Source organism: Balearica regulorum, chromosome 2 (genome assembly GCF_011004875.1).
Source record: "Balearica regulorum gibbericeps isolate bBalReg1 chromosome 2, bBalReg1.pri, whole genome shotgun sequence".
Lineage (NCBI taxonomy): Eukaryota > Metazoa > Chordata > Aves > Gruiformes > Gruidae > Balearica > Balearica regulorum.
In genome coordinates, this window is record NC_046185.1 from 25,038,951 (window position 1) to 25,283,212 (window position 244,262).

Consider the following 244,262-nt stretch of genomic DNA (forward strand, 5'->3'; position numbering starts at 1 on the left):
CCTCTCACATAAACAAAATGGAAAATCATGCCCTACCCCATGTGTCTGGTTTAAAGTCCCAAACTCCATATTGCAGCGCTGTCGTGAGTGACTCCCGCGGGTAAGGGAGCAGGCGCACCACTGATAACGCACGCCAGCGGGTAAGGAGCTGGCACTGCTTGCTGGGCTAGCTGTGGTGCGTGATGTTAAATGTGCTGTGTGTGTCAATGAACCAGGTCAGCAAAGGCAACCACAGGAGCACTTGCATCTGCAGTGTCTCCTAATTAGCAGTACAGTACGAGCTCTTCTTGTACCGTAATGCCTGTCTGATGTTTGTGGAGGACGAAGAGCTGTTTGGCAAAAGGTCACCTACATCACACGTGGAGCATTCGTGATCTTCATATTCAGCCATAGGTCTGCCTGAAGGAGCCCTGTCCAGGATCTTCTGTGAGAGCAGAGTGTCCACAGGCACCTGGGGGCAGCTGGAGCTGTTACTTTGTCTGCCTAGAAAGGTAAGGAAGAGAAAACAAACTCTGCGGGGGAGAGCTGAGGATATACCCTTATGGATCTATCCCATAAAACACCTTGGACGGAAATACAGGAGAGGCTCTGCTACGAGCGTGCGTGGGTCAGGTCTTACTGCAAACAGTGGATGCTTTGCATGATCCTTTCCAAATAGCACAGCAAAGGTTCTCCATGGACCTGGATCGTCCGTGAATGGGAAAGGTCTGGGTTAGCCATCTCAATGGGAATCACCCCCTCCCTGCCCTCTCTCCACATGCTGAGATGTGTGACCCGTGTCCCAGCCTTCGGCCTGTCCCAACCTGGTGTCATGCATGTTTTGGACTGAGGCTTCTGGGAGCTAAACTGGGCACCAAAGTGGCCCCAACTCACATTTGGGGGTAAACAGCCCAAATGTGAAGATCAGTGTACAAATCTGGCAGTAAAGCACCATTCCTTAATCCCCTAGGGAGTTGCATCTCCTGGTTACAGGAGCTTGCACAGCCTTTAAGCTGGGGTCACTAAGCTCCTTGAGACAGAATTATTTTATAGAAGAAATAATTTTAAATGAAAACTATAAAACAGTCACACACAAATGCAATGACTTCTAAGAATGAGTGTTCACACCAGAAACCAGGCTCTGTGGGACTTCCATCCATCCAGAAAATAGAAATAGCTTTTGTATAAAATTAAAATGAATGAAACCAACTTGACTTTTAAACGCTGAGCAGTCACAATAAGCTGCTTGTCCATAGCCTGATGTATTTACTAAAAGCACATTCAAGAGAAACAGGAGCTACTCAGAAGCAATTTACAAACAGGAAAACAGAGGAAATTGGCTGGGTAATTTATTCTCCAGGAAGTATTTGCATGGTTGTATAAGCAAGGCACCCAGCAGAAAGGCACTGTCATGTCGTACCTGTTCATGACTTAAATATCAGTGTCTTTCAGCATATTTGTTGTATGAGCGCCAGGTGCTTGCTAATGAAACTTACAAATTGCAGTTTTAAGTGGCAAGGGAAGATTTAATTTTAGGATTTGATTTTCCTTATGAAAGAAGACTGAAAACCCATTAAAGTGTAAACAATTACTATTTTGCTTCCTGGCAACTGAAACACGTGCACAGACACATATGTGGAGCTGAGCCGCTTATAGTAGCACGTGGGATGTTGGGACACTGAGACGAGATACAAAGTTTTTGTCTTTGTGTAAGCGTCCAAACCTTATCCCTCATTGTATTCCTGTTGCTCCATGCTGTTCACTGCCCCACGCTGAGAACCTGCTATGCCCAGGGCTGTTTTGTTCTTTGCTCTCTTCTTTCACCAACCTCTTCTTCTTAACACTATCCCTGGCCATTTAAATGGAAATTAGTTGGAAGGAAACATGTCTCCCATCCAGCAGCAACCCACACTGGACTGTGCCTGCAACACTTGAAGATGTGAAATAGGAGGTAAAGCAGAACTGAAAAGTTGCAGGGTCAAGCTAGATCATCCTCTGGATCTCCCACCTTGCAGGTGTACTCTTTTTCTGCACCTTTATCACTCCTAACAGGAATAGAGATTGACTGCAGCTGTCATCTGGGTGGTCATGTCCCTTTTTAGAGCCAGGTCTCTGGGTTTCTCTGTCTCCAGAACAAAGATGGGTGCAAAAGAGTTGAACTGCAATAATATCTAGTCAGCAGAAACCTCAGCCGGATTTGATCCTTTTGCTTTCTGCTTTTAGTAGCAATATATTTATCAGTAACCAATGGCACTGTCCCGGCAGCCTGGGAAGTGGAGACTTGCTCCAGCTGAAGGAGCAGGGGAGGGAATGGAAATCAGCTCGCCCAGTGAGTCGCTTTCTGCTCCAGCTACTCAGCCACACTCTTGTTACATGTTAGCCTTAAAACATGACTTAGAAGTAATTGTTCAGCACTGCAGAAGAATGGCTGTGTACCCCACCATTAATGATTAGCTTCATTTTGCTTGAATTAGTTGACTTCCTGCAATTACTTCTGCTCTTCCCCAGCAGGTGACCGCACCGTTCTGCTTTCCAAAGGCAGTGCGTCGGCAGCTTGCTGACCCCGAATGCCTCTGAGCTACGAGGTGCTCATTCCATTTTCTGCACCAGTCACTAGGCTCAAGCATCCAAATTCCAGCAGGCACAGCATGGTTTATGGTTTGCTGTCTGCACCAGATGCTTAGCAGGAGGGACAAAGTGAAGGGAGAGTGTGGGAGAGAGGAATGTGTTCGCCTTGCCAAGCTGACAGTCACCCGTAAAGGAGTCTGTGTGGTTGTGGTCAGAAAAGTGACCCTGTTAAGAAAAACAATTTGATGTTCTGTATTTATTCCCCTTCCATACTCTCCACCTCCAGAGTACTCCATCTAACCAGGCAAAGCACTTTGCTAAATGCCAATTCATCCCTGCATCTGGAAAATTAAATAAAGCACTCCTTGCTTTGCACTTCATTGATAAGGGTGAAGCATCTGCAGCTGGAGCTCGCCTGGTTCTTTTGTTGACGCGTGAGGCAATGCTGAACACAGTGCGCTGTGCCGCAGCCGTCCTGCCTCTGCCAGCTTGACTCCTGTTAGTGCTTTTTGTTTCCATTTAAGCAGAGTGCTGTGACTCAGAAGGCAGGCAGGAAAAATGTGAAAGGAGTAAGGTACTGTGTCCATAGCTGTGGCTGTACTTTCCTTTTCTGCTCAGCGTGCTGCCACTCTGCAGCATAATCTGTGACCGTCGGGACTGCTGTTGTAGAGCAAGCATTTTGTGCTCAGACACAGCTGAAACTGTGGTCTGACATCATTGCAAAATAAGGAACATGAGCACTCTGGAACAGAAGTTTAGACTTAGTAAGGCCCGCCAGTCCCAGCGCTGGCATGGTCAGCAGTGCCAGCTCACACCTCAGAGCCACCAGGCAAGGGACAGAAATACCCAAAGAGCACAGACGGGCTCGCTACTTCCACAGAAAATCCCATGTCCAGAGAATATACCCAAAGCTGATGCCTGGAAAGAGGATGCTGGAGCAGCAGAGGAAAGATGCTTGCAGGAATACTGGGAACCTGCCAAAGGGAGGCTACCAGGGGAAGACATGCTCATGGAAGAAAATCAAGAGTGTGGGGAGGAGCCATGACAGAGACCTGTGATCCTCTCTAGGGTAGAGAAGAACTGGGGTTTTGACTCTGGACCTGGTCCTAAAAAGAGGGGGGAGGAGGATCATTCATGTGTCTGTTTCTTCTAGGGAGGAGTGTTCTGTGACATTTTCCTACAGCGTATTAAGTTCTGTTTGAAATGACACACTGAACATGGGGTTCCAGATGCTCTTGATTATGCACCTCATCACACTTAGCAGGTCTTTGGTAACACAGCCTTCTGTCTCCACCTCCCACCATTTAAGGAGTAAGGTGAAGGCATCCCATACTGCATGTGCTGCAGAATACAGCCATCATGGATGCACTGGGCAAGGGACTTTGGAAACAGCAGTGCTACTCCTTATGGTCTTTGCACTCCTAAGGTGAGCTCCTGAAGAGCCATGGCAGCTGTCTGCTGGAGCAGGAGCTTCCAAAGAGAGTAGATATTTGCAGTGAGGTTGCTTATGGTGGCACAGCTTCCTTGATCCTCCGCACTCCTGTTGATGTTATCAGTTTTGTGTCCTCTTCTGCACTGTCACTGAAGTGAGTCTTCTGTCCTGGGAAGAGCTAGGGGAGTCCACAGGGGCTGCAAATCCCAGAGAACAGAACCAAAAGCCACCCTGAAACACGTCCTGCCTCCTCCAGGCTCTTCAGGACACCTCCAGAAAGGCCTCAGTAGGTGCTTGTCTACCTCTGACATCCCAGACACCTGGAGGGGCCTGATCCAGATCCACCAGTTTTTTTTACTGGCCTTCACTGACTGCTGCTGTGAATGAACAGATGCCTTTGCAAGCTGAATACAATTAAATGAGATGGTAAAGTTGGATTTTTGATGGCTCTGTCTTACAGGCTGAAAAGAAGAAGGCTCAAAAAGATATGTGCAAAGGGAAGAGGAATACTTCTTTAGGGCATATCTACAAGCAGCACCTCGCAGAACCCCACCACCACACTGACCAAACCTTGAATGGACACAAAGCACGCCAAAGCATGAGACTATGAAAAAAATGCAATTTCGGCTCTCCAGAGCAGTATAGCTATATTAAGCACTGAACCTGAAATAACAGTCTCTGTGCCTCAGCTTTGGCACAGTCTGAGATGCCAGAATTTTGGACTATCATGGTCCATCTCCCAGCAAAGACAAGAGCTGAGATCCGTAGGCCCAGATTCAAGAGCTTCACTTGATGACTTAACTGATTTTGGAGCTTGGCTCTTGCAGGCTGCCTCTGCAGCTGATGGACATTCAACTCTGAGGTGTTCAGGACCTCCTGCTGCTCTGGTCTCAGCAGGGACAGCCCAAGGAGCTCGGGTCCTAACCCAGGTCCACCAAACAGGCAGTAGTGAAAGTGCAGCTGAGTTTTAGGAGTGATTAGAGCTCAGGAGTGAAAATTATTGCTGTGAAGTGGGGGCTGTTCAAAAACTGTCTTAATGCAGGTCCTGTCATCATATCTCCACGAGAAGGTCACCTTCTTCTGTCACTGGGGAAAAATAGTTCTGCCATTAAAATAAATGGCTACAGAAAAAAAGGACTATTAATGAAAAATCTATGATAATAGTGAAAATTCCAGCATAAGTGATCATGAAAACTTACTGAGCTAGCAAAAAAAATACACTCTGCTGGAGGTTGTGCTGTTGTTGACCCTGGAGATCCTCACTCGTGCTTGCCCCCACTGGTACCTCCTGCCCTGGCCTCTTTGGCACAGACACAGATCAAAGAGGCTGAGGGGAGCCTTTTCCCTGCAGCAGCCTTGTGCTAGCATTGCCCTGACCCCAGAATTTGCCAATGATGTCCAGCCAGACAACGACACCCCAAAGCACCCCAAAGAGAAAAGTATGCTGGTCTTCTGCTTCCTGCTCACTCTCCCTCAGCAAATGCTCTCAAGATTTATGGGGTGACAATCAAAAAAAAAGTTGCTGTAAATAACTCTGAAGCTCAACATACCTTTGAGTGTGCAGTATTTCCTACATATATTGCTCAATTTTATATGCATGCATAACTGTACTCTTACATTTGCATCTTGGTACGTGCATGGAGGAAATGGATTTCAAAGGTTCATCTAAGAATGTGCAACAAATATGAAATCTCTCAAAAAAATCTTCATGCAGAAATACTTACATCAGCAGGAAAGAGGCTCAGTACAATACAATTTATCTGACTGACTTTGAAAATTCCTCCAGAGCCTGATGTTTCAACTAAAATATACATTTCCGAAGGATGGAGCTATCACTGTTTCTTCTTTTTACCTGGGCATTGTTGAGAAAGCAGAGTGTTCCCCATTCATCCACTTCTGCAGCTGTTAGCAAGCATCAGAAATAATTAAGCTATTCTACCTAGCAGCAAATCATTAAATATTCTTTGAAAAACATGCTTAATTAAAAGGAACATCTTCATTTCCCCCCCTATCTATTATGCCAAAGCCTCATTTTCTCGCTTCATGCTGTAACATCCTTGCACCTCTGTAGGCATGTTTTACTGGCTGTCTCAGCTTTGGAAGGTTTGGGTCTTCCAAGCAGCATCATAAGGAAAAAAAATGGGCTTAGTAGAAAATATGTATAAAATATGCTTTTAATTCTGGTATGCCTGCAAAACTAAGAGCATAACACAAGTGAATTAGGTGACTCAAGCCGCTTGCAGGGATGTTCTACCCTGAGGGTTATAGATGAATTCCTGAAAAAAATCTGCAGTATATCAAGCTCTTCTTGACAGCAGCATGGCTGAGGATCGGGGACAGTCTCTCATCTTCACTCCTTGACAGCTCATTCCTTCCCCCTATTCTCTGTACATGCTCTGCTATTCTGCTTTTGCTAATAGTGGTCAGAAATGAAGTGAGCCTCATAAAATATATATTGCAGTTGCCACTCAAAATAGACATCAGGAGAATGAACTAAACAGCATGATAATAATTGTTTTCATCTAGTCAAGGGAGAAGCTCAATATACCTTAATGGCAATCACTAACCAGAAACGGTCACAGAGGCAGGTTTAGGCTTACAAGTCACTCTCTCTTCCTTGTTATTTACTAGGATGGAGAGAGCAACAGGCATGAATGATACAGAATGATGAACACAAAGTCAGCCTTATGATCGAAGAGCCTCAAGCAAAAATAAAATCTTATCTCTGACTGCAGGAGGAAGAAATCCCGCTGCAGCAATAAATCCAAAGGAACAGGACCAGGCTCTTAGTTACACCCTTTGATTCAGCAGTAGGATGGGAGCAAGCTGCCTGTGCAGGAGCAGAAGACCAAAAGATGAATCAACTGGAGCTTTTTGATTTTGTCTAATATAGGCAGAGCTCTTCTTCTACAATTATCCTCCTGCCCAGGTGATCCCGGTTGTGTCCTGAAGGGCCTTTTAAGGCTTGTCTGCTTGCAGTGCATGACCTGAAACCATTGCTCCCTTGCTCACAGCATTATCATTATGATTTGCTATTTGTGCTCCTCTGTGGAGCCTGCAATTACAGTTGACTGTCCTAAGTTTCCGCAAAACAGTGATGTTTTGTGGTGTTGTTTCTAAAATAATAGTTTCCAGAGGCCATTCCCCACCACACAATAAGCATTTGAAAGCAGCATTGTGTTTGGAAGCAACCTAATTCCCCTGCGGCTCTTTCCAAGCCCCAGCATTGCTGTGTTACTGAAGATGCTTTCTCCCTCCTCCCAACCTTGAAATGCCAAATTTATCCTGACTACAGATGTTGCAGATGATATAATGACATCGGATTGTAATTCAGATGATAATTTTACTGCCAAGTAAAAGCTTAGCAGTGACTAGTGATATTCTCCAGTGAGAAAACAGTATTTACAGTAGGACTTCAGCCACAGCAGCTCAACGGCTGTGGCTGAAGCCATTCAAGCATTCAAGCATCTGCTTACGAAAAGTTGAAAGAGGCTGAATTGGCTACTGCAAGAATTGACCAACTTGTTATGACATACATCCATACATATTACCACCAAATATTACCTCCACTTAAATATTAGGATAAATTTTGCAGACATAAACACAGAAATAGCTGCTTATATAGCTTTGAAGTTGTGGCACAAACTTTAATGGTAGAAAGAAACACTGAGGGGAAATCCATTGTTGGGCGACCGTCTTTGATGTCATCAGGGTTGTGCTCTGCATTGTGTTGAGCAACCGAGACCTATGCTGGAAGATGGAAGCTTTAGAACCGTCCTAACTTTTAACTTCCTGACACACGCTGATTTGTATCACAGCCTTCATGTTTTTTAAACAGAGCGATTCCTGTATGTTTAATACAGAAGCTGCTATTTGCTGTAAAGTTTCCAAAATTTATATGCCTGCAGGATATTTAAAAATATTTCCAAATCAGCCTATCAAGGCAGGTTTTTCTCCTGTCAAGAGTGTTTATGTAATAAAAACAAAGATTTCAACAAATGCCTCCCTTGTAATTTTGCCTGTATACAAAGCGCGAGGTTTGTATAAAACAGGTGTCAGTTATGTGCGTGTTTCCCTGCACTGCTAAACATCTACTCCACTCTCTAAATTGCTAGCTCCACATGCAAACATAGCAGCTTTGCAGAAAAATACACTGCAACTGAGAAAGTTCAGATTTAATCTACCAAAAAATAAGGTTGCAAAACTACAGGGTATTATATCTCTCTAATATTATCCACTTCAGGGCTACTAAATCTATTGTAACCACCTTCTCCAGCAGGACAGGTGGACCCTACTAGGAGAGAGCAGTGCCTTATGGCAGGATGGGGTTTATGGCAATTTTACTTTGTTTTTCATGGGGCACGTGTGAGGCAGAAGCAACAAGGAAGAAAATATTTAGAGCTCCCCACAGTACAGTGCAACACTGTGCACAGCTGTGGTTTGATGGACAGGAGGTTTGGCAGCAGAAGGGGATGGAGCAGCCACTGAGCCCCGTCCCCTGCGTTGCTCCCAGGCAGTGCCATCACTACAGCGCCCAACTCTGCCACCGCCTGACGCAAGCCAGGAGACAAGGTACGCACGTTTGGTACAGCTGCATTCCCTGCTTTGAGATGGGATCAGTCAGGGGCTGCCAGTAGAAGGCACACGGCAGCACCACACAGAAGTGCATTGCAGACCATGTCAGGGTGATGGTGGCATGACCGGCCCGAGCACTTGGGCTTGACCCCGCACAGAGCCAGCACTGCCCGGTGACACCCTTTGCCCACCCGGACAGTGAAGATGACATTGGGTTTCTTTCCCAGTTGCAGAAGGGCATGTTGGGTCCTCTTGTTCCTCCTGCTGCTTCCAAGCTCCAGGCCCTCTCCTCCCATACCTCAGGGGTTTGGGGATGTTTCTACATCTTTGACATTTTGCTGCCATTCTGTGCTCCCCTTAGTGCTTCTTACTGCAGTATTTGGTGAAGTCCAGCCAGCATTTTATCCTTTTTTTTTTTTTTGGTCTTCTACAGCTGCTTTCCCTAGCAGATGTTCTCCAACTGCAGTCTGAGATAATCCCCCCCTTGCTGTGGGGTTTACAAAGCCCACGGCCACCTCTGTGCTGCCCCTGCTCTGGAGGTCTCTCCTCCAGCAGCCGCTTGGGTACTCACCTTGCTTTCCTCCAGAGACGCAGCCGAGAGCCCGTTGCTCCACCGCAATGGCACGAAGGGTCTTAACATGAAAGAGCAGGAGACTCATCTTTTCCTAACTACAACCAGCTTGTCTGCATGCATAGAGGAACAAAAACCCAAATAGTAACAATATTATTCAATAACTCAATAACTATTCAGGACGGACAAAGACACAAGGCAAGGAAAAGAAAAGATTATGAGTGTGGGCAGCTTTAGAAAAACATGCCCACAGGAAATTGTCTTCCTTACTAGGGAAGTTAGGAAAAAAACCCATGCTCTCGGAAGAAACTGTAGTAGTTCCCTTCAGGAAACTCTATTTTGGGGTAATATAAACTATGTGCCGGTTGGATTAATATTTAACATGGCTGAAAAATAATATCGCCCTATTACAAGTTCCTCCCAAAAATGGGCACAAGCCAAATTCCATTCTAAAGTAATACCTATAGAAATACAAGCACCGCATAGGAGGAAAATACTATCATAAATCAAAGTAAATGTTTAAATCTTATGCTTATAATTAACAAAATAAAATTAAGAAGTTAATGACAGAATAAAAAATACAGATATCTGCATCTTGATATTCTATTGAATCACCTTTATGTAGTTGATAAATCATCTGTTGATTCAGAATTGTAAAACATAGGGATTCTTTTCCAGATCTGGAATTTACTTGGGAAAAGAAGTGCAATAATTCATGCCAAACTACACAGACACACACATGTATTTTAAAAGCACTTTATTAGGATAGAATCAAGCCCTTTTTTAACCAGTGTTTTGAATCTTTCTAGGCAGAACGGAGTATTTTTCAACTTTCTTCATTAAACATACCTATTTTTTCTAGATATCACAAGTCCTTTCTTAGTACATGTGACAGTGAAATACCAGCTCTTTGGAGCCTGGTTCAAAGAGGTCCTACATCTTCCTCCTCTATTAGTTCTGAATGTTTTCTGTGGCTAAGATTCATGACTGTACAGATGGTCTATTCATCATGTTAGGCTCAATTACCTCTCCAAATATACGGGGGAAAGCATGTTTCCACTGAAGTCAGTGTTAAAATTCCTGTTACTGCAATGGGGCTACGATTTCACTCACAGGGTTTCAATGGCACACTGACCTTTGGGAGCTCCTCTGGATCAGAGTGAAACTCATACAGTGTGTGTATTGCTATGTTTGATAGCAATGTTTCTAGAATATACTGTTTCTGTAGGATTTATTATTACAAATAATATTATTACATTTGCCAAAGCAATTTTTCAAAGCAGAATTTGTTCAATACATTTTATAATTAATGGCACTATGGAGACTCTTAATTTAATTATTCAACAGTGTATTCTCTCTTTTGATGGATGCCATTGGTCATTAATCTTCTTGCTTCTTTTTCAATTAGCCTCAACAGATTTTTGCCCTTACTGGTTAACCCTTAACATGCACCCAGCAGAAAGGGTGCAGCCCTAATGTGACACATGGCATGAGACAAGGACATACATGTTGTACTCTGTCAGCAGTGCTAATGCTCACATACACAATTTGCACTGGCTTACTGACCTAGAAATTGCTTTGTCAGCTTCTTAATTTTCCTTCTCTAAAACCGGCTTAAAATCAGATCTAAAATTCTAATTATCTCTGTGTCATTCTATCCCGAATTCGAACCATGTAGCAAAATGCCACTTCTCTTATTTATTAAATATACTTCTTGCAAAACTTCAAATCAGTGTAATAGACACCAGTCCTCTCTTAGTAAGTATTTGGGATTTCAAAGCAAACCCTTTTCAAAGTAGAAATACTGAAAGATCACTCTGTATGTTTTGTTAAAGAAGATTGCTCTTTTAAACACATTGGTGTTTCTTCTGTGTAAAGTCTTGAGCCTGTGTGGTGAGTAAGTGCCCAAAGAATGTCCTGATTTTTAAATTGCACTTATAAACCAAAACTATTAATAACAGGTCAGGCCTTAAAAGGGTAGAGCAATTTACTGCTTATATAATAAGAATACATGTGGTGAAAAGGTGTAGAAAGTGTTGGAAAGCAAAATTGTTTGCAGATGGCAAAGCCATAAGTGAGTATACAAATCATGGCAATGAGAACTGTATCAGGAAAATTCATTTCAAAGGCACAATGCAGGAAAGAAGTATAAAAGACTGTGTTAAAAGACTACTAAAATGTTTGTCTGATTTTTTTTTCCGGGAATAGCAAAAGTTCCCTGAACACCATCTTACCTGACAGATGTTTCCTCACACTCCCTGCCAAGAAAACACCTGAGAGCCACAGAATATCACATTAATGCACTTTTCACTGACTCCTTCCTCTCTGAATCTGCATTTTTGGTGTCTAGCATCCCAAACATGTGTCTCGGGGACACTTTGTGTCCTGGGCTGAGGGTTTGGAGGACAGGTGCGGTGATGGCTGGGTGGGTGCTGCAGTGCAGGCACGGAGCGATTTTGCAGACCCATGGTAAAGAAAGGGGGACATGTGGTACCCACTGTGATCAGGCCAACTCAGATCTCTTCACAAAGACATCTTCTCTTCCCCAGCAGTGGTGTTTTGCTGTCCCATCACAGTGGCCTAAGATCCAGGTGGAGCAATGGTTGTTGCTTTCTTGTGTACTTGGTCATGCCTAAAAACTGAAAGATATTCTCTAAGTCTTCCTTTCCTTCAGAGAAACCCTTTCCCTGGTTCACCTTCCCTTGGAGGATCCCCTCCCTGCATAGCCCAACATGGCTTTCTCAGCATCCCCCAGGAGATAAACCATGCAGCACAGCTCAAAAGATTGACACAAACTACTGAAAGTGAATTTGTCTCCCCTTTTCAAGCAGATAAGGTACCTATCTGAAGTGTCACCTGGGCCAGACTTCAAAAATCACATAACAGAGAAAATAACACTGTAATCTTGGAGGACAAATGTCAGGAATCTGGCTGCCCTTTGGCTGTCCTTGTGCTGTCCTTCATTCTAGAAGAGGTGACATGAGACTTGCATGTTGAAAGCAAAGCCATGGCAGAGTGATTTCCAGGTGGTGTATAAAGCTTGGGAGCTTTGAACTGTGCCCTTCTGAAATCCCACATAGGAGAGAAGAAGCATGACCTGGATGTCCCAAAGCATCAGAGAACCTCTGCCTGGCATGACCTCTGGGAGCATACAAAAATGACTGGCATTTAGAGAAACCAAGAGGTTTCTCTAAAATGTGCCAAATCTCAGCATTAACTCAAGGAATATGCAGATATTAAGATAATTTAAGGGAAATAATAGGATGTTTTCTCCATCCTATCAGATATTCTGGACTCGCAGCTGAGGCTCTTGCCTGCAGAATTCCAAATCAGGGCAGTCAGCCCCTGTGCAGTGATTTATACCACTGAGGCAGCATACGTGTGATTTAAAAAACACACCTTATTTACCTTTCATTGGAGCTACTGAGCTGCTGTAAAGCATGTCTTTTACCAGACACAGCAATCATCCCAGATTTCTGATCCCTCTTCTCTAGTTTCTGGGAAAAGTGGATTATAGGCAACTTTCTATTTTACAGAGAACTAAATTCTGGAGAAAAATCTGTATGGTTGCTTTAAGTGTGGAGAGAAAAGAACGCTTAGCTTTCTTCCAAGCTTTAACCCAGCTCTCCCCTTTGGAAGTCCTCACTTCTTGTTCCATCTGGAAGCAATGTGAGGGCCACGTACTGTAGGAGGTCGAAAGGAACTTATTTCTCATAGGGCATAGCTTCTGGTACCACCCAGAAAGGAAATGTAATCACTGTCTTTAGGAAGTCTAATTGAACATACTTCATAACAACTGCAACATGAGAAGAATCATCACAAGAACATGTGAAATAGGAAAAAAAAAAAAAAAGACAGGCTTGATTGAGAGAGCTTGATGCTGGAGTATGAAACTACTTCTGTGATAGTCTTGCTAGTGTCTATTCCTTTCTTTTCTGTTGTAAAAATATTTACCATTTATTTTCCAAGGTCACTGTCCTTTAACAGTCCAATTTTTCCCTGTTTGCTTTTCTTCTGTTTACTAGCAGTTCCAATAAGAATGACTATATTTATATAGTCATATGATGCATCAGAAAAAATTAGTGTTCCTTTGGTTCACTGCTCACTCTGTGAAAAAAACTTGCCTCCCCTCCTACTAGGAACTTGCCAGACTGTAACAGAAACTCACCAGAACCTTTATTTATTTTCTGCATTTGGTCTTGACGAAGCTAAATAAATGTTATATCCCCACTGGTAAACATTATATCCCCATTGATGAGCAAAGCTTGAAAGGGTTGAATGTCTAGTTTGGATAAACACTCAAGTGTTTAGCATTTGTCCAATATTAAACTCCCAGATATAATGAAAAAATGAAGAGAAGCATCTAAAGGGTGATACCTTCTGTCCTTCCCCTGCTAGTCATGGGCTTCACCAGCAGCACTGCCATAGAGCACACACTCCACTCCCTCTGACCTTTTTACCTCTGCTAAGGGGAGGGCTTTGCAGGGTGGGGGGATCTGTTTAGGACTCAGGGCTGGACGTAGGCATGCTTGTCAGCAGCTCCGAATCAACAGAGATTTGAGTACCCCCTGCTGCCTTGCCTTGCCTTGCCTTGCCTTGCCTTGCCTTGCCTTGCCTTGCCTTGCCAAGGTTTGCCCAGGTTTGCCCAGGTTTGCGAAGGTTTACAAGGAAGGAACAGGGAGCTTGGCAGAGGACAGGTCTAGGGACCTTTCATGCTGCTAATGAGTAGACTGCAGTGGACAAACTCCTGGAAGCTCCTATTTGTCCTGATTTCACATTTTTTTTCTCTTAAATCATTCTGTCTTAGAGTTCCCCAGGTAAAAGTCTATTTACTCCTCTGATGGAGCACCATGGGATCCTGACATGTGCGCTGAAGCTTGGTTTCACCAAAAAAGGCACGTGTGATGCCTTTTCTCCTGCCTTCACACAGGGAGTCAGCTGTGGGAATGGGTCCTGCTCTGAAAATACCTGAGAGAGAAGGTGTGCTTTGAACTAGATCAGCTCCTGCTGTGCAGACCCTAGGGCAGGCAGAGCGGAGGAGGTGGAAACAACTGGCTTGCTGTAGAGGACCAGGCAACATCACTCACTTCTTTGGATAGCAGCTCGCATTAAATAATGGAGAAACTACAGCTACATTTTGATCAGACTCTGTGTGTAGAGTAGGGGATGTGTCTACACCTGAAATCATGCATCTGACCCCTTCTGTACTGCATATTCAAAGAAAAAATACCTGATCATTTGCTACTTTTCTTCCACAACGGCTTTTTTTATAGATGCTATTTCTTTTTATAGCTGAATCATTCTTTTTCAAACTTGGCTTCTTTGCACACATGAAATGTTTTTGATCAGATTATATTTATGGCAAAGGCAAATGCTAATTTAATATCTGTCACAAGATCTTGCAAGATTTCCCATGAGGTCTCATGATGGTGTATCAGCATGTAATTAAATAAGAGGGCCAAGCCAGTCTCTGGTGTAAGTCATGGGAAGGCAGTGATACTGCATCAAGGAGTGTTTTATCCTACTGCAGTCAACTCTAGCTTGCCTGACATCGTTATTTTAAATTTCTTTGGCTTTTTTTCCCCTACACACCAGTTCTCATTCATTTGTACTTCAATTCCACCTTTCATTTTTCTTTTTCCCATTTTCAATCATCCATGTGAAAGTGTATCACTTGTCACAGATTCCTCTGATATGCAGGTTGGTTTCACTTGGGTTTATTCATGTTCTAGTTATCTGCTTATTTGTAATTTCATCCCCAAACAGATTGATGCTTACTGCTCTCTGATTTGAACAGCAAGAGGCTTGCAATAGTATAACACATGGTGTCATGAAAATGCCTAGAGCTTTAGGTAGGATTCATTCCTTTTCATATGTTTCCTTGGAACTGTTCCGCACGTGCCACATATTCATTCACAAAGAAAGGTTTCTGTTTTCACCTATTCTGTTATGGCTGCCCAACCTATTAATCTGCACCCCGGCCTTGCTGAATCCATCACTCATGTTCAGATGCTGCACATCACCTCTGGCATCTTCTCCATCAATGTCCCTGGCTGCTGTGAGCAGCTCCTTGGCAGCTGGACACAGACACCTGTAGCAATGCAAAGCTGTCAGTCTCTGCAGCTTGAGATCACCTTTTTGTCTGCAGGGAGGGTACATCTGCAGGGCTCAGTGCAGCACTGTGCAGAGATACCTGCACCACAAGCCAGCTACAGGCAGTATAGAATAGAATAAGATCATAGAATCTTTAAGGTTGGAAAAGAACTCTAGGATCATCAAGTCCCACCATCAACCGAACACCACCATGTTTACTAGACCATGTCCCGAAGTGCCATGTCTACACGCTTTTTGAACACCTCCAGGGACAGTGATTCCACCACCTCTCTGGGGAGCCTGTTCCAACATCTGACCACCCTTTCAGTGAGGACATTTTTCCTAATATCCAACCTAAAGCTCCCCTGGAGCAATTTGAGGCCATTTCCTCTTGTTCTATCGCTTGTTGCTTGGGAGAAGAGACCAACACCCACCTCACCACAACCTCGTTTCAGGTAGTTGTAGAGAGCAATAAGGTCTCCCCTCAGCCTCCTCTTCTCCAGACTAAACAACCCCAGTTCCCTCAGGCGCTCCTCATAAGACTTGTGCTCTGGACCCTTCACCAGCTCCGTTGCCATTCTCTGGACACGCTCCAGCACCTCAAAAGTACATTATAGATGAGCCTCTGCCTAGGCTAATCAGCTCTGCAGAGAGGTGGGATGCTGGAGGAAGGCAAAGGTGCTACTAAAATGGCAGCATTCCTTCAAGAGCCTCTGCAAGATGGTTTAAGGCTTATTCAGGTTTCTCTGTATGCTGATGCATGATGCTGTGTGGATAGGCGTAAAGTGCTGGAGCAATTCCTTCTTCTGCTGGAGTACATTCGTATGTCATGAGTAGGTTTCTGCCCATGCTGGAGCTCTAAGGACAGCCACGGGAAGCGGACGTTCAGCTGGCATGTAGCACAGCCACAGATTTCTAGAGTGACTATAGCTACAGTACAAGTGGTGGGGGAAGATGGGTGAAGAAGGGGCTCCTACAGTTTTATCCATTGAAAATTTCCAGTCAGAAGTGTTAAGGATTGGGAGAGTGAGTATGGTCTTGAAAAATCAAAATTCCGTATGTGCTGAAGTAAGACATCATCTGTGTGGTCAAACCACAGTTTTCTATTTAAAAATATGCCAGTGGATGCTGGATCCTCTCACCAAGTCATTTACCCTATCCTGTTCTTCAGTCCCCTCTCTGGAAAATGGAGAGGCTTCCCCACCCCACAAGAAAAGGCTGTAGCCACAGCCTCCAAACACGTTTCACACCCCAAGCCCCTAGGAGCCCTCCTCTTCCCCCTGCACTCATCTCTGCACTGGGAGTCCCCGTGGGGATCCTCCTGCCCCATCCTCCCCCCATCTGCCCCCAAATCCATCACCTCTCCCCCAGCTCTCTACCTCACCAACACCTCTCCTTTCCCAATTCACTTCCCTGCCCCCACAAAGCCAAATTTTGCTCACCCCACCCTTAGTAATCTTGGTTGCTTCATACAATCCCACCTTTGTGCAAAGCCAGTGGCAATACGCTTTCCTTTTATACTAGATTTGCTCTAATACAAACTTCACTACAACATGTCCAGCTGCTGACTGCCAAAATCAGTTCCTATAGCACAGACCTTTCCAACCAGTAGTCTGGCTGTCCTCCAGGCTGTCTGCAGGACAGATATCCGAGGGAGAAGCCGAGGGAAAGAAGGCCTGACACAGGATCCAGATTTTTCTCCTTTAAATAAAGCTGCAGAGAGCAGCAGTAATAAGTCTGGTGTTTGGGATCCCCACAGACATTGTTAATGGGAGGAGAACTGGGAGCATCTATTGAAAAGTTTGAGAGGACTGTTAGAGAAATTAAGAGCAAGTCAGTGATTTGCATGGTGTATTTATTTTCTGAAATGGAAATTAAAGTTCTAATTGAGCATTTTATGTAATTAAAATCTTTTACGTGGAAAAATGAAGTGTCTGCTACAGAGGTAATAGGAAGTACGAAAATACTTTGGACGTGCTAAAGATAGTGCAGATAATTAAATGTTCTCCATGCTTCGGTTCTCTCTCCAACCAGATCAGGTAATTAATGTTTGCTTGTGCCAGATGCTGGATTCCACCCGGATCCTGCTGTGCACAATATGATTCTTCCACAAATTCCCAATTGTGTAGAGGTGAGTTGAGACAACCTCGCTGCTGTTGTGAGTCTCTGTACTTTATACTCAGTCAGATGTATCCCTTGGAGAGGTTCAGAGTCCCACTGTGCTGGGTGCCACGCGAATGAAGAGCAGGTACCTACTGAGAGCATTTCTCAGCAGAGCACTTTGTAGCCTGTTGGATATTTGGGGAGTGGGGATGAGAAAAGGGTTATACAGAGCCCAAACACTTATCCTAGTGCCCGTAATTGTGCCTAGTGTGAAACAAGTGTGTCTTACTTCCAGATGATATGGGGAGCAGAAAAAGATGCCTTTGCAGCAGGATGTTTTTCCTGGTGCTGACCAGTGAGAAAACATTGTGAGATGAGAAGGAACAGAGAATCCCAGGAGGAGTTTCCAGATATTGTTTCCATTTTGTCCAACAATTTAGGTTTGCTTTAGAGTCAAACCTGTGCATGTCTACTTTGTCTTAATGGCATTTCCACCATGATCCCAAAGTAACAGCTTACTGGAAGCTCCTGGTTTCCAGGCTCTGTGTGGGTTCTCTGGGGGCAGGAGGGACTTGCACCTGTGTAAGAAACAAAAGCTTACCTGTTCATGGGAGCATTTTATTTTGCGATGTAAAAATTCTCTCTTTTCTTCCCCCTACATTTCTTGAGCTCATAGCAAATCAGCTACTGTCAGCCAAGCAAAAATAGTGAAAAAACCCTCATTGAGAAGCAATGTTCAATGTCCACATCTTTAGGATATTGTTGTGGTTTTACCTCAGCCGGCAGCTGAGCCCCATGCAGCCGCTCGCTCACTCCCCCTGCAGTGGGACGGGGGAGAGAATTGAAAGGGTAAAAGTGAGAAAACTCGTGGGTTGAGATAAAGACAGTTTAATATGTAAAGCAAAAGCCGTGCACACAAGCAAAGCAAGACAAGGAATTCATTCCCCACTTCCCGTGGGCAGGCAGGTGTTCAGCCATCTCCAGCAAAGCAGGGCTCTGTCACACGTAATGGTGACTTGAGAAGACAAACGCCATCACTCCGAACTTGTCCCCTCCTCCCTCCTCTTCCCTCAGCCCCTTTTATGCTGAATATGATGTCATATGGTATGGCATATCCCTTTGGTCAGTTGGGGTCAGCTGTCCCAGCTGTGTCCCCTCCCAACTCCCTGTGCACCCCCAACCTACTCGCTGGTGGGGTGGTGTGTGGACCAGAAAAGTCCTTGACTCTGTGTAAGCACTGCTCAGCAGTAACAAAATAATCTCTGTATTATCAACAGTTTTCAGCACAAATCCAAAACACAGCCCCGTACTAGCTACTATGAAGAAAATTAACTGTATCCCAGCCAAAACCAGCACAGATACACAGTTTCAGTTTTGTTCCTTGTGTGCTTAGACATCCCTGTGTAATTTCCATTTCTTTATGCCTTTATTTCACATATACAAACACGTATGACCATTGCAGAGGCAATAGGACAAGGGAGGCGGTCCTTAGTCAGAATCTTCATTGATTTCAGTAAGCAATTCAATTAAGTGGAGACTATAGGATTTGAGTCAGCCAATTTCACCCAGATTAAGGGGAACACACGCCTGAAATTGATTGATATGGAAGCAGCAAGCTCATGTCCATTGGGCACTCACAGCCTATAGGCATCACGTGTGCTGTATCAACACTAATATAAATTCGATGAGAGTACATGGTCCAGAAGCAGATTTGGCTTTGACAGATCTTTAAAAGCTGCATAAGGAAGTTCTGCCTCTGAGAGCATCGCAATCTTTCTTGTCAGCAGGATGCAGGCTCGGCCAGGTAATCGATACCATGCTCTAGCCCAGCTATCCAGGTTAGGATACCCCTAAATAAGCAGCCCTTTCGTGACAATGATTTCCTTTTATCAGTGCACAAATTTCATGCTGCTGCTGTCAATAGCACTATCACAAATTTGAATGATGTAGGGAAAGGCAGGATCTAAGAAGGTGAGACACGTCCTGAATTAAGAGTTCGATCCCATTTTGAAGGCATCGTGCCACCTAATCCTGTTCATAAATGTATCAAAATCTGTCTTATAATATACAGCATGGAACAGCTCTGTGCAGCTGCCTTCCTCTTTGAAAGCTGATTCAAAAGAGAAATCCTAATATGATGCTAATGCATAATCTTTCTTTGAAGCCTATGGAGCCAGCCACCTCCTTACAGTCAGCGCTTCCATACTCTTCCTTACTTCAATATCTGCTGTCAACAGGGTGCTGAAGCTTTGGTGATTGCCGATTTGCATTCCTCTTGCACAGGGTCTCTGTGGAACACAACTCACACAGCCTGTCTAACCTCCTGGAGACGAGCCCACGCCATGGGCTGCTATGCCTTGCAGCTCAGGAGCATCTTCCCCTTAAATCTTCTCCCTCATCCTTGCACTTGTTGCCCAACCAGTGAGCAATGCAACTGCTCCCTTTAAAACAAGCCCACAGACAGGCAGCTGAGTGAAATGGTTGTCCCTGGTTCATGTTGTAAAGGCTTTACGGAAAGGGAGAGAAAGATTTCAATGAAAAATCCTCTCAGTTGGAAAAGGCAGTTCTTATCTGCACTCCAGCAATTTCCAGCAAAATTTACTGTTTCTTTTATGTAGCGAATCCTCTGTAAAAATGATTATATATACAAACATTGAAAATTTCCAGGTCCCAGAACACATAATAATATTTGCCACTTATAAAGCCCTTTTCATCTTCAAAGCACTCCGCAAGGACCAGCTAATGAATCCTCAAGTTATTCCTTTGAGGTTAAGTGATGTGCTCAAGGTCAAAGCTTGAATCAGTCTCAGAGCCAGGATTAGATATGAGCAGATTTTTGCCTCTGCGTTCCGTACTTAACCCAGACCTTCATATGAGCAATCATTTGCTGCACTTTTTAACAGAAATTGAGATATAGAAGCATAACAAATTCTTTAAGAGAAAAAAAAAAAAAAAAACAAAACCCAAAAGGGATGTTTCAGAAGTCATTTCCCACCTTTCCTCCAAATTATAACTACCCTCTGTGCTTTAAAAATAGCAGCCCGCTGTGTTTTGCAGTTTGGCAAAAATGCTTGCCCACCTGCTTTGCAAGATGAGCCGCTTTGTTCCTGAACAGCCTCTGCCTTTTTCTTCGGTCAAGCCATCCCCAGGCCTACTTCCACATGATGACCCAGTCACCTTCTTAGCCAGATGCCAGCCCTCTTCCAACATTACCCCCTGCTCTGGTTTCCCCAGCATTAAATGTGTTCGCTTGCCCCCTGAACTCAATGTATAGAAGAAAGCCTTATCAGAGAGATCCAAGCACGATATAATTATATCACTGAGCACGTTTTGTTTGGGTCATGCAGAGAGTTAATTCAGCAAATCAGTGCAGTGCGCTTATCAGTACAAATTTAACAGGATACTTTCTTATCAGTACAAATCTTGTCAAGGTGGATTTTTTTTTTTCGCATTAAAGCAAGGGGGGTGTAATTCAGTGTAAACCTTACAGAGTTTTAACTCCCTCGACACCGGGACTCATTGCAAAATAGCTCCAGTTGTACGCTGATCTTTAAGCAAGCTGGCTTGCGGAGATTACGCAGTGCAATTTGAATTCCAGAAAGTCCTTAGGAAGCCCTGACGTGACACGACCAGGGTGCTGCCTCTCTGGGGCTGCCTGGCGGGAGGGTGTCCCTGGGACCCCGGTCCTGGCCGGGCAGCCCTGCAGAGCTGCACACAGCCCCTCCTGCCTTCCTCCACCTGCCTCCAGCTGCCTCCAGCTCCACTTCAGATGCACAATGCATGCAAACCCAGCACCCGTAGGAAAATCTATCCCCACAGTTCAGTGGTGCATGACTCAGCCTAAATGAAAAACAAGATGGTTTTTCATCGTAGCCGGTTCGGAGTCACTCTGATAACATGCGATTGTAATTTAGGTGGGTGGGGAGCAGGCGGGGGGAGAAGGGGACATCTTGCAGACAGCTTGAAATGTCCTAAAAGTTTCTGAAATTGAGCCTGCAGTCTCTCTTTGGCTCTTGTAAATGTTAGTCAGAGCCCAGCATGCATTTATGATCTGAGGCTTACATTGCCCAGTAAACTCATGTCTTCCAGATAGCGGACCACAGCTACCTTGCAGTCTTCCAGTGGTGCCCTCCACTGGCAGCTTCAAGCTGCTCAATAGATAATGAAATGAATATTTTTGAAAACTTGTAAGTCCAATAAAAGTCTTTTATCAGGCATGGTAGAAGTGTCCCAGAATAATAATAAAAATGTTGTAACCATCACTGCTATTCAGTAACAATAAAAAGACTGTGTGACACAAAAGACAAGAACAGTCCTGGGAAAGACCAACCAGATACTGGGATTTTCCTCGTCTGCCCACTTAGTAGGATGTACTCATGCAACTTCTCACTTTTTCTCTGGTTTAGGGAGTCTGAAATGCCCTTCTGCATAATCAACCTCCTTCAAGAAAGGGGATTCACCCTTTCCTGGCACATGGGACATTCAGATTTCAGTCCCGCCCAGCAGAAAAGCATCAGGGTCCTCCGCATCCAATGATGTTATTATCAAAGCACTATGTTAAAGATGGCACAGACTAGCACTACCCCCTCATAATTTTAAAGTGGCAGCTGCTACAGCTTTTTGTGTGAGACCTGGTCCCCTGCTTTGCATTAGGCATGCTTTGGAAATGTTTTTTGTATCAGGCCCCTGGGGGACATTGGCTCAAATCTGATCTGAGGTGGGAGGCAGCACCATGCTGCAGGGACCAACACAGCCCCGGAGGACATGGAGACCCTGCCCTCGGTCTCAGCATACTTGGCACTATGTATCCCAGGTGCTTCCAGCATCCACAGTAGTCAGTTGGGATTTTTTTGGATGTAGTTCTGGATTTAAGCAGTTAAAGTCCTCCTAAGTCCTTTTTTAAACACTAAGTCCTTTGCTGGATGTAACCCAAAGCATATAAGTAGGAAAAATGTGAAGTTTCTGCTCTCTCCATAAAGATGTCTAGCTGTCTTTTAAATTCATTCCTGTTATTTTCTTCAATAGCTTCACCTAGCAATAATTTATTCCACATGCTTATTACTTTTTGATTGAAATAGCTGTGCCTGTATTCCCCTTTCACTCTTAATTTCCTAGTTTTTAGACTGAGTCTCTTGTTTTTCCAGACTTCTCATCAGACTGAAGAGTTTATCTCATTCCAGTTGATCAAACCTTTTTACAACTTTAATATTTCTTCAGGTCTTCCTTTCTCTGATTTTTCTGACAAGAATAAATGCTTTCCTTTTGAATGAATGTAGATTAAGTCTGCTTACGCTTCCATCTCCAAAAAGGCAGAAAGCTATGTGAGAAAGTAACCACGTCAAAAGCCTGTATTTCAGTCTTATGAGTACCCTATATAATAATAGCAACAGTGTTTTAGGGGTGAGAAATCAAATGTCCTATATGCCAATTCCCATCTTCCATTACTCTGACAGCTCTAGACGTTTTGAGCTGGCAGAGCAAGGTGTAGCTTCTTTTGTGGCTGAAAGTGTACAAATAACTTCATGAATGACAGGGAATGATTTGGGAATAGTTTTTTCCTCATTACTTTTTTTTTTTCATATTTATCTCACAATGCTGAAAAAAGATGCAGCATACAGCAAAAAAATACAAGGCTGTACGTGGATGTGTGTGCAGGAGTCTGCGTTTGCTGATTTCAGAAAAGCCAGCTATAGTAGCCATAGCTTTTACAGACTTAGCTATGAAGACGTTGAATCAGCCTAGAACAACAATTCATTGAATTTCTCTTGTTGTATTAGTTTTTGCCTCTCACTATGTTTTCCTTTTTCAGCAAGATACGTGTTGTAATCTCAATGAATGTTTTGGGCTAATGTCTCATGACACTTACAGGGCAGTTCCCAAGTTATTGTTTTAGCATCCTTGTGGAGTGTGGCACATTGCCCTGCATCAGTACATTTTCTGAAGGTTTTTTATTGCAGCTAGAATGGTCCAAGGCACTGTTTGAGACTGGAGCTTGGTTTGGGGAACACGTGCCTTGAAAAGGAGAAAATTCCCCAGCAAACTGCAAAACTGTGGATGGAGACGTGGGTCCTGCCTGAACGGCTGAGTTCTACCTAGCCCTTGGGATGGGGAACAAGAACACCAGTGGGGGAAAACCCCCTACGTTTCAAACTGGTTTTGAGTGTGATGTTTTTCTCCTTCAGTGACTCAAATCTCTGCTTGTAAGCCTGAACTGAACCTGCTCTGCAGAGACTGAAATCTGTCCCCATCCAATTTGCACTAAGTATTCTGGGCCTCCTCTCCTCCTCCCATAGCCTGGCCACGGTGCCCGGCACACCCAGCGGGACTCGGGGGAGATGCCTGGCCCTGCAGCGGTGTCACACATCGCCACTGGTACCCAGGGGACAAAGAAGGGCAGAGGCAAGATTGGGGAATTCTGAGCCTGTAAAGATTGCCCTGCTGCAGGCCAAAGGATAGTAAATTGGTAATTTTGTTTTGTTGGATTGTCTCAAGAAGATATTGGACGCACACTGCCTTCTCCAGATGTTCACAGGCAACCTAACAAATGACTTAATTTTACATCTTCACTGTCTCCTTTTCCTTGCAGAAAATGACATAGCTGGTGGAAGGGGAAGAAAGCTGCTGAAGGAATGGAGGTAGCCAAAATGGATAATGAGGAAAGGAGGGCAGAAACACGTGCTCGTAGTACCAAGCTTTGCACAAGGAGAAGAAGGTGACCAGAGGGACACACACCAGCAGCCCTGACCCTGTAGCTCTGAAAGTTTGTCCGTGTTTTAGAGGGGGAGGCTGGAACTCTCCTTGAGTGGTTTTCAGTTATATTCCTGCTGCTAGCTGTGCCCCTACAACATATTATACTATGTTTTTTCCTATGGTGTCCAGAGCTAAAGATATTAATATTAGCAACAGAGAAAAAAATGACCATGGTTTTCAATAAATATCTTATTCTTTGTTTCCCATAGTATCACTACACAAGGTAAGTCAGAGCAGTGTTTCTTTAAACACCCAACATCCCCTTCAGTGGTACAGGAAGGTTCAGAGTACTGAGTTACTTTAATTAAATTTTCAGGGCTTGAGGATATAGATAAATTAAAAGGGGAGAAAGGATTTAAGTAGGGAGTGGTTTGGGATCCAAAACACCGTGGTTTTTGTCAGGGAATGACTCTCCAGAATATAATTCTGTTTATCTTGACTGTTTATCAGTGTATCAGGGAGAGGAAAATAAGGTATTGTCACTGCCAGATATGGAAATGAGAGCCTGGTGATTGAGTTTGCATCTCAACACATTGCTAGTTTCTCCTTCAAAAGGGGAGCTACAACACAGAGAAATCAATACATCATGAAAGGAAACTAACTTTGGAAACTGTTTTTGTAAGATGCTTTTCCAGGAACACAGAAATCCTGGAAAAATGTCTCACGTATACACACACACACACACACACATATATTGGCTTAGCAAGAAAGAAAATCTTTTCCTTCTTTCTTCTGGGCTTTTTCTAGTTCCTTCTGTATTTTCATAAAGAAGAAAGGACTCTTCTCCTGTCAAAAGGAATCCTGTAGCCTCCAGAAATATTTTCTTAACTGCTTTGCCATCAGTAGATTGCAAAAAGAGCAAACCACCAATGTACAATGCATGCACCAATGTACAATGTCCATCCCAGTTCAGATATGAATATCTGACAACAACAAATCCAAAGATCAAGAAGAGGGGTTTTTTTTGAAAGAAGAAAGTAAAACAAGCATGGACTAATAAGCATTAAAAAGAAGACAGTTAAGACACAGTAAATAAAATAAAATGCCCAGAGACAAGTATTGCCTTTGAAAAGGAACATCAGAAGGTATTGAATTAGTGTTCTAGACGTGCCTGACAATACCCCGGTGACAGCAGCAAGGTGGTGATGGAGAGTCGCCTGGTGCACCAGCAGCAGTTACCGCTTAGAACTTCATTCCTGTGCAGAACGAGCGAGATGTAGAGGCAGATTTTTCTGTTCCTTAGTGGCAGTGGTTTTGTCCAGTATTTCCATTTGTTTTGATTAGCACTCTGGGCAATGTACACGAAAAGCAGTGCTAATCACAAAAAGCAGTACACTGAATACTTTGTGGGAAAACATCATGGGCTCAGTGCAAGATTTTGGCACTAGAAGAAAGGAATTAATACTAGTAGATGCAGAAAAAAACCCTCAAAGGAAAAGACTTTCTGTACCATGATGCCTGGTACAGGGATGCTATATCTGTATCAGAGATGCTACATATGTATATAAAAATTAGTAGTGAATATACCAAACATGGAATAGCAGTCGAACTCACGGGAATTCTGATTTTAGGTTGAGTTAGTTTGGTTAAAGGTTTTTAAGCCAAGAAATCTTGAGGAGGGAATAAAGCTGTCAATGCAGAACTATTTTGCCATGAAGTGTTTACTTTTGGAACTGCTATAACGTTTCACACAGCTGTTTTCCTAATGAAACTTTTCATATTGTATTATGAAATATGAAATGAAACTAACCTAAGTTAAAAGATTAAGCAAAATTATAAAATTTGGTAACATAAGCAAATATTTCAATTAGTTTCACCAGTTGTCCCCCCAAAACATTGTTTTGATTCAACTCAAGTACACTATTTGTCCTGTTTTCTTTTTCTTATTTTGAGCATGAAACTAAAAAAAAAAAAAATATTCAAATAGCTTTAGCTGACTGTTCCTCCTAGGTTTTTAAATATGTAACTTGAAGAAAAAGAGCCAGTGAATATAATCTAAGAACTGCACGCCTGTGCAATTGCTAGTTCACTGGGAAGCCAGATCACTGTCATAAAGCCATTCAGCAATAGGGTCAGGCTGTCAACAGGGGGAAAAATGTACATCGAAAGCTACAAAAGACAAGGTGAAAATTAAATATAATAGACTAATAGAAAATGCAGGTACAGATACATCACTGTGAATTTACATGCAATGCTAGTAAGAGACTTTTGTTGATCCAAGACACTTTCAGATGTCTAATACAAGAGAAAAGGACACGAGATTAACAAGAGAAAAGATTAATCCTACAACCAGAAATTAATTACCCAACTGAGGGAACTCATGTACTATCCTGACCTACACAACCTTGCAAGTCTTCACGATAAGCTAACAGATCCTCTCTGGGAAATGTGCATTCCTGAGACCCAAAAAAGTTCCTGGTAGGAACCCAGACAAGAGCTGCAGACCACCACGCAGCCAGCGACGAGCTCTCCTACCACACAGGCATGGGATGAGAAAGCAATTAACACTGGCACTAAGCATATGCTAATGAATAGCGGATTGTAGATGGGAATATTACAGCCACATAATGTACTCAAAACCTGGCAAGGATGACCATTTTATCTGGCCAAGAAAGCGTCTGGTCAACCTCTGGGGACAGATGTAGTCCCAATTGTTTGAGTGTGCCAGAGATGGATTGACGTGACCTGTCGAAACGGTCATGCGAAAATTGCCCCAAAGCCGTGGGCCTAAAATGCTCGATGCTTCTGACAGGCACTCTGATTTTGCTAGTCTGCATTTTTACAGGATGCTCTCAGGCTGTGAGGTACCAGCCATGTCCCTCATGGGCCAAGGGTTGCTCTCAGCAGCCTCCAGAGGGGAGCGTGGGCGATGGTCCCAGGTGTCCACTGACCCCTCTTCCAACCCCTTCAACCACCTGCCTGTTCAGAGGCAACGTGCTCCCTCCAAAGCCAAGTTCAGGGATGGAGAGGGCTTTGTGCTGACAGTCTTGAGAAGATAGGAGGGAAACACATCTCCGGAAAACCTGAGGTTTGTTATCCAGAATTAGGCCGTCCATGTTTCACACAGCCCAAGTCCTAACCTGTCTATCCTATTAAAAATAGCCACACAAAACACTACTATTAAAAAAAAAGAAGTGATACTTTAAAAGATTGTTCAGCCAGCATCATTATACTTTGTAAATAAACAAAGTAGAATTCTAGAGAAATTTAGAAATACAGACCTCTCCCTTTTTAATGAAAACAATCAGTGTATCAGTAAGTCATCTTTAACAGATTAAACTGAAAGCTCAATGAAATACTTGACGTAACATTTTCCATTATGTACTAATTCTAAAGCCACATTGTCCTTTAAAAGCAACAAATGGGCAGCAACAACAACAATAAAAACCCAAGAAACAAACAAACAAACAAACTTACACAACCAGATGGGCCAAAGGCATGTTTTCAAATAAGCACAAGCAAATTCAGACTGAGAGGCACTGGCCCATTGCTCGGTGACTTCGGCTTTTTGTTCTTCTTCAATAATTTAACTAGCTGCAAACTCTGCTCCAAAACCCAAGCTTTCACTAGAAAGCCATGGTTCAGCTTGTGAAATGAATGCAAACCTATGCAAATCTGGCCCACCTCTGCAAACAGTCAGCATCTGGAAGAAGCATCACCAATGTAAAATCAGCCCCGAAATTTCTAGATGGCTCTGAGCTGAACTCTAGCCCTATCAAAGTCACAGATTTTTGTATTTGGGCTTTTATTCATTTGTTTACACTTAGCTATACTAAATAAAACTGTTTTTACTGTCACTATGTGGGGATTCACAGAGAAAAAATAATCAAGTCTGTTAATGTCTAAGAGTAGTTTACACAAAAGATATTTAGGATTTGACTGAAGAAGTTCTACTCACTACAATTAATTGCTTGGCAAATCAAAATCATTCTTGGCTTTTGTGATGACAACACTGAGTCCTGCTGAGACCTTTGCTAAGCCATCCACGTACATAATAGTCAAGGTTAAGACTCTCTGACACAGAGCAGGAAGCGCACTATGTGTAACATCTCCTCTGCAGCCTTTTGCAACCATGGATGTTTCTAGCACTCATCAGCCCCATGCATACTCCATACATATCTGAAGTGTGCCTTGTGCTCACCGTGACAACATGCTCCCTTCCACCATGCTCTCGCTCCTGCTGCTGTCTGTCCCCTAGCTCCCGTGATGCCCATCACCAGGCTAACCTCCTCCTCGGGGCTCTGGAGAGGACACCTGGTAGGCTGAGCTTCCCAGTCTAGAGGAGTTTATGCTGCAGGATCTGTAGGATGAGAAATGCCTGAGGTCTTTGGCACCAAACCAGGACACAGCGTGGACAGGATCCTCTTCTCTGAGAGCAGAGCATGGGCACAGCAGACCAGTGGCCGGGGGTGACAACCCCTTAGGCATGGTGTAGAGTGACTGGCAGGTGACTGGGGGAGTCCTCTGCACTCACACTGTTCCAAGGTGTAAGCTGGCATCCAGGACCAGCATGCCACCTTCTGGGCTCCTCTGCTCACCAAGAGGGAAGTGTTCCTGACCCTTTCAACTCAGCAGCCCCCAAACATTTTGGACAAATAATTTGTTATAGGGCAGTAGACAGTGATGCCATCTTGCAGGTCCCCAGCACAGCTGTCATACTAACCCCCTGAAGGGATCAGAAGCAATTCCCCTGCTAGGAAGTGGTGACACCAACAGGATTCACATCCCCATGTTGTTCACATGTCTTTTATGGCTATACCACCTCCATCATCTTACAGGCCCTTGTTGACCTCACAAAACATTAATGGAGAGGATAACTAGCCTAGTGGTCACATACACTGCCCGGATTTTCCACAACTCCTTGCTCTTCTTCCAGACCTTCCACAAAATTCCTAGTACCAGCATGATGCTACACATGCCCTGTTACTCTGGGTCACATGGCTAGATACGATCCTAACGTGTGCTTCAGCTTTGCCATGAATGTCTACAGGACCAAGGCAGAGTGAGCATGCAGACAGGTGACTACATACAGGGGAACTCTGAAAGGCAGGCTAAAAGCCAGCGGCTCCACTGTGGCCTGACACACTGCAGCACCATGCCCAACTTGCAATGCCTGGCACAACTGCAGCAGGACCACACGCCACGTATGGCCAGCTTTGCACCACTCCTACCAGCCATGGGAGGAAAGGGCCCAGTGTCACTGGCGATCAGGGTTAGCACCATCACAGACCCACAAATGGAGGTATGTGTGCCTCCACTCCACCCATTAGTGAAAGAACAGAGAGACACCCACTGATACCCCGGAAGAGGTATGAGACTTTTCCCCTTAATGCTGCCCTGTGGAGCCATCCTTATTTATGTGCACACACTTGAGGTGGGCTCCCTTTGCCCTTGTTTTGTTATTTACATGTTCTCTCTTGTTCACATCACCCTGATCATCTGCTTTCCAGCCTGGTCCACCTCCTCCTCACTTGGAGGCTACGGACCATCTCCCTTCCCCATTGTTCCTAGTTTAAAGCGCTCTTCATCAGATTGGGCAGCCTGTTGGCAACAATACTTTTGTCCCAATTTGTCAGGTGGATCCTGTTTCTCCCCAGTTGTCCCTGATCCTCAAAGAGCGTCCTATGGTAGTAGAACACAAATCCATGTAGTCAACACCAGCCTCTGGTGGGTACTCCAGGCCTTTCTTTGAGAAAGTGAGCAGGGTCACTTTCAAAGCAGCTCTGGGGAAGAGGGAGCTGAGTGGCTGGGAAGCCAGGACTTGCCTCCAGCCTTCTGCGGGATATTTTGTTTTGTTTGGATTAACACAGCTTCAGAAATTCCTGCAGATTGGTTTTATGGTATGTATTTCCTGCATTGCCCAGGCCATACAATTTCTTTCAGTTAATTCTTAATAACACAACTGAACCAAATATCCTGGCATATAACCAGCTGTGTCTGTAAGAGCAGCTAATGTCCAGTCCTTCTTGGGGCTTCAAGAGACAACTATAGTGAAAGTATAACTGCTGCTGGCACTGCTGGTAATCCACAGGCGAAGCACAGAACACCCTGCGGCAGGGCAAGCAGATGGTCCTGGCTTGCTGACATGGGCACGCTCAACACAATTTGCTTGATCTAACTCTGAGTCTCCCAAAATATCTTGTTCTTAGCCTCAGGCTTTAGGTTTCTTCTCCATGCATACAACGAGACACTTGCCTTCGGCCTAACCTGAATTAAGGGAATAAGGGCACAGGGCTTAATAAGGGATAAATTACACAGCACACAGAAACACAGATGGGGGTGTGTGCAAGGGGGCTGCCTCAGTGGCCAGCACGACAATCTGAATGAGAAGGGCAACTCCCTGGAGACAGAAAAATTGGTTTGGTCTTCCTCAGGTAGAAGGCAAAATCACACTTGGCTTTTCCTGGCTTTGGACCTGTCTGTCCCTCCCGTGCTCCGTGTAAGGGACAGAGGCACCAAACATGGGTCTCTTCACTCCACACCCCTACGTCTGTGGTGCAGGAAGCTTTCAGAGACAGTCCTTGGGTTCTTCTGCCCAAAATATTTTAAGGATTTTGCCAAAATATCCTATTTCTTAATTGTAAAATGGAAACAGACTGTTGTTAGGGTAAATAAAATAAATGCTAGGAAATACTCAGACATCACTATAAGTCATGCAGAAAATGAAATGGCATCTGGCTTGGCACACTAAAGGGCTTCTTGAACATACAAGACTACACTAAAGCATCTGTAGCATCACCTACCTCTGCCACAGATTAGCCTTATTTTATACATAGACCCAAAGCTGCCCAAGTGAGTATATTTTGATCTAGAAACCTGGATTTGCTCTGTTACTACATTTTCCATTTATGCAATGACACATCCAAATTAACGTGTACGAGGGAAAGGAAGTCTGGCAAACAAGAGAGAAAAAAACTAAGTGAAAAAAATGTTTTCACCTCTCCAATGCGTGATGCACCTATTGCTGCATTGCCTTTGGATGGAGGATACTTGGTGCCTTAGTCTGACTGGCTCTGAGCTGCAATCAATGGTTATCTCATCCAGGGAAAACAGGATCGGTCAGAGCTATTAAAGAGTTACTGGAGTCTGGAAGGAGAGGCGCGCGCTGAGCACGGGGACTGTGGCAGCGTCTGGCGCTCCATCGATAGCTCTACACCAGGACTGGTGCCCATGTGAAAAGTAAGACTTTTTCTGCATGATGCGTGCCTCCCTTGGAGCAATGCTTAATATAATTGCTCACAGTCATTTCACTGTCTGAGGCTTTGTTGCTTTGGCTTAGATTTTTTAAATGCAAGGATTCTTGTCCAAAAAACCAAAAGTCCAAAGATACATTTTCATTCTGTTTTGGGTTCCTTCTTGCCTCCCCTGTCCTGGTTTTACCTTGCTGAAGCTCTGCCCTGCCCTCGGTGGAAGCAGCACGTGGCTTTGGCTCGGAGAGTGGGTGGGAGCAGCCCCTTCCATAGCTGTGCTGATTCACCCTCCTGAATCATCTACCAGGGGTGCTGCTCCTCCAGCTGCAATTGCAGGAGTGATGCAATGAGCGCGGCTGCCTCCGTTTCGGTCTCCTTCCACTGTGCGCTTCTGGGGCCGGCACACCCTGAGTGACACAGGCTGCTCGGGGGCCTGGGAAACTGCGGCGGTTCTCAGCAGCGTGGCTCCAGAAGGGCAGTCGCATCGCTCTACCACCAACATCCTCCCACCAGCTCGCCTGCACATTCAAATAGCTGGGATGTTACCAAACACATCCAAGAAAGCCAGACAGCGAGGAGTCAAGCCTCCCACCCTCTGCTGCCTGTATGTTGCTTGAGGTCAATTATCATAAACTATCAAATTTTCAGGAATGCCATTAATTTAACTGCTGTGTAAACTGAATTTCTGTTTCTCAGCAATTATAATGCACAAAATCTCCAGCAGTAGTAATTCCTGAGTTTTTGCCTCCTTTTTCTTTCTTTTTTTTTTTTTTTTTGCTTTCCTACCAGAGTTAACAGTTTCCAGCTGTGTATTCTTTGGATGTGTTTCCACACCAGCTTTTTCCATAATATAGAGCCGGCCCATTTCCAAATCCCAGATGTGCTATTTATTTACTCTGAAGCATCTGGGCCCCGACATGGTCTTGTCACTGCAACGTGGCAAACTTGTGAAAAATCAGAGTGGCAGCCAGTTAACAAGCTGTACTACACTGGCAAGCGGTGAGAACAGTTCAAAGGAGAGAGGAAGGGGCGGGGGGGGGGGGGGGGGTGTGGAGTGGAAATGAAAAAGGAGCAAATTTCATCTTTTCTAAGGTTTACAAATGACTAGTGGCATTCAAATTGGAAACTGGGGATTTTGCTCTTTTGTAAACAGAGCCATAAAGACACTGAAGCCTGACAGAAGCCGACCGGGGTAGCTGTGAGATGTTAAACACCTTCTTCCCAGGTGGATTCTCTGAAGAGCTTCAAGCTCAGGCATGATGCTGGCAGGTCTTATGCAAACTCATGCATCCTCTTAAAGACCCTTGAAATGACCACAGATGCTAGAATAAACTGAGAAAGATATTTTAAGTTTGCCTCTGAATTTCCCTGCTCAGGAAGGGGCCAGCAGGAGGATTTTCCATTCAATCTTTATGCTTGAGAAAAATACCCCTATTGCTGTCATGTTATAACAACAAACCTCTAGTTTTATTTTAAAATGTGGATGATGAGGGGAAAAGCAAGCATGCTCTGAAATGAAAACTGCAAGACTGCAGAGCGATAGAAATACAGCAAGCTAAACTGCAGTACCTTGGTTATGACTGGGGTCTTTGGCTTATGATTAGCACTGCCTTTGAGCCAAGAATCTGAAATTGTTTTAGGGTTACCGAGCTTTCACATTTTATGTGGCCCAGGAGATACTGTTTTTGAAGCAGGTGTCAGCATTTGTTTTAAGAAATAGAGTCAGAGTCAGACGTGAAAGGCTGAAGAGTCCAAAGGCTGTTAAAGGCAGCAAGGGAGAAACAAAGTACTCTCTGAAAGCAGTATGTTACCTAGTTTGAGTTTAATCACGCAAATGTTTGATAACCCAGAAACAGAAGGGTTTCTCTACCACTGTAGCTTGGCTGCCCTGGGTTCTGCCTATTATTTACATTTCAGAGCTAGTAGGATATATATGTTCCCCCTTTAAAACTGAGGTAGGAGACCAGGTAGGAAACATGAAAAAAAAAAAATAAAAATTAAGGAGTCTTTCATGGAAACAGAAGGGATGAATGCAGGAAAAAGCATTGGCAGCACTGTTTTCTCGAAGCAAACGATGTTCCTTGCTTTGTGTTAGAAGAAAGCAATATGTGACCCATGTCACATGGCAAGAAGAAACACCTCCCAGATCTGTCCCTGTTTCCATGTCCATCACGCTCTCTCAAGAGCATGAGAGTGAAGGAAGGGTATATGTGTATATATATATATATATATATATATGTCCTCCCTGCAACATGGCAATCAGTCTTCCTCAGGTCATTCTCTTTCCTGTGTCCTGTTTGCCATTCATTTAGGCAATAAGATATGCAACAGAATAAATAATTCCCAGGAACTGAAGTAGTTCTGTCAAGAGCTGATGGAAGATGATTAAAAACTTCATTGGAAATGTTTTTAGAGTTTTATTTGGTGAGATTTTTCATCTTCAGATCTTCTTTTCGCAGAAGTTTTGGGTAGCAATTTTGGTACTAAAACATATCGAAAAGTTACTGTCACTGCAAAGGTACATATAGATGAGAAGGTATAAGACAGAGAAAGAATACAAAGGACTGAGCCGCTGCTGGTCGTACATGATCAAATGCAACACTAAGACACAGGCAATTTTGTCTGATATCCCACATTTGTGTTTGTTTGTTTGTTTGCTTGTTTTAATTTTTTAAAAAATCACACAGCAGTATCAAGAACCTTTTAAAAAGTGCCTAACAACTCAGGAAACACAGAGAAGCAAATCCAGATGCTTCTGCTCAGCAGACCCAGAAGCGGGGCAGAGCAGTTCCCATTGCCCTGGGAGCTTGCTCCGTATCAGACAGGTGCTGTCCTCTCTAGCGAGCTGGGAGCCAGGGTGCTGTGATTATCCAATGGCAAGATGCAAAGAGTGGGATTGGTTGAGGTAGCAGAGGTAACCATCCCTCTTATATCTTTTCAAGGAAAAAAAGGCATTTTCCTAGCCGTGAGAAGCAGAGGGCATGGAGGCATGTGTAGTTCCAGCCTCAAGTTCAGGCTGATCTTTTCCAAGTGTTGCACTTTACCCACAATCATAAATACAAAGTAAAAAGCTTGCAACCAATATAATTGAAGCACTCAAATATGAGTATCTCTCTTTTCTTCATTTCCTATGAGAAGGTGCCATTTTCAGGTACCCAGTGGCTCATACAGTGCTCCAGCACCAAGCGGAAGAGGCATGTTTACCACCTCCCAGAGGTCTCCGCTGCACCCGTGATTCAAACGTGGTGTCATCACTTCCAAGCTGGTACGTCGTGGTGCCACTCCAGGCAGTGGCAATGACTACCAGCCCTCCTAACAACACCTCCCTGAACTGTTTACGCAGCAGCAAGATTAAAGCTCCCCATCACCTCAGTTCACTATGACAATCATTTCCTGAGACCACAAAATTACCGTAAAAATTAAACATGATCTTTCCCCATTGTGAGAAAGCTTTAGGATGCTGTGCAGAACAGCTTATCAAACCGTCTGTTCAATTCCCGTGGGAAATGCAAGTATCACTTATGGGATTGCTATATGTGGCCTTTTACTGTTAATGGACATGAGCTATTTGGGTGTCCTTTCACTCTGACATATTGCGCCATACAATGGTATAGCACATCACATTATAAGTAGCTAAACACAGTTATTGGTCTTTTAAGTCTTGAGGACTGAGCAATGCCCAGTGAACCTAGCAGGTCAGACACCCTCAGTGTGGCAGACTGACCAAATATTTTACGCTGTGAGTGGTATCTATTGTGGACTCAGTCCACTGTCTTTGTGATACATCTGATGATACACCAAAAATTTTGAATCCTGCTTTCAAAACCCAGGGGACAAGGGATTTGACACAAAAGAGGAGTACGGTGTTTCCGGGGTTCTCTGCAGGTATCCTGCACCATTGCTGGATTTATCACTTTGCAAGCTCTTTAGAAAATCACCCTGGCCATTGCTGCTCCCTTTTGGAAAGTGAAATGATAGATCATTACCAAACAACCGAATACACGGCAAATGTTAATATCTCATTTAGAACTGCACATAAACGCTCTGCAGGTTAGTACTCCTGCCATCATTCAAGGTCATCGCTCTGCTGTAGCCAAAAGGGTAATGTCTCATTACATTAAACCATGAGTGCTTCGGCCCCGGGCCAGATTCAGCTCAGTGATGTAATGCTGCGGGCATAAGCTATCATAAGGTCCCCACCAGCGGAAAATCTGCCTGCAGATGCATTGGGTTTGAGGTGTTGCAGTGGCGGGTTGAAGGTGTCCATAATCCCTGCTCATCCAGGAACATATCCCAGAATGCCCCTTGATCCCTGGGGACCCTGTGCAATCACCATCCTTGGAGAACAACCCTTTCCGACACCAGCAGGGAAGGGGGAGCAGCTTTAAAAGCTCCACCAGAGATCCTGCCAAGCCCGGGCTTCAAGACAAAGCCACTGCCTTTTCACTGACCCTCTGGGATGCCAGCACTGCCTGCTCTCTCAGGAGAAATGCCCTCAGGGAGCCACCGGCAGAGACGTGCATTTCCAGCAGGGGAGGATGACCCGGTAGACCAGAGACTGCTCACAGCGTCCCTTTCAGCTTGTTTGGTGTCTGAATACAAACCTATCCCAGGAAACCCGACATTTTCTCTTGGGCAAGCAGAAGATCGGTGCCTCTGCTATGATTGACTCTTCATTCCCTTTTATTGCCTAACCTGCAAAAGTCCCATGCCCACAAGCACCCCTTCCTCTTCCTGAAGAAATGGGGTTTTGTGCTGTTGGATTTTTTCTTTTTTAATTATGCGTGTTGGCCTTACATCTTACATCTACGTCTCTTCTCCTTCCAGAAAGGAACTGTCGTCTTACAGGCCATGTGAACTTTTCCATAAATCAGTGGCCTTGTTATTTAAAAAAATTATTAGGTAATTCTCATTCTAGAATTTTTTTAGGATACAGTAATCTTAAATAAACTCATTAATTTTGATAAATTAGGGTATTTTTCCTGAGCCAGAGTAGCTGCCACAATATACGTCATCCTCCTCTAAAGTCTTTTTCTGTATTATTTTTTCCAGAATCTGTACACACTAGAACCTAACCGGCTTGTTTTGCACATAGCATCAGGAGCCACATTCACCCCTGGAGTAATTCCACTTAAGCAAAGGGAATTACAGGAAGCTGAAACTGGTTCCAGCATGTTAGATGGTTAAAGCATTCCTGGTATTGACAGATTGGCATTTCTAGATCCCAGCGTATCTGCTTGGAAACGATAGTCCCGGGAGCGTGGCTGGTCTCCATGCCTTTGGGGTTTTTTCCTGCTGCTCTGACCTCATTAGTGGAAAAGGGAATTGAGGAAAAGTTTGCCAATCTCGACAAAAAAACCCCAAAACCCCCCAAAAACCAAAAAAACCCCACAAATAAAACCAATAGAGCAATACACTAATAAAAGTCTTGGTCTCCACGACCACTGATTATAGCTTCAGCTGGAGTGGAAAGAGAACAGTGGGTATGGAGAATCTCTACTGCAAATGAAGCAAAGCCACAGGACCTGGTTATATTCATCAAAGGCACAGGGTGACCTCAGGCACACAGAATTTGTATGAAGATCTGTTGGTTTTGCTACAACCAGAACGTTCAGGGAAAGGAGCCTTTGAGCTGAAAGAGTCACATACTTTTTGCATGAAAAACAATAGAAATTCTGAATTCATAAGTTGTTAGAAGTAGTTTGAATAGCTGCTGGAGTTGTCAGCTCTGGACATTGATTACTTAAAATTAATCCCATTTGGTGATCCCAAGTCTAAATAATGATGTTAATATGCCACCCCTGCCTCTGTTATGTGAGTGGGATATTTTTTTCCTGAATAAGAAATAAAGTACTTGATTCACAAGCCAGAGAGAAGTGTTTTTAATATATTTGTAGTTCAGGCAAAACCAATTCCTCTTTCACAGCTAAAGGAGCTTATATCATGTCTGTTGAAGATGAGAGTTTAATGTAAGTTGTAAGTTACATCTGACAATTTCTCAGAAGAAAAACCAAAGCTATTTGGAAAACTGAGGTTCTCTCAGTGGAAATGTAAAGTGAAAAATGTCAAATGAAGCATCTCTTTCTCTTCAGGAAGTTAAAAATGAATTCAAATGGAGGAAAAAATATTTTAACTATAGGGTTTTTTTTCTTTTTTTTTTTCTTTTTTTTCCCCTCCTGATCTGGAAATGCTCAATTCTGTAAATGTTTAAAATTAAGCTATTGCTTTCAAAATTTTCCATAGAAAATCTAAATGTTTTCACCTGAATTAGCATCTTCCAGTGGGAAAAAAAAAATAGATGTGGGATATTTTAGTTAGGAAAGCTTTGTCTACAAGAAATTTCAGCTGGCTGTATCTGGAAGCCGTGGTAGCTGCAAAGAAGGAGCACCTAGACTTATGCCTGAAACTAGAGGAGAACTTGGGCTGGGCTTCCACAGGGCAATATCCCATACCTGTCCATACCCCAGCACCAGTTTTGGCCATGCCAACCAACAGGCACATTCCTGGCCCCTGCCCAGTCACGACTCAGGGGACAGTGATGCCAAGGACCACTGCCAAATGTCCCTGTCATGGGGTGGAGGGGGTAGAGCTCAGTCATGCCCAGGAGCAGTGTCCTACCCCCTGGCTGCAGGGCTACCAAATGGCTCCAGACAGCTTTGCTCAGAAGAACAGACGTAGCCTATGAGCCTGAGGACTGCAGGGAGAAAAGATGATATCAGACACAATGGGATGTTGAAATTATACAAACCAAACCTGTAAGTGTCCTGGAGTAACACCATTTAAATAAGCTGATTTTCATCAAAATGCCCCTTTAAGCCTCTAACACATCTGCTTTCCTACAAGGAGAGTTATTCCTCTTGAGCATGCACGAACAAATATGACCCAGGCTGTGCATCTGCCTTGCTGGATGTGGGATGCTGGGCAGGTTTATGGCGGTGTGTGCACTGCCTGGGCCCAGCACGCAGCTCTGGAGAGCTTCTAGGATCTGTCTGTCCTGTGCAGCTGGGGGTAGGAACACAGGATATATGGTGGAGACTGGGGACACCAATGGCTGCTCTGTCCACATGGTAGTGACAGAAAAAATGAAAGCTTCCTAAAAAACCACCAGGCTGTAAGCCTTAAATATGAGCAAATACACTCCAAACAGAGCATAGATGTATCCTCCCTTCCTTCATCCCTCCTAAGGCAGCAGCCATGTCCCTTATTTGGGTGGGATTTTGCCTTACTGTGATGCTGGAGTCATTATGCTGACCTGTGCAGAGAGCGGGGACACGGCTGGAGAGGGGCAAGAGAGAGGCCAAAGGAGTCTGCAGCTGCTGGGGAAGCAGAAGGTGGTGCACATGATGGAGGAGACGCACAGGAAAAGTTAGTCTTGCATTCAATGGCAAAGCCATTTTGCTCTTGCCACTAAGGAAGGGGTTAGAGCAATGGGTACAGCAGTAGGAGAGGGTCCCTCACAGGGCTGCCCCTCTGCCTTTTTCATACATAGACCTTTAGCCTACCCCTCCTCGCCCCCCACGAGAACAGGTAAAAACCATGTGCTCCACAGCCATCTGAGCTTCTGACTCAAACTCCAGAGTAATCACCAACCATTTTGGGGTGGGTCAGCAGGCCATGTTGCATGGATGTTTGCATATCATCGGCAACCATCCACATCATCAAGGCAGTTTGCCACAGCTGCTGTATGAGAAGTGACACAACACTTTTTTCAGCTCTGATGGGTAGTGCTCTACCATATTAGCGGGTTGTTTCCAGCGATGTTGTGAACCTTAGCCTGAAATAGAAGGAGGCTATTTGTGGGGATGAGCTCCAGAACAAAAAGCCAGAAGTGGGTTCAATATCATAGCAATATCAAGGCACACTTGTACTTTCAAAGAACATAAAAGGAATTTTAAGCCATATTCTATGCTGAGGAGAGGTCTCAGCATATTGCTACTCTTCGTGATGTTACATTTTCTGCATTAAACTATGAGCACGCACAGGAAAAAATGCTTTTTTGTAAGAAGAGATAATAACGTTTGGTAGTTTAGAAAGTCAAATACTGCTTTTGGATTAAATCTCAGGTGGGTGCCAGGGAAGCTCTGCCAAAAGCACCGTTGCCTGACCTGGGAGGCAAATCGTATGAGTTGCTGGACACAAGCATGTCACAGCCATCTTCTGAACTTTTGCTGTGGGCTACCTTTTTACAAAGGGTTCAGTATCTCATTCCTTAAGGAATTAAAACCAAGGGAAGCAAAGGAAATCCAGATTTAGAAATAACAATGACGGGGAAAACAGGCACTGTGAATGCAGACCAGGGCGTTTGAAGAGCACGTAATTCAACATGAGCAAAGGTAGCAAGGTGTTGTGTGGTGTTACACAGTCCATTGGTGGATGTGCTGCACCCGGCTCTCCCAAACTGCTGCTGCTCTGCCTTTCCCAGAGGCACGCAGCACAACGCTCCTAACAGACTTCATGGCTGAATTTTAAGTTAACTTCGTGGGACTCGTAGGACCTTGCCAGACCTTGTTAGTAAAGCTTAGATTATAATAAGCACCGCCCAGCCTAGGAAACCCGAAATGACGGATAACCGTCTGAGAAAGGAAGACAACTCCTTTCCAGGAACTGTCCAGACTCATTCCACTTCTGAGTTAATTCCCAGGCGAATCCAGGAGATGTCTGGAATTTTCTGCCAAAAGCAGCCCTTATAGACATTATCTCCCAAAGCACACCCTTGGGAAGAGACAGACACAGTGCGCTGTGTCCCGTGACCACATAAAGAAAGCCAAGCATGCTGATAAGAAACTGGTGCATGTGCTTTGTTTTTGTTTATACTCCTTGCTCCCTCTCAGAAGTTTTGAATTATTACAACTACACTAATCAAGTCAATGTTGAACAGCCCCACAGTTAAGACATTACTTAATAAATGAACAAATGAATAGAGTTAGCATGCTGTAACAGTTAAATGGCCACTCAGTGAAATAATATGGGGTTTAACCTGTTATTGGTAGCAGCTCAAACAACTCAGGACTGATATTCAGTCCTACCTGCAAGTGAGGAAAGTAGGAACACATATATGAAGTGCAAATATATATACATTGTGCTGAAGATTCACTGTGATTTCCAACAACAGAAATAATGCCAATTAAGCTCCAGTTGTGATCAAGTTACTAGCATTGGGCATTCCTGCATCTTGAGAGGGAATAGCAGAGGCCAATTTCTGCTTCTTCAGAGCCTGGCTCAGTGGGAAGAATATGGCTTAGTTTGTGATCTAGTCTCCATAGCTCACACGAAACTTCCCCTTCAGCTACTACAAGGCTCTCACTTAGATTTCATTAACTGTAGAGAATAGTGCAGAAAGAGAAACATGGGTTATAAAAAAATAAATCAATCCATCAGTCAGGAGAGGCACGAAAAGAGAGACAGACGTGTGTACATGCACGTATGTGATTTGCTAGATCTAATCATGTTTGCTAAAACAAAAGAAAACCACACTCGTTTTCAGAAGAGCGGTCTGCTAGACATGTATCACCTAGCAACTGGACACTGATTTCTCCTCATGCCTTGAAACCCATCACTTGTCTCCCACTGGCTTTTCAGCTTTATCAACATTTTTCCCTGTCACTAGGCAGAATTCATCCATGGCTGCTGAACCATAGAGTTATATCAAGAATTGATTCGCCCTCTAATCTGGGTCCTGTATATTACCTATCAACCCTCCTTTCTCCTTCCTCAAATTAAATAGCAAAGAAAGTGGCTTTCTGTTTAAATTTTCCTATTGTTATGTATTGACTTAACACAGACAAGGCTTTCAGGCAAGTTTGGAGAAAGCAGCTGAGCAAAGATGTGCAAATTGTTTTGCTGGGAGAAGATAAGTGGGGAAAGATTAAAGCTGCAAGGCAACCGTACTGCTGATTATTGCCCATACCACTGCAGAATAAAAACCTAACCAAGTAGCACAGGGCAATGTGTCAACCAGTATCTAACCACCTAGAAGGCATCATCCTTGTAAGACCCAATGAGTAGGGTGAAGGTTGTCATGCAGCTATTGAGTAATCCCACGAGCCCAAGTGATACTGAAGCAAAAAGCCAGGGAAAGCAGAGCTGATGCATCATCCATTGACGTTCCACAAGCACGGTGTAAGGCTGTCACATCCCACGTAGGAGGCAAGTGTCTACCAGTACCACTGCTAGATAAAAACCACCTTTCTGCCTGCAGAACCAGGCTGCCAGATCTTCAGCTAGTCCTTGCAGCCAGCTCTGGTGAGGCAGGCAGGACTGGAGTGGGCTGTTCGGTATTGCAGGTGGAGTCGGCATTTAACAGCCCAGCCAAGCTGCTATTTAGGACTGACAAAACACCTTAGAGTGGTCAGACCCAACAAGGGAGTGCTCTCTCCCGTATGGTAACTCCAGGATGAGGTCTCAAAGGCAGCATTGCCACAGGACGTACCCCCTGATCCCTTCCTGGTGCAAGAGGAGAGGACCTCTCTGTGAGCTTCATCTCACCTGGCAAGCTTCACTCTGCTTGGGGCTAGGGGAAAGGAATGAGAGCACCGAGCAGGTTGCACACCAACCTGAGGAAGTGCAAGCTTGCTCCTGGTGTCCACTGCTGTCTCCCCGAGTACTCTCTGACCTGTTACAGGTAGGGGTGAGCCCCACCATTAAGGATAGCAACTGGAAGCCACTGATGGGTCTCACCAGGGGAATTCAGTTGGGCTGACACAATCCAGAGTGAATAGCTGCCAATGACGGGCTATTTAATCACTGGGAATACATTTGTTCAAGCCCTGTCTATATTGCTGTTCCTACTTCAATCTTACCATTATGTGGCAGAGTCAGAAAGCTACCTGAGTTGACCAGCTCAGAGATGGAGTTGGATTTATAACCGCAGGAGTCCTGGATCCCTGTCAGCTTTACCCATGACATTAGATTAAGTTATTCCTCATAACTAGAATAGACAAAAATCATGTCTATTCAGTCCCTCTCCAGTCTCAGAACCCTCAGAATCGGCTATTAATCAAAAGAAACATCACTTTTCTAAAATCTTGTTACAGCTTTCTGTACGAGTTACCGTGGTGCTTGCATCCCTTCGGGGGAGCACATTATTCCTCCTCCTGCTCAGCCACCACATCCAGCTGCTTTGTGAGCTACTTTTCAACCTGGGCAGAACTCACCGATTCCTGTTAACAGACACCAAAACAACTTCTTCGGCTGAGATGGATAATAGAAGATTTCCATTTCCTGGCACACGCAGCTAGCCTTTAATCACTGATCTGGGACACGAACACTCAGGCTGACACATGCGATTCACAGTTCTTGGAAATGCCACGTAGGTTTTGTAGCAAAGGGGTGGAATTGGGCAGAAGGATGATTCCAGCACGGGCACCGCTCCTTTGCAAGGGATCCTCTGAGCACCTGCTGCCACCGAACATCACTCAGCTCTCTAGACGTGCCCTTTCAAAGAGTTCTCTCTCTGAGGAAAGCATCAATAAAGCAAACGTGTAATTGTTTTTAATAAGGAAAGCCCATAAGCAAAGGCTTTTCTTTGCTGTGAAAGATACATCACCATCTATCTATATTGCTGCTGGTGCTTTTGCTGTTTCATCACCAGAAACAAATAAGTAGCTACCTCAAGAGAAAGGTTGAGTTTTTAATTATGCAGTATACCACATAGAAAGTATACCAGAAATAGCTTCCAAAAATACAGAATTTGTTAATACACATCAGGAAAATTAACAAAAGATTAGGTCTTTCACATGTATCATCATGTGGTAAGCCAAGATGTATTAGGCTATATTTCTGCCACACAATCCTACTAAATTAAATTGATTTACATCACTAGATAAATCTGAACTTCATAAAGTAGCTATTTTTAACTTCTGACATTAATTTTATTCCCTTTTAGAATTTGGTTAGTTCTCTACATTTTATTACATATATTTGCTTAGCTACAAATAGCATTTGGTGGTAAGGCTTATTACTAGGATTCTGTTTGCAAATAAATCCCAGTATTACTGAAGCCCTGGAGGAAGGAAGGTATTTGGAACATTTGAGAAATAGGATATTTGGATCATCGAGAGATGAGAACTTCTACCAGCTCTTTGCTTCAGTTAAGTGTATGATTGGCTAGTATGATGCTGAGGGATAGGGCTGCTCTTTGTGTAATCAGAAGGTAGAGTAATGAGTTTATAAATAAAAAGACCACAATATGCTTGCTTGGTCATTCATCAGCCGTGTACCATTAGACTATTTACAGTCACCAGCCTGCTCACTTTAAATTAGATGTGAGTCCATCCTAGAAATCCTTTTGCTAGAAATTCCAGTTTGACTTTTGGAATGAACAGCAACCCCACAATTTCCAGGGTTCACATCTATTAATCAAGATGTTTGTCTAGCAAGTTGTCCAAGATTAACATCAGCAGACCGAGAAGTCACAAGAGCATCCCTTCATGTGCCTCACAAACTTGTTCTGAACTCCTTTCTTTGCAACCATACCCAAAAGCCAAGCATCACTCCAGAGCCCCATAGTGAAGCGCAAGTGATAAAGCACAAAGTTGTTTTTCTTGCTTGGTGGTATTTCAGTCTATAGAAGATGTATAGAACTAATACACACAGATGTTAGCTGTCCTAGCAAGACCTATGAGGAGGATTTACAAGATGCATAAGTCCGAAGTAAAGATGTTGATGTTCAGATCATGTTTGGGGTCAGAGTCTGCTTCATTCTAAAGAGGTCACATAAATCACGTTCAATACAGACAGAAACTCAAAAGCTTTTGCTACCTGCTCAGTAAACTAAGTTGCAATGATGTATATTTATCATCACCAGAAAGTCTCTATATTTAGTGCTCGGGAGTTAATCTGAACTTTGTACCAAAACCCTTTTGTAAAGTGTTTCTGATTAGACAGTCATTTACACATTGAGATGTGTCGTGGTTTAGGCCCAGCCGGCAGCTGAGCGCCACGCGGCCGCTCACTCACTCCTTCCCCAGCATGATGGGGAGGAGAAGTTAACAAAAGGCTCGGGTCGAGATAAGGACAGGGAGAGCTAATTATCATCACGAGCAAAACAAACTGAACTTAGAAAAAAGGGATTCATCTAATTTATTACTAAACAGAATAGAGCAATGAAAAAAAAAACAAATAACATCAAGCCTTAAAAACACCTCCCCCACCCCTCCCCCCTTCCCGGGCTCAACTTCACTCCCGGCTTCAAACCTCCTCCCCCCCCTCAGTGGCGGGGGGGGGGGGAATGGGGGGAGGGGGGTGGGGGTTGCGGTCAATACAGCGCACGTTGCTTCTGCCGCTTCGTTGTCCTCGGGGGGAGGACTCCTCTCATCCTTCCCCTGCTCCAAAATGGAGTCTCTCCCACGGGCTACAGTCCTTCCCGAACTGCTCCGGCGTGGTCTCTTCCATGGGGTGCAGACCTTTAGGAGAAAACTGTTGCAGCGTGGGTCTCCCACGGGGTCACAAGTCCTGCCACCAAAACCTGCCCTGGCGTGGGCTCCCCTCTCCACGGGTCTACCGGTCCGGCCAGGGACTTGCTTCAGCCCGGGCTTCCCACAGGCCACAGCCTCCCTCGGGTACCTCCACCTGCTCCAGCGTAGGGTCCTCCACGGGCTGCAGGTGGAATCTCTACACCCCCTCATCCTCCCTCCATGGGCTGCAGGGGAACAGCCTGCTTCACCATGGTTTTCACCACGGGCTGCAGGGGGATCTCTGCTCCGGTGTCTGGAGCGCCTCCTCCTGCACTGACCTTGATATTACATCTCCGCACTTCCCCCTCCGGATGTAAAAAAACTTCCCACCTTCTTAAATATGTTATCACAGAGGCGCTGATTGGCTTGGCCTTGGCCAGGGGTGGGCCCATCTTGGGGCTGGCTGGCATTGGCTCTACCAGACACTGTGGAAGCTTCTAGAAGCTCCTCACAGGAGCCACCCCTATAGCCCATGCCCCCACCCACTACCAAAACCTTGCCACACAAACCCAACACAAGATGACAGAAATCTTGACCACATATACTTGATCAAATTTTGGTGCAGAAACAAGGCATGGGATTTTTAGATCACATCAGATATCTTTTAGGATTGTTAGAGGTACTGGCTTCCAAGCAGTGAGTATATTAAATGTGTTTTTGTTGCTCCTGGTGGAATAAAAAAGAAAGCAGCAATATCTTAAAAAAATACTACTCTTTAAAATTTTTTTGGTATTTTCCTTATACTATTATACTTTGGTTTTAGTAAAAATGTAGCACTGTCTGATACAAGGACACTACATGTTCTCCTTGAACAGCCATTTTCAACCTTTACAAAATACTTCAGAAAACTATTCAAGCAAAATTCAAAAAATCTTTTATAATATAGGATCTTGTCCTTAAAAAGTAAAGCAATGCTTCATCTATACACACTTTGACTTCAGATTAACAGCTCCTTTGGACCACATTATTCACTTAAATCCCAGACTAGGACTAGGTACAAATCTCAAACAGTTTAATAGCACTGCTGACTTAGCTCTTCATTGAAAGATATTTTATGTTTGCTTTAGTTCATTTGAATTAGAGAACAAGCACTCTCTTCTAAACACAAGGAAAGACATTTTCAATTTTAGTGTCTCTTTGTAAAAGCAGTAACATTATCACTGCGCAGAAACGAGTCAGGGTGTTTACAGTGGAATGGCAGCTGTGTGTTTCTCCTGGTATTCCACCCTGGAGGCTCAAGCCTAGGGTGAATTTCTCCCTTCTCGTCTGTGAAATATGATGCTCTTCACCCACTGTGCTCCTGGTACTACTTGAATTACTTCAGACCCCCCGATACAATTAGCCCACAGGAGTTGAAATAAAAAAAACAAATAAAATTGGTTTTATCTCCCCTGCCTTCTTGGGATCAAAACCAGGATTTAATGAATTACAAATTTAAAATTAAATTTAAAATTAAATTTAATGAATTCCCTGTTCTTGTAAAATGTGCTCTGCATATAGAAGTAGACATCAGTCTTCACTGACCCTTCTCCCTTCCGAAAAATGACAGAGCAGAAGTTGTTTCCCAGCCACCCAAGGCTTATGGAAAAGGAGGTGCTTATTTAAGCTTTTATTCCAGAAGGAGTTCTCATGCTGTAAAATTTAGTTGCTTTCCAAAATTCCCTGTCTTCTTATTCTTCATTCAAGGAATAAGATGGAGACCTTGATAGTAAATAGTGCCAAGTTGACTTCTGTAAATGTTTCTAAAAAAAACAAACCAGTAGAGCTGAAGCTTTCTACAGATCAGATGATTTTTTCCCCATCACCACTGACTTCAACAAAATGTAGAACTTGGCCAAGACAGTACATAAGTATTGCAAACTCTGCTGTTTCCATTAACCACAGGCCAAGGCCTTTGCAGAAAGGACTGTGCTCTGGTTTATTTGAGTTTCTGGCTCTGGGCCCCCTGAAGAATCAGATATCATAGCTTAAAACCTGTTAAAATATATCTTGGTTTCAGAGCTCAAAAGTTGGTAATCCATAACTCAGGATCTGAAAATACACTTATTAGCAGAAAGGAGGGATCCCTAAAGATGACAGATGAATGATGAAAGGTATTTTATTTATATGGGTCAGATCAGTTCACAGTCTCTCAAACTGCAATGTTCTCACCTCCGTGGGTAGGTCAGGGCTCTTTGCTTCTTTACCCCCTCAGAGTAAAACTCTAATACTTGCTTAATACTTTTACCAACCATTAAAAAGGTGACTTTTCACAGAAGCCCGTTATACCACCACACAGCAAACCAGCCACAGCACATGCTGACACACGCCTATCTATTGCCCTACACTATGTTCTTGGTGAGGAAACTCCTTGCAAGTTGTCATATTGCAATAACAGGATATGAAGTTCAGGTGGACAGAGATATGTTTTTCACTTTAGCAGGAAGTTTGTGTAACATGTGTCTCATGGAAAGAAAGACTAGTTTAAGGGTAAGACCAAAGCAAAAGAAAAAAAAAAACCACAAAGACTAGACAGTGGGGAGAGATCTTTCCCTCTGAGGCTGGGAGGGGTTGTTGCACATGCACAAAGCAGCTCTTGGAGTTATTCCTTGGCAGATCATTTGGTAAACCCTTCCACTTCTATTGCAATGCTCAAGAACCCAAATCCAAAGTGTTCCTGGGCTTTCTTAATGGTCATGTACTTGTGCTAACTAGGAAATCATTTTGCATGATGCCATGCAAAAGCGTGACCTTACCTCTACCATCATCAGTTTACACTGCAAAATGGATGTTGGCACTGGAGATGTCCCGGGGATCCTGAAGTGTCTCCTGCAGAATGGGTGCAGCACAAGAACCTACAGCCTGGGTGCAGGGGGGGGTCACTTCCTGGGATGGGGTACCCACCCACATCTGGGTTGACAGGGGTGTGGGACAGGGCAGGACTGAACAGAGCTGGGACACCCATACCTCCCACGGCAGGGGGGTGCGGGCAGGAGGTCCTGCACACCCAGATGAAGAAGGGTGTCTGTGACCCCCGCAGCCTGGGAAGGGTGTCTGTGACCCCTGCAGCCTGGGGGAGGGTATGTGACTGCGCACACAAATCTGATGTGCATGTGGCACATGTTGGAATCAGTTAGAGGGAGTTTAGATAGTTGCATGTTACCACTTCATAAGTGGGTGGTATCGTGGTTATCAGTTGTATTGCTGATATCGATCCTGAATGTATTGCTCAATGTTTGCCAATTCATTACAGATCGTTAATAAATCAATGCATCACTTCTACCCTGATTTGGCTTAACTTGTGTGAGCTGATCAGGATTTAGTACAGTTTAGTCAGTGAGAGGAACAATGAGCTGAATTTTATCAAATCATCCTCAATTTGGATAAGCCGGCTGATAATCACTGAGAAACAAGAGTTTCTAATGCATCCACGGGACCACAAGGAAGAGCACCACCTTTTTCCTCCTGTCTTAATCCTCCCTACATGTGCCGTTGCAGCACGCCCCTGAAGGCAGCATTGCAGGGTTTTGCGGCATGAATGCAGCTGATCCGCTACACGGTCAGAACATGGGTACTTCAGTCTGGGAGCAGTTGACTAATTATCATGACAGCAATTAACCCAAACATGGTTCTCCAAAGTCACTGATGATGCTGTCTGGGCTACCTTCTTTAGTCTTACTCAATTTCTCAGTTTTGTGCCATTTGCCACTTCTTCCCCTCCAGCGAAGCAGGGTAGAGTGCAATGGTGGGCACGCAGCCACAGAGCTGTGGGTACGCCACGCAGCCCTCCATGTGCCCCAGCAGAGGTGCCTCTCACGGAGCTACAGCCATTTGGTTGCAACAGCAGGTTTGAATACCGTCCCTATTGAGGTGTGCCAGCGGGGGGGATACAGAGGAAGTTCTCACTGCGGTATCAGCATCCAACGCTGATTGTAAGTTACCTGCAGTCATTCTGCCCAGAAAAAGGGACATTTTTATTGTATGCATGTTTATGCTCAGCAGTAATCATCTTACAGAGAAATAGGAAGCAGTTTAACTTTGATGGCTGATTTTAAGTTTTCCCACTCTACCCCATGAAAATACAGTTGGCAGCGTATGTTCTCAGAGAGCACATTAGCGCCGAATTCATTCAAACCTCCCTGCGTGGGCAGGAAAAGGACTGGAGCTATTCTTACATTATTCATGGCCAGCTTTGGCAACTCGCTTGGTGTCAGCATTCACAGCTTCTGCTCTGTAGTATCTGCATTGTCCCACACGTCTCCCATGTTCAGGCTCAGTGTTTCCAACAGTAACAAATGCATTACAGGCTTCCGGTGCTGTTATGCAAAGGCAGGGAGGAAAGCACTAAGGCAGCCTGCACGCCAAAAGGATGAGGAAGGCATCTCCTCTGACTCTTTCTTTTGCTCGTGATCCTGCACCTCTTTTTCCAGAACACAGCTCGTCCTTTTGGCAGGATTAGACATATTCAAACTCTTTCTCCACTTCTTTTTTTTTTCTTTTTTTTTCTTTTTTCTTTTTTTTTTTTTTTTGTGCCATTAAGCAGTTGCCCTTGAACTTCTCTTGGCTGGGCAGGATCATGCCAGGAAAAGACTGGAGGCAGGGTTACGAATGGCAACAAACCAACATGGCAGCAGTGGAAGGTGTGTGAATGCCCATTTCGAAACTTTTCCATAGTATCCTCATTTTGTCAATTCATTCTTATCCCAGATCATCCTCCATTTACTCCCACCATCAGGAATAACCCATAGTTGTTACTCTTTTTTTGTTGACATATGTATGATAACTGAAAACTCCTCAGCTATGGATGCATAATAATATATCAATCCACCACCAGTAACCAGCTGAAGCTGGAAGTTATTAAAAATATGTATTTGTTTAGGAATGTCTTTCCTGGGCTGACATGTGGCATTTCTGGTACCAGCTGGATTGCTTTGAGAACAAGGTACAGGTTGATTTTTGCAGAAAGGGCATGTTTGTAGGTGGTCTGGAGGCTTTGGTTTTGGGTGAGACATGGCCCCTCTCTAGGAGAAAAAGTGGTTCCTTCGCTTCCTCCCACTTCTCCTCTGCTGGCTCTGATGCTGTGTCCATCTTCAGGGGAGCTTTGTGAGGGCAATCCTCTCACTTTTCCTTTAATATCTTCTAGTCTTGAGTGATGGAGAAATATCTGCACAAAATTAGATGGTTAACACTTCCAAAAGCCACAAAGAGTCTGTAAAGGACAGGTTCCCAGCATGGTCTTGGACTTTGACGTCATTTTTTTAGATGATTTTGGAAATGTTTCCTTTTATATCACACAGCTTTCCACCAAAGCACGTGATTGAACTGAACTTCAATGGCTTTGTCTGGGTCCCTGTTCACAAGTTTTCCTTGTACCATGCTTGAGATGAAACTGCTGAGGCTCCTTTAAAGTTGCAAAATGTGCTGTCTGAGATTGTTGCCCTGGGGTTTGGTGTAGAAGAAAGACAAATGGAAAATATAATTTTCCTTAAATCCCTGCTGTCCTTTGTTTGAGCATTTGACTCTAATCCTCCTTAGTCATAAGAAGTTTATTATTTGTTTAATGTTCCTTTTGCGCCTCTGAAAATAACAAAATTAAGAGAAACAGGATGATTAATAGTTGTTCATGGAAATAATAAAGTAAACTGACAGCTCCTTCCCAACAGCATAACGCTGACGCCAGCCGCACAGGAGGCCATGGGGACAGGGATGCTGTAAAGCCGCGGTGCAGGGAGCCCACGTCCAGCCTCGCACCAAGGGCCATAGCTGCAGCGCTGGGGACAACTGCAGCTCTCTGAGACCTAATTCAGATTCAAGCCTGATGATTGCCATGGCCAGGAGACCACCAGGAGACTGCTATTGCTTATTCTTGGGGAGGACCAAGGGCACAAGGCCAGCATTTCCCAAACAGAGGGCTCCAGGATCATTTTCTGTGGAGATTATTTTATTTCACGTACTCCTCCAGTTTGTTCAATGGATGTCTGAGGTCTTTATTGCAATGAAGCTAGTGGCCTGTGAAGGCAACTGAAAACACATGTTGCTGTCTTCTCTGTGGCCACCAATCTACCAGCAAGTGGAATCCAATTTTATATTTAGTGAGTGTCCCAGAGGGAAAATCAAGATCTAATAGACCTCTTTCATTCCTAACTGCTATAATGCTCTTCTCCTTCTCCATATCCACTTGGAGAGAAAATTCAATTAAAACGTCCTTGCCAATTTACAAAATGATTAACATGTTAATGATTTTGCAGTTTTACAGAAGCGGAACAAGAAGAGAGGAAATAACTTGGCAAATCCACCCGTACTATAGTGATGAAGAGTTACAGAGGGCTGTGGGCACTGGGTCGCTATGAGAAATCCCTGCCCCAGGCCTCCAGCTCTCCCCTTGCCTAGGACAGAACTGTCTCTTCCACCACCAAAACCCAAGCCAAGCAATGCTGGGATAGCAGGGAGGTCACAAGGCAGATGTAGATGAGAACAGACAAACACAGGATAATTCTTATCAAGCAGATGGATAACAGCAAGCACGGTTATGCTACACCCACAACAGCTCGGTGAACATCTTTCCCTCACACCGAGAAGGACAAAGATTTATTGCACTGAATCCAGTGGTGCTGCACTTGTTTGACACCATGTTAGCGAGAACTGGGCTAGGCTGCAATTTCTGCAGGTATTTCAGTGATGCCTTACAGGCACAGCAGGACTCCAGCCCACTGCTGTGGGTGATAGTCCAGCGTGGGCAAAGAGTGGGAGGCTCTTGTTTCAGATTACACTGACTTCAGCAAACTATTAAAAACAAGCAGAAAAAAAGCTCGAAACCAAAGTCTGGTTGCTCCATGAAGTGCTCTGGGACTGCCTGGCAGCTCCTTAGAGTCGGCACGCTGTGAACCTGCAGTGTGAGCAGGCGGCAGGTTTCACCTCCCGCTGCGTGATGGCTTTGCTCCTGGCACCCAGGGCAGCAAAGGGCCAAAAGTGATCTCGAGCACAACTCCATGAGCCACTGTCATGGTGGTTCCTTCAAAACATCAAGGGTTTTACACATGCTGAAAGTGAGTAAAGCACCAACTATCTATCTCCTCATTTGGAAGAGAAAGATTTTACTTTGTATTAACTCCTTGTTAAGTTTCCACTTGAACACCAGTGGTGGTAGTTGTCTTTCAAGGGGTGAGCTGTCATTTCAAAACCTTCCCCCTCCCTAACACCCTTACTGTCACGCAGAAAAAAATACAGATTTAGGAATGGTGGGAGCATGCTGTTTCCTTTTTTTTCTGAAAGGAAATACTAACAGTATTGCCAAACCTCAAATCTAACGTGCCATTTATGCCTTATGCAAGGAAAATTTAGGAGAGTAGAGTTGGGAACAATGGCAGCTGATGATCTCCCCCATACTTTGGCAGTGGGAGCAAGTTGAGTGAGGATCTGCCTGGCATGTTTAGGTTGGGGAGCAAGAAAAAGAAAAAAGGAAAGAAAAAAGAAAAAGAAAAGGAAAAAATAAAAAAGGAAAGAATATTAAAAGAAAAGAAAAAGAGAATCTCCTATAAAAAATGACAACGTGAAGAGCAGAGGCATTAAGATCCCTGCAGTGGCTAAGCACTAAGGATGTGCCTGCACTATGATGCTGACGGTCATGGCAGGAGGACACGTTCTCGAGCCTTTTTTTGGAAGAGCTGTGGAGGGAAGCACCAAGGGCCTTGGCTGGGCTCAGCTGCTTGGGATTTCATTGTGTCTTGGCTCTCCCTAGATTTGTACAACAGCACATTTGTACAAGCCTTGGCACTTCACACCAGGGGCTACTTGTGAAAGCAGCGGTCAGTTTGGGGAGCACCAAATGTACATTAAACTGATAATTTTCTCTTCCTTAGAACTTCCTATGAAAATGCCCCAGATGTTTCAGATATTGCACAGTTTGCATAAATTAATGGCAGCTGACGGATTAACCCAAATGCCACATTCAACAAACTAAGCAAGACTGTAACACTAAACCATAACTATTCTGTTAGGAGACATTATAATCCAGCAGATTTAAAAAAAAAAAACCCAACCCCCCCCCCCCCCCCCATTCCATTTGTAAGCTTTGTAAAATTGCCTAATTAGAGTATATTTTACAAGGACTTTTGGCAGCAGCATTGACTTGCTAGCCAGATTAATGTGACAGAGCGTGACAATGGCTTCTCTCTGAAGTTCGCCGGACCCCACAGCTAGATCAGGGCTGCATAGTTTATCTTGGGCAGATGCAGCCTCAGCACCAGCAAAGCAGTTCAAAGAAGCGTGAGGTGACTCCGAAGCCGTGGATGTCTGAGGATATTAATGGCAATGCTTGGCTGCTCCAGCTCGCAGGCCTTCCTTCTGTGTCTCCAAAACCTCTGCTTGGCGTGGCTACGTTTTTCCTGAAAGACCTGACAGGCTTCGAATGGAGCACTTTCTTTAGGTTGGAGAAATTACTCGGGACTTAAAGATGTCTGTTTTTAACCTGCCTGCCAGTCGGGATGTTGTCAGAGACCACAGCTGGGGCTGCCATCAGTTACGCTGTAAGCACACATGGAGAGACGCAGCCCTTACCCCAAAGGGCGCATTCATTCTGCTGGTCCACAGATTTGTTTCTTTTAGAGAGAAACTGCATTTTGAGCAGAAGAGACTCAAAGCTTGGAGAATTTGGGGCAGGAGACCTGGATTTGGATTACTCCTTTGCAGAGAGCAAAGCACTCACCTGTTGGGAAGGTGGACAGCCCCGGCATACCAGGCCTGCCCTGGCTGTCCTAGATAAGCTTTCCATCCTTCAGAAACCTCCTGTGATTGTGGGTTTCTTTTCAAAAGGCCACAGGTAGGAAGGGACAGATGAAGAGACTGACTCGTTATCATTAAAAGGACAATTGCAGAGATGGGGTTTCTCCTCACCAGCAGAACTTCCTTCTTCCTCTTTACTGAAGGTGCTTCTTAGTTATGTAGTCCTTTAGCTATCAATATTTGTGAACAAGAAATGCATGCCTGCCTCTGGGATTAATTCTGAACCATGCGTCTGCAGAGCATGGAGTAGAGTAGGAAAATAACTATTGAATTGTGATTTCCCCTGCACCCTTCCTTCAAGTTGGAAGAGCTACGCTGTGAGATTTTGAAGAAGCCCCAGTCAGCCCGGAGAAGCAGTGGCAGCCTGGCCACATTCTGCAGGTGTTTGCTGAAATGGCCAGAAGGCAACTGTCCTCTCCTGGTGTGCTCTGAGGGATCTGCCTCAGGGACCAGGTCCTTCTGGTGCTGCTCGAATGAGCTGTGGTACATAGGTACAAGACTTGCCAGGCCAAGGCTCAGGGATGGTTTAACCATGGAACAGTAAAGCAACACACTGAGCTGCATTTTAAGACAGTGATTGTTTTTTCTGGCATAAATTACAAATGAAAATGTAGATGTTACATTGCTTGGGAAGATGCTCATTCTTCAAATGCCAATGAGCTGACTGTACTTCTAGAAAGATTTTCGGAGCTTTCTGAATGAGTAATGAGACCAGAAAGAAAGAGAAAAGGTGCACTTTAAAAGAAAGACTTTTCTGCCAGTAAAACGCATGTGACGAATGCAAGTAAAACACAACTGAAGGGGAAATTTTTCCCTATGAAAAATTTTATATCAAAAGCAAATATAGGTCATCTCACTGGAAGAGAAGAACAAATGTGTAAGTCATAGAAGTCCTTTGTGAAATAATAGGCTTTATTGCTTTCTGGTTTATTCCAGGTAAAACCTTGAATCTGGAGTGAAAATTGACCTGGGCCCAGGCAGCCACATTAACCAATGCTCCTTCAGCTTAAAAAAAGATTCTCACATCAGATTTGCCCTCCTGTCCCAGCATAACCTGCTCTTTCCCTGGAAGCTCGTGCTGGCTGACAGACTTCAGGATTACTGGCATAACTCACTCAGCCACAGTTTCTTGCCTGCAGCCCGTTCAGTGGCACACAAGGGTCTGGCATTTGTGTCAAGAGATGTAAGAGCTAGTTTGAATGATGTGAATTTACAGGTACTGCTCGGTCCTGCAATTCATAAGCCGAGCTGAATAATTTTACTGCCTTTTGCTGAGAACAGAGGAAAGGGGACGAGGTAATTGCAGTGTCATGTACTGCAGCAACATTACACAGGACTTTACCCTAGTTTAAATCACAGTGATGTGAGGGACGGTGCTGTCTTTGATTTACTGAAGTGGGTGAACATGGAAAGCCTCTCAGAGCTTCCTATGACACTCTGCTTCACTTGGATGCTCCCTTGGGGACAGCACGGAGGAGCCTTCCCTTTCCCATGACATACCATTCAGTACATAAACGCTCCAAACAAAGCCAGCAAAGCTCCCCTCCCAAAACAAATGCCTCTCCGCTCGTCGAATGGTATTTCAAAAGGGCAAAGTCTTTAAATGACAAGGACGGACATCCTTCCCTTCCAGCTCCTTCAGCACACAGCATGGGCCAAGGCAAAACGTGCAAAAGGAGCTGCTGCTCCTCTGCTGCATTTGCTGCAGGAGTTGGGGAGCGCGGAGTTTCAGCACTGTGCGGTACAGCCAGTCAAGGTCACACATTGAACTCTGCAGATAAAAATAAATATTGAGCAGTGGCTCTTTCAGGCAGCATTATTCACCCTGCGCAGCAAAGGAGGCAGGGACCCAGAGGAGAGGCAGTCTGTGGTTGCGGCAGTAATGCACGGAGGATGCTGCAGGTGTGGAAGGGGAGGAGCTGGGGGTCCAGGTACCATCTTCTGGCTTTTCCTCACTTCTCACGGGGGCCTGTCTCATGCCCTTAAAGTGCTCTAACCGTGAAATGTGGTTGGTTCTGAGAAAAAAACTTTATCTCTGACATGTCTTTGTCACTGCTAAAATAGAGCATAGTGCTGCTAAAAGCCCTGATTTCATCACTCTGCCATTTCACAGCGGCATGCCACATTTTTCTTTCTGAGTTTCGCAACTCCACTCTGTCTTCCCAAAGCTTGTGCTGATTTCCAGATCTTATCCTATTGCACAGACCTCTGACTTTTAATCCTGTCCTTACCTACTCGATACTAACAGCCCTAAAAGACTGCCTAAGACTTTTAAGTGCCGCATACCTTCATGCGCAAGCATCGCACTGAACTGTTCAAGCCATCACTTTACAAACTCCCGCCGCGGACCGGGGTATGCCGGCACCTCTGGGGCAAGCTGAAGCAAAGAGCAAAACAAACGAGGCACGGGAAACCATCAATCTATCCTTTCCCCCTCCTGTTCGCCCTTCTGCCAATATCAGAAGGGAAATGGGCCAAAATTTGATGCTTTTTAATGTGAATGAGGCACTTTGATATTGCCAGAGAGGGAGCTGATCAGACAAGCTCCGCTATTCTTAATTCTGGCAAACAGCAGAGCAGTATGTTATCGACCCCTGCCTCAGGCGAGGCCAGCTCAGATCAAGCAGGAAACCAAATGTTGATGTTTCAGAGATTTCTGAGCTCTGAGGTACTCTAACACACTGAAATATTTGTGCCGTAGAAATGAGATTCAATGCGCTCGCTATTTTCTCACACTGTTTGAACACCCACGAGGGGTTCCCATGAATGCCTGCCTGAAAGCAGGCAGGGGGTTGCTGATGCCATAATTATCTTGAAATGGTTGCATTGCTTTTTTATTGGATTAGCATTAAAAGCCCAAATACGAGCTTTCTGTGGGATGCTTCAGTGTAATTAGATGTTAGAAGACATGTAAATGTATATATGCCAGGGCAGAAGCTAATTTGATCCATTGCTTATGAACAGGCAACAGTGTCACTTTGTCACCTCTGGATTGCATAAAGTCACCCTAAGCTGGAGTTTGGGGGTGCCAGTGAGCATGGGTCTATTTAAGGTCACTTAGGACAGGAGCTGAACAAAGGATTAATACAAGTCTGACAAAAATCATGTTTGAAAATATATTTATTCTGTCAGATTTCATGAGTGGTAGCTATTGCTCCTTTCAAGCTGAATGATAGCATTCAGCATGCACACTTACTCATCCTGACAGCTAACAAGATAAACATGTCAGCATGTGATTTGCCAAATATTTTCCCCTGGAATTCAGGCAGGAGTTGCCAACGGAGCTGGCTTTTGAGCGGAGGGACTGAGGCATTCGAGTACACACACGTGCCACTCACAGCAATCAAAACCCACACCCAACCTGTGAGGGACCTTTTCCACCACACGGGCCAAAAATTAGGTTCGATGGTGTTCTTCAGCTCTGCCCACCCTGACGCTCTCTCCTGACCCTTCAGTAAATCTCCAAAAATCCTGTTTTTGCGGCACAGGATGAGTGTAAGGGGAAGATCTGGTATTCATGCAAGCCCAATAGATGCAAGGAGCTGGGCAATGTTCATCAGGTCTTGGCAGCGGTGGATGCAAAGGGCAGTTCTGGCAGGCCCCAAATTGGCTTTACCTTTCATTGCGGGGTAATTCTTCCCAGAGACGGAGCTCGTGACCTTTATCATAGTGAGTTTTATTTACAGATTGGGAAATGGCAGGGTGTCCTTTAAGATGAAAGGAATCAAAACACAAGGGAAAAAGAAAGATTTTGCAGAAGCAAAAGATCTGACTGGAGAACTGTTTAGAGAAGTCTGTATAAACAGACCTGTTAGGCTGATATCTCACATTTTAGCCACAGCTTTTTGGAGCCTTTAACTAGATAATGAAGGGATTTTTAGGCTTTGGACTCCCCGGCGCATCTGTCTTTTAATAACACCGCACGTATTTCCTCATGCGTCTGTAGCTGACTCCAGGGTAATTTTTCCCTGCCTTCCCTGTTTTATGTTTCCTCTCTGTCCTCTCACTGGTTACCAGCAGGGAACAGCCACTGCTTTAGCACTTTTTGTCTCGAAGATGCTCAAAAGCATTTTGCAGCTTCCTGGCCTCATCCAGGTGCCTATTCCCATCTATGAGAGAGGATTAATCGCTATGTTGCTAATAACGGCCCCTGTGTGATGGGTAGGGATCATGTCACACCACAGAAATGAATCCAGGCTCAGCAAGAGTCAAGCGACCGTCGGAGGCACCGAGCAATGTCCCCTATGAGCCCCAGCCCCACTGCACGGTGCACGGCATGGAGCAGAGAGCAGCCCATGCCAGGCAGCTGGCCAGGACCTCGACAGCCATTGCCAGGAGTCAGAGTCTGCCCTTTCAGCCTCCTCTTTGCCCATTGCCTGCCAGAAAAATGCTCCCTCCACCACCATGCAAGAGGCCCAGGTGACACTTGCTCCACAGAAGTGATGTGCGAGCCACCTCAATGGAGTTATGTCTGCAAACCAGAAAATGCTGGGACTGGCCAGCTCTGAAAGACTGCCCACCATCCTCTATTTTTGATCTTGATTAGCCAGAAGACAGCATGCAGAAGTGCTCCAACAGCAGCTAGGTTTGCATATGGACCATCCTTCTGGCAGTACTGGTATCTCTGCCTCCTACTGATACATCCCGACCTTCCTTTCCTTTTCCTCTGACCAACTCAAATGCTGATAAACTGCAGTGGTGTGTGGGTATATGGTCCCATGCAACAAACAAAAAGTGCTGTCTTATCTCAAAACCAGGCACTGGTTAGCGTGGTCTTCAAGACATGTTAGAAATCCAGTGTAGAACAGGTGGTCTCATCTCAAAATGCCACATTTGTTCCTCTCTGGAAGACAGAATAGCCTCTGTGGGTGGCAGTAGTTTTTGAGCATTTGGCATGCCCTTGCTCTACAGGTCTCCTCTTCCAGCCCTCCTGTGACTGACCACTGGTGAAGCCATCATGCTGATCATCTTCTCTTGGCCTGCTGCTGGCTGGAGAGGGGTGAGGGCTAAAGCCTTGAGCATTGCTTTTGGTCAGTCAGTGGAAACTGAAGGTCCTAGGGATGACCGAGCCCCTCAGACCTTGCCTTGGACCAGACATAAGACCAACCTCAGCAGAAAGCGGTCACAACATCCCAGGAATCCAAGCAATGGAAACACCTTGGGGTACAGGGAGAGGCAAGGGACTTCCCTACAAGCCCTAAGGTGTGCTTTGGATGTGCTTTTATTTGGGGTGTTTCCATCGACTGGGAATTCCTTTATTTGAAAACTGACCTGGAAGGCCCAAAAGGACTGTGAGAGAGTACGGTGCCCCTGAGGATCCTGGGACCTTCTGGTGGCCATTAGCTCTCACACTTGGCTGGATGCTGCTCTCCCAGGGCTGCCTTTCCTTTGCACAGGAGGAGTGCTGGGGCGTTTTGTACAGTGCAGACATTTGGGCAAACCTGCAGGAACGTGAGTGTAAGTGCAGACAGCGACTGGGAGAGACGTGCAGGGGCTGTTAGCTGACACAGGACTAAGAACCACCTTTAAGGCCCAGACAGAGGTGTGTGTTGCTGAGGTCCTGCATCTCCCTGTGCCAAGAGAGACTCGGGAAGGGGAGCACTGAGGAGAAGGGCTTTGCAGGGAACTTGGGGGCTTGGTGGTACCCAGGAGGTACAGTGTGGACACTGCATGCCCTCACTTGGGTATGGTCCAGCTCAGTCCTCTAGGTACAATCCCTGCTCATAAATTTCTTCCTCAGCTTGCTCTAGTAGTTGGATCCAAGGCATCCTCTTCCCAGAGCAGCTACGGCTGAAGGCTTTGTCTCTGCTGGTGGCAGTGGCGGTAAACCCGGCCCTTTTTGGGGACAGAGATTGTGCCCAGCGCCTCTGCAGAGGATGGGAGGGCAGCTTGCGTCCCTTCCCTGTTTATCCCGTAGGATAAATCAACAGTTTGGCTTTTTATTTGATCCACTGGTATTTCTGAAGGAATTTACACAGCCTTTAATGTGGGTTGCTTCCCTGAGTTAAACTGAAAAGCGCTATAAACCGAGGCTACGCTTATACCAGAAATCAATAAGCTGCAATGGACATCTATGGAAATACACTGTGCCATGTGTGAAGGGCACAAAGTCTTGTAAAAAAAAAAGAATCCTTGAATTTTTTTGTGCCAGCATGGTTTTGGTCGGAGGTGAGGGTGCAGGTGTTTAGTGCCAGGAGAGTGCAGGAGGGTGCAGGGCTCTCCCCCAGTGCTTGTGCAGAGAGGGAGTCCCAGGGAGAGAGGAGGAGAGGCTGTGCAGAGGGGTTTGATAGTGGTTTGGGGTGTTTTTCATCCGGTCACAATAGACAATGAATTGGATACTGAGCAAAGTTCACAGGAAGAGAATTTGTGGCTGCTCAGGTGCTGGAGAACCTGCCATCAGCTGCCATTGCATAGTGCTCAGATCCACCCCATGGCTGAGCGAGGCAGACAGTAATGTACTTTGTAATTACAGGCTGCAAACAAGCAGCGAAGGATGACAAACAGGGAAAAGTATAGCCTATCAGAAGCAACTCAAATCACAGCTGTAAATATGATTGAAATATAGTTTAAAATTCAGAGACTTGCTGTAACTCTAAACGCCCTGGTAATGTACTGTATTATATTTGTAATTTTACCATAATATAATTTAATGCTGGGCTATTTTTCAATATTTCAAGACACTGTCAAAAGGCTGAGCTGAATAAAGGAAAAAACCACTATAGTCGAAAATTTAAAAGAAATGTAACATCTAAAAAGAAAACAAAACACATCAATATATATAAAAAAAAGAAGTTTATAAATGAATTTGTGAGTTATCTCACAATTGATAATATTAGAGGAGTTTTACCTTTCAACTTTCTCTTCTACTTCCTCATTGTTTGTAAAACTAGTGAGAGGGGAACAAAAGAGAGCAGAATCTCATAGCCCAAAGATACACTCTGTCACGTTCAGTCACGGAAGAAAGATGGGGAAAAAAGGAAAGAATAAAAACCATTTAAGTCTCATATTTAGAAATAACTAAATGTCTGTTTTGGGGGATTCCCCTTCCCTCCCAAACTTTAGAAGGAAATGAATTCTTTTCATAAATGTCACTCCTTCTTTGAAGAAAAATGATTCATGCAGAAAATTTCCACCAGGTCTGGTTGTAACATCTTTGCTATTTGAAGTGGTATGCAATCAAACGGCATTCTTACACCCATTTATGGATATTCATGTCATACAGGGTATGCAACCTTGAACTTAGCCATTCACATACAAGAATACGAGTGTCGTGGTTTTACCCCAGCCGGCAGCTGAGCCCCACGCAGCCGCTCACTCACTCCCCCTGCAGTGGGACGGGGGAGAGAATTGAAAGGGTAAAAGTGAGAAAACTCGTGGGTTGAGATAAAGACAGTTTAATAGGTAAAGCAAAAGCCGCGCACACAAGCAAAGGAAAACAAGGAATTCATTCCCCACTTCCCGTGGGCAGGCAGGTGTTCAGCCATCCCCAGGAAAGCAGGGCTCCATTACGCCTAATGGTGACTTGAGAAGACAAACGCCATCACTCCGAACGTGTTCCCCACCACCACCTCTTCCCCCAGCCCCTTATATGCTGAGCATGACATCATATGGTATGGAATATCCCTTTGGTCAGTTGGGGTCAGCTGTCCCAGCTGTGTCCCCTCCCAGCTCCTTGTGCACCCCCAGCCCACTCGCTGGTGGGGTGGTGTGAGGAGCAGAAAAGGCCTTGGCTCTGTGTAAGCACTGCTCAGCAGCAACAAAACCATCCCTGAATTATTAACAGTTTTCAGTACGAATCCACAACACAGCCCCATACTAGCTACTATGAAGAAAATAATTAACTCTATCCCAGCCAAAACCAGCACAATAAGCTGGTATCAGGTTAATTTATTTTACCTCATCTTATAGAGATATTTCTCTAACAGGTTATTTAAAAAAAAAAAAATAGGATTATCTCGACAAATAAAACTAGAACCGGTTATGGAGATCCCACTGAAATTACAAATTGAAAAGGATTCATATGGGTGGAAAGCAACACAGCCCAGGAAGAAGAGATGATGAACCTCTACAATGCATGAAAATGGAGCTATTTTGCAGGAAAGTCATTCCACAGCAATTTCTCTTTATAGGCATGTACTGTGCAAGTCAGGAAGTACACAGTGTGAAGCTTGCACTGCAATTTTTTTCCACTCATCAGTTCCGAAACAGCATTCAAATCGATGGCATTTTAGATTTCGAATCAGTATTCCTTGTGTGTTAAAAAAAGCCAGCAGTTAGTGGATGTCTAACTATATGTTTAATTACAGAGTTTCAGTTCTAAAACCCAAGGTTTGATGCTAAGGTTGGGCTAAGGTCCCATGGATGTTAATGAAATGTTTAATGTTTGTCTAAGTAAAAAACCCAGGGCTAGCTCTGGAGACCAGGTGCAAATTGGGAGCTTAGCTTATATCACACCTGCTTACTTACGGGCACGGCCAACAGTATATGCAATTCCTGTTTGGACAGGATATAGCAAGCGCACAAAGCACAGGTCCAGGATGATAATTTGAGTTTAAAGGGTGTTTTCTTGCTTTCACAACTTTAATACCGCTAGTGCTAGATTTTCTGCATGGCATTTACATGCACATACATACACAGGCTTACTGTACCAGAGAACTCAAAGTTTTACTGGTGACTCACAGGTATCTACATGAATTACAGCTTATTACAATAATTAGGACCTGCAGATTTACTCTAATTTTGAGTGCAGGTGTGGGAAGGAGATGAAAGTTTATTTTTTCAAATTACTTTAACTTTCAACGGTAGGAGTGGTATGAAAAGACAAGACTGGGTTAATTCTCCCAAAATTTTTAATACCCTCCCTAATGTAATTAGTATGTTAGAGCTGTGAAAAAACAAACAAACAAACAAACAAACAAACATGTTGTCAGAACTTGGACAAGGTGAATGGGGAGAGAAACCTTTACCAGGTCAGTCACTTGGCATTTCTGACTGTGAAATAAGCCATAGCCAGTCAACCAAAAATATTCACTCTGTACACTAGATTCCAGCTAATTTTTAACGTTTGGCATTATTAACACACTGTGGGTCCATTTACTTAATCCTAATTAATACCGCTTGTTCCTTCTTCAAAGAATTTATCATTCATTTGGCAGTTACTCTCTAGATTCGGGTGTGCATGTAAAACATCACGTGTTTTATACATCTCCAGTAAGATCTGCCTGTATTTCCAACTGCTACAAAGGTCAAGCAAAGTTTTGCTTGTACGTTCAGTTACATCTCAAATAAATTAAAACCTGAGACTTGTTTTTAGATGTATAGGCAGTCCAAAAACTGAAACAAATCTTGGATTTTGAGACAACCTGAATTCTAGGAGATTGCGTTAAGGAAAGCCTCTTTGCTTGAGAATCATTATTAGTTGCTGACAATGCAATAATGCTTAGATGACACAGTGAGCTTTAGGTGCCTCTCAGTGAAGGGCAACAAAGCTGCATAGAGGGGTCTGCTCTGTTCCTTCTCTGAAGTGCTGTAAAAGAAACTGAAAAAAGTCAAAATCCTTCAATTTTCACAGCATTTTTTAGCAGCAAGTACAATAAGAATGAAAAATTGAGGAGTTACTTTTATTAAACACAGAGATCAGCTCTCATTGCAGCCTGGTTTTCTCTTCGCTGGCAGTGACTAATTGTCCTTCAAACTGATATGTTCCTTAATGACTTTGATATGAGAAAAAGCCAAACACAGAAGGTAGAAGGAAAGCGTATGTGAAAAACCACCCAAACATGGTGCTGGTCCAGCTGAACACAGGGATGCTGCTGAAGGCTCTGCCATGCTCTGTAGCTCTTTCTTGTTCACACGGGGAGCAACAAAGACAGAAAGATTGCTGAAAGCACAGCTCCATTTACCTGAAATGTCAAGAAGGACATTGAAGTGCTGGAGCGTGTCCAGAGAAGGGCAACGAAGCTGGTGAAGGGTCTAGAGCACAAGTCTTATGAGGAGCGGCTGAGGGAACTGGGGTTGTTTAGCCTGGAGAAGAGGAGGCTGAGGGGAGACCTGATTGCTCTCTGCAGCTACCTGAAAGGAGGTTGTAATGAGGTGGGTGTTGGTCTCTTCTCCCAAGTAACAAGCAATAGGACAAGAGGAAATGGCCTCAAGTTGTGCCAGGGGAGGTTTAGGTTGGATATTAGGAAAAATGTCTTCACCAAAAGGGCTGTCAATCATTGGAACAGGCTGCCCAGGGAAGTGGTGGAGTCCCTGGAGATATTTAAAAGCTGTGTAGATGTGGTGCTTAGGGACCTGGTTTAGTGGTTGGACTTGGCAGTGCTAGGTTAACAGTTGGACTTGATGATCTTAAAGGTCTTTTCCAACCAAAACAATTCTATGATTCTATGAAACTAGGAGTTTGTAGTTCGGGGGAATTAAATGAACTAGACAAATAAACTCAGTTCTGTCTCCCCATTTAGAGTCCTTTTCACAGTGCTTGTTCCCACCAGTTTACTTCTTCCAAGAACTTCTCTGTTTTCCACACTGCCTTTTACATATGGAAAAAAGTTTACTAGGTCTATCAAAACAGCTGCTACATACCTTCAACTACTTTCTTCCTATACATTAAAAAAGGGTAATCCTGTTTTGATGTGCTGACAAAAATTGTTTTTTGAATGCATTTAGATTAAAGCAAGTTGTGCAATTAGTAATTTCTAGAATTGTGTGATCTGATTTTTGTTAGACTTCACATCCCCTCTATATATGGACCATTAACTGTAGGTCAGGAATGTGGCTCCAGATATCTCATTTGTACATCTAATGACTTTTATCACAGGATCAAAAACATGATGATCTTTGTAATATTTATTTGCAAGCAAGATCTGTGTTTTCTATTCAATATGTCTGATATAACAAACCCACATCTTACAACATTATCTTATAAATACAGAATTCTTTTATACTTTGCTATACACTTCATTAACACTGTTGTAACAGAGCTAAATAGGTTTCCCTCTACATGGCTCTCAGTAAACTGCCTCGTCTCCCAGCCTGGTATGACTTGTGAAATGCTTTCACAAGCAGGTCTTTTTATTCTGGGTATTTGCTTTAATCATTTCTGAAGACCACGTGCAACTGCTTTTCTATTAAAAAAGCAAAAGAGCAAACAAAAATTAACCTGTGGGAGCCATTTCAACTTACTTCCATTTCTCTGTGCACCAAACTGCACAGGGCAGAGTCCCCTACCAGTGCTGGAGAAGACACGACACCAAGGAATACTTTTCAGGTTACGAACGGGTAGACTGGGGTGGGGGGGAGGTGTTTCTCACATGAGCGCACTTTACACTAATGCTTTACCAGTTGATCTGTCACGGTGATGGCACAGGTTATGTCATGACTAGGGGAAGGACCAACTGCTGTCACTATATCCTCGTGCAGAGCCAAAGCAGCAGCAGCAGCAGCTCATCTGCTGGAAAACAAGTCCCTTGGCCAGAATCTCATAAACTCATATTCAGCAGCCGTTGTGAGTTACAGCGGTCGGCCTTCGGTGGCAAACAGCATTTGCACACTTTCTGTGGGCTCTTCAGAGAGTTTCCACTTCCAGCACTGCCCGCACACTGCATGTACGAGAGCGCAGGAGCCGAGTCCCTGCTTCCCCACAGCTGTACCATCGAACATGTCACTTGGACGCTGCTGATGTCCAGGATGCTCAGACTACACACTTGGAAATGATCTCCTCTTGCCAGCCAACCATGACTTTGTTTGTTGGGACAGAGGTTAGATGAATTGGGTGGAGAAATAACGTTGGAATCAACTTTTCTTGTTTCAGAAATGACCCAGGCCACAGGTGCCCACACCCACGGTCCTTTCTCAGCACTGCCAGGGATGGTTTCAGATTGCTTTTTGCCCATCGTATAGTTGTTTCAACCTTATCAAACAGTGTTTGCAGATCAAACACAAACACACCCGCCCACAAACCGGCAGCCAGTGCCGCGAACCACGAGCACACCGGCAGCGGGCAGCCTTAGGCCTTATCAGCAACAGACAGTTGCACCACTAACCTGAAATTTGCTTTGCAAATAAGTGCAAGATCTTGGGTAAACACTGATTTCAGTTATGAGTGGCTGCTTTCAGAGGTGTAAGCAAGCTGATACAACTCACTTAGGTTTCGATTTCAGAGATGTCAGCATGATTTTACACCATTTTCTATAAGTCAGTGTAACTTTGAGTGTTACACCACATTGGTGCAAGATGTTGTGTGGAGAAGGTCTAATAGGGTGTGTATCTGGATTTGGGAATAAGTGGAGCTAGCCTAAGATCTATGTCTGGTTTTATTACGGTTTCAGCTTTATGCACTCCATAAAATACATTAGAGGGTCTTCTTAATAAAACCTGAAATCATATTGAATGTAAATGGCTTTGTGCCTTAACATATATTTCATTATCAGGTTTCCTAAGCTTCCTATGTCTTTACGTGAAACTAGATCTATATATAGCAACAACCTATGTTTACTGAGGAACTTAGGTTTTCCACCACATCTTCTCCGTTAAGCCAAAAGAAACAGCACACTCGTCTATAGGAAAATCTCAAGGGACAGGAGTTTCTCTGCTTTTTTTTTTTTTTAATTTTTTTTTCCTAAGACACAGTCAGGATTAAAGGGATGTTTTCAGGCTGTCCCCATTCAAACCCAAAGGAATCAACACAGAGGAGAAAAAATGTGCAAAAAAAACCTCTGTAAAAGGAATCTTCAAGAGCTTTGTCAGTTGCTAGTGAAACCACGCTATGTTGCACCAGGAAAAAACACCACAAAGCTGCATAAATACTTTACAGTTAATATCAAGTGTTCAGAAGGCTTTACTGGAAGATGGGGATGGAGAGGAGTCTCTTGATATAAACAGCTTGAACCTCAGAGACTGCTTGTGTTTGAAGGTAAATAGATAACTGTTTGAACAAGGAAAGAAAAAAATTTTAAAGTCTTAAAATACAGTCAGGCTTTTCTTGTTGTTGTGTTAAATGCTTGTTTGGTTTGAGGTCTTGTTGAGCTTTGGTAGCCAGGTCTAGAAAATGGGGAGAGGCTGGAAATAAAAGACTTTTAACAATGCAATGAAAAACAATCTGTAGCATTCACAGGAGGGCTTGTCTTTGTGCCAGGCACAGTCCTTTCATTTCACGTATTACAAAGGAAAGACAGTAGTGGGTTTTTCTCAAGACAAAATGAAATGGTCTGTCCCTCTGCAGCCAATTGGGAAGAAAATGCAACTTTTTGTGAAACGGTGCCAAGATGATACAGTTACTTTGAGGGAATGATTTTCAATTTCTTGTAAAAGCTTGTTTTGCAGAAATTAGTGTCATAACACGTTGCTTTGCTTCACAGAAGTTTTGATGCTCTTTCTCCCACCACACAAAGTGCCCAGGACACAAATGCCTGAATTCTTGCAGGCATACGAGCTTACATTATATTACTCCCAATTTAATGACTTTACATTGGCTTCCAGGAAAGTCATGTATTGATGTTGAAGTTCTCTTTATTAACTGTCATTAAGAGACTTTCAGAGGACTTGCTACATCATAGCTTTCTGATCTTTTTTCTACTTATTAACCACACCATTATTTAAAATGCAGATTGGCTGGCTATTTAATTTGACCTGAATTTATGGATCCTCACAATGTCAAGGGTAGATTTGTTATAAGATGTATCTTCAGACAAATCCTGTAGTGAGAAAATGAACATCTACCTTCTATCACACAGAACCACACCTTCCTCTTGCCAGGAAATGTCTCACTTCATCTGTGCAGTATTTTTGCTTCCATCATGTACAAAAATGTGCAATCATTTTTTCTAAAGATTAAAGTGTAAAACCACTGTTGTTTACACTAACATATTAGATAACAACCTATAGTATTAGGTAGCAACCTTACATAAAAACCTTTGTGGGGAAGGGAGGCAAGTCTGGACATTTCAGAACATCCTTGATAAAGAAAAGTGAGACATAAATGCCCTTTGGATTTTTTAAGCCTTCTCTGGATGTGATATCAAGATGCTGAATTTGTAGAGACATGCTGAAGGCAAATAGCACAGCAATCATCGGATGACCGACAAGTCCTGCCTATGCTCTCCATGCAGCGGTTTCTTTTCACCTGTTATTCCCAGGCTGCTGCTGAGGTTCCACAAAGGCACTGACCTCAAAAAGCTGGAGAAGCAGTGAAATGGTTGGGGTTTGCTTTCTTTCTTTCTTCAATTAAGAATCACTGCATGTAATATAAATAAATCATCAACATCTGCCATTGCGTGAACATCGTTTTCTCCTAGAAGACAAATTAAAGGGCAGGGGTTTTTGTGCCTGAAAATTGTGCAAGCACATTGAACAGCAGCGTTATCCCACTGGTCCGTTACAAGCTCCATAGAAGTTTGTACAGAAGATTCACTGCGAAGAAAACTTGCTCAGGGGAAATCGTGGGAAGCCCATCAATTTCAAACTTTAAAGTAAACCTTGACAAAAGACTCAGCATTGCCTGCATGAAACAATCCTTGGCTACAGGAAAAAGGCAGATGAAAAGCCCTGCTACAGCAGTGTTACACACTGCAGTTTCCAACTACAGCTTCACACAACAATTCTTTTGGCATCGGGGACTGTGGTTCCAAATTTCCCTTGAACAAAAATTCTAATATAAGTGCACTGAGATCAGCCAATTTTCACCTACTTGGGTGATGAAGGATAATGGACCCCTAAGTTATACATTTCTTCCATCCAGCTGGCTCAGTTTTGCTTAAAGCTGCTTTAAACTTCCAAGCCTGCCATCAGCCTGGCCCAACTCTTGGTCCTGTAACAACATCTGAGGCAATTGCAGTGTTTCCTGGATTATAAATTCCTTAATTTTATATAGTTGTACTGAATATAGGCATTTTGCTCTTCAGTTTATTTTTTCCAGCTACCAAAATAGTTGAGTGCTTCAGGTATTTCTCATCTTCCCATTTGCACTTCTTGATATTTTACCTTATACATCCCATTTCCCTAAAGATGTTTTAGTTTTCTTCCAGCCTAAATACAAGGCAACAATATGTTTTTCATTCCTCGAATGGCAGCATCTCAGACTTATTGTATGTAATTGCTGGTTCTACTTTTTTGACCACTACTTTTCGATTATGTTAGTGCCTGCAAGAAGAGTAAATGCTCCCTGCATTGCTTGCTTTCAGCTGTGAGAATTGTGAATAAGCATATTACTAGTGACAGAAAATGAAACTGACTTTTAAAAAAAGTATTTGGAAAAAATATTTGAGGGCAATGAGTGTTTTAAAGACAGTTTTAGTTCACCTTAAAGTACAAAGAACAGTTTTATACAACTAAGTTCTGTTGTAATTCCCTTTAGCAAAGAGATGTAGTTAATACCACGTATCAAATCTAGAGCCAGGGCTGGCAGGTGAAAAAGCGAGTAATTGATGTATTGGGGAGCTTGAAGACGGAGATATCAGTAAACTGTCTTCATAAGCCGTTGGCATTACTTCAAATTTTAACTTTAATTTATACCCTGAAAAGTCTTCAATGTCATTAATTGTATCCACTAAGAACATTGAGAGGATAGTAGATAAATTTGTAATAAAATTGAACATAGAGGGAAATCCTCTGACATTTCACGAACTTGTAAGTGCTTTATGAGCAATGACTCCTAATTATTTGTACTAAAGGCTCAGTAAGCACCAGGAACAGAAGCGGAATATGAGAAATTTGTGTAGATTTCTATTCAGGATAATGAAGAAGGGTGGGACCTACTTCTATTCACTGAATTTTCTCTGAATTAACTCCAGTAGGGCTTATTTCCTGCAGCTATAAGAAAATTACTTTGGATTAAGAATAAATTAGACACTCTATTAAACTCACTCTGCCGTCTTATTATCCTAACTCTTATTCTTGAAAAAAAAAGACCCACCACTTCAAATTTGGAATATATTCCCTCTTTCCAGGCCTGTAGTATTGCTATACATGATGGTTTTTGTACTAATGATTTCTATTTTCTCCCCTTGATGTTATTTTCTAGAAGCCTCTGTGAAGAACTTTGAATTTCACATGCAGAGGGTCCAGTTTTTTAACCAACAGAAAATACTCCACAACTCCAAGTTTTCATCTGTTTTGAGGTCAAAATACCCACCAAATTCTGATGTCTTTTCCATTCCAAACTGCGAATCAGCCACAGTGAAGATGGACCGCAACGGTATTCAGATTTCAGCCAAGCCGGAGTATTATTCAGCTACAAGATTAATTCACCTACAGGGTGTAAATTAGAAGATTCCCAAACCTCAGCTGTTTTCAGGTTATGACCAAAGATAAAAGATACCTAATTAGAACAAACAAACAGGGTCCCACACCTCTGGCTGCATCCAGGCTGGGAAATAGACTTTTTTTTTTCTTTTTTTTTTTTTTTAGTTTTTCACAAATTAGATCTGCACAGAAGGCATACCTTTAGGGTGTGCCAAGACCACCCAGCAAGACGGTTACCAAGGCAGAATTAGAACTTGGGAGTTCCTGGTTTATTGTCTTAAGTTAAAACCACTAGACTGAGCTTATTCTAAGGGGGAAAAAAAGTGGCCAGAAAGTAAACTTTTACAGCATGGCAGTAAATTTAGAGCTTGTTAGAATGTTGGAAATTAATGGCAACAGGAGGATTTTTGTAAAAATCAGGATAACTTTGGGGAAAAGAAAGAGTGTAATGTAACTGCTTGCTCTGCTACAGCGCAGAGCACCCGACGCCATCTGCCCATATTTGCAAATGTTTTTAAAGAAATTCCTACTGACTTGACCAATGCTTATCTGAAGCTGCAATCTTTGTTTCTTCATATGTGAAGCCAATGTAAATCAAAGGAACTCTGGGAGCTCTTCCTACAGTTATTTTAAACTGGACTGATGAGTTTTTTTCCACAGAGGAATCTAAAAGTGATAAGTTAACCAGGTATTAATTTCACTCTGTTAGTTTACAACACTGAAGTAACAGAGGTCTTTCAAAGCTTTAGCTGGTCATCAAAATGTTTCTGCAAATAGTGCAAAACTCTTCTACTTCTGTTACAAAGGATCGTTTACTGCCCTGTGAATAAACACTGTGCAATAAACAACGTTGCTACATTTGCAACTTCTCTGAAGTTTGCCAAATCCTGATGTATCATATAATCTTACACCTCAAACTGATTTAGAAGTATTGTAGCAGCAACTCTAAGACTAACTGCTGCAGAAACACAGAGCAGTAATGTTTTCCTCATCCATCACTTCACAGATGAGGGAGGGAGGGATAAAATTTTCTTAGACACCTAATAGAGCGCACACAGCAAATGTTTACCCAGTTCTTCTGCTTTGAAGATATTGTCAAGCGCTCGGCTGACAGCCATTACTGTTCCTGCTTGTTTAGACACAGCTCTGAAATGCAGAGATATGGAACATGAAAAGTATTAGACTTTTTAGATTTCACAGCGTGATGACAATGTTACATATTACAAATCCATTGCAAATCCAAGTCTAGAAGACATACAAGTACTATAGTTTGAACTATAAGTCAGGCTATTTGGGAGCAAAAAAGAGCCTGTGACCCTGAGCTCTCTCTGAACTTCTAGCATCGAGTACAAAAAAAAGTATTCACCTCTACGCCGTCACCAAGCATGAAAACTCTCCTCTCATTGTAGTTCTACGGGAGCATGGATGCAAAGGATCTCTGCACCCAGGGGATGAGCAGAAGGACTATCCATGGCAATCGTACATTAGTTGTACAGAAAGAAGTCAACCAAACACCTGGGCTCTGGTCAGTGATCTTCAGTTCTCTGAAGCCTGGAGTGTAGACCTTTTCCACAGGACCACAGGGCAACAACCCGGGCTGAGGTGAGTGGCTGAGCTACCAACAGCTGGTTTACTATTTGTTTGTCACACGAAGACATGGTGTGTCACGCACTTCTTGCAGAATATTCCCAACAAATGCTTCTGGTCCTCACCCCATATATTCAAGCTTACATATTTCTGGGAATATAGCATACCCAGTGTGTTATTAAATGTGTAGGGCTTGGAGAACCTCCTAACCCCAGAGCCCACCATGGAGCAGCCTCTGTTGGTATCTGTTAGGTACTAACCTGTCAGGTTAACACTGTTAGGAGTTTGATCAACAGAGAAAGATATGCACATTTTCTCTAACTAACTTTTCCTTTGAGTTCAAGTGAACACCCAATGTGAAACATCTGAAATGAGATTTTGCTCAATTGAAAATAAAAGTCTACACTTCCTTCTATCACATCTACTTCCTTCTACCAACTTGTCAGATTAATCCTTTCTTCATAATTAGAATTTGTTCCTGTCGATAAATGGATTCATTTTTTGTAACACTGATATAGGTTGTTGTTTAATACATGTGGTACTTATACAGAGTTTACTGAATAATTTCATTTATTATCTTCTCATATCTGTGGAAACACTACTGTTTACGAGAGGAATGAAAAGAGGCTTCAACAACTACACATGTCAAAAGCTAAGTTCAGCTATTTAACAAGCTCAAGTTACTTGTACACAAAAAACCCCCAAACTTTCATAGTTCTATGAACCCCTAACAAGACAAATTTTTTAAGTAATTTCTTCTACTGCTCACACTTATCCTTCCACTAAGCTTGCCATACAGCCAAAAAGGAGCCCTGCTTGGAGGGAGAGAGCAATATTAAAGCTAGGCTGAGTTCCCAGTAGAGCTGTATCCTGTTTACCATTGCAAAAAAGGCATATAGGAATTCACAACAACTAATGTGTATTTACTTTTCAACATTTCCCGTTAATGGTTCAGGCTACATTATAAAGGCTTAAAATAACTACTACACAGAACTCAGCATTGGGAATTGCTGCTGAAGAGAAGCATGCATTTTCTTGTAGATATTTATAGCTCGCTCTGCTTCTACAACGAGCAATTTGGAGGGGTAAGGCAGTCAACATTTTATTTCCATTCAGAAATTATGCAGTGATTTATGCCTGTTAAACTCTCCATGGTTAAATGTCTCATGACTCACTTTCTAGTAATTCCTTTTATTAAACTCATCTTACTGATGAGCTGAAGCTTGATAATAGCCACAGAAAGAACAGCACGGCAGTTTTATTAAAAAATGTGGCTATTTTGTTATCTGCTTTTCAACAATTATTAGCCTTTACATTGTGTATCATATTAAAAGCTGTGATATCTTTCTGTCCTAGTGATAGAAATTTGAAGTAAAATAAAAAATGATTACTTGAAGTGTAAAAGAACTCGGAAAGTTGCTTTTAAGTACAGGCAATGATGTGAATTCTCTGCAGCTGTATGACTGGACACATTTTACAGATGAATTCTCATGCAGCTAAAAGGTGTTAACTTCTTATTCCTCTCCTCCAATGAACCTCACCTCTGCTATGAACTTACATTTTACATGCATCATGTATTTTAACACAATGGTGTTAATCAGGCTACACCAAACACCACTACCAACATTTGACAGTGAAACTGAGGTAAGTTTAGGTAGTGTTCCCCAACTCACCCAGCGAAGCAGAGTAAAACACTGGTACTTGAAGCCACAGTCCCTGCCGCAGTGTTACCTTGCTCTAATTTTTGTGGTCCCTCCTCCAGAGCTTCCCTCTTTAGTTCCCAGAAACCTGATTTTCACATAGTTATACAGAAAATCATGACTGGTGATGAAAACTCACTGCATTGATTACAAAGCTCTGCCTGCCAGTAACAGGCCAGTTGATAATGGCAAGTGGTGGCCCTGATGGAGCTCTCACACGTGTGCTTATGATGTGTTGGGCTTCGGAGTCATCTCAATCGCATTTTGCAGTTCCTGAGCCCCAAGGCACAAAATACACAGATTTTTTCTGTTGGTTAGTCATTCCTAATATCCATATTACAGTACATATGCTAAGACAGAGTGAAAGACTGAAAAAAACCCAGCAAATAATAGAAATTTAACATATACCGAAGGAGGTTGATCTGTCCTGAAGTGAAATCAAACTGCAATCTAAACACAGCTGGTTTTCAATTTCAGAAGTAAAATATTTTTAATTTCACTTTCTATAAAATTGTCATCAAGGTCCCTCCTCCAAGGGCAAAGAGGATTACTAAGAAGAGGGGCACCTAACGGCTTTAATCTGGTGCTAGCACAATATATTTATTAAACAATTGTAACTACAAATCACAGCTCTGTAGCTGGTGAAACCTTCGTTCCAAAGGGCTGGAGCTTCTAGAACTAATGACCATGAAAGACTAAGGTGTGCATGTGGACAGTGCTTCCATGCATTTCCTGTAGACAGAAGATTACAAAGGGTGTAAGTTAAAGCATTTGCATAAGTGTGGTGCGAAGATAAAATGGATTGTGCACAAAATAATATTCCTTTCTATTATACATGATCAGGCTCTCATATCATTTAGCAGAAAAGAGAAGGAAAAAAAAAAAAAAGATGCTTCTCTTCCAGAAAGTCTTGAGTTTTTCCATTCAAGAGTGAGCTGTGATGCATGCATCATTAATTTCTATGCAGAAAACATTGTTCACTTCAACCAGCAATTAGTGGTAACATTTCTATCCTGTGCAGTGATGAGATTTTTATGCTAATCATTACACAGCAGTAAATTAATCATTTGGGCACATTTAGATGGTATGTATATTTCATGAGACAGATATAGATATCAAGATCAGTTTGATATTTACTCATGGTAAATGGAAGTGTCTCAAATCGTTATGGGGGAAGCATACTAACTAAATATATAGCCAGAGATATTTGCAGTGTAGCAGCACCAGAAGCACTGCTTCATCTCTTCTTCCAGGAAATAGGTCTCTTTTTGTTTTTAATTATTTTAAGGGAGGTAAAAATCTTGTGGGATCAGACAGAACTGCATCATTCAAAGAGACAGCAAAACTCCAAGAATGTCTTGACACATGAAGGACAAAAGCACCAACTCAGTTTCCTATCCTGCAATTCTTTTATTACTGGCAAAATTACCTATGTTACATTATGCAGTATTGAAAAGAGACTTTTCAGCGGCATTTGTGCTATACTCTAGTCGGGTAAATGAATTATGTATTGGCCTCGGCCTTCTGTAACTATGTCTGAAAGCTTTGAGTTGTAGCAGAAAGGAAGGCTACCCAGGGGCCTCCCTTCTTCTCAGCAGATGCAAGAGATTTGTAATACCTTGAGGAAAATGTTTATTTGAAATTTAAATTTTTGACATACATTTAAATATTACCGCTGTTTTTTCAACTCTCAGCTCACAGATCTTTGCAGGCAAAAAGCAATCTAGTCCAAAGCTGATAGTGTTTTATTTTATCAGAGGGAAATGTACACCTGGTCTCTGTATCTTAGAACGTTGTCAAAATACTTAAGAAAACCACAGATTTATGGCAGCTGACCCTGACAGTAATAGTGATATAAATAATATCCTCATCTATTACTTTCTCAGCTGAAGTTGAGAAAGATTCTCAAAGATCGAAGGCGGCATGCCAGTGGAAAGCAAAGTTATGCTGGCTCACCTGGATTACTTCAGAACTGCTCTTGAACTGAAAATTGACCAACCAATATATATTTAATTGCCAGCAACTGAAAAAGCATAATTGCTATACTGAGCGGGGATAAAGATGAGATATTGCACAGAAGGTATAAAATCCCACTGGGAAAGGAAAGAAATTTATTAGCATCTCTTCATTTATAGAAATTTTTCGAGAGAGGTACATCCAAACAGGCAGGTTATTAGGACAGCACTATGAACAGCTGAACTGTCAGCTCTGAGAACCATTACAGATAGAAAAAGAAGGGGTGAATCAAAAAGGCAATGTCTTATTTCAATGAAACCTGGTTTTACATGTAAAAAAATCTGGTTTTCAATTTGAGAATATTTTTAATTCCACTCTTTCTATAAAAAGAAGATAGCAATTTTGATTTTTGAACATTTTCTTAAAATCCACTCTGCCAAGCTTCCCTTTAGAACTGTACGTGAAGTTAACATAAAGTTTAAATTTACTTCAGGGGGCATCAAGGTCTTAATTTTTATGGCCTATCTTTTTATGGCCTAGAAAGCACACCTTGGGATATGCTGTGGATGCACGCGCATACCACAGCATACTTCTCCTCTGCAGAGAGTGTTCTTGATTCCAGGGATTCTCCATTTGACTTCAGGCAATGGAGAAAAACACAAATAAATCCCGTTTCCAAGTGAGAAGAGGTTAAGATTTGTAACAATAAATGGAACTTCACAGAGAACCCTTCTGAATCTCTGATGTACAAAGTGGCATACCTTGAGGGAAGAAGATGTGGAACGTAGTTCAGGAAGCAGTCAGTAATATTCTGTGAAAGTCAAGAGTCTGGATTTAAAGACAGCTGAGGATCTGTCAGGTTGAGCACCACCAGCTATGCTCTTGTCAAGCAAATCAGAAAGAAGAACCATAGGCATCATGCCTTGAAAGTAGAGGAAGTTTTTGCTAACTTTATTTCAATACTGTTTCTTTAAAAAGAAAAAGCAGAGCATCTCCAGGCAGCTTTTATGTTTCTGAAATGATTTGGAGGGAAAATTGAAATATTTAATAAATTTGATGTAAAACCGCTATTATCATGGTAAACAGATATCATGGTTATTAATTCTATAAAAATGAATGGCTCATCACTCAGTTCTTGCTCAGCTGCAGAACTGATTAACAGCACCAGGGACTGCCTGCCATTTGGTTTAATACTCCGTGTTGTTTGTTACGTTAGTTGTTTGGTGTTGATTATATTGCAGCAGTTATTCACATCAGTAAAATTTAAAAGCACAAACAAGGATCATGTCACAAAGAAATGAGCGGAAATCATATTCCCCAGCACCAGTTAGATCTTCTCTACAGATACCCCTGAAACTCATCTGAATATTCATAATCTTTGAGCAGGGAAAAAACCCAAACCCAAAACCCAACAAAGTATACAAGAATCAAATTCCCAGATGAATTCCTCCATCCAAGCACGCAGGTACCAGCATCCTCTCGGCTGGCTTCCAGGAGGGGAGGGCATCCCCACAAGAGGGGTGGCTGGGAATGGCTTCAGCAGCCTGAATCGAAACCTGCTCCTACACTTCGTTTGGGTATCAGCTGGCAGGTAGTGAAGATCACAAATCACAGCTGTGATGCCATTTCGGAAACATCATGGCATTTCAGAGAAAAACTACCATACAAAACTCCCTGCATGTCACCATGGTGAGTCTTCCATTAGAAAGAAAAGGACACACACAGTGTTCCATGGGGAGGTGCCTGAAGAAACACAGGAGATCTGGGAGACCTGTGGTTGGCTTCCTATGCTCTATGTCCTGATTTATCTGAGTCTTGCATGAAGCAATCTTTAGTAAGATTTAACAGAGGGAGCTGGACGAACTATTAAAAGCCCTGTTATTTTAGCATTTTGACCATTATTTGACCATTTTACCATATATTACCATTAAACCAGCCAAGATTAATTTGTCCTATAACCTGAAAACCATATAGAAGCTACAGTATTATCTTAAGAGAGTAAAAAGAAATGGCTGTTTCATTAATAGTACATCATTCTAATGCACAAAATGAAAGACAGAAAACAAACTCATAAACGTGTATACTAACTCAATACATTAATTATTCTGATGCAACAAATTTATTTGGTATATTTTTCCTGCTGCACAGGATCACTTTGCATACAAATAGCTATTATATCATATTCAAAGAGGTGTCACATCTTCATCAGAAATTTTAAAAGTACTTAAAAGAAGAAATTTTAAGTGAAAATCACAAATGGAAGACATCAAAACAGCATAAAGAAACAGGAATGTGTAAAAGAGTGTGTGCTTTGAGGAAAACAGGCATAATAATGCACAAAATCAGGGTGAAAAATGGAATTTCCCACAGCTGTAGACCACGTGCATTAGGGGACTCACAATCTTTACAGAAGAACAGAAATCTTCTTTCTTGCTGTTTTATTACCTTGGCAACATCTCCTCCATGTCAGCAATTACATAGGAGACAACAGTCCAAACAGCAGCACAGAGATTCATCTGGTTTGGATCCTGAACTGTCATCGTATCCCCTTGAGAATGATGAAACCAGAAGTATTTACTGAGGTCATCACGCAAGCTGGCACCTACAGAGAAAAATGGGCAATATTCCATTATAGAAATACAAATATTTAAACAGGAATATAAATTTGAATCCATTCCTGGGCTGTTTGTGATTAAATCCACATGTAACTGTATAATGTTCCATAAAATAACTGCACAGAGCCGTGGAATGTGCAGTTTGTAGGTTTTAGGTTAATTGACTTGAGTGAGCATGAGGCAGCAAAAATTCACACAGGGGAAAAGCCGACCTGCCCCTGCGAGACTTGTTTCCTCAGCAACAGTACACATCCATTTTCCTCTCAGACTACCAGAGTCCAAGCAGAGAAATCCCTACAGTAACCCCACATGCGGTGGTGCTTCCTCTGTTCTTCATCCTACTGCTCCGATGATGAGTTACGACTAGGCTGTGGATCCTTCCCTTGGTGTTATTTGTGTTGGGGAAAGCTTTCAAATTTGCTTCTGCTTTTGAGCCTCTGTTCGTCACAAGGACGTGCTGTTTCAGACCAGTTTTCCAGATAACCTGGAGTAACCCAGATAGCCCAGGACTACATTACCCTCGCTGTCAGGAGTCCTCATCAACCGGGGCAGAAGCAAGTTGGGTGAAACAACAGTTCTTCCCATTCAGGAACAACTGACACCCTTTGGGGACACTCGGGCAGGGAAAGGACTACTCTTCCCCCAGCCAGGTGGGCTCAGGGTGCACCAACAATGCCGGTGAGGCATCACCCAAGGCCCCAAGGCAGAGCAAAGCCAAGAGGAGCAGGAGAAGCTGCTGCCCCACTGGGCGCTGCAGCAGAGACACCAGTGGGGTATTTTCACTTTGGCCATTCTCCACCTGGTCCTTTCCCCACCTACCATCTCTGACTCCCCATCCCCTTGCAACTTCTTCTCTCCCAGTTCATTACCTCTGCCTCTTCTTCTCTGCTTTTATCAGCCTCCCTCTGCTTTGGTTTAATCTCAAGAACCCTCTCATCATAACAGAACTCCACCCCAAATTTTGAAAATAAGTAAACATGATGTTTTCCTCCACCACACTGATTCACTGCTTGCAATTCCATTGCATTGATTCCCTCAGTTTGCCCACTGACTGGGGCTAGGAGGTGCACAGCTCCCCCCTAGCACAACAGGACCCCCTCCTCGCATGGTCACCCAACCCAGAGAACAAGCACTGATGTGAATTCATGAGTAAGAGCTGTGGGCCCCAGGTGGAAACACAGACTGAGGCTACTCCTACCATGCCAAGTAAGACAGAAAAAAACCAGGATTGTTTGATTATAAAGATGAAGTAAATAAATTATTCATATATTTATTTACACACAATGGAAATCACTATCAGATGATGAGGACTTTGATAAACTCATGTGTGCTCTTAAGACTTACTGTTATGATTTATCCTGGTTTCCCTGAGATGCCTTTGAAGATTCTCACAGCATAACTGTACATTCCTGTAATACGTATCTTTTGATCACTTGCATAGCCATTCCGGACAGAGTCCAGCTCTCACTGTCGTTAACAGGCATGTTTCTATTGCTGTAATGGGAACTGACTTGGACTGCTTCTTTCCCTGCTACTTTAGACAGAAGAAAAAGAAAGGTAATGCATTTTATAATTCCATTCAAGATGAAGATCCCTTCATGAGAGAGATGATACGCGGAAAGACCAAATGCTATAGCATATGGTTATACAGCATTATGATTGATTTTATTTTAAGAGGCTCTTAAAGAGGCTTGTTTGCTACTAACTTGAAGCAATGCAATCCCACAGAAGTCACTGGGTAGGTTACAGGTGCTGAATTATGTTCCAATAATTTTAGCATTGAATTTATGTCAACTCATATCCACCTTTAAAATTTGATTCTGAATTCTTTTAAATATATACAACCGTAAAAGGGCTGAACTATGATAAATTCTTCAACTGATGGACTTCAGCACTACAGACACATTACAAGTTAAGCCACTGAGGCAAAGGTGTTACAATTTTTGAACACTTTTATAAGACTCAAGGCAAAAATTGGTTGCCTGGAATTTGCCATAGGCATTTCACTAATAACAGTAACTATGGATTTGATTTACAGAGTAGCGTTTTATCTCTGTGAATGGAACAAGGATAAACATCCTTTGCTTTGTAATGTTTAACTCCCTGAAATGCTGAAATCTAAATTGATGGTAAAAAATCAGAAAATGATCTGACTTTGGCATCAAGCAATTACTGCACAAGAAAAATCAGAGTATGTGAGTATAGAGAATATTGAAGGGTTCCTAAACTGGCCGTGCTGTCTCTTTCATGGCTTGGGCAAGCATTGAAGTCAGTGACCTGTAAACACCTTGTGAGACTAAGGAAAGGACCCTAAGAAAGCAGTTTTATCCTACCTAATTCAAAAAAAAAGTGAAAATCCATGTTCTTGGCTTTGAGCACAACAACAATTTACAGCCGCGGGCCCCACGCAAGCCTCTAGACATGAAACACCCTGGGGCACAGCTATGACTGCAGGCAATTTTCATGTCTCCTGCCTCAAACTCGAGACTCCTCCATGTTGATGTGAGCTGCCCAGAGATATTTATGGCTTCCAGAGGTCGCCAGGCTGCGGCAAGACACTGAATCAGCACCCTTTTGCCAGCAAATACATCCAGGAATGAGATCAGCCCCTGCAGGTGGCCACGAAGAGGGAAGTTCTGCGGGGCTCCGTGGACTGCAGTCATGTTGGGTTACCTAAATAAAGTCCATGGGATCCTACAGCCCCTTTTCTAAAAAACTAACAGAAGCAGCAATGCTGTGAGCACAAAGAGCCATCCTACAGAAGGCAGGGGTAGGGAGAGAACAAATCTGCGTAACCCTTCAAACAGTGAGGTTTCAAAGTATGTCAGCTGGCTGACCAAACTGGATCCTCGATAGGCACTGTATTATTAACCCTTCTGCAACAAAATTTGCCTGGAAGTCAAACATGCCACTTCCAAAAACTTGAAAGAAACTGGAAAAATTCACCTAGGCACAAGTTTTAAAACTCCAATTGCTAACCATTTTGTTCTGTCACCTAAAATTTATCTAAGGGGGTTATTTTGTTGTTATTATGTAATGCTTTCCTCAGGAACAGCAGCCACTAACAAATGGAGGTTTATTTTTGCCAGCTACATAAGCCAGCAGTCAAGTAAAACAGATGAGTAGCCATGTCTTGTAGACCTGCTATAAATTATTCACTCATCTCCATGCTAGCCACCTAGAAATGGGACAGTATACAGCCTTACAAGAGTCTGAAAGGTCTAATTAAGTACTTAAAAATCTTCAGATGGGAAGTGTTATGTAGATATGTATCACCTATTTAATTCTGATTTTTAGGTGGAACAAAACAGAAAAACAAGGGAGAGGCTGGGTGCTCCACCATCATGTTTTATGTGCTTTGCTGCTCTCCTGTGCTTGCAGAGCAAGAACACCCATAAAGAAAAAAGAGGCGTTTGCCAAATAACCCTCTTTCATTGTCCATTTTCAGTCTGTTCACATTTACAGTGATGCGAATCACATGAGGAACACTGCTGGCCGATAAGGAATTCAGTGAGAAACTGCTTCTAGCTGGATGTAAGTAGATGTCGTGGCATGGAAACAGGGAATGTTAAAAACCGCTGCCAAAAATGCTGTACTTATTATTCGAATGCATCAAAAATACTGGAAATTAAAAACTGAAAATAATTAATAATTTACAGCTTCAATAAGATAACATACAGATAATTCATCATGCCATTACAAAGAAGCAAGAAACCCTCTTTAGTTCAGTTACCTAATGGACCCTATTTAGTGCCACTTGTGATCCCTCAGGTGCCTGGTGGGACCTGATGGAGAAGATATATCTCATGTCCAGAGCAGCTGCTGGGGCCAGGCAGTCTGCTATTCAATAGCATGACGGGTGTGCTTTGGGATCTCAAAGCAGGGTTCTCCTTGTCGCAGCGAGGCACCACCTTACCTGCCATTTGTGGGGAATCATTGCATAAGCAGGGCGAGAGGCCAACACTCAGTAATGCCTCTAACTTCTCAGGTTGGGCTTTCTGGTTTCTTTGTTGTGGCCATTGTGGGGTTTTATTTTGTTTTGTTTTTCTGCTTTCGACTCCTCCTGAGACTGCTTCCCTATACTTGACCTTTTAGTGAGTCTGTACACTGAGCAGGCTGCAGATGAAACCAGTTTGTCCTCAGGTCAGAGAGCAGGGCAGCACTTGCCAACAGATCAACTTACTCCATAAACGTAGTAATTTTAAAAATATGCACAACCAGCATATGCTCTTTTGTGACCAAATGCCTTGAAATCCCAAATTGCACTGGGGGGCTTGGGGTGATACTGGTGTCATCTGAGCTGACAAAATCATTAATCACAGGGGTACCTTTAGCACAGCGGGCAGGTGTCCTGTGAGCAAATCCAGCTCCTACAAAATGTATTGATCCTGATTCAAATATAAATACTATTTATCCCTTCTCCAAGTGCTTCACCTTCTTTTAAGACTTGCCATCTTCCAAGCTTTGCCACCAAGCACAAGCGTTTCTTTGTGAATTGGTTCAGCATCATACAGTTGTGAAAAAAATAATGCAATGGTATAAAACTGCAGCAAAGCAGTCCATTGCTTTTTGCTTTGTTAATGTGAATTACGGTCCCTGTTACCAGAAGCAACAACCAAACAAAACAACTGCTGTCTGTCCACCTTTTGCGCCTACTGTTGCCAGCCCTCTCCATTTGTCTCCATTTGTGCCATCAAGACCTTGTTTCCTAGCCCCAGATGGTGGCTACCTCATGGAGCAGGAGGCACACCTTCTGTGCCACTGCACCGGGGGCACCATCTCCAGAAATGGCATCTCTCCATCTACCCATCTGGAGCTCCTTACTGGCGTCCACCACAGGGCCACTAAGATGATTAAGGGACTGGAGCACCTTTCATATGAAGAAAGGCTGAGAGAGCTGGGGCCGTTCAGCCAGGAGAAGAGAAGGCTCAGGAGGTGTCTTATCCATGTGTATAAGTACCAGATAGGAGGGAATGAAGAAGAGAGATCCAGGCAGTGCCAACTGACAGGACAAGAGACAATGAGCACGAACCAAAACACATCAAATTCCATCTGAGCACCAGAAAACACTGTTTTACTAAGAGAGTGGTCAAACATTGGCACAGGTTGCCCAGAGAGTTATCTCCATCTACGGAGATATTCAAAACCGCACCGGGCATGGTCCTGGGCAACCTGCTGCAACTGGCCCTGCTTTAGCAGGGGGGTTGGATGGGATGATCTCAAGAGGTGCCTGCCAATTCCAGTCCTTCTGTGGGACTCTCTAACCCATGGTGCCATTTCCTTGGCTCATTCGGGTATCTCTTATAACTCACACACCATAAACAAATTCTTCAAGTCAAGCTCATTCATGTCTCGAACTCATTTCATGAGTGTCTGCATAACCAGCTATCTCATACACGGTTTGATGCACTGCATAAGGCAAGGAAAAGCAGGTGCTCTGGCAATTGATACTGACAATCCATTTTCAGTAATCAGCTGTGTAAGAGCATCTTGAGGAAAGTCCAGACACACACATTGAGGAATTCTGAAAAAACAGCCCGTGCCTTCTAGCTTCTGATCTCAGCACAATGTGAATAATAATTAGCCAGTAACCAGAATATTTACATGCCTTACAACATCCCCACATTAAACACCAACTCTTCACACATTAATAAACTGCCACATTTTTTCTTGCCAACTTAAGAAGATGCAAAGCTGCTATTGAGGTAAAAGGATGAATGGACTACAAAATGAATGATGAGCGTGTCAATGATGACCACTGCTTTTTGTCAATCATCGTCAGGCTATGCTGCCTTCATATGCACTGCTGTGGTAAGTCATCATTAGATTAAACTCTATTGCCAGATATTTAAGCATTAAAATTATCATCATTTGTGCAAACAATGACTGTAAAATTAGTTATTTGTTATGAGAATGACTACAAAGGCAGCTTCCATAAAACAGAGGTAGCTTCAAGGGGGAAAGCATATAGTAACTCCTGAGTATTTTTTCAGTGTAAAACATTTTGCATTACATTCCTCCCTACATTTTCTTTCTTTTTTATATCCCAAATAGCATTTAATTGCAAAAGGAAGCCAAACATGAGTCTTGAAGTCAGTATGTTTGCAGTACAGCCCTATCAATGGCTTCCCGGTTGTCTTCGCTTTCAAGTCAACTTTGCAACACAACTACTGCATGGAACTGTCAAATACAATGGGAAATTCCCCACTGTTTGTGTAACCTCTCTTGGGTGTGCTGGGTCTTCAATATTACAGTTAGATCTTTGGGATACTGACCTCTACATGTATATTGCCCTATATAATGAAGTTAATATGCTAATGAATTACAATAATATATAACATTTTTAGATTTCATTTTACAGTAGTCACTAGTGGAGCTGACAGAATTGCCACTCTGCTCTTTTACACAGTATATATACCTCTCCAAACAAAAAAGACTCCAGTTCATAAGAACATACACTCTAAACAGACAAGAGGGACTGCAGGATGAGAGAGGCATGCAGAGATGAAATGGCACATTCATTTTCTCCCAGCAGCTGAGAAAGGAATAGATGCCAGACATCTGAGCCTAGGTCAGTACCCTGTTGAGCAAGCCGTACTACCTCCTAACAGCAGAGTTGGAAATGCCTTAATGAGAGATATTTTGCTCAATTTTTCCAAAAGTTTACGAAGCTAAAAGAAAGGCTTTGCAAGATAACTTACATGTGTATCTCTTGCATCTTCCAAGTGCCTATGTGTTCAGGCTTCATCTTCCTGTCAAGACAAATCTTCATACTATCAAAGGTACTGCTTGTAGTAAGATGTCAACACAAGCACCTGATCCAAAAACTTATTTTTATTTCTACAGTGATTTTCCTGTCTACAAAAGACAGATTTCCCTTCTTCTCCCATCTGTTAAAGATTGCTTTTGTTTCTGCATTTTCCTTAAGACACAAGGAAAGTAACTCTGTTACTTCATTACCAAGTTTATTCCAATCTCAGACTTTTTAATGCAAATGACACTATTCAGGAATGTACTAAGAAACTACAATGCCTTGGAAATAAAGCAAGACCTGATGAAATATTTACGTCCTTTTCCTTTACACTGAGTACTTGGAATTAGGAAGAAAAAGAGGCATCGCAACCTTCTGTGCAGTTAAAAACTGCTATGTACCAGGAAAGCATAAAATATTGAAGACAAGAAGCATTCCCCTCCTCACACCGGAGTGCTAATTCAACTTTGTGCTCGTATGAAATGGAGGTGTGGGGGTACGCATCTGTCCATACAGTAACAGAATCAATAGCCTCTCACTTCTTATAGCTGGATCATCGCTGCTCCAGACATTTTAAAAGGTCAAAACTGCAGGGCAGAGGTTGGGAGACGCATGGTTTTTCCTTCAAAGGGTATGTGTCAAAGAGCTACCAAAGGAAAAGAAAAAGATAAAAGATATGAACAGGAATATAATTTAATTCTATTTTTTATATTTTCATTTTGTGTCTTTTTAAAACCCAGCAAAGTCATAAATCTTAAACGGTCAGGCAGTAAGCCTGCTGCAATGGTAGTTCTGTTTGGGATGGGTTGGCTGGAAGGCTCCCCCCATGCCACAGCATCCTCGGTGCTGCAAGCCCCGCGGAGCGCTTGGCTGTTTGCGCAAGGTGTTGCACAGATGTTTTGTGAGCTGCCCTCGCTTAATTGCAGTCTTCAGAACTATTACCGTAATGAAAACCCAATTATTGCAGACATGTATTGCATGTATTTCGGTGCACATATTAACCTCTTCTTTCGTAGGATAACCTGTAGTTGATAGTTGGCTTTAATGTCAATTATTTCATTATCCATTTTTCAAGTAAGCAGAAGCAATGGCGAATGCTAATGTTGTTTAGTGGGGCGCTGACAGCATTAGTTCTCCTGTCATTTAGTCTCAAATGATGAAATTACAGGCTAAGTTGCTTGAGTTTCGTGGCTGCAGACACTGAAACAGTTTCCAGTACAGAGCTTATAAATAACATCAGAAGCCCTGCTGTTTCACCTCCTGAGTCATTCTCTCAAAAGTCTTTAAAATTCATGATTCAAACAACAAGGCAGAAGAAAAGCTTTCAGCTGGTTGTTTCAGTGGCTAATTAAATGAGACTACAGTGGAAGGGAGACAATATGAAGTGTGCATGATTTCTTGTTTTGCTTAATGCATTTGAGAATTAATCCTCTGGATACACTAAACAGACTAAATTACAGCTCAGGATTATCACAGTTACTTTTGCAACGCATTAACCTTTCACTCATTGCGGCAGAGGACCAGTGACAGCTGGGGATTCAATCTACACTCGCACAAAATCCTGTGAAATGAGGTCTCAGGGAAGGAAGTTGTTCTACTCCATAGAGCACAGGTTGACTAGATTCTAAAATAACACCCTAAACAGCCCCTGACTGGAAAAAAAACCCAAACAAACAGATGAAGCTTCAACAGTAAAAGGCACTGGAAGTTCTTCCTCCATTCATCCACCCTCTGTCTTAAATCAGCAAGGCTCTATTTTTAAAATAAGAAAAATAAAAGGGTAAATCTTCCTAGCTGGGTATTGAACAGCCAAGCACTGCCCAAATGCGACCCCACGCTTGCAGGCTGACTACCTCTGATGGAGAGATCCGCCACAGGCTCACTAATCCCTTTTTTGAACCTATTTACACCTCTGCCCGCCACAGCCCCTTGAGAAAACACACTGTGTGCCCGAGCATTTCATGTGGGCACACTACAGTTCTCGCTTTGTGAGCTGCAGAAGTATCACCCTGCCTTTGTTTGTTTGAGTTCTCCATACCATTGATGGTTTAATGTATTATTATCACACCCTACCTCAGCAGCTTTTTCCCAAGCTGAAGAGTCTTCCTCATATGGAAACTATTTAATATCTCTGAGGATGCAGGCTGCTGGTGACTCCTCTTCTCCCTTTTCTAATTCTCTTTCAGCATTCCTAAGACAAGAAGCCCAAATTGCCCACAAATGCCAGAGTGTGAATGGACTTGTGATGTGACTGTGGTGTACCACAACACACTACCTAAGGATGCTTTCAGTTCCTTCTCTCTTCCTTCCCCAGCAGCACAAAGGACTGTGTTTTTTACCATCCCTGGTTACCGAGCTGACAATTTCAGACAATTATCCACAATGATTCTCAAATCTTTCTTCTGAAAAATAACTTGTCTGGATCCTGTTGTCATATATGCATAGCACATATACTGCATTACTGTGAATTTATTGACAATGAAATGTCGCTGGCTGTTGTATTACTTAGGCATTTTCTGCTATAAGACTACTGTCACATTCTCACAATCAGCATCAGTTTTGATACTAAATATTTGAAGTATTCATCAGCAAACTTTGCCAACTTGCTATTCACTCCCTTTGCAGCTAACACTGAATTTGATGAAGATCCAAAATCTCCCCAAAAAGGTGGCTGAGCAGCCTAATAAAGCCTTTCTCCATTATGAAGACTGACAATTTATTTCTACCTTCTTTTAATCAGGTATTACTCTGCAAGAAGAAAATACCTCTTATCTCACAGTAGCTTATTTCTCTAAAGGTCTTTGATCCAGGAGCTTTTGAAGACTCAACTGTACTTTGCTGACCAGATCCAACTACAAAACCGGTTATAAACTACTCTGAAAAAGCCCTGCTAGATTGGTGAGGCATGACTTCTTTCTTCTAAAGCTACGTGGACTCTTCCATTACTTTTGTATTTCCCGTCTTTGCAGCCCTTCTCTTGGCTCTGTGACCACCCTGGTTCAGTGATTCACAGATCCCTGTTTAAGGTATTCCTTATTTTGGGCATTTCAATCTAGAAGGATTACATACCTGTATTAGATGTCTGCATATGTCTGTATATATTCTGTGTATTTTAATAAAGTTTATTTCATTTGTGATTTCTTTAAGATGAGGTGTATGGCTACATATATTATTTAGATACTACTTGATAAATTTGATAGTTTTAAAATTGGTTGTTCGATTTATAAATCCTTTATATTTTGCTTTCTCTTTTAAATATTGTGCAAGAGGTATGAAAGTCATTGCAAAATTGACAATTTCTCTAATTTAGAATTCTTTTTCATATGGTTTTTTATGCCTCAGCTCAGCAAAGCAGTTAAAGTTTGAGCATGTGATTTACTTTAATGCAATTAAGCTTTAAATGTCACACATGAGGGTCAAGTGAAGTACTTTATCAGACTGGGACTCGTATAAACCATCTTTCTGAACCAAAGGCATTTCTGTATATCTCTATACTCTTTGTATAACTGCACCATGTAGCTGATGTTATAAACTTGCTTAGAAACCCAAAGTCTTCAAGGTCATGGTGGATTTTAGATGTCGGACCATTAGACAAGGCTGGATGAATACTATGATGATGATAATAAAATATCCTTCAAAATATCTGTTGTTACTCTCATTAATGCATACTTGGGTTTTAAACCAATGTAAGTTATTTCCTAATAAATGTTAGATGCTCCAGATATTGATGATGAAATACCTCTTTCATTTGATCTACAAATCAGTGTATATTTAGCTAGTTCATTATTAATAGAAAAAACAGAGAGGTGCTTGAAACAAAGTTCAGATCTGATCTTATCGCAAGGTTCAGGGCTGTTCAGATCTGGGAGTTTTGAGCCATTTCTGAAACAAAGCGGTAGTAATCCTTCCCATTCTGGTCTACAGATCATGTCCCATGGGCTGTGAACACAAAGTAGTAGGAAGGAAAATAAGCAATTCTAACCATTCAATGCTCTTAAGCAACAAATTGCATATTTTTGTCAGCAAAGCTGCAAAGAAACAATACACTTTAACAAAAAAAGAATTAAGGCACAATGAAGACACCTGCTGCAACACTGTTGTCTGCAATCGCAGAATCTTTCCCTGCTTTAATGTTTCCTGAAATCACATGGGGCTCCCTTTGGAAAAGAAAAGGAGAAATTAAAGGGAGGGAAGGACAGAAATTCCTTACACCTGCTCTGACTCTGCAGTCTATCACTACCTGTATGTGGGATCTGGCTAATCCACACAGCAGGACTCATCCTAGAAGACGACTGAGCAAATAAAGCAATGTCCCTAACTAGCATGATTCTTCCAACCTGTAAATTTCAGTTGCTGCAATAGCTATTTTTCCACGGTACAAACATAGTGAGTGACTTGTTAAAATGCAAATATCTTTGAAGTGAAACAGAAGTTATACAAGCTTTGAAAGAACACTAAGAGAAGCTGACAATTAGTTTTAAGTTGAAAGGTTATCCTGCTTGCTTTCAGTGACACAGCCTCAGTCATACCAGTAAGTGGAAATAGCGTTTGCCTTAGAGACAGGCTTACCACATTCTCTGTATTACCTTGCACAGAACATGCTGGTTTATTATTAATTTGAGGGTTTGTTTGTTTGGGGTTTTTTTCATGCAAATTAAATCTATATGGGTGAAGGCTCTATTTAAAAAAAAAAAAAAAAAGGCAAAAAAGCGCAAAGATTGGCTGGGTGGAACTTTACAGAAGCAGAACAAGGCACCAGCATGTCCAGTTGCCCCAACGCCAAGCTGTGAGCTGTGAGCATAGCTTTGAAAATCTTCTTCCAGATGCCATCTGACCACTTCCATCGCATTCTCATTATTGCACAAATCAAGAATCAATACATATTTTTCAGCATATGAGAATAAAAATGTCCAAGGCAGCTTTTTAAATTATATGCTCATGTTGCTCAGTGCAGCTTTTACAGAAATTTCATGAGCAGCATGCCAAATGGCACAATGTTTTACACATGATGCAACGAGTGCAGATAATTTGATAAAAAGTGACCGTACTCTACACGATACAGAGTAAACTGGACTAGATGATCTCCAGAGGTCCCTTCCAACCCCTGCCACTCTGTAAACAAACCTTTATTAGTTTAAACACTCCTTACCATACTTCTGATATGTTGTGACAATGCTAAAACTTAAAGCAGTGTTTACAGCTGTATAAATCAAAACCCTTTCGATTTGGATGCAGTCAAAGAAATCAAGTGCAAACACCCTCTTGCAAAGCTGTTTATGGTGTTACATGCAAACACCACCTATGGCACAATGCAAAGGGGGAAAAGAGCCAGTGATGACAATTGTTAGCAGTCTAGAACAAGTGATGTGACTTATGAAAGATTATTACTGAATTATTATAATGATTTTAATAGAAAGAAGCTGGAATTTAATACATTCCTTCAAAAAATCTTAATCTCTGCATTGCTATGCTTGCCTTTCATAAGAGGGTCCCCAAATGCAACTTTTCATAACCAGAATCCAGTTTGATTGACACTTGGGGCATTAAACACAGATTAGATGGATTTAGATCTCTATCCTCACCAACCTGCCTTTCTTCTGATTGTTGTAGTAATATACACTTCTTTAATCACTTAAAATGTTTCTCATTCTATGATGTTCATCATTAAGAGAAATCTGAGAACATAGATGAACCTTACAGTCCATCAAAAAGTTCAAAATACTCAGGTTTCATTGGAAAAGAGTAGATATGACAATTGGTTCCTTTCAAATACTTAAATTGAAGACTTTTTACACAGCAAACACATACATATACATACAAATATACATATACCAGCCCACATATAATTTAAAACCTTTCTGGAGCCAACTATGCACTTGCTAAATAGAATGGCATGCTGCAAAATTAAAAGGACTTCAATGACTACTCAGTCAAACTGGAATTAAAGTTCTTACCTAAAAATAACATCTGAATGGAAAAAAAATTAAACTCTGGCCAATATTTATTTTACTTTTACATCCTCACTTTTGCATCTTCACTTTAAAACTGACAGGCATTTGATAGTAAAGAAGAAAAGGTTGATTCTTCTCTCGTTCCAGGTAAGTACAGTCCAATTGTTCCCAGGCTGCCATCAAGTCCCACCACTGCCAGCAGTGTCCACAGCTGTGACTCCAAAGGTGGCTCTGGGTTTGGAAAAACACAGCGTAGCATAGGAGGCTATAATAATTACTTCAATAATTAGATTCTGTCTTGTGCTGTGTTATCGAGAGCCCAAGGCTTATCTGGAATTAGAAGAGGAACCCAGAGTGCCTTTACAGCCATCTATTTTAGCGAATGGAGCAGCCAAATATCCTCTTCTTGAAACAGTGAAAGAGCAATCACACTTTTTCCTGTCTCAGTGAATTTAAACTGCACTGCAAATCAACAAGGAAAAGAGAATGACCAGAGAAAAGCAGCAAAAGGTGTGTAGTAATGCTATCCACGACGGGGACATGTATTCAACACTGTCCTGTTTTTTTGCCACAGAAAGGATGCTCTACACCTAAAAGAGGGAGGCAGATGTTCTTGCCCAGGTAAGCCGTAAGGAGCGCTGAGAGAGGGGCCCAAGCCATGATTCGGACCGCGCAGGGAGGTGAGGCCAAGACCCGGCCAGCTGGGGAGCAGCGACACAAGACACGGGCGAAGCAGCGATCCTGCCCGTTTCCACAGAGGCGGGAGAGCTGGCTTGGCAGGCAGGAGCTCTCACGCCTGTTAAATTATTACAGGAGTGTTTCTTAGCGCTCTCTTAGCTCAGGCCCTGAGGACCATGCCCAGCTCCTTCCCACTTCCTCTCTAATTAGAAACTTGAAGTCATTACTTGGGTCAAGGGACAGTGAAATGAAATTGTTAGCAGGTTTGGTATACCGAGTGAAAAAGTTTTTATGACACCAAGATAATGTTCTCAAAAACACCGCACCATGTCTCGAAATCATTTTACCATTAATAGATTTCCTGGCAGCTACTAGTCTGACCGAAAGAGAGGAGCTGCATGGAAATGAAGAAAGCAAGCAAATGACATTTTTAACTGTGTGATGATCCCTTCTTTCCCCCGAGCATCCTGAAATAAAAGACATAAATGCAGAGCACTTGGAGGCTTCAACAGCATCCAGTGCATGTGCTTTTAATTGTGACTGCACATTAACATCTGCCCTAAAATCTAGCCAGCAGGTTTTGGTGGACAAGAAAAGTACCCATAGTAATTAGGCAGGCAGACTAATTAACTAATTAACTTTCTTCAATGCTTCCCATTTAGCACATCTTAGGGATTTAAAATTAAAGACATGTATAATTTGGGATGTTTTCAAGATTAAGATGTCTAAACCTTGTCGATTAGTCTTAGCTGCACAATGAAATCTGTTTCTTAGCTAGAAGTTAGAAGGGCTAAAATTGTTCAGGCCAAGAAAACAAGCTGCTGCAGCGGAGTGTTGAAGCCCTGACACATTCAGCCTGTGCTTCCCACACTCCAGCACAGCAAGAGAGCGAGAGCTGCCCTGTCAGATCCCATCTCCTTCATGCTGCTGGCAGCTACAAGCTCCAGAGTAATGGTAGCTGGAGAGCTAATAACAATTTTCAAGGCTGGCAGCGACACTTCTGTGCAAACAGCTTAGGAACCTCCCCAGCATAGAGAAAAAAACCCACCCCAAGAATTAACTTAGGGTTTGCCAATATTAGGAATTTTAGCCATTAGTGGTCATCTATTTCTGCAGCTTTCTGCATGCAGGCTGTGATCAGAGACGACACAACGAGACTGTGCTATGGCTTGCCTGAACCCGGTACAGACTGCGTAGGTACGGACCGCAGCCTACAAGGCTGCTGTCTGCTTCTCCAGGGGCTGCTTTGAATGCAAGGGCCCAAGTCAGTCTGTGAGGCGCACCAGTCAGAGCCCGCGTGCTACAAAAACAACCACTGCCCAGACTTCAGCAGTATTTTTTTAAAGACTTCTTTAGTGACACCTATATGCGCTACATGTACATGGGGCCTTAGTTCTGCTCTGAAATACAAAGGAAAAGACACTAACAACTTTTTTGGTCATTTCAAACCCATTCAGCTTATTTCAGAGTCTCTGTAATTTGGAAGCGAAGGGCTGCTGCTGCAACGTCTCATCTGCTTGCAGATTTCATTTTTAAAGCACGGAACAGGAATAATACGCAAGGAGTCAATAGCGATCATTGGTGTCATTAATATTTCCTGCTTATCTCTGGCCTAAATCTGGAAACCAACTAAAAGATGCTTTCATTTGAGAGTAGCTAGCCTGGAAAGCTGAAAGCCTAAGACTCCACACAGTGCTACCCCAGACACTTCATCTCCCCACTCCCCTTTCCCTTCCCATCTGCCTTACACCGCCTTTCAGCTCCGGCCAAGTGCTGCAGTGGGAAGCCGCAGGCACCCAGCTGCAGGACGAGGGCCTCGGATTTATATTATACGGAAACAAAGGCTCAAAGGAAAGACTGCAGCATAATTTACATCTAACCCTTTAAATAACACACAGAACATTCCTGCATCTAAAAGGCCACTGACTGTAAAGAGTACTGTGAGCCTGGCTACCTGGGTTATTTAGCACTATTTAGACTATATGCAGACTAGCACTACTTAGAAGATAAAAACAGCTGGACTAGGAAAAAACCCAAAGGTTCAGCCAGCCTGCTACTCTGTCTCCGGTAGCAGCCAATGTTGTGAGAAAGAACGGGAGAAACAGAGTTCCTTCAGTACATGTGTCCAGCCACCAACAGCTTATGGACTTTTTGAATAGGAACTTGCATTCATATCACTGTGTTGGAAAGCCTTTGCTGGACCTCTCTCCCATGCAGTAGTCCATCCTTTTTCAATTTATGTTTGATCATGGTCTCCAAAACATCTTGAGGCCTTGATTTCCTCCATTCAGCTATCCATTGTCCAGGGAAGGGTGCCCTTTTGTCTTAAGTCTGTTCTCTGGTTAGTGTTGATGCTCTGATCCTCTGGTTATATTATAAAAGGTAAATTGTTATTGTCTATAATATAAAAGAGCACTATCTATAATATAATTTTATAGAGGATAACTAGTCATCTTTTCAGTCTTGTTCATATGTCTCTCATGTACTTTTCATTTTTCTTTCCAGAGATGATCACAGTTTTGTTGATGGCTTCCACCTTAAGTCACGATGGAACAATATCTGATAAAACCTGGAACTAGCCAGGTTCGTGTCTGCACCAAATTCCAGAGAGTAGCTTGTACAGTATAAGGATTGGTTTGCTTTGATTAATCTAGTATTTTGTAACCCATATTATCTTGCTGCAGTAATATACAATGCAAAGAACTTCAGTTTCATGGAATCTTTAAGATAGTCTGACAACTAAAGGCAGAGCTGGGAAAAGCTGGAATTTTCTTTTTGTGGCACATGACACAATTTTGCTTTTTTCTTTTCCCAAGTCAAATGAAAATAAAAGGCACCCCAAACTTTTCTCACAAAGTGAAATAAAACAGTAAAGCCAAAAACTCCAATCACGCACATTTTCTTGACTTAACACATATTGCTCTACAATTCTAACTAAACATTTATTCTTAGCAGATCTCTCCATTCTGTTATTTTCTATTACAATTTCATCAAAATAGATCTTGTTTATACAAATCAACATGCCTCAATATCTTCCTTTCCTTAAAGACTTAAAGAGCTTATCTACCTACAGAAACTACTTCTGCAACGCATTCTAACTATGAAAAAACCCCAAAGCGTACACCCAGGATCAATGCTTTTAATGCCAGTCACAAAAGCACTGTGATCTCCAGATGCTACTGGAATACAGTATGATCCAGCACCGCAGTCCGTGTCCTCAGTACACATGATGGCTCCCTTTGAATTAACTTTCTGATCCCATAAAACATGTATAAAAGCTCACAGTTATGTTAATCACTGAGGCCAGCAGAAGAGACAAAGAAAATGATGTATATTATAAAGTTGATCCAAACAGGATGGACAGCGTATTTAGGGAGTAAAAAATGGAAGGATGTATAGAGTGGGGCAGCACAGGAGTCTGAGGCTATTTGATATCTTCATTATAGACCAAAACGATGGAGTAGAGTCTTCCTACACTAAGAGATGACACCAACCAGGGACCTACAGCAGGGACACTGAGGGCAAGATGAGAATTTCTTAAGCGATCTTCACAAACTGAAGGCATTTGAAAAAAAAACAAACAAGGATGTTGATCAGTACGGGCAAGTATAAACTACTACACCAAGAAAGGAAATAATTAACTGCACATAAAAGCCTGCTGCAAGAGGAAAGAAAGAGCCATGTCTCTGGGTTCATAATGGAAAGAAAAGAGAGCTAATGCACTTAAATTGCAGCAGGAAAGACTTAGGTTGGATACTAGAAAAACCTCCCTAAGCACTAAGAATAGCACTGAGACAGACCGGTTGGTCTATAATGTTTCCATTAGAGTAAGTCTTCATGAACAGCATAAACAAACGTGAAAGAAATGACACAGGCACTGGCGAGACCGTGTTGGAAAGGAGGATGTTTAGAGGCTCTCTAGAGACCTTCTTGCCAGCTCTGTGGTTCTTTGAAATCTTGTCTGTTTGTACGCATTTCTGAAATAGCTCAACAGACTACAGATCTTCTTTCTCTGGCGCTTGACCCATGACTACAGCCAAGTTTGGCCTGCGAGGCAGAGGGAAATTCAGGATTACTATTCCAAGTGGACCTTGCATGCAGCAATAAACTAGACATCAAACTTCTGGAGCAACCTCGTTGCATTTTACAGACAGCCTAGAAATAAGAACATTACATCAGAGAAATGTCCCACTCCTAAATATTTCACATGAACTGCAATACATGTACGTGTGGAAAATACTGCTAAAAGTTCCACCTCTAGAAGTTTCCCATTTAGGGAATACAAGGCATAAAAAAATATTAAAAATCACTTCTGTGACTTCATTAGTGCTAAGTTTAGTTTTCATCTGCTCAGAGATGGGCAACTGAGCATTGATGTTCCTCAGCCTGCTTCCAGCACTTTCCACTGTGCTTTGGTTGTTGTTGCTATGGGTTTGGATTTGGGGAGGGGGAGAAGCAGGCAGGCAATCCAGATAATCCTTGTTTAGGTAAAATCGCCTTACTTTAGAATTCTTCACAAGAACCTGTGTCCTCAGATAATTTAGTTTTTCTGTCTTGTATCTCTAGTTTACTTTTGTAAGTTGCTTCCAGTAGCTTCCAGCCAGTGAGGTGTTTGTACGACACACATCCCTGATGGAACTGGGGATAGCTGTAAAAATGCCAATACTGTAAACGCTCGTGTCTGCTCCTAGGGATGGAGAATCTACCCTTTGAGAAACCAAGCTGCTCAACTTCTTTCCCTTCCACAATGCCACATTAATGGTTTTTAACTGCTTCCAATTTTAAAATCTATAAACATTTTCTAACACATGGATGATCCCAACTGACAACAGATGGATAATCAAGCCCACTAACAACAAACTTGCTCTCTTCTTAGTAGCAGAGGAAGTTGTACATTTTTAGGAGTAATCCACAATCCCTCAGGAGTCTGGAGACCAGAGTCTGAAAATCCCTGCTTTCAGCTATTTCTTTATTTCAGCTTTCTTCAAAAACAGCAGCAATAACTACAAAAATTCTGCTGTCCCAGAAGGTCATTGCTCAGGTTTAATATAGTTACTAGAACTGAACTGGTTTAAAATCCAGTTTAGCCAGCTAAGCAACAGGAAACATGCCCATTTTCTTTGGTGGATTTCCAAGCCCTACATGGTGATTGAGACAGCGCTGTCACGGGCACTGCAAACAGCCGAGAGCTGTGGACATACCGGCCCTGAAGGATAATAATTCTTAATTAGGTTTTCTGGCTCTTTGGATGGAGAACTCGAATAAACTGCTGCTCGCGTTGAGGTGCATGCTTTGTCCTTGAAGACAGATTTGTTTAAGTGTCCCTAAAATACATCTGTAGGAAGCTCTTTCCACATATGCTGCTGTTTTCTTTACATGCATCCATAACATTAGATCAGGTAAAGCTGCTCTTGTGCTAAATAAATGCAAGGTCTAATGATTCCAACAGAAGATGGACCAGCTTAATTAGGAAGGTATTGAAGACTGCATCCTCTTTATTGCACCTTACAGATAAAAAATAGCTTCTCAGCACCCCTCATGTAACTGCTATCATTAGGGAAACAGAGGAAGCATGAAATTGTTCAGTGATGATGGCAGCACATGCTGGAGGCAGAACAGTAACCCCGTACCTTCTCTCTTGCATTCCTATGCAGCCCATGATCCTTTCTTGAGGATTTGCGACTACAAAATACAAATGTATATTTAGTTTCTTTCACACTTAGTGTTTTTCTGGCTGAATTGACTGGAATTATTACATGAAAACACACATAGTCTTATTGGAAAGGGAGATATCTGAGGGGAAAAAAAGGTACTCAATAAATTCTGCTTTTCAGAAATTCAGTAGCACTGTGGACCAAATCTGTAGAATCACTTTTGAAGACAATCAATTAGAAGGGTTCCCATTCTGAAGTGTATAAATGTTAGCAATTTCCTGGAGGGAGTGCCACTGAAATTATTTCAAACTTGCTCTTTTGAGGAAGATGTCTCTATAAATGATTTCTGAGCTTTGTATTTGTCAGTAGGTCTACTATCAAAAGCAGTCTTCTGAAGCCTCAGATATTTACACCTAAATGTCACCTGCAAATACAAGTGTGATGAGTTTGCTGCTTAAGGAAGGGACGAGTTTTCTAAGTAATATCTAAAGGTATGGCACTAGAGAGCTTTCTGATCCTGGATTGAAACCATATTTGGTTCAAACCTCCAATGTGCCCTGCACAGTCAGTCAACATGGTTTTACAGCCTCCTCTCCATGTAAAACTTTCAGATTGCTTGGGAAAAAAAAGCAGTGGAAGTGCTATATTATTCACTATATTAGCTATAATGAGTAACAAAAGAATAGTAAGAAAATAATCACTGTGGTTCAAACTTTAAAGTAACTCTCATGTCTCTGTTTGGCAGGAGAGTTGGAGAGAAGGGGGAACAGGTACTACTCATGGTATAGAAAGATCAAATTAGGGATTGTTTAAATAAGTAGGACAAATACAAATTAATGGTACTGGGTAGGCTGCATAAGGGTGCTGGCCAATGCCACTGAGAACTTGCTTTCTTCTCAGAAAAGTTGTGGCAATCAATCAGAGGAAGTCCCCAATGACTGCAAAAAAAGGCAAATGTTATGCCCATTGTAAAATAAAAAGCAGCAGAATCCAGAGAACTATAAGCCAGATAAACTAATCTCAGTCCCCAGGAAAATTATGGACTGGAGTGGTGGAATAAAAGCAGGTGGAAAAATGACCAGACCGCTGGGCTCAATGGGTAGCCATCAACAGTTTGAGGTCTAACTGGTGGTTGGTTGTGGGTGGTGTGATCCTCAAGAGTCAATACGAGGCCAGTACCCTTTGCATCTTGAGCAATGATCCAGACAACAGGGATGGACCGTCTCTTCACTAAATTTGTGGAAGAGGCAGTCGTCTATGCTGGAAGGCAGAGCTAGTGTTCAGACAGCTCAAAATCCAGGAGTGGCCTGAAAAGGACCTCAGAAAATTCAGCAAAGTCAAAACCAAAATCCCGCACTGGAACCGGACAACCCACTGCAACAGTATGGGCTGGAGGTGCCCTGGCAGGGTGTCAGCTCTGCAGAACAGGACCTGCTGGCCCTGCTGGACAAGAGGTACCAGTGAGACCTTGTTGTAACATATGGAGCTACATGAGCAATAGGGTAGCCAACAGGTCAAAGGAAGTGATTTTTTTCTAAATATTGAATCTTCTTTGGGACTCCAGTAAACAAAAGGTGAGAACAAAGTGGACAGAGTGGACTCACACTAACATGATCACCCTGGACAGATGATCAGCTTGTTCTCATCATTGTTTATCATTCCAATAGCAATAGCAATTACATCAGCTGTGTTTTGTTGTGATTTTAAACTTGATTCCAAACCACCAATGGAAACTCTGAATAGCTGAGGATGTACCAGTCCCTGAAGAATCCTTTTAGAAACACTCATCATGACTTCATATAGGAAACTACTTGGAGAGCTGCAAGCCAGATCTTAATCTGTTTAACCTGTGTCCTTCCCATCAAGAGCAGTTTACACATGGTCTTCCTGGAATGCTCTGCTACTGAATAGTTTATTTTTTACTCAGGTTTAATACTGATGACATTATAGTTTGTTTTCCAGGAATGAAATCCACAAATCCACAGATATTTCTGCTGTTGTTCTTAACAGCCATTCTGGATCATTACCCATTTGGTTAGAAATCTCAGATTTCCACACTATGAATGCGTCTAATTTTTCATACAGTGAAATTCCAGAAAGAAAAAAAAAAAGTGGAGAGAATCACATTTAACTTTCACACTTTTCCATTGGTAAATACTTTCCACCTCCAATTTCCTTAGAGAACACAAATTAAATCCTTTTTTCCCCCTATTTACTTAATTATTTGCATGAGCTTCAGTGAAGTCAGGAACAGTTCTAGGAATAAGGCTTAACTAATCTGTACTTCCAAACTGCATATTTAACATGTTCACACTGAGCTCTGTGTGTTAATGGAGGACACTTGTTTTTTTAGGATCAACAAATGGCAAATGCTTCCATATGAAAAGAATATTCCCACCCACAGAAACAGAATTCAGCTTTCCTACGCAGCAAACAATAGAGAATTAATATGCCTCTCAGAGGCACAGCCAGAATAAAAACAACCACACCCAAAATCCAAATGAGATTCTCAGTTAGATATTTTTCAGTGTTTCTTTTCTGAGACAGAGCATATTCTCCTACTAACAAGGTGAGTGGCAGGAGCAAATTTATTGATGATTTTTGATACGTTTAGGAATTTTGTGTGCTTACAGAAGGAACCTATTTAATAATAGGGTCTTTTATCCCAATACCCACCTCATGTAATTTTTTGGAGAGCAAGCATCTAAAAGCAAGGGAAAAAATCAACCTTACTTATATTTACAGAAGTAACAGTGACAAAATATCTTTATGAGGAAGAAGTCCATTTGCCAAAAAGTGCAAGAACCATTAGAATTTATGATTTTATTTGAAACACCTTAATTTAAATTTTCATTATTAGATTAATGAGCTTATTTAGCATTTGTACAGTGTTGAATGCACTGGAATCATTTTACTTCTTCTAGGATTAGAAAAACCAATCAGAATGTCAGTGTACCAAACTAATTTGTAATATTCCTATTAGATTATTTTAAAGCTGCCTTGCCTCAGTTTTTTGAAAGATAAATGTAAGAAGTGCTGTGTATTATCAGGTGCTAAACCAGTGTACTGTTACTCTTAGTTTGCAACCAGCAAGAAAACTTTGTCAAATAAAATGCATCGCAGATACTTAAGTAAAGAGAATAACAAGAAATAAAATAAGAAATTCAAGCTGTTCAGCAATGTATGATAGAGTTTTACAAATATTTCTGATTTCACTGTTCAAATTTTCTCTGAGATTGGCAAGTTAACAATAGTTATATTTTTTTAATTGTAATTAGGATTATCTAAACATTGTACAAATCAAAGACAAGAGCTTTTGATATTCAAAAAGCTAGTCTGTTTGAAATAGGTGAGGATTAAATGGGGAAGGAGGTATTTCATGATGAAAAATGCTTGTAAGATTTACTGGCAGATTCACAGATTTTTTAAGGCCAGCAAGACCCATTACCTTCTGAATAACACATGGCAAAGAAAGAACCTCACATTATATCTACTGCATCAAGCCCATTCCTCCTGCTTGAATTACCTTTTATTTTTTGAAGGACACCCAAGTCTTGTTTTACACATTCAAAATGACGGAGTATCCACCAAGTTTGCAAGGTGCTTCTGTAGCTCACTAACCTTATTGGAAGAAGGTGTTTGCTTTCTTCCACTTTGAATTTGTTTAGACTCAGATAGACTGAATTGCTAATAGACTATTTTTTAAAACAAGGGAGAAGAAAGGTGCTGCAATTAGACAAACCACTTCCCAGCGTAATATGTATGCTATAGTTGAGTCATCGCTTAACATAGTTTTGCATAAACGTAAGGTGAAAGAGCAGCATAATCCACACAGGGACAGAGATTGTTTTTAAGTAACGTTCAGTGCTTATATTCCACTTGAATGAAACATCTCCTGTTTCTTACTGTAAGGTACAATTTCTAGACTTTCAAGTCTTCCTGCAGTTCTTTTGTGATCTTGCTCTCACTCAAATGTCACTAATGTGAAGTAAAAACACTCAGTACTACCTGTTAGTAATTGCACCATGTGCCCTTGATTGGGTCAACCTTTCTCTTCTTAGTATTTCTGTGAGTCTCTAATAAATTACTCTTAAAACATATTACTGAACAGTGGGAGTTCATAGTTAAGGTAGACTTCAGCAACTTCATTCAGAAGTAGTCTTCAGTTTTGTCAAAATAAGTGTGAACGAGCAGTTTTCAAGTATTTGCTACAATCACGAATTATTTTGTCCCAAAGATGACACATTATTTTTGACTTGACATGACCGCCCTGCACCCTTTCATTAGAAATGTACATGCTTTAATAAGAAATGTATTACAGAAGCCCTCTTAAAACTACCAGTAAAATTTGCATTCAGGCACTGCGCCTAATCATCTAACTCCATGCCTCTCTCCAACAGGACTATCCCAGCTGAACATTTGCATGGGCTGTGTCTAGTCTACATGAAACTAACTTGCAATTTTGATGCTTCCTGTTAACTATTAGAAGTAGTCCCATACTCCAATATGCCAAAACAAGACTGACCCAAGTAGAACAAAGGCAGAAAGAACTGTATGTAAAGTATGGTCAAGCTTGTCTGGTAGTGAAATAGCACAACTAATAAGAAAACATGCCATAATCTACAGAGTAGTCCATTCATTAAATGATTAGTCTCGAAGACTTTATTAACTTTATTAAAAGCAGCAAAGGTCATAGGAAAGGCTAATATAACTGAGACATTATGTTAAACTATGAGCCTTTTAAGGTATCCACCTTCATAAAAAGTTGCAGCATAGTAACCTTACTTAATTACTCTAGAGTAATTTCTAATTTCAAAAGCCCATTTTTATGGCACAATGATAAATTAGAGCATAGATGAATTATTTTACAGATTAATACACACAGTTCTAACTGCAATCAAGATTTTAAATGGTTCTAATAGCTATAGCACTTATAGTAGGTTCTTTAAGTGCCAAGCAATTATAATTGTTCTCTTAGCATACTGGTATAATTTAATACCTCCCAAGTTGCAGAAAATTTGACTTTTGCAGTGGAACACACTCATTCACCATATTTCCTATTGGAATGATAAAATAAGATATTTAAAAGGAAACGAATGACCTGGAAAAGGCAATACAACGTTGCTAATTATCACAGAACACTGCTGATATATATCAAGACTCGGATATAGGTGTAGACCATAAGCCCCTTACCCCTCATTTCCACACAAATAAAATAAACCAGGCCCATAGTGGCTGGTGGTGGTGGTGTGCTTCAACACACGTCCAGAGCAGTGGGAACTCAGCAAGTACAAAAATGCAGCACCCGTGGAGTAATTAAAATCATCTAAGTGCTTGGAATACTGTGCGTAAAGCTTGTTTTGTGAGAAGTGTTCAGGAGTTTTGTCCAACTTTTTGTTCCATGAGCAAGCAGGAGACATTTCACTTGTGTTAGTCACTTGGTCAAATAACTGGAGGTCTCCATGTGATACTCTGCGCTAAACATCTCAGACCATGAATCACACAAATGTCACATATTAAAGTGAGGAAGTTACGTTTAATGTCTATTTTTAAGGAAACTTTTTTCTCTTTCCCTCATCTTATAAGAAGATCTTTGTCAAGTGCAACATCCCTTTCCCGTGCACAGTCAAGCCAAAGGCCTTTCAGCACTGGCCTATGAAGTCCTAGACTATGTGAATCTGATTTTTCCTCTTTTTCCTTATAGTTTTTATTCTTTTGGCAATAAAAAGAAGCCGAGAAACTGGATGCAGAGTCTGTCCAAGTCTGCAGAGAGTATGAAGCAGGTACGCTGAGGGGCAATGCTTCACGAATCACAGCGGAGTATCATTTCCAAATAGTGATACAGCCAAGAATGAACAGAGTTTACTTATACTTTGGGAAATAGAGAGTTTACCCAATTCTTCATGCCCACCTGGCAACATCAAGTCAGGGAGTTTTCCCACTACACCCCTTTCCCAAACATGCAAAGGAGCAGGCTTGGCTCAAGCATGCCGGCAGGCTCGCACTGGAGTTTGGTGCTACAAGAGATGGTGGGACGGGTGGCCAACATGCTCTGGAAAAGGGGTGGAACTGAAGGATTTGACCTCTTATGTAATAAGAAAGGAAATGATGCACATCAAAGTCTGGTGTCTAAGGGCCAAAATACATCTTATTTTAAATGAAAGTAATAAAGAAGCACTATGAAAATATAAAAATGAGAGAAATGATATATGATAGTATTTGTTTGCCACCTCCGAGCAAATGACTAATAGACTGGGTTAGCAATGAATTTTTGATTTCTGAAGAAACATTAAAGTTAGATGAACTACTGGTTTATTAGTTTCTAGAAGAGTAATACTTCTTCTTGTGTAATGTAACAAAAAAGCAAGACACCGTCACTGTGGGGACAGAGAGACATGAACAACCATCAAGGTTCAGAGTGACATTGTAAAAAGGAGTTTCACCTTTAGGTCACTGGCTGAATTTTAAATAGAGGAGTTGCCACATGCCTTTTGGGAGTTGTTTGATGTCCTGGGTCAGCTCGATCTCAAATACAGCTCAGTTCCTAACAGATGAATGTTCCCATCATAAGCACTGCAGCAACAGATAACCTCTCTGATGAGCCCGACAGAAAGGAGCATCCTTGAACCAGCTCTCCAGGAAATACTGTGTCACAACAGCTTTCCCTCTGCAAAAATAGGAAAGCACCCGTTTTCCTCTCCCCTAATCCCTAAAGCTGAACTAATGTTCACTGGATACCATAATACAAATATAATCACTTCATTCCTCCTCCTCAGTTTCTGAAGGTTTGCAGGGAAGGCTGACAGCCCCTGTGCTATTACCTTAGGAACTGGTCTAAATCATGTTCAAAGCATCCTTGTGATCATCAGATACCTTGCTTTTTCAACAAAAATATCTGAGCAGGTCTAGCAGGGCTTGCTTAATGTTTTTTTAACCCTTTCAGACACTGAAGAAGCCTGTTGTGAAAAAGCATGCAAAGAAAAAAAACAAATAACCCAATCAACCCATCTCCCCACCTATATTTGCAGATTCTGGCCAAACTTGATTAGGACTTCGTGTTGGAAAGGAACAGCTTTATGTGCTACAGTTTAGATGTATCCCTAACTAAAAACAAATATGTAATTGAACTCTTAAAAAGGAATCTGAGGAAGATAATTGCATAATTAATAAAGCAGCAGTCTTAGGACCAATGGTCACCTCAAACTGTAAAACCACAGCATAAAATACGACACCACAAAAACCCCATTTCATTTGATTTATGCTTCGTGAAAAAGCAAAACAAATGTTATACAAATATTTTCAGTAGCTGAAAACTGGCTATCACTAGAAAAACACAGCACAGACATTCCTCATTGCTGGGCTGAACTGTTCTCAAAATAATCCAATGTAAAGGCCACTGACGGAAATATTTCTAATACTCTGCAGTCACAGAGCATTAAACTGCTGTGTTTGGTTCAGATCACCTTGCTCGTGCTTTAGAGGTATTAGTTAAGCTTCAGTTTACGGTTTGCGAAGCACTCTGAACCCTCCTGGCCTCTCTCATCCTAAAATCTCAGAATAGTCACCGCTGTTTTCTTGCAAATACATTTAAGTAACATTACAAACAACATTTCATTGCATGCCCATTAAAAATAAGCACGCTGGAAATTGCAGAGTAAGGAGCCATAGTCACTTCATCCGTCTCAGGAGCAGCTATGAACAGCTCTGCAAAACACACGTACTGTTGCCCTCTGCGGATCGTTCAGACCAAAAGGAGCAGGAGGAGCAGAATTTTCATTGCATCTAAAAAGGTGAAACTCAGAATCTATTTAACACCAAAAAAGAGAAAAACTCTAAAGAAATTATGTCAGAAACCGTTCTTACTGTTCCAGAAGTACACCATTATTTTCTCTCGTTGTTGCAGAAACAAAGCCACCAAGTGTATTTTCAAGAAAATATTTAAATAAAATTGATGAAGTGTCAACACTTGACTGCTTGTTTAAATTGGACAAAATTATAAAAGCTGTTACAGTGTGTTCAATTTGTTCCAATGTTATTATATACCATAAGGGCTTATTTGAGCAGTGAGAATACTGCAGACAAGGCGTGAAGATTACAATATGTCTTAGACTTCTCCCTGATACAGTATAAAATACAATCTAAAGCAGCCGAAATTCTTTTAGTGGAGCTAATTCCTTCCCACCAGGGCTCAATGGGCAAAAAAAGAATCACTGTTCTTTTATGCTGCAAGAACACTTTGTTATTTGCTTAATGAGAAGTTAAATGAATCAAAGCTTCAGACAGCAAAAAAACCCACCATCAATTAATGTGCCAAATTTTTAATAGGAAAGCAAATCAGATTTATTTAAAAGCTGAGGTCTCAGTTCTAGTGTATTTATATTTTCCCAAGGTTGAGCTTATAGTTTACGATATTTTTCATAGTTTGTGCTTTCTGAGGAGTATGGGTGACTGTGGGAGAGGGCTCCACTTTCTGCCCTGCTCCTGCTGTGGAGCAGGTGCTCCTACTTTACACACATAGCCCAGGTGACTCATGAAGAGGACCATGTCAAGCTGTAGCTGTTCATGCTCCAGGTGCACCTCAGCTGATGAAAAAGTGGTGTACAAGAGCTCAATACACACTGCCATCACAAGCACTAGTCACATTATGAACTGCAAACAAGGCATTTGAATGTTAATTTTTTCTCTCTTCTTCCATAATCCATCACACTCAGATGGGAAGCACACTGGAAGTCCCCAGTGACCATCTGTAATGCTCCCAACACCTTACTTAGGAAAAAATTCTGATACTCTTGCATTTTCTAAACACAGGTTGAGAGGTAAGTTCTCATATTTATTTCAGCAACAGCTCACATTGGTCTGAAATTCTGGACCAGACGTCTTTGCATGGGTGCTTTCAGGTTGTGGAGGATGACGTATGGCTATAGCCTCTCAGCAGTGCTTACAGTCTCTCATCTCAACTCAACTCAACACATGGTCCTAACACTCAGGTAAGATGCACCTGCAGACCCTAGGAACCCAACTGCACACCAACGTCACAGCTGTATGACATTGGACTGAACAGCTTGCGCACCGCCCGGAAAGCAACACACCAGCTGAAGGTGAATCCCTAGCTGTTTAACAATATCCATTCATGTGTATTTCGGGCCCAGCACAGATATTTAGCTTGGAAAATGAGACATCCATACATTTATCGAGGCAGTCAACTTTATAGTATCTTTGTATGCCCCAGGTGAGTGAGAAGCAAAGGGTTCTGACCGTAAATAAGAAGCATATATTCCATGACCTGCTGCATCTTCCACAAGACCAGGTAAAAAACAAGGCAGTTAATCAAATATTAAGAGATTCTAAGCATATAGTAGCTACAAGTAAAACTAGCATGAGAAATGCACCAGTCTACTTCAGTCATAAAACACCAGAGAAAAAGAACCTTAAAATTTTAAAACTGATCATAAATTTTTAAATATCAGTGTTATGAAACTTTTTTCTTTCTACTATTTTTTCAAGTGTGGAAAATACCACGGAAATTCACTCAGTCTTCACCCAGGCTGGGCTCTAATTGGGACTCTTGTGCTCTGCAAGCCCCCGTGCTAGTGTGGGGTCTCCTGCACAGGGGAGCTGCTAGCAGTGGATCTCTCTCACAGCTTGCAAGTCTCTTTGCCAACAAGCTGCTCCTCACTGGGAGCCAGATAGAATACTCCAAACCAACCCCTGAACCACTTCGAACTTTGCAGAATTTTACCCCTTTAGCACACTTTAATGCCCCGTAACCTTTTAAATGTCATGTCTCGAATACATTGTTTCTTCAGCATATAAAACAGGGAGAAAACGCCCTATATTTCAAAGTCGAAATAATAATAATAATAAAAAAATTATTTGTTCTGCATTGGAGAATCCCCTTCTGCTTTAGTTTACTATTTATAAACCACCAGTCTGGGATTAATTATTTTAAATCCTTAAAGCCGAAAAGAAGATTTTAGGCATGTTATGCTAGATATAATCTATACCATTATTAAACTGCAACTCAAATGCACTTTATGTCCTATTTCCGTTGGTCACCTTTTAACATTTCTGCATTTTACCTATGGTAAATTTCACTCCTCTAGAGAAAGCATTTCTTACTGTTTTCAAAACACCAGACCACCCATCTGATGTGCCATTGCACGGGAGGAGCAGTGTCAACTGTAAAGCATGCTCACCGGGCACCCCCTCTCTCATCCAGTAATCGATGTCCGTTCCATCTGCGTTGTCGTAAACATCTGTAACGTTGATGGGCTGCAGCAGAGTCATGATCTCTTTCACAATGTCCCGAGCTTTAGCATTGCCAGTAAAACCCAGTCCAGATGGCTTGAAGGTGCCCTCATCAGACTCCATGACGATATCGAAGTTGGAGATATTTTCCTGAATATGTAAGGAAAGAAGATATTGTTTTGTAATTGCTATTTTAACTGGCATCATATATCGGATTCCAGCTGTCAGTGTGAGCATACCTTAACAAATTTGTTTAAGAAGCAAAGAAACGCTTCCTGTGATCATGTGTATATAAGCATGAATGAAGGGACCTAATATTTCTGTATGAAACAGTTCAAGTTCTGTTCTGAGGCATCAATATTTTGTAGAAGCCACAACATGACCAGCCTGCTGTCCCCAAATACTTGCTTTAAGACTTCTGAAGTGCCATCCAGAAAGCTAAGCCATTACCACTGTATTCCAGTTTTCACTTGCAGCTCTCACTTTCTTCTCAGACCTGAAACTCAGAAATTACGTTGGGGGGTGGGGTGTTGGGGGGGGTATGCAGTCTGGCTGGCTTAGACTGTGAAGGACATCCCATTTAAAAAAACAGCTGCTGCCTCTTCAGAAACACATTGTTTTCAATATACCATGTAGTGAACTCTGACTTTGTTTGGAGGACCGAAATGCCAAAGTTCCTCCTGACCTGAAGGAATAACGTCTGTTTTAAAGGAAGCTTGTGCTTTCAAGATAAGTCCATACAGGAAACATGAAATTTTAAGATTTTGTGTATAAACAGCATAATAACAATTGCTTTTAGCGTGCACATGGAAGAATCTCTTTAACTAAAAGAATAAAACTTTGCATCCAGAGCCATTTATTTGCTTCCCATACACTCAGAATGCTCAGTCACAAAGGTTTAATTTGAATAAAATACGTAGAGACTTTACATGAAGGAAGGTCTCACTCTTTTTGAGAGGCACGTAACTTTTTTTGCAAAATAAAACAGTTTATAGCCAAGTCAGGCAGAAGAAAGTTAAACTTCAGACTATCTTGAATGTGACTAAGAGAACTTCCTGCAGGTTTTACTCCTATGCCCAGATCTCATTCCAGAATTTTATGGATGTCATGGGTTATTGCAAGAAATTCATTACAAGAGATATGTGATAGCAGTGAGTAACAGATCCATGTCATTAACAGCTTACATAAGCCTATAATTCAATAAAGTATTCTTTCACATATTTCTGGATATAAAACCAAATATGAACTACAGGTGGCTGTGAATGTGATATTCACGTAAGTTTTCAGAACTTCTTTATAGAATTTGCCAAGAACTGTGTTTTACACTGTGCTTTTCCAAGACTTTTGAATGAAACAAGCTGTAACATAGTAGAGGTATTCACTTCTAAGTTAGAAATATATCCACCAGTTAAATAATTGAATAAAAAATCTCTTCATAAGATGAAATAACTGTAAATGTTATAATACCTTAAAAAAATCAATCTACCTATCCACCCATCTAGCTACTGGAAATCAAGGTGGAAATAACCAATGCCACCAAATGAGGAATCACTATTTTTAATACAATGAAAAAAATCTTCAGTATATAAAAGATTAAATGTAAAGAATTAGGATACATATGGTGTCTATCATCAAATGCAGTATTACAGGTCATGAGCCTCAACATGAAATCGTGATTCATGGACCCTCTGAATACAGTGGGAGAGAAGGGGGCCAAGAAAAGCACATTGCATGGTAAAAAGGACAAATGATGCTCCAAAGTCATAGGTACAACAGAAAGGATGTCTCAAAAAATAAATCTTCTCTATATCAAAAGTCCAAGGAGCAAGACTTAGGGGAGACAACACATATTTCGGTGTGCTGGTTAGTTGCCAATGAAAACTAACTCAATTATAGTAAGCCTTGCATAAATACCATGAGAGATACCATTCAGAAATGGCCTCTTTGGCTGAGTCTTTGAAGCAGGACTTCTGTTCATTTTTAGAGAAGCTGCAATGAGTAGAAGCAATAAGGCAAGTGGAAGGGACTATTCAGGGCAGCAAGGTGAGAAGAGCGAGTGTGGGAACAGCACGGATGTTGAGAAGAAATCTCACCTACCACTCCAAAGACCAGAATTTCTAAGTTCCAAAACTTCATGAACTGCTAGTATAGCAGCATTACTGCAGTCTTCGGTTGTGTTTTCTGATACAAATTCACATGTGTTTTTAATACAAAACTGAGAAAACAAACCACCCACAATACATTACACCATATTCTTGCTCTGTAAGAAAGCTGTTCAGTTCTTAGAATGTGCTGGAGTGGCACGAAAACAGGACGCCCTGGGGAGAGAAACTAGACTCATTGGGGGACAAAAAAGAAACAGGTCACAACTGCTTGAAGTACCATGTGTCCTTGAGAAAGCTGTTTCCCTATTTTGTCCACTAGAAAATAGGATTAATTATAAAACTATTCACTGTCAAGTTTGAAAGTTGCAAACTCAAAATAAAGGGGGTTAGGTTGGTTTCACCATACCCACTTCAGTACAAGTATGTTGCCATTTCTACTTATACAGAAAGAAATGCACATGGGGAAATATGCTATAGGGAAGATGCTCTGTTGTCCTTTGCCTTCTATGGTGCAGGGATAACTGCCACCTAGCAAAGCAGGGTGAGACCGTACATTGCTCCCCTGACTAACTAAAGAGAACAGCACAACAAGCCAGTTAGATTTTGTAAAATAATTGCAGGCTCAGCTGTTTCCATCATTTTTCCTCAGAGTGAATGCATCATTTAGATAAGCATTTTAAACTCAGTACACATTTTTTTTTTTTAGAAAACAATCCCATTTGCTGCATCTTGATACTGTGCCACTTCTCTTGGCACATACCAGAAAATTAAATCTTGTTGGTGTAACCTGCAGCCTAATTCTCTGAACATCAAAACAGACTTTTATCCTTTATCTTCCTATGACTCGGTCATAGAAGAGGTCACCTCTCTTTATCTTATCATGTGTAGCTTTTCAACTGAATTTTTAAATGAAACATTACAATAAATACTGCATGGAAAAATTGGGTTTCTACAGCTTGCTATTTTCATTGAATACACAAATGGGCATGATCCTTGCCAATACTTCTCCTATTTTTAATTTTTTATTTTAATTCCTTTTATTTCTGTTTTCTCTATAAACTATCTATTTTTATCTCTGTTAAGCAAAACTAAAAATAAAAGTGCAACACTTGAGAACATGAAATTACAGTCAAATCTTTTCAATTAAGAAAACAAATCCTTGTCGTACTCATGTTTCTGTCAGTAGGAAACAGAAAGCTGGAGAGGGACTGTTTACAAGGGCATCTAGCGATAGGACAAGCGGTAATGGATTTAAGGTGAACGAAGATAGATTTAGATAAGAAGATTATTAAAAAGAAATTCTTTACTGTGAGGGTGGTGAGGCATTGGGACAGGTTTCCTGGAGAAGCTGTGGATGCCCCCTCCCTGGAAGTGTTCAAGGCCAGGTTGGATGGGGCTTTGGGCAACCTGGTCTAGTGGAGGGTGTCCCTGCCCATTCCAGGGGGTTTGGAACTAGATGATCTTTGAGGTCCCTTCCATGATTCCTTAAGGTTCTTCTACGATTCTATGATTCTATGTCCCATCTAGCATAGACACTGGCAATCCTAAGCACGTATACCCTACAGGTACCTACGTATTCAGTCAAAATCCCAATTGTTAATTCTTACCAAATGTTAAACTAGTCTCCAACACGTCATGGCTAATCTACCGAGTCACTGACGGCAATTCCTCTTACCCAGCTAAAGTAGTGAGATACCTGAAAGGATAAGGGAGGGAACAGCTGTCCTAAAAAGCCTTCACTAATTTGGAGCTATTTAGAATAGAGTGTCATTGCTTGTCCGATAGCTCATTTACTGGTTTTCTTTCTTCGTTGCACTGAGAAAAATCACCACTTTACAGGGAAAATACTGAAGTCTGTAATGGCAAAGCACCGTCCTTGACTAATGGTTAATTTGTTCCAGTAATAAGGGACATCAGTTAATCTGACAGTGCATTTTCAGCTTTCTGTTATTGATTTACACTTAACTTTAGGAAATATCAACACTTGTCTTTATGTATTCCAGTATTTGACTCAGAGCAGTTGGGATCCAAGTATAGCATGGCAGCAACTATGTGGCAGAACTTACAGTGAAATGATGGTCATGGCACCTGCAGTACTAAACGTGTGTTTAAACCAACACCCAGCTTTGTTAGGCTGGCAACTAAGTCAGTCTTTGGCTGACTACAGGAAAGACAAGAGAAAACACCAGAAACACTTAAACGCATGTAACAGCTAGACAAGAAAAAAATAAAATAAATAATATCTCCTAAGTATTTAATAATATATAAGTGTAGTGTAATTTTGAGTTGCTGTTTAGGATCAAAATTATTTAATGATGCAAAACAGCATAAATGGAAACTAGAGAAAAAAACACTAGGACAGCTGTTAGGAAGCAGAAATGCGCCAGTATCAAGGCACAGTAACCACCAGCCACAAGCATGATCATCCCGCTCACACTCTTTTTGAATGAAGACAGGGAAAATCAGGAATACTGTGAGTTATAAATTTTTGTAAATTACCCCATCATTATATGGGAGAAAGCTGCTGTAAAGCTGAAGATTAGCACAATTTTCGATAGATTACAAGATATGAATAAGGCTCATACTTTTGTTAAAAGATGAAATATTTTTCTGCCACATTTTCTGGAAAAGCAATCTGTAAAAAAGCCCACGGATTTTATGGCTTGTTCTCTATCAATCAGAGTTACGGAGTTCTGACCTCCAAGAAGCCAATGACAAAAGTCTCAGTAACTTCAACAGCCCCAGAGCAGGATTTGGTCATGTACTTATTAGCATTTCACTCAGTAAAAACATACTACTAGCATGTCTTGCCTTGTACAATACCACTACTGTTTCCTCTGCAACCACTTGCCAGCACTCACAGAGATGACCATTCAGTATTGTAAGTTCTCTGGGATGACAGACAAGAAAAAGCAGACAGCTCTGAAGACAGCAGAAGGCTAAGGAAGGTATGCATCAGATTACCTGAAGCCTTGTCTTGGGAGGTTTTTACTTTGACAAAGAGGTGTACAAAGACAAGCGCTCTTCCTTACGGAAAACGTTCCATAACTTTTACTGCTCAAACACAAGGGTATCAAAACACCCTCTATGACTCTGAATGACTGTCCCACCACTGTCCTTTTTTTTGAAAGGTTTTAGGTTTTCATTCGAAAATAGGCAACACTGCCAAAATTTAAAAATGTGGTTTACATCTTTCAACCAAAGATGATTTTTACTCTTTCAGTAAGTGAATGAGTACTTCTGTAACTTTCAGTAAAAGATAGATGAAAATAAATTGGCAGCACCTTAGAAATTATCACAACACACACATTGTTAATGTTTCCTGGTTTTACACAGAAGACTTTTAGGTTCTCATCTGGGTAAGAGACAAAACGTTAAAATGAAAAGAAGTCAATGAGGAGAAAGTTGACCATGGTGAGTCAACAAGAGGCGACAATTTTCTGTGTCTTGCAGAGCTGCGGGGAGTTTGCATGGAAGGAGCCCAGCTTTCTCACAGCAGAACATCCCAAAGCACCAAGGACCTGTGGTCGGGTGCATCTGCCTGGAGTATGAAAGCAGAGCAGCTATCCTCAGAAGGTGTCTCCACCAATTCACGTGTTTCAGAATGCACTCTGCTACTCGCATGAGGGAAAGGGAGGAAAGGCACAAAGACAAAAGTTCTCTTAACACTAGCCGTGTATGAAATTTGCCTGCATGGAATGATGACTAAGCGGTCAGGAAACACGCTGTCATGACTGACTCTGCATTTTCGCTGCTTCAGGCAGAGTAAGGAATTAACCTGCTTTTGTGTTTTAGCAAAATCTGGCTTTCTCTGCAACTTTTACTAGGAATGTGACACTTCAATATTAGCAGTTATGAATTCCTACTGACCAAGAACCAGTGTAAAATACAACTGTATAATTGTGCTAGCTTTACTGTGCTTAATACAATCAAGGGTGCTACTGGTTGTTAACTGTGATTCTGGAGAATACAGTGCAATTATTTTCTTTTTGTAGTTTTGTAACTGAACATTTCTCTCTCTATGTGTTTCTTCCACTTCTTAATGAAAGGGATCAACAGGACAGCAATGGTCAAAACCACCAGCAGTAATTTTACGGACTTTTTGATTACAGAGAATATCCTGAGAACACTCAACAGGCAAATGGTCAACATATTTCGCTGGGATAAAAGCACCCACATTAAAGTCCTTGATGTGTTTGGTTCAAATCACACACAAATCCGTGTCTCACATTTCACCAGAGTACTTGGTACCTTGGGGAATAAACAGGATGTTCAAATACATGAGTTTTCTGAAAAGTCTGGTTTTGAGGAGCCAGTATTTGCAGGGGAAGAATCATTTCACCTGAAAGTGACAAGAACTTTTTTTTATATTTGCTTCTTCGAGAAAGTAACTCATTAGCAAATCACAACAGAAACCTCATGTGAGCATCAACAAAGAGTACTTAAATTAGCAACAAAATACTTCAGAAAGTCCTGTTTTCATGCAGACCCGGTTTGGGCAAAATATCAAATATTCTTGGTAATAATCACAAAAAGGAAACCATAGTAAACACTGGTGATCAGTATTTTTCAAAAAGTTAAACCTTTCCTAAGAAGTTAAAACAGCGTATGGCATTTGCACCAGAAATTTAAGTAAGCACTGTAAACATCATAAAGATAGGAATAAAAGCATACAGAAATATTTAAAGAATGCTTTCTCTAATGCGGTTTGAATTAAATTCATAACACATTAATGGTTCCAATGATCACAACAGAGTTACTAAAGTAAATTTGAACGTGGCCTAGGATCATTTAGTCTTCTTATTGCAAAATCTATTTGCTTTCCCAGGCGATTGTATGCAATACTTGTATTCCAAAATAAATATTATCAGCCATTCGTAGTCCCTTAATTCAGCTGGGTAAATAACTGTAACCTTGTCTTCATGGTACACAGATCTTTCACAGAAACTAGTCCGAAGCAATGAAAGGGAGGACAGACACATCATTACATGTACTTCTTTCTCCTCTCATGGAGACAGCATAAGAGCAAACACAGAAAAAACTTAAAAACCCTACTGGAAGGCACTCAAGTACCACTGTTAAAGGTTGTAGGAGAATCAGTAATGAATATCTGCAACATGAGGTCCTCCAGGATTACTAAACTATGTTCCTCCTGCTTCTTCCATTCAACTTGGAAAGGAAAGCAGCAGTTGCAATGTGTCGTGGTTTAACCTGGCCAGCAGCTAAACCAACTACACAGCCATTCCCTCGCTTCCTCCCAGCCCAGCGGGATGGGGAAGAGAATCAGGGGGAAAAAAAAAAAAAAAAAGCTAAAACTTGTGGGTTGAGACAAAGGCAGTTTAATAGGACAAAAAAGGAATATTAATTAATAATAATAATAATAAAAAATATACCAAACAAGTGATGTACAGCACAATTGCTCACCACCTGAAACCAATGCTCAGCTAGTTCTTGAGCCACCCCGCCACCCAGCCCACTCCGCAGTTATATGCTGAGCATGATGTCATACGGCCACTTGGAGTCAGCTGTCCCGGCTGTGTCCCCTCCCAACTCCCTGTGCACCCCCAGCCCACTTGCTGGTGAGGAGCAGAAAAGGCCTTGGCTCTGTACAAGCACTGCTCAGCAATAACAAAAACATCCCTGTGTTATCAGCACAAATCCAAAACACAGCCCCACACTAGCTACTGTGAAGAAAATTAACTCTATCCCAGCCAAAACCAGCACAGAAGGAACCCTGAAGATCATCTAGTTCCAACCCCCCTGCAATGAGCAGGGACAACTTCCACTAGACCAGGTTGCCCAAAGCTCCATCCAACCTGGCCTTGAACACTTCCAGGGAGGGGCATCTACAGCTTCCCTGGGCAACCTGTGCCAGTGCCTCACCACCCTCACAGTAAAGAATTTTTTCCTTATATCTAATCTAAACACCTGTCTTGACCTACTGGTCATGCTTCTTTTGATACAGCCCAGGACACAGTTGGCTTTCTGGGCTGCGAGTGCACACTGCTGGCTCATGTTGAGCTTCTCATCTACCAACACCCCCAAGTCCTTCTCCTCAGGGCTGCTCTCAATCCATTCTCTGCCCAGCCTGTAGTTGTGCTTGGGATCTGATTAAATCTGATTTACACTGAGATGCTTTCATGTCATTACCCTTCATCAAGATAAGGAGTCTTTACTTAAAGGAAAATCAGCCCTTTTCCAGTCTGGGATTAAATCTAATTATTGGCTAACAGCTAAAAGCAGTGAGCACTTCGGCAAGTATCTCCTTTGGGAGCAAAGATGATGGTGATTCCCCTGGGAGCCTTCTACCCCATGGTGAAAACTGGGCAGGTGCTCTGTGATGTACTGGTGGGTGGCAGGTATCCCTGCACTAATGGAGGCACTGAAACTGCTGGGCGATACTTGGTTTTCAACTCTTGGAAATGTCTTAGAAAAATCATACAAAGTAAACTACGGATGATGACCATGAGATGCTCTCCAGAAAAGTATTTGATAAAGCAAAAGCACAGTTGCATGAGTAATCTATGTGTCTGAGCTTATTCTGACTGCACTTGGGCAAATATGCTTTTCCTACGCATCTGTTTCCTGGATGCTATCAGAAACAGGAGACGGCACTAGACTGAGCTTTTGGTCAACCCAATATGGCAGATCTTACATTCTCATAAAGTTCTGAACCCTATCACTAGTTTTAATAATCAGAAACTATAATACTAGGCTGTACAGAAATACCCGAGTGATATAAATAATGCTATTATGCAGGGATATGAGTTAATTATTGGCACCATAGTAAAACCACTACACTGCTGCTGTCTCAGTTATTTCTGCAGTAACTTATCCACTTTCTAGCAGTGGCAACCTACAGTGACAGATGAGGAAGAAAGACCTGAAATTAAATTGAAAGGAAAAATAAATAAGCTAGAAAAGTAAGAGTATTTGTACTTGTCCAGTATTATATTGTCTTCATTTCTTTTCCCTTGCCACATTTCCACTGACATGAGGAGGTAATTTACAATGTCAAGGAAATCCATGTCTGTCTGTGCTGAATTACTGCATTCATATTTCTACTTGTTTGTAGCGAACTAAAGTCATAATAAGCCTAGCAATGTAGATGAGTCATACAGGCCATCTTTCATTTAACAAGGCATCTTTAAATACCACTCTTAGTTAACTTGTACTCATTACCATCAGCAAGCAGTGTTTGTGCCATACTATCCTAATTGCCAGAAATCTGAATGAGTAAATCATTAAAAGGTTAAGTTATTTTTCATGCTAAATAAATGTACAGTATTAATCTGCTTTATTTTGTTATTATGAGTAATGGGATATACTATAGTCATATCAATTTATAATTATGCCAGATCACATGGCAGGGGGGAAACAAGAACAACAAACAACAGACGGATGCCATTTCTGCTTAAATTCTCCATGTAAATTACAAATTCTTAAGTTAGACTGGGCTTTCTTTGCAGAGCACAACATCCAGATGGAATCGCATCAGTAGAGCAAAAATTGAGACACATCTTCGTCTCAATTTTTTTAAAAGCAAAGTAACCAAATATCTTTCAAACAACACCCAGCCTGCTTTCTATTTCCCTATTTGATCCTTAAGCCTGCTTTTTTATATTACTTCTGAATACAAATCCGAGAGACAACAGTGAAATGCAGACATTTTGGCAAAAGATGAGACGTGCATGAGACCATTTCACATGTTGCCAACAACACCACCATAGGATGGAGCTTATTTTCGCACATGGAAATCTACCGAAGTGATGATGCATTTCTCATGAGCGGTGTGCGCTAGGCACACAGCGTCCCTCCAGCCCCTCCAAAATGCCCTTCTGTATATGTGAAGCACCTCTGTCCTGCGCTAGGTATTCCAGAACATTTCATTCTAATTTTATCCTGCTGAAGACCAGAGTACCAGCGGTAAATCCAGAGTTCTTGATAGATGCTAAACTGCGACCTGTCACCTCCCTGAAGCTAAGAAAGCAAGCTCTAATGTACCTCTGCCAAATGAGAGCCAAGCTATCCCTGTAAGTTGGATATATACGGAGGAACTACGTTATATATGGGTAACTAAATACACTTCTTGGTAATGTTAAACAAGTTAGTGGGAAATAATTGATTGTTCATCAGTTAGCCAGAAAACCATAACCACCGTAATGCTATCTCTGATAACTCTATTGCAGATGCAAATTGATTTAGTTTTGCTCATCACAATGAATTTAATTCAAAGTGAAGTTCCATTTATTTGTTCTTATAGGTTGCTTACCATTAAAAACATACATAGGAATTGCTTGTAAGTCTGCTTTCATACTATTGAACGTTTGCATTCATCTTGTCTCTGCCTTGGATATGTTAACTATTGCTGAGAGAAATACTGCTAAATCAGGGAAAAGAATAAAAGACAACTACTTTAGCATAATTATACAGGTAAAGCATAATTTTTCTCGCAAAAAAACCACACACATATTCCAAAGTCTTATCTCCAAAATAGTTTTATGCAACTGTCCTTTATGTCATGATGTCCTTTGAAAAGGCAGTTGTTGGCAGGGGAGACAGATGTGACAATATACAGTATTTTTATCCTGATAACCAGTCACAGAGTTTGTGTGTTCCTTGCATCATCAGAAATCAACCATTTAAAATGTTCCAGATCCCATAAAACTAATAATTGGCAGAGAGTATTTTAGATTACATGCTATTAAGATAAGATAGTAAAGATTTTTCTTTGTATTATTTCATGTTTTACATTGTAAAATACTATGGGAAAATGCAATGAAGCAGAAATATATAAGGCAAACAAAATTTATTTATATTGCCAACATATGGGGACCATTTGTCATTTGTTCTCAGAAAGTCAGCTATGTTTGAAATCTATGGCAGATATCATCATGAAATATCTGTTTCAGAACAGTTTTGTGACAGAATATCTTAGGTCAAGTGGAACATGTATATGTGTGCTCACATTACTTTCTGTTAAATGTAAAACGAAGTTTACATTTATGATTAAAACCAGAAAATATACTTTCAGGCAGAACTGGAATAACTTTTTTTCAGTTAGATATTAAGCTGAATCTTTTGTCAAATCTTATATGCAAGTCAGAAGACTAGGGAGAAAAGTGCTGTCACTCAAATCATCTGAAGACATCGTTTACCTTGTGCAACTGATAGTATTGCTCGGCACCTATTCCTCCTTGTTCTTCTGCCGTCCATAGCACCAAGCGCAGAGTCCTTTTTGGGCGAAGTCCTAAAACATAATTTTAAATGTGGTTTTTAGGGCTAAATATCCATATATTTGAACATTTTTTGCATTGGTCTCCACCCTCGAGTGGATGAAAAGCCTGGGTTTCCATTCAGTCATCTCTACGTTCACCAAACACAACTGATTTCAAGCACGGGTTTTGTTGTTGAGCATACTTTTTGTTTGTTTGGGGGGAAGGAGTGGGGTGCAGAGAGAGAGCCCACGTGAGGAAGTAGTGGGCTGCTGTGGTGCTGATACCAGTTGCTTTTGCTGCATTAGCACAAGAGAAGCAAATTTCAGGGACATAATTTATGTGTCTGAAAACCGTAACATAAAATAACTACCTTGATAGATTTGTGAGACATATGCTGCTGTCATTGTGGTGGTCTGCAGTAAGTAACGCACGTCTGCTTTCAGCAGATCCAAAACAAATTTTCATGAGAATTACCATTGCTTTGTCATGGTTAATTTACATTTACATTAATTTACAATTAATTCAAAATTTGCTGCTGGATTTTTATGAGAAATGTTTACCTATTTCAAGAACTGAGGGGCTCTGCAATATTATTTTGCTTTTTATCAGAGAAGTAAAAAGCAACAATCTGTACTTTGGAATCTGAAATGCAATCGGCTGCTCGATGTATGCACGGCTTTTTAAAACAAGGCAAACACAAGACCATTTTCTATTTTGCTATTGTAGCTCAGTAAGAAAGATAGGTTCCCTGATAAATTTTGAAACCGTCTCTGCCACGGCAGACCTGAACAGATAGAAGTTGTTGCCCTTTATTTATTTGATTGATTCTATTCATAAACGAATACATTCGAGACATCAAACCTGAAAGCATGAAAGAGCAAACAGACCAAGAATAAATAGTGTTCTCTGTACAGTGCAATGCTAATTATGTTTGAGCAAAAATAAAGCCCCCAAAACTATTACAAAAAAACAAAAAAAAAAGAAAACCCAGTGAGGAGACTATCACAAGTGATAAAGCATAAATTACACACACACTTCTGTGCTGAGGAGAAATAATATCAGTATCACTGTCAAAACTTATTTCCTAGCTGAAATGGATGAAGTTTACAAATAGACTTGACCTTCATTATTTTTTTTCTCAACACAATGAAAACCAACCGAAGACTTCTTTCTTGAAACTACATGCTAGCAATCCTCATAACTGCAGGCAGAGCATGTAAGGAATACTCAAAATCTGAAGAAAACACCTTGGATTTCCCAGTATTTCATAATGAAGGAAATGCAAACAAGTCGTTTAAAGGTGTATTTTCTAAATGTTGATCCGCTGATTGAAAACAGAAAGGTCGTAAAAACCTCATTATTTCAAAGACCACACACACATCCCAGTAGATTCCCTGCTCTTCTCCTCAGTCATGACAGTACAGGATTATCCTCCTTCGTTTTTCAAATCAGCCAGCTGGCCAGTGAGGTAAAATTAAGATAATAAAACAGTGACTGGGTTGAAGTTAGAAAGATTTTAGACCTAAAATAACCACAAAGGTACCAGTGGCTTGGTTAGAAGAGGTGGCTGTAAAGAAGAAAAGGTGCTGGCGATAAAGCACAGAGCGGCCGGTCCTGCAGCACGGTCCCAATGGCACTGCAGTTTAAGTGGCGAATAGAGGTCTGTGTGTCCTATCACAAAATACAAAGCACTGCAGCCCAGTCTCCAGCCCACCACACCAAGGCTGTGAAAGTAACTGTGGTAGGAGATGCTTGAGACAGGGGAGCAGCATCTCCTGCCTCCTCCCAGGCAAAAACCAAGACGCTTTGGTCTGCCACTGTTGCGTTAGTGATCAGGGACATCACATTCGGCTCCGATGGGCTGTAACCCTGGCTGATCTCTCCTACTCTGTAGGAGCTTGAGAAGGTCTCAGCTCACTTGTGGGGAAGAAGTCTGAGATTCTTATGGCCGCCTCCTAGCACATTGCATGTGTCCATTAAAGCTGGGGAAAGAAAAAAGTCCTGCTGAGCTTCGGTCTTTCTAGTCACAGAGGTGGTGTATCGGCTCTTCAAATCTCACTGATTTCCTTCAGCAGATTCACTTGTGTGTTCTACTGAAATTAAATGGGCAAGTTAAAAAAAAAAAAAAAAAGCTATGGAGGCAGTTACTTTAAATACAAAACAAAGTCTACAGAGGAAAATTTAATTTCCTCATTATCTTCATCTGAAAGCGATAAGTATTTATCTACCTATTATTAAAACCACAGCTGTTCTGACCAAAGAACATCAAACAAATCCAATATTCACAAGTAAAATTCCTGAGAATATTCTCAATGCATGTTTTTATTAAAAAATATGAAGTACTGTACTTAAGTTTTTGTTGGGGGGTTTTTTAATGAAGTTTAATTATTTTGGCTTGCTGCTTAAAAACAACTGGTTCCTAAGCAAGGTATCATCTCCACAAAATCAGAAGTCTTGCAGATCAGAGCCCAAATATGTACTGAAAAGGCACGATAGAATAGCACTTGGACTAGAAAACTATGTTCAGTGATGGGTGTACCATGTAGAGGGGTAGGTAGCAAATTTTAAAATGAAGAAAAACTGCTTCACAAATAAAATAGTACCTCTTTCCTTTTAATCTATATTAATTACATATTACATAGACTAAAAAAGGAAAAAAAAAGGATATCAGAAGAAAAAAAACATTGTAAAGTTACCCAGAACATTTAAATAGACCATTCTGGCAAAGTACAGCAGATTATACCTGCATTCACTGATGCACTGGTGCAGGGATCCTACCGTGTCCTGCCTGGGTCACTTGGATCTGACACTGACTCAAATGAAAGTTGCAGAGCTCAGCACCTGCTCAAAACCACTGCAATCCCAGTTCCCATCCTACTGCTGCATCCCAATAAAGAGAATGGCCGGGGTTTACAGGAGGATAACATTGAAAAGGTGATAGCTGGTACTCAAATAAATTGTTCTTTCTAAGCTCAGATAACTAAACCCAAACCAAAACCAACCATTGATCCTCCTCCAGCTATAGATTAATTTGCAAATCTCCAATGTTTTAGAAAAATGAAGTAGCTTTTTTTCCTTTCTACCTTACCCTTAACTGGGAAACATAGTCATAGTTTACCACAAAGGCGCATTTTACCAGTCAACATCTGTATTCTTATGGTTTATTCCACGCATAAAAAATACTGTAGGGCACCAGGGCTCCTAAGTTAAAGGATGAAATAAAAACATCAATATGGTCAACCTATGACTAAGGAAACGTATGTAGTAAGTACACCAGCACACTTGCTGCATTATAGTCACTCTGCGCTGGAGTGGCTGGTAGCCCTTTCGTTGTCCTTGGGTACTGCAAACACTTCAGTCATACTAAGACGCAGCTCTTATTGGCTCTATTTTGTTTCTTTTAAACCACCATAGAGTGCTCACACTTGCAGATGTCAACAACAAGCCTAGATTAGCCAAAATACCAAATGCTTGAGAAAAAAAGATTTGTAACTAAGCTTTAACTAATCAGTTTGACTCCAACCTCAACTACAATGATGTATTTTGCTCTTCTTTCAAAACTTATGTAAAAGATAATTGTCAACAAGTAACGTGGAGGTATTACACACACACACACACATATGTATGTATATATATGCATATTGCATTCATTTTAAATCTAAAATGGATATTTCTAGATGTGACAGTGTTTATTAAATCCACACATATTCTTAGACATGGATGATCTCCCTGTGATAAGATTCTTACCAGGATGCTATACAAGACCTGACTTGTATGTCCTACCTATCTTGCTCATGCTTGATAGAATTGAGACGTTCCCACATAGTGAGACTGAAATGTATGGTTTGGTACAAGCACAGACAACTTATGCTCATCTTATTTCACCCTCAAGATACTGCGTAAGCCAGGAGGGAGAAATGGAATTGTGTCTTTTTTTTTTAATCAAAATAGGGATCAGTAGTGTTAATACTAAATTTCCTTCAGTAAATATTTTCCCACTTTATAAACATAAATCCTTACTGATGGAGAGGATTAAGTACAAAGATACAGAATTTTCTAAGCAGACAGTATATAACGGCTAATTAGACTTCTTCACGAGAAGTCATCATGTTGTTATGAGACTGATCAACTCTTGAAAATATAAAAAGCATTCCACCTTTGTGAAAAAGGATTTTTTTTCCCCTGCAAGCCAAGGCACTGGGATCACCTACAAGCAAATCAAATAGCTGCTCAGCTTACATGAGGCATATAAGCAAACTGCAAATGGATGTGAATAGATTAACAAGTAAAGTATTTTTACTTGCATTTATAGTGGTAAAATACTATCTTCTTGAGTTTAATTTCGAAAGTCTTTCTATTTCTTCAGTCTGAAAGCTGCATTTATTTCCCACCCCTCCTGATTTTGAAGAACATTTGTAAGAAGTTGCATTGGCTGAAGAGAGAAGCTCCTTAGCAGTACAAAGATGGGGCTGAAGCTCATCTGTATCCAATAAAAAGGAAAATTACTGCAGCCCCCCACCATATGCTCTGAAACTGTAAAGACTATGAGGTTTCTTAGAGCTTTGCCAGCTTCACCCTCCCATGACCCTGCATAAATGGCCCAGCAAAGCCTTGAACTGAGCATCAAAGTAGAAGAAATTGCACGACCGGATCCCTTACTTTAATACTGCCTAAGCGACCGATGTATTTGCTTCAGGAGTTGCTAGGGAGAGGTACATAAGAGGTATATCATCCTCAAGGCTTGTCCACTGCTGTGTTTAACATCATGAGCTACACATTTTTCTGCATTATTACCCTGTGGCCTGAAATTTCTTTACAAGCATATTTATACAAGAGTATTAAGACACATGATGACGCTGCTGACAATCATCAAATTCCTAATGGACTCCCTACCTTTTTCAGGTCTGCAGTTGATTAGACATAGGGGATTTACTGTGTGACATTAGTTAGGATATTTCTATCATAAAAGCACTTCTCATAAAATGCCTGCAATTCTAAAACCTCTGCCACAACATAAAATAAAAATAACACCAGTACTCCACATTTTGCTAAAGACGACAAGAAGTCTTTTCAAGTATCAGTCCATTTCAAGTATCAGCATAGGAGGGAGCATAGTTTTCTGTAAACAAGAATGAAACAGTATAGTTAATAACATCTCTGTTAAGCCCCTGATGGAATATCAATAACGTGGAACACTTCCCTTCCTTCAGCTACATTACAATAGGGAAATTCCACTTGTGTAATGTGCTTCGTACCAGCTGAAATTACTCAAGCAAGACAATGACCTTACCAAGCTCAAACTCTGTGCTTTTAACAGCAGCAGATTATTGTCCATATCCCACCCACTGCTTTTTGGAGCTGAACGTTTTAGCTGGATGCTATTTATTTTCTCCCAAGTATACTACAAAACATTGACGGTCTCACTTAACACTCTGTGCCACAAATTTATATTAGAAATTATCCCATGAACAATTTGAAGCGGGCCCTGATACCACCTAGTACACCAGTCACCCATGGCCTGTTCACATGATGGCATTCTGGTTTTACAGGATTCCTTCGATGACAAACTGCAGGTTTAGAGTTTGAAGTTGGAACACACGCAGCATCAACAAACTTAAACACGCGACTACTATCCTTTTTAATGAGGCACTTTTACACTTTTCTTTATTACTAGCTTGTCCTCATCCTTTTCATTTATTGCAGTATCAACTGGGTATGTCTGAAGACAGTGTCTTAGGAAACTGTGTCTCAGTCTTTGAGTTTCCTCCATCCTATGCCTCCTGCTCTCCCCATCCTCTCTCCTGCCGTGTCTTCTTTGTTGCACAGTTTTCATGGAAATTTCCCAGGTCTCTTGTGACTCTACTAGCAGCCTTCTGCAACACCCCCCCAATTTCTGGTGCATATTTTAGGGTCAAATTAGCTGTATCAATAGTCATTCTTAATTGCTCTGTTTTGCATACAACACCCTAACAGTCCCTTTATGCATCATTAAAACCCTCTCCAAACTAGCAAGGCTCTGTTTTGTTGGGGTTTTTTTAACTGGCCAAATATTCAGAGGGGTTTTTTTCATTTTCTTTTAGATTCAATCTGCTAAAGTGGAAACAGTTTCATTCCTGAACAGACTGGGAAACAGGATATTTTCTGAAATTTCCAGAATTTCAGCAAATGCATTATTTGCTGGTTTAATTAAACTGTTGGGCTTCACGACAAGTTACATATTTTAGGTCTCATTGCATTCTCATTACACTGCCTATTTTTTACATCTGATATTTTTAGTTATAATATTCTCTATTCTGGTCTAGACCTCAAGTGAACTATCAAATAAGTTCACAATAACTTTTTAAGCCATTTTTCTTTTTGTCTAATAGACTGGACAGACTTTTGGTGTTGCAATCTTTTTTTCCATAGTATTTCCACATACTTACTCTGCAGTTTAGGCCTCTGCTAGAGGTCCCAATAAGCTAAGGTCTCAATAAAGTGAGGATGCATAAATTCCAAACATTTTCTACACAATTATATTGTTTTTCTGACCAGGTTTTGATAGCTTTTGAAATAGAAGACAGGAAGATTTCAATATTCCCAAGTATTTTAGACATTATTACCTAATTTACGTATTCTGTGGCATCAGCAAGCACTGTTTTAGAGAAAAAGCTCTTACCCCTAGCATCCAGTTTCTCTGGCTAATTTTAAAGATTACACATATAGCAATAAACTGGAATTTATAGGATGACAGCAATAATACAATTAATCGAGGATGTCCAGACTTTTTCTTCTGCAGACGAAGCCTCCATTCTAAACCAGCAGGATTTTGGCTTTCATGTTATTATTAGAAATACAACCCTCTATGATTCAGACAACTAATCTCACTATTTGTACAGAAAAGTGTCTGTCTAGTTAGACATTTATTTAAGAAGAAATGTTTTATATTTGAGTGAAAAATAATGACTTAATAGAGAAAATCTAAGGCTATTAAAGTTATAAGCTTCAAAAGTAAGGCAAAGCACAACTCAAAAAAACCTTTTAGTATTACTTAAACCCTGACTATGATATATATTTCTAATTCTCTAGTGAGGCTCAAATTAGACATGGGAAAGAGCTTTTTGCTTGGGAAACTGCCTTTGCCTTCTTCTTAAAATAGTCTAATGCCATGCAATCTGCTTGATTTTTCTCTGTTGACAGGGGTTCTGTCTGCAGCACTGAGGATGAAGTGCTTGCACAGGATAGCACTGGGAAGCGATAAACCTCTGAGTCTTGAAGGTCTGGAGTAAAGAGAAATGAGGTCTCCAGAAGAAGCAATTTTTTTTTCCTGTTTTTAGGGAGGCCGATGAGTTTATGACAGAATGGTAAGGGAAGATTTACAGAAGAGTGGAGGTGGGAAACGTAAGAGGTTTTAGGCAGATTTATTTTAAGAAAGGTAGATTTATTTTAAGAAAGTGATGGAATATCCGAGAGGAAATGTCAAGGAAGGAGCTGGGTACACAAGACTGGAGGGGAAAGCTGTGAATGATTTGCAAGTCTAGTAACTAAAAATAACAGGGATTAAGCCTTTTGACTGGGGAGATGGGGGAGAGGAGGGAAACCAAGCCCAGAGCCCAGCGTGATGGGCTGCAGTCAAGCCAGGCAGGAACGCTGCCGGAGCGAAGGTTTCTCTGGGGGCCACCTCCTTGCCACCCAGAAGCACAGCTCAGGGACAGCTCAGACGAGAAGTGCTGACAAACGTGCTCTTCTGCGCGTGGGGTTTTAAACAAAGAACTGGCTTGTGTAGGGTCGTGAAGTCAATACAATACATCTACAAAAAAGAGAAAAGGAAACCTGCTGCTTGCCTGTGTAAAACAGCAAAGGCCCCAGTCAGCAGAGCGCTCCTCTACCCCCTGCCCCACTCTGATCATGTTGCCATGTTCTCCAAGTCCCGCAAAAGGAAGAGGACACTGCCCACCTTCAAAATGCACTGTATTCCTCTCTAGGAAAACCTCCCTCCCTAAAAGTATTTGGAGATCTCATCAAATTGTGGAGCAGAAGAGGCAATACAGGGTCCTGCACTCTGCTATCATCAGCATCAACCATGATTTGACCTTCCTGAGTGGTGGCTCTGCCTTCTGCCTCTGCTGCCCTGCTCTTTGGATCGTAAAAACCCCAAATTTCTTAGGCTGTCCTCAGAGTTGATGAGTCAGAAAATGCACCAGCCACACTTGTCTCCTCATATTGAAAAGATATACCTTTAAAAAACCTGACAGTAAGGACTAAATGTCCCTGATTTCATCTGCAAAGAATTTCAGCATTTCACCATGTCAGCTGCGTAACAGATTTAAAAAAAAAAAACAAAACACAATAGCCTCTGTCACCAGGTTCTTAAGATTGTTATAGATAAACAAAGCACACTTTTTATCTTGAATTTCCTGGGTAAATTAAGGCTTGCAGAGAAGCTGCAGTCCACAGGACAAAAGGCAACATGGGTATGAATGCCTAAATTTACTGCCAGATTAACAACTTTGTATGTCTGCTATGCCAAACCAGTACGGAAGTTGAAGATTTAAGTATTTGACAAACATGCATTCAACCAACTGTTGAAATGAAGGAATAAACGCAGTTGTAGCGTAATAGCATACACAGATATTTCATACCAAGTAGATTTAATAGATCCTTGTAAAAGGTGAAGGTCAGAATAAAATATGCAACTGTGGAGAAGTGGAAAGAATGTAAGAACAAGGAGTTAATATCAGGCAATACTTAATTTTAAAAAAACCCCAAACCTACAGTAAAAGAAGCCATTTAATCATGTTTCACAACATACCTCCTCAGCGAACAACTACGCCACCACAGCTATAGGAAATTCAGAAAACATTTAACAAAATTTTTGGCAAGTAGGTTAAAATTGCAGTTATATGACTTCAATTAAACTAGTAGAAAAGGAATGACTCCAGTGATCACTTTTTTAATAAAACATATCTTTAGTCCTCATATATTAGCCAGTGAATTTGGACTCCAGAAATTTAACTTCATACGAAGACTACAGTGAACTGCATAAAAATCTGTTCTACGATATTCCAGTCACATTAGTCACGGGTATAATTCAGATGAGAATTACAGTTTCAATTTTAAATAAGTTTTAAGGGGAAAAGAACTGTCTATTACATAAAATGTAATTCAGGTAGTACCTTAAAATTCTTATGTGCATTGTTTTAAAAACATTTCTGTAGTTTTGTGTGCCTTCATCCTACGAAACAGATTTGGTTGTACCAGATCCATGTCTACTTCTATAGGAAAGTTGACTCATGAAATTCCATTTCCCCATAATGCTGTCAAAGAGGAAGAAGTACGCATAGCACCTATCACCATACATTTCTCCCCTTCTCATGCACATGTAGATCATTGTCTAGGAATGTAGGAAAGCCGTGTAAAAGGTGTGATGGTTGGGATTAGACTTTGTCAACAATCATCACCCTTCCTTCATCAGGCTGCTCTAGCAGCAACGACATCAGGCATCCTGCCCTGGGTGCAGAAGAGGAAAATGTGCCCTGTTCATCTACTTGACTCCTGGTATTCGCTGGCTCTGGCAGCTCCCCATAGCAAATATTTTTTTACATGGAAGAACCAGGATTCCCAGAAGCACTTGGAGGCACAGTCCGAGCAGGAGACTTCCTGATCTGGCGTGGCACGCAGACATGACTGAACATGAACTCAGTGCATGAGACAACAGCAAAAGCAGGAAAACATTTACTCTGTACCACAATCCATCGCCACAGTAGTCTTTGGAGCGCAGCCCTTCCTGAAGTCTATACCAGCTACTTCAACGCAAGGAGTTCAGATAAGAGTAACTGGTAACACCTTACACTGCTGCAGTTCAAGCAATTGAAGGGAAAGAGGGTACATTTGTGATTTGGCAAATTCACAGCACAACCATTGGGCTTCTTACGAAGATGTACCCCATAAACACACAGACTGGGCAGTACCTGGTGGACATGTGTGCACTTCTGAGCTTGGCAGGGCACCAAGAGTTGACTAGTGATGGAGCAAGCGAGACCCAAACACAGCCAGAGAAAGGCATTTCTGAACAAGCAGAGAGAGCTTGTGGGTAAATGTTGCTGAAAGAAACCTGGGAAGTGAACAAAGGACCTGTTGACTATTTGATTCCTCCTGTGCTAGCAGAGATGAGACTCTGAAAATAAACTAGACTGTCGTGTCAAATAATAGCAGACCCTGTCAGCTTCTCTTCTCAACAGCAAAAAAAAATTGGCCCCAGCTGTTTTAATTAAAAAGAGACACAACAGTTATCATGTCTGAAGTTTTTCAGAAGAAAGCAGTGAAATTCATCCATCAATATCGACTGCATCTCTAACTCCAGTGGGCTCTCTACTGCAGTTAGGAGGCATAAAATACTATGCTTGGAAAGCTGATGCTGCCATACTGTCACCTTCTAAAGACCTTTCTCTGTCATTGTTGTTATTCAGTTCCTTCAAGCTCCCTTTAAGGATAAAAGTCCCGCATTTCTAGCTCTGGAGCACGAGGTGGCTGTGGCAGGGTGCTCCCCGGTGCCAGAGCAGGGCAGAGTGCCTCTGGCCTTGGCTGGGAAATGCCCCTTGGACAAGCAATGCAGGAACACAGCTGGATTAGGAGCAAAGAGGCAGCACTGGCTAAAGCTAAAAATCATTGGATACGTACTACCTGCTTCTTGCTCAAATACATCGTACACAAGTATTAGTCCTGAGCAAGACCGGCACTGTGACAGCAGGTGGCTTGAAGTGGTGGGAGAGGAACACAAATACCTACTTCACAGAAACTGGCAACCAACATCCAGAGCAGGATTGAGTCCTGCAGGCTGTTTGTCCAACCTGTATAGCCAACAAAATATGGCAAAACATGGCATCAAAATAAATTTAGGGTAAATTTATGGTGATGTTTTATGAGTAGCTGCTTAACTAGTCTTTTATCTCACCTGGAAAGGCAGCTTCTTTTGTGGCGGCCTCATGTGGCATGGGGACAAGAGAAACCGTATTTCAAATGACACCAAAGCATTAACCAGACTAACACGAAAATGCTGAGGCAAATGGCATTAGCCATCTCCAGAGACATCTATTTTGCACACAAACCAACAAACATAAAATCGGAGAATTATAAATGCAACCTGAAAACAAGTTGGGTTTGAGGTTTCTAGACTGTAATTAGCAACACAGCTGTTCTTCCGCAAAACTAGAAAACCCCAATTTGCTGTTTCTCCTATAGCTTCCAAATGCCCCCACACCGCATCACAGCTCATCGAACTCCCCTTGGATTCCCTTGGCTTAAAGATGGGAACTCCTCAGCCCTTCCTCCCTAAAACACCCCCAGTGCCTTCCCATCATCTCTAAATCACCCCAAACAACACCTTCACTACTACTGTAACAATATTTGCTGCTTACTGCACAGAGTTTGCAGGTAGAGGCTCTGGTGCTTACTCCAAAGCTGTACAGTGCTGGTTAACCAGGTCTTCATCATCCCAGGGAAAGGATAAAAGCAGAGTTTCTTCCTGTCTCTCCCTCAGCTGGGACATAAACGCACTCACCCATCTCTCCTCAATCACTCATTAGCAAAGAACACATCATATTCTAAATATTTCCATGCCTTTATCAAATTTGGTTAAAATTGATCAAAAGGTTAAAAACTGGGGAGGGCTGGGGATGGCGGCAGCTGCCAGACACAGCTGCAGGCAAACTGCACATTGCACAAGCTTTCTGCCTCAGACACCCTGCCTGCAGTTGTGAAGGGTAATTTCTTAAGCATCAGAAATCCTCAGCTAATCACAACAGCCCCAACTCCACTGAAGGAATGGGAATTTACCAGTTCAGACCAGTTCACGAACTGCCTCAGTGCCTCTAAAGACATCTTTATTCCCAGAAAAAAAAGATTAAAAGCAATAACTGGCCAAAACTTTCATCTTTCTTCACATAAACAACTTCTGTGAAAACACTTCAGTTCTTGGGTTTTTAAGCACATAAGCCATGAAGCAGCTCACCAGAGATCTTGCCAATCAGCAGCGTATATAAGTTTCAAGGTTCCAGAAAAAAACCCCACACAACTGTTTTTCTTTCCTTTGTGCTTCATTAAACTTCAGCTTTAACTGAGAGAAAAGACTCCTTTGGATAACATTCATCAATATGGACGCTAGTTGGTGAATTTTTCTGAGATTAGCACTGGCAAAGCAAGCTACTGTAAGAGTATAGTTGATACAGAGAAGCTGATATGGGAAAACACTTCCGCTTACTCTGGTCCGGAGATATCTATGACCACTGCTGCTATCAACAGGTGCACAGGCCAGTGCTGACCTTTAACTGTAGGTTGCTGACGGGGACGTTTCAAGAGCGAAGCTTTGGCCACACAGAAGAGATGTTTTCTGCACAGGGTGGCTGTGGAAGAGTCACCTTGCCGAAATGTAACCATCTAAAAGCTGGCGTTTGTTCTGAATTTGCTGCCTGTGCTTCCTCCTAGGAGAAGGTGGACAGGGAATGGCACCTGCAGCAAGTGCCCCATTCCCGTCACCCCGTGTGGAAGATGGACAGGGACACATTACAGATGTTAGAAGCAAAGTATTCAGATAAACTTGAAACTTCCCGCTTTTTAGCTCTTCTACTTTCCAGGCCTAACCGAATTGTTACAGCTCTAACCAGTATTCAAAATCTACAGTACTTCACAACCTGGCCCTATGTTTTTAAGGTGCTACTCCTTTGAAATGTATACATGGGATTCTATATGAATTAAATCTTTCTATTCCACTCTCTGGTAATATAATACAAAATTATTTCAGTTCAGTCTGGCCTTCATGTAGTTCCCTTTCTCTCAAAAAGAAACAATATCCATGTGAAGTCAAAAAAGTGAAATGGAAAAAAAAAAAATCCTACCAAAAGTTTGATGTGTTGAAGACTGTGTAACTAATTCAGATTATTTGTTACATGTCCTTATAGGGAACATGTAAGTGTTATGGTGTCTGAAAATCTAAAAAAAACCACTAGAAAGAATAAAAAAAGATATCAATGTGGTACTCAAACTGCCAGCTCAATTAAAAAAATAAAAGCTAACACTGAAAATTCAGGAAATATAAATGCTAACAGATTAAGTAACTGATTTACTTGGAAATAAAAGCAAAGACTGTTAAAAATTTTACTTGAGGCAAGAAAACAAACTGCACTGCTTAAAATATAACCATCTTAAACTATAATTTTAATGATTTTTCAATTAATTTCACATATTTGGTCCTAAGCCAATAGGTATTAAATGGTTTGGGGAGGAGGTTATGTTGAAAGTATGGAATGGTATTTAAACTATAATCATTCCTCAAGTACTACATGGAATTATCAAAATCCTAATTAACAGGCACAACTTGTGTCCACCAGCCACGTTCCAGGGTCACAGTGATATCTTGATGAAGTGCTATTAGATCATCACTGAAAAAATGGCTTAAATAGCGAAGTAATATCTTGCTTTCATGGAACCAATGGACCATAGCAGAAGTCGTGGCAGTATTTCTCACTACACAATACAAACTTCATATTCTAGAATTCATATTTCATAATGCTCGCTTCAGCTTTAAGATCACATCACCACAGCTGTAAGATCAGTTATACTCTGGTAAATGCAGACACAGTTTTTATGGCTATGCAATGCACCATGGCTTTAAGACTCCCAGTACACAGCAGAAAAATTCTACACGTGCATACAGACAAACCGGTTGAGTTGGTTTATCCCCATGCCAAATGTATTTGGTGGACTAGACTGAGAGTAAATTTATGAGGGTCCGAGAGGATATTAAACCAAGTCTCCACAATTCAAAATATAATGCTCACTCAAAACCCAATCTATGCAACTGATTTTAAATAAAACTCATTAATTCGTTTCTCACACAATCTGCACATCTGTTATTTTGCTGTCCTTTTTTGTCAGATTGTGTGTGCATCGTAAGATATAAAATCTGCATTAGCCAATCTGCTATGGAAGATGATAGTTTATGAAAGTCTTATCCCCCATGGTTATCTACAGGTTAGATATGATGACCCAGAAGTCCTCTCCCAGCCTTATGTTCCTGCAGAACACTGGTATAACAAGAAGAGCCACAGCTGGCCAGAACAGAGGGCGTCAGCAAAGGCTCCGGCATTTGCCAGCTGAGAAAACAGCATTTCACCACAGGTCGTACAGCAAACACACAGGCTACTACCAGAGGAAATCAAATATTTGAACAAGCAGAGAGTGATGCATTTCAGTCAAGTGTGAAAGGAAACCCAGTGAATAAGAATTATACAATGCCACCATGAACTTGCTCTTAAGAGACACAAACCAGTTTATTCTGAATGGAATAGTCAACAAACACAGAAGCATAAATTTTTTTTTCCTTGAAGGTGGAGGGAGCATAGACAATTTTCCAAGAATGATAAAAGAAAGATTTAAAAACACTAAAAGAAAGAGTAGGCCTGGATTCTTCTGTAAAAGAATTCTCTTTAGTTTGCTTTTAAAAGACCCAAAATTAAAACAGAGACATTTTGCTTTCGGTCACAGACTGATATTCCAATCATTCCAAGGCTGGGAAAATGAGAGATAAGAGGTTTAAATAATGCAAAATAAAGGAATAGGAATTCACATGGACGTTTGATATTCACCACTGCAGTATGATAGTAGCTAATCACGTAACAGAGCTTGTCTACAAAGAGCTCTTCAGGAAACACTGAGATTGTTCAAGTGCACAAATCCTTCTGAGCGGAAGCAGGGAAGGCTAGTTTATTATCTAAACTCCGTCAGAGCTAAGAGCAGCAGCAGGATTTTAGTTTTTAATGAATACGTGGTGCATTCCTCTTGACCACGGGTTGCAGTTCTGGAAAAAGGCAATGATGAGGAAAAATAGATTCCATTTGATGAAGGTCGAAAAGCATCCTTGGATATCAACTTGACAATCTAAGAAGTTTGTTTTGAACTAGTTTTGAGGGGTACAGTGACAAAAGCCCACATGGAAGTAAAACCAGCAAAAAACCTAGAGATCGAGCAGTAAGATTGGAATTTGCATTTTGGAGACCAGAAATCAGACTAGGCCACGACAGACTAGGAACAGCAGGACACTAGGCCAAACTTTGAGAGGCTGGGTGTCTAGAGAACAGAGGTGGATGACTGTGCAACCACAGCTCCCTCTTGCACATACACCAGCCCTATCTCATTTTACCTTGCGGACCATCTCTCCCACCAAACACACCCTATGTAGGCATATGTAGACCATGCCCTTCTACAATAACACGCCATCTGCAGCCCACTTCTACCCACATGATGAAGACCATGAGTAGAAGATATTGGCCTTTCAGATCCCACACAGGGGGACTATGCAAACCAGGAGGCAGTAGGCTGAGCAAGTCCACACTGGTATTTTATCCATAGCACTACTGGAACAGACAGATCCAGGCTAGAAGCTACCTCTTCCTCATTCTCTCCTTCTTCACTTACATTTAGCATTGACGGCATGGGGGTTTATTTTGACTCATACTTCTGCTGAACAGAAATTGTGGAGGAGGGAGACCAGCAAGTCCAGGATTGACAGCATGTGTGCTGTCCAGCTGATCTACAGACCAAATTCCAGAACCTGGTCACCTTGTCACCTTGCTGATTACCAAGAATGATTTAAAGAAGTGATTCCTGGCAAGAGTATGTTACTCTGCATCCCACAAACCTATTGTAGCAGGATACTACAGTGCACAAGGCCTCAGCATCAAACGTTGCTTGATGAGACATATGAGCCCACAGCATTTGACAGGTCACCATTGTTAAGCCAAATTTGACAGAAGTGTATCCTTGTAGTGATGAGACTCAAGTGTGTGCTTCCTGTGACCTGGATTACCTTTGCCAAGGAAATCAGCTGTCACAGTCCAAAGCAGAGCTCAAGCACACAGCAACATAAAAGCAGCCTAATCAGGAATTCAGCCCTCAAGCGTAAACCTGAGAATGCGCCAGTTTGATGGTATAGATGTGTCTATCAATATTTGGTGGAACAAGTCCAGGCAGGACATAAATTTATTTAGGAAGAACATTCAAGGAAAAAACAAAACCACCAAAATACATACATTGGAAATATGAACTTCTGTGAAGTTTGGAATAATATTTGCTGAATATCTTTACATGCAGATGACAGGGAAAAGAGCAGAGGCAGGATCATTGCCTGGATCCAGTCCTACTTACATGCTTTTGAGAGAGACTTAGATGAAATTGTCTTGAGAAGTTATCAAGAGCAAGGTAAGGGGTTGGGAATTAAATTAACTGAGTAGCTGCTGTAAAAGCAACTTGTAGGACAGTGAAAGATTTAGGAACATGCCGAATGACAATGTTTGCTTAAAAGACAGAGAAGGGTATGACCAAATATGAATAATGACTGACCTGTCAGCCTCACCTTGGTGCCTGGAAAGATCATGGAACAGATCCTCCTAGAAGCTATGCTAAGGCACATGGAGGAACGGGAGGTGATTTGAGACAGCCAGCATGACTTCACCAAGGGCAAGTCCTGCCTGACCAACCTGGTGGCCTTCTATGATGGAGTGACTACATCAGTGGACGAGGGAAGAGCTACGGGTGTCATCTAGCTGGAGTTCTGTAAGGCCTTTGACACGGTCACCCACAACATCCTTCTCTCTAAATTGGAGAGAGATGGATTTGATGAGTGTACTGTTCAGTGGATGAGGAATTGATTGGATGGTCACATCCAGAGGGTAGTGGTCAACAGCTCAATGTCCAGATGGAGATCAGCAATGAGTGGTGTCCCTCAGGGGTCCGTACTGGGACCAGTACTGTTTAATATCTTCATCAATGGCATAGACAGTGGGATTGAACGCATGCTCAGCAAGTTTGCAGACAACATCAAGCTGAGTGGTGCCGTTGACATGTTTGAGGGACGGGATGCCATCCAGGTGGACCTTGACAGGCTTGAGAGGTGGGCCGATGCGAACCTCATGAGGTTCAACAAGGCCAAGTGCAAGGTCCTGCCCATGGGTTGGGACAGCCCCCGGTATCAATACAGGCTGGGGGATGAAGGGATTGAGAACAGCCCTGCAGAGAAGACTTGGGGGTACTGGTGGATGAAATGCTGGACATGAGCCCACACAGTGCACTCACAGTCCAGAAAGCCAACTATGTCCTGGGCTGCATTGAAAGAAGCGTCGTTGAGGGAGGTGATTCTGCCCCTCTGCTCCGCTCCCATGAGACCCCACCTGGAGTACGGCATCCAGCTCTGGGGTTACCAGTACAGGAGAGACATGGACCTGTTGGAGCAGGTCCAGAGGAGGGCCACAAAAATGATCAGAGGGCTGGAGCACCTCTCCTGTGAGGACAGGCTGAGAGAGCTGGGGTTGTTCAACCTGGAAAAGAGAAGGCTCCAGGGAGGCCTTATTGCAGCCTTTCAGTACCTAAAAGGGGGCTTATAAGAAAGATGGAGACCAACTTTTCAGCAGGGCCTGTTGCAATAGGACAAGGGGTAATGGTTTTAAACTAAAAGAGGGCAGATTTAGACTAGATATAAGGAAGAGATTTTTTACAATGTGGCTGGTGAAACACTTGCGCAGGTTGCCAAGAGAAGCAGTAGATGCCCCCTCCCTGCAAACATTCAAGGTCAGGTTGCACAGAGCTCTGAGCAACCTGATCTAGTTGAAGATATCCCTGCTCATTGCAGAGGGGTTGGACTAGATGACTTAAAGGTCTCTTCCAACTCAAACCATTCTATGATTCTATGAATATCAGAAGGCTATCTGTGACCTCATGACCTTCATCTTCATTAGTAGGGAGGAACTCATTAAGACAAAATGAAAAGGAGTGACTTCCTTCTAAGGTAACTAGATGATAGTATATCTTACACTGAACTTTCATTCTATGATGACGGTGACCATGCAGGCTCAAGGCACTTTCTAGATCATCTACTGATGTGTTGCTTTTGGATGACCCCTGTGATTAAAGAAGGAGTCTAACAAACAGACAAACTTGCAAAATATTTATACAAAGTATGAACATTTGTGCTCAGAGGAATAAGTAAAATAGAAAATCCAGTATAGACAACATACAAAATGTCCTGGAAATGTAATGTATTAAAAATATTTTAAAATTAAATATTTACCCAGATCCTTAATGAGTGATAATGCTTCCCATGATATAAATGCTCCACCACCATCATCCATAGCTCCCTGCCCAACGTCCCAGCTGTCCAGATGTCCACTGACCAATACAATCTGGAAAAGCAAGTATGAGAAAATATGTCTACATGAAAACACTGAATCAGAAAAGTCAGATCAGCGTTTAAGCATTTTAATGATTTTGTCATAAATTTCACTTTTTAGTTTAGAACATGAGGAAGGAAACATTTCAGATAAAACTAAAACGCTGTTCTCTAGTCACTGAATATAAATCTGGGATAACCAAATATGTCCTACTGCTTCAAACCACTGCCTAAATCAAACTAGATATGCTGTGAGAAAAGTTTAAATGAAAGGTTTTGTCTTATATACTAACAATGTTCATACTTTCCAGAGATAGAGGACTACTACATTGCAGAATAGTGAAAATTTCTTTCATATTCCAGCTGTTCAAGCCCTTAGGCAGGAAATTTGATTAAATCTATTTTTGGGTGCATAAGGAAGAAATATGAACTTAGACTGAAGTGTTCCCAGACAGAGGTTGTTGTTTTATTATAGATCTATGGTACTTGTCACAGAGGACCTCTAATTTATTACCGGATCCCCTATGTGCCACAACAATGACAAGGTATTTTATAGTTCCATTAGTCATAAGGATATTTTAAATTAAAAACTACATGGTAGCAAGTCCCAGATGGGTTTTCTGCAAAGAAAGTTTTGTGACTACAGTAGAGTATAGTAGTATCTGTATCTCCAGAAACACCCACTTTCAGATGTGAACTCTTCAAATGTTGACAAGCAGCATCAGACCAATACCAGAAGTGAGACAGTTCCCTAACTGGACCTGAAGTTGAAGGGCTGATGGATCTATGATTGCAATAGAGAGGTCACGGTGGGACAAGAACTCTGAGCTGAGCAGGCAGTGTGGTAAAATGATGCAATAGGACAAAAACAAGAGCTGGGGGCCGCTGCAGTGCCCCAGGAGTCTTTGAAGAACTGGTACCAGTAAAAAGCACCCTTGGGATAGGGTGGAAGTGGAAGCATCCAACCTATGACAACTCAGCACTGAGGAAAAAACTGAAGGAGACCCTGGAGCATGTCTGTGTCCTGCCCAGAACTGGCCATATATGAAGGGATGCTTCTAACTCCCTGATCGGGTCTGAAGAAGGTGAAAAATACTCATTCCTCCTGCCACCTTCTTCACTCTAAAGGATGAGAATCTCCTCGCATATCATCTCAGCTTTCATGCATCACAGGACAACTACTTTAGCACTGATAATGAGAACATAATGAGTTTTTCCTATTATCACCCCTTGAGGGTGAGAGCCTATGCTATCAAGTGTGCAGTTAATATTGCAAGGAACTAACTTGGGGCCTAACCATGAAAACCTCTATTTTCCCCTTCACATGAGAGAAATCTTTGTAAGTTTTCACTGATTATTAAAAACAATGCACAAACAGATCATGGCAATGGAGTGCAGCAAATACAAACTCAGGTGGCACAACTAAAAGGCCCCTTTGCATTAAACAAGGGCCATGACAAATTTCTAGTCATATATACTGTATTGCCATATGTCCAATCAGAATGTGCCAAAACTCTTGAAATTTAGAAAATACACTATGAAATGTTTATAGATGTGTGTATCATAAAAACCAGAAGCTGGAAAAGCTTGTGCTCAAAATCTGAAGAGCAGTTTACTCTTTCTTTCTCAGATGTTTCAACCCTCTTTTCTGCTTACCCAGCCTTAACTAAACACACGTTTGCTTTCCAGCATAGATTGATTTTCTTGGTAGTAGACTGACACGCTGCAGCCTTTATTCCAAAACCTCCCTTCCTTCAAAAGCGCTTAAATTTGGACAGCAGGCCCCTCTGGAAAAGCCTCAGATTTACTCAGGAGGTATTCCTGCAATTTAATGTCGTGATCCTCCCAGGCCCGGCGTGAACGACTGCAAACAGCACGTTTCCCAGGGACGCTGCCCTGCAGTATGAGTACTTAAACCGCGGCAGGCCTCTGCTACAATAGCAACATAGCTTGAAACCGGATAATCTGAGAAAAGCCATGCCAGCTTTGGAGGTAGAAACTTGCTGAAATGAGAGCAGAAAAGAAGTGATCATGGCAGTACTCCTTGCTCTTTTTTGTTTTCTTATAAGGGAGGACTAAGCACACACACACACACACACGCTTGCAGGTGGTGAGGGCAATGCAGGAATGAACTCTGCTCTCAGAGCTCGGGACGCACGTGCAGCCCCGCTGCAAGCTGCCTATGGAGGACAGAGTTAAACACCACCACGCTTGGCAGCCAACTGATGCAGGCTATTCACTATCCATTCAATAAGGAATTTGCAAATAATAATAACTTAAAAAAAAAAAAAAGAACCGAAAAGGCTCTGGGTGAGTGGTATAAAGGATGTCTAATCCACAACTTTGAAATTGCCATGTGGTTTGTTTGTTCTTAAAGCAAAAACTGGTTTTAAGAAGGTAACTAACTATTCACTCTCCTGGGAAACAGAGCTTCAAGCTGAAGTGAATTATTTAGAACAAGTTTGTAAACTCAGTGAGAGAGAACCAAGTTTACAATAGAAGCGACGCCTTGTCTTTAGCAGTGAAAGAATACCTCAGTAACGCTGTTCCCTGGCCGCAATCTCAACATGAGCGTCTGAGAGGGAATCACTCCTCGTTTCTGTCAAACAACACATATTGCAACAGCAGGAAATTCTGAATCAGAAGAAGGTGGTGTAATCCCATTTGGGGTTACAGACTCCAATCACAAAGCATCTTTACCAACTCCAGAACATTACACTAAAACAGATCAAGGTTCAAGTGGATTGAGAAAGTCAGATCATTTTATGGATGAACTTTTACTTAAATTCACTTAAGCTGATGCCAAAAGCAATTACATAAATACAACCAATGTACTTCTATGTGAAATTTTTTTCAGAACAGTTGTTTTTTTAAACTATCATGCTTTTCCAGCAGCTGCTAAAACTAAAGTTTCAGTGATCCTGCTGATAGCTAGCCATAGACATTCTTAAAATAAGACATAGTCATAAAATAACAAAACCATTATGTTTACCTTGGTCTTTAAGTAGATATAATGTGTCTGGGCAATGAATGGAAATATTTCTGAAATACACTCTAAACTACTACATTATTTAAAATAATATTATAAAATAATAGTATTATAATTCTCTATACAGGTGGGCTAATAGCAAAGGCAGTTAAAGCTATCAATCAAGGGTGTATGATTATTGCATTTTCCACATTGCTTTCAAATCTCTTATGTGGTTGTCAGCTTCAAATCTACACATACGCTAATCACTTACATTTGCACAAAACATCTCCATAGAAATGTCAGCACGTGCCAACAGAATGCAAGCATTGCAAAGCAATGTAAGTAAGTATATGTAAGTATAAGTATTTGTTTTAAATATACAGAGAAACCACAAGCAACTGTATAGGACAGTACAAACACAGCAATACATATTTGCCAAATTGACCAAAAATAAATTTAGGATAAGACAGCTTGCATGCAACATGACAACTTAAGATTTGGCTTTCGTGCAGTGACACAGCTAAGAAATGCTACTCTAGACACAGTCCTGAGACAGTGCAGCAGAAGTGAAACTGCAGGAAACGTTTCAAATGGAAGATGAGTTATTCTATTTCCTTCTGCACCAGCATTATGATCTCTATTGGAAGCCTTTAAGTCATGCCTAGCATTTCAATCAAGCATACTGAAATATTTTTAAAATTATATTTTATTTATATAAATATATATTTTATATTTTATATTCTAAACCCAAGAAGATTAGGAAGAGGAACACATTTGTATATGTTATGGAGTTATCCTTCTTTAAGCAGGAAGTTTTTTGCCACTAAAAAAAATCTCCCATTCCATACGTAGTCACACATGCCTATTGCATTTGTCACGCAATAACTTCCTAAAATGTAGGTGAACTACCTTCTGCTTGGTTAGAGGGAATTTTGAGAAAAGTTTATTCCACTTTTAGCTAGTCTTTGCAACCTCTCTTGTTCCTGTAGAGGAACAAGGCAAAGTCTTCTTTCTATGCAACATTAGAGATCATAAATAAAAAACATTAGGAAAGAACTGTAAGTAACATTTTCAATCACAGAATGTAATCTAGAATAACATTTGTATCAAGTTATGAAAACCAGCATGCAAAGTTTTTCCATGTCACTGAGGTAGACAGTAATGGAAGACTAATGAAGTCATCATTCATCTTTGCCCTTCATGGATGAAGAAGACTTCATGGATGGAGGTTAGGGTCCACAAAGTGGGACGTTTATTCATGGAATCTAGCTATCAACACATTCTCTTAGAAAAGCTTAGTAATAATTTTCATCATCCAAATCACTGAAAAGGATTTTTCCTTACATCTACCTCTAGTAGACAGAGAAGATAAGGAGCACCTTAACTTGCATGGAGAGGACAGAAAACTTAAACAAGGATCACATACAAAGAGAATGGGATGACCAAGAACTAAACAGGATATTAGAACCAGATCAAACATCTTCAGCCACAAGACATTTGAACTCCAAGTGTCTGTATGCCAAAACTTCAAGCTAAAACGGTGAAGTGCTCTAGAATGTAACTTGAGTTCTTTTCAACTGCTCATCCACGTATTCAGCCAAATACTGCCATTTAGTCATTTGCTCAAGCATCACAGGTCTACAGTGTTCCAGCGCAGTTTCCAATTACCTGGAAACTCGTGAAAAGCATTTCTATTCAAATTTTTGTGGTTCTTTTTTCTCCAGTTTGCTCCTAAACAGCTCCATCTTAAGCTCTAGGTACCACAATAAGGTCTTAACATTATTTGACTGGATATTTTTTCTGCATGAATCCCCTCTCAGTGCATGGAATATTTGTACAACACAACTTACACATATGACCATCACTTACAGTTGATTTGTGTTTGGACCAAAATTATGGGAAAACAGAAGTCAGATAAGAATTAGGATCCCCTATTCAATCCAATCTGTATTGTATTTGTGTGGCAAGATTTTGGTAGTGGAGGGGCTACAGGAGTGGCTTCTGTGAGAAGATGCCAGAAGTTTCCCCTATGTCTGATGGAGCCAATGCCAGCTGGATCCAAGATGGACCCACCGCTGGCCAAGGCCAAGCCCATCAGAGACAGTGGCAGCGCCTCTGGGATAACAGAGTTAAGAAGGGGAAAAAAACCACCAAGAGCGACTGTAGCCAGAGACAGGAGTGAGAAAATATGAGAGGAACGACTCTGCAGACACCAAGGTCAGTGCAGAGGAGGGGCAGGAGGTGCTCCAGGCGCTAGAGCAGAGATTCCCCTGCAGCCTGTGGAGAAGACCATGATGAAGCAGGCTGTCCCCCTGCAGCCCATGGAGGTCCATGGTGGAGCAGATATCCACCTGCAGCCCATGGAGGACCCCATGCTAGAGTAGGTGGAGGCACCTGAAGGAAGCCATGACCCCATGAGAAGCCCACGCTGGGCTCCTGGCAGGACCTGTGGCCCCATGGAGAGAGGAGCCCACACCAGAGCAGGTTTGCTGGCAGGATTTGTGACCCCATGGGGGACCCATGCTGGAGCAGTCTGCTCCTGAAGGACTGCACCCTTGGAAGGGACCCACGCTGGAGCAGTTCATGAAGAACTGCAGCCCGTGGGAAGGACTCGCACTGGAGAAGTTCATGGAGGACTGTCTCCCATGGGAGGGACCCCACGCTGGAGCAGGGGCAGAGTGTGAGGAGTCCTCCCCCTGAGCAAGAAGGAGCAGCAGAGACACCGTGTGATGAACTGACCACAACCCCCATTCCCCGTCCCTCTGTGCCGCTGGGGGGGAGGAGGGAGAGAATTCAGGAGTGAAGTTGAGCCCGGGAAGATGGGAGGGGTGGGGGGAGGTGTTTTAAGATTTGGTTTTATTTCTCATTGCTCTACTCTGTTTTGCTTGGTAATAAATTAGGCTATTTTTTTTAAGTTGAGTCTGTTTTGCCCACAACAGTAATTGGTGAGTGATCTCTCCCTGTCTTTATCTTGTCCCACAAGCCTTTTGTTGTATTTTTCTCTCCCCCGTCCAGCTGAGGACGGACAGTGACAGACTGGCTTTGGGGGGCATCTGGCCTCCAGCCAGGGTCAACCCACCAGACAATCAAAAAATTGCCTATGTATTCTCTCCTTCCCCAGCTACTCATTACTCTTTTTACTCACACAAATATTCTCTCACTTCAAAATTTTCTGTCTTCCCTAGTCCCAAACAAAATTTCTGATGCTAACTAAACCATGACTGAAAAACTCATAATCCCAGCTTCTCAGACGGAGGAACCCAGCACCAGATTCAGGCCTGTGGTCCTAAGCATAGGGAGTACATTTTGAGTAGTCTACCCATTTGGATTTCATGACAACTATGAACTGCCATATGGCTTCAGTTTATAAGAATCTAAAGATTTTCTTCATTTAACTGTGTTAACAGCATGAGAACAAGGGAAAAGAGAAAGGCAGCATATCATGTACCTAACAAGTGGGCAAATAAAACAGCTGGCAGGACTAAATTTAAGCCCATCATGCTTAATCTGCCTTCAAAACTATGATTAAATAAAGTCTTCATATACACAGATTTGCAAATTAAGAGTAGTAAATCTGGCATGGCAGTTTTAGGATGTATTAGCATCATCTGCAGTAGTGCTTGCAAATATGTTCTGGAAAATGGCAAGACCAAGCAATGTGCTTTTCTATTGCTTACCCACATAGTACAGCTGGCACTAATGTCCACAGCAACCTTCCTCTTTTGAAGTAATTCTTAGTCTGCAGACTGTATTCTTTTTCTCATTTTTAGGAAAAAGTTCTGTCATCTTAATGGAATAAAATGTTGGTGTGTAATGAGGTTTTTTTGTCCTGACCCATTCTCTTCCGTAGTCCACCTCAAACCTTTGTCCTTTCAACTCACACAGCAAAACAAATGACAAATTAAGAGTTATCAGCTCTTCCTACTTGATGCTTCATGTCCAGGCAGAACCACATCCCTGTATACAAACCAACATTCCTCAAGTTTTAAAATATTTACAATAGTTATTTATTTGTATCATGCAGTAAGATTCTATAAAACAGTCCCTTGGCTTTTCCATCAAAGGCCTTCCAAAACCTAAACAATCAGAATTTGTAATCCTATGTGCTGTGGCAGCACACAGACTGCATCACACATTGTCTTCCTTTCTGGAATCCAACCCAGCTCTTCCAATAGCAGGATGGAGACTCGAAGGAAACTTCTCAGGCACTGCATAATAAAAATAACCATTTAAACAGTTCTTGCAGGGACACTGGGTTTTCTGTCTATACTACCATTATTTCAAGCTCACCATCTCAACGTTTGGGGAAGACAAAAGTGACAAAGTTGAGTGCCCATCCACAACATAGCACTATATGGCATGGGATTAGAATTAGACTTATGTGCAAGGTTAGATACATACATATAATATAGATTTGATTATAAACTCTCTGATATTTAAAAATGTGTGGTTCATTATTACCAGAAAAAAATACTTTGTTCAGTTATGTTTAAACACAGGTCTACTCTATTGTGTGTAATTCCATCAACTTCAACAGCTAAACTCAAGCACGGAGCTGTATCAGAGATATTCAGTTGTAAAAAACACTTACTCAGTAAAAACTCTTCATGAAAGTCTACCCTGACCATTTCCCAAATATTTGTTCTGGGCTACAAATATGTGAAAAAAAGATTTGTGAGATTCTGCACTTGCCTTTAAGAAAACACTAACTGCCTCCAGTTAAACTGCAGTTGGATTAAAACATGCCCTAAATGTAAATCAGGAACATTACCACATTTAGTGGATTTTATTTTGTATATATAAGAATATTTCTTCAAATTAGTTTTTAGCTTTGGTGTCCAAATAATATGACTTCACTGTACAGCTCCTTTTATTAGATTTCACGCACATTAGGAATGGTTCTCAAATAATCAGTCTAGCTGTCTCAACTAATTTACAGTCCTAAAGATACAGTGAAGTTCAGAAAGAAAAAAATGATTAAAACAAAAACTGTCTTTTCTACTTAATATGCAGTGTAGTAAGTCTCAACTTCCAGGCTTCCGATTAAATGATAGATCTGCACATGAAACAGAAGTGACTCATTTAGTCGCACAAGAATCCAACCCTATTATTGCTAAAAAGCTGATTAACCTTCAAAGAGCCTCTGTGTCACAATATACAGTAAACTCTTTAAAGCCGAATCTCTACTTTGTAAAAGTGATTGAAAATAAAGTGTTCTCAGAAAGTATTGCAACCAAACCTCCCTGTTTGAACTGAATCTCAAAACCACTGAGTAGTTAAATAGCATGGGCTGAGATCATTTATGGCATATAGGACAGTGAAGGACAAAATTAGTCTGAAAATAAATTATTACTGATAAGGGAATTGTAGTAAAGGTAATGAGACATAGAAACTATATGAGCATTCAAAAGATAACCAAGTATTGAAATGACTACCATTTTCTTATTAAACATTGGATTTTAAGACTTAGCATTTCCATACTTAAGTTCCCTAGAATCTTTTCTTTCCTATTTCCTGAGAAATAATACCGCTCTTCATAATACTGTATTTTGAAAATAAGGATTTTAATTTATATATTTCAGCCCACCTCTAGAGCTTTTAAGAGGAAAAGTCATAACAATACCTCTAAACAAAATCAGGTATCACTGAAATATCACTTACCCTTGCATAAAGATGATGTTGTAGCAGCTGTTTTTCTAGTTCAAAGATTAGCAAAGAATCTCTGCAATACCCCTGCATGAAAGCTGAAACAGCGTCTGACCTGATGTGCAGAGAGAAACAATCCTTTTTCTACACTGACCAAAGGAAGACTTCCCTTACACATGTAGTAGATGATTTGTGTATGAAGAAAGGGATTATTTTATAAACCAGAGACTTTGTATTTATATATTTTTCACTTTAGGGATATATATGATTTCACATTACTACAGATCTAGCAACATTCCCAAATGTTTTATTTTCAAAATTTCTTTTATCAGATATCAAAATTAATCTCAGCTAAAATAAACACTAATGCCTAACGCTACTTCTTTTACTGAAGCATGTACAAAACCTGTCCTACTTGTACACTGTGATATTATACACTACTGGCAAATACTCCTTTCCAAAACTGTAAAAATTGTAGAATTTTCTCCAAAAAATTACAAAACTATTGTTTCCTCTCAAGAACACTAGAGGATTCCTTAAGTCAGACCCATGCCCCGCTAGCACTGCCTTAGAGCATTCTGATGACCTAAAATGTCCTGAAAGCCATCCTGAGTAGACACCTCTGAACTGTCCTCGAGAAAATACATGTTATTTTACAAATCCTCCAAGAAGATTGCTGACGGAAGCAAGTCAAAACAACCCTTTGATGCCTGCAATGACAGCAGAGGACTACAAGAGAGGCTTCAAAACGTAACACTTATGCCTCAGTGCCAGACACCAAGCATCAGAGAATACCTGAGGCTGGAAGGGACCTCTGGGTGCTCATCGACTTCCCCACCCTGCTCAGAGCAGGGTCAACATCTGATCCCTCAGAGTTTTGTCCAGTCGAGTTCTGAAAATTTCCAAAGATTGAGATGCCACAACCTCTCTGGACAAATTGTTTCAATGTTTGCTCTTAGGAAAATATTTTTCCTAATACCTATTATAACACAAGCTTTTTTAAAATGCGCCCTACAGGGCCCTCACTGCAGCATTCAAAAGCCAAACTGGATTTTGAATGCAGTCAGCTCACAAGCCTGACTTGTAGTTTTACATCTCCAGAAGCTTTTACTTAACTCATCTCCACCAGCTGAACACAATGGAAATCAAAATCTTGCCTTTTACCACACCACTGTCCCTCACCATTATACATACTAAAAGGAGTGCTGATCACGTAATCAGTTCTCCCAAAACTGTCTCATCATCCCACTTGATCAATGATCTGTCAGAACTGGTGATGTCTCTTGTCCTTGCTACTATATAGTGGGAGGTGGCTCCATGCCATTCTGCTGTGATGGCAAAAGCTTTCTACTCTCTGGCATTAAGTATTTTCATGGTCAACGATTCACAGGTCTGTTTTCACAGCTGCAACTCCAGCCTATGATGGAGGCTCTTCTGATGCTGTCCTCTTTCTCCATAAATCCATGCCTAGGCCAGGTTCTTGACATTTCTTCCTCTGCTACTTAAAGGATTTCATTGTATAGTATGCTAAATCACTCAATTATGCTTTCATTTGATTACTGTAACCCTTTTTTATTTCTACAACTTATCCTACATTTCTGGCACCTGCACAAGTTTTCTCAGAATTTTGCAAAGATTATCCTTTCATTTGTCCCGGGCTTTTTTAAGATTCTTACTATTCCTTACTAATTTTTTTTTTAATGTCTGCATAACATTTTTATTTCTCTTTCCCATACACACATTGTTTCTCTCTTAAACTGCACAATAAACTTCTCAACACAGTGCTAACTTCAGGCATTTCCAGAAGTGCAGCAACCCACTGGGGTGGGGTAGTAAATTACTACAAAGTGATGACTGAAACACGAGCACATGCAGCACAGGGATGGGCAGGAGGAATAGAGATCTGCATGCAGCTGCAGGGCTGCCATCTCCTTGGGATTCCAGAGGCATGGTGGGATGGCATACATGGCCAGATGGCTGCAAATGATCAGTGCAGACTCAGACAAACACAAGAAGCCCCATGTTCACAAGCCCTGGTCATCATGGGGCACTTTAACCACCCTGATATCTGCTGGAGAGACAACACAGCAGGGCATAAGCAATCCAGGAGGTCTCTGGAGTACACTGAGGACAATTTCCTCACAGAGGTGATCACATGAGGGAGATGCTCTAGTGGACCTCATACTTACAAACAAGGAAGAACTGATTGGGGATGTGAAGGTCTGCAGTGAACGTAAGATGGTGGAGTTTAGGATCCTGAGAGGAAGGAGCAACACAAATGCCAGGATCTATGATATCAGCCCTGGACACCAGGAAAGTAGAGTTTAGCCTGTTCAACGACCTGCTTGTAAGAATCCTATAGGAAATGGTCCTGGAGAGAAAAAGGGTCCAGGAGAACTGGATGATTTTCAAGGATCAGTCAGGGGCTGACCAGCTGGAAAGCAGCTCAGTAGAGAAGCAGCTTGGGGTTCTGGTGGACAACTAATTGACGAGGACCCAGCAATGTGCCTGTGCCATAAACAAGGCCAACAGCACCACGGGCTGCATCAGGAAGAGTGTTGCCAGCAGGTCAAGGGATGTCTCTCAGCGCTGGAGAAACACATCTGGGTGCTGTGTCCAGCTCTGAGCTTCCCAGAACAAGAGAGACATGAATGTACTGGAATAAGTCCAACCAAGGGCCATAGAGATGATGGAGTGGAGTGTCTGACAGAGCTGGGACTGGAGAAGAGGAGGCTTCAGGGATCTCATTGATGTATATAAATACTTGATGAGGGATGTAAAGAAGATAGAACCAGACTCTTCTCAATAATGACCACTGACAGAACAAAATGCAACAGGCACAAACTGAAATAGAAAAAAATCCATTTAAAAATAAGGAAAAAAAAATTTACAAGAGTTGTAGAATATTGCAACTGCTACCCAAAGAAGCTGTGGGGTCCCCACCTTGGAGATATTCAAAACCCAAGCCCTACTCAACCTGCTCTAGTTGACCTGGCTTTGAGCACAGAGGTCTCTTTTTGTAATTATGACACTGATTCCAGAAAGAATAATTCATATTTTCTTCTGGCTCTATAAATAATCCACATTTCTTTTGACTCTGAAAATTTCATTAAAGAGACACAAAAAGCAGAACACAACTTGGAAATCAATTCTACTAAACCCAAGTATGTCCTTCAAGATCCAGACAGCAAAAGTACAACTATAATATTCAATATAGTATTTTACTGGCACAACACAAAAGACGTCTTTTCTACTTAGGGCAGTCAAAATCATAGTAAAAATTAAAGTTGGTATCAAATCTATTTTATGGAATCATTTGCAATTTTTGTCTAATAGTTTTATGAACTGATGCAAAAACCCACAGAAACAGGATATTACTTGGCTTGCAACATAAAAAAAAAGAGTCTTTATCTTACGCTGACCCTAAAAGAATTGCTTCACGTATTGTATGAGACGTCTTCAAAGTCTCAACATCATTTTCACATGACAAGTCTTCTTTTCACCAATTATAGTCCCTTCGGTTTCTTTTAGTTTGATAATTAAAACAGCGCTTCTATTGAGGCTTAAATGTGGACTTAGAAAATCATTAATTTCTAAATTCAAATTAGTTAATTATATTGTATTGATTTCTTTATCAGTAAAATGGGACTAAACAACTGCTTATTATGTAGGGATACAGTGAAGATTAATATTTATTCATATATTTAGGACAGCATTGATAGAAAATATTAAGAAATGGAGACTCAAAATCCCTGTCGTGTGTTCAAATTACTGGAGCTGTATCTCCTTACACAAATGAAAACTCAGTCCATAATTTCTACTACTTGTTCACAGCCCCACAGAAACCAGAGTCATATTCACAGAGACACAGCTAAGTACTTGCAAGTAACACCGACAGATTTCCCTACACAATTCCTATTAGTGTACCTCAAAACCCCAGAGTTTTGATACAAAGTGATAGCTCAGCCTTCCTGTTTATCTGTCCTTCATTTCTTTCTTTATACACTATTGTGAAACTCAAAGCGTGTTTGATACAAGTTTTCACCAAGACGGAGAAGAGGCTGCTTTATCAATCTCAACCAATTTCTGTAAAAGACCAGATGAGACAACTGTTTGTCAGGATGATTCAGAGGGTGGAATATCTGCTCAAAGTCAGGATTCGGTTTATTGGAACCAGTAACGCAAGGGCTCTGGAATGCATTTGGAGTGCAAGAAACTTCAGAAAACCTGGTACAGTTGTGACAAAACAGGAAAAAACAGTGGCAAAATGGACTCCAAGACGTTTGGCATACCACAAGGCTGGAAAGTGGTTTGAGTGCATGAGTCGTCTGGACACTATATGGCTACTGCCTGCTGCCATCTTTTAATACCTGCACATGCCAGGCAGAAATCAGAGCTTCCTTTGCACAGAACAAACAGCAGATGGATAACTCATAGCTCTGGACAAACCTTGGAGAAAGGTGAAAAATAAGTCAACTGCAGTAATGGAAAGGGAGGAGATATACAAATCCCTTGTCCTGCCTCTTTCCAAAATCATGGTGTGACTACCACAGGCAGGGATACCAGAAAATGGAAGTTATCTCATTTGGAACTTGTCCAGCTTGTGTGAAACATTTGAGTATTCATTGCAAGGGACACGCAGAGCGATTACAGCACTTGTCCTAAAAGTGGGAGAGCTGTCCTCACGGCTGCAGTCTGGAATCAAGCCGAGCTGTGCTTTGCATATTGATCTCCATCTCCCCGCTATCGAGCACCTCGGAAATGGCTGCAGGTTGGTACCATCTCCAACACTTTCACAGGCACTAATTTCTTCATGTCCTCCATAGCATGGGAACCTTTTTGAGCTTGTGAAAATGTTCACGGCAGATTTATTCTTCTCCCTGTGTCCAGCTACAGATAGGAAATCAGAAAGAAAAACACCAGAAACGCCAGCTAGGTCCAGGTTATACAGATAGGGTTGCGTGATGTGGGTTTCTGTCTACTTGGACTTAACATCAAATTTATGTCCCTAGGCCACTCAACATCTGTCAGTGCTAACTAACACTCCCTGTCACTTCACCTTAGATTTGAATCCCTGACCTTCATCTGAAAGGTTGTGTGTCTCATTGCCAGCGCCAGCTCCCTCTAGTTTCTCTTCCTACAGCTGCAAGTTGAAATAACGTATTTACTTAACTATCCCTGCACCCCGCAATTTCACACACGACAGAGGAATGTATGCTCACAGAAATTCTGACATCTATATAGCAGTGGCTAACCAGCTGGCAAGCACCACTGGCTGCGACTGGACATCAGTCTTCAATCACCTCCAAAACATGCATTAAAAAGACCCTTTATTCATTCAGCCTCCACAACCCTGACACTGAATGCAATAAAGGTTGTTGGATTTTTTAATGAAACCTTGTGTCATACAAAAATTATTACTGCTGTTCTATTTGCACTTCATTTCATATCTGTTTGTGTTGAAATGAATTTAATTTCTCCTCCAGGCACTGTTCTCAGAGGCTCCTATTCTAATTTTATTAGTTTTCGTGCCTTTAAATTTCAAAATTAAACACAATGGTTATCACAGTAGTACACAAAACTGATTATCTGTCCTGGATTAATAAGCTTGAAAGGCACGTTTAGTAAAGATTCTATATCAGGGCTGTACCTGCTTAAATATTTTAATGGTTGAATGTTAAAAGAAACTTATTCTAGCCTTTAAATAAACCTCTGACAAGACTGCACACAGAGAATTAGGGGCATGAAGAACAAGATTCTTTTAACAAACACCTCCACTCCAGTCCTTCTTATCAGAAGTAACTGCATAAAAAATCTGATTCATATGTTTATCATTTGAGTGCATTCAGCAATCTGTATTCCCATGTTAGTGGATTTAATAACACAACAATTTCAGAATAACTGATAGGAATCTGTAGTTCTCTCTAAACTTTTCTCTTCCCACTGATGTCTTATAAAATTTACTACTGACTTTCCAAGCTCTTCTTGGATGCTTCGGTCCTGTTGAAAGAAGAAAAGATGCTTGAAGGTTGGCCAGCATTTATCTCCACCACGTTCTTCTCAAGAGACTGAAGCCTTTGTGCAGACAGTTCCCTTTTTGTCCACATGCAGCAGGGACAGACTGAGGGAAACGTGAGCCACAAGGTGGTAACACTGGAGGACGTTTTAATTACGGCTTTGAAAAATGTTGATCGCAAAATAAGGTCAGGGCAAGCAGGAAACTCGAACATTTATTAGACTGATCTTCTTGAACAACGATAAGCAAAAATGTTTACCTGGATTTTGCCTCTTACAAATGAAACAAAATGAAAATGAACTCATTCTGTTACTAAGAGCAAAAAAGGCAAAAGTACTCTGCTAGTGGGCTGCTACTCGGTCATACTGAAACACCCCAGGCTGGCAGGATAATTTACTTAACAACAGGTGTCAAAGACACCCTCTTGGAAAAAGCTGCTCCAAAGAACAGGTCCTCTGCAATCCGTATATTCCCAAAACTTGAGCTGAAACCACCTACATTCACGTGACCCAGAGTGCAACTGCAGATCTCACTCTAGTAACTAACATTTACTCTTTCCAGCTGCAGGACATCCAATACTAACACCGCTACCATAATTACACCATTATAATTGTAACTGAGACACACATAAGGCAAAAAGACACAGAACTGAAATATTTCTAGGACTTTGCCTACCAACTTTGCAATCTAAGAAACAACCTTACAGTTACTTTCTATTCCACAATTGATACAATGCTATTCCATGTTCTCCAGTAAACATGCTTTTCAAAAAAAAAAAAAAAAACCAAAAAAAACCAACTAGCTAATGTTTTATTTCTTTAAAAAAGACACAAGGGAAGAAGTTAGTAGAAAGAGTAAAGAAGTCAAATGAGGTAAAAAGAAAGCTGCAGATAAAAAGTTTCTGCGGTTCTGTACAAAACATTGACTCCAATTCAGGTATGTCACCAGAATCGTCCATGACTTGTTGCCAGTATCATTAAATAGCATAGGTTTGAGGGGTTCTCTTTTTACAAACTTCAGCATGGGAACAGACATTAGCTGGTGGTGTTGTGTCACTTGCTCTGAGCATGTCACCAGAGGAAACACAACTGAGTACTGGAAGTTCAGAAAACATGCACAGACACATACAAAAAGTGTCCTAGATGCCTCAACAGTGATCTGTGTCTATTGAGCTACAGCAGATTCTTATACTAAGGACACAATCTCTCCAAATTACCCCAAAGAAACACCAAGAAAGAAAAACAGGACTGAAAATCAGACTGTAAATGTATTGCAGAAAAGCTTTTAACCGACACAGGTTGCCCAGAGAAGCTGTGGATGTTCCCTCCCTGGAAGTGTTCAAGGCCAGGTTGGATGGGGCTTTGGACAACCTGGTCTAGTGGAGGGTGTCCCTGCCCATGGCAGGGGGGTTGGAACTGGGTGATCTTTGAGGTCCCTTCCAACCCAAACCATTCTATGATTCTATGATTATGAGAGTCCTGAGTTTTCTCGGGGAAAAAGGACAGAGCACAATAAAAGCTTAGGTACATTGAGCAGGACAGCACTGGCAAAGGATGGGTGCTAAACAGTTGTTTTATGTAATAACAAAAGTTGCGCTAGAGATGCCAATGATTTTCCATCACAGGGTTGCCTTGGCATCCCACACACCACCTTCACTGTAGCTGCCCTAACAGCCCTGGAGACCTTCCTGTGCTTGCTCTCCAGACCATCTTGATCAGCAGTTGCACCCATACATCCACACAGGTTTTCATGAGCAAGAAAAGCCTAAGTATCAAGTTGTAACTAAAATCTCCCTCCCACTCTCCCCACTCCCATTTTTTAAACTTCAGGGTGGAATCTGGGCCCTGGTGCGCTCGGCAGGGTCTCCCTCACAGGTGTGAGGCATTGGCCACCTTCAGTGGGTGTAAACCAAAACAGAGAGTATTTCTCTCCTCAAGATGCTCCTCTCTTCTCCCACTGCCCAACTCAGGCTGGATCAACTTTATATGAAAGATAGGAAAATGAATATTCATAGTAAGGATGGAGGGGAAAGGGCAACCTCCATTTGGCAACCACAGATGGTGAAAATGAGATATGCAGGCATTTTATCACATTCCTGGAAAGCTACTTTATCATCTGATTTCATTCTTTTCTCCTGCCTCTTCAATATTCAACCCCAATTTCCTCTAAATTAATTCAGTCCCTATAGCCTATTTATTGACAGCTTGACCACCATGGAGGAAAGAGAGAAGAAAACCAGAAAACACTTCATAAAGCACCATTCATCTTCAAAACTTCATAATGGCCCATATATCTTCAGATGTGATGTGTGTACACATTCTAACCAGGACATGTAACATTTCAAGTACCCTTAAATGTCCCACAAGTTATTAAATTTTTAGTTTTCAGAATCTAATCTCAGATCATCAAAGACTTAAATCAACAACAGTTTATATATAAAATGAGATGCACATGTTTTTCAATATGAGAAAGTGCAGGCGCATACAAAATACAACAGAGTGTTACAAGATTAAAGTTTGTTTAAGCATGACATTTGTAGCGAATTCCTTTTCTGAAGTAACATTGCAGAACCCAGAACCATACCCAAACCAGAGAAGTACATTTTTTTATACTTAGGGGGAAATACTGATGGCGAGATTATCTAGGCCAGTAATAACAATGTGTTAAAGTAAAACAAAGAATCTGTCCTCAATGGTTCTGCATTTTGTTTGTGCAAAGTGTTTGCCTTCCCACTAAATTCAGGACCTTATACACAATTTTTCATAAACCCACAATTTACTAGACATTAAATCATATTTCTTGACTCCAGACTACTTTTTTTTTTTTAAGGCATTTCTTCATGCCCATCAGCCATAGCAAGAAAACTGCTTTTCCACAGTTCTCAAAAGGGAAATTACTAAGTATTTTACTATTACATTAGGAATATTTAACGGTGACCATATGACCAGTGCTTGAAATCCCAGTGAATACATATCTGGCTTTTGTTTAGATATAGGAGACAAAAGACCTTTGAACACAAATGTTTTTAATCCAGATAACACATGATGTCAGAGACATTCAAAGAAATTAATATATGAGCTAAAAATATGTTACTCCCAATTCTCCCTTCCACATAATCTGCAGGGTCTGGACTGTATTCTGAGTTTGTTTTGTTTGTTTGTTTCTTTTTTAATTTTTTTATCTAATTGAACCTACAACCAAGGACTATTTTATTTCAGAGTTTCCCAGAATCCATCACAACACCTGAATAACTTCAGTGGTGTTTAGTGACGTGTCCAGCATCCCCGTATATCCCTTCCCTCTCCCTATCACAGTGGGAAATCACTTGTTGATTATAAAGCACAGTTTGCATATGTTACATGATTTTAGGCAATGTAAAAGATATGTGCTTTACATCTGCAGAGGACAATGATTGGATTTGGTGCAGTATGGAGTTTGATTTCCAAAAAACTCTTCCCTCCATATAAAGACAATATGCTTATTTCTCTCAAAATGAAGATGCCTACTATGACAGACTGCAAGCTTTTGCCAGGGAAGCGTGAGTCTCTACAGAGAATGTCTCCAAGCAACATTCTGTGGCAGCAGGTTAGTAAACAAGGAACGTGGTCTGATTTTTTTTTTTTTCTGCAAGGGTCACATTTTACTAAAGGTTGCAATTTTATTAATTAAATCTGTCTTTCTCACTATCCTCTGCAGTCATTCTTGTTTGAATTCCCCATGCACATACTGTGATTCACATCTCCCTCCATTCTTTTTTGTTACCTCCCCTTTGTAACCTCCTTTTCCCTGACATTCCTAATTCCTCAGTTAAACATGACAGAGTAAAAGGATTTCTCTTTCTACTGCCCAACCATGTCACTCCCCATGCCTCAAAATCCTCTTAGTGAGTTTAATCCCTCAGCTTCCCCCACTTCTGTCAAACAGCCTTCTGTACTTGTTCTGAACTTCTGGAACTTTTATTTCAAAATCTGTACTTCCAAACGTTTTACGAAGCAGCATTTTAATTGCTCCCTATGTGTCATCCACTTAACTCTTCTCAACCCAAATCTTTGGGTGAGTAACTACCCTGTTACTCTGTTCAAATGTCCTGAAAACTTGGGATACTGTGGACGCAATGGCAGCTATCTGAATATAGCAAAGTAAGGAGGGCAATCATATTACTTGTTCTAGATGAGAACATCACACAGTCTCATTATTATTGGACCATAAGTTTAGCAGGTACCAGACATTCCAACAGAAGGTAACTGTGTGTAGATAACTGTATCTGGGTTGCAAGATTTGGATACCCGAGCCCAGAGTTTTCAGTGCCTGTGAAATTCCACCCTTCTACCAGTGCAGAAAGTACCCTTCAGCAACATGGACTACAGCCAAAGCAATGAACCCTTTTCATTCATTCTTGTACTCAACTTCAGACTATCAGTCCTTATCGCAAGATGCTCAGTGACCTGAACCTAAAAACTGGCAAAGATGACACAAAGCCGGCAGGCAGTGCTGTAACACAGCTGCAGCTGATGCAGCATAGGAAACAACGGAACAGTTGAGGTCATAGGTGGTGTCACCACCAACATTCAGCATGACAGAACATTTACATGGTACTGGTTAAAATACAGCTAATTTCCGTCCCCTTTAATAAGACAGAAAGTTGCCCAAGTTAGCAGGACCACTTCCAGAAGAAATACTTTCTCCAAAAAAAATTGTTTAAGTGCCTGACCGAGCGAATGCAAAGCAGTTTTGCTCCCCACACGTGCTTTTAATGTAGCAAAGGTACAAAAATTTAAGTAGTTATTAACTACTGTAACTAACGCACTATAAATATTTATCATAACAAATAGGCAAATAATGCAGCTCTAATCCTCATCTACTAGCACTCTTTGAAACAATTTTCTTCCCACAAAATTTTGCATTACCTAAAAAATATTGATTGCCAATTGAATTTCCAAAAGACACAACTTTGACTGAACGAACATAGTAATTTCACATAGATACAGTTACATCTTATGTCTAGATTCAGAGGTGGCATCCATCAAATCTTTAAAGTTGCAGATTTTTCCCATCCCCTCCTTCAGCCCTGCTGTTGGGTAAATACCAAATTTCCGAATGCCTTTTCAAACACATTTTATCCCATCTAATAAAGCCACGTTAAATGTTTAAATCTATTTTGAATCCTACAGGATTCACAGGATCACTATTTTCCAGCTATTAACACTATACTTTAATTGAATAGTGTCAACATGCTGTTCATTAATTAATATTGATTAGATATGTTTCTTTACAAGGTCACTGCACATGCAACTGATCAGGTATTAATGATAAAACGATGAAAACACCTACCTGTTTATTCTCCTGAAATCTCTTTACCAAAGTTTATACAGTGGCAGTTCTTCATAAATTTCCCTTGCCATTATGTAGCCTATTTAACTACTTCTATCAAACCTTTCTTAAGTTCATAATCAAAGAATTAATGACTTTTGTAGCTCAGCAATGAGAATTCTCAGCTAATAACATTGACTATTTCAGCACAATTTTTAACATACTTTAACGATGTTGAAAGCACCAGTTCAGTCCTATTCTCTCCTTAAGTCTCCTAAGTAGTTTTACAAGCACAACCTGCTGGAAATAGTCTTGGCATGAGAAGTAGTTTCCTCAGTTGTTATTTGTAAGGATATTTGCTAATAATTCTATAGTCTAAAGTTACATTCCATCACAGTTCCTTTAAAATGTTCAGAAAACTGAAAAACAAAAGTGATGGGGCTTTTTTCTCTGAAATCATTCTGCTTTGCCCACTTCATATCATGGTCATCTGCGTTTCTGTCACTTTGTTTTTAATTCTTTATAAACAATTTATAGAAGCGGAGCAATTCCCATGATCAGATTTTTAGATATAGGTACACTCTTTTGCCCTCTGCTTAATCACTCCATTATACAAACCGCACTCCTCTCCCCTAGTTTTTAAAGTGTGGTTGTTGTCCATTGCAACACGTAACAGAAAGAAGCCAGTACAGTTCAGATGATAAAGTTCCTGCACAGAGGACACAGTGAAAGCTAAGCCAGATTCCTCTGCTTATAAAAATATCACACTTAATTAAGGGGCTTTTTTTTAATTTTCTGACTGAGCATAATATTGGCAAAAACAAATCAGGCACCAGTCAAAACAAATAATCCCTTTGATTTACTCCTGTGACGACTCATACTGGTTGAGTGTAATTCATTCTTGAAAGAATTTTGTTCCCCAAATCCCACACTGTGAGCAGCTTTCAGCCCCACGAACAAAGTGAAGTGGTCTCTGGTTTTCACGGGGAGGCTCAGTGATGTGGAGAACTTTGGCAGGGCTACAAAGGCTCGACAGAATGGAGGCAGTCTAAACAGATACGGCTGTTTGGTTTCTCTGCCGGAACTGCTGAACACAGAAGTAAACTGTATGAACTCTGTTCACTCAAAGTATCAATAAAAGCACAGTTCATGATTAAGTCTTTCTACTTAATCTTTCTACTGGCAAAAACATGCTCAAAAACCCCTTAAACAACAAGCATGTACAAATGTTAAGTATTCTGTACATACAAAGGAACTTCAGCTGAGATGATTGCTAAAAGCTTAGAGGAAACGTGATCAGCACAAAGGACACAAACCAAGTCAGGAAATTAAAATCCAGAATGCTTCTGGTTGTTCTGCCTGGAAAATACAGGCAGAAGGACCATTCTAGATTAGGCACTTTGTTGGAATCTTGAAACACTTGACCTACATCCTTGTTGGAGAAACTTTACACTTTATTTCAGGGAGGAAAAGTAAATAAGGATCAAAAGACTCCGTAAAACCAGTCTGATGATCCAGGGTATAAGACTGTCTGTCATGGGGTCACATAACTGCTGCTTCCTGAGCATCTACCTCCATTCTCCCAACTCCATGGAGACACTGCCAGTGCCATGGACGTCTGTGAACTAAAACTGGAGCAGACTGGGTATAATTATACTGGTGCAACTGGGTCTTGATGCATCTCCACTTGACTTCATCCTCCCCACTGGTCAGCTTCACAGGGTGCAGCTTCAACTTCACTGAGCTGATCCTGTGGACTCGCTGTTGTGGCATGGCAGGGTGGGCAACAGCATACTAAGGCAATTCCAGTACAAAAAACGCATCGAGAAAGAAAGAAGGGAATGCATTTCTCCAGCACAATCATTTGTGGCATCTTAATAAATCCAGTGCTCCGCAATGTTCAGATTCTGTACGATATCCCAAGTCTCCCCCTCCTAAGCCATAGTAAAATGATTTATTTCATGAAAAAGGGTACATTAGCCTGTCAAGTACAGAAAGCGCCGTTCCAAATATTTAATTTCGCTGTGAAAACCTTTTATTGTTGTTGCATGATTTTTTTAGTAATTCAGTTACAGCAAAAGTGGTTACTAAACCAGTAATTTATTAATCATTCTGTCTAGCCTAGTAACTGCTGCACAAAATGCACTAAATAAAAGTCACAAACTCTTTTTCCCTTGAGCAATCTTCCCTGGATACACAGCAATCCATTTACAGCATGCAGAAATTAGCTAGTGAAAGGATTATAACAATTTCTTTTATCTTTAGAAGAGTTATAGCTCCTGAGCGCAGCATCACTGGGAACCTCTTTCACATATGCTTTCAAACAAGACAGTAAATCAAAAGTACCAAATCTACTTTCAGTTGCAGTATTTTTCATCCTTATAAGATACAGCAAAAAGCTGAAAACAGTATCACAGGTTTTAAAAGACTTCTCTATACAGACAAGTATACATACAGGGAGTATGTTCAGTTAATACAGAATAATGCAGAAAATACACTGCATGGGTTACCAGTGGTAGAGGTAAGGGAGAAAAAATATGTCCAAAGAAACAGCAAGTGAATCTGTTTGATTTAGTCACTGCACCTTGTCCTCCACGCAGCCTCTTGAATAAATAGCTGTATACGCCTTAATCAAAATGGAGTTTGCAGATATAATTTTGGTTAATAGAAATAATTTCAATAAAAATCTCTACTAAGAAACTCAGCTGGGTTAGCATTTCAAAGAAAAGTGAATTGTTCTTAAGTTACTGTTTTATAAATGCGTGTTCTGGTCCATTCCCAGCTCTGACAACATTCACTGAATATCTTCCTGATTAGATCGCCAAGAACAATGTAACTCCAAACCCAAGTATGTCAGATATATATTATCTGTGTGCCGTCACACCCAGAAACAAAGCATCTTACACAGCAAAAATTTCTCCCAAAGTTTTCCGACTCTTCTTGGAATGAGTACATTTAAGTGAACAAAAATATTCCTATTTCACTGCAGAACATGCATTTCCAGCCAAAGATTTTTCTCAAAAGTATGTAAGTAACTCTGTGCAACACAAAACTTTCAGCTACAAAAAAAAAAAAAAAAAAAAGAGGATTCAGCACATATGGCATTATTTTTATTTAATAAAAACAAATTTAGAATACATTTCCTTGGTACTTAAGACCCTCTTCATCCTTGTACCAACACATTCCCATGAATGCAAAAATAGAAATCTCCTCCTCCTAGCCCTCTTCCTGAGACTAAATAAAAAAAAAAACCCAACCTTATTCACTCAGCTTGGTCAGGACAAGGAGGCTGCAAGCAGAAGGGAAAGTTAAAATTCTAATAAATGGGTATGAAGTCTGATTTTTTTTTCTTTGGGAGAATCCACTTCATCATCTATATTCATTTCCCTTGGTAGTTGTCTCCTACCTGTCCACTTGCAGAAAAACTGACTGTAGAGATTTTGAAGAGTACATTTAAAAATGAACAGTGGAATCATGTAGAGCATTAAAATTAAGGTACTAACACCAGATCTTGATTCACTATTCAGCAGGAAACTGCCACCGTCAGCAGAACACTGGGATGGGAGCTCAGCGCACAGGCTGCTGCTATTTAGTATTTGCTGAGTCTTTGAAAAGCTGCTTAATTTCCAGCAAAAAAAAGAAAGAAAGGGAAAAAAAAAAAAAAAAAGATACAGATCATCATGAGTCATGGATCTGGCCTACTGCATATTTTGGCAAACTAAGTTTAAGACAGTGTTTACTAGCATCATGAATATCTGGGCATCCATGAGGACTACGAAATCCAAGAGAATCCCCAGGCAAAGGAATGACTTCATCCAAGAGCAGAACTCACATGCTTGGACTGGGGACTTGGGTTTCTTTTACTTGATGGGTCCCGTGCATGAACCCTCATGGGGACGGCTGCTCTGGGCTGTATACCACAACAGACGCACAATTCTCTACAGGTGGAAATAAAAATGCCAGACTACTCCCCAGTGATTTATATTTCCAAGTCCTTGACCAGTCCAGATGCTACCAGCAAGAAGAAGACAATGTCTCCTCAAATGCTTCTGCAGCCCAGGTACAAACTGAGGAAACTTCAGCCAGAAGCCATTTTCCTGCCTCTTACCCTGAGTTCACCTACCAGCCTATCTACTGGGAGGAGGCCCTAAATTTTCAGTACTTTCATGGGAAAGTACTTTCAGACTTTCATGGGACTAGTGCCCCTTAATCAGGTAGAACCCCCTACTCCCAAAGCCTGATCTTTCCCTGTGATTTAAAACATAAAGTAAGAGACTAAAATTTAATACTAGATCCATGCTTAGCTGTTTTTTTCAAAACTAGATAGATAAAAATTTCTTTATTCATAGCTGTAGTATCAGAGTAGCCCTGGCTATCATAAAATTTTGGTTGGAAAAGACCTTTAAGATCATCAAGGCCAACCATTACCCTAACACTGCCACATCCAGACACTAAACCATAGCCCTAAGCACCACACCTACACAGCTTTTAAATACCTCCAGGGATCATGACTCCACCACTTCCCTGGGCAGCCTGTTCCAATGATTGACAGCCCTTTCACTGAAGACATTTTTCCTAATATCCAATCTAAATCTCCCCTGGCACAACTGAAGGCCATTTCCTCTCATCCTATTGCTTGTTACTTGGGAGAAGAGACCAACACCCACCTGGCTACAACCTCCTTTCAGGTAGTTGTAGAGAGCAATCAGGTCTCCCCTCTGCCTCCTCTTCTCCAGGCTAAACAACCCCAGTTCCCTCAGCCGCTCCTCATAAGACTTGTGCTCTAGACCCTTCACCAGCTTTGTGCCCTTCTTTGGACACACTCCAGCACCTCAATGTCTTTCTTCTAGTGAGGGGCCCAAAACTGAACACAGGACTCGAGGGGCAGCCTCACCAGTGCCACGTCCAGGGGGACAATCACTTCCCTAGTCCTGCTGGCCACACTATTCCTGATAAAAGCCAGGATGCTGTTGGCCGCCTTGGCCACCTGGGCACACTGCTGGCTCACATTCAGCCAGCTGTTGACCAGCACCCCCAGGTCCTTTTTCACTGGGCAGCTTTCCAGCCACTCTTCCTCAAGCCTGTAGCAGTGAGTGGGGTTGTTGTGACCCAAGTGCAAGACTCAGCACTGAGCCTTGTTGAACCTCATACAGTTGGTCTTGACCCATCAATCCAGCCTGGCCAGACCCCTATGTACAGCCTTCCTGCCCTCCAGCAGATCAACACTCCTGCCCAACTTGGTGTCATCTGCAAACTTACTGAGGGTGCACTTGATCCTCTCATCCAGATCATTGATAAAGATATTAAAGAGAACTGGCCCCAAGACTGAGCCCTGGAGAAGACCACTTGTGACTGGCCGCCAACTGGATGTAACTCCATTCACCACAACTCTTTGGGCTTGGCCATTCAGCCAGTTTTTTACCCAGCAAAGCGTACACCCATCCAAGCCATGAATAGCCAGTTTCTCCAGGAGAATGCTGTGGGAAATGGTGTCAAAGGCTTTATCAATGTCTAAGTAGACAACATCCACAACCTTTCCTTCATCCACTAAGTGGGTCACCTTGTCACAAAAGGAGATCAGGTTAGTCAAGCAGGACCTGCCTTTCATAAACCTATGCTGACTGGGCCTGATCACCTGGTTGTCCAGTAGATGCCACATGATGGCACTCAAGATGATCTGCTCTATAACCTTCTCTGGCACCAAGGTCAGACTGACAGGCCTGTAGTTCCCCAGATCCTCCTTCCAGCTCTTCTTGTGGATGGGCGTCACATTGGCTAACCTCCAGTCAACTGGGACCTCCTTGGTTAGCCAGGACTGCTGATAAATGATGGAAAGTGGCTTGGTGAGCACTTCTGCCAGCTCCCTCAGTACCCTTGGGTGGATCCCATCTGGTCCCATAGACTTGTGTGTGTCTAAGTGGCATAGCATGTCACTAACCATTTCCCCATTTTAATATCTCTGTGTGTACATATATATATATAAAAAATAGATATATTAATATCTGTATTTCCCCATATTGATCTCTGTAATGAGTACATGCTAAACACCCACTGGCAGTGTATCATTCTGCAAGATGAGTATCTGTCATACACTGTTTGTCCTTTAACCTGTTCCAAGGGGAGAAAAAGATGTATTGGAATGTCTTCTAAAAAGTTTTGTTTATTTTTGCTGGAGAAATGCCATTTGCAGATGTACATGGTGCTGTATTTCTATAGCAGAAAAAGTGAGGTCAAAGGAAGCTGCCTTTCTCTGGAACAGCTCAGTGAAAAGTGCTTACTAACTGAGGAATTTGATTCTACAGGCTTGGACCAACTTTGAGAAGTAACATCTCCTACAACAAACAGCTTTGTCAATGGGGCCCATCACACAATAGGAGCACACCTGCTGAGTTTACAGTTTTTATCATGTGTTTTTAGATAGCATAGACCCATAAAACTGAAGAGTAGTAGAGAAGGATCAATACCTTGAATATGACTAAATCAAATTTATCAGTATAGGATACATATCTTCAGTAGAAGACAGAAGTACCAAATTTGTGGATTCTTCAGAATGTCTTTTTCTCCCACCAGAACTCTCCTCTGTCAAGTTCACCTTCATCTAGCTGTTGTTCATTCATGAACTGATCTCATCCAAGCACAAGATCAGTACAATCTTGGTCCTATTACTACAGAAATACGTGGTGAGGAAGAAAGAAGATGTAGACTTGTCTCATTCATATGTTACTGGTGCTTGAGTCCATGTCGCCTTAACAGTTCACCCAACAATTCTCTGAGGTTGTTGAAAAGCGAGTTTCATCACCACTCACGGGGACCACGTCAGGAAGGACTCGAAGCATTTTAGCAGAGAACTCAGGAAGACATGAATGTTGTCTCTCTTAACCACTAAAATTGCAACACAGGTGGCTCACCAACCATGCCAATTCTAGAAGGCTAAATTCTGTCAGACAAGCTTATAGTAGTCTTTGAGTAGTCCTTCTGTGGTTTTGCTTGGGAATGAGAGGTTCAGGACAGAACAGTAGCTGGCACATTCAGTTCCTTTGGAGTTGCTTTAATGCGTAAATACCTGAAGGACAAACCACTCTCTGAATACTTTTCTCTCTCATTTCCTTTCAACACATAAATCAGAAAAGAGGTAACAATACTGGGTAGGAGAGGCAACCCTCTGTAGGTCACCTTGCACTCAGAGAGCAGTTACTTCGAATTTGTAATTGAAATAAACGTGCCTCACATAGCTAGTACTGCATGGATTACATCAAGTGGTCAACTGAAGAGGAAAAATCTCTTTGGAAACATCAATAGCAAACCCCGACCTCCAACTGCCTTCAGTTCTCCCCAGCACTTGCACTCGCAGAGCCAGCACTCCCCAGCCCAAACCAGCAACACTAGGGAAGGCACGTTCAACCACGCCTGCAGGCACTCAGCAGGGGAATGGCAGAGCAGGCACACAGTTAAAGCGTCACAAAAATAAATAAGGTTGACAGGAAGAAACAGAATGAGTATTTCAATGCAGCTCTTCATTCAAAAACATGTTCCTGGCCCACAAAATGACAGCCCATTCACGGTTGAGCCAAAGAGCCACAGAGGTCACGGTCTTGAGACTTGCACAGCACTTCCTTCCTCTTCCCAAAATTGCAGCCTGCCCACGGCTGACTCATTTTGTCAACTACCAAAAAGGTTTCCATCATTTGGTACTCTGCAGGCCACAGTGTGGAATCTGGCTGTAGCACACAGCTAAGCAATTCTTCCTGCACTTAATTTCAAACAAACAGGAGAAGGAGGAAAAGACTACCCAGACCACTTCCAAAAGGGACTGCAGTAAGCCAGATGGTGGGGATTATGTCTGAGGGAAGGCTGCTGGATTACGATGACAGGATGTGAAGGAAAGGGAGCTAGAAATTTGGCATCCCCACCAATGCAAACTTAGCACTGCAGTGCATTACCTGTTGTGTGGGTAGTGTTCCAGTGGTGAAGGTTATACCTCCAGGCCCAAGACTGAAACAGAAGGTCACATCATGGTATCTCAAATTCACATTTGGTTTGGTTTTGTAAGTTTGTGATAGGTAAATTACCTGCAGAGTGTTTTTATTCATCATGTTCAAGGCCAGGTTGGATGGGACTTCGAGCAACCTGGTCTAGTGGAGGGTGTCCCTCAGAAGGGGTTAGAACTAGATGATCTTTAAGGTCCCTTCCAACCCAAACCATTCTGTGATCAGAATTAAATATTTTTGTGCCATGTGAAAAAGTGACACATAATTATGTCATTCTTTTGCTCACAGTTTGAGTCAATTTTGCTGTCTACCTGTGCTACCATTTTTCCTTCAATTTTATTCTTTTCAAAAAGCATTAAAACAAAGAGTATAAAAAAACTCTTAAAAATAAGGATAGTTACTTTCAGATGTCTTTTCCAAGGTTCAAAGAAGATTGTGATAAACATTTTAGATTTATCACTTTTTAAAATATTGATCCTATGTACTGATACACAGATCCAACCAATTCCAGTTTGCAGAACAAAATCGTTAAAGATGTATGATGTTAAACCTGTACCAAAAAATAATTTTATTTTTTTCTAGATGCAAAGGTTTGATTAAACCTGAGACAAGACAGAGAAAATGAAGAGAGCCCTGAAAAAATGGAAGTTCCTCACAGGACTGTCTAAAGAACCTTAGTTTTCTTAATTACAAATTCAATAGGTCAGCTTTAGAGCAATTGCACAGCATTATGCTAATTGTTTCAGATAAATCATTTCTGTGGATTATCATCTGATAGAGTTTATAACCACAGCTGGTTCACCAAGAGAGAGGGGAACAAAGATATGTCTTATTCTACACCACAAGAGATGAATGCTTTGAGTTACATGACAGGAAAGACACCACATTACCTTCTGTCACTACACTCATATCCCAGGTCACTGTTGCATCCATACAGCAACACACTGTATTTATTCAACACAGTGCAGATAATCCCTTGATCACGGGTTCTGCTTGGTTCAACAACCCAGTTTTAAATTGGTATTAGTGATTATCATCCACATTACAATTAAATATGTGGTTCCAGATAAGGGAAAAGAAAAAAAAAAAAAGATCAGTTCTCTGCTTCACAGATTCAACAAGAGATTTTAAAGCACTCAAAGAAGCAAAATGCAGTTCTTGACAATATGCTAGTGTCTTTTTGCACCCTGAGAGAAGAAACCCTTATCTATTCCTAAAAGATACACATTTAAATGAAAATGTAATTATAGGCAAAGAAGATTCTTTCAAACCACTAAGACTGTATTTACAGCAATTTAAACAGTTTCAATGCCACTAGATTTAAACAGCTAGAATTACTGCAAGCTAGCTGCTCTTTCTTCAACTTCTTAGTGGCTTTCAAAAATCATCTTTATTAAATGCAGTGTGATTCTCAGTTAAGCTGGGAAAGGTTTGGTTGGAATTTCTTGTTGTTTTTCCTTTAAACATACACAGCGTTTCCCAATTAGGGAAAGGTTTCCTATTAGAAAACACAATTGAAATTTCTTTGGGCTTTCAACACAAACTTGGATTCCTTTATCATTTAACAAAATCGAATTTAGCAGCAAATGATTCAATTTGGCAAACAGGCAAAGTATGTATTTTCCCATCTATATATCTATATTACTGACTGGATCTTAAATAGCTAACATTTGTGCTTTACAATATCACAGAATCCTGTGCTGAAAGGTCTCTAAAAGAGCTTTAAATGTGCTACATAGATAAGGAGATAAACAAAGCCATCCCTTTAGTGCAGAGGCTTTTGAAGCAAACTGCAGCAAGTACAGCACGCCAAGCAATCTGATGGTCTCTCAGCAGCCTGAGCCTTTTGCACTCACCAAAGACTGTCTAGCTGCCTCCACTCATCTCTGTACAATCACATTCTTCAAGTGGAACCCTTCAACTCCCCCCAACTTCTGGATCTGTCTAAAACGTGCTTGGTCGCACGTCAAGACAGCTTTTCCAAGGAAAAGTTCAATGTCTTCTCATTACTTTTATGCCACAATTTGTACCATGCCTGCTAAGTTCCAAGTACCTTATAACTGTTTTCAGCAAATATGGCAAGGATCCTGTATGGGCCACTCGGCCAGGGGCACACTGTACATTCAACTTCTGCTTCCTAAAGACAAGCGGATCACATTTCATCCTGATTATTATTGATGATTCCTATGAATTTGCCAAGATTATTCTAAACTGCTTTTCTCTCCTCCAGAGTATTTCGTACTTTGTGACCTCGGCAACACTGGCAATTACATTCTTTGTTCCCTCACCCTGGTCCAGTCACCACCAGATTCGGAACATCCCCTGACATCTCAATTCACAGAAAAACCTGTTACAGATAAATGAAAACGGAAGTAACATGAGTTAGGCATTGCTGACTTTGTGCAACAAGTAATCATCTCAAGCATCCTGAAGGGCTTGCTGGGTATTTTGCAAGGGCAGGGAGTGCTGTTACATTGATGTCTAGTAGGAGAGACACACAATTGTGTGTCTAATAAAGTCCACAGATAAAAGAATACAAAGCTTACATATTTTCATATAATCTAGAATATTACCCTTATCAATTTTGTTGAAATTTAACCAGTCTATCAAAGTCAGCTTATTTATGTCTTTATACTGAGCTGTATCTATTTCCTGAAACTCAGCATTTAAATTTGTCTAGGCAATTTTAAATTAAACTACCAAATTAATCAATGAAAAAGTAAATGCACCATACTTAGTGGGTAAGGGTGCAATCCAATTATTTTGTCGAACTTATTTGAAGGTTAGAAACTCTAATGAATGAGAAAAAAAATTGTCAGACTTTGGCTTGCTATAAATAGGCTTATTAACTATACCCTATTTATATGCACAGTATAACAGCTGCAGTCTTCCAGAAAGACTTGCAGAACAACTTGCAGAATGTGTTAAGAGACAGTCAAATAAAGTATCATCTGAACATTAATTCCAGCTAAGTGAACAGATCTCTGGAGCACTTTAGCATATAAACTGAGGTCAGCGGACTTCAGGCAGAAGTGGAGAACATAAATCCAAGACTTCAGGTTTACAATGCCAAGAAAGAAAATCATACAAGCAGAACAGACCGTGAGCCATAGTATCTGCTTGTAAGATAAGACAGAGAAGAATATACTTGTCAACAGTCCAAGAATTTGTTTTTCCTTTCCTTCACAAAGAATAATGTAATCTCAGGTTCTCTTCCTGATTATTGGAAAGGGGAAAGAAGAGGAGGGAGGACATCACGTTTTAGAGCTCAGTAATCGCTGTCCTGGCAAGAAGCTGGATGACAGACCTTTCCCATTTGGAATGGTAGAATTTGCTCTGCTCTGCCAAGCAGCACACCACAGAAGGTGTCCTAAAACTATCATATATATATGCAACAAATTCCATTAGAGTGAAGGAATATTATTTCATGAAATACCTTCTCCCACAAGCAGGACATTAAACTTGGCACACAAAGAGGATGAGAAAAATCTTTGTCCAGTTAACATCACTGAAAGTAGAAACTAAGCACAATGATCATTAGACCAGGCACACAGTTAAAACATAAAGCCCAGAATTTTAAGTGATACAGAAGTACTAAGACAGCCTTAATATTCTTCCCTGCTGAGTTGAAATATTTAAATTACAAGGAAAATCCTACTTCTATTTGCTTATATGCACTCCAGGAGAAAACACTGATTTGGTGCAATTTCTAAAGCAGTATGGTTTACAGACTATTTCATCTTACATCATGATATTATTCCATTCTCCACCCTGTATATAATAATGTATGCATGAGTAGATGAAATAGGACATAAGGGTTTTTTTCTAAGTAATTCACAGGGACATCGTACACTGTTCTTGAGACTAATATTTCACAATGATGGTTGTAAATTCAAACACTGATAGAAATCAGATGTCAAGGGACTATGTAACTACCAGAAGAATATGCATTTTAGGTTATTTTTGTTCAAATTTGAAAACCAGTCTATGGCATAAATGACAGAATAAAAACTAGTGGGAAAAGCAAACATGGACTGTGAGGAACATACTTTTCAGCATGTATGAAGAAGCAAACCTACAGAACCTGTGGTACAAAATAAATTTTCTGTTAAAGACCCTGTAACATGCCCCTTCTTTTTTTCTTTGTAACTTCAATTAGGAAGAAATGGGATCTCAGTCCTAAACACATAAACCAGTTTATTTTTCTGACAAGTACTATTGGAAGGAGCCAGCCATGTAAATCACGAATTTGTCCAAAATTTACAGTTACCTGTTACAATGAATTAGAATTGTATTTGTGCACAACAAAATTCTAGATAACTTACATATTACATGATGATATATTGTTGGCTTAAGTACTGATAATATTTGAGAAACTCCATAAACAAAGCTCACTCTTTGATTTAATCAAATTTATGCCTGCCAGCCTCACAAGATCTTTAACATTTTATTAACAATCATTTCGGACAAATTTTACTAGTATAATGTGCTTTACAGTGTATTTTCCTTTGCCAAACCATAATAAATACTTTTGCATCATTGTGACCACATTTATAATAAAGTTACAGTGGCAAAGTGCAAAGCCTTTCAGGTCTCAGAAACCTAGGGCACTCCTCCTAGGTCAATGAAACTGTATAAAATACTATATAACAATGGTATAAAAAAACCCAAGAAAAACTGATACCAACATTTTGAAGCACGTACTAATGAACCAAACCAAGTTCTTGAGACTAATTCTCTTAAAGAGCACTCCGGCTGTGGTCAGCTTATCATTTTCACCATCTCTCTCCCCTTACCTTGTTCTCACAAAGCAGCAATGCGATGCATGAAACTCTAACAAGTCTACCCACGGTTCTGCAGCTGGTTCAGGGTTTCTCATGAATAATGTCTCTCTGCTCACCAAAACTACAAACTCTGCTAGATACTCTGCTACATACTTGAGTAACCATCTCTCTCATCTGCTGCAACCACACATTTCTTAGCATAAGGCCTCTACTGTCAGTATTTCGATGTAATTGAGCAGACCAAGTTCTTTCCTCAGCCCCAGCCTAAACATTTTAGATTTCCTTGCTTTTAGCATTTCCCCTCCACTCCATTAACTATATTAGCTCTGTCCACCATCCAAAATTTCAGAGTCAGGTCTTCCTCCACATGTGTCCCGTGTGTAAGAACCTCTGAATCTGTGTCAAACAGCCTCCTACACGCAACCCACATGCTCTTAGACATGCAATTATCCATTAGATTTGCATGGAAAAAATGTATTTTTTCAGCACTGTACTCCTCTTCTGGACTGCACACTCACTAGGACAAGATCTTGGTAGGCCTCCTTCTGCTGTATAAGGTCAAGCATACAGTCTGTACCTAACAAATACAAACATAGTACTACAGCTATTTGATTAATTCGGTAATGAATAGCTGCTTTTAAACTAATCTTTGACACTTGGCACTAGTGTTCTGGCACCTACTTATTTGTAATGAAAACTATGATACAGTTTCTTTCCTCCTTCCTCCTCAATGTTGGGGTTTCTTACTTCGTGCCTCAGGCAAATATCACATCTGCCAAACCCAGGACTACCCTTTAGATACTCTTGCATATTAGAATGCAAGAAGGATCTAGTGTAATTTTAGAAGGTAACTTTTTTCAATGTGGAGAGAAAAAGCTTTCACAACCATTCTGTAAAAAAAACCCAAAACACAAAACCCTATGTGTATTTGTGAATTATTACTGAAATAAAATCCCACAGTAATTTTTAAACTGCTGTGTGGGAGCAGAGACAAAGGAAGGGGTAGGAAGAAAAAAATATTGCAGTGTAACTGCTTATACTCACACCATCAAAAGGACTACAGAACTGCATGCTCAGGTAAGTTTGCTGACCAATAGAACAAGCACCCAAAATGTTCGGTTTTAACTTCTAGTCTCACAATTTAGTTGGTTGCAATTTAAGAAGTGAAGTTAAAATCCAGTCAAATGACCCAAAGGGTAGTGCACAGAGCAAAGGTCTAGCAAGTAGCTTTGGGCTGATACCAGGCCAGATTAAAAAAGAGAAGGAGGCTGGGGTAGGCAGCCAGATGACATGTATATGGTGATATCTATGCCCAAGCTTGGGTGAAAGGCAGAAGGCACGCTGTATAAGATGTTACATTGAGAGAAGCCAAATGGAACACGTATAGCAGGGTGACAGCAGCACTCAGTTCCCCCAAACTCCCCTTGACTCTAGTGAGGAAGGCCATCTACATGTTCTCATCCCTTGTCACTGTCACCCCAGTGCTGCAGTAACCAAGGGTATCACCAGTTGCGTGCCAGCGACTTGAGTTAGCACACTCTAAGAAGGTCCTGCTCCCTCTGGAGACCAGGCATCAATGGCAACAAAAGCTAATACAGTTTTCCTTCATATTGCAATAGCTCCCATGCACTGACGGCTACTGTGCCTCAGCTGGCAAGAGGAGGACCCTTTCAACAAGCTGCTGCCTTGCTTGTACTCAGTGGAGCACGTGCCTTGGTTCTGCTCTGGCATCATCCAGCTGAGAGACACAGGAACTTCAGGTGTCTCCAAGATCAGCTGAGACTCCTACCATCCCAGCCCTATTCGTCATTTATAGATATGCCTATTTGTAGATATGGCCTGGTCATTTTGAAAACTTCTGAACATTACAAAGGTCACATCACACTGGTGAACCTGACCTGATGCCTTCCAGCAAAATTGTATCAGGAAAATTATTTTTAAATATATCTAAGCTGTTTTGAATCTTTTTTCCACATATACAAATTCATTTGCTCCACCAGTATTTCAGACACACACTCTAAGTAGTACAATGCTTTTTAACTGTTGCCCCTTAACGACATCAGCCACTTATGTACAAATCAGATGTATTTGTTGCATACGCAGATACTGAGGTTTCCAAAAAACATGTGTACTTTAGGACATATTGGTCATTCAGAGTCAGAAGGCAAACTATTGCCAAGTTCTCCCCAGCAGAATTAAATGCTTTCAGTCAGCTCTTGGGTTTTAAATGGGCAATTCAAGTTTTAGAAGATTTGCCAAGCTCTACACCACAAAATTTAGCATGCAATTTAGACTTAAAATTCGGTAGGCCTTCTGGGAGTTAAAAACCCCACATTTTTAAAACGATCAAGTTACAAAGAAATTTTCCTCCATATCGGTTTCGTATTAATCTGACTGGTTTTGTCATGACAAGATCTCTGTTTAAGAACAAATGACAGCAGTATTGCCACTCCCACAAGGCACACTATAAAAACAACGCCCCCAATTAATAGTACAAAGTCCTGTTACTAATAAAACAAACACAGAGGGTACTACTTCTTTCAGCAAATATTGATACAAAAACTTCAAAGAAAATAAAACATTTCCTAACAATGACAATGTTTCTTCTTCACCTTTTCTCTTGTTTCTTTTCACCATTTCTCTTTCTTCTTCTTTCCCACCAGTTTGCTATCATGAAGTAACGGGCTGGGACTCTCAAAATCCAACCTCTTAAATTCTTTTAAATTGTCTTAAATTCTAGCAGTGACAGGCATCAGCTTACAGTCACAAGAGAGAGGCTCACAGAAGTGCCCTGACAAACCCTTCAACATTTTGGAATGAATAGCAAAACAATCCACATACATAGAGAAAACGTGATAATGGAGCCATAAAGTGATGGCACCAGACTCTTAAAAACATTTCTACTCAAAGCTCTGTTGTATGCATGATTTCGTTTGAGAATAGGGATATCTGTAAGCCACATCAAAGGGCTAATGGATAAACATTTTGTTAACATATGTAGAACTGATGCCAGGCCATAAAACAACATTGTACTGAGTATTACACATCTTCAGAGAAGTCTTTTTTTTTTTTTTCCTGGGGTTGGGTTTTTTTTTTTGTCTACAAATTATTTCTTCCCTTATGTGCATGAATGCCTAACAGGCTCAGAAGTCTGGACAATTTTCATGTTCTCTTGTTCCCTGGAGCTTAGCCCAGTATCACAAATTCCAAGAGGGCTGATTTTTGAAACAGGGAAAGGAAGAAGAATGAAAAAGTAAATAAGCTGCTATTTCCTTTGTAGAACAGGTTCTGTTACATCAATCACAGATTGGTAAAGAACTTCACAATCTATTACCTTAGCATCTCTGTTTCTCAGGTCATTCCTAGGACTGCTACTTTCAAACTCCTGTCCAAACTTGGCTCAGAGCTACAGCACATTCTTCAATGGTCTTTTATGCCTGTGGTGTTCAAAATAGAGTCACTTTTCAAATGGTACATTTTGTAGATATGGCACTCCATAAAAACCGGAGGCAAAAAAGCAGCGTAGAGTGAATTCCTGGAACAGCTATTCAGGATTCCAAAAAAGCCACTTATAAGCCGCTCCATTTGTGCTCTACAGTATTTATGCTAGATCACAGAATAATGAGCAACCATTAAATTTATGTACTTTGTAGGGCACTTTTAGGAAACAGTTTTCTCATCACTTAGTAACTGTAGGATAAGTAAAACAGCACTGCACACCAAGAAATATGCAGTGCGGAAAGATACTGAAAGTAAGGATTATGGCAGAGTTATAACTTTATCCACTTTGATACCTTTTCAGTTCATCATGTATTCCATGGTTCCGTGTTTGGCACATTAGGTACACTGAAGCCAGACTAACAAGAAACAGCCACTATTTATAGCATTTCCCCAGAGATGGGAACGGTTGCTTCTGCACTTTAAGACCAATCACGTTACATCTGTATTAAAATGAGAAGACAAACATGTTTTACTGCCAGCTCTGCCTCAATTTCAAATGAAAACCACATTAGTTAACTTGTGAATTTCTCAGTCAGTCTCCAGTGTCAGCTTACATAGCTTAAATAAAATATCTCACCAATACACAATACAGCACAAAAGGATGCTAACAGCATTGTCCCAGGTTGAACAGCGTGCTTCAAAAACTCCTTCTCCAAGACAAAAGTCAGACATTGGCTGCAAATGTCTCTAACCTGCAATAGCCTGGAGCTCAGCAGCTCCTGCAACCATAACCTTTCTCTTTTTACAAAAAAATTATATTTCTTTTATTGCTTTAAGTTCAGAATCATAAATGCGTTAAAGATAAGCACAAGTGCCTTAACAAAGGCTTGCAAGTTTGACAATTCTGAGTATTAATTTTGATGATATCAAACATTTCTTGCAACAGCAAAATAAAGCATGTATTATAAGACATTAAGAGCACTAAGTCTAAAATAAAGCAAACTTTTAGGAAAATATGCCAGAAGTATTTAAACTACTTTTTTTTCTGTTTTCCTTAACATTTTTCTAGTTTTACTTTTTTCCCTCCATTGCTATCTGCAAGAATCCACACAAAACACTTGGAAAAATTCCTTAAAAAGGAGGGACTGAACTGGACTTGCTGCAAGAATGGGCAAATAAAGAAAAAAAAAGGTAAGAAAAAACAATAAATTGTTTTCCCCTTTCAAGGATTTTAGTAATAATATTCAACATCGCTTGTAACAGATAAAACTTGCAGACAAATACTATTTCGGTTCCTGGCGATTATTTGTAATATACATGCTAAAATCTCACAGGAGGAATTAATGAATTATTTATAAATCAAGCAGTATATTAAATTTTGGTCAGTATATAGATGAACACAAACACGCCTAAGAAGCAGTTGCATCTAGAACTGTACCACTTCTTACCAGACTTCTTCAGTATCCAACAGAGACGCTTGTTTTCAATTAAGTTCCAGTTTTTTAAGTTCTAATTTGCTGTAATACCTGTGACCAGTTATGTTTCACAGGCTTCAGCCTAATTTCAAACTGTTTTGCTTTAGACCTTTGTAAGAGCAATACCACCCGCTGCTGATTTCTCACCCAGAGTTCAGAGATCCAGATTTGCTTTTGTTTCAATTCAAAACTTAAACTGAAATTTTGGCTGGTGGAAATGGCACCTTTCTATTCCCCTGGATTTGTACTGCATTTTGAAACACTTTGGCATAAAAGACACTGTAAGAGTTTGGGTCTGCAATGTATTTTATTGCCTAAATAGCTAGATGGTTCCCATTTTTACCAGAGTAACGCAGTGGAATGAGCATGGTGAAGCAACCATTAAAGCTCCAAGAGGAACTGAGTACTAAAAAACCTAAACATTCACTTGTTTTATTTTTCTGTTTCTTGGTTACATTTTCAAAGTGTATCCACTACCACTCCCATTAACATCAGCAGGGGGCTTGTAAATAAGTCTTTACCCAGTGTTTCACAAAACTGAGCTTCTCAGTGGAAGAAGTGAAGAGATTCCAATCCATTTCATTACTTAAAGAAACAGAGCAAGACAGCAAAGAGAAAAATCAAGTACATGCAAGCATCTTAATGAATCTTGGGGGGTTACATTTGGACATTTTATAATCTGAATTGAAATGTCATAATTTTGAAATACGCCAAACATAATTCAGGAAAGACAGCCTATTAGCTGGTTAGAAGCACTGCTAAAAATTCATATGACATAAAATTAAAGTAGCTGTACCCTAATTTAGAAGTTGGGACGTTGTCTTCAACTTGGTAAACATATGTTTCATGAAGCTAAGCTCATAGGTGACGGTATGAAAACCAATCAACCATGATGGTCGTTACTTTTTCCCTGCCCAATGATCAAGCTTCTGAAACCGCACACTCATGCTAACACTGAGAATCTCTACACATCACGAACCAGAGCTGCAGAATTACTGTCTCAGAAAAGAAAATCTTGTAGGAACTATGCCTGGTTTAAAGGACAGAGATAGTCATTTTCATTTTCCATTGAAGTTAGAAAACTATAATGTTTAAAAAAGAACCGTGGCTCAGTAGATGTACTTTAGCAGACATTTCTAGTGCTGCTGTAACTGAGGTTGCATTAGCATTTCCACAATAAACCATACTGCCAGAAAATTCATTCCATGTTGTAAGCTGGCATAGAAGACTTCATACCAGGCACAAATCCTTCAGCACCATGAATTTAGTTTGTATGATTCTTGGCTAAGTAGTTGGAAGAAAAGAGTAAGCAAGAAGAAAAGTCTTAAAATGGAAACCAACAATTTAGGATTAACTAGTGCTCAAACAGAATTTGCAGGTACTTTTTTAGCGCAGGTGGTTCATTCCTCCAAACTAACACACATACAACTCTTGCTAAATGCAGCAATGATTTGCACAAGAAACAACATCTTCAAAAAAGTTAAACTGACATCCTGCATTCACTCTTACATTTGAGAAAAAACTCAGACAAAACAATTTTATTTCCGGACAGCAGAACGTTGCTTATTTGCTGGATCAAGAAACAACTTGAAGATTATTAACAGAACAATAAGAAAACTCCAAGCACAAATCATCATGGCAAGCTTAACTTACTATTTGTTATTTAAAACAATAACTGCATTCGTTACAGTGATAGGATTTCACTTTAGCTTGCATAAACGCTTCTTTGTAAGCCTATGCAGATGGTACTACTTAAAGTAAGCTTTAAGCCAAGGAAACAAAAAGGAGGAGGTTAAATTGTGTACAGTTTAGTTGAATTTCCTGTTCTTAGAACAAAGTAATTCTTAGAGCTTTCTAAAATATATCCTAGTATGTTAAAACTGAGCCTGGTGGTTTCAAACCTGCTACCTGAAAAAGACTGAAAAGCCGAGATGTCTGAAATGTAGAAGAGCAGGTGAGAGAGTTACTCATTTGAGGGATTTCTTAGGAAGGGTTTTTCTTTGGGTTTCTTTTTTTCATATATTTAAAGAACAAAGTAAGTTTCTTTTTGTCTGTTCTCACTGACCTGCTCTGGGTACTTGCTTCCAACTATCTCTGCCACGGTGTTAAAGGAAGGAGAGTCTGGATAGGTCTTAGCCCCCATCTTCAGGTGCACAACAATCTTAGTGCCCCGGAAGGACATCCGGGACATCATTTCAACATCTTCCACAGAGATGCAAGCAGTGGGAATCCGGGGCACATCAGGCTGGTAATTCTGCCACCCAGTATGTGGGCTGTGAAAAGAAAAATAAAAACACAGTGTTAACAGCTTAGCTCCATAAGTTATTATCATTGTTAGAGAATTATTAAAAAGAATATTTTCGCTACCATCACCAGCAGACTCTCAAAAAGGATATATTTACTATTTTTAAATAAACTTTTCAATAAAACACAGCAAGTATTTTTATACTAATCAGAATATCTGACTGTCACTGTTCCATATGTCTGAAAGCTATTCTGTGTCAGCTCTATTTAGGTCATTGTCATGCTGTGACACTACAGTAGTAAATCCTCTGACTTCACTGCTTTATCAGGAAGAAAAGCAATGAAAAGCCAGAAAGTGAACAGTTCATAAGTGATTTTTTTTTTCTTGTGACAAGTAATGAAATTAAAATTCTCTATTTCAACTATTTCAACATCAGACTGGAGATTTATTTTGAAGAGCACTAAGATGAGAGACATCAGGAAAGATAAGACAATAAATCCATTAAAAAAATGCACATTTATTTGTTCTCAATACACTTGAGATTTCAAACACTACCTGTAGACGAAAGAGAACTAAAAAAACAACCAAAAACTCAACAATTAACTTTACACAAATTATGCAAAGAAGAAAAATATGCACCACTAGATGTAAGGCTTCAGTGTCTTCCACTTCAGAATAGCTATGCCTTCTGCAGATAAAAAAAGGGGAAAAAATAAAACAAAAATAATCAAAAAGTTCCTCTGATATTCATAGTGTGATATGGAGTGACTTCTTTTCTCTCAGAAAGCTGCAGACAGTTTCATGACTATTTAAAGGAATTATTTCCCTTCCAGAGGCTCCTTCTTCCACCTCTGCGTGCAGAGCTAACTGGAGTGAGTTATTCCACATCTGACATCACAGGATCACTAAAAGGTAATAGACAAGTTCTATGACAAGTTCCTTCAATGGTTTTTTTTGCATTTGGCCATTATTTACATATTTCTCATTTTCTGGTGCTTCTGTTGAGATCTTTGGATCTGACTTGCACAAGTACTGAGCATTACAGCTGCAGCTGAAGTCAACGCTTTTAAAGTGAAATTGTATATAAAGCCAGATACAGCAGAAAAAAACATGTGTGGGAAAAAAAGAGAAATCAGGATCTCAATGTTTGCCCAAATTCACAAATGCTCCCGATATTACATCATTCATTGCCTTCATTTCCCACTTGTAAAATGGGAATAAAAATACGTTTTGTTTCACAGACAGGGAAAAAAAGGGAATAAAAATACTCTTTTTTTCAAGATGACAGGCTCAATGAACACTTGAGAACCATTCTGATACCGCAATAATGATCGGAAATTGACTGGTATACAATTACATGTCCTAAATCCTAAAATAAGCTTAGAACTGCACATTGAAATAGTAGGATACAACTCTGAATAAGCAACTCTCCAGTACTGGCCATCCCCCGCAGTAAATCTGTAAGTTGAAATAATACATCTGCAACCCTTTATTTCAGGTCTAATTTGTAATTCTCACGTTTCGGCCACTACTCCAGAGGTGTTATCAGAATATATAAAATATTCAGCCACCTAGAGGTTTCTTCAATATTCTTATGAATATCCTATTCGCCTATTTGTCTCTGTTACTAAATTCTGACTTTATCAGCAAAATGCCAGTGAATTAAGTTTCCGAAGAAAATCTCTAAAGCTAAATCATATCTTTACCTACATGTTACCCTACGAAGAAGGGCTAGAGTTGAAGCTTTCAAACAAGATTACAGAGGTTCTTCACATCAACTGTTACAAATTTTAATACTATTTTTTCATATGATAAGATTGACGTTGGCAGGGACCTCTCCAGGTCATCTGGGCCAACTCTCCTCCTCACGTGGGACCACCCAGAGCCAGTTGCCCAGGACCATGTGCAATATGTGAAAATCTTCACCTAGGAGCCTACTTACAGTAGCAGGCACATATTTCTATACATTTAAAGAAAAAATTTAAAAAGTGAGAGGATTTTAAAGTCTTCTAAACCGGAAAAAACCCACTTAATTCCTGGAGGAGGTGTGGTGAGGAGGAAGGGTGAAATCCGCTTTCTAAGATCTTGATTAGGTAAAATGGGAGAGATTACTCAGTTCTATTTGTTTGGAATAATAAATCCTTCCCAACAATAACAAGACATATTGTAATCAACAACATAACCTGCAGAGTAGATATGTAAAAACATTTATTTGAAAAGAAAATACAAAAAATCAGTTCCAGCGGTCTTGTGGGAGCTGCTTCAGAGTGTGGACAGATCTGTTTATTAGGTGGCAACAGTTCAGGAAGTTATTAGTCCCAGTTGTTTATGGCTGAACCTCAAACGAAGGCTGGTGCCCCTTCTCCTCATCAGCTTTGCAGGTTGGGTGACCCGTAGCTCACCTTTGAAATAACACAGTTACCCAGGTACTCGGAATCCCCTGTGCCACATAATCCTCCCTGGGTGAGAGAAACTCACGTAGACTTACAAGTTGAGATCTTATATATTTTTTTCTTTGCCTTTGTCCCTGTAAAAAAAAGAGCTCCACCCCTGCCCCCTTACTTTTAAACTGTGACAATTTGCTGCATATGTTTAATATTTCTTTGAGTGTTTGGGGATATACCCAGCATGTTAACCAGCAGACTTTCCAAAAACCATAAAACAACCAACACACTGAAAAACAAGGAGAGATGACAGTTTCATGTATCAATGTTCCCCAAAAAACCCTACATTCAACAACTGAGCAGAAAAAAACCAGTCTCTGCTCATTTTAAATGGATCCATTCACCTGTGTCTTCTGGCAAGATTATGTCTTAGTACTAACATGCTGTGTACGCCGAACTGCAGTAATTCAAGTTTTATCACCACCTGTATTGATTTCACTCCCCTTGTTATTTCCCAGATGCTCAGCAAAACAAACTCCTAAAACTGTATTTGTTTCTCCAATATAAGTAGCAATTACATTTCTTTTGGATGCTGAATCTCGTTGCTCCAGCACAACTATGAATAAAGCTCCTGACAACACACAGAGATGCACGCACGCTTACACACCTCAAACAAATGAACATTCACAGGTACAAAACGTACCCCGGCTAGCCCAAAAAATAAACCTTGAAGTCACCTGGTAGTCTTGCCATTTTTATGCTCCAATTACTGTTTTACCAAGATTATAAAGGCAAACCCAACTACCCAAATTAAGATATTTTGGCACAGGCGGGCAGTGCTAGCAACTGTTCAGATGATACTGGGCCCTGAAGGGAATGGATTGCTGTCCAAATGATTGCTACAAAAAGAGAAATGGACCCTAAGAATTACCAGTGCAAAGGCACAAGTCCTGTATATTCCCAAGGTTACAAGATGAACTTGCATAGAAAACGTTTGTGGCAGACACTAAGCATCCTGAGCTATACCTGATCAGAGTTTACATGCATGCAAAACATGCCATGCGTTAAGTATATCTACACAACAAATTGCTTAATAAAGTGCCAAAGAGTACTTAAAAAAAAATTCTAAGTAAAGTAAATAAAGCCCCCTTTATGCAGAGATAACCAAAAACTGGAAGGGCTGCTGATCATATGACAAGACCTCAGCAAGAATTAACAAAACAAAATAGAAAAGAAATTGCTAGCAGACACAGTGTAACCGATGAAGATGGAGAGAAATAGTCCCGAGTTTGGCTCAAAACAGGGCAAAGTGGATGTGGTTCAGGAGAAAGAATTTTGGTACTGGTGGGCAAGGAAGATTTTTTTTTCACTGAATCTGAACAAACACAACTTTGTGGCTATTCTTTGTAAAGAAAAAGGTTTTTACTTAAAAAAAAAAAAAAAAGAAAAAGAAAATCTAACTTGCATTTACCATTCCCTGCCCCTTGAAAAAGAAAAGAAATAAAAGTATCATATAAAACCAGCTAGGGAGATCACAAAGCAACCCTGACTCAGAACCAGCATTCATCTTTGCAACACTGGTATCTACAGGCAAGCAAGGTGCACCTCTGGTGTTTCCTGCTAACCTGGGAGAGACGTCAGCTTCTGCTGCTCCAAACCCACGCTCTTGCTGAAAATGTTGTCATCCAGCAAAGCCTGAATTAATTTTGCAAAACTTCAAGGGTAATTAAGCCACTTAATATCTAACATACCCATACTCCAATACCATAGTTCAGTGTTTAGTAGAGGAGAGGAGGCGGGAGGTTCTTTTATTATTTTTTTTATTTAACAAAAGCACCTGCTCTTCTGATTTTAAAGATTCAGATAAAGTACATGGTTGGGTTTTGCTTTTGATAAACCCCTAGATTTCAAATGTTGGGAAGTGCTAAAAGAAGTATCACAGTATGAATAAGAAAGCAGAGGAAAGACTCCAAAAATAATGCATTTTCTCTGTTAGAAGTGCACATCAAATGACTAGTAAGAAACAGATGTGGCTTACATCTTATGGAAAGTGCAAAGGAAGGATAAAAAGTCAAGAGGCAGCTGGTTAATTAGTTTCTCTTCTGAGTAAAATAATCAAATGTGGAGAAACTAAAAGGTATGGATGAAAAGATGTGCTGCTGGTGTCAGGTCAGTTCTAACTCCTGTTCCTGTGGAAGTTGACTTTGCACACTCCATTACATCGTTTCTGGACTACCTTATCTCTAAGATAAGCTAAAATGCCTAAGGAGAAATAAACTGTGTAAGAAAGAACCTGTGTTTGAAGCTAGGCTGGATGCTCTGATGGAAAACACATCTCAGGTTGAAGCCTCAGACAAAGATAGCAATCTTCTAAAGGGAGAAGTAAGCATGACATTACAAGAACTCTAACATGACTAAAAGAAAAAAAAAACAAACAAACACAAAAACCAAAAAACCTTGATTATACAAAAGCTTACAAAGATCTACTTCAGCCATAATGTGTATAACCCCCCCACAAGCACAATTCTTCACACCAACCTCATAAAGCAATCTAGGGTTGGGAAATACAAAATGAATGTCATCTAAGTATCTTCAGCTTACTCACTCATACAAACACTTTGTGAGACCAATTACATACATAACTGCCTATTTTCTACAGGACACGTGCCATATTCACTGTACGAACCACATGTAAACTAAACAATCGTATTAGGTCAGCTAGTCTATTAGTATTGACTTAAATTATAAAATAGATTCCTGAATGGAATGGTGACTATATTAATCACTAGCTATACCCATAGCAACATCACAGCCTTAACTCTCAGTAACAGGGTCACATCCTCCTCAATTTTTGGTTCTGTTTTTTCACTTATATATTCTACGTATCACAGAAAACCATCTCACATACAGACCTTTACACTTTAAAGGATTGATGGAACATCCTGTAGCAAAACAGAAGGGAAACTGTACATCTTGATCCCACGCTTAGCTACAGCTGCTCCTGAGTGCCTCAGTCCTGTATCCTTCTCTTCATCGAGAACAGCACAGCAAGGGCTGAACTCCATTCAAGTAAATCCCCTTTTCCAGCACCATAAACTAGACAGCAGCAGAGTCCATAGAAAACAAAACTTTTCCTTGTGTGCACTCAGAATGTGTACGTTCTTTCAAGATTCTCACCACTATTTGGATAGAGAGGCCAAACTGTAACAGAATTAGTCAACATGTCTGAAGTATTGTTAATCTTCTCAGAAGAATTAGGTCGTTAAAAATAAAATCAAGGCTATTCCCCATTTACAGCCACTTGGCAAAATATAAAAGAAATATATACAGCCTAATTTTGTGTTTCTGTCATCATTTGTCCCAAGATTCTCTTGCTTTGTTTGTTTCTTATATTGGCTCTGTAGGATTTGATTTGTTGGTTTACAGAGAGTTGAAATAATAGCAAGGCTGCTAAATTTATAACAAAATATGAATATGCACAGAAAAATTTAAGAAACTAAGGAGCAAAAATACAACGTGGTACAAATATGGAATTAAATAACATAGCAGTCTGTTACCAAGGATAGAATATTTAAAGTCTAGTTATACAGTCTCTTCCAGGTTACTTTGTACCAACCTTTAATTGATACAACATCTGCACAAGGGTAATGAAGTGTAAGAGAGACTCCAGAAATTATCGGCCTTACCAAGGAAAACTCCCTTTGAAAAAGAGTACAGCATCAGTCTGTTCCCACATGGACTCCATTTAAGTTAACATTTGGAAAACTGCATCTAATCAGTGCTAGGCACTCATGAAAATTAGGCTTTACCAAACAAGCATAATAGCTTTGACATAATTACATACGTGCTAGGCAGAGAATGCAACTAACACGTACATGTTTGTATTTCATTATAATATTGAGTACCACATGCACCAAGAGAATTCTGTGATAACCACAGAAGTTTTTAAAAAATAGCGTAGATTAGACATGGTTTGTCAAACAAGAAGCAGAAAACAACTGTGAATGGTAAAATGATCAAATGAAGCAAGTCCAATGAATTCCACCCCGGGACTATCTGACTGCTGGGAAAGTAGAAGAGTCTGCATAATCCTTTCCAAACGTCTGTAGGAAATGGAGACTCGCATCAGCTGCTCTTCAACTGAAAAAGAAACTTTCTGCATCTTACAGACAGAGGATGACTCTCCAGCAGCTGACAATACCTTGAGGGAACCATTTAAGCCACACACCTGTTTGGCCGCCTTCTGCTCAATACCAACAACCACGCTCCCTCCTCCTGTGTTTACATCCCCGCGTGGTGAGAACGCAGCTGCCTGCCGCACGCTACCACAGGTATGTTAGCAGAGGGCTCCTGGAGGGAACGCCGATGACAATCCTAATTGCCAGCAGCTGCAATTCTGGCTTCATGGGGTTTCTTTTTATTTATTGTTGAACTCCTGGCTTCTCAGCCTTGAGCAGAAGCCATATTTATATCTTCAGTGACCCCTCTATCACCAGAGACTAGTGAGCACACAGGACAAATTAAAAAAACCTCACTGAAAAACAGATGTTATATTTTGTACCTACAGGAAGGATATAAATAAATCCAAACAAAAAAACCCAAAACAAAACCAAAACAACAAAACCCAACATTTTCTTTATTTGGGAAGCAGAGAATCAGACAAAGTAGCATCACAGGGCTAGCAACACATAAGCAAACTAAGTAACAGCTAGCTGTCTAGAATACTGATCTAGCCTTCATACCTCCTCCATTTAATGACATTTATTATTTGTTATTAATGAATTATTACATTAAAATTATCAGGCACAAACACATGTGAAGAGGCATCAGAGCTTTCAGGGTAGGCTCAATCACCGTATCAGTGCTTCTGAGTCTCTGTTTCACTGCAGACAGTAAGTAGTGGGGAAGGTCAAGCTCTCCCATACACAAGCATATACTTGAAGTCACACCAGAAACTTGAGCCTCCTTTGGTGTTGAATACAACATATTATGGGACGGTAGAGGGAGGTTCCTCCTCCTTTCGAAAGATGGTCATGGCAAAGGGTAACACGCAACCAACACTTTCAGTGAGCTAAAGGAAAAGGGTAGGGATGGAGGATACTGCTCTTACCCACCATAAAACTTCTTCCTTTTAATCAGCTGTCCACAGAGGTAAATAGAGGGGAGCGAGGTCTGAAAGGAGGCAGGGGAAAGTTTCATGCTCACAGAAGAGTGCATGGATGGAGCTTTTCTTCTTCTTCTTCTTCCCTTCCTTCTCCATGCCACACACCATTCAGAGCAGTACACTCTATGGACACTGTCCTCCATTAAAAAAAATGAAATACAGCCCTATCTTAAACTCAAATGTATTTAGGAATAGCTTTTCTCTCCAATAGATTGGGGCAATGCAAACAAAGCCTCATGGAGATATATATTTTTAAAGTGTAAAAAGTAAGACTTAAGGGTCAATAGGAATACAAGGGCAGTCTAGAAAAAACCCACAAGGTAGGAATGGGAATGACAGAGGGGAAATACGTCTCTGAAGACAGCAGGAGAAAGAACAGTATCTTACACCAAAGGCAACTATGTAAAAGGATAAAAGGGGAGGGCTTTTAAAAGTAAAAAACTAGACAGCAGCATAACTTAGGTATCTATGGAGATAATAGATAGCATGGAAGTAAATCCCAGGAGTGAAATAGAAGAGAGAAAATGGAGAAATCTAGTCATCTTTTCTGCTGTTTGTGAGTATAACCCTGTTTCCACTGGAAATCAGTGGCAGGTCTTCCATTAACTTCAATAGAAGGGAGAAAAAAGAAAAGGCTTTGACAAGTGACTGGGTATGAGAAGAAAGAGCAGAGGGCCTGGCTGGATTCAGTCTCAAGCAGCGAGCAAACCAAAAGCCACTGCAAGACATTTGTCTGGGTGAGCCCCTTATTTTCTGAAGAAAACTGAAACTCTGAAACATTTTCACTACATAAATGCTTCTTTAACTCCCACAGATCTAATTTCTATAGAATATTAAACTCCTTTTTGATGTTCTATTAAACAATCCATTATTTTCGCTGTTCAAGTAAAAAAAAAAAAGAATTTCAGGTCAAGAGAATAAAAAAAATGTTAGTAAAAATACTGCAGAGGGGGTACCACTTATTTTTCCCCTGAATTGAGAGATTTTAGTAGTGCCACATGAAAGGAACTATTTTAACATCACCTGATTGTTATATTTGCCTACCTAGCTCACATATTTACATTGCACAAGTGTCGTTGTATAAATGCAATGTAAATGCTTAAGTGATAAGGAAACTTTATCTAATAGTGTATTACACTGGATTGATAAACTCATTCTCCAATAAAATGGTATGTTTTTATTTTCAAAACTCAGGCAAGTCTTGCCTATCGCTCCAAAGTTACTGATACACCCGGAATTTTTCTGTCTCAAACTTGAATTCCACTGTAAAGAGAAAAGTTCCTTTCAGTAACAGAATGTATTTTTAAAGCTTATTATAACATTTTAATAACTCCCGTGAACTAGGAATACACATTGAGCAGCACTGCAAAATGTCATGGCAAGCATGAGCATTCTTTCCCCAGTTGCATTTGTTGATTGTGGCAGATTCTCCCAAAAGCTTCATAATCTACATCAGATGAAATACAAAATGTCCCAATAGGTACGTATTTCCTCTGAACAGCTCCTTTCCTGGCAATTAGTGTTGTGTCTGGGAAACGAAGAGTGTCAGGCGGAAAAAAAAACGGAAGCATGGTTGGGAGAATGTTTGAATCAGTTCTGGGGACCTTCCCGTGCTGCTGGTTTCTTTGCGAGCACGCAGGAAGAACACCCAGCACATGGCATTTCCATGAGGAAATGAATGTAGGGGTTCCCTGAGAAAAGGGTTAAGTCTTGAGAATTCAAGTTATTTTCCTTCCTCAAAAGGAAAAGACAAATTGCTGTCAAATGGTAATGCTTTCTCACTGTTTTGTTTTAGATATCAAGTTTGTCATGCTCCTCAATACATATTATATATTCATACTATTTTGCTTATTGTTTGAAGGTTTGGGCTCTTCCTATTTAATCCTGGAGATATGCCGATCCCTTCATCATCTGCTAAAGGGGAAAGAAAAGATTATTCTCAATCCCACTCTTACATTTTATGAATTTCTTTAATACCTAAGAAAAAGTGCCTAGAAGAGTCTCTGCTGGAAGAGAGACTGTCTGAAAAAATACAATTTGCTTTCCTTTTCATTAGTTGATCCATGTTGCTGAGGAAAACTTTGTTGGAAAAAAGGTAGCAGGTTGGAGGCTTTTGTTGGAATGTGCAATAATGATCATGACTTTTATAGTCTGTACATAAATTTAAATACAGAAATGCTTTTGGACCTTAACCAAGAGATACAGGCACAAAGGCAGTCAGATCAGATGAAATGTGGTGGTGGAGGAGGTGAACTGGATTTAAGGACATGACAAGATTCCAGACTACCTGAAAAGTGACAGCTGTGGGAATGCCACAGCTCTCCAAGCTCACCTCCAGTAGCTCCAGGAGAAGAGGGCTATCAGGAGGACCATGGGCTTCCCCATTTCCTCCTCACCCGTCTGTCCTGGGTGTCACTCTTCTGCTCAGATAGCCTCCACAAGGAAGGGCATGCAGCGAGTCACCTGCACGCACAAGTCAGACTTGTGCATGCACCACAGCCTTAGAGCTCAAGATATGAAACCACTGAAGCCCACCTAGTGCAGCACTGCAAGACAGTTACACAATAAAAAGTGGAAATTTTCTTTCCAGTGTTCAAGTGCTCACCAGGAATGATTTCTACCCCTTGAAGAACACTGTGCAGGAAAATTATCTTACTGATTATTAATGTTAACACTGAGACCACATATGTAACTTAATGAATAATATAAATAGGGAATCTGTTAAAAACCTGTATCTACTTAGAAAGCAGTGCATCATATAATTTTAGAAGCAGAACTGTGGTTTACAAGCTAATACGCACAGGCTGAATTAACTTGCAGCTGTCAAGCGAAAAGTTGTTTCTGTAAAATACTCTGTACTACACTTCCATGTAAGCATAGTGGAGTTACTTAAACTACTGAATGGAAATGGTACTTGTTTCAAATCTAGCTTGTCTATAAACAGATACAGAACAACTCTGAATGTGTGAAGTTCATAATTATTTATCATGTAGTTTAAAGCAGTTGTTCTGTAAGTGCAGCCCTAAGATCACCTGCAGCTTGCAAAGCCTCAGTACACCTAGCCCCCAAAATGCGATTTTAATAGTTTCATCTCCATAAAGATAAAGGTTCACTGACCTGCAGGTGAATCTTGTGATGTAGCCAAAACATTAATACCAGTATTAACACAACTCCTGGTTTAACACGACAGAGCTTGATCCACGATTTAACCACTGAACTTCTTACCCGCAATGAACGTGGCCCCTGGTACACTGCAAACCACGCAGTATCACTTCTTGCTGCCAAAGCTATGCAACTACTGAATGGTCTGGATGTAAAGATGCTGATAAAACATCTTCTTTCTTGGAAATCTGTCATTGGTCAGTGTCAAAACATTTGGGGGAGACAGAGACATCCAGGAGCATACTTCTGAAACCCCGGCAGCCAGGCTGGGTTGCAAACCTGTCCAGCTCAGGAGCGCTGCTCCCTGCTAACCCTGTAACATCCTTCTGAAAAACTCAGGTGGAGGAGGAAAAAGGAGTGTATTTGTGATTAGAATTTCTCTGCCACAAACATACTTGGACTAAAAACCCTTTTAAGGGTTTAAAGGTTACTTTCTCTAATACCAGTTTCCCAAGCACACCAAACTGACCTGAGTGCTTTGAAATCCCAATACACTTTCTTTAATCAGCTAGATATTGACTTAAAAGTAACATCCTCTTTCTGTACATCTTCTGTTTATACAGATATACAGCTAAGAGCATCACAAGATGAGCTGACACTGATCTAAGCATTTTAAATTGTTCTTTTTTTTAAATTGTGTATTAAAAGTATGACCAATTACACTAGTTGTTTCAGTTTAGACACCTTAGAGGGAAGACTCTCAGAGGAACAAATGGCATTCTCCTTCCCCTTCTCAGGAAACTTCTACGGGCAAGCATTACCTGGAAGTCTGATACTTTACAATGGTGTTCTCCAATTCCTTATCATCTTTTCACACTTGCCTGGATTCTGTCACCTTTGCACTAACTCTTAAGTTATTCCGCTACGTAACACTGAAATATCTGACGAATAAAAGGTACTGCTCTACGTGGGAAAGGGTTAAAGGAATCCATCACTGATTGTCACTGAGAAGTACCGTAAAAAGCTTTACATGACTGAAACCTAATTTTAGGCACTGAAAAAACAGTTACCCTTCTAAAATCATAAATTGCAGCTGCACTTAGATTATTCTAAGTAGCTCTGCTAAGTTTTCTCATGGGTATGCCTATTCACATTGCATTTCTGGCAAGACTGAAATGTTAGAATTCTCTCAGACACTGCAGCACACCATTGCTGTTTTCCTAGATTGTCAGCATTATAAACTAAGGAAGAGGGAAAAAACAGTTTTGTGGAGTTACAGCCTTGGATGGTCTCTCAGATGAACCCGGCAGCCCAGGATTCTGGACTCCAGGTGCTGGCTGCATCTGGACAGTATTGAATCCCTGCTTAAGCTCTTTAGGCTTGAGCACAAACACAGATCCTTTTAATGCTCTTCATGGAGATACAGAGTGTGTGCTCAAGCTGCCTGGTACCTTTGCATTCTTTCTGGCTCTTCCATGCCATCCCAGCAGCAACTGCAGCCCTCTCAGAGCCTGAAAATGGGAGCACCGAAATTTGTTGTTTCCTTCTTTGGAGACTGCAGGGAGACACAGACCCTCCTCAAAGAGGGATCACAGTCTACTCCCTGTAAAGGTGCATGCAATACACAGATTATAGAAGAACAGCTAAAACCTCCCTTACCTCCCACCTATGAGCTCACTCTTTCCAAACCTCAGACTTTTGGCAAAATCACATTTGAATCCCAGAACCCGATTTCTAATGTTCACATTGTTCTTGACGATAAAGAGCTGTTACTAAGAAAGAGTCTTGTACTTTTATGAAATTCCAGCTCCTTCATGCTCTTTCCAGCAGCTTCAACTCTCTCACAGTGAGTTGTTACTGAATAGAAATCAAAATCCAAATCCTTTAAGCTACAGCCAACCAATTGTTTTTAAATATTTACATTTGAAAATAAGATATTCCAAGGTAACAACGTGTATTCTCTGTCATTCACCTTCTGCCAGAGCCTTCCCACAGATCTCTGTTAGGTCAACCTGAAATCTCAATCTAGCAGAAGTTAACAATCACAGTACATTTTATTTCATAATAAAACCCCATGGTTATATGATGGATTATTTATCACCAGTAGCCACACAGTTCTGTAATAATACAACCATCACTTGTTTTTGGCACAGGCAAATAATTGCAGAATCTACTATTGATTACCTAATCACAGTTTAGAAGAGTCAACTTTTAATGTCATCTTCTTTACAGTAAACAATGTACAAATGTTACACCAAATTAACATTCAAAAAAATATTACCATTGCGTGCAAACAGGGAAAGAGAGAAATTACTGTGAGCAACTCAAGATCCCATGGGACACAAGGCAGAGTGATGAATGGAACTTCAGAATCCCTGGTTTTAGCTTATTCACATGATTATTCTCTCTCGTCTGACAAAAGCATCTTTTGTTGTCCTGTGCACAAATGCCTGGAATCAATCTGGATTTTCCAGAGCTAAACAGTACAATAGGTTCAGTATCTCTTGCTGAGGTACATTTTGTGTGTTTCACAGTCCCCAGCAAACTAAGGTGATGAAATCCAAACAGAAATAAATAAAAAACTATATGGTGTCTTTCTGTTTCTTATTCTTAGAATAAATGTTCTTCTTTTGTGATCACAGCAGATTAAAAATCCAGGAATTGCAGTCAAAGCTCAAACCTGCTTAATAATAATGAACAGAAAGATATCAAAGATGACCCCTCTGTGTTTCACAGAGTATTTGCAATGTTCATATTACACAGCCAATACAGAAGTACTGCAGACGGTGACTAGGAAAGCAAGGTAATGGTGAAACAGTTCAGCAGAAGTCACAGACCCTAGTCACCTACCCAGCTAACGACATATGGGAAGGATCTATAAATACCAAACTAAAGGTCAGATTTTAAAAGGAAAGTTGGAAGAGAACAGAGTTATGGCTTTGGGTTTGCACCATCCTCCTAAATATAGAAACAAAATGAGAGAAAGTATAAGGTGCCTGAAGGAGAGGACAACAGGCAAGTAATCAAAGCTGGCATCACTGGCAGAGCAGAGAAAGGAGTTGGCACCTCCCATTTAATAAACCAGATGGAGAAGGATTTTCACCATTTAGCCCTACCCTGCAGGCAAGACCAAAGGATTAGTATTTGATGCCACAAGATGGATACAATAAGAGAGAGGCTCAGGTGACTGATTGGATTTGAAGGGGAAAACAAAGCTGGAGAAAAGGATTAAAGTAATTGAAATGGTGACACTTACAAGGCACAAGACATTCATTCTACAGGGAAAAGTCCATTATTACTGTTGGCCATCAACATCAGGCTACATTTAGAAAACAATTCTGAACAGCAACTATGGAATAATTGGCTCTGACTTCCTAAAAACACAAGTCAAAATTTGTGTGCCATGAATAATGGGTTTCGTCATACGAACAGGTCTAGCTCATCATACTTAAATGCCTGACATACATCATAGTGGAGCTAACACAGCAGGGTCAGGCCATCCTATGTGAAGACAACATTTAATGAAATAACACGGAAATACCCTACCATATGGACAAGCCACAAGCAAGACTGTGGGAAGTGGAAGAACCAGCAAAAACAAGAGGCCCCCTACCCCCTGAAAAACAACGCAAGCATTCTTATAAAGAGAAATCATAATATGTTGGAGCAAACCATACACATTTCCTCACACGTTTAAGCAAACAAGGCAAAATAATATGAGGAATTAGCATTTCCAAATCCTCTGCATGCCTGAGGCATAAACTAGATTGTCGATATCAACAGTTGACTAGCACATTAAGTATATTTAAAAAATGGGACCTATATCTGTCTGCCTGTTTTACATGACATAAGTAAAAGTTTACATATAAAAATAAAACACCTTGCATGCATGAGACAGATTCTGAAGCACACAAATCCAGCCCAACTCCCTACATAAATCTGGGTTCACTTTTGGAAATCAGCAGTAAACCTTGAAAAGAGTATTTCAGATGTTTTACAGCAGATACAACATGTTTCATAAATAAAAATTTAATATAGCCATGCTAAAACAGTTCTGTAATATGTAGATAATTTTTAGTAACTTCATAAGACTAAGAACAATACCATAGATTCTGAAAAAATATCTTGAGTAATAGAGGAAGCAGAAACGATACTCAATGGGAAGTACAAACTGGAAAAGCAATTATAAGACAGGAAAATAATAAAACTGGATAAGCAGGTGAATCTATACAGTAGACCTCTGTACAGGCTGTTTCAGCACTGCCTGGACCAAAATAAAAAAGTGAGTTTCTGTGTAATTTGAAATTTATGGAGTTAATCCTAGAATACACCAAGAAACAGAGGCTTTACTCTTTTTTTTTTTTTTTTTTTTTAAGTGAAAAAAGGAGAGTATTAGGCTAGGATTCCCCAAACACCAATCCTGTACCATTCTGGCAAACCATTCTGGTACTATTTAATCTCTTCCAGTTGTTTAAAGCCATATGCTCATGTGCTCTGGAGATGAACACTGCAGATAAAGTCCTCAGTGTTGCACTTTTACACAGAAAAAACATGGAGAATTACAGAGAAATGAAATGACAGTCCACGTACTTCTCAGATCTTATCAGCAGTTGAAAACAAATACACTCCTTGTGAAAATAATTCATTAGCATTCTATTACTCAGATCCCTCTCTGCAATCTTTATTTGCATTTTCGTTGACGTGTTTTCCTTCAATCCTGTACATTTATGGTCGCCACATACTGGTGAGACATTCGTTGTCAGTGTAATCACGAAAACTGAATATTGTGAGAACATTAAAATGGAACCTGCAATTGATGGATGAAGATGTTAGAATCATGTCAGATGGTTTTGAACTTTCTAACAGGGCTTTCATAGGCGCAGCAAGTCATACAGACTCAGAAGGGGCTGGCAGCACCAAAGAAAGCTGGAGCTGATTAGAATTAAACAGGAAATAATGGAAAACTGCTAAAGTTCCTGGTGCTCAACCCGCAGCAAGCACAGCTGTAACTCCTTAAAGATCAGTACAAGAAACTCAAGACTTGGCACTTTTATACGTTCAACATCTTTATATACATGAACTAGTAATGCTAAGGCAGAATAAAACTGTTCATTTAAATCTTACTAGCTCCAGAATATTACCAAATCTAATCAGTGGGTGCTCATGGTACCCAAATAAGACCAGAGTTAACATATGTTATTCATGATATGGGTGGACATCTAGCCACCAACAAAATGTCTGAGTTAGTAATGTTAGGAGAGTGGGTGAGCCAGAAGAGAAGAAAAAACAAACTCGAATACTACATTGATAAAGGTTTGCCTTGGGAAGCTATTGGTGAGGAAGCAAGAATTCCAAAAGGACCGTTACTGTCACGGTATCGTTCTGGTTAACAGAGTCTACTGACAAAGATTTTCCTAGCCCTTTATCTGCCTCTACCAATGTTACAGGACACTGCTTGTATTACTACACACTAAGTGGATGAAACTCTTCTCAATTCCTGAACAGGAGTAGCCAAAACTACAAGGAGGTAGAGAAAACCCTTGTTAGTCTCATCAGCATTTTACTGACTTTGTAAGAAAACAAATATGCCAGACATATGAAAATACCCAGAGGTTTCAGATGTCACATCAACCCCGTTTAGTGGAAAAAACCAGAGTTATACAGCTCAAAGCAAAAAGAGGCAAACAGTTTGGCAAAAGCCAAAGAGAGATCGGGACTTAAGAAACATCATCTACAGATTTCTCACTATTATGAAGTTACCTGAAATTTGACTCCTTAATCACTGCTCATATAGCAAGAACCCACTGTACAACATGATCATCTCCTAAAGCACAGGGTGAATTTCCTCTAAGGACATCTAAGTTCTCTTGCTGACAGCTAGTATTTGCCCAAAAGTGAACACAAAGACTGCACTGCAGAATGCATTCTGGCGTGTTGGCCCTCAGGGACCATAGGAAGCAAAGTAAAAATTAATGAATTGCCAGTCAACAACATATACAGACATCCTGGAGGGAAAGTCCCTAAGTACAGGGTAAGAAAATAAATCCCACAGCACACCACCAATTCATACCTCTATCGGCAGCAGGACAACATGCATAGCCCTATGAAATATAAAAGAATCTTCCACGAGCTCACCAGAGACTTATAAAACATGGTTTCCTCTTATTTCCTCTTGTTACACCACAAACAAGGGATTTATCCTTGTTTCCTGGTCCCTTAGTAGAACAGAAGACAATATTGCCATATCCTATTGCCACCGGACAGTCTCCCATCGAGATGGTTCCTTTGAACAACTCCTGCCGCTATACTGATCCCATAAGTGAAAAGCATTCACAAATAATCAATGGTGCTTCCTGATTTCTTCAGTCATGCTACAGCACTACTATTACACCTCTACAGGCTGCCTTTATGCCTTCCGCATTCCCCAAGCTGGCGCAAAGCAGACAGAAGATGCTGCCTACTCAGAGGGAGACTATTTTTATAACAATTCTGCAGTGTCAAAAGTGAGCATGCACAATATCAAGGAGGGGGGAATCAGGTTCATCGTTTTTCCAATTCCCTCAGAGATCAATTCTAAACTACCTTGACCACAACTGCATGCTCCTCCCCACTGAAAGAAAATAGCTCTCCAACACACACATTCACCACTTCACCCTGTGCGCATAGACCTCACACGCTAGAGAAGAAAAAAAACACTTAAAAACCACAAAACAGTAACAAACAGGGGTATTCTGTCACTGGAAGATGGTAATGAGCAAATTGAGTTTCTCAAGTAAATAAATGAAGGCATCAGATCCACACATAATATAGGTAAACACTTTCTTTTCTGTACTTCCAACAAGAGCTAGCTCCCTGGCAGCAGGAGTGGTGGCACTGCTCATGATAGTATGCACCAGGACCAGAGAACATAGCATTGCAAGCAATCAAGGAAAATTCCAGATACCAACGTAGCACTGTCACATGAAAAGGTAAATATAGTAGATTTTTTTACTCAAGGAATATAGAAATAGTTTACTCTTACACTCAGAGAAATGTCTTATGTCCTAGACTTCCTTTGAAAAATGTTATTTCTGGAAACTTAACCCAGTAACTTTTTCCCTTCAAAACAGTTCTGTGTTTTTTCTTGACAAAAAGGCAATCTGTTTTAGCCATTTCTATCAAAAAGTTTTCAATAATAATAACATTTGATTTTACGTACACATCAGCATCAAGGAGACCTACTTGGCTGACATGCAGTGAATGTCCCTAAGTTTGTCTTCCCTGACTTACAGAAAGCCTCATCTCTGTCCCTGTGCTCCCTCTTGGAATTGCCATTTGATAATCAAGAGCCACAACCTGCACTAATGAAGTGAATCTTCGTATCAGAGAGGGCACATCTCTGGCCATTACAATAGAAATTACACCATGAACAGTTTAAAGTATTATACTGATGATGTGACTTTCTTAAAGGTCTCCCGTAGTATGTCCACATTAGTCTTTTAGTTTGAATAAAGAATGAGCTTTTGAAGTGAACCTCCCAAAATCCTTGCCTGCCTGATCACCAGTCTCTGAACACCAGTGCCAGATTCCTTTCTGATGAAACTAAACCAGAACATGCACTCAATAAATGCACCTAGCATGGCCCAACTGCTAACACTTGTTCAGTCTCAGCTGTTGCACCTAAATCTTTAATTGCAGCTTTATTTAAAAAAAAAAAAAAAGTTATTTTTACTTTAATTATATCATCACATGGAAAAACTCCATTGCAAGAAAAGGATTTTTGTTTTGAAAGATGTAAAAATGGTTGGCAATTGGAAGAGGAAAAAAGTTTGGACAACCAGTAAAATATTTTCTCTAATCCCAAAAGAACAAGACACAAGATTATTTCATTAATCAAACAACAAGGAAGCAGGTTTACAGATGGACTAAAATACATCCCAACCCTGCAGAACTGAGAGCCCAAGGCTAGCTTAATTAAAAGCAAAGACAAAATTGAGAGGACTGAACAAAACTGCAGGAAATTAACTCACATACTACACTTGCTAACACTCCGAAAGCCAGAGTAACCACAAATTCCTGAACTGACACAGCACTTGGAGAGGGTGACCAAAATTCAAAGGCACCCAGGGCACTGACAGCTCACGCACGCTAAGCCTGTACACACGGACAGAGATGTTACATGTCGGCTTCTCTCCAGCTACGCGTCCTGCGAGCATCAGCCAGGCTGGTCCCTGAACGTGGTCAGACACACCGCTGAGGCTGCACAGCTTCAGCAGCCCAGAAAATCACATAGTCACCAGGGTGCTATAGGCAGATCAGAAAAAGATGCATTTGAGTGTTGGGCGAAAAGAGGGAAGCAAAGCAAAAACTTACAAAAACTAATTATACAAAACCTCCTACTTCACTTTGTATATGTAAACCAATTTCATTCTTTTGCTTTCAATGGGTGCCAGAGGCAGTGAACAATCTTACTTAAACTCAAATGCCTGAGGAAAGCTTTTTTTAGTTGAAAAGCAATGTGGATGACCAGTCCCGTGCTACAACAGACAGTGGTACTGAAGAAAAAGTGATGACAAACCTAACTCCTATTTAGTGCTACCATTGGCTTGCTTGTTCACAGCAATTGCATTGTTTATTAAATAATCAAAATGAAAGAAGGCAGTAAAAATGCAGCAATTAGCTGAAGAGGTTCTGAAATTATTTTAGGTTGTAGGTTAAGTTTTATAAATTTACACACAGGTCAAGATATTTTGGCTGAAAATAATAACTGGCGGTCCAGGCCATTTAGTGGGCGACAGGGGCAGCTTTCCAGGGCCAAGTGAGCTGTCTCACCCGCTTGACTCCCAGCCTATGGCACACGGAAGGGAATACAGATCTGCTTGGCCGGTCCATGTGCACACAGAGCAATAGAGATGCTCAGGGACCACCTACAGCTCATGATCAGACCGGGCTCAGGTCATGTCGACTCCCATATTAAGAGAGCTACTCTCATGCTCACACAGAAGTCTTAGCCAGTGCTTACCAGCTGAAATATAATCCCACATGGACACAGCACTGCTCCCCCTCTATGGACAGCAGAATGGGCCGTAGGAAGACAGACCCCTAAGATAGTAGCAAAAAATTAGGCATACTGGCATTCATGGTGGAAGGAGGGGCAGAACAGGAGGGAAAGGAGCCTTCAGGGCTCATGACGCAGCCAAAGGATACAGCATTTCAAAGAGAAAACATCTTGTTTTTAAAGGCCAGATGCATCTCTCTTCTAAAAAAAAAAAAAAACCCACAGCAAAAAAAAAATCCAAACAAATAAAAGCAAAAAAATCCTACCAAAACTACTGTATGATCCCAGATTTCAGAAAACGTGGCAGAACGAGTTGGAAGAAGTTGAGTGTCTCTGACACTACTGATGTGAGTAAGCCCTTACTTTCCTTAGACATGGAGTTTTAGGGAAAGAAGGAAGTTCTCTCAGCAGGCAAGTCTCACATCTGGAATCAAAGGCAATCAAAGGAGCAGACCAGGTATTAGGAAGAGGTGATGTGGTAAGAAGTCACTGTGTTAGCACCTGAGAGTTGAAAACTACACTAACTCACATACATTGCCACTGAGATTGAGAAGGGAATGTATTGTTTACAAAGCAGTGAAGAATAAAAGGCAAAACAGAAGAGGAAAAGAAAACGCACTTTGAGAGTACAATGTATATACAAAAAGGTATACATGGTAGAAGAAAATAAACCAAGTGAGGTTACAAAAAGGGGAAATGAAGATATAGGACAAGCAATAGTTTTGAAATACACATACATTCCATGAAATGACATTCCAGCCCTGCCATGCCAGCACTGAACTGTGTCACATGCATCCACTATCCACCAATCTCTGCAATAAACTTTGAGTTGCACCATGCCACACATGAACTCAGCTTTCATCCAGACACAGCTGTTGAGTAGAGTTACTAGAGCTTCACAAGCAGACATTGTGTCTTGGCCACCTGTAGCCTGAAGAAGGGGAGATAAAGTGAAGGAAATTACTTATTTCAGATAAAAGTAAGATGCTGAATTCAGCCCAAAAAGAGAAGAACTTGACCAAGTATGTGTCCTTGTTAACAGTCTCCAGACTGGGTCAAAGTACTACTTGGTCTGTTTTGGCCTTGTAATATGTTCCCTGTTGGATTTCTTGTATGTTGGAGTGATTGTTCTACAGCATTTCAAAAAATAATAATTGGGCTCTCGGCATTTATCTCTGAGAATTCTGGGGAACTTTCTTTTTGAGTTCTCGAAAACCACTCAATTTTGATTCTTTCTAGAGCCCTTAAAGGGGTTATTATTACAAGACACAGTGTTACGACTTTATCTAATCTGTAGTTCTTGAGGAACAGGATTTACTCAGAGTTTTAGATTCATAAGAGTACAGTCATCACAAGATAAATACTGGGCCATTTCAATAGCTAAAGGATACCTTTTATCTATAAAGTGTTCTAAAAATGTACAGCTAGGAAGCAAAAAGACAGACTTGTGGTTAGCTTATTACAACCACATTTTTAACCATGCCCTATAAATTGAGTATTCTTGCTGTAAAAACATCCACCACAGACTGGGAAAAACTCATCAGTTTATCGTACACAACAGTAAACAGTATGTATTACATCAACTTGTGCGAGACCATTAATCACAACACAGTCAAGTTGTTAAAGCAAAAAAAAGTCAACATCCTGATTTCTCCAAAAAGCCAAGTACTATGGATACTGTTGGATTAATAATACATATTATTTGAGAAGGTTCATTAAAAATAGTTCTGTTACTCTTAACTCCTAATATCCATGTTTAAATGTTTTCACCACCAAATTGCGAGTGCTTCAGGAAATTGTTACTGGGAAAAAGGCTGTCATAAACACCATTTGGGTGGAGGGCATCAAGAATTACCTACCTGTTACAGTGACTTCCACCTAAGTAACAAAACCCACTCTTACGTGATACCTATTAAGGTAGCAGGAGAATTATTTGACTCTTAACACAACATAGGGACAATGCCACGAGGCACAACTACCACGCAACCATGTAACTACTGTCATGTCTGCACAGGCCAAGGGAGATGATGTTGCTAATTTTATTTCCTATTCACTTACCTTTTCTGTCCTAAATGAATCCGCTCCTTAAAACTCAACAACAAATCCTTCAAGTCCTTCACTGACACTGATGAGTTGGCATGAGCCCCAATATAAACACAGCAATGAGTTTTCCTGAGTATATTCAAGTTCATCCCTTCTTGTCCTCATTCAGAGTTGGGGTGCCGGTGTCCCCAAGTGGTTTCATTCACTCCATAGCTACACTACCATACTTTAAAGAAAAATAAGCTGCTAACGTAATTCCTGCTCAAAGGTTCCCTTCACACTTTTTGCCCTTGACAACATGGCAGCCACATGCCATCTCCGGAACAAGGAACAGCCACCAAACTGCCAGCAAGAGAACACTGATTTAATTCATGTGATTTTACCAATTCTGTGTTGTCAGTAAGCTTTAACAATCAGCCCTAATAAGCCTGAGATGTTCATCTACTATAAGTACCTAGTTTTAACCTACCAGTATTATTCACATTGCAAGATCACCTAGAAATCACACCATAAAGTGGCTTCCATTGTTCCAGCCAGCTTAATTTGTTGCAAATAGAGCAAGCAAATATCAATAAGTGACACCCTGTCCAAAGGGGGTTGAAATCTTTAAAAAAAAACCACACCAAAGCTGATACAGTTTAGGGAAAATTGTGAAGTTCCACCCTTCATTCACCTGAGGAAAGTGGGATAGTGCAGTATCAGGAGGAGGATACTTTCTTCTGAGATGTTTCCAGGATGTTTTAGAGAAATGCCACAATCCCATTATCAGCTGTTCATATTATAGGTGCACATGTAAACACACAGGCCCAAGAAGTAAAGGACCTGGTCAACAAAGCAAGAGTACACAAATTGTCAGAACACAAGACTTTATTTCACAACACTTAGAAGTCTTTTATCAGCTTTTTACCTTTCATCTCTCACCCTTCTAACACACTGCTTCCTGCAGTGATGTGGTATTTCCCATCAGTCAATCAAAAAGGCAAGTGACTTGAACAAACAGTGCCCCAGACGCTGCTTGACAAGAAGCACCACATCCAGCACGGAGTCCATCCAGCACAGCACATCAGTAGGACAGACAAGGAAGGCACACAGTTGGTGATCAAGAGAAAACATAGGAGAAGGCATGGAGATAAGAAAATCCATCCCGTCTACAGCAATACCTATTGTGTGTTAGAAACAAGATAAACCGACCTAGGCATCACAGAGTAGCAGAAGTGAAGGACTGGACCTGAATACCTCCCTTAATATAGGAAAAAATAGATTAACCAATCTATCCCCCCACTCAAAAAAAAAAAACAAAACCCAAAACAAAAACAACTAAGTGAAGGTAAACGAAGAAAGGACAGAAAGTACATTTCATGAAAAAATGCTTCCTGGCAGCATCTAAATTTGAAATTGCTTTTGGGAATGACACCTTGGCTCCCAGCCTCAGTTAAGGATTCAATACTTCTAAACAAACATGCATTTGGCATCTGTTTCTCCTGTCTTTTCATTCATTTCTGAAATAGCTGTAATGCCAGTACCCAGACCTAATAAACAAGCTTTACTACCTTCAATCTCCACCTCTGTTCCTCATCTCTAAATTTTCCATTACATGTTAAAATGCATGTCCATAAAGAGTCTGGCAAACAGAAGATACAAAGAGTCGCTTTCAAATGAACACCTCGGCAGGGCACCAGAACTAAGGACTACATAGATCAGCGTTCAGATCATCTTCCAGTTTTCAGGCAATCAACAGATTATAGATTGCAATATCCTTTGAGAAGACCAAATATGACTATTTTGAAAACATATCATTTTTCATAAACCTGTTTTGAAAACATAGTCTACTCTCTGTTCATTATTATTAAATTTATTAGAAGATTATAGGTATTAGAAAATATATTGAAAACATTGCTACATTTGTTGGGTATCAAGAAATACACTAGTGTAGTTTGGATACTATCTGAATTCAAAGTACTTTACTTTTCAGAAAGCATTTTAAACAGGTAACGTTGGCTTCTTTAGGGGAATACGGAGCATATAAAAATGGTATCAAGCAGCTACACTGGCAGCAGAGCTGTCCTCTGCACATGATCCAATACAGTTAGCTGGCATTACTGCATTTCTCAAACTTTTTGAAGCATCACATATAGTGGTGCTTGCACAATTCTCATACTGCTGAGATGTGACCACTTATGTTTTGTCTGAAATGGTGGAATTAAGCATGCTTCCAAATGCCTGTCCCAGCCACTTCCCAGTCCCAGCCTCAAGCAAGACTCAAAGCCATACCAACCCTTCCCACTTCCCAGCCTGGGCTTATGCAGAAAGAAAACCTAGGAGCAGAGATCAAAAAGAAACCATGACGTTAACCAAACAGAACACGATTCCAGTTTATGATGTGGCACACATTCAGGGTCAGATTAGCTACCGCCAATGACTCCTCTGTGGGTAGAGTCACTGGGCAACTAGGGGGAGGAATAAATGGCCTGTACTGCTCTGAGTATACGTTGTCAAAAAAAAAAAAAGAACGATGTTACAAAATACAGCACCTCACAGAAAACTAAAAATGCTCATTTCAGAAATGTAAAACTATATATAGTAAGTAACATACTAAAACATCTAAAAAAATTTCATTTTTAAGAAATCATGATTTCAACCTACCTTTCTTAAAAAGCAGAGTGAGAATTACAAACCCTACCGCTAAAGTGTTCAAAACAATTATGTTCAAAGCAGACTACTCCTTCATCTAGTACAAGTCAGCCTCATGCTAGGAAAATGACCAAAACAATAAAACCAGTACACATACATTCTAGTCAAAAATACAGAATGACCAGTCCATATAATCACTGACAGTCTGGTACATGTTGTCACCAAAGACATTTGATTTTGGTTGATCTCAGAATATTTATGGTAGCCTTGAGAATGCAGGAAGTTCTTTCAAACAAATATCATGCAAAATTTGGATCAGTAACAAAAATGAAAACATTTTGAAAGAATGACTAAACACAAGGGAAAAGAACTATTGTGCAGCCAATAGTTTCAAAACCGAACACCCACTCATAACTGGCAACATTTAAGTCATAGAGAACAAAAATGCCTGCCCAGAAATGACATGTGAACTAAAGGCTGAAATGTGAGCCGCAGGGAGAAAAGAGGAAAATGCTTACCTATGAATAGAAAAAGGAGCAATGGATCTAATGAGGGATGCTACCGCTCCAACTTTAGCAGCTTCCACTGCTCCCTGTGATCTGTATTGCACGGTTTTGCCATAACTGATGAAAGGTTCATTGTAGACAACAATCTTCCCCTTGGCCTCCTGAGCTCTTTTGTGCAGTTCATCAAAAGAGGCTACCACTATGACTTCCGCCGTAATTCCTGAAAGAAAATATTACAGTGGTTTTAACATTGCTTTCCTACAACTCTCCTACAACCAGTTTTAACTGACAGAAAAGCATGGACTGTGCAGAACATAGGCAATCAGATTTAACTTCTTACTGGAAAACAAAGACTATGTCAAATGCTTCACCAGGGATTGGTACCAAACAGCTGTAATAGCACCCTGAACCAAGTACACGCAGTTCTGTAAACCATGCCATCAGGTTGGTATTATAACTTGAAGGGCAAGAAGGATACACGGGGGGATTTGTGTTCTCTGCATGTGCGTTAATACCTCACTGCAACCATTTGTAGTACAAAAACATTTGCAAAAGCTGCCTATGGGATTAATAAAAAAGATAGTAATTTTTTCATGGAATTGTTTTGATATGTTGCTAAACAACTTAGCTTAACATAAGACAACTGGAAGCACATATTTTTAGACAACATTTATACAATTATTTAATTCATAAATGAAACAAAATTAAAGCTTTACAGTTTCAACAAATTTTGCAGTATGCTTATAAATAAATAAAAAATATTCATATTTAATTCAAGAGAATACCACAGTTCTACTGGATCTCGCTTTGAGAGTTTTCCCAGGAGCCCAGTTATGATACAGAGAACACAGGCAGGTACTTCTGCAGAACTATTCACTAACTTACTATGGTAAGTTAGATCCCACCCAGCTCTTTGTTTTTAATAGTTGGAATAGTTTTAAATTGCTATATTATCTTGCTTGAAAAAACAAAGGATTGTATAGATAAGTAGCTTTTCCCAAAGCCAGAGAATCCTTCTAACTTGTTAGAACATTAATTGAGGAACTATATTCCACAGCATTTAAGAAGTAATTCATTAAAATGACCACTATGCTTAAAACTCAGTGTTGTTGATTGGTTACAGAGATAAGTAGAAACTGCTTAACAACACGGGCTGGTACTTTTCTTCTAAATATAAAAGAAGTAATGGATGCCTGAAATTTTAGTGTTGTACATTTCACTTAAATGCCACAAAATACGTCAGTGCAGACTAAAACTAATAACAAATATCTAGCAAGTATTTGTCGAAGTCAAACTATCATGTTTTTAAGAAGAATATGTTTCTCCTTGAAAGTCCTCTTTCTTCTTTTTTTTTTTTTGTTGTATAAGAATTATTTGGAGAAGATTTCAAAGGCTTGTATTTGAGATTGTAATACATGAGAAGAACTGATAGAAAAATAGGAAGATCATCTCTCCCAGCACCAGCGTATCATGGCTTCTTTAAGATCAAACTATAGTATACATCAAAACCTTAAAGAAACTGTTTCATACAAAAAAGTTTGATTTCTTAAGAGTGCACCACTAAGAGGGCAAGAGATATCTACTGCTACAGCAAAAGCCCATGAGTTTTAGCTGCAGAACTAACCTAGTGTGAAAGGTGTAAAAATTTAACTGAATAGAGAGCCAAACCAGAGAATCACCTTCAAATTTTACTGGCTGTTGTTGGCAGGTAGGTGAGCATGCTAACAGACTCCATCTGCTTCTAATGAACTGCAGGTTCAGCTGCCTACCTAAGGAGCATCCCAGCAACAGGATCAGTCTGGGTATGGAACCATGCCACTGGAAATAAAGCAAGGTATCTGCAAAATTTCATTTTCCACAAGAAAAGTCATGGTCTCAGTAGGTTGATACTGCAATTCGTATTTCATATTAGCTCTCCCCAATGCTCCACTTGGATTGTGCAGCAGGCACTGGAAGGGCACATGTTATATTAGTGCCTGTTTGTCAAGGGAAACGAGGAGTGTAAGTCTTCTTGGCATTACTTTACTGCATTAATGAACAAACATCAACTCTGGATGATTTTTAAAGAAAGCTACAGACAGCTAGCAACTATCTATAATCCCTAAGAAATATCATAGAGAAGAACATTTATGGCCCTCCCTAGATGACAGGCCTCAGAAGTTTGTACAGTGAGCTTTGTGGGAATTAAAGCTAAGGGAAAGAACGCAGAGCTGCAAACTCCAGCGCAGTATCTCTACTTCTGAATGTTCCCAAAGAAGCTAAATAAAGCCATCCTTTGACAAAACAAAACAAAGGTTCTCTCTGCAAGTTTAACTTAATGGCAGCATGGCATACATAAAGCATCAATCACAATGCTCTCTGTAACAAAATAAAACTTCATTCTTGTATATCTTCTGACTAATTCAACATTTCATTTGTATTTTAGTCCCATTTTATACAATTTCAGTCTCACCTATTGAAGTGACAAGAGCAATGCTTCTCTTAAATAAATATGTGGATACACGTACACAAAACACCCTAAGACCTCGGGTGCAAATGGAGAAATGAAACAAAAAACCTCAACAGTTTATCAGTTTAAGGGGAATGAGTTATTTCTTTCAAAAAAGGGAAATGCCTCACCTTACTGAGCATTTAAGCAAATGAACCAAACTCTGTCCTACCAATTCAGTGCCTCATTGGTCTGCTTCCCATGTTGAAAGCTCTTCTATCTCTTTCTTACTCCTATCGTAGAGGAGAGCTTGGCTGCATGTTATTGAACAGAAGTCTTCAGAAAACCCATGTAAGGGGAGAGCTAGATTGCCTGCTTACCTAAGCAAGATATAAAGATTATAACCCACACAGTCCAAGAGATGACTACGGAACATTTGGGGAATTAGCTAAGTAAAGGGCATGAAGCGTAGAAGAAAGAATGACAAACATTATAAACTTGGCTGACTATATGAAGCTGAAGACTATTTGTTTGTTCTCACCATGTGAAACATTATACATATTGTTGGGTTCGACCAGTCAGCAAAAGAATCTGTGTAGTACTAGTTCCTCTCATTTCTCATGCTAAACAGTAAATTGTACCCTGTCATTTCTGAGAATTAAAGTACAGGAAGAGTGTTAATGGTGGAAACAAGCACGCAACTCTCAATTACCAATGAAATCATATATTATAAAATCCTCTGTACACAGAAATATAGGTTTCTACCTAAACACCTGGATAGGCCACAACTTTGATAATCACACTGCCAGCTGGAAGAAATGGCACAGTATGCATTAGCAAAGTGTAAAATCCACCACAGGCAGGATGAAGGCAAGAGTGATTACAGTTACTCTTTATTCACTACAGAAAGTCCGATTTTGTGTATGTACATATATATACATATATATGTCTATAAGCACCTGTAAATCAGCTGTCTGCAACACTGCCATACATCAGAAGTCTGAATTTTGGAATGAACAGTTCTATCTGGAGAGGCACCTCCCAGCACCTGCTTACCTGTCAGCAACCCTACCAGAGGCAGATTATTTCAAATGGAGTTCCCCACGAGATAAATTATTCTCCCCAAGATTAAATGCAGCAAACATTTAAGCTATTTTATTATCTGGAGCTATGCACCTGTCTGTGTTAGTAACAGGTTTCAGAGAACAGTAAGGAAAAAAAGGAAAATCCACTCTTTTATGAGATTTTAAAAACTCATTAATCTCTATTAAAACATCACAGAAACTTCCTTCAGAATATTGCTGCTGTTCCTGGCCACAACAGGGTAAGACACGGCAAGACTTTACATGTCAAGTATCAGAATTCCTGAGATTTGGGAATCAAGTCTCTGTTGGTTTTTATTTATTACTATCCTAGAAACACTCAAGTCATAAACACACAGAAATTCAACTTAGTTGCAATCAAATGCTGTATTAAAAGAATTAGCATAGCAAGAAATAAATATCATTTGCATACTGTTTAATCTTATTAGGTACTAATTTCCTGATTACTTAATTAGAGCCTTACTCTCTTCGCTTTTTTCCCCCAGTCTCATTTTTGTTATCCAGTTAACAGCAGCAGTCCCTTGGAAATCTAGTTACAAAACCAAATGCTGCCATCATTAATTTCACAACAAATTTTTGAATAACAGCAAGTAAACAACCCACCCCTACATACCTTCTAAATTTCATTTACTTCACACTGTGTTAACATAAGAATTATGACTTCTTTTACAAATCACACTATGTAACAGCAATGCTTCTCATCCACATGCACCGGAGTTGCAACTATCAAATACATAATTTGATGAGCAAGGCAGTTTTTGCTTAAAACAATTAAAATAAAATATTTTTAGGTCTAGACACCACAAAGCTGAAAAGTACATCAAGTAAGTCTCTGCCAAACTTCCCTGTGTGTTATTATTAGGGCTGGAGCACCTCTCCTATGAGGACAGGCTGAGAGAGTTGGGGTTGTTCAGCCTGGAGAAGAGAAGGCTCTGGGGAGACCTTAGAGCAGCCTTCCAGTGCCTGAAGACAGGAAAGCTGGAGAGGGACTGTTTACAAGGGCATGGAGTGATAGGACAAGGGGTAATGGGTTTAAACTGAAGGAAGGTAGATTTAGATTAGATATTAGGAAAAAATTATTTCCTGTGAGGGTGGTGAGGCACTGGCACAGGTTGCCCAGAGAAGCTGTGGATGCCCCATCCCTGGAAGTGTTCAAGGCCAGGTTGGATGGGGCTTTGGGCAACGTGGTCTGGTGGAAGGTGTCCCTGCCCATGGCAGTGGGGTTGGAACTAGAGGATCTTTAAGGTCCCTTCCAACCCAAACCATTCTATGATTCTATGATTTAACCTCTTTGCATCCTAGCATAAAATACTGCCTGAAATATCAACACAAAAAGTCAACAACATATCTAACTGTTCTGGTACTGGTGGAGATTTTGAAACTGAGGAAGAACATATCTGAAACCTATCCTGGCCTCTGCAGTTCATGAGAGCAAGAGGGAGACAGAGTGTTACCTCCCCACCAGAACCAGGTATCAGGACACCACAACCAGGAGATCAAGGCACTTCATGGTAAGAAGAAGACAAAGAAAGAGTAGGAGCACACCACCAGAGCAGTGCATGAAGCCTACTTGACAATTGCAGCCCTGCCCTGCAGACCAGCAATATCAGACCATGTTGATTCCGTTGTGGCTGCTGCTTCTCAGATTTCTCCATGTCCACCTCAGCTCTCCCACAAAGATAACATAGCCTGGAAGCTACCACATCAAGGTATACTGTATTCCATGCCAGCCCTATGGACACACAGGTAGTAGCCCCAAGCTCTTCTGACCTTGGCCTGGCTAATCCAGTTGTCCTTCAGACTAGACCATCTCCCCAAGATGAAAGTACCATGCCTCTGCTTGCGTATTTGCAAGGTGGCTCCTTTCACAGAGTTAACAGAGAACCTAGAAATTTTTTTGCATGGAGCACAAGAAAGAGCTGCACATACAAGTTATAATGTAGCAGCTGGGATGTGCAGTTGTCCCAGAAAAATGGCAGTCCTGGACCCCGGATGCCACATCACCCTGTAGAAAACCAGACAATGTGCCAGGATCAATACTCCTGGATGAGGATGTAAGAACATGAAGCATGAAACAGGGAAAAAGTATATATATATGTCTGGAGATAGGGAAGAAAGGGAGTTGTTAGTGCAGATCAAAGAAAAGGTTTTGGGGAGTAGAGGGAAAAGGCAAATTTATTCTTAAAAGCTAGGTAAGATTAGGGACCTGGCATTATATCATATTTAGGTTCAACATCCTCTAAAATCAGCCCAGAAAACATTTTTCCCCTCAACTTCTATCTTACCTCTTTTTAAAACATGTCACTTTTCAGCTCTCCCAGGACTTAGTTCAGCTTTCCCCCAGTGCCCCACATAATTCAACAAGATTTTCAGAAAAACAAAGCCAAATTCTGGGTTCATAATGAACTCATCACATTAAGGCTTGGTGTCAGGCTGAAGCAAATGAAAGACTCATATCATCACTTTTTTTTTCTCGCTCCAAAATTATTAGCATGTACTGAAAATTTAAAATACTTTAAATTTAACACCTAGAAACACATTTGCTCTATCAACACATATCAATATGTACTGATATAAGAATTATAACATCAAGAAAAGATTCATTTTAGGAGAACTGTGAAACAAAGAACAGGGCTTTTATCAGGAAGAAAGATTTTGTAAAATCTGAATATACTTCTGGAAAATGTGACCTCACCTACTCTGTGGAACAGCAAAGAGAATTACTTCATGAAACTAAAATTACATAGGAGAGTTATCCAAAAGGATATGAGGCTATTCAGCTCTGCTGCATAGAACAGAGACTAGAGGTCTTACTCTGTTCTTTAAGAACATATTTGTTCTTAATTTGTTCACAGAGAAAAATAAACACTAGGTAATAGTTACATTTCCGGCAAATATTATACAATTTCCAGCAAGTAATGGATCTCATTAGAACAGTTTGGTTTCAATAACATGTAGCTTACTGTGTAGCAGTAAATCCTAGCAGCAACGGGGCTCGACCCGACCCCCAGCACAAAGGCTTGGATGCCAAAACAGCAGGGCAACAGGTCCAGTTCTCCCAGGAGCAGCCCTAGATGGGACACAGGCTTGCTATGCAATGTCTGGGGAGAATCAGGCACCCAAGATCCAGAGAAAGCAGTTTTGGAGCACACAGGTGCCCAAGGCAGGAAGTACCGAGGGCAACCATTCCCTCCTCAGCAAGTCAAGATACCAGTCACTGCAGGCTGTTCCATGGGAGGGAAGACGGCAGTGCCACCCGGCTGTGCACACACTCACCACGCACGCAGAAAATCATGTTCAAATCCTGCCTCTGTAGTGTGATGCAGGAGCTTCAGCCTGGGCTTACCATCCTTGAGGTAACCACCCTCAACTCAGCGACACTGAAAAGGGCCAAGACCTGAAAATTCAACTTTTTGCCGTTGCCAATCTGTACCATTCACTTAAACATTCATTAAAGCAGTGACTGGAACCCATGTCCTTCCCAGACAGCTTGTCCACCTCAAAGCCACACAGCTACTCCTACTCTCTAAATCTATTAATGCCACTGAACTAACTTTTGTCCTAGATGCTGGGCCACTGAACACCACAGAGTCTGAGGTCCTTCATGCATGTCATCTTTTAGATTCCAAGAAAAACAGTAGCATAATTATCATACCGCAGGCAATGCTGCTTTAAGTAATAATAAACAATCCAGGCAGCCAATACTGAGGGTCATGGTCTCAAGATGTGAATCCAGTGAAGACAGAAGCAGGGCTTTGCTGTCCACCCTGCTCTCATGCCTGCAACTCTCCCCAACCACTGTTCTCAGCACTGAGCTCCTTATCAAAGGGGGTAACAAAGTCCCTCCAGAAGGATCTCCTTCTCTCTCAGCAGGTCAGTGTCATCCAAGATGCTGGCAACTCAAGGGTAATTCCTCTGATACACATTAAAATCAACTTTTCTGTTAATCTAGATGAATTCCCTAATCCACTTCACCCCTGAGAAACAAAAAAGGAGGGTCAACACTGGAGAAAAATACATCAGCCATTCATCAGCCAGGACTGGGGCCAGATCACTTCTTTCAGCATCCCTGGCTTAAAAAGACTGTGAGCCTATGGCAACAACACGCCTTCAACAGCTTTGAGACATATATTATCCCCATTTTATAAATAACAGGCTGGAACTATTTTCATATTTTTTAAGTGGCAAAACTCCCACCACCTTCTAGAGCAAGACCGGACCAAATGTTGTTGATAGTTAAACAAAAAAACCCACAACACGAACACAAAAACTAGGGAAAAGTCTGCCAATACATCATCTTCATATTTATATTCTTTCAATTTTGCTGCAACAAACTACATAGAAACCAGAGACTGCTCCTTTTTTGAGGAGACACTGCAGGCAGGCTGCATTCTGGGGTTGCTTCTACTTGTCAGTATTTCTTCAAAATGAAAGGGCAGGGTCACCCATCGGGAAAAGAAAGTGCATTTTAAAACACATGCAAAAAATATGAATTCTTTGATACTTTATGGTCAAACATCTGCTAAACTACTGCTTTCCTTCAATTATGGGATTCTCAAAGCAACAATTATATCTATTTTCCTCAGATTTTGGGGGATATAATCAGTACTACCAGAAATCAACACAGTCTCTCTATATATATCTGTATGTTTTGCCAATGTTGAAACACTGGAAATGAGACAAGGACTTGACTAAATATGGTAAACCTTCAGTTTGACAGCTCCCTAAACTGAGCACTTTCTAACATTCAATCTTGTTTTTTACCTAGGAATCCATTTCTTTGAGGTGGAAGATTTTCAATCTCTGCTGACTCCTGGAAACCCAGGTCACTTTGTGTTTCATGTTTCCCCTGTCCCTGTCACCAAGACAGGCATGAAAGCTACTCCCCCCTTGTAAGGAGATCAAAGGAAGTGAAAACTTTCTCTTTGACCCAACACCTTCAAATCTTGGGATATACTGAAAGGGAAAACATTTTTTTTTCCTCTTCAATAAAAAAAATCTACTCTTTCCTGTGCTGCCCCTTTTTGCTGTGTAAATCAGACTGAATCTGGAAACATGAAATTCTGGCCTGTTGCCCAGTCCTGAAGAAGAAAATTGTGAAATGTGGATTTTATCCACAAGATCACTAGGTACCAAAAAGCCTCCTGGACATCATGAGAACTGTTCCAACCTTGCTCTACGCCAAATTCGTATCTGAGCCAAAGTGGGCAAATCCCAGCAAATCCAATAAATGGGCAAAGCTGTGTCCACGTCCCATAAGGTTTTCAACCCCATAGGCATGGGTTAGATAGAAGACCTGCATGAAGAAATGCTCCTTGTATCCTGGAGTCAGTGCTGGCTTGGGCTCCACAGCTAAAATACTGCTGCTATTTCAGACTTCCTGTTCCTGCCCCAAAGGATCGTGGATTTTTTTTCCACACACTCACATGGCATATGTTGAAATGGAAAGTGAGCAGCCTCAGCGTGCGCTCTGGCCATTGGGTCACTCTTAGGAAACATTGGTTTGAATTTCCATGGACAGAAGGGAAAATAAACCCTGAATTTCCAACATCCAAAGCCAGGTTTCTAACTGCTGTTAGGCTATTGCCATGTTAATAAAGAGCCCTTCAGAACACTAGCTGGGAGAGCTGAGCTCCAGGAGGAGCTCTGGGGGCACTAGGGGCCACTGGGTCCACCATGAAGCACGAAGCACATCCAGAGAGAAACAACTTTTTAAGTTTCTGCCAATGCTTCCTATTTTCTTAGCTCATCAAGTCTCAATCCCAGGGCACACAATGGGAAGGGAGGAATACAAGACATAACTGAGAGGATGAGAAAGCAAGAAATGGTCTCCTGTACTTCCTGCTGGGACAATGGCCAGATTCGTGGAGTTGACATCTGAAAGCCAGTCCTTTAATGCATCCCTCCGGCAAAGCTCGGCCCAGCAGCGGTAGATCTCCCTGGTTTGATCCCGTGCAGCAACAGCAGCGCAATGCCAGGAGAATCAGCATCAAGCATCTCTTATTGATTACAGGATGACTCACACTCCCACAGCTTCTTGGCTAAAAAAAGACAAATCAGAACTGCCGATATTCCCTCACTGAGGGAAATTGTTCAAATATTTCCGATGTGATTCAGGGCAGCTGCCTATCCCTTTTTCCCAAGACTAGGACACTAGTGACAACTGCTCGCTAGAGCAGAGGGACCAGATCTGGGAATTAATTCCTCAGAAGTGATGAGGCAGTGGTTTTAATAGTCTAACCACACATTTTTTATTCTGTGCTTGGGATGAGTGTGAGTTTTAGGACAGGAGCTTTTCTAAGCAGCACACCTTGCAATTCTCTTGCCCAGAAACGCTGGTGACAAGTGGCTCTCGCCAGGCATTTCCGTCAGCCAGGCCGCCAGTCCAGCGATCGGAAGAACGAGAGCCAAGAGCTCACCAGGGACCAGCTACCCCACATAACCTCCTCAAGCACAAAAACCTGTCACAGCTTGCACAGAGCAAGACAAGACCAGCACAAATTGTAACAGCCGTGAACAGCAGGATAGATTTTAAGTCAGAAGGTAAGTAATTTAATCAAAAGGATTCCACCAAGTGTGAGAAACTGCTCACTCTTCTGAGAGATCTCATTGCCATGCAGTCTTCCAGCACCAACACGCATACCTCTTCAGAAACACAGCAGATCTCAGAGGAAAGTAAAAAGATGAGGAAGAATAATGTGGGGTTTTGGACATCACTCAGTATAAACCAGTGCTGGATAATACAATCTTATCTTCCAAGACATCACCAGCCACAGAATAGCCTGACCATTCAGTCATCAATATAATAAGATCTTTACAGATGAAAAATAAGGACACAGTTATGCCTCTGTGAGCATTTTTAAACATGTAAATGCAGTATGTCTGTAAGTGAAAAAAGGCAAACCTTGGAGTAAGACCAGGCAAGTGCAAATAACTACACAGCTAAGAAAGGAAAGCAAAAAGGAGACTTCTTGGGATGTGAAGATGTTCGCCAAGATTAAATTGCAGGTTCTCTTTGCAAGTTCAGTAACACTTGCTCAACACCAAAACCACCATTTTAATTTTAGCTTCCTTTTTAGGAAGCTTGGAATAAGACCAGAAAGGATACAAATTAAGTTGTAGGTTTAACCTTCGCTGTAAGTATTTTCCTATCAAAGCACTAAGCCTTTATACATATCATGGGATAAACAGGTATTAGTAATGGTTTTAGTTGTTTTGCTTTTTAGGCATGTGTTTACCTCAGTATGACAGAAATACCTCAGACAAAATTTACAGTAGCAGTTTCCCAAACCAAGTAAGATTTATTCCAAACATATCTTAAATTACCCAGTTTTACTTTGTTGTGTTTTGAACGTCTGTATATTTTTTCTAAACAAAACAGCTTTTATACATTATTTGTCTCATTTCAAACAGAAAGCTATCACAAAAAATTATAATTCATAAAAAAAAATGTGAGTATCATGTTACCTTTTATTTCCTAAACAAAATTTATTTTCTCATAAAGGAATAAAAATGCTTTTGAAGCAGTCTAGGAATAATTTTATTGTTATTTACAGCAAGCAGTCACAGAAGGTTGTTGTCATCCAGCCTTTAAATAGCAATCCTGAGAAAGTCCCACATCAATATATACAAAAAGAGAATCTTTTAAATCACTTTGTTTGCAAGCAAGCTAATATTTTGTGTCTCAAAACACCTGAACGATCATTCTTGCTCCTAAAGTAACATATCACACATGATCCACTAAAAGGCAACGCACAGTTCAGTATCAGGTGAGCCAAAGACTTTTCCAAGGTGAGCAGAAGACAGCAAGTGGAGAGAAGAGGGAGGAGGTGGGGGGAAGGAACAGACAAACAGATACGAATTGTCACACTTAGCGAGGGTGTGTTGGTTTTGCGTGGCAAGGTTTTGGTAGCGGGGGGGCTACAGGAGTGGCTTCTGTGAGAAGCTGCTAGAAGCTTCCCCTGTGTCTGACAGAGCCAATGCCAGCCGGCTCCAAGACGGACCCGCCGCTGGCCAAGGCCAAGCCAATCACCGCCTCTGTAATAACATATTTAAGAAAGAGAGAAAAACAGTTAGAGGGGGGTTTTGCAGCCGGAGAGAGGAGGGAGAAGATGTAAGAACATCTGCAGACACCTAGGTCAGTGCAGAAGGAGGGGGAGGAGGTGCTCCAGGCACTGGAGTAGACATTCCTCTGCAGCCCGTGGTGAAGACCATGGTGAAGCTGGCTGTCCCCCTGCAGCCCATGGAGGAAGGATGAGGGGGTGTAGAGATTCCACCTGCAGCCCATGGAGGACCCCACGCCGGAGCAGGTGGAGACACCTGAAGGAGGCTGTGACCCTGTGGGAAGCCCGCGCTGGAGCAAGCTCCTGGCAGGACCTGTGGACCCATGGAGAGAGGAGCCCACGCTGGAGCAGGTTTGCTGACAGGACTTGTGACCCCGTGGGGGACCCCATGCTGGAGCAGTTTGCTCCTGAAGGTCTGGACCCCATGGGAGAGACCCACGCTGGAGCAGTTTGTGAAGGACTGTAGCCCATGGGAGAGACTCACGCTGGAGCAGTTCGTGAAGGACTGTCTCCCATGAGAGGGACCCCACGCTGGAGCAGGGGCACGAAGAGAGGAGTCCTCCCCCCGAGGATGAAGAAGCGGCAGAAACACCGTGTGATGAACTGACCGTAACCCCCACTCCCCGTCCCCCTGTGCTGCTGAGGGGTGCGGAGGTTGAAGCTGGGAGTGAAGTTGAGCCCAGGAAGATGGGAGGGGTGGGGGGAGGTGTTTTAAGATTTGATTTTATTTCTCATTCCTCTAATCTGTTTTGCTTAGTAATAAATAAGATGAATTCCCTCTCTAAGTTCAGTCTGTTTTGCTCGTGACGATAATTAGTGAGTGATCTCTCCCTGTCCTTATCTCGACCCACAAGCTTTTCATTGAACTTTTTCTCCCCTGTCTAATGAAGGAGGGGAGTGATAGAGCGGCTTTGGTGGGCACCTGGCCCCCAGCCAGGGTCAACCCACCACAGAGGGGCTGGCACTTTCCAAGCTCAGCACGAGATTCTCCTTCTCTTCCTGCTGTCTTGTTTTTTGCTAGAGTGAAGTGCTGAGCTTGGCAGGACATGGGACAGCAGGAAGAGCAGAAATCACGTGTCAGCTCAACACCCCACTCAACTTCTCTGGCCAAAATGAAAAAGAAAGGGCTGGAAAACCCCAGATCACAAGAACAAGTTGCCCACCAACCTCAGCGGAGGAGCAGAATCTTTGCAAATGAGGTTCAGTAGTGTTAAACAAAAGGCTATAGATTTAATGGAGAGTTCAGTAGTCAACTCTGATTTTACAAGCTGGTCCAACCAAACTGAATTAAATCAAACTGTATCATTCACAACCACGTCATACAGAAAAGACCCAGAAAAATAATTTCTTGACTTGCAGAACTATTGTAGCAGGAAGAAAACTTCAGCTTGTCCACTGAGAGAAGTTATTAGGGATATAGTACAGTCTGGTGTTAAAAAGCAAGTGATACTTAATTCCAAAAGGAAGAGTTACCTTCTGGAGGAGTTGCAACAGTGCTCCCAAGTCCCAAAATAGCGATGCTGTGATTCCTAGGTTCCAGCATCATTGCAAACTCTTCTCCTCTTTCCCAGTGTGGTACTTTCACAGGCTCCAGATGCACATTTTCCAGCCCATCTTCCTGCAGGGCACTGAACATATACTTGATGGCTGCATCTAGATTTTTTGAACCACTGAGTCTAGGTCCTATGGTATCAGCAAAAACTGCTAATCTATCGTAAGACCTGTTCTGAGCTTTTCCATGAACAGCAAGATCAATAATAGCTTCAGCAATATCAGTATAGCCAGCTATCTCATTTTTAATGTCTTCAAATGTTCTCGGGTAACTGTCATCTCTTCTCAAAGATTTCCCAGTATATTGTGGTAATAAATTCATGAAAAATATTAAGAATAGATACTTCATTTTTTCTCTTTTTTCTTTTCCACAGATGGCCTGTTGGAGAGACAAAAAAAAAAAAAAAATCATACAGCTATCAGCAATACTTTTGTGTTATTTGGATTGGCAGACCAAATGAAAAGAAATCCGTTTATCATGAAAATGCTTTGATCAGAACTGGCAGGAAAGTAAACTCAACTTGGAAACACAATTATTGAAAGCAAATGAAAAAGATACTTAGACAACTGGACACAACCTTTGTTGTGGTCTTCAGAAACATCCTTGGAATGCTGCATCTCTTTATATAATCTCATCCTTCACCGAATCAAAACCCAGGGTTGCTCCCATCCAGGAGGTGCTTTGCATCTCCCCTCTGTTAGAAGCAGGATTTGCCAGAAGTGCCAAATCAAATGTCTTCACACAAAACATCTGGACAAAAACATTTCTTAAACCATTAATGAATAAAAGTGTTTCTTAATCTCTATCTTCATAATCAGGAAAACACTTTCGATGGCACTAGAAAGATGTCAGAGCAATTTAGATCCAATGCCTCCAGGAAGAAAGTATGAATTTCTTCATTGCATAAATCCATGACTTTCAGAGAAACACAATTTCTTACTAACCGCTGTATCTGTTAAGGACTGACTTCAGCAGCACTGTAGAGGTGCAGTGCCAGGGGTGCTGATCTGTGTACCAAGAGTTATCTTTGTTAATGCTTTATAGTGTATCCATCTTATCATTAAAAGTTCTCATTTTTAAGATCTTACAAATTTTCAATCCCATAAAAGCAGCAGCTTGTCTATACTATTAATTGAACTGACAAAAGAAAAATCTGGAATCAGTTGGAGCAGTTGCAAAGCTTTTTTATATATAGGAAGTATAATTATCCAAACCCAAAATATAAAGCTCTTTATTGATATATATAAAAGGAAATGTAATTGTTTCATTTTCCTTTGAATTTAAATCAGGCTGCAATTTGGACGATAAAAATTAGTAATAAGAAATAAGGCCTTTAAATCAGCTCTATGGCTGCAGCTATTATGAGACTTAAAAAAATAGTAATTAGTTACAGCCAAGTGAAGTGACAATTACTACGAGCCCAAAAAGATTTTGATTCAGCACTTTTGCCATTTTCATGGACTTTCATTGGAATACCAGTATTTTTGAAAAATAATCTAATTTGCCTTATAAAACAGTAACACTACAGGCAAATGTTAGCCTCTACTCTACAAAAATATGTTTTTCTTGGAAACAATTGTTCTACAAATAGCAAAGGACTAATTAGTTGGCTGATATGGATAAGATATGGGTAAATCAGACCTGCACGGCAGAAGTATTACTAAAAGCTTTTGTTGTTAAGATTTCCACCTTTTCCTTCTTCCCACTTTGTATTTATTTAGTATTTCTGTAAAGTAATACTCTTCATTTTATAATCACTAACACGAGGAATCATGACAAAATACTTGCCTTGTATTTTTGGTTCATGATGTTATATGTATACAGAGACCCAGTACAAAGGTAGGGAGGACGGTATGAGTGTGTGTGTATGTGCATACACGTGTATTTGCATACATTATATCCACACATGATATTCACATATAAAATTAAAAAAAAAAAAAAAATCCTCCTTTATTCTCAGACAATTGCACACTACAGGAGCTTTAACTGAGCATTAATTGTCAGTCATTTTATGGAGCAGGCAAATTTCACAATAGCCAAATAGCTTTGTAAATCATAATGCCAGAAGGGACCAGAGTATCTACCTTGTCTGACCACCACAGAACAGTGATTGCAGGATATTCCTGAATTAACCCCCACCACCAGAAGCCACACAGCAAACCAGCAGCCAAGCCAATTCTTGAGAGAGTAAAGGTGAGGTTACACTAGTGTTGTGCCTCTGGGACACGTGCCACAGTCGTATTCGAAGCTTGTGCAAGCGCCATTCTGAAATTCTAAGCTAAGAAACCACCTTTCCACTTGTTTTTCTTACAATGAACCACAAATAGATGAACTCACTTTCTCAAGCTGTTCATTCTGGACAATTTTCCAGAATTTGCTTTCCTAAACCCATTCCTGCATGCTCACACAGCATTTCCATATTCCTCCTAGGTCACCTGTCCCTGCTTCCACCTTCTGTACACTTCCTTTTTATGTCTGAGTTGTGGCAGGAGCATCTTGTTCATCCATGCAGGCCTCCTGGCATCTTTGCTTGCTCTGCTGCTTGTTGAGATGGACTGTTCTTGAGCTTGGAGTAGGTGATGCTTGAATATTAACAAGCTTTCTTAGGATCCTCTTCCCTCTTTCAGGGCCTTATCCCACAAGATTTTTATCAAGCAGATCTTTGAAGAGGTCAAAATCTTCTCTCCTGAAGTCCAGCACTATGATCTTGCTTTTTGCCCTGCTCTTAGGATCCTGAACTCCATTATCTCATGGTGACTGCAGCCAAGGCTGCCTTTGACCTTCATACCACAACCAGCCCTTCGTTGCTTATATGAGGTCCAGCAGAGCATCTCTCCTTGCTGGCTTCTCTATTACCTGTGTCAGGAACCTCCTGGATTGCTTAACCAGCTGTTTTGACCCTCCAGCAGTCACTGGGATGGTTAAAGTCCACTATGAGCATCAAGGCCTGTAAATGAGAAACTACTTGTAGCTCTCAAGGCCTCATCTACTTGTTTCTCCTGATCAGGTGGCCTACAGCAGACAGCTGCTACAATGTCACCCATATTGGTGTGCTCTTTAATCCTTATCCATAAACTCTCAGTTGGCTCATCATCCATCCCTAGGCAGAACTCCAAGCACTTCCGCTGTCCTCTCACATAAAGGGCAACTCCACCTCCTATTCTTCCCAGCCTGTCCTTCCTACAGAACATATATCCATCCATTGCAGCATTCCAGTCATGTGAGCTATCCCTCTACATCTCTATGATCCCAACAAGATCATGCAACTGCCCACAGATCTCTAACTCCTCATATTTATTCCCCATGTAGCGTATATTAGTGTACAGGCACTCAGAAGCACAGATTTATCAATGGAAACAGAGGCGGCAACCCACGTTTTTGTGAGAGCTGTCTGATCAGCTCCCAAGAAGGGGGGATGACCCATCAGGCATGCATTCATAAGATGCCAACTGAAATGTCAGCTGTGCAACACAGAATTAAGACACAGAAAGAGTGAAAGGATTAAACCACATTTCTAGGATCCATAAATGACCAGAAGAAAAAAAAAAACCACAAACTTTTTGGAGTCACCAAGCCTAGCTCATTTGATAACCAGCACAAATTGCTAGCCTTTCATAGTCCTTTATGGGTCTTTTCATAAGCAGCAAGTTAAACAATAGCTTTAACAATACAAGAATATTGTTATTCTCCTTAACTATTCATACGTCCCCTAAACTTGAGATCAAGGCAGTAAAAAATTCTTCATGGTAAAGTGTCATCTTCCCAAAATAACAACAAAAATCATCTGTGATTTCGTCTATGAATGACAAATTTATCACACAGATTTCCTCTCTCTCTGTGAGACAGACAGGGCAAAGGTCTTACACAACCAGGAGCAGAAAACTCGGGTTATCTCAGGACACTGACAGAGAACTGTAAAATGCCTTTCATAGTCTGAGTTACTGTTTATTTGTGGTTATACTACACAGAGGGTATTGGTGTATTTTTATTGCTATGCTCTGTACTTTCCCAATGTTCCTTCCCTTTGGACTAGTTAATTACATGCTCATAGACATCCTCTGCTAGAGACATCAGTAATTTTCTCAGGATGACCATGCTCATTCCCTGATTTTTGCCAAGCTCATCATTCACAAAGAAGCAATCAAGATAATCTGATTTCTGCCATAAGACAAATTCTTGCTGAGTGTTGTAAGACAACAACTTTGTAGAGTTAGTTAGTTTCAAAAACTTAAGGTTTAGGAGTTTGTTTGTTTAAGGGTTTGCAAAATCTGCCAAAGTTGATACATTTAGTTGCTAAACAGAAAACACAGAGGGATTGTTTAATTAGCATTGGCCACCTCAAACAGCCCACAGCTACCAACTTCAGGCATTTTTTCAATGGAGAAATGAAACCACAGTTATCACATTTCCCTTAACTAAGAAATGCTGCCTTTGCTCTCCCTGGCCTCATTCAAAAACAGCAGCATCCTCACTCCAAAGGCTGCCCCAGAGGAGCTGCATTTAAGAGCTGCACTTTTTCCAGGAATTTCCCACTGAACACTGAGAACAAATATGTTTCCACAGCTTTTGTGGATGTAACACACTCCTGACATGCCCAGCATTTCACTACCTGCCACTGCACTGTAAGAGGAGCGTAACTGAACTCAAACCCTGGGCAAGGACATAAGAAGGGGAACGCAATTTATTGTGCTTTCCTTGAATACTCCAGCATAATCTGTCCAAAAGCTAGCAATGCTCAGAAAGAATTCCCTGCTAGGTAAAAAACATCATACTCACTTGGACTGCAATACAGGCATCACTCCTCTGCTTATTCAGGGAAAGAATAGCACATCTGTTGTCCCAGTCTCTGCAACATTAAGTTTATCACCCCAGTGAACCATCTGGGAAAAGAAACTACTGATTTTTGCACACTTCACTAGTTAAGACTCAGCAAATGAACATCACAGTGCCAGCCAAATTAAAAAAAAAAAAAAAAAACCAAAACCAGGACAGTCACAATTGTTCGATGCATTTAATTATTCACTGAATTTCTTCAGTAGAAGTTTAGAGCAAAATGAGATTGGAAGAAAAGACACTCTCAGGAAGTACAGTCCTTTCTCCTAACCCTATTAATGCATCTCATTCCATGGCTCTCTAGTACAAAATAACCATTTTCTAAACTAGGGATAAGAATCTGGGATTCCCCTTGGCCTTCCAGGAAGTAAGGATGCTTGATAGAGGGTTACAATCCTTCTTCTTTATTTCTCTGACCCTGTAAATCTTGCATGCATGGAAAAGGGACAGAATGGTTCTGTTCCAGCCTTCCCTGCAGGCTCATGTTTAGGGTATTCTCCTAAAAAGTGAAGATCTCAAGACCACATAGAACCTACAACTCCCACATTCCACTTCTTCAAAGGGACTTCTAATCACTGACATAAGGAAAAAGTGGGAGCTGCCATTGCTCCTCTTCCCATTTTGAGCAGAACTGAAAGCCATTCACATATTAAGACACTGCATGTTTACGCCAGATGAATTTGGCCTCTGCAGGGCTTAGGGCTCAATCATCTCCAGCTTAAAGGGTTATGTAGGCTCTCAGCTTTCCAGAATGAAAGACTACACTTAGGAACCATGGAAACTCTGTGGTCCACAATGAGGACAAAGCTAAAAGGCAGTACTGCAAAACTGTTCCAGTTCTTTTAGTTTCAGGTGAAGTGGATGACGGGCATCCAGCCATGGCTGTACATGGATCCATATACAGAAGGAAGGATGTGGTCTGAATATACTCCATAGAAGAGAGAGATTTCTTCCTGCAAAATGCTAGCAGAACATTTCAAAGGGAAAGTCTGGAGCAAGGAAGACATACCCCTGGTGGAGGAAGACCAGGTTAGGGAGCACTTAACAAACTGGACATACGTAAATTCATGGGCTGCACCCACAAATACTGAGGGAGGTGGCTGATGTCATTGTGAGGCCACTCTCAATTATATTTGAAAGGGCATGTCAATCCTATCGTCAAGAAGTAAAAGAAGTAAGATGTAGGGAACTACAGGCCAGTCAGCCTCACCTCCATCCCTGGCAAGGTGACAGGAGAAAATCCTACTGGAAATTATTTCCAAATATATGAAGGACAAGAAGGTGACTCGGAATAGTTAGCATGGATTTACCAAGGGAGAATCATGCTAAATCAACCTGATAGCTTTCTAGGACAAAATTACTGGCTTGGTAGATGAGGGCAGAGCAGTGGATGTTGTTTGCCTTGACATTGGTAAGGCATTTGACAGTCTCCCATAAGGTCTTAGGGAAGCTGATGAACTATGGGCTGGATGAGCAGACAGTGAGGTGGACTGAAAACCAGCTGAACAACCAAGCTCAAGAGGGTTCTGATTATTTGTACAATATCTAGTTGGCGGCCAGTAACTAGTGGTGTCCCCTAGAATCCAATGTTTGGTCCAGTACTCTTCAAGAACTCCATTAATGATCTGGATGCTTGGACAGAGTGCAGCCTTGACAGACTTGCAGACAATATGAAGTTAGGAGGAGGGGCTGTGTACACAATGGTTGTGCTGCCACTCAGAGTGAATGGAGAAATAGGCAGGCAGGAACCTTATGAAGTTCAACAAGAAGAAATGGAATGTCCTGTGTCTGGGGAGGACTAACCCCCATGGACCAAGAGAGGCTGGGGCCACCCAGCTGGAAAGCAGCTTGGCAGAGAAAGACCGTGGGGTCCTGGTGGACAAGCTGAGCATGAGTCAGCAATGCAACCTCATGGGAAAGAGCAAGAGCCTGGTGGGCTGCACATTAGAAGGAGTGTTGCCAGCAGGTGGAAGGAGGTGATCTTTCCCATCTGCTTAGTACTGGTAAGGCCACATCTGGAGTATTTGCCCATTTCTGGACACCTCAGTACAAGAGAGACATGGACATACCAGAGAGAGTCCAACAAGGGCCATGAAGATGATTAAGGAACTGGAGTATCTCTCCTATGAAGAAAGGCTGAGAGAGCTGGGACTGTTCAGCCTGCAGAAGACTCAGGAGGGCTTTCATCAGTGGGTATAAATTTTGTGAATGGGTATGAATACCTGATGGAAGGGAACGGAGACGAAAGACCCAGGCTCTTTTCAGTGGCGCCCACCAACAGAACAAGAGGCAATAGGCACAAACTGAAGCATATGAAATTCCATCTGAACACAAGAATGGCCTTTTTTATTGTGAGGGTGGTCAAAAACCGGAACAGGTTGCCCAGAAAGGTTATGACGTGTCCATATGGGGAGATATTCCAAACCTGACGGAGCACAGGCCTGTGCAACTTGCTGCAGCTGACCCTGCTTAAACAGGGAGTTTGGACTAGATGAGTTCAAAAGACGTCTTCCTACCTAAATCTGCGATTCAGAATATGAAAGGAAGTCATCAACACAACCTGAAAGGATTTAAAAATATCAAGGGAGAAAGGTTCTAGGGATGCAGAAGAAAAAGAGAAATTAAAGGCAGGAAATAAGTTTTTTCCAGTTCGAATGAGTATGAAAGAGAATGAAATGTATAGCACAATGCTACGTGTGTAGTGCAGACAGTGTCATATATTTAATAGTAGCTAAGCAGCTACTTTAAGGATACTTCCACCTATTGTCTGATCCATTTGTCTGTAGCTAACTACTGTCTTTGATGCTAAAGGGCAAGATCATTGGGATCTTCATCTTTTATGGTGCCCTGATAGAAAAGAGCTTTAGCACACCCAATCTGTAACCAGGCTAACTGGTGTTACCACCATTAAAATCATTACAATACAAATTATTTCAATGTAACAGATGGAAAAGAATGAGAGAAAGACGGTAAAAAAAACCCTCTCAGATGAGAATATAGTTTACAGCGATCAGATAACTGAAAGAGGAGTAGAGGGAACAGAAATAGGATAAACAAAGCTAGAGCAATGCTTCTTCTCCAGTGTGGCAAAGTTTTCCCAAAATCCCAGTTGAAAATACAGACAAAAGGATACAGACAGTTCACAAGTCATGGTTATGGGAAATGAGGAAAGAAAACAATAAATTTAGGGTATTAACCACTTAATTGCTAGACATCTGCTAAATCTGCAGAGTATCTATCAGTTTCCTAACCATGTACCATTTGATTTTCCTCCAAGGAATGTAGGAAACCTTGAAATCATAGTGGTTTTGATAACATGAGAATAGACTGAAAAGCCCCAGGGTAACAAACTCACATGCTGCAGAGTGATGTCTGATACATTTAATAGCATCTGAAAGAAAGTTTGTTGTGACAGCTGTGGAGTAGGATGGCTGGAAGGCTAGGTGGACTTGCAAAATGAGGAGGAGATTTCTGCCTAAAAATAAACTCACAGAGTTCTTCCATCACTTAGAAAGACATGGGGGGGCGGGAGGGAAAGCTTTACGGTCTTGAAGAGTGAAGCAGAAAAGCAGACATTCCTCAAAGACTGTTTTTCCAGAATTGTCAAGATTCCTCATCTGGGAGAATGTTTAATCAGTTGGACAATCTTGGCTTTGGGAACACTCACAGTCAAAGTTATCATTTACATTACAAAATCCTTAAAATGAGCCTTTTTACATCTAAGGCTAAGGAAAGGAAGAGTACAACACAATATGGATACAAGACTTTAAATACAATACAAAATCTTATTACTTGGACCAAAAAGCCTAAAACTCCAAAGGAAACACCTGAGCTGTTTTACATTTACCAACTTCAGAAGAACTATCCTTATTTGCTACAACTGAAGACATGTCCTGAAATCCTTGAAAAGATAAGTGTGACCTAGTAGTATATGACGATATACGCTCAGGTAGTGATATTGACTTACACAGACAGAATAGGAAAGAAAATGTTTAAAGAAGGCTAAGGATTAAAAGAGACAAAGTCTAAATGTGCCCAGAGACACTGCAGTCATAGCTCCCCATCTGGCAAAAGAAAAACTTCATACCCTATTTATACTCTGTATGGTGGAAGTAATATAGCTTAACACAGGAAGGAAGCAGTAAAAGGAACCACACTTAACTCTTGCTTCACCTGCAAGCCTCAGAATAGTAACAGGCTACCTTGATATAATCTTATTCAGTAGCTGCTGCTAAAATGGAGGGCACTAATCCTAAAGACTCACACCGTAATCCATGTGCAGAGTGGTGTATCAGCAAAGACACAGAAACGACGTCTGCTACTTCCCTAGGAAGCAGTGACAGCCAAGACAAAAATTAAGTAAAAAAACCCCAAAACCAAACATTATCACAGAACAATGCCAAGGCCATGTAGCAGCTGATATTATTCTTAATGAGCATTCAAAATACAAACAGTTCCCGAAAGGAAGTACGTTATCTTTTCAGAGGCAAAAGAGGAATTCAGTGGGATTTTTAGATGAGAACAACTGAACAGAACAGAAATATTTAATGAAAGGAAGGCACTTAGGAAACAACGCCAAAATACAGTGTTGTTCATACTACAATGAATGCCAAAGTACATAGCTAATGCCAGCCGATGGCACTGAAAGACAACTGGGGGTCATGGTGGGAAAGATGATTTTGGACAATTAAATCAAAACGTAACAGAATAGGGTTGCAATGATATTGATATTGTCTGGTATTTTGATGCTCAACTTCGGTGACACTTTCTTCAAGTCCACAACTATTGCTCTAGGGTAAAAAACAAGACAGGTTGCCCTCAGACATAGAAAGACTGGCTTATAAAAAATCAATATATTCACACACACTCATTTTGAGCTAAACATTAGTGGCCTCTTAGAAATTCAGGGAACCCTTCCTGATTGTAAAGGCCCTTGGGATAGACACATATCTTGTATCTTTTCATGAAATTCATACATAATTGAGACACAAACTCTTGAGAACTGCGTATTTTTCTTTCAGCCTTTCCTAAGAAAGGCTGAAAACACTCCCTTTTTATTGAGGCAATAAAACCACATCTTCTCTTACAACCTCTTCTGTATTTTCTTATCTGAGGAGATGAATTAGGCTATGGAAAAGAATGAAGTACCCAAGAGAGAGAAACAAGAGACCACAAATTAAGGAGCACCAAAGACAAGAATTACCAGCAAGGCCCCATACTTAAACATCTATCACCCAAAATTGTAAACTGTTTCTTTTTGAAAATATGTTCAACAAGACATCTTATATCCTGTATTTAGTTAAACTATTCCCACAAGTCTGATGCTAAATATTTTCTTTCTGAGTTTTTATTGAAAGACGAGCAAACTGCATCCAGCCAAATGACAAAAACCTATCTTCATACCAGGAGAAAGCCTAAAACAGAAGGTATGAGCTATGAGCAAATGATCCATCTGTATCTCTGGATAGCAAAAGCTGCTAAAGTTGATGGTAACAGCAGCAAACCTAGTTTCGTTAACAACAGTCAGTGCAGGGCTGTTACTGTCACAAGTTGGTCTGCCACCCCTGTGAAAGCCAAAAGGAATCGAACTGCCAAGTATCTGGCACTCGCAGGCACTTCCTGGTGCTCCTCCAAGCAGCATTCCAACAGAAGGCTGTTCAGTCCTACAGAACACGTATGCTTTATGTTGCTCCAGATTTTGGCCAGAAAACACAAATACTTCAACTAACTCCTTCCAATAATTAAATCTTAGTTTTAAAGGTGACTATACACTACTAAGGGTCAGGATATTTGCCAAAATGAACCACCAAAGTAAGTAACCTTAGTTACTAATTATGTAATGGAGTGCAACAGGCCATGTTTTCTGATGAAATAACCTGTCTGGCCTTAACAAAAACCACACCAGATAATAATCTCACCTATACACATTATATACCACTCTAGAATTATAAACTCTTAAGTTAAATACTTAGCATTTCTATATATGACAAGAATAATATTCCTCTATGACCACGCATCTACAAAGCATTTTTTGCTTTGTATATGGAACAAAATTTTTCATTTTAAGTCAACAAGTTCAGAGAACAGTTATGCACATTATTAAATGCTTCAAAGACCAAAAAAGGCAGGACCAATATTTTTCAATAGTATTCAAATATTTTAGCTATTTTACTCCACAGAAGTACAATCTCATTTTACAGACACGCCAATTCCAAATCAAGTCAGTAATTATTCAGCATTGCTGAATATGATGAGATATTTAAGAATATTAATAAATAAAAATTCCAGATTAAAATAACTGTAACTTTTCTGAACATCTTTGTTAGTTTTTTTCATATAATTTTCCCTACAGTCACAACAAAGGTATGTTCCTCATAGTGCTACAGTAACAACATTCAAGTGGTTTTGTGAAGCTGAGAAATCTGGTGAACATATTGCTAGACTTGTTGAGAAAACTGATATTCTAGTCTTTTGCTTCCTTACTGTAGGATACGCCCACCAAGCCTTCCCTTACCAGAGCAACAAAGGACAAATTTGTAAATATAACTATATGAAAAAGGCACAGCATCAAGAATTTCTCATTACAATTGACAGAAATAATTATCTTTATGATGCACACATTTCTTTACTTATAGGAAAGGATATTAATTTCATTGAGATATGTTATGAAGTATGTCGTTTACGATTTCATCATGTTCACGAGGGCATAACACTGGTACTCAAATATCACACTGTATTCCAACATATCAACATAGGAAAAAAATTGCTACAGTTCAGTGGCAATATACAATTGGGACCACCATCCCATCGCAGACTGCACTGCGACATACAAACAAGAGCAAGCTTTAAAAGTTTAAACATACAGAACCAAGGCAAAGAACAGACTGCAAACAAGATAAATACACTTTACTTAAAGAGCTTGATAGAAAATTGGTTTTCAGCCAATTTTGAGAAATAAATTAGCAAAACCAAACCTCTCTGATGTTGAGGAAAGCTCCAACACAGCTTCATCAAAGCTACTCCCCAGTGCAGCACACATTTGATCACGGAGCACTAAGCTACCATGCATATGACAGTTCTGATTCTGCATTTAACTTCTAATTACTTGTTACTGCCATTTAAGAGACAAACATTTATCTAACAATTTTGCTATTGCAGGACAAAAAAAGTCAGTTATGACTGCAGACTGCAGGATTTTTATTTTTTTTTTATTGCAAGTGGCATTCAACAGTCCCAGTTACGATCAGGGTCCACAGTGCTACCCAGTGCACAGATACACCGAGACAAACATGCCTTTAGGGCCTTACAACTACACAGGCAAAATGGACAAACAATTGGAAGAGGAGGGACCCAGAAGTGACATCTCCAAGTGGTTCAGTTGCTACATGAAAGACATTTCAATCAGCATGACCACTCGGCCTCTTTCTCCTGGCACTACTAAGAGGAGCTAGTCAAAATCTTGCTGCAGTAAAGCAAATGGCCGTATTACAAAAAGTCAACTGGAAATCAAAGTGGAAAAAAAAAACAACACCAAAAAAAACCCCAAAGAACATACCAATTACACAGACAGGGCAGTGACAAATACTGACACCTGTGAGTTTGGGTAAGACTATTCCTATTTTTCTGAAGCATGCAATTCTACTTCCAAAGTGAATTTTTAAAGTTGTGTTTAAGTTGTGTTGGTATTTTTTAAAATAGAGGATAGCAAAATAGTTATAAATGTAAACAATTATTGTATCTGGTATGCTAGTAGTAAATGAAATAATGAATCTGAAAATGTCTGTCCTCAATTTATTTTTGTTCACACACTAAAATGGCTGGCATGTTTCTCTCCAGAATTCTCATGCAGTGACTCAGAAGATCCATCATGCAGGTAACCTGTGAAATAGCTTACACTGAGTTGCTATAGGTTAGCAAATCTTGGATAAGTATTGACAATTTCCTGTGTAGACAAAATTTGAACATGGGTAAATATGTACAGGGAAATCCAGATGTATTGATTTAGCTATAAATGGTGATTTTCAAAACCACATATTTGCCTTATAATTACAGAAAATTCAGAGGGCTTTATCCACAGCATGACTAGAGAGACTATTTAACATTTGGGGCTCTGGTGTTACCAGTATGAGGAAAAAACGGAGCCTCTGACTCCTTCAGTGAATCCAGATGTTGCAAATGTCAGTCTCTTAATGAATTAAATGCAATTCCAAATTAAATGAAACTGGTATTGGAGGATTGCTTACACTTGGTTTTGATTTTATCACAGCTTGCAAACAGGGGCATTGATAAAGTAGAGTTTACATAAAGTTACAACTGCTTCTTCATTCAGAAGCAGCCAAAAAGTCATCTTTGACTCCTTGATGAAGTGCTGATACTTTCAGGATGACGGTCTCACCACATGTGCCCATACTTCCACGATTTCCATAGTAGGGTCACTCCTCAGAAAGCTCTTCTTTGAAACCACTTCAAAGCCGGGCTGGGACATAAACAGTGCTTTGGGCAATGAATTACGTATCAGTCCTGCTCCCCGATGATGACAACTTCCCAGTTATCCTCTGGAATAGATCTGATGGCCAACACTAATCCTACATTCCTTACTCCATGTTTACCAACAGGCCCTACTTGTTGAGTACAAACACCTAGAGAGCAGGCAAGCTCAGCAAGAAGCCTACATTTCTGAAGTTTACTATCCCATTTAATTCCTAGATTAGAACTTTTTCTACAGCAAAGCTACCTTTTGCTTTCAGAAGAGCAGCTGACCTTGCACAGGCCACCACCTGCAGTTGCAACGATGCTTGCAGGTGCAGCTAACAGCCCAGCTGTTACCTCACTGCAGCTGAAAATGTTTTCCAGGAAAAAAGCTAGTATTAGCTGACTTACATCCTTCCCATGCCGCTTGTCTGTAGGGACAGGAGATGTTAGACAGCATGTTTCATTTTGAGAATTTTTGGAGGTTGCGTTAGACAGATGCCTACTGTAGTTGTTATTATTATTTATCCAGTGTGCATCTGTTTTTTTATATACAGTTCACATACTGATAAGCTCCCAATAGTTATTTTTACATAACATTCTTCAAAGGAACTTTCCCATGCTCCCATTCCTGTCTGCATGCTGCTCAATCGGCCTGCGTGTTCTGGATTTTCAGAAAACAGTCATCACAGAATCATAGAATAGTTTGGGCTGGAAGGGACCTTAAAGGCCATCTAGTCAAACACCCCCACAATAAGCAGTGACATCTTCAACTAGATCAGGTTGCTCAGAGCCCTGTGGGGCATCTACCACCTCTCTGGGCAACCTGTGCCAGTGTCTCACCACCCTCATAGTGAGTAATTTTTTCCTAATATCTAATCTAAATCTACCCTCGTTCAGCTTAAGGCGATTCCCCCTTGTCCTGTCACTACTTGCCCTCATAAACAGTCCCTCTCTGGCTTTCCTGTAGGCCCCCTTCAGGTACTGGAAGGCTGCTGTAAGGTCTCGCTGGAGCCTTCTCTTCTCCAGGCTGAACAACCCCAACTCTCTTGTCTGAATACATTTAATTCTAATACCAACACATTGGCAACAGAAGCAACGGAGAAGTGCCGTATCTTCCAGCACTACAACAATAAGGAAAAGCCAAAGGAGATAAAGCAGCATGTAAAAAGGGAGAAAAAAATTAGAAAATGTGACAACTACTCCCCCAAAACATAACTGCTCTGATTTTGGGAGCAGTTCTCTGACCCTTGAGACTTGTAAATGCATGATAATGGGACTGACAAGAGCATAGTGTGCAACACAATGATGAGATAGCTGAGAGGGCTTCACCATCATCACAAGAAAATGGCACTCGTTTAAAAAAAAAAAACCACAAAAAACCAACAACAACCAAAAATATAAACATCAGATACGTTTTATAGATAAATATATCCTGTGGTTTTTAACTGCTGGGTTCATCTCCTGTCTTAAAGTCAGAGTCAGCAAAATAGGATTCACTTTGTACAGGAGTTTGTTTATGCTTCTACTTTAAATAAAACTTGCCATATGATCTGGATCAAAGAAACATAGGATATATCACTATTGATAATGATAGCTCCTCAAATAAAGCTTAAAACATTCATTGAGTTCTTTCAGCCTAAAAGCTTAGACCATAAGGCAATTTTCACAAATTTGTTTCACAAATAACATCAAATGGGAGAGTATGATGTGGGGGAAAAAAAAAAAAAAAAGATTTCTAGCTATGCCAAAACTCCCATACTAGAGAAAGCATAAAGTCTTGTTCACTTACGAGCACAAAATAACTCACGCTGTTGTGTCAAAAGGATGATCTTTACTCAAAAATAATATTCTGGGCCAAAAAATCAGACCTACTTTGAGCAATGAGAGGACTGCTAACAGAAACCCCACTTAGTGCTGGGAAAATAACTTTTTCCTCTTGGAAAAAATCTTGCAAATGAGTTTTCAGCTCATCTACTGCCAGATGTAAATATCAAAAGGTAATCATACTATTCTGACCACCTCTTTTTCCAATGAAACAAAAAATTCATTGTCCCAGTCAAAATTTAGATGTGAGGCTGAAGAGACTGTTGTCACCTGCTATGAGCACAGCAAACTCTTAAGAGATATTCTGACATTCAGTGTAAGCTGTTCTCTCCAAGATTCTTCCAGTTTGACCACTTTCTCCTCTCTTATCACCAGATTTGTTGGAACAGTCCAAAATTGGGCAAGTACCAAAAAAGCCCCATATGATCCACCCGTATCAGATATGCTTGGTTTGGCTCTGCCAGGTCTTTTTAATAATTATGACTGTAGTGTACACCAGACAGCACTGAAAAGCAAGGTATATCTGCTGACTTGGGTGCCATCACTTGCTGGAAACAAGCACATCTGTCCTCCTTCAGTTAGAGATATTCCTGCTCACCACCACCCTTTCTGCAAGTTTTCTCTTCAGCTATAATGGTAGGTCCAAAATGAAACATGAATCGCAGACCTTAGCTGCAGTAGTAATGTATGCTAAAATCAGTGTAGGTGTATTTTACCAGCCTACAGACTGGGCAACAGAAAATTTGGATCAGTTGTGGCTTAAGTCCATCTAGGTCCCAGCAGCTGCAAGTAAATTAGACAAAGGCAGTGTCCTGGTTTCAGCTGAGAGGGTTAATTTTCTTTATAGTAGCTAGTGTGGGGATATGTTTTGGATTTGTGCTGGAGACAGCATTGATAATATAGAGATGTTTTTGTTCTATGGACCTATTGTTGAGCAGTGTTTACGCAGGGCCAAGGCCTGTTCTGCTTCTTGCACTGCCCTGCCAGCGGGATGGCTGGGGGTGCACAAGAAGTTGGGAGGAGCCACAGACAGGACAGGTGACCCAAACTGACCAAAGGGATATTCCATACTATATGACGTCATGCTCAGTTTATAAGGAGCTTAGGGAAAGAGGAATGGGGGGGCGGCAGCGTTCGGAGTGATGGCGTTTGTCTTCCCAAGTAACCATTATGTGTGACAGAGCCCTGCTTTCCTGGAGATGGCTGAACACCTGCCTGCCCATGGGAAGTGGTGAATGAATTCCTTGCTTTGCTTCGCTTGTGCACATGGTTTTTGCTTTACCTATTAAACTGTCTTTATCTCAACCCACAAGTTTTCTCACTTTTACCCTTCCGATTCTCTCCCCCCATCCCAATGGGGGGAGTGAGTGAGCGGCTGCGTGGTGCTCAGCTGCCAGCTGGGGTAAAACCATGACAGGCAGTAACTCAGAGCCTACAGAGAGTCTTCCAAGCCTATTCCCAAAATTTCTTTGCTTCTGAAAACCCTCTAGAGATTCCTTACACAACAATTATTTCAAGACAACCATACTGAAAAAGTAATTAAAATCAAGTTGACTTTCTTCTCCTTCTAGAGTATCTCACAGTGCATCACTGAGATAGAAATTGTCTGCTCTGTGTATTTTTCAGCATCACTGAACACATTACCTGAGACTAGTAATGTACTTTTCTGCCTTATCTAGCTGTCAAAAGAAAATATTAATAGCCCATTGCTGTATATGATCAATCTTAAAGAAATTAGTAACTTACAATTCTTTTTTGCTTCCAAAGCAATAAAGAATTTCATTAAACTAAAACTCCAAGAAGTGTTTTTGCAGTCTGCCATGGAAGAGCACTCATGTTTTGTATGGGAGAACACGACCAGAGAGAGCACTAGAAGGTGAGCCCTGTGATTCAGAACAGTAAAAATCAACAAGATCAGAAATGCTAATCTCAAAACCTGTGGAGAGCAGAAGGGGAAACCACTACAGATAAATCAAATTTATGCTTTGGTCTTCAAAAGTTACAGATAAAAAAGTGGATGCTTTCCCAACGGAGTCTGTTGGCTCAGATCTCATTTTAAGGCCTCAAAAAAGCACATTTCTTCCTCAAATGTCTATTGGCACACGCATAGTATTACATAAACCCCTTTTGTGGGGCTACTTGAAACACAAAATTACTTTTGACTCACTTGTCTTATGTAAATTCACAGTCAAGGGCCTCCTCTGAAAAAAAAAAACACAAAAATTAAAGACATGGGATATCAATATACATGTAGCAGATAAAAGCTAGAAAAATTGGGTGAGGGCGGAAGAGTGATCTCATTCCCTTTCATACAGACTGTTATAGCAGGAAATGTACTATCGCTACCTTTGAGTAAAAGATCAGACACCATAACCACCAACTGGAGAAAAAAAAACGCAAACCACACATACCCTTAACCCAGAAATGTTTTCTCACATCAGTACTAAAACAGGCTTCACAAGGGTGACAACAATTCTCAGTTGCAAAGATGCTACATCTGTGGGGTCACAAAACAGGTTTGGGCAAATCCTGAGCTGGTGGAAACTGTCACTGTTGTACTGAAAGCAGGATGGTCACTCATACAAGTTTAAAATAAATCTTAAGTTGTTTGTATTTCCTATGACGTAAGAAATGTCTATGATAGGTGACCTGAGATTAACCTCCTCTCACTGTAACATAAAGATCATTGATTTAAAATTTATCTATCTTAGACAATTAAGTATTGAGATAAATCTGACTGGAATTTTTCTTTTCTAAAACAGCATTAGTATCTTTTAAAGCCAGGTTTTAAGATCGCAGGTCTTTTACCATACCTCTGATTGCAATGGGTAGCAGAGAGAAATGTTTTACCAAAATATATAACAACTTCTTATAGATGTATTTGAATCCATATGTCTGTTCATTAGATACTTCTACCGAATCCCTCTTTGGCAGCAACAGCACCAAGGGGATTTTCACATTTTTCTCTCACGCTCACTGTGGAGAAAATTCATCAAACACACCTAGGTTAATTGGATCTAAAAGATTGAGAAAATATTATTATTATTAATATCAGGACAGACAAAAAGAATCCAAATGAGCTGGGAGTCTCAGTGCTCTCCATTAAAAACAAACAAACAAAAAACCAAACCAAACCAATGTCCTCCACCCCACCCCCCCAAAAAAAATCAAACCATCAATAAAAACCCCCACCACTGGTCCAATCTCTCTGCCTGAAAAAAAGAAATCAAGCCTCTTGTAAGATCAAGGCACCAAAAGTATTGTTTATAAAACTACAGGCTAACAAGGTTAACATTTTTGTCAAGATGACATATATTTTTTCCTTCTGTTGTAGAACTGAAACACAAAAGGGCAGAGCATTCTTCACAGATTCTGTCAGAAATATTGACTTAATCAAGTAATTGGCATTTAGGAAATTACGAATCAGAGCTAAAAATTCACTATTGCCATCGCAGTGAAAATGTAAGTAACTAGGGGTCAACTGAAGAAAGAATGTACATTTTTTCAGTACTTTGAGATTACTGCAGACATTTGGTTACAAAAACGTGAAAGATTACTGCAATGCAGTTTTTGACAGACAATATTTCCTGTCAAGACAAAACTGAAAGAACTGTAGAGCTTCAAGATTGTAATCGTTTCGTACATTTCTACGCACAAAGTACTTTTTTAAGCAAAATATTTCACCCCTGCAGCTGCTATCTGTTAGATGTACTGCCATCCTTCATCTTCATCCTCCCACAACTGGAAAGGAAGGAAGAAATGACAAGACAAAGTTTTCAATCTTAAAACAAGAAAGTTTTATACACTATAGCAGGAATAGATAAAAGAATCCCATGTGCATTATGAGTTCGTGCAATTACATCAACAATAAGAGACTGTGTAAGTTGCTTCCTTTCCCAATTTGGCATTAAAGACATGCAGGCATTTGCAAAACTGTGTTATGAAAGAAGTAAGAATTTATATGAGCTTTTACTGACAGATGTCTCCCAACAGGGGTCAATGCCAGGTTGTTCTTCCCCAGCCCAGATTTGCAATCTGTTCTTATCTGATTTAGTATCTTATTGTTCTGCTGTTCAAAAGAATTATATATATTTTAAACACCAAGAAACAAGATTGGGTAAGACAAAGGCTTAGTATGAATCTCTAAAGCTGCAGTGGCTCTGATCCAAGTTTATATGTACAGACTGCATCTGAAAGACTGAAGTTTGGGTAAAGTAAAACTGATTACAAGACACAATTGATAGATGCTATCCAAGACAGAGTGGGTATGTCTTAAGAAAGGAGTCCAAATTTACAAGGAAATAAGGGATGTAAGAACTCTCACGGATATGGCAGGCTTTGTAGGATTTCTTTGGGGTAAGAAGTGTTTGAGGTTTTGTTCAAAATAATAATCTAACAGAGGGAGCACCAGACAAGACTGGAAGGTGATTTTTAAGAAGTGATAGTAGGTAAGCATGAGGAAGACTTTTAATAGAAGCTTTCATGCTCACAGAAAAATAAGCAGAGCAAAATCAAGGCCAACTTTTGTCATCCTAGCTCAAATCTTACAAATTTCTCAAGCTAAAATAGAGATACATTCTAGATATACGTAGATGTAAGTAGTCCTTCCATTCCCACACAGGGAATTTGTTCTACAGTCATACCAAGGATTGCTTTATAAGAACAAACACCCACATGCTCCCATTGACAGATTATAAGACTTACAGTCTTTTGATACAAAAGAGCAAGCAGATGTGGAACAATCTCCAGCAACAGTAAAAATTAATCTAATTTGGAACAGAGTGAAAGCCACAGGCAGGCAAAATTTTGAAAATTAAGGCTTACAAAACAAGAAATCAGGATTTCAGGTGTTGCATGTGTATGGCCTCTCTGAGCAAGCGCTTCAGGTGCTTGTGCTGCACTTAGGAAAGTCAGGTCCTAAAAAAGACTGCAGTATGAAGGAAGAAACAAACAACCAACAAGAAAATGGGAATCTGGTGCTGGTATTTTGAATTTTCTCTTCAGTAGTTCTGAGCAGACTTGTACCGTCAGACACAACCACTAAATTCAAAAGGCTCCTCCGTATCCAATGCTTCCTTAGTAAAATCTGATTCAGCTTGCAGAACTTTCACTTTTTCATGTTTTTTAATCTGACTTTTCTCTCCCTCATATATATTTTAGTACTTCTATAAAATATGTATATGCATATACACATATATAAAAACTGTATATAAATATTAAAAAATGCCTCTCCTCCTATATACTTTTCCCTTTTGCATCAATTTGAAAAAGGTAGTCTTCAAAGAATAAAGTGCTGTCAAAACAAATCTAACGGGTACTAGTTACTAGAATTTCGTACTCAGAAGCACTTTACATGCTGGGATCTCTTCACTATGAAGTGTGCCATAAAATGTAATTAAATATCTAATGTATCCATCTGGTATTTAAGGGTTTTATGCGTTTGCAGTGGCATAGCTTTCGGATCAACGCTGTTCTCAATGACTGCTTTCAGACCACAGCAGAGCACCGTGCCTCGCCTAACGCCAACCATGCGTCCCCCGAGCACATACACGATGGCCAACTACAATTTAGGGTCAATGTTTGTTTTTAAATTAAGAGGAACGAGAGAGTAAGCAGGCATTTCTTGTCATGTGATGGTTTGTCTGTGTTCATGAAGAGTGATGGAGCTGGGGTCTGTCCCCCTCCGGGGAAGGGCAGGAGGACGGGCGTGAGGTGGGCCCGACACCCCGCTGCCAGGCCGGGGGGCTACAGCTCACGGACCAGGGCAGGGCTTGGCCCGGCGGCACCCGAGGCTGCGGCCCAGCGGCTGAAAGCTCCACTTCGGAGGGACCCCAGCACATCCTGCCAGGGCTTTAAAACAAGCCCTCAGCAAGAGGAAGAGACGGAGCTGAGCCCCGCCAAGGCGCCGGTGATGGCGGCCTGCGTGCCCCTCCTCGCCCCCAGCCAGGCGGCGGAGCCGGCCCCCCGCGGGAAGCGTGGCCCCGGGAGAGCACTGCAGCCCAGCGGAGGGGCGCCGCCAGCCCCGCTCCTGCGGCAGCAAGCAGCCCGGACAAGCGCTTCCCGCGGCGTGAGGAGGGGAAAGAGGAGAAGAGAAGGAGGAGGATGAGGAGGGGAGCAGAGCAAACACGCACCTTCCCCGTGCAGACCGGGCCGCGGCGGCACCAGTACAACCCCCGCCTCCGCCCGGCCGGCTGAGACTGGGGGGGGGAAGGAGGAGCCGCCGCGGGGGGCGGGCCGTCTCCGGGCCCGCTGGTGCCGATTGCACCGAGGCCGCCTGAAGCTGCCTCAGGGCTCCGGCCCGACCCGGCGTTTGCGGGTGAGGCCGGCCATTCCTCCCCCTTGCCGGCGGGTCGGGCCGTGGCGCCTCCTAAGCCTCTCTGAGGCGAGACGGGCCCGGCCCGGGCGCCCCCGCCCGACCCCGGCCTCTCGGGGTGGAAGCCGAAAAATTCCCATCCACACACCGTCACCTTCGGGGAGAAATCCCCTCGGTGCGAGGGGCTGCCCGCTACGTGGGACTGTGGTTTTGTAGGGCGGGTGTGTTAGTGGTGCGAGGACGTCCAGCAAACGGATGAAGCATGAGGAGGCTTTCCAGCTGCCTGCATGGTGGTGGCTTCTTCCCTGGGTGCTTCAGAGCGTGGCAATACGTGTCGTGTCGTGTTGTGTCATGTCATGTCGTTGGTTGATGCTGAGAGCCGTCACTGCCTTCGCACCGCTGGGAACTGAGGTAGGGCCACCACTGCACGCATGGCAGCCTCCTGCACAAGTAACGTTGCCCTCATTTAAATAAAGGTGTGTTTATAAAAACACTTAGGTAAATTAGTGCAATTTCTTCTGTAGATAAGATCTGAAAATACAAACATAGGTCTTAATCTGCAAACACTTGAACTGAAGCTCTTGATTGGTTCTATTTAAGTCAATGGAACTACCCAGGTGCTTACAGGTAAGTGTTTTTAGGATCAAAGCCCTTGGTGCATTTCCAAAAAGCTGCTGTAGCAGGAAGACAGTGGAGAATTTCCCTCTAATATTCAACACAGTATTCCAATATTCATGAACTTTCTGCCTGAGTGAAAAGACTGTAATACTAATGAGCTTCATGGGCGTGTGCCTTGAGGAGGGATTTGAAACACGCTGTAAGATAATGGCTGTCCCTGCCAACCCGACTCCTCCACCCATTTATCTGAGGTGACTCATTTGTATTTTTTCACTTGTATTTTTGAGTGCATAACTTCGATGGTACATTTTTGCAGCTGGGGCTATCCCCTCTGCTATACAGATCACTGAGCATGCTGGTGGGATGCAACAATACCTTTCTCTCAAATTGCCGCAGTCCTTGAGAGTCCTGTTCCATTGAGGGTAACAAAATAACTGTTTGAATAAAAGTGTTACACACGTAAATGGCTGTTAGAGATCTGCCTAACTTTCCCTTCCCTGTGCATTTTGTATATTCTTTACATGTTGTGCCCTATAAGCTGTAAGGTCCATCTGGGACTGTATCTCTGGAAAGAGATTATACACAGTGATTAAATACTTATAAACGTGTCACTATAAGTCATGCAAGAAAATACTCCATCCTCAAAGGTTGGCTGTTGCACCCACAACATCTTGAACTTAACCACCAATATACAGCTTTCCTTTTTGCTTCCAACAAGAGGCAGAACATAGGTCAGGTCTGCATGAACAAACTCATGTAAAACTGTATTTGCGGTATTTAAATTTAGGATTTTGGTTGATTCGTCAGAGTGATTCCTTCTCTCTTCATTTGCTCCCTTTGCACTTGAATCACTTTCCAAAACTGGTTTCCCATTAATTTTTCCTGAATTAGCTTCCTTTGTTAATCCTTCCACAGCCAAATAGTCAGGAGGATGAATGATAAGAAGCCATCTTTTTTTCCACATCATCAAGTAGTCAGAAGGATGGAGAAATCTTGGCATGGCTGTCATGGATCCCAGGTCAGAGGGATAAGAGCACACTGCTAATGTCTTCTGTGGTCCTTGCCTGAGAAGCAGTAAGTAAGAGCAAGTAAAAAAACATAACAACAAAACATAACTAGAGCTCCACCCGCCAAGCCTCTTCTGCCAGTAACGTGCACAAATCTGTTTATGGGTTTGAAACACATCAATAGTCACTTAGCCTTGGGAAAGGTATTTCCATCACACCCATCTCTTACATTATTTTCTCATATTTTGCATTATTCATTAAATGCATAGTTTTGTTTTCCTTTAGTTTGCAACTTCAGGACTTTCGACTGCTGTTCTTCCCTCCTTGGGATTGTAGTTGTAAATCAGGGAGAGGCTGGAGCTGAGGAGTCCTGTGCTCAGTTTCCCAGACTTTATAAGCTACTATGCTGGGCAAAATCCTTGCCCCGCCATCCAGAAATCATGCATGTGATCCATCTTGCATACGTCTGAACTCATTAAGACTATTTAGGTGCTTGAAGGCCCCGTATGGATATATCTTTACAAGATCGCTGTGATTACACTGGTAGGAACAGTGTCAGAGTCAAGAACTTAATATTGAAGAAAGGGATTGGATATATATGAATGTCAAAAATAATCAGAATTATCTGATTGTAACTTGGTGCTTCAGGGAGTGAGCTGGTATCTAACTCCTAGATGGAGGAATGGAATCTAATGTGAGGACAGATGACACTTCCTACTGCTGGATGTTTTTCACCTTCTGTTATACAGTATATGAAGCAACTGGTGGAGTGTGCTGCTAGGGACAGGATTCTGCCTGAATGGATCCTGAATCTCTTCTGATAGGACAGTCGCTTGGTACCATGCTTCTTCCTACACGGAGTGGGGATGGTGGATGATGCTACTTCGCTCTGCTTTGTTTTTTCCAGACAGTTTAGGCTGCATGGTTTTTGGAGCAAGGACTGCTTTGGTGGACCTTTGGACTTTATTGAAGTCTCTAAAATGTGACTATATTAAAATAATAAGAAGAAATCACAGGCATATTCACATACTAATTCTTATGCAAATTGAGGAGGGGGAGGGAAAAAAGTACAAGATTCCTTTGAAAAGCTGCCAGCACAGCTCCAAACACAAAAGGTGTTTGAAGTGGGAGCACACTGTACCAGCCTGAAGGAATTACCAATATACCAGCTAGCCTTGTTTAGAAGCATGCTCTCAATTTTCATTTTATGACATTTATTTACTTTACCAAAGCATTTTCTATCTTTTGACTCAGTCTCCCAAAAGTCTAGCTCTACATTGTATTTCAGTACCACTAGAAGGTGTTTTCTTCATTTAAAGTTCTTCTTTGTTGCTTTGCACTGCAGGCAGGTAAATATGGACTGCTAATTAATGCAAACTTCAGCTTTTATTTCCTCTTCTTTTTCAGTTAAAGAACCTGAAAAGAAAAATTCCTAAGTTTCCAAGAAGCACTGCTTTTCAGTTCTTCCTAGGAAGAAGTGTTCAAGCTTGACCCTGACTTGTATGTCTTTCCATTTATGCGGCCTCGCAGCAAATAAATATATCCTAACAGTGTATAGAATGGGGAAAAAGGTAGGGACATTTTGAAACAGCGAGCACCTCATGGCATGTATTCTTCTACACAGTTCTGCTGGCTTTTCTGCTGCTGTGTCAGAGACTTGTTTTTTTCAGGTATCAAGAGCAGCATCAGCTGAGAGCAGAACGTCTGCCAGCAGTGGGTTGGTAGGGCGTGCTTGCTTGGGACCTGTCCAGTGCTATACAGATTTACTGTCAGAAGTCAGCGTTAGTTGCCCCGAGTTTCTACGTGTTCTCATACTAAGCTGATGTAAGCCAACAAAATTCAGCCTCTCCTGCCGAGGTGAAATCTCCTCACTGAACAGCAGAAGCCAACATGTAGCTACTAGCAAAATGCTGCTGTATACATGCTCCAAGAACACAGCGATGTTGCCAGCTGCAAGTCCTGGGTCCTTACCCAGCGTGCAGCAGCCCTTCTGCTGTTACAGCCTCTTGCAGCGAGGGCATGCAGCACCTCAAAAAAGCAGTGATGAACACACATGCTCCAGGGACATAAAAATCTCAGCAACTCATAAGCCCACAAAAATTCTGGCAGCAAAACTTGCTAGTAAGACATAGCCTGGCAGTGTAATTTCTCCTGCAGATTACTACAAGTTTCCTTACAGGGGCAATGGCTTTGCCATGCCACAGAAAGGTTTTTGTTAAGCATTGGTGGAAAGTTCCCACCTGAATCTCCTTATAAACTGTGTGACTTGTGCTGCCATGGGTAGAAAGCAGAGCATGGGCATCCAATGTAAAACCAGAGATGCGAGGAGCCCTCTCTGTGCATTCTTAGTGATCTCCAGTCTTCAGGTAGCGATCGGTCCAGCAACATACACGAGTCTTCCTCCACTCCTGTGTTTACAAAGCAAAGGCATTTGGATGCCTAACAGCAATTATCATATATTTGCATTAAAATACATTAAATACTGCTCTAAATAACTTTCCTTATGAAGAAGGAATTAAAATTATAAATAGTTTCGCTCAGCAACTCTCTCTACTACAGCTAAATACCTTTATTCATCTCAGTATTTTTGTGAAGATAAAATCCAGGTTCAACTTATACACCATACATTTATCCCAAACAAGTTTAAATCCATAGATAATTTTAAAAATGCAGATTAAATACATCTTTTATTTCTGGATATATGGGCTTAGAGTAAAGGGAATCCTCTACCCTGCTGTGTACCAAAGCAGCCCTTTTTTCGTAGCGCATTTGTAATGGTGAGTTCCAGGTTCAAAGGACATCCAGTGCAACCCCACCACCCTCCATAAAAACACAGTTCCTCCCTGGGCACAGCTCGGGCTGGGTTGGCCTGTGTTGAACACGGTACAGACTGCCTTCGTACGGGATGAGCCAATAAAAGATCCATCTAACAGAGGCAGATGGGAGCCTGAGCAGGAGTGTCACTTCTCTGGGTAACGATGCTTTGTACTGGGAAAGGGAGCATTCTTGGAGAGACAGATACTAGACAGATGGACAGACTCTGAGTGCCAAAATAGCTTGTTACCATCGGAACAGGCCCACAAGTGAGAGGTATTTTATTTTGTGATGGATGTTGAATGCAAACAGACCCAAGTCCCCACTCAGTGTGTGGATGTGTGCTTTCAGACCCAGCTTCACCAAGATCTCATTCTAGGTTTAACCACAAGACTGAACAGGCTGCTCAAGTCAAGAAGAGATAATACAGCATTAATCATTTAAACTTCAAAAAGAGAGTCAATGTGTTACTATCAAAACTAACTAAAGTTTTGGAGTCCTCTTCTGATCCTCTATGGTCTATTTAGAAGATGGCATGATTCTTACTCAGATTTGCAAAGTCTGATCACAGTTTGAAAGCTTTGATACACATGCTGAAAAGTGAAAAGCTGATATACTAATAGCTTGTGTAAAAATAATATATTGCTTTATTTAAGGACAGGTACAGTATTTCTTAGAATCTAGAAGAGCCAGAGCTGAAAAATTCTATGGAGTTTCAGAATTTGCATTGAAAGTCCCATCAGGAAAGACTGAAGTAAAATTCCACTTAGCTTTTAGTGGCTGAATGCATGTTATAAAAAGCACAGACTGGCAAAGAAAAATTTATGATTTTTACTGCCGGAGCTGTTACAAAAATCAAACCATGAATTGGGAGAAGCCACACGGCTGAGCACCTGTAACCAGTTTTTGAGATGATAAAAGAAAACTTTAGACACTTTGACAGCTCTTCTGTAGGTATAAAATTTTCCCTTTTTTATTTTCAGGCCTTTTTTTATAAAACCACTTAGAAGCTGAAAGAGCAGGAAAGATTGTACCCTTCCAGCCTATGGGAAAAAAGAAGAAAGATTGAGACCTACTGGGTTTAAAGTCTTAACAGACATTGTGATTGAAATTACTCAATTCAATAACTAGCAAAAAATGATTTTGCCTAATAAATGTTACTTCCAATAATTACATATGTTTCAAAGTCAAAATGGTTTTGCTAATCTTTGTTCTGATGTGCTTAATATATTTTACTTTGTAAGAAGTGCTAATTTTATGCATCCTTAATGAAATCTCAATTTCCATTGAAAAGCAAGTTGAAACAAATAAAAGCTATAAACTGAATCAGCTGGTAAATAAATATTTGTTTACCATTTTTAACATAACAGAATGGAAAAACTAGAATATAAAAATGAAGTTAAGCTTTGTAATGGCATAAATATGTAAATAGCATGTGCTCCTGCAGAGCAAAAAGAACAAAATTTGCTGTAAAGATTACAAGTTAACAAGCCGTCTTGTTTACCAGCCAATGAAAACCAATTTTCTTTAGGAAAATATCTGAGCACATGCAAAACAAGGTGAAAGCTGATGATTTAAAGAAAGGTTTCTTGCTGCTGCTTTGATTGTAGTCAATAATTTAAGCTGACTGTGATTCTTAGGGAAGGTTTTCCTAGGGGATGAAGCTTAGATAATGAAGATTTACTTGAACTGTTCCTGAAGCCTGGCCTCCCCAGCATGAAGGTGGTGCAGCCGCTAGCCAGGTCAAGGCAGGGTCCTTCATTCGAGTGTTTTGGTCTGAGCAGGAGTTAAGCTGTGCCCTCAGCCTTCTGAGGCTTGGCCGCAGAAGCTGTTCCTTCCCAAGAAAAGATTTTTCCCCAAGTCAGCATTAACTCAGCTGGCCCTATGGGCTGGTCCAGAAGGAAGCGCACGCTCCGCTTCTCGTCCTTTCACAAGAGACTCTTCCGTTAGCTCTGCGGTAACGAAAATTATAGGGATGAATGATGAAAACTGAACTTTGGACTGTTTTACATTCTTTCAGTACTGTTTAGTGTGATGGTTGTTGACTTCTCCCCTGCTGCTATATTTAGAAAGGGGAGTAGGAGGGAGATGAGCGTTAGTACTATGGGTTACGACACAAAGACATCAAAAAGTGAGTCTGTTCCCATTTTTATTTGGTATCCTCTGGGGAGCTGTAGTGTTTAGAGAAAGCTCCTGTTCCACCGCAGGAGCTCAGGAAAATGGGCACCAAACTTTGTTTAGACTCTAGGACTACATATGGCCATACAAGGTGGGTGGGTAACTAGGACACAGAACTTTTTCTTCCATTGAGCTTAGTTTCCCACCACTAGATAAGATTCAAGTAGCTTGTCTGGTGGAATTTTTGTTCCTTATACGTCAATGCTTGGTTCATTTTAGGACTAAAAATAGAAAAAAATCAGAAGCTTCCTCTGCATTCAACAAATCAACAAAAGAAACATGGGAAAAACCATTGCATAATGCCCCAGAAGAAATCTAAATGAATTAAAGTCACCCCCAACAGAGAACTTGGGCTTTGTTTATTTTCAACAAACTATTACAGGTTTTGCAATATTTTTCTGGATGTTTTTCACAAGCATTCCTACTTCCTCTCACTCCGGGCTGGGGCTGAACTGCCAGGCTGGAGGAATTCTTTGGACCTGACCTTCAGCCCTGACAGAGAGTGGCCCTCAGCCCCAGCCCAATTACAGCACAGTTTTTAAGCTGCAACATGAATTAAAAATCTCAAGAGTTCTTCAGGCTACACCATAAACACATTTGATATCGAAGGAGTTAGGGCTAGTGAAAGCTTGACATCTCCCAAGCATGGAGAAGAAATGGAAAGCTGCTTCAATACACAACAGCATAGCTCAACTGCAAAGCCCCAGTTGCGTCTCATCCATTTCTTGCCACCTCCCATGGCCAAAAGACAACCCAGACCCTTCCAAGTGCAATGCAGCACCCTAATTGTCACCTCCTGCCGCCCTCCCAGCACCTCCCATGGGTAGCAGAAGGTGTGCAGGGTCAGCCTTGTAGATCCTCCACCTGTTCTGCTGTAGCAGTTCCTCTGCAAATCTGGTGAACGAACCGCCAGCAGAAGCTGCGACTGGCAACATGAGCAACAGGTAGCACAGATCTCCAACGTGCCGGGAAGCTGTGTGCAACCAAGACCGTCTCTCAGGATATGACACCAACAGCTGCCCACTTTCCTGCCTACAGATTCTCTCTGTTAAGAGCAAATTCAGTGTGACGGGAACAACTCAAGAAAACAAAATGCCTGGTAACTCCAGTGGAAAATGTGGGCTGTCACGACAGTTTCGTTTCCTGCCTTCTTTCTACTCACCCCAAATTAATGTCTGTAGTTCTACATGGGCCCTGTCCCCTCCCCCCATTCCCGTTAGAAACCAAGCTCAGATACTGCAAACGCACAGAGGGTTTTTCAGATTTCCACCCACGCAAGCAGCTACTCTGCACATCCGATGCACATGTGAAATTGGTTCAGAGCGGTCAGGGCAGGAGCCCACGTTTCCATTTCTAGCTCTACTGAGCTTAAGTTTTATCATCTGTTTGTTTTCAAAGCAAAAAATATACAACTTACTTTACTTCACAGGGGAAGAAATCTCAGCAAAGCATCTTTTCCACTGGCAGGGTTAGGTTACAGCTCCCCCACTCCCACCCACACAGCTGAACCCAGCGCCTGGTCAGCCCAAGCGTCAGGAGGAAATGAGAAGCACATGTCAGCATCCCCCTCTCCCGCTCCAGTTCCTTAGCAAAACCACTCTTCTGCTCCAGCCACGAACCATCCCAGGATCAGAAGATGTGCCAGGGAGGGGGATACTTGCTCTGTCTTTTCTCAGGCAAACTGTACAGCTTCCTCAACCTGAAGACAGTTTTGGAAAGGCAATGCTCTAGCAATTCACAGCACGGAGTTTTCACACCAGGGTTCAGAGCTCTGCCATATACAGGCAAGAGCGTAAATATAACAAAACTAATATTAAAGCTCATTAAAAATGGAAAATAATATTCAAAATTCCTTAAAGGAAATGCTGCCAGTCTGATTAAGCAAATGCTAAGAAACAAATATAACTGCCTGCAAGTTTAAAAAAACTTGCTGTATCATTTCCA

General features: G+C 41.1%; 1 protein-coding gene and 1 long non-coding RNA gene across 2 annotated transcripts in view; both read right to left on the reverse strand.

Annotated features, from left to right (window-relative positions):
• The window catches only part of LOC142600712 (uncharacterized), a 13,165-nt gene extending 476 nt beyond the window's left edge, over positions 1 to 12,689 (reverse strand). The window contains exons 1-3 of the long non-coding RNA XR_012834272.1: positions 11,624 to 12,689; positions 9,126 to 9,238; positions 1 to 483 (exon numbers count right to left, since the gene is read on the reverse strand). The exon at positions 1 to 483 is cut by the window's left edge and continues 476 nt beyond it. This is a non-coding gene — a long non-coding RNA (uncharacterized LOC142600712). The remainder of the gene's footprint in view (positions 484 to 9,125; positions 9,239 to 11,623) is intronic.
• Positions 12,690 to 77,054: 64,365 nt separating this feature from the next.
• CPQ (carboxypeptidase Q) lies at positions 77,055 to 235,651 on the reverse strand. Its single transcript, XM_075743663.1, has 8 exons — positions 235,520 to 235,651; positions 214,181 to 214,637; positions 201,126 to 201,333; positions 176,067 to 176,274; positions 136,272 to 136,383; positions 118,115 to 118,206; positions 106,800 to 107,001; positions 77,055 to 77,556 (listed from the first exon to the last, which is right to left on the reverse strand). Exons 2-8 carry the CDS (start codon positions 214,605 to 214,607, stop codon positions 77,396 to 77,398), a joined length of 1,410 nt encoding a protein of 469 aa, XP_075599778.1. The 5' UTR covers positions 214,608 to 214,637; positions 235,520 to 235,651; the 3' UTR covers positions 77,055 to 77,395.
• Between the last annotated feature and the right edge of the window lie 8,611 nt (positions 235,652 to 244,262).

What these genes read in the sequence shown, in the direction of transcription:
- CPQ (XM_075743663.1), bottom strand. Translation starts at nt 214,607, where the DNA reads ATGAAGTATCTATTCTTAATATTTTTCATGAATTTATTACCACAATAT. An exon ending in AATACTATCAGTTGCACAAG is followed by an intron (nt 107,002 to 118,114) that starts GTAAACGATGTC and finishes TTACATATTCAG; the next exon opens with GAAAATATCTCCAACTTCGA. An exon ending in GATGAGAGAGGGGGTGCCCG is followed by an intron (nt 77,557 to 106,799) that starts GTGAGCATGCTT and finishes TTTTCTCTGTAG; the next exon opens with GTGCCAGCTTGCGTGATGAC.